Here is a 288358-nt window from a genome sequence, read left to right as displayed (position 1 = left end):
AGGATATGGAGTCACAGTGGTCGGGGGCGGGATATGGAGTCACAGTGGTCGGGGGGGGGGGGGGATATGGAGTCACAGTGGTGGGGGGGGGTATGGAGTCGCAGTGATGGGGGGGGGGGGTAATGGATTGCATTATGTATGTCCAGCAGAGTGTGTGACACAAGAATGAAGTACAGGCCGGGCCCGCCGCGGTCACCCCGCCGTTGTCCTTTATCTCATGAACTTTGTCCTCCCGGCTACAAAGGAGACCCGAGGCTCGGCCAGGTCACTGGAAGGGGAAGGGACACCTCAGGAGAGGTCAGAGGAGAGTCTGGGGACCACCAGGAGTTAGAAAGTTCCAGGGACACATTGGCCGACATAGCGGAACCTCCATTGCTGTGTGCAGCCTATTGCATTAGGATGTGCACCCCAAAACTCAACACACACATTTTATAATGTATTAAAACATGGACAATGTCAGTAAGACAGAGGACGGTGTCAGTAGAGCAGTGGATGGTGTCAGTGGAGCAGAGGACGGTGTCAGTAGGGCAGTGGATGGTGTCAGTAGAGCAGAGGATGGTGTCAGTGGAGCAGTGGACGGTGTCAGTGGAGCAGAGGACGGTGTCAGTAGGGCAGTGGATGGTGTCAGTAGGGCAGTGGACGGTGTCAGTGGAGCAGAGGATGGTGTCAGTGGAGCAGAGGACGGTGTCAGTAGGGCAGTGGATGGTGTCAGTAGAGCAGAGGACGGTGTCAGTAGGGCAGTGGATGGTGTCAGTAGAGCAGAGGACGGTGTCAGTGGGGCAGAGGACGGTGTCAGTAGGGCAGTGGATGGTGTCAGTAGAGCAGAGGTCGGTGTCAGTAGGGCAGTGGATGGTGTCAGTGGGGCAGTGGATGGTGTCAGTAGAGCAGAGGACGGTGTCAGTAGAGCAGAGGACGGTGTCAGTAGGGCAGTGGACGGTGTCAGTGGGGCAGTGGATGGTGTCAGTAGAGCAGAGGACGGTGTCAGTGGGGCAGTGGATGGTGTCAGTAGAGCAGAGGTCGGTGTCAGTAGGGCAGTGGATGGTGTCAGTGGGGCAGTGGATGGTGTCAGTAGAGCAGAGGACGGTGTCAGTAGAGCAGAGGACGGTGTCAGTAGGGCAGTGGACGGTGTCAGTGGGGCAGTGGACGGTGTCAGTAGAGCAGTGGATGGTGTCAGTAGAGCAGAGGACGGTGTCAGTAGGGCAGTGGATGGTATCAGTGGGGCAGAGGATGGTGTCAGTAGAGCAGAGGACGGTGTCAGTAGAGCAGTGGACGGTGTCAGTAGAGCAGTGGATGGTGTCAGTAGAGCAGAGGACGGTGTCAGTAGGGCAGTGGATGGTGTCAGTAGAGCAGTGGACGGTGTCAGTGGAGCAGAGGACGGTGTCAGTAGGGCAGAGGACGGTGTCAGTAGGGCAGTGGATGGTGTCAGTAGAGCAGAGGATGGTGTCAGTGGAGCAGAGGACGGTGTCAGTAGGGCAGTGGATGGTGTCAGTAGAGCAGAGGACGGTGTCAGTGGGGCAGTGGACGGTGTCAGTAGAGCAGAAGACGGTGTCAGTAGAGCAGTGGATGGTGTCAGTAGAGCAGAGGACGGTGTCAGTGGGGCAGTGGATGGTGTCAGTAGAGCAGAGGTTGGCGTCAGTAGAGCAGAGGACGGTGTCAGTAGGGCAGTGGACGGTGTCAGTAGAGCAGAAGACGGTGTCAGTAGGGCAGTGGATGGTGTCAGTGGGGCAGTGGACGGTGTCAGTAGAGCAGAGGACGGTGTCAGTAGGGCAGTGGACGGTGTCAGTAGAGCAGAGGACGGTGTCAGTAGAGCAGAGGACGGTGTCAGTGGGGCAGAGGACGGTGTCAGTAGGGCAGTGGTCGGTGTCAGTAGAGCAGAGGACGGTGTCAGTAGAGCAGAGGACGGTGTCAGTAGAGCAGAGGACGGTGTCAGTGGGGCAGTGGATGGTGTCAGTAGAGCAGAGGTCGGTGTCAGTAGAGCAGAGGACGGTGTCAGTAGGGCAGTGGACGGTGTCAGTAGAGCAGAGGACGGTGTCAGTAGGGCAGTGGATGGTGTCAGTAGAGCAGAGGACGGTGTCAGTAGGGCAGTGGATGGTGTCAGTGGGGCAGTGGATGGTGTCAGTAGGGCAGTGGATGGTGTCAGTAGGGCAGAGGATGGTGTCAGTAGGGCAGTGGACGGTGTCAGTAGAGCAGAGGACGGTGTCAGTAGAGCAGAGGACGGTGTCAGTAGGGCAGTGGACGGTGTCAGTGGGGCAGTGGACGGTGTCAGTAGAGCAGTGGATGGTGTCAGTAGAGCAGAGGACGGTGTCAGTAGGGCAGTGGATGGTATCAGTGGGGCAGAGGATGGTGTCAGTAGAGCAGAGGACGGTGTCAGTAGGGCAGTGGACGGTGTCAGTGGGGCAGTGGACGGTGTCAGTAGAGCAGTGGATGGTGTCAGTAGAGCAGAGGACGGTGTCAGTAGAGCAGAGGACGGTGTCAGTAGAGCAGTGGATGGTGTCAGTAGAGCAGAGGACGGTGTCAGTAGGGCAGTGGACGGTGTCAGAAGGGCAGTGGATGGTGTCAGTGGGGCAGTGGATGGTGTCAGTAGGGCAGTGGATGGCGTCAGTAGGGCAGTGGATGGTGTTAGTGGGGCAGAGGACGGTGTCAGTAGAGCAGTGGGCGGTGTCAGTAGAGCAGTGGACGGTGTCAGTAGGGCAGTGGATGGTGTCAGTAGGGCAGAGGACGGTGTCAGTAGGGCAGTGGATGGTGTCAGTAGGGCAGTGGATGGTGTCAGTAGAGCAGAGGACGGTGTCAGTAGGGAAGTGGATGGTGTCAGTAGAGCAGTGGACGGTGTCAGTAGGGCAGTGGATGGTGTCAGTAGAGCAGAGGACGGTGTCAGTAGAGCAGTGGATGGTGTCAGTGGGGCAGTGGACGGTGTCAGTAGAGCAGATGATGGTGTCAGTGGGGCAGTGGATGATGTCAGTAGAGCAGTGGATGGTGTCAGTAGGGCAGTGGATGGTGTCAGTAGGGCAGTGGATGGTGTCAGTAGAGCAGTGGATGGTGTCAGTAGGGCAGTGGATGGTGTCAGTAGAGCAGTGGACGGTGTCAGTAGGGCATTGGACGGTGTCAGTAGGGCAGTGGATGGTGCCAGTGGGGCAGTGGATGGTGTCAGCAGAGCAGAGGGCGGTGTCAGTAGAGCCGTGGTTGATGTCAGTAAGACAGTGGATGGTGTCAGTGGAGCAGAGGATGGTGTCAGTAGAGCAGAGGATGGTGTCAGTAGAGCAGTGGATGGTGTCAGTAGGGCAGTGGATGGTTTCAGGAGGGCATTGGACGGTGTCAGTAGAGCAGAGGATGGTGTCAGTAGGGCAGTGGATGGTGTCAGTGGGGCAGAGGACGATGTCAGTAGGGCAGTGGATGGTGTCAGTGGGGCAGTGGATGGTTTCAGGAGGGCAGTGGTGGATGGTGTCAGTAGGGCAGTGGATGGTGTCAGTAGAGCAGAGGACGGTGTCAGTAGGGCAGTGGATGGTGTCAGTAGAGCAGAGGACGGTGTCAGTAGGGCAGTGGACGGTGTCAGTAGAGCAGAGGACAGTGTCAGTAGGGCAGTGGATGGTGTCAGTAGAGCAGTGGACGGTGTCAGTAGGGCAGTGGATGGTGTCAGTGGGGCAGTGGACGGTGTCAGTAGAGCAGAGGACGGTGTCAGTAGGGCAGTGGACGGTGTCAGTAGGGCAGTGGACGGTGTCAGTAAGGCAGTGGATGGTGTCAGTGGAGCAGAGGACGGTGTCAGTAGGGCAGTGGACGGTGTCAGTAGAGCAGAGGACGGTGTCAGTAGGGCAGTGGATGGTGTCAGTGGGGCAGTGGATGGTGTCAGTAGGGCAGTGGATGGTGTCAGTAGGGCAGTGGACGGTGTCAGTAGAGCAGAGGTGGATGGTGTCAGTGGGGCAGTGGATGGTGTCAGTAGGGCAGTGGATGGTGTCAGTAGGGCAGTGGATGGTGTCAGTAGGGCAGTGGACGGTGTCAGTAGAGCAGAGGTGGATGGTGTCAGTAGGGCAGTGGATGGTGTCAGTAGGGCAGTGGACGGTGTCAGTAGAGCAGAGGTGGATGGTGTCAGTAGGGCAGTGGATGGTGTCAGTAGGGCAGAGGATGGTGTCAGTAGGGCAGAGGACGGTGTCAGTAGGGCAGTGGACGGTGTCAGTAGAGCAGAGGACAGTGTCAGTAGGGCAGTGGATGGTGTCAGTAGAGCAGTGGACGGTGTCAGTAGGGCAGTGGATGGTGTCAGTAGGGCAGTGGACAGTGTCAGTAGGGCAGTGGACGGTGTCAGTAGAGCAGAGGACAGTGTCAGTAGGGCAGTGGATGGTGTCAGTAGAGCAGTGGACGGTGTCAGTAGGGCAGTGGACGGTGTCAGTAGAGCAGAGAACAGTGTCAGTAGGGCAGTGGATGGTGTCAGTAGAGCAGTGGACGGTGTCAGTAGGGCAGTGGATGGTGTCAGTAGGGCAGTGGACGGTGTCAGTAGGGCAGTGGACGGTGTCAGTAGAGCAGAGGACAGTGTCAGTAGGGCAGTGGATGGTGTCAGTAGAGCAGTGGACGGTGTCAGTAGGGCAGTGGATGGTGTCAGTAGAGCAGTGGATGGTGTCAGTGGGGCAGTGGATGGTGTCAGTAGAGCAGAGGACGGTGTCAGTAGAGCAGTGGATGGTATCAGTAGAGCAGTGGACGGTGTCAGTAGAGCAGTGGACGGTGTCATTGGGGCAGTGGACGGTGTCAGTAGGGCAGTGGATGGTGTCAGTAGGGCAGTGGATGGTGTCAGTAGGGCAGTGGATGGTGTCAGTGGGGCAGTGGACGGTGTCAGTAGGACAGTGGATGGTGTCAGTAGGGCAGTGGATGGTGTCAGTAGGGCAGTGGATGGTGTCAGTGGGGCAGTGGACGGTGTCAGTAGGGCAGTGGACAGTGTCAGTAGAGCAGTGGATGGTGTCAGTGGGGCAGTGGACGGTGTCAGTAGAGCAGAGGACGGTGTCAGTAGGGCAGTGGACGGTGTCAGTAGAGCAGTGGATGGTGTCAGTGGGGCAGTGGACGGTGTCAGTAGGGCAGTGGACGGTGTCAGTAGGGCAGTGGACGGTGTCAGTAGAGCAGTGGATGGTGTCAGTGGGGCAGTGGACGGTGTCAGTAGGGCAGTGGACGGTGTCAGTAAGGCAGTGGATGGTGTCAGTAGGGCAGTGGACAGTGTCAGTAGGGCAGTGGACGGTGTCAGTAGAGCAGAGGACGGTGTCAGTAGGGCAGTGGACGGTGTCAGTAGGGCAGTGGACGGTGTCAGTAAGGCAGTGGATGGTGTCAGTGGGGCAGTGGATGGTGTCAGTAGGGCAGTGGATGGTGTCAGTAGGGCAGAGGATGGTGTCAGTAGGGCAGTGGACGGTGTCAGTAGGGCAGTGGACGGTGTCAGTAGGGCAGTGGACGGTGTCAGTAAGGCAGTGGATGGTGTCAGTGGGGCAGTGGATGGTGTCAGTAGGGCAGTGGATGGTGTCAGTAGGGCAGAGGATGGTGTCAGTAGGGCAGTGGACGGTGTCAGTAGGGCAGAGGATGGTGTCAGTAGAGCAGTGGATGGTGTCAGTAGGGCAGAGGATGGTGTCAGTAGGGCAGTGGACGGTGTCAGTAGGGCAGAGGATGGTGTCAGTAGAGCAGTGGATGGTGTCAGTGGGGCAGTGGATGGTGTCAGTAGAGCAGAGGAGGGTGTCAGTAGAGCAGAGGTGGATGGTGTCAGTAGGGGCGGGGCTACAAGTGACACGTCACTGATCACGGCTCCCAATGACAGGGAACAGACGATCAGTGTCCTGTCACTAGGAAGAACGGTGAGATGCATTGATACCAATTTATTCGGAGAGCGAATAGGCCGGCACCGGCTGGAAAGCATAGAGATGACTGGTGACCAGATGGTCACCAGTCATCTCTATGACCGTCGGAGGCCCGGGTGCGACATTATGACGTCACGCCCGGGAACCCGGAAGTAAACAAAGCCGCAATCGCGGCTGTCGGCATGTGATCAGTGAATTTTTTTTCACGATCTCGTGCTTGTAAGCCTGGAGGAGAGATGTGGGGGGAGGGGAAGGTCTTATTGACCCCGTCTCTCTCCATAAAGAGGACCTGTCACACGGATTCCTATTACAAGGGATGTTTACATTTCTTGTAATAGGAATAAAAGTGATCACATTTTTTTATTTTTTTTAAAGTGTAAAAATAAAAAAATGAATTAAAATAAAAATAAAATAATATATATATATTTTTTTAAAATGCCCCTGTCCCCGGTAGCTTGCGCTCAGAAGCGAACACGCATTTGAGTCCCGCCCACATATGTAAACGCCGTTTCGTCGCGTGAGATATCGTCACGTGCGTTAGAGCGTGAGCAACAATTCTAGCACTAGACCTCCTCTGTAACTCGAAAATAGTAACCTGTAAAAAAAAAAAATGTAAAGCGTCACCTATGGAGATTTTTAAGTACCAAAGTTTGGCGCCATTCCATGAGTGTGCGCAATTTTAAAGCGTGACATGTTAGGTATCTATTTACTTGACGTAACTTCATCTTTCACATTATACAAAAAAATTTAGCTAACTTTACTGTTTTTTTTTTTTTTTAATTCATTAAACCGTTTTTTTCCCCAAAAAAGGCGTTTGAAAAATGATTGCGCAAATACCGTGTGAGAAAAAAAGTTGCAACGACCGCCATTTTATTCCCTAGGGCTAAAAAAATATATATATTGTCTGGGAGTTCTGAGTAATTTTCTAGCAAAAAAATTGTGATTTTTACATGAAGGAGAGACGTGCCCGAATAGGCGCGGTTTGGAAGTGGTTAATGCAACATTTATGTTCAATTAATTTCCTTAATTCTTATTTGTGACTTTTGTGGTTCTGGTTATATAATGATAACGATTGTTACCCCTTCTCCCTCTTTTTTGCACCCCCCCCCCATGTTATGATTTCTCCGTAATAAAAATATATTCAACCTAAAAATAAATTACGGGCCAGATTCTGGTAGTTTCTGCGTTGGCGTAGCGTAAGCCATTTACACCACGCCACCGCAACTTACTGGAGCAAGTGGCGTATTCCTCAAGCTGCGGCGGCGTAGTGTAAATGGCCCGGCGTATCCCCGCGTAATTCAAAGGGGGCGGCTTCTATTTAAATTAAGCGCGTCCCCGCGTCGATTGAACTGCGCATGCGCCGGGCTGAAAAATAGCCCAGTGCGCATGCTCCAGTTCACGACGGAAAACGTCAATGACGCCGACGTGTGCGTCATTGACGTAAAGTCGTATTCAAGAACAACTTAGGAAAACGACGTACCCGACGGGAAAAGACGACACGGACCCGACGCCATACTTAACATGAAATACGGCGGACTGGCGTAAGGTTACCCCTCATATAGCAGGGGTAACCTTACGCTTACGTAAACGACGTAAGTGACGACTAAGCGACGCAAATTCGTTCGGGAATCGGCGTATCAGGCTCATTTGCATAGTCAAATGAGACCTGAACGTAAACGCTACCTAGCGGCCGGCGTCGCATTACATCTAAGATCCGACAGTGTAAGTCACTTACACCTGTCGGATCTACGCCGTATCTATGCGAAAATTATTCTAGGAATCACTCGCATAGATACCCGGGCTCAGAAACAGAGATACGACGGAGTTTCCTGAGATACACCGTTGTATCTCTTCTGAGAATCTGGCCCTGTGTCTTTTTATGCCCTGTACACACCATCCGAAAATCGGACTAAAAATCCCGCTTTCGACGCAACCGTACGATAATCTGATCGCTGGTACAGAGCTTTTCGAAAACCGATCATGGCGATTCCTCGGATGTTATTTTTTTCGGACATGCACGAAAAATGTTCTCGTGCGATACCAGATCGTATGATTTTCGTTTAGTCAGTACAGTTGTCGTCCGAAAATACAATATAAATACAGTATATATATATATATATATAAAAAGAAAAAAAAAGAAATATAAAGAAAAAAGTAAAAAAATGAAATATAAAAAAAAAAACATAAAAAAAGTAAAAAAATTATTAAAAAAAGGGGGTTGCCATCAGGGGCCCTGGGGACCTCTGGGCCCTTTAATAAAAAATATATATATATTTTTTTAATAAAAAAAAGGGGGGTTGCCACCTGGGGCCCTGGGGACCTCTGGGCCCTTTAATAAAAAATAAAAAATAAATATATATATATATATATATATATATATATATATATATATATATATATATATGTATATATATATATATAAAAGAAATAATAAAAAAATTTAACTATTTAATTTTTTTTTTAAATGGAGGGTTGCCATCCGGGGGCCTGGGGACCTCTGGGCCCTTTAATAGAAAAAAAAAAAAAAAATTATAAAAAAAAGAAAAAAAGGGGGGGGGGGGGTGCCACCTGGGGACCTCTGGGCCAGTTAATGAAATATATATATATATAAAAAGAAAAGAAAAAGAAAAAAGTAAAAAAATGAAATATAAAAAATATATATAAAAAAAGTAAAACATTTATAAAAAAAAGGGGGTTGCCACCCGGGGCCCTGGGGACCTCTGGGCACATGGGGACCTCTGGGCACATGGGGACCTCTGGGCCCTTTAATAATAATACAATATATATATATATATATATATATATATATATAAAGAAATAATAAAAAAATTTAACTATTTAATTTTTTTTTTAAACGGAGGGTTGCCATCCGGGGGCCTGGGGACCTCTGGGCCCTTTAATAGAAAAAAAGCAACATATATATATATATATATAAAATGTAAAAAAAAGAAATAAAAAGAAAAAAGTAAAAAAATATATAAAAAAAGTAAAAAAAATTATAAAAAAAAGGGGGGTTGCCATCTGGGGCCCTGGGGACCTCCGGGCACCTGGGGACCCATGGGCCCTTTAATAATAATAAAAAAATATATATATATAAATAAATAATAAAAAAAATTTAACTATTATTTATTTTTTAAAACGGGGGGTTGCCATCCGGGGCCCTGGGGACCTCTGGGCCCTTTAATAAAAGAAACGCAGCGCAGTTTTGGGAGCACTGGCTTTGTGAATTCCATGCTTGCCTCGCTGCGCTGCGTCGGCGTAGCGTATATATTAGTTGCGTTACGGCGGCGTAATGTGCGCCCGCTCTCTGTGAATCTGGGCCAGAGTCTTTTTTTATTATTATTATAACCCTTCTACAAAATAAATATTGTTTTGGTAAAAAAAAATTTAGGCTTTTTTAATGAATGTATTTTTGCCGGATACGCTATTATCAAACACAATTTATCAGATTTCGCTTTTATCAGATTCATTTTTTTACAAGGTGCATTTTTCATATTTATACTATTATTAGATACATTTTTATCAGGTACAATTGATCTGATACACTTTTGCTAGATACACTATCATCAGATACAATTGATCAGGAACATTTTTATTAGATACAATTTATCAGATATAATATTTATATTAGATACATTGCAATTCGTGCAGCGGCAGTTCCCACAGCGGCCGGCAGGTGGCGCCCCGAGCACAGCACACACCTTGGAAAGTTTTGGGGCAGATTTCCCAGCTCAGCTCTGATCTCCTCCTCTGACATGAACCTTGCAGGGAGGACACAGGGACAGCCCAGGGCAGGGGAACCTCCACCTGCTGCAGCCTGCAGGCAGCCATTGTCCTGCTCACCCTGGAGGGGCAATCCACTGGAGGAGGGGGGGGGCAGGCTGGGGCTGGGGCTGTGCTGAGGATCAGAGCTGCAGTTTGTGTTTAAACAAGACAGTTGTGTTTCTGGGACAACCACAGCCCAGCAGCCCTGATACCCCTCCCAGGGGCAGCCTACAGGGGGCGGGGCTAGGCTGCAGCTGAGAGGTGAGCCAGGAGCTGAAGTGAGGCAGAAGGGAGATGGATTGCAAGCTCTTGGAGCAAGGTAGGTTATGCAGCATCCCATCCCAGGGCTTATTATAGAGCCGCATATTGTATCTTTCTGTTATAGATATTGTATAATTATTGGGGGGTCCCCATACATTGGGGTTTATGTGGGGTGAGGTTTGAGAAGTCCCCCAGGATTATTTCTACCCCCCCCCCCCCAGTACAGGTGTCTATTAATCCCAGAGACAGGAAAGACCCGGGAAGGACAGGTAGATCAGGTAGGGGCAGACCTGACACTTATTGATCACTTAGAATAAAATCCAAATATATATATATATTTTTTTCTTTTTTCCTACAGATTCAAATAAAATCAGATTGTTCATTAATTGCTGTGTGTGTGTGTCAGCGATGATCGGATGGTGTGTCAGCGATGATCGGATGGTGTGTCAGCGATGATCGGAAGGTGTCTTTATTTTCTGACAGATTCCATTTCATAGGTTCAGACAAAATAGCTTTTTTAAAAAAAAATTGTGATTGGATTGTATAATGTGTGGTATGAGCGCCATCCATCTGTCATGTGATAGTCGGTGTGTGTGTGTGTGGGGGGGGGGAGTGATTTATTTCGGGTTTTTTTAAATAAAAAAATTCAGATTTGCATCGTTTAGGAAAGATATAAAAATTCGGATGAATTTGGATAGCGATTGTTCTGTGTGCAGAGATTCTAATTGAATTCATTGTTTACATTGATATTCTCCTCCATAAGGCCCCTTTCACACTGGGGTGTTATTCTAGCGCTATTACAGCATTTATCGAGCGTTTTTCAAGCGTTATTCGAGCATTATTACAGCATTTTTCGAGCGTTATTCGAGCGTTGTTACAGCGTTATTCGAGCGTTGTTACAGCGTTGTTGCAGCATTTTTCGAGCGTTATTCGAGCGTTGTTACAGCATTTTTCGAGCGTTATTACAGCATTTTTCGAGCGTTATTCGAGCGTTATTCGAGCGTTGTTACAGCGTTATTCGAGCGTTGTTACAGCGTTGTTGCAGCATTTTTCGAGCGTTATTCGAGCGTTGTTACAGCATTTTTCGAGCGTTATTACAGCATTTTTCGAGCGTTATTCGAGCGTTATTACATCGTTATTACAGCATTTTCCGAGCGTTATTCAAGCGTTATTACAGCATTATTCGAGCGTTATTCGAGCATTATTCGAGCATTATTACAGCATTATTCGAGCATTATTACAGCATTATTCGAGTGTTGTTACAGCGTTATTACAGCATTTTTCGAGCGTTATTCGAGCATTATTACAGCATTATTCGAGCATTATTACAGCATTATTCGAGCATTATTACAGCATTATTCGAGCATTATTACAGCATTATTCGAGCATTATTACAGCATTATTCGAGTGTTGTTACAGCATTATTCGAGTGTTGTTACAGCGTTATTACAGCATTTTTCGAGCGTTACTCCAGTGTTATTACAGCATTATTACAGCGTTATTCCAGCGAAGCCTCATCTGCAGCATTGTTACAGCGTTATTCGAGCGTTCTTACAGCATTTTCGAGCGTTCTTACAGTGTTATTCGAGCGTTACTCCAGTGTTATTACAGCATTATTACAGCGTTTTTCAAGCGTTATTACAGCGTTATTCGAGCGTTATTACAGCGTTATTCGAGCGAAGCCTCACCTGCAATCCCAATGCCCTGGTAAAGCGCAGCTAACACCCTAACGTTTTAGGGCGTTTTTTGCAGTGCCTCAGTGTGAAAGGGTAAGGCGTTTTTACAGCGCTTTTCAATTCATTTCAATGGAGAGGGGCGTTTTTGGAACGTTTTTTTTTTTTTTCAGCGCCCCCCAAAAGGTGCTCCAAAGATGCTGCTTGCAGGACTCGGTGTGAAAGGGTCCATTGAGATGCATGGAGAGCGTTTTATGAGCGCTATTTTTAAGGCTAAAACGCTGTAAAAACGCTTCAGTGTGAAAGGGGTCTAAATCTGCTGCCTCGTCACGTCGCTCGCCCCCAAATTCTCAGCCCCCCGATATTTATATTTTATCCCAAAATTCACCGAAAAAGAGAGAAAAGTTTCCTTCTGTGTCCCATTCAGGTGTGTGGAGGAGGGGCTGCCATGAGGAGTTGTTGTTGTTGTTGTTTTGTTTTATTTCTATTTATTCTTCTTGTTTGTAATTTACACATTGCAACTTCCCCTCCCCCCCATTGTGAGATCTTTCTTCTTCCTCTTTCTTTTTTTCTTCTTTTTTTTTTTTGCTACAATTTAAGTAATCAAACCTATTTCTGATCTATTGTCATTTCTCATAGAGCTGATATCATTTATCACTAATATGGTATCATTTATCATGGATGTGATTTCATTTATTGTAGATGTGATATCATGTGTCGTATATGTGGTGTTTATTATACAGGAGCTGTGCTATCATTTATCATCCAAGTATCATTTATCACACATGTATCATTTATCATAGATGTGATGTCATTTATTGTAGATGTGGTATCATTTATCATGGACCTGATATCAATTATTATTGTTGTAGTATGAAATACGAGGTATCATTTATCATTGCTGTATCATTTGTAATGGGCAAGGTATCATTTATCATGATTTCGCTATCACTTACCATACATGTGATATTTATCATAGCTGTATCATTTCTCATGGATGTGATATCCCTTTATTACACATGTAGTATCATTTATCATATTATTATTATTATTATTATTATTATTATTTATCATTTACGTGATATCATGTATCATAGATGTGGTATCCTTTATCACACATGTATCATCATTTATCATGGACGTGATATCATTTATTGTGGATGACGTTCATCATCAAGGTGGCATCATTTGTCATGGATGTGATTATAGATATTATATCATTTATCATCAGTGTGATTTCATTATTGGTAGATGTGATGTCATTTCTCATGGATGTGATCTCCTTTATTACACGTGTAGTATTATTTATCATTTATAGACCTGATATCATTTACCATACATGTGATATTTTTCATAGATGTGATATCCTTTATTATTTATCATTTATAGACCTGATATCATTTATCATGATTTCGATCATTATTTATCATCAATGTCGTATTGGTTATCAATGCAATATTATTTATCATATATGTCAGTGGTCTCCAAACTGCGTCCCGGGGGGCCTGATGTGGCCCTTAGCTGGCTTTTATCCGGCCCTTGGGGCACTCTTTTATTCCCTGATGCACAATTCCTCCCAATGACACCAACAATGGGGCCCAATGACACCAATGATGGGGCACAATTCCTCCCAATGATAACGATGGGGCACAATTCCTCCCAATGACACCAACAGTGGGGCCCAATGACAACAATGATGGGACACAATTCCTTCAAATGACACCAATGATGGGGCCCAATGACAACAATGATGGGGCACAATTCCTTCCAATGCTACCAACAATGGGGCATGGTTCCTGCCAATGCCACCAACGATGGCGCACAATTCCTTGCAATATCCCCAACAATGAGGCACAGTTCCTACCAATGACACCAATAATGGGGCACAATACTTTCCAATGACACCAATGATGGGGCCCAATGACAACAATGATGGGGCACAATTCCTCTCAATGACAGGGCACAATTTCTTCCAATGACACCAACAATTGGGCCCAATCATAGCAATGATGGGGCACAATTCCTCCCAATGACACCAATGATGGGTCACAATTCCTCCCAATGACACCAATGATGGGGCACAATTCCTCCCAATGACACCAATGATGGGGCACAATTCCTCTCAATGACACCAATGATGGGGCACAATTCCTCTCAATGACACCAATGATAGGGCACAATTTCTTCCAATGACACCACTGACAGGGGATTATGACGCTGGGACATTTTGTACTCCTGATGGCCACAGTCCGGCCCTCTTAAAGTCTGAAAAACAGTAAACTGGCCCTTTGCTTAGAAAGTTTGGAGACCCCCCCGATATATGTGATATCATTTATCATGAATTCTATACATAGGTGCACCCCAAACACACATTACCAATCGCTCATGGTGTTCATTTAGAAAGGGAATTCCCCACTCCTAAAACATCCCAGCAGAAACAGCCAATAGGAGAGGAGGGAAGCTGGCAGCGCTGCGGGGGGAAAGATGGGAGCCAGGGCAGTAGGGGGAATCTGTGCTGCACAGGATGATTGGGGTGTGCCTGGGCACACGCCTAATGATTCTATATCATTTTATCATGGACTTGATGTCATTTTATTATAGATGTGGTATCCTTGATCACACATTTTATCATTTGTCATGGATGTGATTATAGATATATAATTTATCTTATTATTTGTATTATTTCTCATGGATGTGAATCTGGGGGGACAGTCATGTATTCTGTGAATTCCGTCATTCTTTAGTGACATTTGTCTCTCCTGGGATTGGCCGGCCTCCTCCGATCCGGATCAGGCAGGGCTGTATTCATGATAATGGAGGCATTCAGTGTTTTTTTATCGGATGAAGCTTTGATGTCCCCCCCGCCCCCTCCCCCTCTGTACCGCCATCCCTGTCTGCACTGGGGGGCGATCAGAAGCTTCCAGCAGCTCGGAGGTTAATCCTCGGACCCCCAGTCTGTGTTGCGGAGAATGGCGTGTGATGAGTTGTCACTTTGATGTCTCTCCTCCCCGCACGCCGCATTGTTGGCTCTGTGCTGAGAGATGTATATATTGGGAATGGGAATCACTCATTTATTGTTCCGACGCAGAAAGCGCTCGTTCCTTCAATAGTCCGAATCCAGAAGATACCAGAGAGTCAAATCACCAAATAGTTTCCTCTAATTCCTCTGTATTCTGCTGGTGAGATCTGTACCCCCCGCTGTGCCCCATTATGAGGGGTTCCCACCATCCCTGTGCTGAGTTCCCGGGTCTGTACACCCGCTGTGCCCATTATGAGGGGTTCCCACCATCCCTGTGCTGAGATCCCGGGTCTTCACACCCGCTATGCGCATTATGAGGGGTTCCCACCATCCCTGTGCTGAGATCCCGGGTCTTCACACCCGCTGTGCCCATTATGAGGGGTTCCCACCATCCCTGTGCCGAGTTCCCGGGTCTGTACACCCGCTGTGCCCATTATGAGGAGTTCCCACCATCCCTGTGCCGAGTTCCCGGGTCTGTACACCCGCTGTGCCCATTATGAGGAGTTCCCACCATCCCTGTGCTGAGTTCCAGGGTCTGTACACCCGCTGTGCCCATTATGAGGGGTTCCCACCATCCCTGTGCTGAGTTCCCGGGTCTGTACACCCGCTGTGCCCATTATGAGGGGTTCCCACCATCCCTGTGCTGAGTTCCTGGGTCTGTACACCCGCTGTGCCCATTATGAGGGGTTCCCACCATCCCTGTGCTGAGTTCCCGGGTCTGTACACCCGCTGTGCCCATTATGAGGGGTTCCCACCATCCCTGTGCTGAGTTCCCGGGTCTGTACACCCGCTGTGCCCATTATGAGGGGTTCCCACCACCCCTGTGCTGAGTTCCCGGGTCTGTACACCCGCTGTGCCCATTATGAGGGGTTCCCACCATCCCTGTGCTGATCTGCAGAACAGGAGTCACAGGGAAGAGTGTCGGGTCATGCTGGGGGTTGTAGTTCCTCCCCATCTCCCTGATTATGCAGTAGATTAATTGGCTGGCCCTGTATCTGTACCCTCCCCCCCCCCGGATGACTGTGCGGGTGATTGGCGTGAGATCACAATGACTTCCTGTGTCTGTGTCGGGCTGATAGCAGATATGTGACACGGACTATAAATATAGCGAATTGCTCGCCGTGATAAAAAAACAGTCAGAGCTGCGATATTTTCCTGTCAGCGCCGGTGAAGGCGAAGAATTTTACTCACGACAGCAAACAATAAGAAATTGGGTGATTTTTTTCTTCTTCAGAACGGTATATATGGGTGTGGTGGATACAGTTGTGCTCATAAGTTTGCACACCCCCGGCAGAGTACAATGTTGCCAATTTTTCTGCAACAACGACAAGAAAACAGCCGGCTTACCATACGCCGGATGGCACCCGGAAATGTATTTGGAGTGATGAGACCAACTATACATTTTAATGGTCAAAACCTGTTTGGAGAGGAGGCACCAAGGCCTATGAAGAGAATCAAACCATCCCTACTGTGAAGCATGGTGGTGGATTTCTGCTGTTTTCGGAAGGAATTTAGTAAAGCACCATCCATCCCTCCAGTCTCCACAACACATCCCCCCACCCAGGCCGAGCACCATCCATCCCTCCAGTCTCCACAACCCATCCCCCCACCCAGGCCGAGCACCATCCATCCCTCCAGTCTCCACAACACATCCCCCCACCCACGCCGAGCACCATCCATCCCTCCAGTCACCACAACACATCCCCACCCACACTGAGCACCATCCATCCCTCCAGTCTCCACAACACACCCCCCACCCACGCTAAGCACATCTATCCCTCCAATCTCCACAACATATCCCCCACCCAGGCCGAGCACCATCCATCCCTCCAGTCTCCACAAGACATCCCCCCCCACCCACGCCGAGCACCATCCATCCCTTCAGTCTCCACAACACATCCCCCACCCACGCTGAGCACCATCCATCCCTCCAGTCACCACAACACATCCCCCACCCAGGCCGAGCACAATCCATCCCTCCAGTCTCCACAACACATCCCCCCCCACCCACACCGAGCACCAATAATCCCTCCAGTCTCCACAACACATCCCCCACCCACGCCAAGCACCATCCATCCCTCCAGTCTCCACAACACATCCCCCCCCCCACCCATGCCGCGCACCATCCATCCCTCCAGTCTCCACAACACATCCCACCCCCCCACGCCGAGCACCATTCATCCCTCCAGTCTCCACAACACATCCCCCACCCACGCCGAGCACCATCCATCCCTCCAGTCACCACAACACATCCCCCCCCACCCAGGCCGAGCACCATCCATCCCTCCAGTCTCCACAACACATCCCCCCCACCCACGCCGAGCACCATTCATCCCTCCAGTCTCCACAACACATCCCCCACCCACGCAGAGCACCATCCATCCCTCCAGTCTCCACAACACATCCCCCACCCACGCCGAGCACCATCCATCCCTCCAGTCTCCACAACACATTCTCCACCCACGCTGAGCACCATCCTATCCCTCCAGTCTCCACAACACATCCCCCACCCACGCCGAGCACCATCCATCCATCCCTCCAGTCTCCACAACACATCCCCCACCCACGCTGAGCACCATCCATCCCTCCAGTCTCCACAACACATCCCCCCCACCCAGGCTGAGCACCATCCATCCCTCCAATCTCCACAACACATCCCCACCCACACCGAGCACCATCCCCACCCATCCCCACCCCCCATTATCTATTGATCCATCCCTACCCCTCACCTATGTTCCCTCTGAAGGACCCTCCTTGGTCACACAGCCAACACAGGGGCTGATGCACTCTTCCCAGTAGTCCTATATTTCTATCAAATCAACCTTCTTCCTGTTCATGGCTATGAGGAGGCTGGGCACACAAATTACAGCGGCGGGGGTGTTTTTTGCCCCTAATTAAAGGGGGCATCTCTATTTGCAGGTAGTGACTGCATACAGGTATTATTGGGTTTAAACAATTCTTGCCCATCAGGATTATTTCCCTTTTATATGAAATGTCCAAAGGGACTTGATTTCCTCAACGTGTTTTGCAGGCTGACCCGACTTCTTCAGGAGGATGGGAAGAACGGTATGGCTGCAACATGCAAAAGAACTGATCGTAATAAATACAGCAAATAAACATTTTCCTATGTTGTTATATTGAAACTTCACAAAATATTTAGTAAATACTCCCTACACCTGTGCATAAAGTCCTCTATATACAGTGCCTTGAAAAAGTATTCATACCCCTTGAAATCTCCCACATGTTCTCATGTTACAACCAAAAACGTAAATGTATTTTATTGGGATTTTATGGGAGAGACACAAAGTGTCACATAATTGTGAAGTGGAAGGAAAATGATACAAATAAATATGTGAAAAGTGTGGGGGGAGGGGCATTTGTATGGCGCCCCCCGGAGTCAATACTTTGTAGAACCCCCCCTTTCTCTACAAGTCTTTTTGGGGGTGTCTCTACCAGCTTTGCACATCTAGAGAGGGACATTTCTTCCCTTCTTCTTCTTTGTAAAATATCTCAAGCTCTGTCAGATTGGATGGAGAGCGTCTGTGATCAGCAATTTTCAAGTCTTGCCACAGATTCTCAATGGGATTTAGGTCTGGACTGTGACTGGGCCATTCTAACACATGGATAGGCTTTGATCTAATCCATTCCATTGTAGCTCTGGCTGTACTTTAGGGTCGTTGTCCTGCTGGAAGGTGAACCCCCCCCCCCCCGGTCTCAAGTCTTTTGCACATTCTAACAGGTTTTCTTCTAAGATTGTCCTGTATTTGTCTCCATCCATCTTCCCATCAACTCTGATCAGCTTCCCTGTCCCTGCTGGAGAAAACCATCCCCACCACATGATGCTGCCACCACCATGTTTCACGGTGGGCATGGTGTGTTCAGGGGGATGGGCAGTGTTAGTTTTCCCCCACAGTTGAATTTTGGTGTCATGTGACCAGAGCACCTTCTTACACATGTTTGCTGTGTCCCCTCCCCCACATGTTTGCTGTGTCCCCCTCCCCCACATGTTTGCTGTGTCCCCTCCCCCACATGGCTTCTCACAAACTGCAAACAGGACTTCTTATGTCTTTCTTTCTCCAATGTCTTTCTTCTTGTCACTCTTCCATAAAGGGCAGATTTGTGGAGAGACCACTAATAGTTGTCCTGTGGACAGATTCTCCCCCCTGAGCTGTGCAGCTCCTGTGCAGCTCCTCCAGAGTTACCATGGGCCTCTTGGCTGCTTCTCTGATGAATGCTCTCCTTGCCCGGCCCGGTCAGTTTAGGTGGACGGCCATGTCTTGGTAGGTTTGCCGTTGTGCCATACTCTTTCCATTTTTCGATGATGGATTGAACAGAAGCTCCGTGAGATCTTTAAAGCTTGAGAGATTTTTTTTATAACCTAACCCTGCTTTATACTTCTCCACAACTTTATCCCTGACCTGTCTGGTGTGTTCCTCGGCCTTCATGATGCTGTTTGTCCACTAAGGTTCTCCAACAAACCTCTGAGGGCTTCACAGAACCGCTGTATTTATACTGAGATTACATGACACACAGATGGGCTCTATTTACTAATCAGGTGACTTCTGGAGGCGATTGGTTCCTCTAGATTTTAGTTATCAGAGTAAAGGGGGCGCCATACAAATGCCCCTCCCCCCACACTTTTCACATATTTATTTGTATCATTTTTCTTCCACTTCAATTATGTGACACTTTGTGTCTCTCACATGAAATCCCAATAAAATACATTTACGTTTTTGGGTGTGACATGAGAAAGTGTGGGGGATTTTCAAGGGGTGTGAATTTCAAGGCGCTTGTATATAGAGGGGGTATGAATACTTTTTCAAGGCGCTTGTATAGGAGAACATCTTCTACTAGTACAGGGGAGTGTGTAAATATTTTGTGATGTTTCGATGGAACAATCATGGAATGTTCTTCTTCTTCTTCTCTGTATGATAAAGTCGGCCACAGATGGATATTCTTCAGGAAAATTCCAATGAAAAATTCTCGGAATACTTGTTTGCCGTTGGAAAGATTTCGTTTTGCTTTTATCACTTTTTTTGATTTTTGGATCGACCATCCTCACATATTCCGTTACCTTTCCCAACCCGCTACTTCCAATTTTCTCGCCACTGCAGTTGAAAAAATTAACGTTTTATTTGACTCGCTACGGATTGGATGGTTGAACTGGATGGACTTGTGTCTTCTTTCAGATAACTTTTTAAATCCTTCATTTCCCAGGAATTTTCATTTGGATTTCTACCCGTCAATGAGCAGCTTTAGGGTCCGATCACACCGGGCCGATCACAGCGGGCCGATCACACCGGGCCGATCACCCCGGGCTTTTAGAGGACCTCTGGTTATGAGATTTCTTCCAATACATCCATTTGGTAATTTATGTGCCGTGTATTTTTTTTTTCTGCCAAAGTATTAAAAACTGTTCTTAGTAAAGAATTTGAATTGTTAAACGCAATCTCTTTACAGCAAAACAATCCTCCTGAAGAAGACCCCTTTTGTATGGGTCGAAACACGTCAGCTAGTGTATACAAACAAACTATTTTAACATATAATGTATACACATTTGTGTTTGCATTCTTGTGTTGTAGTACATTTCCCTTGTACCAGAGCTCATATTTTAACTGTCATTTGTATATTATATGTTCATTGCCAATAAAGAATCCATTTTAACCACTTGCCCACCGGGCCTATTCTGGCACTTCTCTCCTTCATGTAAAAATCACAATTTTTTTTGCTAGAAAATTAATCAGAACCCCCAAACATATTATATATATATTTTTTTTAGCAGACACCCTAGGGAATAAAATGGCAGTCATTGCAACTTTTTTTCTCGCACGGTATTTGCGCTATAATTTTTCAAACGCCTTTTTTTGGGAAAAAAAACGGTTTCATGAATTAAAAAATAACAAAACAGTAAAGTTAACCCAATTTTTTTGTATAATGTGAAAGATGATGTTCCGCCGAGTAAATAGATACCTAACATGTCACGCTTTAAAATTGCGCACACTCATGGAATGGCGCCAAACTTCGGTACTTAAAAATCTCCATAGGTGACGCTTTAACATTTTTTACAGGTTACTATTTTCAAGTTACAGAGGAGGTCTAGTGCTAGAATTGTTGCACACGCTCTAACGCACGCGACGATACCTCACATGTGGGGTTTGAACGGCGTTTACATATGTGGGCGGGACTTGCACGCGTGTTCGCTTCTGTGCGCGAGATAATGGGGACAGGGGCGTTTTGAAAAGAATATATATTTTTATTTTACTTTTTTTTTATTTTTACACTTTTTTTTTTTTTTAATTTTTCTTTGTTTTGATCGCTTTTATTCCTATTACAAGAACTGTAAACATCCCATGTAATAGGAATCACTGTGACAGGTCCTCTTTATGGAGAGAGGCGGGGTCAATAAGACCTCCCCCTCCCCCCACATCTCTCCTCCAGGCTTACAAGCATGAAATCGGTGAAAAAAAAATCACCGATCACATGCCGACAGCCGTGATTGCGGCTTTGTTTACTTCCGGGTACCGGGTGTGACGTCATAACGCGCCCGGGCCTCCGACGGTCATAGAGATGACTGGGGACCATCTGGTCAGATATCACCGTACAAAGTCCTCCGGTGGACAGGTGGTTAATATCAGTATTACTCTGATAATCATTCCACCATTACTGCCTAGAAAGCCCCTTGGGGGGGGGGGGGGACCTCCTATAGAGCCCTCCATGGTCCAGGATCTTTCAGTAATAGGAGAATTTACCCGGGAAAATGTTGTTTGGTTCCGCCCCCCCCCCCCACAGCTTCCTATAGCACAGTAGGGTCACCCATCATAAATGACAGGCCAATAGGAAGGTGAGGAGGAGGCGGCTTGCTGTGGATCTGGCATATCAGTGCCTTCATCAGGATTCAGGGACCAATCTAAAGGGGGGGGGGGGGGGGGGACAAAAGGTTATAGCTGCAGGGATGATCTGTTGAGGTGACTCGGGTACGGTTCTTAGGTGGCGGTAGGCTTCCCTGAATAAAGTGAGTTTTTAAAAGGTGGACGGGGTAGGAGCTGACCGGACATACTGGGGCAGGGAGTTCCAGTGGATGGGATAGGATCTGGAGCAGTGGCGGCCAGTCCACAAAGGCAGAGGTGGCTCTTTAATTAGGCAAATTAGGCGGTCACCTAAGGCCTCACACTCGCAGGGGCCTTGCGGCCGCCTAACTTAACCTATGCATTGCCCCAGTTTTGAGGGATAGGGGACCTTAACGTTGCTGTGCTGAGGCAGCGTTAGGAGCCCTGACTCAGGAGCGGGGCCGCCAGCGTCCCTAACAATCAGTGAATATCGGTGACACCACCCCTTGTGACGTCAATGACCCAGCATGCCCTCAGTCAATGACGTCACAAGGCGGCGGGATCAGCAGGTGACATCTCCGGGTGGCCCCCTTCCCCTTAGGTATTAAAGAGCAGGAATTGGGGGCCTCCTTGTTTAAAGGGGGGCTTCCAGATTCCGATAAGCCCCCTGCCCGCAGATCCCCCACAACCACCGGCCAGGGTTGTGGGGAAGAGGCTTTTGTCCTTGAATTATATTTCCCATCATGGGTGTGAGTGGGGGGCCCCATGTCAAGTTTTGCCTAAGTCCTCACAAAGCCTAGAGCCGCCTCTGCACAAAGGGAAGGGGGGGTCGCTGCCCCACCCCTCAACGCCGCCCCTCAGCTTTCACTATCTGTGTGGCTGTGCACTGTGCGGGCGCCGGACCAATAGGTTTCTATCAGGTCCGCCACCTCGTCACAGGCACGCGACCAAATCCCAATGCCCCAATTGGCCAGTTTTATATTGTCCTCCGGGGGGATGAGCACTGCCCCGACCCCTCCCACCGTGTGATGTCAGCGAATCGGCATCAGCTTCCCGGCCATTCAGAACCTAGAAAAGCCCTTCCTGGGGGGGACCTCCTATATTGTACTATTCAGGGTGTGCAGTTCCACTCTTTCTCCTATATGTGTCTTCCCCATTCTATCATGGAGGGCTCTAAGGGCCAGATTCTCGTAGAATCCGCGGCGGCGTAGTGTAAGCCATTTACACTACGCCGCCGCAAATTACTGGAGCAAGTGCCGTATTCTCCAAGCACTTGCTCCGTAATTTGCGGCGGCCTAGTGTAAATGGCCCGGTGTAAGGCCGCGTAATTCAAAGGGGGCGGCTTGTATTTAAATTAAGCGCGCCCCGCGCCGATCGAACTGCGCATGCGCGGGCGTAAAAATAGCCCAGTGCGCATGCTTCAGCTCACGACGGAAAACGTCAATGACGCCGACGTGAGCGTCATTGACGTAAAGTCCTATTCGCGAACGACTTAGGAAAACGACGTAAACGACGGAAAAAGACGACGCTGACCCGACGCCATACTTAACATAGCATACGACGGACCTTCCTAAACTTACCCCTCATATAGCACTGGTAAGTTTACGCTTACGGAAACGTCGTAAATTCACTGCGTCGACCGCGCTTACGTTCGGGAATCTCGCGTAAATAGCTAATTTGCATAGACGACGGGAAAAACTACGCATTTAAATTGCATTTAAGATCTGACAGCGTAAGAGCCTTACGCCTGTTAGATCTAATGGATATCTATGCGTAACTGATTCTAAGAATCAGTCGCATAGATACGACTGTCCAGATTAGGACTTACGACGGCGCAAATGGCGTTGCGCCCGTCGTAAGCCCTTTGAGAATCTGGGCCTCAGGCCTCGTACACACGACAGAGATTCTCGGCAGAATTCGCCGAGAAACTCGGTCAAAACCCGGATTCTGCCGAGAATCTCTGTCGTCTGTACAGTTTTGGCTCGATGGAGCCGCCGAGGAGCTCGACGAGAAAATAGAGAACATGTTCTCTATTTTCTCGTTGGCCGCGTTGTTCTATAGGAGAAGGCGGCCCGCCGAGCTCTTCGGCGGCTTCATCCCAAAACGAGACGAGGAACTCGACGTGCCAAGCACGTCGAGTTTCTCTGTCGTGTGTACGAGGCCTGAGTTTTTATTTAGAATAAAATTTGTAAAAATTAACTTTTTTTTTTTTAATTAATTTTTTTTACTTTTTAATCAAAAATGTCCCCAAAAATCGAACTGCCAATCGCCTTCTGCTGAAATATTTCCACTTCTGGAGGAATCGATCAGGGCAGCTTTATAAATACGGAGAACGTTGAATGGAAATCTCCCACGACAACCAGAGGAGTTGCGGGTCCCTCTGTACGCCGTGTCGGTGGCCCCCCCTCACTGGTTAATGATTGATGTGCAGTAGACGGTGCGGGCGCCGGTGTCGCCTCTCCATTGTAGAGTGGCAGGGTGTCATTACCCATCTTCTTCATTCTGTGTAACGGGCCAGAATTTCCCACAGGAAATCGATCGGCTAGAAGGTGTCATCCAGTCCCACGGGGGCAACGACCAGCAGAACGCGGAGCTCTACCTGCAGATGACACTGATGTCACCTGACCTCAGATAGTGGATGGAGGTGAGGTCACCGCAATGTGTCCTGTCCCAATGGAACGCGGTATTCCGGTGGTATCATTATTGGCACAGAAATTTCAGAAATGTGACGGCTTCAGTATTGGAGACCCCTCTAGTGATATAAAGATCTATAGAGAGAAGTCAGGACCTCCTTCCTGCTGGTGACCCCTCTAGTGATATAAAGATCTATATAGAGGAATCAGGACCTCCTTCCCCCTGATGAAGACCCCTCTAGTGATATAAAGATCTATATAGAGGGATCAGGACCTCCTTCCTCCTGATAAAGACCCCTCTAGTGATATAAAGATCTATATAGAAGAATCAGGACTTCCTTCCTCCTGATGAAGACCCCTCTAGTGGTATGAAGATCTATGTAGAGGAATCAGGACCTCCTTCTCCCTGATGAAGACCCCTCTAGTGATATAAAGATCTATATAGAGGAATCAGGACCTCCTTCCTCCTGATGAAGACCCCTCTAGTGATATAAAGATCTATATAGAGGAATCAGGACCTCCTTCCCCCTGATGAAGACCCCTCTAGTGATATAAAGATCTATATAGAGGAATCAGGACCTCCTTCCTCCTGATGAAGACCCCTCTAGTGATATAAAGATCTATATAGAGGAATCAGGACCTCCTTCCTCCTGATGAAGACCCCTCTAGTGATATAAAGATCTATATAGAGGAATCAGGACCTCCTTCCCCCTGATGAAGACCCCTCTAGTGATATAAAGATCTATATAGAGGAATCGGGACCTCCTTCCTCCTGCTGGTGAGTAGGGATGAGCTGAACACATGCGCCGTCCGTGTACATATCCCAGTGTGCATTGCTCCAAAGTACGCCGCAAGGACGTATTGGTTTCAACGTGAACGTAAATTACGTCCAGCCCCATTCACGGACGATTTACGCAAACAACGTAAAAATTTCGTAATTTCAACGCGGGAACGACGCCCATACTTAACATTGTCTAGGCCAGCTATTTGTTCGACTAACTTTACGCCGGAAAAAGCCTTACGTAAACGACGTAAAAAAAAACGCGCCGGGCGCACGTACGTTTCTGAATCGGCGTATCTAGTCCTTTACATATTCTACGCCGAACTCAACGGAAGCGCCACCTAGCGGCCAGCCTAAATATTGCACCCTAATATACGACGGCGTAGGAGACTTACGCCGCTCGTATCTTAGCCTAATTTAAGCGTATCTGGTTTCCAGAATACGCTTAAATTTAGGACGGCGTAGATTCAGAGTTGCGTCGGCGTATCTACTGATACGCCGGCGTAAAGCTACCTGAATCTGGCTAAGCGACTCTAGCTACTTCAACCAGCCGTGTCAGTAATAATTTGTGGTCTACGGTATCAAAAGCCGCGCTTAGGTCCAGCAGTACCAGAAGAGAAGATTCTCCTTCGTCTGCGGCCTCGAGAGCGTCATCCCATATTTTGAGCAGCGCCGTTTCTGTTCCGTGACCCGGACGTAAACCCGATGGAAGCGGATCGAGTAATTTGTGGGTGTCTAAATGATATTGCAGCTGTTGTACAACTTCTTTCTCCTTAACCTTGGAGAAGACGTTCAGGCCTGTTATGGGGCGACGGTGGTTTGGGGTCGAGGGTGTTTTTTTTTAGAATTGGGTTTAACCCCTTCCATACCGGGGGGCACTTATACACCTTCCCGCCCAGACCAATTTTCAGCTTTCAGCGCTGTTGCACTTTAAATTACAATTGCGCGGTCGTGCTACACTGTACCCAAATTAAATTTTTTATCATTTTGTACCCACAAATAGAGCTTTCTTTTGGTGGTATTTGATCACCTCTGGGATTTTTATTTTCTGTAAAAAAAATTAAAAAATGACCGAAAATTTAGAAAAAATTTTTTTTTTTGGTTTCCGTTATAAAACATTGTAAATAAGTATGTTTTCTCCTTCACTAATGGGCACTGATGGTACTGCACTGACTGGCACTGATAAGGTGGCACTGATGGGCACCGATGAGGTGGCACTGATACTGATGTGGTGGCATTGATGATGGGCACCAATATGCGGCACTGATGGACGGCACGGATGGGCACTGATGAGCAGCACGGATAGATGGCACAGATGGGCACAGATAGGCGGCACGGATGGGCAGGGATAGGCAGCACGGATAGGTGGCACGGATGGGCAATGATAGGCGGCATGGATGGGCATAGATGGGCACTAACTAATGTGTTGTACTAATGGATGCCAATCAGTGCCAAACAATGCCTGCCAATCAGTGATGCCCATTGTGGGCACTGATTGGCATCCATTGTGCCACTGATTGGCATCCATTATGTGTCATCCCTGGTGGTCTAGGGTGGCATACCTTTTGATTTAAATCCCTGGTGATCTAGTGGAATCCCTGGTGGTCCAGTGGGCATCCCCGGTGGTCCAGTGTGGGCATCCTCAGGGGGGGCTGTGCTGATAATCGATCAGCACAAACTCCCCCCTGTCACAGGAGCAGCCGATCGGCTCTCCTCTACTCGCGTCTGACAGACGCGAGTGAGGAAAAGCCGATTACCGGCTTTTGCTGTTTACATCGTGATCAGCCGTGATTGGACACAGCTGATCGCGTGGTAAAGAGCCTCCGTGAGAGACTCTTTACCTAGATTGGTGTTGCGGGGTGTCAGACTGAGACCCTGCTACAACGATCGTCGCGATGCGGGGCGCGCAGCGGCTCAGAATCCTGAGGACGTCATATGACGTCCAGTCAGGATTCTACAACCACTTTGCCGCCGTCAATCTTTCATTGGCGGGCGGCAAGTGGTTAATTATGCCTTGTTTCAGCAAGGTTGGCACTGTGCCCTCCTTGAATGACTGATTTATGAGGTACGTGATCGCCGGTGCCACAATATCGGCACATTCTTTCCGCAGTTTGGTGGGGATGATATCATTGGGCGCTGTGCTGTCTCGCAGAGTACTGATGATATTTTTAGTGGTGTCGATGGAGGCGGGGTTAAGAGTGAATTTAGTTGATTGCGGCATATTTGTGTGGATATTAGCTTCTTGGTTTAAACGGGAGTCGATGGGGGATCTTATTTTGCTGAGTAATTTCACAGATTTTTTTCAATTTTGTTAATGAAGTAATCCGATAATTCGTTGCAAAATTCTTGTGATTCAAAATTCGGGGGGCCTCTAGGCAGGCTGGGTTCATGGAATGAGTGAGTAAATTGAAGAGTTTGCGGGGGGCGGTTCAGGGCATTTGCGATGATATTAGAAAGATGATCTTTTTTGGAGTTAAAGATCTCTTTGTGATATTTCTTAGTTATTACCTTGTAAATAATGTGGTTTTCCTCTGTAGAGCTTCTTCTCCAGGCTGCTTCCGCTCTTCTGCGCTCCTGCTTCAACAACGACAGCTGGTCGTTAAACCAGCTGGAGTTGTTTTTCTTGATGCGCTTCGGCGCTACTAAGTCTGCTGTCTGTAGTAGAGCCTTGTTGATGGAGTTGAGTGTTTCTGTCGCTGTTTGATGTTGATCAGTTGTTTTTATTCTGTTGTGCAATGTAGTTTTGAAGAGTTCCAAGTGGAGCTTCTTCTGGGATCTTGTCCAACTGGTTAATTTTTTTTTTAAGGGGGGTGTTTGTAGTGACTTTGAATTTTTTTTGCATGGTGATCTGTCCATGGTAAGGGCTGATTTCCCAATATGTTTATTTCCAAATCTTGTCTGAAGATAAGATCGAGCGTGTGGCCTGACGCATGTGTGGGCCCACATACCAGCTGCTGCAGACCTAATCCTTCCAAATGGTCGATGCAGGCGTCGGCGACGGGGTCCTGTGAGGAGTTGGCCCAGAGGTTGAAATCCCCAAGTAGCAGGAAATGTTTGATGTTTAAGGTATAGGTGGAGATGAACTCTGTCGATAACGTGAGGAGGTGCGTTTTTGGACCAGGTGGTCTCTAGCAGAGTAGTATGTGAACGGTGTCTTGGGGATTTGTTTGGAATTGCAGAGTGAGGGTTTCCATGAATGGAAGTGAGGTCTGAAGGTCTGGTTTAGTGATCGAGAGGTGCGCCTTGTAGATCACCGCCAGGCCTCCTCTTTGCCCCACTCTGGCGCGTGGGTTCTTACCTGTTAGAGCTGCAGATTGGTGATCCTGCTTGTCCTATGTTCTGGGTGTATAGTATGCCTGTGAAGTAGCGCATGTTTCCCGTACTTAGAACTGTGTCTAAGTGTCATTTCTGAAGGAAAAAAAGTCATTTAAAAATCACTCGCGGCTATAATGAATTGTCGGCTCCCGGCAATTCAGAGAAAAGTCATTCATAAAAAAAAAAAAGCATAGGGGTCCCCCAAATTCAATTACCAGGCCCTTCAGGTGTGGTACGGATCCCCGCCGTCAATTTAAAACAAAAAATGATGTGAGGTTCCCCCCAAATACCCATTCCAGACCATTCAGGTCTGGTGTGGATTTTAAGAGGAAATCCACCCCAAATGTAAAAAAAAAATGGCGTGGAGTTCCCCCAAAAATCCACACCAGACCCTTTATCTGAGCACCTGGCCGGCCGCAGGAAAAGGGGGGGGGGGACGAGAGAGCGCCCCCTTCCTCCTGAACCATACCAGGCCACATGCCCTCAACATGGGGAGGGGGGCTTATCGGTATCTGGAAGACCCCTTTAACAAAGGGGACCCCCAGATCCTGGGCTCCCCCCATGTGAATTGGTAATGGGGTACATTGTACCTCTACAATTTCACTAAGAAAGTGTAAAGAATTGTTAAAACACACACCGTGGAGAAAAAGACCTTTTATTAAAAAAGAAAAAGAAACAAATCCAGAGGTGGTAATCCACTCTTGGTCCGCGCTCCAACGTTGTCAGTATCCTGCGACGGGTGATCTCCTCTCCGCCGGGGGTCCAGCGATGAGAAGATCCATCCTGGTCCAGGATCCAGAGCGCAGCATCGCCGGCCGCCTGTCTCCACCGGAGACAGCCCAGCGAATGACGTAGGCTTGAGCCAGTGAATCTTATATAGGTGAGGCGGGGCCCCCGTCACGTGACTCCGCCCCCCTCTGGCGCACACCCTCTGACTACGTTACTGGGGAAGCCCATGCTCTCCCTTGCGTCAAAGGGGGGCGGGGTCACGTGACAGATGAGCCCGCCTCACCTATATAAGAGCTGTCGCTGGCTCAAGCCGCGTCATTCGCCGGGCTGTCTCCGGTGGAGACAGGCGGCCGGCGATGCGTGCGCTCTGGATCCTGGACCTGGATGAAGAGATCTTCTTATCGCTGGACCCCGGCGGAGAGGTGATCACCTGTTGCAGGAAACCGACAACGTTGGAGCGCGGATCGAGAGTGGATTACCACCTCTGTATTTTTTTTCTTTTTTAATAAAGGACTTTTTTTCCACGGTGTGTGTTTTTACAATTTTTACAGATTCCGATAAGCCCCCCGCCCACAGACCCCGCAACCACCGGGCAAGGGTTGTGGGAATGAGGCCCTTGTCCCCATCAACATGGGGACATCCTCCCCATGTTGAGGGCATGTGGCCTGGTCCTGATTCCTCTATATAGATCTTCATACCACTAGAGGGGTCTTCATCAGGAGGAAGATCTATATAAAGAATCAGGACCTCCTTCCTCCTGATGAAGACCCCTCTAGTGATATAAGGATCTATATAGAGGAATCAGGACCTCCTTCATACCACTAGAGGGGTCTTCATCAGGAGGAAGGAGGTCCTGATTTTCTATATAGATCTTCATACCACTAGAGGGCTCTTCATCAGGAGGAAGGAGGTCCTGATTCCTCTATATAGATCTTCATACCACTAGAGGGGTCTTCATCAGGAGGAAGGAGGTCCTGATTCTTTATATAGATCTTTATATCACTAGAGGGGTCTTCATCAGGAGTCCTGATGAAGACCCCTCAAGTGATATAAAGATCTATATAGAGGAATCAGGACCTCCTTCCTCCTGCTGGTGTGACGGCTGATTTGTGTCTTCATGTGACAGCAGAACAATCATTTCTTGACAGTAACTGCCAACCAGATCGTGTTCTACCAGATCTCCCCCCCCCCCCATTGTTTCCTCACTAACAATCTAACTGACACCTCCTGGGGTGGGGGAGGGGGTACCAGCATAAACCTTCTTAGTGAAATGACAAACCTCTCCTTTAACGCGCCGAAAAGTGATCTTTGCGTTTTGATGTGACAAAATCCATCAGCAGCCTCCAAATGATAAAGAATGGAGTCTGGTTGCCTTGAAATGCGTGCTGATCGATTCCAGAGCGAGTACCACCCCCGATGATGATCCCTCCCTCCCACAGCTCTGCTCTCTCTTCTTGTGCAGGGTGACTGGTCTTGTCTCCACCCTCTCCTGTAGGGTTCTGGAGTGGGTGGGGCCTGCTGGGCCCCTCCCACAGCTCTGCTCTCTGCACAAGCACATTGATGATGTCGCTGCTACTTTTACAAGGTGATATCTGGGTTTTCAAATGCATTTGGTGCACGCAAAATGAATTTCTATCCTTTCTGGCCCGTGAGGAATATAATTAAATAAGAAGAATATTTTCTCCTCGGAGTTCTGTTTTTTTAAATGACTTTGTTGTCAGCGGGCCCTGCAGCTCACACAGACCGTGCTTCCCTTACAGGCTGTAAATGGAGCTTGCTCAAAAAACAATTCATCACAAAAAAAATAAAAAATTGGCGTTTTAATAAGAATCTAAATGATAAAATAGATTTAAACTCTAACATAACGACACTTGGTTTGCTCTGCATATCATATGCGATGATCGTCTTCATACAGAATAGAGGGAATCGGGAAACTACGGTATTCTGGCCACTAGAGGGGGCCGATGATCATCTACGGCATTCTGGCCACTAGAGGGGGCCGATGATCATCTACGGAATTCTGGTCACTAGAGGGGGCCGATGATCGTCTACGGCATTCTGGCCACTAGAGGGAGCTGATAATCGTCTTCATACAGAATAGAGGGAATCTGGAAATTACAGCTTTACGGCCACTAGAGGGAGCCGATGATCATCTACAGCATTCTGGCCACTAGAGGGAGCTGATGATCATCTACGGCATTCTGGCCACTAGAGGGAGCCGATGATCATCTACAGCATTCTGGCCACTAGAGGGGGCCGATGATCATCTACGGCATTCTGGCCACTAGAGGGAGCCGATGATCATCTACGGCATTCTGGCCACTAGAGGAAGCCGATGATCATCTACGGCATTCTGGCCACAAGAGGGAGCCGATGATCATTCTACGGCATTCTGGCCACTAGAGGGGGCCGATGATCATCTACGGCATTCTGGCCACTAGAGGGAGCCGATGATCATCTACGGCATTCTGGCCACTAGAGGAAGCCGATGATCATCTACGGCATTCTGGCCACAAGAGGGAGCCGATGATCATTCTACGGCATTCTGGCCACTAGAGGGGGCCGATGATCATCTACGGCATTCTGGCTACTAGAGGGAGCCGATGATCATCTACGGCATTCTGGCCACTAGAGGGAGCCGATGATCATCTACAGCATTCTGGCCACTAGAGGGAGCCGATGATCTACGGCATTCTGGCCACTAGAGGGGGCCGATGATCATCTACGGCATTCTGGCCACTAGAGGGAGCCGATGATCTACGGCATTCTGGCCACTAGAGGGGGCCGATGATCATCTACGGCATTCTGGCCACTAGAGGGGCCGATGATCATCTACAGCATTCTGGCCACTAGAGGGAGCCGATGATCATCTACAGCATTCTGGCCACTAGAGGGAGCCGATGATCATCTACAGCATTCTGGCCACTAGAGGGGGCCGATGATCATCTACGGCATTCTGGCCACTAGAGGGAGCCGATGATCATCGACGGCATTCTGGCCACTAGAGGGAGCCGATGATCATCTACAGCATTCTGGCCACTAGAGGGGGCCGATGATTATCTACCGGCATTCTGGCCACTAGAGGGAGCCGATGATCATCTACGGCATTCAGGCCACTAGAGGGAACCGATGATCATCTACGGCATTCTGGCCACTAGAGGGAGCCGATGATCATCTACGGCATTCTGGCCACTAGGGGGAGCCGATGATCATCTACGGCATTCTGGCCACTAGAGGGAGCTGATGATCGTCTTCATACAGAATAGAGGGAATCGGGAAACTACAGCATTCTGGTCACTAGAGGGGGCCGATGATCATCTACAGCATTCTGGCCACTAGAGGGGGCCGATGATCATCTACGGCATTCTGGCCACTAGAGGGGGCCGATGATCATCTACGGAATTCTGGTCACTAGAGGGGGCCGATGATCGTCTACGGCATTCTGGCCACTAGAGGGAGCTGATAATCGTCTTCATACAGAATAGAGGGAATCTGGAAATTACAGCTTTACGGCCACTAGAGGGAGCCGATGATCATCTACAGCATTCTGGCCACTAGAGGGAGCTGATGATCATCTACGGCATTCTGGCCACTAGAGGGAGCCGATGATCATCTACAGCATTCTGGCCACTAGAGGGGGCCGATGATCATCTACGGCATTCTGGCCACTAGAGGGAGCCGATGATCATCTACGGCATTCTGGCCACTAGAGGAAGCCGATGATCATCTACGGCATTCTGGCCACAAGAGGGAGCCGATGATCATTCTACGGCATTCTGGCCACTAGAGGGGGCCGATGATCATCTACGGCATTCTGGCTACTAGAGGGAGCCGATGATCATCTACGGCATTCTGGCCACTAGAGGGAGCCGATGATCATCTACAGCATTCTGGCCACTAGAGGGAGCCGATGATCTACGGCATTCTGGCCACTAGAGGGGGCCGATGATCATCTACGGCATTCTGGCCACTAGAGGGAGCCGATGATCTACGGCATTCTGGCCACTAGAGGGGGCCGATGATCATCTACGGCATTCTGGCCACTAGAGGGGCCGATGATCATCTACAGCATTCTGGCCACTAGAGGGGGCCGATGATCATCTACGGCATTCTGGCCACTAGAGGGAGCCGATGATCATCGACGGCATTCTGGCCACTAGAGGGAGCCGATGATCATCTACAGCATTCTGGCCACTAGAGGGGGCCGATGATTATCTACCGGCATTCTGGCCACTAGAGGGAGCCGATGATCATCTACGGCATTCAGGCCACTAGAGGGAACCGATGATCATCTACGGCATTCTGGCCACTAGAGGGAGCCGATGATCATCTACGGCATTCTGGCCACTAGGGGGAGCCGATGATCATCTACGGCATTCTGGCCACTAGAGGGAGCTGATGATCGTCTTCATACAGAATAGAGGGAATTGGGAAACTACAGCATTCTGGCCACTAGAGGGGGCCGATGATCATCTACAGCATTCTGGCCACTAGAGGGGGCCGATGATCATCTACGGCATTCTGGCCACTAGAGGGAGCCGATGATCATCTATGGCATTCTGGCCACTAGAGGGAGCCGATGATCATCTACGGCATTCTGGTCACTAGAGGGAGCCGATGATCATCTACGGCATTTTGGCCACTAGAGGGAGCCGATGATCATCTACGGCATTCTGGCCACTAGGGGGAGCCGATGATCATCTACGGCATTCTGGCCACTAGAGGGAGCTGATGATCGTCTTCATACAGAATAGAGGGAATCGGGAAACTACAGCATTCTGGTCACTAGAGGGGGCCGATGATCATCTACAGCATTCTGGCCACTAGAGGGGGCCGATGATCATCTACGGCATTCTGGCCACTAGAGGGAGCCGATGATCATCTACGGCATTCTGGCCACTAGAGGGAGCCGATGATCATCTACGGCATTCAGGCCACTAGAGGGAGCCAATGATCATCTACGGCATTCTGGCCACTAGTTGGAGCCGATGATCATCTACGGCATTCTGGCCACTAGAGGGAGCTGATGATCGTCTTCATACAGAATAGAGGGAATCGGGAAACTACAGCATTCTGGCCACTAGAGGGGGCCGATGATCATCTACAGCATTCTGGCCACTAGAGGGGGCCGATGATCATCTACGGCATTCTGGCCACTAGAGGGAGCCGATGATCATCTACGGCATTCTGGCCACTAGAGGAAGCCGATGATCATCTACGGCATTCTGGCCACAAGAGGGAGCCGATGATCATTCTACGGCATTCTGGCCACTAGAGGGAGCCGATGATCATCTACAGCATTCTGGCCACTAGAGGGAGCCGATGATCATCTACAGCATTCTGGCCACTAGAGGGAGCGTATGATCATCTACAGCATTCTGGCCACTAGAGGGAGCCGATGATCGTCTTCATACAGAATAGACGGAATCGGGAAACTACAGCATTCTGGCCACTAGAGGGAGCCGATGATGATGAGAAATAATTATTTAGGGCGGTCGCCGGCTCCCTCTAGTGGCCATAACACTGTAATTTCCTGATTCACTCTATGATGAACTTGCAACCTAATAACTCTCCGTTTTTAACACAAGGAATGTACATGAAGTTTCACAGAAGGAATAGCTTTCTGCATTAAAAAAAAAAATACCCCTCCCCCCATAGTGTCTTGGACCCTCCTTTTTAATGGTGACGCGTCGCTCATAGGACTGATCGAATGTTATGTGGAGGAAATGTGTAGGAGACCCGGATTGGATTAGCGCCGGTGATGCCGATGTGACCACAATCCACCATAAAGAGGAGACGGCTTTCGGTGGCGGTATCTGCGGGTTACACCGTGACGATCAAATCTTCCGTGCTGAACAACCACACATGAAAACGCAGCTGTGTGCGGCCAAAACTTCTGCCGAGACACGCCGGGGAGAACGCGGCGCGATAAAATCTTCCAGATGGATGAACTTAGAGTGAAACAAAGTATCGGGCGAACCGTAAGGCGCGCGTTCAGAACAAAGACCAAGAGGAGGCGCTGTCACCGCCGGGAACCATCTGCCAATGTTCTGTGATAATTGATCACCTGTCGATCACATCGATGGAAGCCGGCTACTGTTAGGATATTATTATCAATACGGATATATTGTTAGTCTTTCCTCCAATAGAAGTAACCAAAGAGGATCAATGTATCAAACATTCGTTGGACGAACATCCATGTACGTTCGCTCACACGGCCCGAATTCAGTGTAATTCCTATGATTGTCGGCTCCATCTAGTGGCCAAAATGTGGTATAAATTTCTGAAACACCTCCGTGAGAAAATATATTATTTATACAGACTGTACATTGTAACTTTGTAGAAGGAGGAGGCATTTCCTCAGTCTCCCCTCCCCCCAGTGATCAGACTGTACATTGTAACTTTGTAGAAGGAGGAGGAGGCATTTCCTCAGTCTCCCCTCCCCCCAGTGATCAGACTGTACACTGTAACTTTGTAGAAGGAGGAGGCATTTCCTCAGTCTCCCCTCCCCCCCAGTGTTCAGACTGTACATTGTAACTTTGTAGACAAGGGAAGAGGCATTTCCTCAGTCTCCCCTCCCCCCAGTGATCAGACCGTACATTGTAACTTTGTAGACGGAGGAGGAGGTATTTCCTTAGTCTCCCCCCCCAACGTGAAGATCAGTTATATGCGGATCTTCTAGGAATGTGTCAGTTGTAGGCGGATCTTCTAGGAATGTGTCAGTTGTAGGCGGATCTTCTAGGAATGTTTCGGTTGTAGGCGGATCTTCTAGGAATGTGTCAGTTGTAGGCGGATGTTCTAGGAATGTGTCAGTTGTAGGCAGATGTTCTAGGAATGTGTCAGTTGTAGGCGGATCTTCTAGAAATGTGTCAGTTGTCAGTTATATGCGGATCTTCTAGGAATGTGTCGGTTGTAGGCGGATCTTCTAGGAATGTGTCAGTTGTAGGCGGATCTTCTAGGAATGTGTCAGTTGTAGGCGGATCTTCTAGGAATGTGTCAGTTGTAGGCGGATCTTCTAGGAATGTGTCAGTTGTAGGCGGATCTTCTAGGAATGTGTCAGTTGTAGGTGAATCTTCTAGGAATGTGTCAGTTGTAGGCGGATCTTCTAGGAATGTGTCAGTTGTAGGCGGATTTTCTAGGAATGTGTCAGTTGTAGGCGGATCTTCTAGGAATGTGTCAGTTGTAGGCGGATCTTCTAGGAATGTGTCAGTTGTAGGCGGTTCTTCTAGGAATGTGTCAGTTGTAGGCGGATCTTCTAGGAATGTGTCGGTTATTTTCCATCTTCTCTGTGAGATCCAAACTTGTCCAGGAAAAAAACCTGCAAGAGAAAGGCATAATGAGCTAGTATGCATAGCGTACTAGCTCATTATGTGGCACTTACCTGAAATCAAAGCCCCCGAAGTCCTCCTCGTTCCCCTCCCCTGCCGCCGCCATGTCCCTTCGCGGATACTTCCTGCTTTCGCGGCTCCAGCGCTGTGATTGGCCGGAGCGGCGATGCCGTCACTCCCTCGCATGCGCGGGAATAAGGCATTTACCCAGCTTATGGCATTCAGAAAAACTGCACTTTCAGTGCGCCTGCGCCGTCGTCTATGGCGCGCATGCACCGTTGTCATCGGCGCATGTAATTGCTGTAAATATCTCCTAAACCGCGCAGGTTTAGGAGATACTTCTTGCACCTACTGGTGAGTCCTAATCTAGGCTTACCTGTAGGTGCAAGTTTTATGGTTGGGTTTACAACCACTTTAAGTGTGTCCCAGGGAGTGATTCTAACTGTGTGGGGGCGGGGCTTACTGTGACACTCGTCACTGTGGCCCCCGTGTCTTCTTACACTCCCTGGGATCACCATTGCGCCAATCATTTCCTGCGCAGCAATAATTAGAAATCGCCTTTACATTGATTATATCAGATCCCCGGACTCTGCCCGGCCGCCCCCCCCCCCTTCACGGATCTGTCCGCCCCCCCTCTCCTCAGTTCTGTCCGCCCCCCCTTCACGGATCTGTCCGCCCCCCCCTCTCCTCAGATCTGCCCAACCGCCCCCCCTCCACGGATCTGTCCGCCCCCCCTCTCCTCGGATCTGCCCGTGCACCCCCCCTCCACAGATCTGTCCGCCCCCCCTCTCCTCGGATCTGTCCGGCCACCCCCCCCTCCACGGATCTGTCCGCCCTCCCTCTCCTCGGATCTGCCCAACCGCCCCCCCCCCTCCACGGATCTGTCAGCCCCCCCTCTCCTCGGATCTGCCCGGCCGCCCCCCTTCCACGGATCTGTCCGCCCCCCCTCTCCTCGGATCTGTCCGGCCACCCCCCCCTCCACGGATCTGTCCGCCCTCCCTCTCCTCGGATCTGCCCAACCGCCCCCCCCTCCACGGATCTGTCAGCCCCCCCTCTCCTCGGATCTGCCCGGCCGCCCCCCTTCCACGGATCTGTCCGCACCCCCTCCACGGATCTGTCCGCCCCCCCCCTCTCGGATCTGCCCGGCCACCCCCCCTCCACGGATCTGTCCGCCCCCCCTCTCCTCGGATCTGCCTGGCCGCCCCCCCTGTCCTCGGATCTGCCCGGCCGCCCCCCCCTCCACGGATCTGTGCGGCAGTGAAATGGTTTCGCTCCCGGGAATGTTTTTTTTTTTTTTTACGATTTTGCAGAATTAAGTGGCTGTTATACTTGACAAAGGAATCCGGTAATAGCTGGAGCAGACGTCTCACCCTCCTTGGCGGGCGCTGCGTGCGGAATGCAGAGCGCCGGCACAAAACTGCAGAGCGCGCGGCTGCCGGGTGATTTAGGACGTGGGGAGAACAAAAGCTGCCATTATCGGTGGAGTCGGGCACAGTGGTTGGGTAATAATTGCTCCGTCCTGAGGGGGTCTCCTAATTGCCTTTTTAATGTTTTATTCCAAAATAGGGCAATTAGGATCCACCGTTCTCCACCCCTCCCCCCTCCCCCGGTGGCCCCGATGTGGGTTTTCCTGGAGCTTGTGAAATCCAAAATTGTGTCCCAGAAAATCTCCACCTGATGCCAACAGAGGTGAATGACTTCCCGGCGATACACAGCGGGTGTACAGGCCTGGGCACTCAGCACAGGGATGGTGGGAACCCCTCATAATGGGCACAGCGGGTGTACAGACCCGGGAACTCAGCACAGGGATGGTGGGAACCCCTCATATTGGGCACAGCGGGTGTACAGACCCGGGAACTCAGCACAGGGATGGTGGGAACTCCTCATAATGGGCACAGCGGGTGTACAGACCCGGGAATTCAGCACAGGGATGGTGGGAACCCCTCATAATGGGCACAGCGGGTGTACAGACCCGGGAACTCAGCACAGGGATGGTGGGAACTCCTCATAATGGGCACAGCGGGTGTACAGACCCGGGAACTCAGCACAGGGATGGTGGGAACTCCTCATAATGGGCACAGCGGGTGTACAGACTCGGGAACTCAGCACAGGGATGGTGGGAACCCCTCATAATGGGCACAGCGGGTGTACAGACCCGGGAACTCAGCACAGGGATGGTGGGAACCCCTCATAATGGGCACAGCGGGTGTACAGACCCGGGAACTCAGCACAGGGATGGTGGGAACCCCTCATAATGGGCACAGCGGGTGTACAGACCCGGGAACTCAGCACAGGGATGGTGGGAACCCCTCATAATGGGGCACAGCGGGTGTACAGACCCGGGAACTCGGCACAGGGATGGTGGGAACCCCTCATAATGGGGCACAGCGGGTGTACAGACCCGGGAACTCAGCACAGGGATGGTGGGAACCCCTCATAATGGGGCACAGCGGGTGTACAGACCCGGGAACTCAGCACAGGGATGGTGGGAACCCCTCATAATGGGCACAGCGGGTGTACAGACCCGGGAACTGAGCACAGGGATGGTGGGAACCTCTCATAATGGGCACAGCGGGTGTACAGACCCGGGAACTCAGCACAGGGATGGTGGGAACCCCTCATAATGGGCACAGCGGGTGTACAGACCCGGGAACTCAGCACAGGGATGGTGGGAACCCCTCATAATGGGCACAGCGGGTGTACAGACCCGGGAACTCAGCACAGGGATGGTGGGAACCCCTCATAATGGGCACAGAGGGTGTACAGACCCGGGAACTCGGCACAGGGATGGTGGGAACCCCTCATAATGGGCACAGCGGGTGTACAGACCCGGGAACTCGGCACAGGGATGGTGGGAACCCCTCATAATGGGCACAGCGGGTGTACAGACCCGGGAACTCGGCACAGGGATGGTGAGAACCCCTCATAATGGGCACAGCGGGTGTACAGACCCGGGAACTCAGCACAGGGATGGTGGGAACCCCTCATAATGGGCACAGCGGGTGTACAGACCCGGGAACTCAGCACAGGGATGGTGGGAACCACTCATAATGGGCACAGCGGGTGTACAGACCCGGGAACTCAGCACAGGGATGGTGGGAACCCCTCATAATGGGGCACAGCGGGTGTACAGACCCGGGAACTCAGCACAGGGATGGTGGGAACCCCTCATAATGGGCACAGCGGGTGTATAGACCCGGGGAACTCAGCACAGGGATGGTGGGAACCCCTCATAATGGGCACAGCGGGTGTACAGTCCCGGGAACTCAGCACAGGGATGGTGGGAACCCCTCATAATGGGCACAGCGGGTGTACAGACCCGGGAACTCAGCACAGGGATGGTGGGAACCCCTCATAATGGGCACAGCGGGTGTACAGACCCGGGAACTCAGCACAGGGATGGTGGGAACCCCTCATAATGGGCACAGCGGGTGTACAGACCCGGGAACTCAGCACAGGGATGGTGGGAACCCCTCATAATGGGCACAGCGGGTGTACAGACCCGGGAACTCAGCACAGGGATGGTGGGAACCCCTCATAATGGGCACAGCGGGTGTACAGACCCGGGAACTCAGCACAGGGATGGAAGAATCTGTCAGGTGATTTAACTCTTCAGTAGCCGGCAAATATTCCTTCTGGGTGGAGTTCTGCTTTGAAGTGAAGCCAGTGATGTCCCCAGACTCCCCTCCCCCCGTTCTCATCAGACGGTGTTCATGGCTCAGATCTTTCGCTCTTTTCCAGATGTGCAGCCAGAATGTAAACGAGGCGCGTCGAAGGTTTGGCAGCGCCGGGCTCTCACGTCTCCTCTGGAATGGCGGTCAGGTTCACACACGATGCATCATCTAAACTTCTCCCCCGCCCTCCCCACCTGTCCGCACCCAGCGGCCGATTTCACCCGGGGTTATTCTTGGCGGCGAGGAGCAGAGAACCGTTATCCGGTATTAATAATGTGAGTCTTCCGAGGACGCAGAGGGCGGGGCTAATTTTAAAGATCTCCCGGCATCCCCCGTGTCGCCCAGCTCTACATTTCTCACATCGCCGGGAAGAACTCTTTTCATCTTTTAACGTTTATCTGAAGTCAGACATTTTCTTTTTTTGTAGTGTTGGATGGAGTGGCGAGGGGTTAGACCCCCTGTCTGGTCTGTGTCCCCATTGGGGAGATTCGCCCTCTCTGTGTGTCCCGGTGACTACGGGTGAGGTTCGGACTGAACTTTGGCTCTTTGGGTTAAAAACCTGAACTCAGTGGCGGCTGGTGCTCAAAAATGTTGCAGCCTCACTGTGCCATCAATTGTCACCACTGCGCCATCAATTGTCGCCACTGTGCCATCAATTGTCGCCACTGTGCCCATCAATTGTCACCACTGTGCCATCAATTGCCGCCACTGTTCCATCAATTGTCGCCACTGTGCCCATCAATTGTCGCCACTGTGCCATCAATTGTCACCACTGTGCCATCAATTGCCGCCACTGTTCCATCAATTGTCGCCACTGTGCCCATCAATTGTCGCCACTGTGCCATCAATTGTCACCACTGTGCCCATCAATTGTCGCCACTGTGCCCATCAATTGTCACCACTGTGCCCATCAATTGTCACCACTGTGCCATCAATTGCCGCCATTGTGCCATCAAACGCAGCCACTGTGCCCATAAATTGCCATCACTGTGCCCATCAAATGCAGCCACTGTGCTATCAATTGTCACCACTGTGCCATCAATTGTCGCCACTGTGCCCATCAAACGCAGCTGCTGTGCCATAATTTGCCGTCACTGTGCCCATCAAATGCAGCCACTGTGCCCATCAAACGCTGTGCCCATCAAACGCAGCCACTGTGCCATCAGTCGCCACTGTGCCGTCAATTGTCGCCACTGTGCCATCCAACGCTGTGCCATCAAATGCAGCCACTGTGCCCATCAAATGCAGCCACTGTGCCCATCAAACGTCGCCACTGTGCCGTCAAACGTCGCCACTGTGCCGTCAAACGTCGCCACTGTGCCGTCAAACGTCGCCACTGTGCCGTCAAACGTCGCCACTGTGCCGTCAAACGTCGCCATTATCATTTCACCAAAAATCCTCCAATTTTCAGTGAAGATTTTAAGGGATTGAAATTCCCTTTAGTGTTTTCATTTTTCCATGCAGCACGTCCGGAGGGGCCAGATGTGGGCCGGGCCGTTCTCTCTCACCGATGGGATAAATAAAACGGACAGAAATGGATATTTTTGGGGGGCGGATATTATTGTTTTCTCTATTCTGGGCGATTGTCTCGGCTCATCGCCCCGCGGATCTCTTCTCCACACACAATGGCCGCCATTAACGAAGACTTTCCCACCCTCCCCCCAACCCCTTCCCGTGGACTAAAATAAAAAAAATTCCACCTAATTAAATCATTTTAATGAGAAGATGGCGAACGCGTCCAATGATTGCCGCGAACCTCTGACCTCCTTGTGGTGGAAAACCTCCAGTATGCAGTGCAGTCAGGACAGGACTTAGGGTGGTGGGGGCTTCTGGGCTTAATGATCAAAGGGGCCCCCTGGAGCCCCTCGAAGTTGTTGAGCGGGGGGGGGGGAGTGAGGAGTGCGCCAACACTGCTGATCATACTTGTTGTGAGCGCGGGGGGGGGGGCAACGGGAGATTGCGGGAGGGGTTTTCTGCGATTGCCGCGAATGGGGGGGTTGCCACGTTTGAGTCCGGGGCCCAGTCAAGCCCAATGGTAAGTCCGGCCCTGAGTGCAGTACCTGTCATGCCAAAAACTGACCTCCTCCTGGTGTCTCTGGATCACGCTGACCTCCTCCTGGTGTCTCTGGATCACGCTGACCTCCTCCTGGTGTCTCTGTACCACGCTGACCTCCTCCTGGTGTCTCTGGATCACGCTGACCTCCTCCTGGTGTCTCTGTACCACGCTGACCTCCTCCCAGTGTCTCTGGATGACTCTGACCCCCTCCTGGTGTCTCTGGACCACGCCGACCCCTGCTGGTGTCTCTTTACCATGCCGACCTCCTCCTGGTGTCTCTGGACCATGCCGAACCCCTTCCTGGTGTCTCTGGACCACGCCGACCTCCTCCTGGTGTCTCTGGACCACGCCGACCCCCTCCTGATGTCTCTGGATCACGCTGACCTCCTGCTGGTGTCTCTGGACCACGCCGATCTCCTGCTGGTGTCTCTGGACCACGCTGACCTACTCCTGGTGTCTCTGGACCACGCTGACCTCCTCCCGGTGTCTATGGACCATGCCCACCCCCTCCTGGTGTCTCTTTACCAAGCCGACCTTCTGCTGGTGTCTCTGGACCATGCCGAACCCCTTCCTGGTGTCTCTGGACCAAGCCGACCTTCTGCTGGTGTCTCTGGACCACGCCGAACCCCTTCCTGGTGTCTCTGGACCACGCCGACCTCCTGCTGGTGTCTCTGGACCACGCCGACCTCCTGCTGGTGTCTCTGGACCACGCCGACCTCCTGCTGGTGTCTCTGGACCACGCCGACCTCCTGCTGGTGTCTCTGGACCACGCCGACCTCCTGCTGGTGTCTCTGGACCACGCCGACCTCCTGCTGGTGTCTCTGGACCACGCCGACCTCCTCCTGGTGTCTCTGGACCACGCCGACCTCCTCCTGGTGTCTCTGGACCACGCCGACCTCCTCCTGGTGTCTCTGGACCACGCTGACCTCCTCCTGGTGTCTGTGGACCACGCCAACCTCCTGCTGGTGTCTCTGGACCACGCTGACCTCCTCCTGGTGTCTGTGGTCCACGCTGACCTCCTCCTGGTGTCTGTGGTCCACGCTGACCTCCTCCTGATGTCTCTGGACCACGCTCACCTCCTTCTCGTGTCTCTGGACCACGCTGACCTCCTCCTGGTGAACTATCACCCAGAGTTGCACAACAGTGGAATTTTCACATTATTGGGACTTTAACATACACACATTTCTGGTTTTGTGGGGGGGGGGGGGGGGTGTTGGGCTCAGGTTTCGGCACGCTCCATATACTGGGGAATTCTTTGATCTAGAACATTTTGTATACTTTACAGAAATTCCTGTTTTTTCTCGTCTTCCTCGCTGACAGCCGCCATTCCTGGGAATAGAATAGAAATGTTTCCTCTTATCTGATCCTCGGGATCGCCCAATTTATCTTCCTCTTCATCTTATTTAGCGAGTCATTTATTGTTTTTCCGCATTTTTATCATTCGTCGGCTTCGCGGAAAAATTTGTTTTCTTCATACGCAGAGAAATGATTGGTGTGCCAGAAAATCACCGGTAAAGAGAACAGGTCACCGCGGACCGCGCTGCTGCTGCCTGACGCAGGCCGAACGTCAAACAATTTGTGGCCTTTAGAGTTCCGGCTGCAAGTTGTAAAAAGTATAAATAATGAATAATACAAACCTCAAAAACAACGAAAGAAAAAAAGCAAACACGTCCCCATCGATATTATTCCCACAGATCAGTCCCTGCTGCAATGTACAGTCTGATCACTGGGGGAGGGGAGACTGAGGAAATGCCTCCTCCTCCTTCTACAAAGTTTCAATGTACAGTCTGATCACTGGGGGGAGGGGAGACTGAGGAAATGACTCCTCCCCCTTCTACAAAGTTACAATGTACAGTCAGATCACTGGGGGAGGGGGGGAGACTGAGGAAATGCCTCCTCCTCCTTCTACAGTTACAATGTACAGTCTGATCACTGGGGGGAGGGGAGACTGAGGAAATATCACCCCTCCTCCTTCTACAAAGTTACAATGTACCAGGGCCGATCCTAGGCCCCTACCCAGGCGCCGCAGAGGTAGGGGCGCCGAAGCTCCAAAGTGCTCTGGGGGGCTCTGATGGGGGACACCTGCTGGGGGGGGGGGCTCTGATGGGGGACACCTGCTGTGGAGGGGCTCTGATGGGGGACACCTGCTGTGGGGTGGCTCTGATGGGGGACACCTGCTGTGGAGGGGCTCTGATGGGTGACACCTGCTGTGGGGGGGCTCTGATGGGGGACACCTGCTAGGGGGGGGCTCTGATGGGGGACACCTGCTGTGGGGGGGCTCTGATGGGGGACACCTGCTGTGGGGGGGGGCTCTGATGGGGGACACCTGCTGTGGGGGGGGGCTCTGATGGGGGACACCTGCTGTGGGGAGGGGCTCTGATGGGGGACACCTGCTGTGGGGGGGGCTCTGATGGGGGACACCTGCTGTGGGGGGGCTCTGATGGGGGACACCTGCTGTGGGGGGGCTCTGATGGGGGACACCTGCTGTGGGGGGCTCTGATGGGGGACACCTGCTGTGGGGGGGCTCTGATGGGGGACACCTGCTGTGGGGGGCTCTGATGGGGGACACCTGCTGTGGGGGGGCTCTGATGGGGGACACCTGATGTGGAGGGGCTCTGATGGGGGACACCTGCTGTGGGGGGGCTCTGATGGGGGACACCTGCTGTGGAGGGGCTCTGATGGGGGACACCTGCTGGGGGGGACACTGATGGGGGACACAAAGTTACAATGTACAGTCTGATTACCGGGGGGAAGGGAGACTGAGGAAATTCCTCCTCCTGCCTGCAGCAGACTGATGCCTCAAAGCGATAATGTTTTTGGGGACTCGATCGGCTGAATATTGGACAGATGATTCCAGCCTGTTATTTTCCTCTCTGGGCTATACCGTAAATCCCCCCCCCCCATAGACGCAATAATAATATTTCCTCCCCTTTGTGGGGGAGGGGAGGGGGGTAAAACACCCCCTCTCCTTTTTGCCCATCGATTCTCCTCCCAAATATCTTTTTTTTTCTTTTCAGGGACATTAAAATAAATATTTGGAAATGTTACCGGGACGCCAGACCTGACGGAACGCGGAGGGCTCGCCAGCCAGCGATCGTTCTTTTTTCATTTTAACGATCGGTTCGCGGCACGTTCCGTCATCTGCAGAAGAGATCGAGTCACGGCGCCCCCCCTCCCCCCCCCCCATCTCACGCTGTAGTCGGAGGGGAAGGTGCGAAGATTTATCGGCCAAAATATGCGGCTTGGCTCCGGCGCGATCCAGAAATCGGGGGGGAAAGTCTGATGGCGATGCGTTTATGTCATGGACGGGATCCGAAGGCCAACGTCTGATCCAACGTTCCGGAAATATGGAGACGATTCAACATTATCCAATGAGGGCGATCCAAGGAAATTAGTGTATGGGGGGCGGGGCGTGACCCTTCACCCCGTCATCGGTCCCATCACAGAGGGCTGAATTCTGATTGGTTGTCCTGAGGTGCCGCGTTACACTCAGTGGGGATGATTTGTCAAATAATATAAAAAATACACCAACCCTTTAACCCTTTTACCGCCGCCGCCGCCATATGCAGTGGCGGCTGGTGCTCAATTTTTTTTTGGGGGAAGATGCAATACTTTGGCGTCCGCTGGGTGGCGTTCCCGTCGTTTTCCGCGTCGAGTATGCAAATTGTCTATTTCCGACGATCCACGAGCGTACGAGCGGCCATCGCATTCTTTTACGTCGTTTCCGTTCGGCCTTTTCCGGCGTATAGTTAAAGCTGCTATTTGGTGGCGTACGCAATGTTAAGTATGGCCGTCGTTCCTGCGTCTAATTTTGAAATTTTTACGTTGTTTGCGTAAGTCGTCCGTGAATGGGGCTGGACGCCATTTACGTTCACGACGAAAACAGTGACGTCCTTGCGACGTCATTTGGAGCAATGCACCCTGGGAGTTTTGACGGATGGGGCATGCGCAGTTCGTTCGGCGTGGGGAAGCGCTTCATTTAAATGAAACACGCCCCCTACTCGCTGCATTTGAATTACGCGCCGTTACGCCGCGAGAGATAGACTACGCCGCCGTAACTTACGGCGCAAATTCTTTCTGGATTCGAAGCAAACAAAAGTGAGTTACGGCGGCGTAGCGTATCTCAGATACGCTGCGCCGGGGCAGATCTTTGTGGATCTGCCCCTATATCTTTTTTTTTTTTTTTTTATAAAAATTAAGCTTTCTTTTGGTGGTTTCAAAAAACGAATAGATAAGTGTCTGAGCGACCACAACATGCAGGAAATCCTTGGTTTGAGAGTAACTTGGTTTGAGAGCGTTTTGCAAGACAAGCAAAATTCTTTAATACATTTTGACTTGATATACAAGCGATGTCTTGATATAAGAGCAGCGTCATGTCACAGCTGAGTACTGTATAAAACAGAAGAGAGGTGCCCCTAATGTCGCGAACGCGCGATCGGGGCTTTTGCCCCGGCCAAATCGCATCGGAATTCCGACGGAGAAAAACACGTTCTAGATCTAAACTCCGATGGAATTCATCGGAATTTCCGATGAAAAAATCTCCGATGGGGCTACACGCGATGGAAATATCCGATGGAAAAAATCCGTCAGACTTTTTCCATCGGAAATTCCGATCGTGTGTACGCGGCATTAGTGTAGCAATATGGCTATGTTTAACCGCTTAAGGACCGCCTCCTGCACATATACGTCGGCAGAATGGCACGGCTGGGCACATCCACGTACAGGTACGTCCTCTTTAAGTGCCCAGCCGTGGGTCGCAGGCGCGCGGCCCGGTCCGAAGCTCCATGACCCGCAGACCCGATCGCCGCTGGAGTCCCGCGATCGGTCCCCGGAGCTGAAGAACGAGGAGAGGTGTAAAGGTGTAAACACAGCTTCCCCGTTCTTCACTGTGGCGCCGTCATTGATCGTGTGTTCTCCGATATAGGGAACACACGATCAATGACGTCACACGTCCAGCCCCGCCCCCCTACAGTTAGAAACACAGATGAGGTCACACTTAACCCCTTCAGCGCCCCTTAGTGGTTAACTCCCAAACTTCAATTGTCATTTTCACAGTAATCAGTGCATTTTTAATGCATTTTTTGCTGTGAAAATGACAATGGTCCCAAAAATGTGTCAAAATTGTCCGATGTGCCCGCCATAATGTCGCAGTCACGAAAAAAATCGATGCAAGATGCAGAAAGTAGGAGAGGACGCAGCAAGATGCAGAAAATATAAGAGAAGACGTCCTCTCTCGTTAGTTGATTGCTCTTCAGAGGAAGTGATGAGAAGATTCGGGTTTTACTTTTATTTAGAAATGAAGAAACGCAGCGTCGGTTCTCCCGGATCGGATCCTCCGATGTTCCCGGTAATAGAATTAGAAATCCTCGGTGACTCAGAGGAGCCGCATTCTTCCTAATCCAATGAAAGTGTTTGTCTTCTCTATGATGATGGCGGCAATTATCGCCGGAGTTCTGCGACGGTCTGAGAAAACGCGGCGTCTTCCCGGATATCAATAAATCTCTGAATATTTCTTAAAGGTCATTGCAGAGATTTTCATCTTCATTGTGCTTCTTCCATATTGCGGCTCCACATTTTACTGACTTTTGTTCTATTATTATTTATTTTTTATTGTGTGTATGTGTAATATAAAATAATAATAGAATAAAGCTGCCTTTTCGAAAATAATAAATAAAAATAGAAAAGAATAAAACAGAATAGAAAATAATGGAATAAAATATTTTATCTTCTATTCCTTTATATACTATTTTTATTCCATTATTTTCTATTCTGTTTTATTCTATTTTATTCTAATCTTTTTTTTCTGTTCTAATCTATTCTTTTCTATTCTGTTTTAATTCTATTCTATTTTTCGAAAATTTTAAATTTCAGAAGACAGCTATATTCTATGTTGTTCTATACTATTCTTTTCTCTTCTATTACTTTATATTCTATTTTATTCTATTATTTTCAAAGTTTGAATTTCAGAAGACAGCTATATTCTATTATTTTATTTTCTATTTCTTTTATATACAATTTTATTCCATTATTTTCTATTCTGTTTTATTCTATTCTATTTTATTTTTGAAATTCGGAAGACAGCTATATTCAATTCTATTATTATTTTTTTTTATATATATATATATTTAACCACTTCCATACCGGGGGGCACTTACGCACCTTCCTGCCCAGGCCAATTTTCAGCTTTCAGCGCTGTCGCAATTTGAATGACAATTGCGCGGTCGTGCTACACTGTACCCAAATGAAATTTTTATAATTTTTTCCCCACAAATAGAGATTTCTTTTGGTGGTATTTGATCACCTCTGCGATTTTTTATTTTTTGCGCAACAACTAAAAAAAGGCCGAAAGTTTTTATTTTTTTCTGTAAATTCTTTTGTAAATAAGTACGTTTTCTTCTTCAATTATGGGCACTTATATGGCGGCACTGATGGGCACCGATGAGGTGGCACTGATGGGCACTCATAGGCGGTGCTGGTATGCTGCACTGATGGGCACTCATAGGCGGCACTGATGGGCACTCATAGGCGGCGCTGGTATGCTGCACTGATGGGCACTCATAGGCGGCACTGATGGGCACTCATAGGCGGCGCTGGTATGCTGCACTGATGGGCACTCATAGGCGGCGCTGGTATGCTGCACTGATGGGCATTCATAGGCGGCACTGATGGGCACTCATAGGCGGCACTGGGCACACATAGGTGGCACTGATGGGCACTCATGGGTGGCACTTATGGGTGGCACTGTTGAGTACTTATGGGTGGCACAGATGGGCACTGATAGGTGGGCACTGAGCATAGATGGGCACTAAGAGGTGGCACTGATGGACACTGAGGGGTGGCAATGATGGCATTGCTGGGCATCATTCCAGCCAGTGCCCATGTTGCCAGTAAGTGCCCATTTGTGGGCACTTATTGGCATCGATTTTGTGTTTTTTTTCTTATTGTTTTTTTTTTTTGCCGGGGGGCACTCCCTGGTGGTCCAGTGTGGGCATCCGAGGGGGGGCTGCGCTGATAAATAATCAGCGCGAACCCCCCCGCCTGTCAGAAGAGCCGCCGATCGGCTCTCCTCTACTCTCCTCTGTCAGATGCGAGTGAGGAAGAGACATCAACGGCTCTTCCTGTTTACAACATGATCAGCCGTGATTGGACACGGCTGATCACGTGGTAAAGAGTCTCCGCCGGAGGCTCTTTACCGAGATCGGAGATGCAGGGAGTCAGACTGACACCCCCCATCACCGATCGCCGCGCTGCGCGCCACCCCACGGGCGCGCGCGGCATGAAATCCTGCAGGATGTCCATAGACGTCCAGTCAGGATTTCACAACCACTTCCCGGACGTCAATGGTCCATTGGCCGGGCGGGAAGTGGATATATACTAATAGAATATAGCTGTATTCTGAAATTCGAACTTAGAAAAGAATAAAATAAAATAGAATATAAAGGAATAGAATAGAAAAGACTGCTATAGAATAACATAGAATATAAAGGAATAGAATAGAATAGAAAATGATTTGTTCTGCACACGTCCCCCGGGGAGGACATACGTGTTGTATGAGGCCGGGCTCGGCGTTCTGATAGGAGCTGTAACTTCCTGGGGGTTGGCTGGGTCTGGCTGGGACTTGTAGTTCTCCTGCTATGTGAAGAGTAACAATGTATCGTTCCCCGTTAGCGATGTGCATGGAGTTTGTATCTCTGGTGAGGATGTATCAATGACGGATCTCGCTCTTCTCTTGCAGGCAGCGATGGGGGACGTGAGACTCGTATCGGGTTCAGCTCTCTCTAAGGCCTCGGTGACGATGGACCAATCCCGCGCCAAGTCCTCACTGCCGCGCGCTGCGCCCGCTTTTACCCTCCCGCCCCGGAACACCCGGGTCACATTGGGCGGCACAGCCAGGATCGACGGCAAGGTACCCCAGATGATTTATTTAGACTTGTATGTAACCGAACCGTATAACACCGGGCCGGTCTCCAATGTGTACCATTGCTCTATGTGTACCATTGTTCTACGTGTATCATTGTTTTATGTGTACCATTGTTCTACGTGTACCATTGTTCTATGTGTACCATTGTTCTATGTGTACCATTGTTCTACGTGTATCATTGTTTTATGTGTACCATTGTTCTACGTGTACCATTGTTCTACGTGTACCATTGTTCTATGTGTACCATTGTTCTATGTGTACCATTGTTCTATGTGCACCATTGTTCTGTGTGTACCATTGTTCTATGTGTACCATTGTTCTACGTGTATCATTGTTTTATGTGTACCATTGTTCTACGTGTACCATTGTTCTATGTGTACCATTGTTCTATGTGTACCATTGTTCTATGTGCACCATTGCTCTACGTGTACCATTGTTCTACGTGTATCATTGTTTTATGTGTACCATTGTTCTATGTGTACCATTGTTCTATGTGTACCATTGCTCTACGTGTACCATTGTTCTATGTGTACCATTGTTCTACGTGTATCATTGTTTTATGTGTACCATTGTTCTACGTGTACCATTGTTCTATGTGTACCATTGTTTTATGTGTACCATTGTTCTACGTGTACCATTGTTCTATGTGTACCATTGCTCTACGTGTACCATTGTTCTATGTGTACCATTGTTCTATGTGTATCATTTTGCATCCTTTGTTGCATATAAAATACAGCTGATCTCCTGCAGCTTCTTTGTAGCCACTTCCTGTCCACATGCACCGCTGTGATAGTTGCATGACATCTCTCAGGGCGGGTTTCCTGATGACAATACTGGACCATGTCTGCGAGTTCCTGGGGTCAGTAGTAACTAACAAGGAATCCTGGGGTCAGTAGTAACACAGAGTTCTGGGGTCAGTAGTAACTAACACTGAGCGCACGAATCAGTAGAAGGTAACGGAGTTCTGGGGTCAGTAGTAAGTAACACAGAGTTCCGGGGGTCAGTAGTAAGTAACACGAAGTACCGGGGGTCAGTAGTAAGTAACACAGAGTTCCGGGGGTCAGTAGTAAGTAACACGGATTTCCGGGGGTCAGTAGTAAGTAACACAGAGTTCCGGGGGTCAGAAGTACGTTTTACGGAGTTCCGGGGTCAGTAGAAAGTCACAAGGAATCCTGGGGTCAGTAGTAAGTAAACCAGAGTTCCGGGGTCAGTAAGTAACACGGTGTTCCGTGGGTCATAAGTACGTTTTACGGAGTTTCCGGGGTCAGTAGAAAGTCACAAGGAGTTCCGGGGGTCAGTAGTAAGTAACACAGAGTTCCGGGGGTCAGTAGTAAGTAACACAGAGTTCCGGGGGTCAGTAGTAAGTAACACTGAGTTCCCGGGGTCAGTAGTAAGTAACATGGACTTCTGGGGGTCAGTAGTAAGTAACACGGACTTCTGGGGGTTAGTAGTAAGTAACACGGAGTTCTGGGGGTCAGTAGTAAGTAACACGGACTTCTGGGGGTCAGTAGTAAGTAACACGGAGTTCCGGGGGTCAGTAGTAAGTAAAACGGAGTTCCGGGGGTCAGTAGTAAGTAAAACGGAGTTCTGGGGGTCAGTAGTAAGTAAAACGGAGTTCCGGGGGTCAGTAGTAAGTAAAACAGAGTTCCGGGGGTCAGTAGTAAGTAACACGAAGTACCGGGGGTCAGTAGTAAGTAACACGGATTTCCGGGGGTCAGTAGTAAGTAACACAGAGTTCCGGGGGTCAGAAGTACGTTTTACGGAGTTCCGGGGTCAGTAGAAAGTCACAAGGAGTTCCGGGGGTCAGTAGTAAGTAACACAGAGTTCCGGGGGTCAGTAGTAAGTAACACGAAGTTCTGGGGGGTCAGTAGTAAGTAACACAGAGTTCTGGGGGTCAGTAGTAAGTAAAACGGAGTTCCGGGGGTCAGTAGTAAGTAACACTGAGTTCCCGGGGTCAGTAGTAAGTAACATGGACTTCTGGGGGTCAGTAGTAAGTAACACGGACTTCTGGGGGTCAGTAGTAAGTAACATGGACTTCTGGGGGTCAGTAGTAAGTAACACGGAGTTCCGGGGGTCAGTAGTAAGTAACACGGAGTTCCGGGGGTCAGTAGTAACACGGAGTTCTGGGGGTCAGTAGTAAGTAAAACGGAGTTCCGGGGGTCAGTAGTAAGTAAAACGGAGTTCCGGGGGTCAGTAGTAAGTAAAACGGAGTTCCGGGGGTCAGTAGTAAGTAACACGGAGTTCTGGGGGTCAGCGGGTCTGCTGGTATTTGTAGTTCCTCTTCCCCTGAGCCCGGGTCTCGGATCCTCCAGCTGACTTTCTGGATTGGGGTCTGCTGGTATTTGTAGTTCCTCGTCCCCTGAGCCCGGGTCTCGGATCCTCCAGCTGACTTTCTGGATTGGGGTCTGCTGGTATTTGTAGTTCCTCTTCCCCTGAGCCCGGGTCTCGGATCCTCCAGCTGACTTTCTGGATTGGGGTCTGCTGGTATTTGTAGTTCCTCTTCCCCTGAGCCCGGGTCTCGGATCCTCCAGCTGACTTTCTGGATTGGGGTCTGCTGGTATTTGTAGTTCCTCTTCCCCTGAGCCCGGGTCTCGGATCCTCCAGCTGACTCTCTGGATGGCGGGTCTGCTGGTATTTGTAGTTCCTCGTCCCCTGAGCCCGGAGATCTGGGGGTCAGTAGTAAGTAAAACGGAGTTCCGGGGGTCAGTAGTAAGTAAAACGGAGTTCCGGGGGTCAGTAGTAAGTAAAACGGAGTTCCGGGGGTCAGTAGTAAGTAACACGGAGTTCTGGGGGTCAGCGGGTCTGCTGGTATTTGTAGTTCCTCTTCCCCTGAGCCCGGGTCTCGGATCCTCCAGCTGACTTTCTGGATTGGGGTCTGCTGGTATTTGTAGTTCCTCGTCCCCTGAGCCCGGGTCTCGGATCCTCCAGCTGACTTTCTGGATTGGGGTCTGCTGGTATTTGTAGTTCCTCTTCCCCTGAGCCCGGGTCTCGGATCCTCCAGCTGACTTTCTGGATTGGGGTCTGCTGGTATTTGTAGTTCCTCTTCCCCTGAGCCCGGGTCTCGGATCCTCCAGCTGACTTTCTGGATTGGGGTCTGCTGGTATTTGTAGTTCCTCTTCCCCTGAGCCCGGGTCTCGGATCCTCCAGCTGACTCTCTGGATGGCGGGTCTGCTGGTATTTGTAGTTCCTCGTCCCCTGAGCCCGGAGATCTGGGGGTCAGTAGTAAGTAAAACGGAGTTCCGGGGGTCAGTAGTAAGTAACATGGACTTCTGGGGGTCAGCGGGTCTGCTGGTATTTGTAGTTCCTCGTCCCCTGAGCCCGGGTCTCGGATCCTCCAGCTGACTCTCTGGATTGCGGGTCTGCTGGTATTTGTAGTTCCTCGTCCCCTGAGCCCGGGTCTCGGATCCTCCAGCTGTGTGTGGAATGCATGGTCTGACGCGTTAAGCTGGATTGAAGTAGCGATTTTTAATATCACTTTTATTGCATTTTCTTCGGCTTTGGTGCGCGGATTTGCTTTGATGAAATGTGACGGCGCACGCGCCTCTCCGCCCGGTGACGCCACAGCTGAGACATTTCACTTTGGCACTCGGAAGCGGCTGAGACTCGCCGAGTTCTTTGCAATGTCTATTAAAAGGTAACGGCGGCGGCTGGCTGCGCGGTGACCTGGCGTTGCGCAATCTTTTGGAATGGATGATCTGCGGCTCCGCTTCCAACTTTCCAGATATTAAGTGAGAGGCCGGCGATGGTTCGGGGTCACGGCTACCTTCTGGGAATGTGCGGAGATTTATCACCGGCCACATCACCGGGAACACCGACCCGGGCCAAGGGGGCGAGGGGGGCGCCGGGGGAGGAGTCTCTCCAGATCTGTCAGCCAGAGAGGAATAAAAATCTGAAGACCTAATCCTGAGATTTCTGTAAATATTCAGCCTGAGGAGAAAAGTTCCCGGGTCTGTACACCCGCTGTGCCCATTATGAGGGGTTCCCACCATCCCTGTGCTGAGTTCCCGGGTCTGTACATCCGCTGTGCCCATTATGAGGGGTTCCCACCATCCCTGTGCTGAGTTCCCGGGTCTGTACACCCGCTGTGCCCATTATGAGGGGTTCCCACCATCCCTGTGCTGAGTTCCCGGGTCTGTACACCCGCTGTGCCCATTATGAGGGGTTCCCACCATCCCTGTGCTGAGTTCCCGGGTCTGTACATCCGCTGTGCCCATTATGAGGGGTTCCCACCATCCCTGTGCTGAGTTCCCGGGTCTGTACATCCGCTGTGCCCATTATGAGGGGTTCCCACCATCCCTGTGCTGAGTTCCCGGGTCTGTACACCCGCTGTGCCCATTATGAGGGGTTCCCACCATCCCTGTGCTGAGTTCCCGGGTCTGTACACCCACTGTGCCCATTATGAGGGGTTCCCACCATCCCTGTGCTGAGTTCCCGGGTCTGTACACCCGCTGTGCCCCATTATGAGGGGTTCCCACCATCCCTGTGCTGAGTTCCCGGGTCTGTACACCCGCTGTGCCCATTATGAGGGGTTCCCACCATCCCTGTGCTGAGTTCCCGAGTCTGTACACCCGCTGTGCCCATTATGAGGGGTTCCCACCATCCCTGTGCTGAGTTCCCGGGTCTGTACACCCGCTGTGCCCCATTATGAGGGGTTCCCACCATCCCTGTGCTGAGTTCCCGGGTCTGTACCCCCGCTGTGCCCATTATGAGGGGTTCTCACCATCCCTGTGCTGAGTTCCTGGGTCTGTACACCCGCTGTGCCCATTATGAGGGGTTCCCACCATCCCTGTGCTGAGTTCCCGGGTCTGTACACCCGCTGTGCCCATTATGAGGGGTTCCCACCATCCCTGTACTGAGTTCCCGGGTCTGTACACCCGCTGTGCCCATTATGAGGGGTTAATTTTGTTTATTGAAAAAATCTTACAAACAACAACTTATATCCAATAAAACCATAATAAATAAAACATATTTACAAAATAATTGCATATGACTATACAAAACAGAAACAAACACAAGAACATAATAAACGGTGCAAACCAAATTGCGCACAACATAATCCCTACGGGAGAGCCAGACTAAAGAGCATCACCATGCATGTCACCTTTTATATAAAGTGAGTGGGAACTGCCATTAAGGTGGCTGAGGCTGTTTCTCAGCCTGGCTACTCCCTCTCCCTGGAGAACCAGCGCGCTTCGTTGCACCCTGGCACTCTTCATCCATAGAGGATGCAGAACTGAACGAGTCCCATTCATAGTCATCCTCAGACAGTACCGTAAATTTATTCGCCAAAGGCAAAACCTCAGGACTTAAGGTAACTGTACCTCCTTTTTTCCCCTTTTTGCCTCTCCTCCTTTTATCCTCCAACCACTCCATATCATCCTTGGACAACCCGGAGTCAGCAGCCTCCCCACACCTATCCTCCCCTCCACTCTCCCTTCCCTTATCTACCACCAGGCCAGCCTCTTCACCATCCTCCCCACTCCTCTGCACCCCACGATCCTTAACAGGAACCCTGCAGCATCGAGGGAGGGGGACTGGCACCGCACCTGATGCACCAGCACCTCTTGCTGCCTCTGCAATTTTAGAAGACACAGAAGGATTGGACACATTCTCTGCAACTGACACCTTACTTACAGACTGGGAAGACACTGACACATTGGGAATTGGCACAGTCTGGGGCACCACGGACACATTGGGAATTGGCACAGTCTGGGGCACCACGGACACATTGGGAATTGGCACAGACTGGGGCACCACGGACACATTGGGAATTGGCACAGTCTGGGGCACCACGGACACATTGGGAATTGGCACAGACTCAGATGGACTCACAGGCCCTCCAGCTGTTGAGCTCCGAGCATCCTCCATGTCCAGGCGGAAGAACTCCCTCATGAGCTCAGGCTTATTGTGTATTGCCTCAGGACACTGACTATAAGGATGCCCCACCGCATTGCACAGATTGCACCTTATGAGGTTACAATCCTTAGCCAGATGTCCTATACCCTGGCACAGAGAGCACTTCATCACTGGACAGGAGGACGCAAGGTGACTCTTGTCTCCACATTTATTGCAGAGCTTTGGTTGGCCCGGATAGAAGATGGTCAGCCTGTCCCTCCCCAGGAAAGCTGAGGATGGCAGATGCTGGACGACATGGTCAATGACTTTTAGTTTCAACTGAGCAGACCATCCCCCCGTCCATATTCCCCGGTCATCCAGAATCTTCTTTAGGGGGCCCAGGACGTCTCCATACCTCCTCAGCCATATACATAGATCCCCCGGTGGTATGGACTCATTACGGACCAGAATCGTGACCACTTTAATGAGGGGCTGGCGGGAGACAAGTTTGGGCATGAGCCCCTTCCAGTCCGGCAGGCCCCTACACACGTGTTCATATTTCTCCCAAAAAATGTCCAAAGACTCCGGGCGAAGAAAGGACAAATCATACTCATAGGAGCCTGCCGGACTGATCAGGGCGAAGATATCTGCGGGCGTGAACCCCATCTGTAGAATCTTATCCACCACCGCCCTCCTGTGTGGGGGGATTCCACCGCCTTCCCACCTCAGCTGCACAACATTCCTCCTTTTAAACAGGGAGGAAGACAACCCATTCCCATGCTCCTTCCCTGCTTGTTCCCCCTTCCCAGATCCTGCAGCAGCAACACCAGCATAGGATTTCCTTCCACCCCCAGCATTTGCAGTCCTGTCCTTAGACACAGTCACACCTGCCGGCAAAGCGTCTGATTTAGCTGGGATTGTATTAGCAGAGGCAGGACCCACCCCCTCCCCCCGCTCTGTACACACAGCTCCAGTCCTGTCCAATGCAGACTTCTGCTGAGTTGTGGCACTACTGCACCCAGCATCTCCTCCATCATTCACAGGTACAGCCGCTGTGCCTGGTCCAGGCAAAGTCACTGTATTGTCCATGGACCTCTCCGCAGACTGGCAGTTTTTATCAGGTGTATGCTGTACATTGTCTATGGGCTGACTGCCTGCAGCACTACAACCCTCAGCAAGCTTATTGTCATTAATAAAGTTCCCACCACCATCCTGCACACACACTGTACCTGCTTGCTGGGTTGTCACCTGTGCGATTTTATGGCTGGAATCAGAGCTTCCCTCAGCTGCTGCAGACTCCATGGTGGATCTTGCTCTCTCCACAGGACTAGAAACGGCGTCCATCTTGACATCACCATCCGGGGAAGCCGCATCTGGAGGGGATTCCAACTTGGTTATGAAATCCAGCATGGCAGGACCTTCACCCTCCTGAGATGTGCCACATTGCTGGGGTGTGAAGGGGGCAGAGGGCTCAGCGAATGTCAGAGGTGCCTGTACCTGCATCTCCTCGCTGGCTTCCCCATCCTCCATGCATGAAGCGGCTCCTCTTCTCATGCGATTAAATCGCTCCTCATTCTTATATATTTTTTTAAATATTCCGCTCTTCTCCTTCAGAGAATACAGCAAATCCTTCTGTTTCCTCACAGCTTGTTCCAGGTCCTTCAGCTCAGGCCTCAGAGCCGGTCTTTTCTTACTGTATACTTTAGCACAGATCTGTTTTTTCTTTCTGAACTCGGCCATCAAAACCATCAATTTCTCCTCCTCCTTCTCAATCCGCTTCAACTTACTGACAGTCTTCTGTCTGAAGGCTGACAGGGACTCATCTTTCCTTTGGGTAGGCCCAGAATCTTCCACAGGCCTATCCAGGGGGGCCCCGCCCGGCTCTTCCCCAGGATCCAGCATCCCTCCTGGGGGAAGAGAAGCCACTCTAGCCCCTGGTCTCTGGAGCACAGGAGCAAAGGAATTAGCAACCACACCCTTCACTGACAAGGAGTGGAATGGCAGTTTCCCACCATCCCTGTGCTGAGTTCTCGGGTCTGTACACCCGCTGTGCCCATTATGAGGGGTTCCCACCATCCCTGTGCTGAGTTCCTGGGTCTGTACACCCGCTGTGCCCATTATGAGGGGTTCCCACCATCCCTGTGCTGAGTTCCCGGGTCTGTACACCCGCTGTGCCCATTATGAGGGGTTAATTTTGTTTATTGAAAAAATCTTACAAACAACAACTTATATCCAATAAAACCATAATAAATAAAACATATTTACAAAACAATTGAATATGACTATACAAAACAGAAACAAACACAAAAACATAATAAACGGTGCAAACCAAATTGCGCACAACATAATCCCTACGGGAGAGCCAGACTAAAGAGCATCACCATGCATGTCACCTTTTATATAAAGTGAGTGGGAACTGCCATTAAGGTGGCTGAGGCTGTTTCTCAGCCTGGCTACTCCCTCTCCCTGGAGAACCAGCGTGCTTCGTTGCACCCTGGCACTCATCATCCATAGAGGATGCAGAACTGAACGAGTCCCATTCATAGTCATCCTCAGACAGTACCGTAAATTTATTCGCCAAAGGCAAAACCTCAGGACTTAAGGTAACTGTACCTCCTTTTTTCCCCTTCTTTTTGCCTCTCCTCCTTTTATCCTCCAACCACTCCATATCATCCTTGGACAACCCAGAGTCAGCAGCCTCCCCACACCCTTCACCCCCCTCCCCCCCATACTCCCTTCCCTTATCTACCCCCAGGCCAGCCTCTTCACCATCCTCCCCACTCCTCTGCACCCCACGATCCTTAACAGGAACCCTGCAGCATCGAGGGAGGGGGACTGGCACCGCACCTGATGCACCAGCACCTCTTGCTGCCTCTGCAATTTTAGAAGACACAGAAGGATTGGACACATTCTCTGCAACTGACACCTTACTTACAGACTGGGAAGACACTGACACATTGGGAATTGGCACAGTCTGGGGCACCACGGACACATTGGGAATTGGCACAGTCTGGGGCACCACGGACACATTGGGAATTGGCACAGTCTGGGGCACCACGGACACATTGGGAATTGGCACAGTCTGGGGCACCACGGACACATTGGGAATTGGCACAGACTGGGAAGACACTGACACATTGGGAATTGGCACAGTCTGGGGCACCACGGACACATTGGGAATTGGCACAGTCTGGGGCACCACGGACACATTGGGAATTGGCACAGTCTGGGGCACCACGGACACATTGGGAATTGGCACAGACTCAGATGGACTCACAGGCCCTCCAGCTGTTGAGCTCCGAGCATCCTCCATGTCCAGGCGGAAGAACTCCCTCATGAGCTCAGGCTTATTGTGCATTGCCTCAGGACACTGACTATAAGGATGTCCCACTGCATTGCACAGATTGCACCTTATGAGGTTACAATCCTTAGCCAGATGTCCTATACCCTGGCACAGAGAGCACTTCATCACTGGACAGGAGGATGCAAGGTGACTCTTGTCTCCACATTTATTGCAGAGCTTTGGCTGGCCTGGATAGAATATGGTCAGCCTGTCCCTCCCCAGGAAAGCTGAGGATGGCAGATGCTGGACGACATGGTCAATGACTTTTAGTTTCAACTGAGCAGACCATCCCCCCGTCCATATTCCCCGGTCATCCAGAATCTTCTTTAGGGGGCCCAGGACGTCTCCATACCTCCTCAGCCATATACATAGATCCCCCGGTGGTATGGACTCATTGCGGACCAGAATCGTGACCACTTTAATGAGGGGCTGGCGGGAGACAAGTTTGGGCATGAGCCCCTTCCAGTCCGGCAGGCCCCTACACACGTGTTCATATTTCTCCCAAAATATGTCCAAAGACTCCGGGCGGAGAAAGGACAAATCATACTCATAGGAACCTGCCGGACTGATCAGGGCGAAGATATCTGCGGGCGTGAACCCCATCTGCAGAATCTTATCCACCACCGCCCTCCTATGTGGGGGTATTCCACCGCCTTCCCACCTCAGCTGCACAACATTCCTCCTTTTAAACAGGGAGGAAGACAACCCATTCCCATGCTCCTTCCCTGCTTGTTCCCCCTTCCCAGATCCTGCAGCAGCAACACCAGCATAGGATTTCCTTCCACCCCCAGTATTCACAGTCCTGTCCTTAGACACAGTCACACCTGCCGGCAAAGCGTCTGATTCAGCTGGGATTGTATTAGCAGAGGCAGGACCCACCCCCTCCCCCCGCTCTGTACACACAGCTCCAGTCCTGTCCAATGCAGACTTCTGCTGAGTTGTGGCACCACTGCACCCAGCATCACTCACAGGTACAGCCGCTGTGCCTGGTCCAGGCAAAGTCACTGTATTGTCCATGGACCTCTCCGCAGACTGGCAGTTATCAGGTGTACGCTGTACATTGTCTATGGGCTGACTGCCTGCAGCACTACAACTCTCAGCAAGCTTATTGTCAATAATAAAGTTCCCACCACCATCCTGCACACACACTGTACCTGCTTGCTGGGTTGTCACCTGTGCGATTTTATGGCTGGGATCAGAGCTTCCCTCAGCTGCTGCAGACTCCATGGTGGATCTTGCTCTCTCCACAGGATTGGAAACGGCGTCCATCTTGACATCACCATCCGGGGAAACCGCATCTGGAGGGGATTCCAACTTGGTTATGAAATCCAGCATGGCAGGACCTTCACCCTCCTGAGACATTCCACATTGCTGGGGTGTGAAGGGGGCAGAGGGCTCAGCGGATGTCAGAGGTGCCTGCACCTGCATCTCCTCGCTGGCTTCCCCATCCTCCATGCATGAAGCGGCTCCTCTTCTCATGCGATTAAATCGCTCCTCATTCTTATATATTTTTTTAAATATTCCGCTCTTCTCCTTCAGAGAATACAGCAAATCCTTCTGTTTCCTCACAGCTTGTTCCAGGTCCTTCAGCTCAGGCCTCAGAGCTGGTCTTTTCTTACTGTATACTTTAGCACAGATCTGTTTTTTCTTTCTGAACTCGGCCATCAAAACCATCAATTTCTCCTCCTCCTTCTCAATCCGCTTCAACTTACTGACAGTCCTCTGTCTGAAGGCTGACAGGGACTCATCTTTCCTTTGGGTAGGCCCAGAATCTTCAACAGGCCTATCCAGGGGGGCCCCGCCCGGCTCTTCCCCAGGATCCAGCATCCCTCCTGGGGCAGAGAAGCCACTCTAGCCCCTGGTCTCTGGAGCACAGGAGCAAAGGAATTAGCAACCACACCCTTCACTGACAAGGAGTGGAATGGCAGTTTCCCACCATCCCTGTGCTGAGTTCCTGGGTCTGTACACCCGCTGTGCCCATTATGAGGGGTTAATTTTGTTTATTGAAAAAAATCTTACAAACAACAACTTATATCCAATAAAACCATAATAAATAAAACATATTTACAAAACAATTGAATATGACTATACAAAACAGAAACAAACACAAGAACATAATAAACGGTGCAAACCAAATTGCGCACAACAAAATCCCTACGGGAGAGCCAGACTAAAGAGCATCACCATGCATGTCACCTTTTATATAAAGTGAGTGGGAACTGCCATTAAGGTGGCTGAGGCTGTTTCTCAGCCTGGCTACTCCCTCTCCCTGGAGAACCAGCGCGCTTCGTTGCACCCTGGCACTCTTCATCCATAGAGGATGCAGAACTGAACGAGTCCCATTCATAGTCATCCTCAGACAGTACCGTAAATGTATTCGCCAAAGGCAAAACCTCAGGACTTAAGGTAACTGTACCTCCTTTTTTCCCCTTCTTTTTGCCTCTCCTCCTTTTATCCTCCAACCACTCCATATCATCCTTGGACAACCCAGAGTCAGCAGCCTCCCCACACCCTTCACCCCCCTCCCCCCCATACTCCCTTCCCTTATCTACCCCCAGGCCAGCCTCTTCACCATCCTCCCCACTCCTCTGCACCCCACGATCCTTAACAGGAACCCTGCAGCATCGAGGGAGGGGGACTGGCACCGCACCTGATGCACCAGCACCTCTTGCTGCCTCTGCAATTTTAGAAGACACAGAAGGATTGGACACATTCTCTGCAACTGACACCTTACTTACAGACTGGGAAGACACTGACACATTGGGAATTGGCACAGTCTGGGGCACCACGGACACATTGGGAATTGGCACAGTCTGGGGCACCACGGACACATTGGGAATTGGCACAGACTCAGATGGACTCACAGGCCCTCCAGCTGTTGAGCTCCGAGCATCCTCCATGTCCAGGCGGAAGAACTCCCTCATGAGCTCAGGCTTATTGTGCATTGCCTCAGGACACTGGCTATAAGGATGTCCCACCGCATTGCACAGATTGCACCTTATGAGGTTACAATCCTTAGCCAGATGTCCTATACCCTGGCACAGAGAGCACTTCATCACTGGACAGGAGGACGCAAGGTGACTCTTGTCTCCACATTTATTGCAGAGCTTTGGTTGGCCCGGATAGAAGATGGTCAGCCTGTCCCTCCCCAGGAAAGCTGAGGATGGCAGATGCTGGACGACATGGTCAATGACTTTTAGTTTCAACTGAGCAGACCATCCCCCCGTCCATATTCCCCGATCATCCAGAATCTTCTTTAGGGGGCCCAGGACGTCTCCATACCTCCTCAGCCATATACATAGATCCCCCGGTGGTATGGACTCATTGCGGACCAGAATCGTGACCACTTTAATGAGGGGCTGGCGGGAGACAAGCTTGGGCATGAGCCCCTTCCAGTCCGGCAGGCCCCTACACACGTGTTCATATTTCTCCCAAAAAATGTCCAAAGACTCCGGGCGAAGAAAGGACAAATCATACTCATAGGAGCCTGCCGGACTGATCAGGGCGAAGATATCTGCGGGCGTGAACCCCATCTGTAGAATCTTATCCACCACCGCCCTCCTGTGTGGGGGGATTCCACCGCCTTCCCACCTCAGCTGCACAACATTCCTCCTTTTAAACAGGGAGGAAGACAACCCATTCCCATGCTCCTTCCCTGCTTGTTCCCCCTTCCCAGATCCTGCAGCAGCAACACCAGCATAGGATTTCCTTCCACCCCCAGCATTTGCAGTCCTGTCCTTAGACACAGTCACACCTGCCGGCAAAGCGTCTGATTTAGCTGGGATTGTATTAGCAGAGGCAGGACCCACCCCCTCCCCCCGCTCTGTACACACAGCTCCAGTCCTGTCCAATGCAGACTTCTGCTGAGTTGTGGCACTACTGCACCCAGCATCTCCTCCATCATTCACAGGTACAGCCGCTGTGCCTGGTCCAGGCAAAGTCACTGTATTGTCCATGGACCTCTCCGCAGACTGGCAGTTTTTATCAGGTGTATGCTGTACATTGTCTATGGGCTGACTGCCTGCAGCACTACAACCCTCAGCAAGCTTATTGTCATTAATAAAGTTCCCACCACCATCCTGCACACACACTGTACCTGCTTGCTGGGTTGTCACCTGTGCGATTTTATGGCTGGAATCAGAGCTTCCCTCAGCTGCTGCAGACTCCATGGTGGATCTTGCTCTCTCCACAGGACTAGAAACGGCGTCCATCTTGACATCACCATCCGGGGAAGCCGCATCTGGAGGGGATTCCAACTTGGTTATGAAATCCAGCATGGCAGGACCTTCACCCTCCTGAGATGTGCCACATTGCTGGGGTGTGAAGGGGGCAGAGGGCTCAGCGAATGTCAGAGGTGCCTGTACCTGCATCTCCTCGCTGGCTTCCCCATCCTCCATGCATGAAGCGGCTCCTCTTCTCATGCGATTAAATCGCTCCTCATTCTTATATATTTTTTTAAATATTCCGCTCTTCTCCTTCAGAGAATACAGCAAATCCTTCTGTTTCCTCACAGCTTGTTCCAGGTCCTTCAGCTCAGGCCTCAGAGCCGGTCTTTTCTTACTGTATACTTTAGCACAGATCTGTTTTTTCTTTCTGAACTCGGCCATCAAAACCATCAATTTCTCCTCCTCCTTCTCAATCCGCTTCAACTTACTGACAGTCTTCTGTCTGAAGGCTGACAGGGACTCATCTTTCCTTTGGGTAGGCCCAGAATCTTCCACAGGCCTATCCAGGGGGGCCCCGCCCGGCTCTTCCCCAGGATCCAGCATCCCTCCTGGGGGAAGAGAAGCCACTCTAGCCCCTGGTCTCTGGAGCACAGGAGCAAAGGAATTAGCAACCACACCCTTCACTGACAAGGAGTGGAATGGCAGTTTCCCACCATCCCTGTGCTGAGTTCTCGGGTCTGTACACCCGCTGTGCCCATTATGAGGGGTTCCCACCATCCCTGTGCTGAGTTCCTGGGTCTGTACACCCGCTGTGCCCATTATGAGGGGTTCCCACCATCCCTGTGCTGAGTTCCCGGGTCTGTACACCCGCTGTGCCCATTATGAGGGGTTAATTTTGTTTATTGAAAAAATCTTACAAACAACAACTTATATCCAATAAAACCATAATAAATAAAACATATTTACAAAACAATTGAATATGACTATACAAAACAGAAACAAACACAAAAACATAATAAACGGTGCAAACCAAATTGCGCACAACATAATCCCTACGGGAGAGCCAGACTAAAGAGCATCACCATGCATGTCACCTTTTATATAAAGTGAGTGGGAACTGCCATTAAGGTGGCTGAGGCTGTTTCTCAGCCTGGCTACTCCCTCTCCCTGGAGAACCAGCGTGCTTCGTTGCACCCTGGCACTCATCATCCATAGAGGATGCAGAACTGAACGAGTCCCATTCATAGTCATCCTCAGACAGTACCGTAAATTTATTCGCCAAAGGCAAAACCTCAGGACTTAAGGTAACTGTACCTCCTTTTTTCCCCTTCTTTTTGCCTCTCCTCCTTTTATCCTCCAACCACTCCATATCATCCTTGGACAACCCAGAGTCAGCAGCCTCCCCACACCCTTCACCCCCCTCCCCCCCATACTCCCTTCCCTTATCTACCCCCAGGCCAGCCTCTTCACCATCCTCCCCACTCCTCTGCACCCCACGATCCTTAACAGGAACCCTGCAGCATCGAGGGAGGGGGACTGGCACCGCACCTGATGCACCAGCACCTCTTGCTGCCTCTGCAATTTTAGAAGACACAGAAGGATTGGACACATTCTCTGCAACTGACACCTTACTTACAGACTGGGAAGACACTGACACATTGGGAATTGGCACAGTCTGGGGCACCACGGACACATTGGGAATTGGCACAGTCTGGGGCACCACGGACACATTGGGAATTGGCACAGTCTGGGGCACCACGGACACATTGGGAATTGGCACAGTCTGGGGCACCACGGACACATTGGGAATTGGCACAGACTGGGAAGACACTGACACATTGGGAATTGGCACAGTCTGGGGCACCACGGACACATTGGGAATTGGCACAGTCTGGGGCACCACGGACACATTGGGAATTGGCACAGTCTGGGGCACCACGGACACATTGGGAATTGGCACAGACTCAGATGGACTCACAGGCCCTCCAGCTGTTGAGCTCCGAGCATCCTCCATGTCCAGGCGGAAGAACTCCCTCATGAGCTCAGGCTTATTGTGCATTGCCTCAGGACACTGACTATAAGGATGTCCCACTGCATTGCACAGATTGCACCTTATGAGGTTACAATCCTTAGCCAGATGTCCTATACCCTGGCACAGAGAGCACTTCATCACTGGACAGGAGGATGCAAGGTGACTCTTGTCTCCACATTTATTGCAGAGCTTTGGCTGGCCTGGATAGAATATGGTCAGCCTGTCCCTCCCCAGGAAAGCTGAGGATGGCAGATGCTGGACGACATGGTCAATGACTTTTAGTTTCAACTGAGCAGACCATCCCCCCGTCCATATTCCCCGGTCATCCAGAATCTTCTTTAGGGGGCCCAGGACGTCTCCATACCTCCTCAGCCATATACATAGATCCCCCGGTGGTATGGACTCATTGCGGACCAGAATCGTGACCACTTTAATGAGGGGCTGGCGGGAGACAAGTTTGGGCATGAGCCCCTTCCAGTCCGGCAGGCCCCTACACACGTGTTCATATTTCTCCCAAAATATGTCCAAAGACTCCGGGCGGAGAAAGGACAAATCATACTCATAGGAACCTGCCGGACTGATCAGGGCGAAGATATCTGCGGGCGTGAACCCCATCTGCAGAATCTTATCCACCACCGCCCTCCTATGTGGGGGTATTCCACCGCCTTCCCACCTCAGCTGCACAACATTCCTCCTTTTAAACAGGGAGGAAGACAACCCATTCCCATGCTCCTTCCCTGCTTGTTCCCCCTTCCCAGATCCTGCAGCAGCAACACCAGCATAGGATTTCCTTCCACCCCCAGTATTCACAGTCCTGTCCTTAGACACAGTCACACCTGCCGGCAAAGCGTCTGATTCAGCTGGGATTGTATTAGCAGAGGCAGGACCCACCCCCTCCCCCCGCTCTGTACACACAGCTCCAGTCCTGTCCAATGCAGACTTCTGCTGAGTTGTGGCACCACTGCACCCAGCATCACTCACAGGTACAGCCGCTGTGCCTGGTCCAGGCAAAGTCACTGTATTGTCCATGGACCTCTCCGCAGACTGGCAGTTATCAGGTGTACGCTGTACATTGTCTATGGGCTGACTGCCTGCAGCACTACAACTCTCAGCAAGCTTATTGTCAATAATAAAGTTCCCACCACCATCCTGCACACACACTGTACCTGCTTGCTGGGTTGTCACCTGTGCGATTTTATGGCTGGGATCAGAGCTTCCCTCAGCTGCTGCAGACTCCATGGTGGATCTTGCTCTCTCCACAGGATTGGAAACGGCGTCCATCTTGACATCACCATCCGGGGAAACCGCATCTGGAGGGGATTCCAACTTGGTTATGAAATCCAGCATGGCAGGACCTTCACCCTCCTGAGACATTCCACATTGCTGGGGTGTGAAGGGGGCAGAGGGCTCAGCGGATGTCAGAGGTGCCTGCACCTGCATCTCCTCGCTGGCTTCCCCATCCTCCATGCATGAAGCGGCTCCTCTTCTCATGCGATTAAATCGCTCCTCATTCTTATATATTTTTTTAAATATTCCGCTCTTCTCCTTCAGAGAATACAGCAAATCCTTCTGTTTCCTCACAGCTTGTTCCAGGTCCTTCAGCTCAGGCCTCAGAGCTGGTCTTTTCTTACTGTATACTTTAGCACAGATCTGTTTTTTCTTTCTGAACTCGGCCATCAAAACCATCAATTTCTCCTCCTCCTTCTCAATCCGCTTCAACTTACTGACAGTCCTCTGTCTGAAGGCTGACAGGGACTCATCTTTCCTTTGGGTAGGCCCAGAATCTTCAACAGGCCTATCCAGGGGGGCCCCGCCCGGCTCTTCCCCAGGATCCAGCATCCCTCCTGGGGCAGAGAAGCCACTCTAGCCCCTGGTCTCTGGAGCACAGGAGCAAAGGAATTAGCAACCACACCCTTCACTGACAAGGAGTGGAATGGCAGTTTCCCACCATCCCTGTGCTGAGTTCCTGGGTCTGTACACCCGCTGTGCCCATTATGAGGGGTTAATTTTGTTTATTGAAAAAAATCTTACAAACAACAACTTATATCCAATAAAACCATAATAAATAAAACATATTTACAAAACAATTGAATATGACTATACAAAACAGAAACAAACACAAGAACATAATAAACGGTGCAAACCAAATTGCGCACAACATAATCCCTACGGGAGAGCCAGACTAAAGAGCATCACCATGCATGTCACCTTTTATATAAAGTGAGTGGGAACTGCCATTAAGGTGGCTGAGGCTGTTTCTCAGCCTGGCTACTCCCTCTCCCTGGAGAACCAGCGCGCTTCGTTGCACCCTGGCACTCTTCATCCATAGAGGATGCAGAACTGAACGAGTCCCATTCATAGTCATCCTCAGACAGTACCGTAAATGTATTCGCCAAAGGCAAAACCTCAGGACTTAAGGTAACTGTACCTCCTTTTTTCCCCTTCTTTTTGCCTCTCCTCCTTTTATCCTCCAACCACTCCATATCATCCTTGGACAACCCAGAGTCAGCAGCCTCCCCACACCCTTCACCCCCCTCCCCCCCATACTCCCTTCCCTTATCTACCCCCAGGCCAGCCTCTTCACCATCCTCCCCACTCCTCTGCACCCCACCATCCTTAACAGGAACCCTGCAGCATCGAGGGAGGGGGACTGGCACCGCACCTGATGCACCAGCACCTCTTGCTGCCTCTGCAATTTTAGAAGACACAGAAGGATTGGACACATTCTCTGCAACTGACACCTTACTTACAGACTGGGAAGACACTGACACATTGGGAATTGGCACAGTCTGGGGCACCACGGACACATTGGGAATTGGCACAGTCTGGGGCACCACGGACACATTGGGAATTGGCACAGACTCAGATGGACTCACAGGCCCTCCAGCTGTTGAGCTCCGAGCATCCTCCATGTCCAGGCGGAAGAACTCCCTCATGAGCTCAGGCTTATTGTGCATTGCCTCAGGACACTGGCTATAAGGATGTCCCACCGCATTGCACAGATTGCACCTTATGAGGTTACAATCCTTAGCCAGATGTCCTATACCCTGGCACAGAGAGCACTTCATCACTGGACAGGAGGACGCAAGGTGACTCTTGTCTCCACATTTATTGCAGAGCTTTGGCTGGCCCGGATAGAAGATGGTCAGCCTGTCCCTCCCCAGGAAAGCTGAGGATGGCAGATGCTGGACGACATGGTCAATGACTTTTAGTTTCAACTGAGCAGACCATCCCCCCGTCCATATTCCCCGATCATCCAGAATCTTCTTTAGGGGGCCCAGGACGTCTCCATACCTCCTCAGCCATATACATAGATCCCCCGGTGGTATGGACTCATTGCGGACCAGAATCGTGACCACTTTAATGAGGGGCTGGCGGGAGACAAGCTTGGGCATGAGCCCCTTCCAGTCCGGCAGGCCCCTACACACGTGTTCATATTTCTCCCAAAAAATGTCCAAAGACTCCGGGCGGAGAAAGGACAAATCATACTCATAGGAGCCTGCCGGACTGATCAGGGCGAAGATATCTGCGGGCGTGAACCCCATCTGTAGGATCTTATCCACCACCGCCCTCCTGTGTGGGGGGATTCCACCGCCTTCCCACCTCAGCTGCACAACATTCCTCCTTTTAAACAGGGAGGAAGACAACCCATTCCCATGCTCCTTCCCTGCTTGTTCCCCCTTCCCAGATCCTGCAGCAGCAACACCAGCATAGGATTTCCTTCCACCCCCAGTACTTGCAGTCCTGTCCTTAGACACAGTCACACCTGCCGGCAAAGCGTCTGATTCAGCTGGGATTGTATTAGCAGAGGCAGGACCCACCCCCTCCCCCCGCTCTGTACACACAGCTCCAGTCCTGTCCAATGCAGACTTCTGCTGAGTTGTGGCACCACTGCACCCAGCATCACTCACAGGTACAGCCGCTGTGCCTGGTCCAGGCAAAGTCACTGTATTGTCCATGGACCTCTCCGCAGACTGGCAGTTATCAGGTGTACGCTGTACATTGTCTATGGGCTGACTGCCTGCAGCACTACAACTCTCAGCAAGCTTATTGTCAATAATAAAGTTCCCACCACCATCCTGCACACACACTGTACCTGCTTGCTGGGTTGTCACCTGTGCGATTTTATGGCTGGGATCAGAGCTTCCCTCAGCTGCTGCAGACTCCATGGTGGATCTTGCTCTCTCCACAGGATTGGAAACGGCGTCCATCTTGACATCACCATCCGGGGAAACCGCATCTGGAGGGGATTCCAACTTGGTTATGAAATCCAGCATGGCAGGACCTTCACCCTCCTGAGACATTCCACATTGCTGGGGTGTGAAGGGGGCAGAGGGCTCAGCGAATGTCAGAGGTGCCTGCACCTGCATCTCCTCGCTGGCTTCCCCATCCTCCATGCATGAAGCGGCTCCTCTTCTCATGCGATTAAATCGCTCCTCATTCTTATATATTTTTTTAAATATTCCGCTCTTCTCCTTCAGAGAATACAGCAAATCCTTCTGTTTCCTCACAGCTTGTTCCAGGTCCTTCAGCTCAGGCCTCAGAGCTGGTCTTTTCTTACTGTATACTTTAGCACAGATCTGTTTTTTCTTTCTGAACTCGGCCATCAAAACCATCAATTTCTCCTCCTCCTTCTCAATCCGCTTCAACTTACTGACAGTCCTCTGTCTGAAGGCTGACAGGGACTCATCTTTCCTTTGGGTAGGCCCAGAATCTTCAACAGGCCTATCCAGGGGGGCCCCGCCCGGCTCTTCCCCAGGATCCAGCATCCCTCCTGGGGCAGAGAAGCCACTCTAGCCCCTGGTCTCTGGAGCACAGGAGCAAAGGAATTAGCAACCACACCCTTCACTGACAAGGAGTGGAATGGCAGTTTCCCACCATCCCTGTGCTGAGTTCCTGGGTCTGTACACCCGCTGTGCCCATTATGAGGGGTTCCCACCATCCCTGTGCTGAGTTCCCGGGTCTGTACACCCGCTGTGCCCATTATGAGGGGTTCCCACCATCCCTGTGCTGAGTTCCCGGGTCTGTACACCCGCTGTGCCCATTATGAGGGGTTCCCACCATCCCTGTGCCGAGTTCCCGGGTCTGTACACCCGCTGTGCCCATTATGAGGAGTTCCCACCATCCCTGTGCTGAGTTCCCGGGTCTGTACACCCGCTGTGCCCATTATGAGGGGTTCCCACCATCCCTGTGCCGAGTTCCCGGGTCTGTACACCCGCTGTGCCCATTATGAGGAGTTCCCACCATCCCTGTGCTGAGTTCCCGGGTCTGTACACCCGCTGTGCCCCATTATGAGGGGTTCCCACCATCCCTGTGCTGAGTTCCCGGGTCTGTACACCCGCTGTGCCCCATTATGAGGGGTTCCCACCATCCCTGTGCTGAGTTCCCGGGTCTGTACACCCGCTGTGCCCATTATGAGGGGTTCCCACCATCCCTGTGCTGAGTTCCCGGGTCTGTACACCCGCTGTGCCCCATTATGATGGGTTCCCACCATCCCTGTGCTGAGTTCCCGGGTCTGTACACCCGCTGTGCCCATTATGAGGGGTTCCCACCATCCCTGTGCTGAGTTCCCGGGTCTGTACACCCGCTGTGCCCCATTATGAGGGGTTCCCACCATCCCTGTGCTGAGTTCCCGGGTCTGTACACCCGCTGTGCCCATTATGAGGGGTTCCCACCATCCCTGTGCTGAGTTCCCGGGTCTGTACACCCGCTGTGCCCATTATGAGGGGTTCCCACCATCCCTGTGCTGAGTTCCCGGGTCTGTATCACCAATGTGCCCATTATGAGGGGTTCCCACCATCCCTGTGCTGAGTCCCCGGGTCTGTACACCCGCTGTGCCCCATTATGAGGGGTTCCCACCATCCCTGTGCTGAGTTCCCGGGCCTGTACCCCCGCTGTGCCCCATTATGAGGAGTTCCCACCATCCCTGTGCCGAGTTCCCGGGTCTGTACACCCACTGTGCCCATTATGAGGGGTTCCCACCATCCCTGTGCTGAGTTCCCGGGTCTGTACACCCGCTGTGCCCATTATGAGGGATTCCCACCATCCCTGTGCCGAGTTCCCGGGTCTGTACACCCGCTGTGCCCATTATGAGGGGTTCTCACTATCCCTGTGCTGAGTTCCCGGGTCTGTACACCCGCTGTGCCCATTATGAGGGATTCCCACCATCCCTGTGCCGAGTTCCCGGGTCTGTACACCCGCTGTGCCCCATTATGAGGGATTCCCACCATCCCTGTGCTGAGTTCCTGGGTCTGTACACCCGCTGTGCCCCATTATGAGGGGTTCCCACCATCCCTGTGCTGAGTTCCCGGGTCTGTACACCCACTGTGCCCCATTATGAGGGGTTCCCACCATCCCTGTGCTGAGTTCCCGGGTCTGTACACCCGCTGTGCCCATTATGAGGGGTTCCCCCATCCCCGTGCTGAGTTCCCGGGTCTGTACACCCGCTGTGCCCATTATGAGGGGTTCCCCCATCCCCGTGCTGAGTTCCTGGGTCTGTACACCCGCTGTGCCCATTATGAGGGGTTCCCACCATCCCTGTGCTGAGTTCCCGGGTCTGTACACCCGCTGTGCCCCATTATGAGGGGTTCCCACCATCCCTGTGCTGAGTTCCCGGGTCTGTACCCCCCCGCTGTGCCCATTATGAGGGGTTCCCACCATCCCTGTGCTGAGTTCCCGGGTCTGTACACCCGCTGTGCCCATTATGAGGGGTTTGGCTTCTGGGTGTGATGACGCCACGTAGCTGTAACTCTTATGCATTTTTGGTCACGTAACCCTTGACTTTATCAAATAGAAAGTCATGGGTCACATGACGAAACGCGTCGTCATCACGCCTGCAAGCTGAAATAAGCCGAGGTTATGCATGTATACTGTAGTGAGCTTTTTGTTCACGGGGTGCCCAGTGAGTGACCGGAATGTGATATACAGAGGGTGACTTTTTATTTTATTATTTTTATTAATATATATTTTTTATTATATTTTCTTGATTTTATTGTTTCTTTTTTTGTTCTGATCTAACATTGGTGGGAATATAAAGTATCCCCACGGCTACTAGTACTTCTCTATAGGGGGAGCGGGGCGTTCCATATACTTGTTATATAAAGGTGACCCGGCTCTGGGGCGCTCCACGTACACGGGGGGGGGGTAAGAAATCTCCGGGCAGAGGTGAAGAATTGCGCCGTCACCTTCCAGCAGAAACAAGGTTCAGACATCGGAAAAATAAATCCTCGGATTCCAGCTCCGGGAAGATGATTTAAAGGAGGTGTCCGCTCCCCTTTCATCTGAACATTTTTGTTCTTCTGGAAATACGTTAAAGTTGTAGTGTGGAGGGGAAATTAAACGGGGAGAAATCTCTCAGGGTATATATATATATATATAATTGCAATGACCGCCATTTTATTCTCTAGGGTCTCTGCCAAAAAACTATATATATATAGTCAGGGCTCGACATATCCCGGGCGCCAGGTCGCCATGGCGACTAGAAATGGTGTCCTGGCGACTTGGCTTGGAAGTTGTTTTTTTTTGTGAGCTGGCGCCATCTGGTGGTGGCCGTTGGTATTACAAGTTAAGCATTACAAGTTAAACAGCAATTCTAATGTAATTTTTCACTATTTTTCACTGCCATCTTCTTCCCTCTAATTAGAACCCCCCAAACATTATATATATTTTTTATCCTAACACCCTAGAGAATAAAATGGCGATCATTGCAATACTTTCTGTTACGCCGTATTTGCGCAGCGGCCTTACAAGCGCACTTTTTTGGGAAAAAATTACACTTTTTTTAATTAAAAAATAAGACAACAGTAAAGTTATCCCCCCTTTTTTTTTATATTATGAAAGATAATGTTACGCTGAGTAAATTGATACCCAACATGTCACGCTTCAAAATAGCGTCCGCTCGTGGAATGCCGACAAACTTTTACCCTTTAAAATCTTCATAGGCGACGTTTAGAAAAATCTACAGGTTGCATGTTTTGAGTTACAGAGAAGGTCTAGAGCTAGAATTATTGCTCTCGCTCTATCAATCGCGGCGATACCTCACATGTGTGGTTTGAACACCGTTTACATATGCGGGCGCTACTCGCGTATGTGTTCGCTTCTGCGCGCAAGCTCGACGGGACGGGGCGCGTTTTCTGGCTCCTAACTTTTTTAGCTGGCTCCTAGATTCCAAACGAATTTGTCAAACCCTGATATTTTTTATATATATATATATATATATATATATAAAAAATTTGGCAGAGACCCCAGAGAATAAAATGGTGGTCGTTGCACTTTTTTATGTCACAGGGTTTTTGCGCAATGTTTTTTCAAACGCAGTTGTTTTGGGAAAAAAGTACACTTTAATTAAAAGAAAATCACAATATATAACACATTTATTTTTTTGTAAATTATAAGGTTATGCTGATTAAACGGATGTCATGTTTTATCTACTTAAGTACCAGGGCTGATTTTGAAACTTGATGTTCGCAGGTTGAAAAGTAAAAATTATTATTATTTTTTTTGCTAGAAAATGACTTAGAACTTTATTATATTTAATTAAAAAAAAATATATATATATACAGATATATCATGTTAAATTTATTTTTTTCAGACACCCTAGAGAATAAAATGGTGTTTATTGTAATTTTTTATGTCACACGGTATTTACACAGCCGTTTTTTCAAATGCAATTGTTTTGGAGAAAAAATATACTTACACAATATTTTTTTTTGTAAAATCTGGAAATATGATGTTATGCTGAGTAAACGGATACCAAACGTGTCATGATTTATCGACTTAACCACCAGGGCGGTGTCAAACTTGTTGTTTTACAAGTTAAAAGTTTAACCACTTCCATATCGGGGGGCACGTACGCACCTTCCTGCCCAGGCCAATTTTCAGCTCTGTTGCACTTTGAATGACAATTGCGCGGTCGTGCTACACTGTACCCAAACAATTTTTTTATCATTGTGCTCCCACAAATAGAGCTTCATTTTGGTGGTATTTTTTTTTGCGCAACAACTAAAAAAAGACCAAAAATTTGGAAAAAAATAAAGTTTTTATTTTTTCCTGTAATTTTTTTTTGTAAATAAGTAAGTTTTCTACATTGATTATGGGCACCGATGAGGCGGCACTGATGGGCACAGATGAGGCGGCACTGATGGGCACAGATGAGGTGGCACTGATGGACACTGATAGGCGGCGCTGGTATGCGGCACTGATGGGCACTCATAGGCGGCACTGGGCATGGATGGGCACTGAGAGGTGGCACTGATGGACACTGAGGGGTGGCACTGATGGCATCGCTGGGCATCACTTGTGCCCGTGTTGCCACAAGTGATGCCCAGCATCTATTCTCTCTTTTTTTTTTTACGGCCCCCTTTTTTTTCCCCTGCCATTCCCTGGTGGTCCAGTGTGGGCATCCGAGGGGGGGCTGCGCTGATAAACCATCAGCACAAACCCCCCCCCTGTCAGGAGAGACGCCGATCGGCTTTTTTCTGCTCGTGTCTGTGAGGAAGAGCCGATCAACGGCTCTTTCTGTTTACATCGTGATCAGCCGTGGTTGGACACGGCTGATCACGTGATAAAGAGCCTCCGCCGGAGGCTCTTCACCGAGATCGGAGATGCAGGGAGTCAGACTGACACCCCGCATCACCGATCGCCACGCTATGCGCCCGCGCGAAATCCTGCAGGACGTCAATAGACATCCAGTCAGGATTTCACAACCACTTCCCGGATGTCAATTGTCCATTGACCGGGCGGGAAGTGGTTAAATAATTTTATATAAATAAAATTATTTCTATATACATATATATATATAATTTATTTATTTTTTCAGACACCCTAGAGAATAAAATGGCGGTCATATACTTTCTGTCACACTGTATTTGTGCAGCGGTCTTACAAGCGCAATTTTTTTGGGAAAAAAAAATATATTTTTTTATTTAAAAAAAATAAGACAACAGTAAAGTTATCCCAATTTTCTATATCGTGAAAGATAATGTTACACCGAGTAAATTGATACCCAACATGTCACGCTTCTTATGGCTACACATTACCAGTTTTGAGTAACAGAGGAGGTCTAGGGCTAGAATTATCGCTCTCGCTCTAGTGATCGCGGCGATACCTCACATGTGGGGTTTTAACACCGTTTTCAAAAGCGGGTGCGATTTGCGTGTGCGTTCACTTCTTACACGCAAGCTCGGCAGAACGGGCGCTTTAATTTTTATTTTAATTATTTACTTTACTTTTTATTTTTACACTCTCTTTTAAAAAAGATAAAACATTTGGGTCACTTTTAAATGTGAGATCTGGGGGTCAAAAATACCTTTTCCCAATATTTTATTTTAAGACCATTGGGTGGAAGTGACGTGTGACGTCACTTCCGTCATCCAATCATACGGAGCCGAGTGGAGGCCATCTTTCTCTCACTCAACTTCATGCCTCTCAGAGGAAAGGACCTGATCGTCTACCGATGGCTCCAGTAAGCGGCGGAGACCCCCAGGGAGGGGGGGGGGGTGGGGCCACCTCTACCACCACCGATAAAAGTGACATGGTAGCGAATCCGCCACAGAGACCACTTCTATCTGAAAGCGGACCGCCCGCTGTTTAAAAAGATACCCGAGTTATGGCAGCGATCTGCCGCCATAACCCTGGTATGCAACGTCAAGCAGCCGCCTTTATTGACAGCGGGCGGACCGGAAGTAGTTAAAATTGCGCACACTCGTGGAATGGCGCCAAACTTCGGTACTTAAAAATCTCCATAGGCGACGCTTTATTTTTATTTATTTTTTACAGATTACCAGTTTAGAGTTACAGAAGAGGTCTAGCGCTAGAATTATCGCTCTCGCTCTAACGTTTGCGGGGATACCTCACATGTGTGGTATGAACACCGTTTACATATGTGGGCGGGACTTGCGTATGCGTTCGATTCTGCGCGCGAGCACGGAGGCGTTTTAAAAGAATCGGAAATATATTCATGAATACAGAGCTGCCTTAATGTGCGTCTTTTAAATCTGCTCTGAGTTTAAAACAACAATTAATAATATAAAATGGTACAAACTGCGGCGATGGCGTGTCGGGGCCTCAGCAGCCAATTAGCAACCAGCTTACTGAAGTCGGCTCAGTGAAGAATATGTTGTCTTTTATTTATTGTGGCCATTTATCGAATAATTCGATTTTCTGGAGTCGTTTTGGTACGTCGTCGTCTGTCCCAGAGGAGGACCTCACCGTCAGGCAGGGCCGCCATCAGGGGGGTGCAGGCAGTACACCTGTAAGGGGCCGGAGGTCCCCAGGGGCCCGGATGGCAACCCCCTTTAAATTTTTTATTTTTTTTTAGGGGTCCGAAGGCCCACAGGGCCACCAGATGGCAACTCCCCTTTTTTGTATTTATTTTTTATAAAAAAAATATATATTTTTATTAATATATTTTTATTTTATTTTTTATTAAAGGGCCAATCTTTTTTTTTTTTTTTAGAGGTCCCCAGGGCCCCCGGGTGGCAACCCCCTCCTTTTTTTTTATTATTAAAGGGCCAATTTTTTTTTTTTAGGGGTACGGTGGTCCCCAGGGGCCCGGATGACAACCCCCCTTTTTTTATACATTTTTTAAAATATATTTGTATTTATTTTATATATATATATAGATTTTTTTCTCCTTTTTTTTGTAAAGGGCCCCCCTTCTCAATTTGCAGCAGCAACCCCCCCCCCCCCCCGCTTCTCAATTTCAGGCGGCAGCACCCCCCCAACCCCCGGTTCTCCGCTCTAGGGGGCCCATGCCTGAAGCTGTGTAAGGGGCCCCATAATTCCTGATGGCGGCCCTGCCGTCAGGACACTTGGTGCCGCGCCGTCCTCCACGCTGACACAGTTTCGCGTCCTCAAATCGTCACTTCGGGGACTTGTTACCATCCGACGTTCTCGCAGGTCACAACCCGGCCGCCCAAACATCACCCTGCTAACCAGACGGGAAATTCACACTTCACTTCAACAACAAGTAATTGTGACTGATGACTTCTTATTAGTCAGAGAGGTCAGAGAGTGGCCGTCACCGCGTACCGCAGATCAGCAACACCCACAGAGCCAAACGACGGCATGTTCACCTGATGGAAGACTATATACTGTATAATAATAAGTGTGTGACTGTGGGGGGAGGGGACATTAGAGTGTAAGCTCCTCTGTACAGAGACTGGTGTGACTGTGGGGGAGGGGACATTATAGTGTAAGCTCCTCTGTACAGAGACTGATGTGGGGGAGGGGACATTAGAGTGTAAGCTCCTCTGTACAGAGACTGATTTGACTGTGGGGAGGGGACATTAGAGTGTAAGCTCCTCTGTATAGAGACTGATGTGACTGTGGGGGGAGGGGACATTAGAGTGTAAGCTCCTCTGTACAGAGACTGATGTGACTGTGGGGGGAGGGGACATTAGAGTGTAAGCTTCTCTGTAGAGAGACTGGTGTGACTGTGGGGGAGGGGACATTAGAGTGTAAGCTCCTCTGTACAGAGACTGGTGTGACTGTGGGGGAGGGGACATTAGAGTGTAAGCTCCTCTGTAGAGAGACTGGTGTGACTGTGGGGGAGGGGACATTAGAGTGTAAGCTCCTCTGTACAGAGACTGATGTGATGTGGGGGAGGGGACATTAGAGTGTAAGCTCCTCTGTACAGAGACTGATGTGATGTGGGGGGGAGGGGACATTAGAGTGTAAGCTCCTCTGTACAGAGACTGATGTGACTGTGGGGGGAGGGGACATTAGAGTGTAAGCTCCTCTGTACAGAGACTGGTGTGACTGTGGGGGGAGGGGACATTAGAGTGTAAGCTCCTCTGTACAGAGACTGGTGTGACTGTGGGGGAGGGGACATTAGAGTGTAAGCTCCTCTGTACAGAGACTGGTGTGACTGTGGGGGAGGGGACATTAGAGTGTAAGCTCCTCTGTACAGAGACTGATGTGACTGTGGGGGGAGGGGACATTAGAGTGTAAGCTCCTCTGTACAGAGACTGATGTGACTGTGGGGGAGGGGACATTAGAGTGTAAGCTCCTCTGTACAGAAACTGATGGGATTGGCTCAGTGATCTCTGTACAGCACTGTTGTATATGTCAGAGCTATTGAAATAGTGAATATATGAATTCTATCCATCTCTGTGTTCCTCGTATTGACACGCTCTGAGGTTGCGGAGTTCCTCGTCTGTCGGTCACGGTGGATATCAGGGTGTAATTACTCCCTCCAGTTTTGTACGCTTTCCTCGGTATTGGGCGCAGGCACCGCCAAGCTCCGATGCTGATTGGAAACAGATGGGGTTCGGCTCTGCCGTCCAATACAACGTGCTCATTTCAGAGCTAAACTCGGTTCTGCCACAATTCATCATCTCTTATTCCGTCATTATGGTCAGAGGGAAACATGAAGGATTACAGAGTGGATATGATATATATTATAATGGAGGACAGCTTCAGATAAAGATTTATAATGAGGGGGTGGGAGACTCTGCTACATCCACTAAGTGATAACTGCATCCAAAGTCATAGAATGCTACAATGATACAATCCTATAAAGATATAATGCTACAATAAAACAATCATATAGATACAATTCTACAATCCTACAATGATACAATCCTACAAAGATACAATCCTATAAAGATATAATGCTACAATGATACAATTATAAAAAAATACAATCATGCAACCCTATAAATATACAATCCTACAATGATACAACCATGAAAAGATACAACCATGAAAAGATACAACCATGAAAAGATACAACCCTATAAAGATACAATCCTATAAAGATTCAATCCTATAAAGATTAAATCCTATAAAGATTCAATCCTATAAAGATACAATTATATAAAGATACAATCTTACAATACAATCATATAAAGATACAATCCTACAATGATACAACCATGAAAAGATACAATCCTACAATTATACAATCCTATAAAGATACAATCCTGCAATGGTACAACCATAAAAAAGATACAGTCCTTTAAAGATACACTCCTACAATTATATAAAGATACAATCATACAATGATACAATTCTATAAAGAAACAATCCTGCAATGATACAACCATGAAAAGATACAATCCTATAAAGATACAATCCTGCAATGATACAACCATGAAAAGATACACTCCTGCAGTGATACAATTCTACAATCATATAAAGATACGATGATACAATCCTACAATGATACAATGCTATAAAGATACAATTACATAAAGATACAGTCTTGCCATGATACAATAATACAAAGATACAATCCTATAAGCTTATAATCCTGCAATGATACAATCCTGCAACGATACAATCCTACAATGATACAATCCTACAATGATACAATCCTACAATGATACAATCCTGCAATGATACAATCCTACAATGATACAATGCTATAAAGATACAATCCTACAATGATACAATCCTATAAAGATACAATCCTACAATGATACAATCCTGCAATGATACAATCCTACAAAGATACAATCCTACAATGATACAATCCTATAAAGATACAATCCTGCAGTGATACAATGCTATAAAGATACGATTCTATAAAGATACAATCCTACAATGATACAATCCTACAATGATACAATCCTATAAGGATACAATCCTACAATGATACAATCCTATAAGGATACAATCCTACAATGATACAATCCTACAATGATACAATCCTACAATGATACAATCCTATAAAGATACAATCCTGCCATGATACAATCCTACTGTGCTACAATTATGAAAAGATACAATCCTATAAAGATGCAATCCTACAATCCTGCAATGATACAATCATATAAAGATACAATTCTATAAAGATACAATCCAACAAAGATAAAAAATACTTTCTTATCAGATAAATAGCTTTACAATCACGCCTGGAATACACCTGTCCATATACTCGCCCAATCACAATAACCGGTTTTGGATACACAGCTACACTGGTATGGATACAAAGGTCTATAATAGTCACACTGGTCTTCATAAGCAGCTGCATATACTCAGAGCTGGATAGACAGGTCCAGATAGACCTATCCATATACACAGCTATATCTACATAGAGATATACAGATCTAGACACAAAGGTCCATAGTCATGGGTTTGGATGACCAGCTGCATGTACTCAGCCCGGGATACACGGCTCCAGATAGGCAGCTGCATATTCTCAGTTTCAGAATCCACATGTACTCCGACATGGATACTAGAATTGTGCATGTCGGGAATTTTCATTTAATTTCGGATGCATTTGTTCCCTGAAGAATTCCACTTCATCCTATTCGTTATGTTGAATCGACTCGTTTTTTGTGTCTTCGGGATTCGTTTCGCATTATTCGATGGTCCGGGTGGATTTGAAAAACGTTGCATTTTTTTCAGGAGATTGATATGTATTCGTTTTTGGGTTTTGATGTTTCAGGTGGACTCGTTGTTCGTATATCTAAACTAAACTTTCGGATGCAGCGGAAAAAATAATACAAACTTCGTCGGCCCCTGAATTTTTCGAACCTAAGAATTACATTAAATTGGGGAACTGAACTGACTGTGACTAGTTAGTGAATCATACATTTTACTCAAATCCGATCGAATGAATTCAAAAATTGAACTTCTTTCACCCGCCCTACTATAGCATCATGTGACGTCATCCAAATGAAACAAATGCATTCGTTAACCTGTTCGTGACGGCGCCTCCTGGCCCTTTAAGAGGTTTATGATGCCGGGAGGTGGGGCTTAAGGTCACATGACCGCCATAATTGGCTATCACAGCAGTCATGTGATCTGGAAAAAAAGCCTCCTACCCACCAGGGGGTAACTGCCATTCCTTGAGAACTACAGTGGCCGGTTGAACATTTCCAATCATCATTACCAGTAGGGTTGCCACCTGTACGGGATTCACCCGGACAGTTTGGGTTTTGAATCTTGTGTCCAGGTTTCAGGCGGACTGAAACCCGGACACGTTATTGAATTCAGACCAGGCTGTGGCTCCCCAAGTAACTAAGATAGTCACACACAAATATGTTGCTGTCCGAGAGCTTCAGCGGCCGTCTGGTGGCAGGTTTGGCATCACTGGAGGGCAGGATGATCATGTTGGGAACCCACCATTGCGCTATGCGCACCATTGCGCTATGCGCACCTCATTACTACTCTCCTTGGGGCACCCAAAGGTGTCCCAGACAGCTAAAGTGTTTGTGTTTGGCTTGAAGAAAAGGTGGCAACCCTATTTACTAGGACAAGGTCACCTAGAGCCCAGAGCAAACATGTCAAACTGCCCTCCCCCCAAAGATGTATGAGCATTGTGTGTAAGCAACCCCCCCCTCCAAAAAATAATCGAGCATCAAACTGCATGCTTACCATTAAATAAAAGTCCCCCCCCCCAACGGTGGAGTCCTGGAAGGTACTGGTAAACAAGGTCATTCCATTTTACAGGGCTACTTACCTGAGCAGGGGGGCCCTGACAAAATTTGATAAGGTGTGGGGAGGTTGGTTGGCCTCGGTGGATACAGTGTCGGATTAGGCCGGGTTCAGTACAGTCATGGAGTGTATGTGTGATGGTGTCTGGGGGGGGTGGAGTGTGGACCTATTTATTTTGGAGCAACGGTGTATTCTGTAAGGGAATGTATCCCATCTCTTTTCTTTCCTGGGCAGAGATTTGCATGTTATACTCTATCAGCATAGAGATCAAGATTGCGCAAAAGGTTGTACTTGTCATGGGGGGGGGGGGGGGGGGGTCACGCGTTACGATATACTTATGATTTGATTTAATCGGATTTCATTGATTTTGATTAGGTTTGTAAACATTTAATGTGTACCAGTGCTGCCCCCCCCTTTTTTTTTTTTTTTTTTTTCCCTTTTTTTTTTTTTTTTTTTTTCTTTTCTTCCCAGCCGGTTTCTGTGTTCTGACCGGTAATTGTCGGTCGCATGTTGCGGCCTAGTATTGTATCTGTGTTGCAAAAATTGAATAAAAATAATTTTCTAAAAAAATAAATAAAAGTCCCCCCCCCTTTTGGAAATCCCCCCTCTCAGCACAAATCTTTGCCCCTCCCCACCCTCAAAAGAATGAGCAGAAATCCTCTACCCCTAAAATTTCCCTTCCTAGTACACATCTTCTCTCCCCCCCCCCAATTTAAATTCCCCCCAAATCCCCCCTCCTAGCACTAATCTTCTTCCCATCCCCCCTCCCAACACAAATGCCCCTTAAATTACCACTCTTAGCAACCTCTAAATTTTCCCTCCTAGAACAATACTTACCCCCTTAATCCCCCCCTCCCCAGCACAAATCTTCTTCCCTCCATCCCCCCCTTCCTACACACATTCCCCTAAATCACCACTTTTGACACCCCACAAATTTTTTCTCCCACTTACCTCCCTGCAGCCCCCTTCATTCCCCCTCCCCTAGCACAAATCTTCTCACCTTTTTCCCTACTCCCTACACAAGTCCCCTTTTAATCACCACTCTTAGCACCCCCCCCCCCCCTCCCTTCGCCAAATTTCCCCTCCTAGAGCAATACTTACCCCATGTTGCCCCCCCCAATTCCCCCTTCCAACACAAATTTTCTCCCCCCAATATCCTTGCGGCACCCCCACATGAGACCACAGTGCCCAGGACAGCCCTCCTGCCCACCCCTTGTCTTCTGTATGGAAGGATCTCTGTGTGTTCTGTACAATGAGGGAAGAGATGTCCATACATTGTGATGTGTGTATATACTGTATATGAACGGTGGTTGGCTCTTGGCGACTCGCGCTGCGATAAGCCGTTTCTGGGTGGAGGAAATGGTTTTCTTCCTGTCAGGAAGTGGCTGGGATGTTTGTGGCCGGGTCCCGGCTCTGTAATTCCTTCTCATATCATTAGACAATGTCCTAATTCAGGCTAATTACAGGGCACGGGGGGATCTTGGCACCGACCCCGGCCCGGCTCTACTGCATGACCAGCCTCAGACGACTCCTGTATGAGAAATGGGCCAGAGACTCCGCTCAGAGCTAAGAGGTCCAGAATACGGCACAAGTACTGAGGAACTACAAATACCAGCTTGGCCTGAGATCCAGAGCTACAAGTCCCAGCTTGGTGTGACACCCACAACTACAGGTCCCAGCTTGGTGTGACACCCACAACTACAGGTCCCAGCTTGGCCTGAGATCCAGAGCTACAGGTCCCAGCTTGGCCTGAGATCCAGAGCTACAGGTCCCAGCTTGGCCTGAGATCCAGAGCTAAAGGTCCCAGCTTGGCCTGAGATCCAGAGCTACAAGTCCCAGCTTGGTGTGACACCCACAACTACAGGTCCCAGCTTGGTGTGACACCCACAACTACAGGTCCCAGCTTGGCCTGAGATCCAGAGCTGCAGGTCCCAGCTTGGCCTGAGATCCAGAGCTACAGGTCCCAGCTTGGCCTGAGATCCAGAGCTACAGGTCCCAGCTTGGCCTGAGATCCAGAGCTAAAGGTCCCAGCTTGGCCTGAGATCCAGAGCTGCAGGTCCCAGCTTGGCCTGAGATCCAGAGCTACAAGTCCCAGCTTGGCCTGAGATCCAGAGCTACAAGTCCCAGCTTGGCCTGAGATCCAGAGCTACAAGTCCCAGCTTGGCCTGAGATCCAGAGCTACAAGTCCCAGCTTGGCCTGAGATCCAGAGCTACAAGTCCCAGCTTGGCCTGAGATCCAGAGCTACAAGTCCCAGCTTGGCCTGAGATCCAGAGCTACAAGTCCCAGCTTGGCCTGAGATCCAGAGCTACAGGTCCCAGCTTGGCCTGAGATCCAGAGCTACAGGTCCCAGCTTGGCCTGAGATCCAGAGCTAAAGGTCCCAGCTTGGCCTGAGATCCAGAGCTGCAGGTCCCAGCTTGGCCTGAGATCCAGAGCTACAGGTCCCAGCTTGGCCTGAGATCCAGAGCTACAGGTCCCAGCTTGGCCTGAGATCCAGAGCTACAGGTCCCAGCTTGGCCTGAGATCCAGAGCTACAGGTCCCAGCTTGGCCTGAGATCCAGAGCTACAGGTCCCAGCTTGGCCTGAGATCCAGAGCTACAGGTCCCAGCTTGGCCTGAGATCCAGAGCTACAGGTCCCAGCTTGGCCTGAGATCCAGAGCTACAGGTCCCAGCTTGGCCTGAGATCCAGAGCTACAGGTCCCAGCTTGGCCTGAGATCCAGAGCTACGAGTCCCAGCTTGGCCTGAGATCCAGAGCTACAAGTCCCAGCTTGGCCTGAGATCCAGAGCTACAAGTCCCAGCTTGGCCTGAGATCCAGAGCTACAAGTCCCAGCTTGGCCTGAGATCCAGAGCTACAAGTCCCAGCTTGGCCTGAGATCCAGAGCTACAAGTCCCAGCTTGGCCTGAGATCCAGAGCTACAAGTCCCAGCTTGGCCTGAGATCCAGAGCTACAAGTCCCAGCTTGGCCTGAGATCCAGAGCTACAAGTCCCAGCTTGGCCTGAGATCCAGAGCTACAAGTCCCAGCTTGGCCTGAGATCCAGAGCTACAAGTCCCAGCTTGGCCTGAGATCCAGAGCTACAAGTCCCAGCTTGGCCTGAGATCCAGAGCTACAGGTCCCAGCTTGGCCTGAGATCCAGAGCTACAGGTCCCAGCTTGGCCTGAGATCCAGAGCTACAAGTTCCAGCTTGGGCTGAGATCCAGAGCTACAAGGCCCAGCTTGGCCTGACACCCAGACCTACAAGTCCTAACTTGGCCATGTGCCATCAGCATGTGATGCCCCCCGGCAAAGATAGAACCTTGTCCCCATAGTGATAAGGTCAAGGGCCTCTTCCCCACAACCCTGGCCTAATGTTAGGGGGGGTCTGCAGGTGGGGAGCTTATCAGAACCTGGAAGCTCCCTTTAAAAATAAGGGGCCTCCAGATACACACCTACAGGGCGGACTAGTGTCTTCATTCAACCTTACCATCTATGAAACTATGATACCCCCCTCCCCCACACACATGAATATAGTGCCCCTACTCCATTCCCCCAAAAATGTAAGCCCCAAGTCCTAAAAAAAATGTCCCCCCTTTGTATTGTCCATCACGATGCCCGTTGCCTCGGACTGACCCGCCTACAAGACCGATCCTGATGGTAATGCTTGCTGAATGGCCCCTCCCCAACTGTAACCAACAAGGGAAGAGGCGGGGATAGCGTTGACATCATTGGCCATGTTTGGTCGTTGTCATTATATTTACATTCTCGTTATTGGATATAAAATATATATTTAATTTTAAAAGAATACATCGGGGTCCCGGCGCCATCACTTTGCCAAGCTGGTGCAAGTATGCCGACCGGGAAAGTCAGAAAACGCCCGAAATCCTAATTTCCATGCGTCTTCCGGGGTCAGTGACTAAATAGATTAAGCAGCTTCAGTATTTACACGTGTTCATTATTTATACGCTCCAACACTCGCAGTAGCGCAATAGACCTTTTTCACTTATTTCACTAAATAGTGAAGACGGAGGATCAGCATGACAGCCAGGCAATCGGTAGGTCCGTCATTCTTCTTTAAGGACTATAGGAGGTCCCCCATCTGTCCTGAGATTCATCCGTATCCTGGGGAAGTCCATTCCGCCCCCGTGTCCCCCCCCCCCCCGATCTCCTCATTGTCCGTGGATGAGTGAGCCCCGGATTGGACGTCACATTGGCGGTCGGACAGGTGCAGGACCTCCGAGGGGAATTTTGTTTCCCGTCATGACTATTTCTCTAATCACTCTCAAGGAATGTACATAGAGAATGATGATTCCTCCATATGTAATAATAACAGAATGAGACCAGAACTCCTCCCACGAGGAGCAAAGAGGACCCGTCTGATCGTTTTCTACTTCCCCAGGAGAGGTCCTTGCTCTCATGTACATTTTGGGTGTCAGTCTGGATGGGAGGGTCTTCATAAGCAGGCTGTGTTTGCATGCAGACCGCCTACATGTGATGCTGAGCCTCCCTGATTGGTTTGAAATGAGAGCCAATGAAGGAAAGGGGCGGGGCCAGAGACAGCCAGCATTCTGCCCCACTTTCATGTCTTGTATTGGAACTGCATTAGGTTATAATTTTTCTGACATCTAGTGGCAGTTTTGGGCAACTACAACTTTACCAATGGGATTTTCCTCTGTTCTCCCCTCCTGTTTAGTGCTAGTTAGTTCATTCCTATAGCTAGACCCTCCCATACCTCCCCAACTTTCTTTAATGGGAATGAGGGACGCCTATTAGCAAAAATATGTAGGCATAGGACACACCCCCGGCCACGCCCCTTTTACCACTTCCCGCCCAACGTATGCAGAATGATGGCTAGGAAGTGGTTCTGATATCCTGACTGGGCGTCATATGACCTCCAGCAGGATAACGCGCGATCGCGAGTTCGGCGTGTCAGTCTGACACCCCCACGTCTCCGATCGTGATAAGAAGCCTCCGACAGAGCATGATCAGCTGTGACCAATCACAGCTGATCATCGCGTGAACCAGGAAGTGTCGTCAATCAGCGATTTTTATCGTGACTGCGACATTGTGGCGGACACATCGGACACTTTTGATGCTATTTTGAGACATATGAAAATGCACTGATTACTGTGTAAGTGACACTGGCAGGGAAGGGGTTAACCAGTAGGGGGCGAGGAAGGGGTTAAGTGTGTCCTAGGGAGTGATTCTAACTGTGAGGGGGCGTGGCTACGAGTGACGCGACACTGATCGCTGTTCCCAATGACAGGGAGCAGACGATCGCTGTCCTGTCACTAGGAAGAACGGGGGAAATGCCTTGTTTACGCTGACAACTCCCTGTTCTGCAGCTCCGTGACACGATCACGGGCACGCTCACGGAGTGCGTGGCACAATTTTTTTTCCTAGGGGTCCAGAGACCCCCAGGACCCCAGATGGCAACCCCCCCTTTTTTTTTTTATTAAAAAAAACATATTTTTTTAATATATTTTTATTTTATTTTTTATTAAAGGGCCAATTATTTTTTTTTTTTAGAGGTCCGGAGGTCCCCAGGGGCCCGGAGATCCCCAGGGCCCTGGATGACAACCCCCCCTTTTTTTTTTTATATATTTTTTTATTTATTTTATTTTTTATTTATTTTATATATATATTATTATTATTATTATTATTATTATTAATAAAGGACCCAGAGGTCCCCAGGGCCCCAGACGGCAAACCCCCCTTTTTAAAAAAAAAAATATATATATTTTTTATTTCTTTTTATTAAAGGGCCCAGAGGTCCCCAGGGCCCTGGATGACTACACCCCTTTTTTATACATATTTTTTTTTATTTCTTCTTTTTTTCTTCTCAATTCGCAGCACCCTCCCCCCCGCTTCTCAATTTCAGGGCACCCGTCCCCCCTCCCCCCGGTTCTCTGCTCCAGGCGGCCCATGCCTGAAGCTGTGTAAGGGGCCCCATAATTCCTGATGGCTGCCCCGATGGTCAGCAAGTTGTAAATAGATAATTAGTGCATTTTATATACAACTATATAGATCAGACCAAAATGAGGGACAAACAATAAATGAGGACCAGGGGGACAAAATGAGGGACAGTCCCGCCATATCAGGAACAGTTGGAAGGTCTGGACCCTCCTCACGTCTTCTATGTCCCCTCCCCCTTCTGTGTAAAGTACAGCAGTCACACAGAGACGGGGCTCAGGAAAGTGAACTTCTTGTTACACTTGAAATGATTAGAAAAACTTCCTCTGTAATGCAATTAACTGAAGTAAAATTCCATTGGATTGAACTTCTGTGTCTTAATGGAGAGTGAAGCTGCCTGTGGATGTTGCCAAGTCAGCAGGTGACCATATTGTCCGGACAGTCTGGGTCAGAGATCGTATATCTGACACCTCGGCCCCCCCCTTCCCCGGCGCCTAGGATCGCCCCTGTGTCTATGCATAAAGCGCATCTGAAACAAAACTGTCTGTAGAATGAAGAGATATTAACGGGGGGGGGGGGGGGGGTAGGATGGCTGATCACACCCCATCCCATTCATACTGAAACCTCCTCGGCCCTCCAGTTCCTCATCTCACCTCCCGGCCGGTTTTGGCAGATCAATAGAATTCTAGAAAAGGACATTGCTGCACGAAACTGGTTGTCAGAATATATTCCCCTCCCCCCCCCTCGAGTTCCTCTTGTCAGACTTGTCACCATTTTTTACTTTTTCGTTAAATATTAAAGATCTCTGCAGAGAATTCTCCCCCCCCGAGGGGCCAAATCCACAAAGACGGGATTGTTCCCAAATCAGGATCTCTAATGGAGCCGTCGGCATCGAGGTCACCCACCTAGGAGGACATTGTGTGACTGGTCACCATCGGTGTTCAGGGAACTACAAGTCCCAGCCTGACCTGACCACTAGAACTACGAGTCCCAGCCTGGCCTGACCACTAGAACTACAAGTCCCAGCCTGAGCACTAGAACTACAAGTCCCAGCCTGACCAGACCACTAGAACTACAAGTCCCAGCCTGACCTGACCACTAGAACTACGAGTCCCAGCCTGGCCTGACCACTAGAACTACAAGTCCCAGCCTGACCTGACCACTAGAACTACAAGTCCCAGCCTGACCACTAGAACTACAAGTCCCAGCCTGACCACTAGAACTACAAGTCCCAGCCTGACCACTAGAACTACAAGTCCCAGCCTGACCACTAGAACTACAAGTCCCAGCCTGACCTGACCACTAGAACTACGAGTCCCAGCCTGGCCTGACCACTAGAACTACAAGTCCCAGCCTGACCTGACCACTAGAACAACGAGTCCCAGCCTGGCCTGACCACTAGAACTACAAGTCCCAGCCTGACCTGACCACTAGAACTACGAGTCCCAGCCTGACCTGACCACTAGAACTACGAGTCCCAGCCTGACCAGACCACTAGAACTACAAGTCCCAGCTTGGCCTGACCACTAGAACTACAAGTCCCAGCTTGGCCTGAGCACTAGAACTACAAGTCCCAGCCTGAGCACTAGAACTACAAGTCCCAGCCTGGCCTGAGCACTAGAACTACAAGTCCCAGCCTGGCCTGAGCACTAGAACTACAAGTCCCAGCCTGAGCACTAGAACTACAAGTCCCAGCCTGACCGGACCACTAGAACTACAAGTCCCAGCCTGACCGGACCACTAGAACTACAAGTCCCAGCCTGAGCACTAGAACTACAAGTCCCAGCCTGACCACTAGAACTACAAGTCCCAGCCTGACTTGACCACTAGAACTACAAGTCCCAGCCTGACCTGACTACTAGAAATACAAGTCCCAGCCTGACCTGACTACTAGAAATACAAGTCCCAGCCTGACCTGACTACTAGAAATACAAGTCCCAGCCTGACCTGACCACTAGAACTACGAGTCCCAGCCTGGCCTGACCACTAGAACTACAAGTCCCAGCCTGACCTGACCACTAGAACTACAAGTCCCAGCCTGACCACTAGAACTACAAGTCCCAGCCTGACCACTAGAACTACAAGTCCCAGCCTGACCACTAGAACTACAAGTCCCAGCCTGACCACTAGAACTACAAGTCCCAGCCTGACCACTAGAACTACAAGTCCCAGCCTGACCTGACCACTAGAACTACGAGTCCCAGCCTGACCTGACCACTAGAACTACAAGTCCCAGCCTGACCTGACCACTAGAACTACAAGTCCCAGCCTGACCTGACCACTAGAACAACGAGTCCCAGCCTGGCCTGACCACTAGAACTACAAGTCCCAGCCTGACCTGACCACTAGAACTACGAGTCCCAGCCTGACCTGACCACTAGAACAACGAGTCCCAGCCTGGCCTGACCACTAGAACTACAAGTCCCAGCCTGACCTGACCACTAGAACTACAAGTCCCAGCCTGACCTGACCACTAGAACTACGAGTCCCAGCCTGACCTGACCACTAGAACTACGAGTCCCAGCCTGACCACTAGAACTACGAGTCCCAGCCTGACCAGACCACTAGAACTACAAGTCCCAGCTTGGCCTGAGCACAAGAACTACAAGTCCCAGCCTGAGCACTAGAACTACAAGTCCCAGCCTGGCCTGAGCACTAGAACTACAAGTCCCAGCCTGAGCACTAGAACTACAAGTCCCAGCCTGACCGGACCACTAGAACTACAAGTCCCAGCCTGAGCACTAGAACTACAAGTCCCAGCCTGACCACTAGAACTACAAGTCCCAGCCTGACCTGACTACTAGAAATACAAGTCCCAGCCTGACCTGACTACTAGAAATACAAGTCCCAGCCTGACCTGACTACTAGAAATACAAGTCCCAGCCTGACCTGACTACTAGAAATACAAGTCCCAGCCTGACCTGACTACTAGAACTACAAGTCCCAGCCTGACCACTAGAACTACAAGTCCCAGCCTGACCTGACTACTAGAAATACAAGTCCCAGCCTGACCTGACTACTAGAAATACAAGTCCCAGCCTGACTTGACCACTAGAACTACAAGTCCCAGCCTGACCACTAGAACTACAAGTCCCAGCCTGACCACTAGAACTACAACTTTTCTGCCACAAGATGTCCTCAGTCTGATGGCCAGCATCATTCAACTCCTCCTCTGAGCCCAGATCATCCTGGGCCCGCCCCCAGCCTCTGACTGGACAGTGAAAGGAGAAGCCGCTCAGTGATTGGCTCATCTCTCTGCTCTCTCCTCTTATCACCATGCTTTTTCTCTGCGCATGATCCGATTGGCTCCTTTCTCTCACAGGACACAAGTTCTGGTGACATCCAGGGATTCCCTTGTTTGGAATGATATTCTCTCGCTTCCTGTTTTGTCTGTGGAACAGGAAGTAAAGAGAAATCTCCCGAATGGGGACACAGATGGGGGGAAAAAAACCTCACAGGGGTTATAACCCTCCCCCTCCCCCTCTACACTATCCAAATAAAAAATGCTTTTAGTTCTACTAATTGTAAAACTGTCAGGTGATAAACAGAAATGGAGACCTGTGCACTGCCGAAAAATTTGTTTGTTTTCATTTCATTTATTATTTTTTTTGGTCATTTGCAATTCGTAAATACAAAACTTCTAAAATTTGTAAAATTAGAAAATACAAAAATAAAAAATAAAATCCGAAAAAATAACAAACTATTAATAACTATGAAATGATAGGTATTGAAATTTCCTTTTAAAATGTGGCTGTTAGTGATAGTAGCGAATACGAATTTATCCGAAATAACGAATGCCGCATGTAAACAAATGGAACGGAAAAAATTTGTAATAATAATAAAAATAATAATAATGAAAAGTTTTTTACTATTATTGTTATTTCTTATTATTAATTTGTTACATTCCGTTCGTTTTGATGCAGCATTTTTTTTTTTTTGGGGATAATTCATAACTGCGTATAAATTTGTAACAAATTAATAATAATAAATAACAATAATAAAAAAGTTTTATTATTATTTATTAATTCCTCCCGTTCCATTTGTTTAGATGCGGCATTCGTTATTTCGGATAAATTCGCATTCGTTCCTTTCACTAACAGCCAATTTTGAAAGGAAATTCCAACGCCTATCATTTAATAGTTTAATTTATTATTTCATTATTTCATTATTTTATTATTATTTATTATTTATTTATTTCTTTATTTATTTATTTATTATTATTATTTATTATTCATTATTATTTATTATTTTATATTATTTATTTATTATTATTATTATTTATTATTCATTATTATTTATTATTTTATATTATTTATTTATTATTATTATTATTTATTATTCATTATTATTTATTTTATATTATTTATTTATTTATTATTATTATTATTATTTATTATTCATTATTATTTATTATTTTATATTATTTATTTATTATTTAATTTATTATTTCATTATTTTATTATTATTTATTTATTTATTTATTTTTATTTATTTATTTATTATTATTATTATTTATTATTCATTATTATTTATTATTTTATATTTATTATTATTATTTATTATTCATTATTATTTTATATTATTTATTTATTATTTAATTTATTATTTCGGATTTTCGAATTTACGAATATTTGGACAAATTTGTTTTAAGGTTTTTTTTTTTGTTAATTCGAATATTTCCGAATGTCAATTCGGAAATATTCGAATTAACAAAAAAAAAACACCTTTAAAACAAATTTGTCCAAATATTCGTAAATTCGAAAATCTGAAATAATAAATTAGTTTCGTTCCAAATTCGATATTTAACTAATTTCGACAAATTTCGTTAGAAATTTGTCGAAATGAGTTAAAAATCGAATTCGGAACGAAACGAATTGCACGCGTCTACAGAAATGCAATAAAATCTCTGTGAATTCGGATTGTGAATGTCGGTGTTCTCTGTGTTCCAGGTCCGGGGGAGTCCGGAACCGCGGGTCACGTGGTACAGGAACGGGCAGCCGGTCCAAGATGGCGGCCGGTGCAGCGCGGAGCAGAGTGCGAGGGGAACGTTCTGCCTCACCATAAAGGAAGTCGGCGAGGAGGATGGCGGGAAATACACCTGCGAAGCGACCAATGAGGAGGGAGTGCGCCAAGTGACCATCGAACTGATTGTGGAAGGTGAATAACGGCGATCGGCTCGGATTGGAATTTTCTGATTGGTTTACTTGTAGCAGCCTGTGCTTGGCTCGCTTTTCAGAGGGAGTTTGACAAGGTGGCTCAGAGGCAATATGTTGCCTGAATTCCCCTTTTAACCCCCAAGGCCCCATTTATAAATGCGCTTTTTTTTTTGCGTTTTTTTCCGCCTGGCACGCATGCATTTTAATGGGCTGCCATACATGGGACAATCGCAACGAAGTAGCTCATAGAGATTTTTTTTACCATACGTTTTGCTGTGTCTGTTGCGCATTTTTGCATGCTGCAAAGTATGCGTCTGCTTGTCGTGTTTGGGGCGCCATTTAACAAGTGAATAGCGCTGAAAAACGAAACGTGCATTTTTTGCGCATTTTGTAAATGTGGGCCGTATCTCGCGCTTTTTCATGCGTTTATAAAATAGGGGCCTAAAAAGTCTGCAGTGCGGCGACGCAACTGCGTACGTTACACGCGACTACAGGGTCCTTTTGTTTCAATGGGTGGCATTTGGGGGTGGTACTGCCTACTAGACATGAGCACTGCCGGAATTTTTATTTTTTTTTTCCTTTTTTATTTTTTTTTCAAGTCATTCGTTATCGCAATTCGTAAATTTGAAAATTCGTCAATTCAAAAATTCAAAAAGAATAACTAACTATTAAATTATAGGTATTGGAATTTCACTTTCAAATTTGGCTTTTAGTGAACGTAAAGAATACGAATTTATCCGAAGTTACGAATTATCCAAAATAACGAATTTCGCATCTAAACAAATGGAACGGGACGAATTAATAATAAATAATAATAAAACTTTTTTTATTATTATTATTATTATTGTTATTTATTATTATTAATTTGTTAATTTTTTCTATATTTATTTCCTTTATTCTCCCTTTTTTTTTTGTTTACTTTTTGGATAAACGGCTAGGACGCCAGCGGTCAAAGTCTATATCAACAGTAGAATTCTGACTTGAAATTATTTGTATATTTATTTATGTCTGTTTGTATAAAATTGCTTAAAATAAAATATAGAGTTTAAAAAGAAAATGAAAAAATTCGAAAGAATAACTAACTAATAATAACTAACTATTAAATGATATGTATTGGAATTTCCTTTTAGATTTGGCTGTTAGTGAAGGTAGCGAATACGAATTTATCCAAAGTTACGAATTATCCAAAATAAAGAATCTAAACAAAGGGAACGGAACTAATTAATAATAAATGATAATAAAACATTATTTTTATTTCGGATAAATTCGTATTTGTTAGATTTATGAACAGCCAAATTTGAAAGCAAATTCCAATACCTATAATTTAATAGTTAGTAATAATGACAGTTTTTTTTTATTAGTTATTATTTCAGATTTTCAAATTTTAGGGTTTTGGATTTTCAAATTTTACGGTTTTCTAACTTTCAGGTTTTTGGATTTTCTAATTTACGGGTTTTCGGATTTGTGAATATTCGGAAAAATTTGTTTAATGGGTTTTTGTTATTTCAGATATTTCCGAATTAACGAATTTGTTGAAATTCGTTAAAAAAATTAATTTGGAATGGAAAACTAATTGCACGTGTCTACTGCTTACCAGGGGGGTGTAAGTGTCCAAACATGAGCGGGGGGGGGGGGGGGCAGTGTGTCAGGGGGATGCAGGTGGTATATTGGAGGATGCATTGGTGCAGATAAATATGTATCGGGGGGAACCAGGGGGTGCAGAATGTGGGATAATGGGGGTGTAGGGGGGTGCAGAATAAGGACCCTTGGGGAATAAATGGGGCACAGAGTGTAGAGTAATGGGTGTGCAGAGTGAGGGATGTAGAATTTGGGGTAATATGAGATGTAGGGGCTATATAAGGACTTTTGGGGATATAGGGGTACAGAGTGTAGGGTAATGTGTGTGTGTGTGTATATAATGTGGAATGCAGGGGGTTCAGAATGTGGGGTAATAAGAGATGTAGGAAGTACATAGTATAGAGTAATGGGTGTATATAATGTGGGGTAATGTGGGATTCAGGGGGTGCAGAATGTGGGGTCATGGGGGATGTAGGGGGTGCAGAATAAGGACTATTGGGGAATATAGTGGGCACAGAGTGTAGAGTAATGGGTGTGCAGAATGAGGGATGTAGGGGGTGCCGAATGTGGGGTAATATGAGATGCAGAGGGTACAGAATAAGCACTATTGGAGAATATAGGGGGTACTGAGTGTAGAGTAATGGGTTTGCAGAATGTGGGATGCAGGGGGTGCAGAATGTGGGGTAATATTAGATGGAGGGGGTACAGAATAATGACTGTTGAGGAATATAGGGGGTACAAAGTGTAGATTAATGGGTGTGCAGAATGTGGGGTCATGTGGGGTGCAGGGGGTGCAGAATGTGGAGTAATAAAAGATGTAGGAGGTGCAGAGTGTAGAATAATGGGTGTGCAGAATGTTGGATAACTGGGGGTGCAAGGGGTGCAGAATTTGGGGTAATATGAGATGCATGGGGTACAGAATAATGACCATTGGGGAATATAGGGGGTACAGAGTGTAGAGTAATGGGTGTGCAGAATGTGGGGTAACGGGGGATGCAGCGGGTGCATAGGATGCAGTAGTAAGAGATGTGGGAGGTGCAGAATGTGGGGTAATGAGGGATGTAGGGGGTGCAGAATGTGGGGTAATGGGGGATGTAGGGGGTGCAGAATGTGGGGTAATGGGGGATGTAGGGGGTGCAGAATGTGGGGTAATGGGGGATGTAGGGATGCAGAATGTGGGGTAATGGGGGATGTAGGGGGTGCAGAATGTGGGGTAATGGGGGATGTAGGGGGTGCAGAATGTGGGGTAATGGGGGATGTAGGGGGTGCAGAATGTGGGGTAATGGGGGATGTAGGGATGCAGAATGTGGGGTAATGGGGGATGTAGGGGGTGCAGAATGTGGGGTAATAGGGGATGTAGGGGGTGCAGAATGTGGGGTAATGGGGGATGTAAGGAGTGCAGCATGTGGAGTGCAGGGTGGTGTGTGGGGGTCAGGGGTACACTGTGAGGTGTAATGGGGGTATTGGGTGGTGACAGATGTAGGTGATACAAGATGCTGGATAGTTGGGGATGCAGAGTGTTGGGGTACTAGTGGGTGATACAGGACATGGGGGGGGGGGGGGGTACAGAGGGTTGGGGTAATAGGGGATGCAGCGGTTGCATCAATTTTAAAATCCTCTGTCTGATCTACAGGGGCTACCACCAGCTGGGCCCACAGTTCCTATCAGATCTGACTCCACACTATATACCTAGACGCTGTCTTCGCTCAGCCGACAAAGCTCTACTCATTGGCAATACTGACAGGCTAATTTCTATAGGAGGAAAACGGATTGGCTCCGCGGGGGGGGGACTCTCTGGAACCAAATCCCGCTTAACATTCGCATCTCCCAAAGCCTATATGCGTTCAGGAAGAAGCTGAAGACCTGGCTATTCTGCCAAGCATTTCAATCCTAGGCCAATTTTTCTTCGCTGATTTCTTTTTTTTTCTTCTCCCTTTTCTTTTAATTATGCTCCCCTCGCCAGAACATCCGGGCTATTTTGTCACAAAGCGCTTTGGCACCACCGACCGGTGGTATATGCGCGCTTCCCAAATAAATAGTAATAAATAAATAAATAAAATAGTGTGGGATAATAGGGGGGGATAATCGAGTTCAGTGCATGGAATATTTGGGGGTGCAGAAGGTGAAGTAGTGAACAGGGCCACTATTTTGGGGGGTACTGAGGGTGCTCTGTCCGGTAGGCTGTATGGGGCCCCTTGATTTCTGTGTATCTATGATTGATACATTCGGAGGTTCTCAGTCATCTGACGGATATATTGTATGTATTGTATTCCTGTACATTGTATACATGGGCCCGGATTCATGTAGCACTTACGCCGACGTATCTCGAGATACGCCGCGTAAGTGTAAATGTGCGCCGTCGTATCTGTGCGCCGTGCCCACAGAACTAGATACGCCTGTAAATAGTCTTCCTACGACCGACGTAAGTTTCCTACGCCGTCGTATTGTGGGCGCATATTTACGCTGGCCGCAAGGGGGCGCTCCCATTGATTTACGATTCGAATATGCAAATGAGTGAGATACGCCGATTCACGAACGTACTTGCGCCCGACACATTAATATACGCGGTTTACGTAGGTCGTACGCCCGACGTAAAGTTATTCCCCATCTATGAGGCGCAACTCATGCAAAGGTATGGACCAGGGAACAGCCGTCGTATTTTACGTCGTTTACGTAGTAGTACGTGAATAGGGATGGGCGTAGGTTACGTTCAAGTCGTAGGCTGTGATTCGACGTATCTTAGGCGTACGTTACAACGTGATTCTGAGCATGCGCACTGGGATGCGTCCACGGGACGGCGCATGCGCCGTACGTTAATCGTATCTTTATGACGCTCAGTCCATCGTTTACATGGGGTCACGCCTCATTAGCATGGCTCACGCCCACTGCCACTTACAACGAGTTACGTCGAGGGAACCCAGCGTAGATTTGGGAGCAAGTGCTTTGTGAATACTGTGCTTGCCGCTCTGCGCTACGTTTGCGTAGCGTATATTTGATACGCTACGCCGGCATAACTCTGCGCCGATGTACGTGAATCCGGCCCATTGTATGTATTGTATTCCTGTACATATCATATCAGCGCAGCGTATAACGATCTCCATTGTCTGTATTATTCTTATATATTTAGTTCTGTGATTCTGATCTAATATGTGATGTTTGTGGTTTTTTTTTGCAGGTAGCGCGGTGCCGCGGTACGCCTTGCCGTCCAGCTCCCGCAGTCCCGGGTGAGACGTTGTAGATTGACAATCGCTAAGTCTTTCGTCTCCCCGCTCACATCTCTCGCCTGTTTCCTTTGGCCCGCCGTCCTCCTGTCCAACCTTCCAATAAAAACACCCTCCCCCCTTATTAACACAAATCGCCATGCCAGCGCCATAATCCCAGGAACCGCCTGACGCCTGTCAAACATGGCCGCTCTCCGGCTTGCGCTCTGCTGGATTGGATCCCTGCGCCATCTCTATACAATATTCTGCATCTGCTTCTCCATTCTGAAACCTTATTGTGATTGGCTGATATTGGCACTGATGCTGGCAGCCCCCCCCCCCCCCCGAGCCACTAATAAATGTGAATCGCTGTTCAGGGGCTCGCAGCCTAACCAATCACAGCAGGGGAGAGAGTCCAGAAGTCTGGGTGATTATTGGGCATATTTGGTGCCAACTGGATCACATGACTGAAAAGTATGACGGAGTTCATGTTGTGTGATGGGTAGAAGGTCATCTAATGGGCATGGGGCGGGATTAGTTAACAATTCCTCACTTGGTGTCACAGATGGCGCTCCCTATCCACTGGGAGAAGAACTGTCTGGAGCTGGAGAGTGCTGGAGGCTGGGGGGAGACACGGCCGGGTGTCATGGAGGAGCACAGGGCACACTGGGTGTCACTCGATGACACAGGAGGCTCTGGGGTGCATTTGGAGTCACTAGATGAAATGGGTTCCTTTTGGGGTTCAGTTGCAGTAATGGGGGTGCATTGGGGCACATCGGGGTAACTAGATGACACAGGATGCTCTGTGATACACTTGTAGTCCAGGGGTGGGAGGGGCACAGGATCATTCTAGGAGTCATTGGATGACAAAGGATGGACTGGGGTACTCTGGTGTAACCAGGGACATTAGAGTCAGTGGATGGCACAGAATTCCCTGGGGTACACTGGAGTTGGGGGTCTCTCAGGAAACACAGGGGTACACTTGGAGTCAGTAGATGACAGAGAGGGCACTTGGGAAAACTTGGAGTCAGAGGGGCACATGTGGGTGCACTTGGAGTCACTAGATGACACAGGGTGCTCTGGGGTGCGTTGGAGTCAAAGGGGGTGCACAGGAGCATTCTATGAGTCATTAGATGACAAAGGATGGACTGGGGTGCACTGGAGTCACTATATGGCACAGAAAGCCAAGGGGCACACTTGGAGTCAGCAGATGACACGGGGTGCACCGGGGTGAACTTGGAGTCAGTCACTAGATGACACAGGTCACTAGTTGACACAGGGATGCTCTTTGGGGCACTTGGAGTGATGAGGGGACTGTGGTCACTAGGTGACACTAGGGTGCACTGGAGTCGGGGGGGTCTCACAGTGGTCACTGGATGGAGCAGCAAACCCAGGGGCACACTTGGAGTCAGTAGATGACAGAGAGGGCACTTGGGAAAACTTGGAGTCAGAAGGGTGCATGTGGGTGCACTTGGAGTCACTAGATGACAATGGATGCTCTTTGGGGGAACTTGGAGTGAAGGGGGTGCATAGAGATGCCCTTGGGGTCACTAAATAATATGTGACACTCTTGGGGGCACTTGGAGTGAAGGGGGCGCACTGTGATCAGTAGATGACACAGGATGTATTGGGGTGAACCTAGAGTCACAGGGGCACATGTGGGTGCACTTGGAGTAACTAGATGACTTGGGATGTTCTGGGTGCGTTGGAATCGAGGGGGGCGCACAGGAACATTCTAGGAGTCATTAGATGACAAAGGATGGCCTGGGGTACACTTGAATAATGATGGGGTACACTGGAGTCAGTATATGGCACAGAAAGCCCAGGGGCACACTTGGAGTCAACAGATGACACGGGGTGCACCTGGGTGAACTTGGAGTCGGTCACTAGATGATATGGGATGCTCTTCGGGGGTCTTGGAGTGATGGGGGTGCATTGTGGTCACTAGATGACACTATTGTGCACTGAAGTCATGGGGGGCACTGGCGTCACTGGATGACAAAGGAGGCTCTGGATTACAGGTCATGGAGGTGCACAGGATGCACTAGATGGCACTGGACAGCTCTGGGGTGCAGTAAAGTCAGGAGGGTGCATTAGAAGTCACTCAATGACACGGGGTGCACTGAGGTGAACTTTGGAGTCAGCAGATGACACAGAATGCTCTGGGAGGCACTTGGAGACAAGGGGGCACACAGAGTACATTTTGAACAAGGGAGCACACAGGGTGCATTGGGGACACGGGGGCACACAGGGTGCGCTGGGAACACGGGGCACATGGTTCTTTTGGGGACATGGGGGTACACAGGGTACATTGGGAACACAAGGGCGCATTGAGGACAAGGGGGGACACAGGGTGCATTGGGGGCACACAGGGTTCTTTTGGGGACACAAGGGCACACAGGGTGCATTGGGGACACGGGGGCACACAGGGCGCATTGGGGACACGAGGGCACACAGGGCGCATTGGGGACACGAGGGCGCATTGGGGACAAGGGGGCACACAGGGTGCATTGGGGACACACAGGGTTCTTTTGGGGACACGGGGGCACACATGGTTCTTTTGGGGACACAAGGGCACATAGGGTGACACAGGGTGCATTGAGGACACGGGGGCACACAGGGTGCATTGGGGACACGGGGGCACACAGGGTGCATTGGGGACATGGGGGGACACAGGGTGCATTGGGGACAAGGGGGCACACAGGGTGCATTGGGGGGACACAGGGTTATTTTGGGGACAAAGGGGCACACAGGGTTCTTTTGGGGATACAAGAGCACATAGGGTGACACAGGGTGCATTGAGGACACGGGGGACACAGGGTGCATTGGGGACATGGGGGAACAAGAAGGGCAAGACAGTTTACAGCGGTTACTAAAAAAGGTAAAGGTACAGCAGCAAAGGGGAGGCGTGACATAGAAATATTGTTGCATTGTGCGTACACTGATCAATGTGTTTCTTCACTGATTGGCCGTAGTGCTCTAGGCCAGGGGTCTCCGAACTGCAGCCCAGGGCCAGATGTGGCCCTTTTCTTGTCTTCATTCCGCCCTTGGGGCACTATTCCTCCCACTGACACCAATGATGGGACACTATTCCTCCCACTGACACCAATGATGGGACACTATTCCTCCCACTGATACCAATGATGGGACACTATTCCTCTCACTGACACCAATGATGGGACACTATTCCTCCCACTGACACCAATGATGGGACACTATTCCTCCCACTGATACCAATGATGGGACACTATTCCTCCCACTGACACCAATGATGGGACACTATTCCTCCCACTGATACCAATGATGGGGCACTATTCCTCCCACTGACACCAATGATGGGACACTATTCCTCCCACTGATACCAATGATGGGACACTATTCCTCCCACTGACACCAATGATGGGACACTATTCCTCCCACTGATACCAATGATGGGACACTATTCCTCCCACTGACACCAATGATGGGCACTATTCCTCCCACTGACACCAATGATGGGACACTATTCCTCCCACTGATACCAATGATGGGACACTATTCCTCCCACTGACACCAATGATGGGACACTATTCCTCCCACTGACACCAATGATGGGACACTATTCCTCCCACTGACACCAATGATGGGACACTATTCCTCCCACTGACACCAATGATGGGACACTATTCCTTCCACTGACACCAATGATGGGACACTATTCCTTCTACTGACACCAATGATGGACACTATTCCTTCCACTGACACCTATGATGGGACACTATTCCTCCCACTGATACCAATGATGGGGCACTATTCCTCCCACTGACACCAATGATGGGACACTATTCCTCCCACTGACACCAATGATGGGACACTATTCCTCCCACTGACACCAATGATGGGACACTATTCCTCCCACTGACACCAATGATGGGACACTATTCCTCCCACTGACACCAATGATGGGACACTATTCCTCCCACTGATACCAATGATGGGACACTATTCCTCCCACTGATACCAATGATGGGACACTATTCCTCCCACTGACACCAATGATGGGACACTATTCCTCCCACTGACACCAATGATGGGACACTATTCCTCCCACTGACACCAATGATGGGACACTATTCCTCCCACTGACACCAATGATGGGACACTATTCCTCCCACTGACACCAATGATGGGACACTATTCCTCCCACTGACACCAATGATGGGACACTATTCCTCCCACTGACACCAATGATGGGACACTATTCCTCCCACTGACACCAATGATGGGACACTATTCCTCCCACTGACACCAATGATGGGACACTATTCCTCCCACTGACACCAATGATGGGACACTATTCCTCCCACTGATACCAATGATGGGACACTATTCCTCCCACTGATACCAATGATGGGACACTATTCCTCCCACTGACACCAATGATGGGACACTATTCCTCCCACTGACACCAATGATGGGACACTATTCCTCCCACTGACACCAATGATGGGACACTATTCCTCCCACTGACACCAATGATGGGACACTATTCCTCCCACTGACACCAATGATGGGACACTATTCCTCCCACTGACACCAATGATGGGACACTATTCCTCCCACTGACACCAATGATGGGACACTATTCCTCCCACTGACACCAATGATGGGACACTATTCCTCCCACTGACACCAATGATGGGACACTATTCCTCCCACTGACACCAATGATGGGACACTATTCCTCCCACTGACACCAATGATGGGACACTATTCCCCCCACTGATACCAATGATGGGACACTATTCCTCCCACTGACACCAATGATGGGACACTATTTTTGAATGATATTACTATCGGTTTGTACCCATCTGAGGGTCGTGACCCTTAATTCTTCCATTCTTCTCTTTGCAGAAGCCCACTTGGGGTCCCCCAGATAGAAAACCGCCCCAGTATTTGGGGTGAGAGCCCCCCGAAGTTTGTTACAAAGCCCAATCGCAGTGTGGTGACGGCGGGTCAGACCGGACGGTTCTCCTTCAAGGTCACCGGACGCCCCCAGCCGGCTGTCACCTGGCACAAGGTAAGTGGCCGTATTGTAGATCGTGAAAGATACAACGGAGTCTGCCAGATCCACATGGAGTGTGTGAGGAAGGGGCTGCATGGAGTATTCATGTTATCCTCCAGGTGTTTCAATTCCCGTTCACAATATAAAACATACCTGGAGGTCACCTGACTTCTAATAAAATGTGACTGTGGGGGGGGGGGGGGGGGACATTAGAGTGTAAGCTCCTCTGTACAGAGACTGGTGTGACTGTGGGGGGAGGGGGCATTAGAGTGTAAGCTCCTCTGTACAGAGACTGATGTGACTGTGGGGGGGAGGGGACATTAGAGTGTAAGCTCCTCTGTACAGAGACTGATGTGATGTGGGGGGAGGGGACATTAGAGTGTAAGCTCCTCTGTACAGAGACTGATGTGACTGTGGGGGGGGGGGGACATTAGAGTGTAAGCTCCTCTGGTACAGAGACGTATGCGACTGTGGGGGGAGGGGACATTAGAGTGTAAGCTCCTCTGTACAGAGACTGATGTGACTGTGGGGGGAGGGGACATTAGAGTGTAAGCTCCTGTGTAGAGAGACTGATGTGACTGTGGGGGGAGGGGACATTAGAGTGTAAGCTCCTCTGTACAGAGACTGATGTGACTGTGGGGGGGAGGGGACATTAGAGTGTAAGCTCCTCTGTACAGAGACTGATGTGACTGTGGGGGGAGGGGACATTAGAGTGTAAGCTCCTCTGTACAGAGACGGATGTGACTGTGGGGGGAGGGGACATTAGAGTGTAAGCTCCTCTGTACAGAGACGGATGTGATTGGTTGCATTCCTTGGTGTGTGTTCTCCTTTATGGCGGAGTCGCCTCTCTTCTACAATATCGGGGTTATAACGGTGACGTCCCGCGTTGGATGTCTGAGCCCCCCGTCACTTTGTCTGGCTCTCTCCTCACCACATAAGTCGTGTTTCTTTCTTGGATTGAGGGGAACGCGTCGGTCGCTTCTGAAAATCTTCCAAGGTAAAGAAATGGAATTCGCTCGCCGCTCAATCAGTCTGTCGGCCGGCAGATTTTCTTTGGAAAGGACCCGACAAAATCATAAAGAAGAGATTCTGCCGACTTCAGAATAATATTTTTCTTCTGGATGTTTTTGGATCCTTTTCATGTTCGGCCCGAAAAACATTCCTGGTTGTCGGGTCCCCCGAAAAGTGCCGCGTGACCCTCGTTGTTTTATTATTTTAGTATTAAATAGAAGTGTCTCTAAACCTCTCTGATCTGGAGTCACGTCCAGTATTGTGAGCGACATTCTAATGTAACAAAAATCAGTATTATTAGTGAATAAGGATGAGCCGAACACCCCCCTGTTCGGTTCGCATCAGAACTTGCGAACAGACCAAATGTTCGTGTGAACTTTAGAACCCCGTTAAAGTCTATGGGACTCGAACGTTTGAAATCTAAAGTGTTAATTTTAAAGGCTAATATGCAAGTTATTGTCCTAACAAGTGTTTGGGGACCCGGGTCCTGCCCCAGGGGAGTGTTTGGGGACCCGGGTCCTGTCCCAGGGGAGTGTTTGGGGACCCGGGTCCTGTCCCAGGGGAGTGTTTGGGGACCCGGGTCCTGCCCCAGGGGAGTGTTTGGGGACCCGGGTCCTGTCCCAGGGGAGTGTTTGGGGACCCGGGTCCTGTCCCAGGGGAGTGTTTGGGGACCCGGGACCTGTCCCCAGGGGAGTGTTTGGGGACCCGGGTCCTGCCCCAGGGGAGTGTTTGGGGACCCGGGTCCTGTCCCAGGGGAGTGTTTGGGGACCCGGGTCCTGTCCCAGGGGAGTGTTTGGGGACCCGGGACCTGTCCCAGGGGAGTGTTTGGGGACCCGGGTCCTGTCCCAGGGAGTGTTTGGGGACCGGGTCCTGCCCCAGGGGAGTGTTTGGGGACCCGGGTCCTGCCCCAGGGGAGTGTTTGGGGACCCGGGTCCTGCCCCAGGGGAGTGTTTGGGGACCCGGGTCCTGCCCCAGGGGAGAGTTTGGGGACCCGGGTCCTGCCCCAGGGGAGAGTTTGGGGACCCGGGTCCTGCCCCAGGGGAGAGTTTGGGGACCCGGGTCCTGCCCCAGGGGAGAGTTTGGGGACCCGGGTCCTGTCCCAGGGGAGTGTTTGGGGACCCGGGTCCTGCCCCAGGGGAGAGTTTGGGGACCCGGGTCCTGTCCCAGGGGAGTGTTTGGGGACCCGGGTCCTGTCCCAGGGGAGTGTTTGGGGACCCGGGTCCTGCCCCAGGGGAGTGTTTGGGGACCCGGGTCCTGTCCCAGGGGACATGTATCAATGCAAAAAAAAGTTTTAAAAACTTACGTTTTTTCAGGAGCAGTGAATTTAATAATGCTAAAAGTGAAACAATAAAAGTGTAATATTCCTTTAAATTTCGTACCTAGGGTGGGGGGTGTAAAGTCAGCATGTGAAAAAGCGCATGTTTCCGGTACATAGAACTGTCCCTGCACAAAGTGTCATTTCTGAAAGAAAAAAAGGCATTTAAAACCGGACTTGCGGCTCTAATGAATTGTCGGCTCCCAGCAATTCAGAGAGAATTCATTCATAAAAAAAAAAAAATAGCGTGGGGGTCCCCCCAAATTCAATTACCAGGCCCTTCAGGTCTGGTATGGATATTTAGGGGAACTCTGCCGTCAATTTAAAAAAAAAATGATGTGGGGTTCCCCCCAAATATCCATACCAGACCCCTTATCCGAGCACGTTAACCTGGCCGGTCGCAGAAAAGAGGGGGGGACGAGAGAGCGCCCCTCTCCTGAACCGCACCAGGCCACATGCCCTTAACATGGGGAGGATGTCCCCATGTTGATGGGGACAAGGGCCTCATCCCCACAACCCTTGCCCGGTGGTTGTGGGGGTCTGCGGGCGGGGGGCTTATCAGAATCTGGAAGACCCCTTTAACAAAGTGGACCCCCAGATCCTGGCCCCCCCTATGTGAATTGTTAATGGGGTACATTGTACCCCTACTATTTCACGAAGGAAGTGTAAATAGTTGGAAAAAACACACACACACACACCGTAGAAAAAAGTCCTTTATTAATAATAAAAAAATTAAAATAAATCCAGCGGTGGTAATCTACTCGGTCCCGGCTCCCCGCTCCATCGTTGTCTGTATCCAGCGACGGGTGATCTCCGATCCAGCGATGAGAAGATCCATCCATCCAGAGCGCAGCCACGCCGACCTCCTCTCACCGCTGGACACAGCCCAGCGAATGACGCACTGAAGCATTGACATTTCTTTTATAGGGGAGGCGGGGCCACCCGTCACGTGACCCCGCCCCCTCTGACGCAAGGGGGAAGACTGGGCTTCCCCAGTGACGTAGCAGAGGGTGCGTTAGAGGGGGCGGGGTCACGTGACAGGTGGCCCCGCCTCCCCTATATAAGAAATGTCACAGCTTCAGCCGCGTCATTCGCTGGGCTGTGTCCAGCGGTGAGAGGAGGTCGGCGTGGCTGCGCTCTGGATGGATGGATCTTCTCATCGCTGGACCGGAGATCACCCGTCGCTGGATACAGACAACGTTGGAGCAGGGAGCCGGGACCGAGTAGATTACCACCGCTGGATCTTTTTTATTTATTTTTTATTAATAAAGGATTTTTTTCTACGGTGTGTGTGTTTTTTCCAACTATTTACACTTCCTTCGTGAAATTGTAGGGGTACAGTGTACCCCATTACCAATTCACATAGGGGGGGCCAGGATCTGGGGGTCCCCTTTGTTAAAGGGGTCTTCCAGATTCTGATAAGCCCCCCGCCCGCAGTCCCCCACAACCACCGGGCAAGGGTTGTGGGGATGAGGCCCTTGTCCCCATCAACATGGGGCCATCCTCCCCAGGTTAAGGGCATGTGGTCTGGTATGGTTCAGGAGAGGGGGGGCCCACACTCTGTCCCCCCCCTCTTTTCTGCAGCCGGCCAGGTTAACGTGCTCGGATAAGGGGTCTGGAATGGATATTTGGGGGGAACCCCACGTCATTTTTTTTTTAAATTGACTGCGGGGTTCCCCTTAATATCCATTCCAGACCTAAAGGGCCTGGTAATGGAATTTGGGGGGACCCCCACGCTATTTTTTTTTTATGAATGAATTCTCTCTGAATTGCCAGAGCCGACAATTCATTATAGCCGCAAGTCCGGTTTTAAAAGACTTTTTTTTCCTTTCAGAAATGACACTTTGTGCAGGGACAGTTCTATGTACGGGAAACATGCGCTTTTTCACATGCTGACTTTACACCCCCCCCCCCAGGTATGAAATTTAAAGGAATATTACACTTTTATTGTTTCACTTTTAGCATTATTAAATTCACTGCTCCTGAAAAAACGGCCGTTTTTAAAAAAAAATTGCATTTATACATGTCCCCTGGGACAGGACCCGGGTCCCCAAACACTTTTTAGGACAATAAATTGCATATTAGCCTTTAAAATTAGCACTTTAGATTTCTCCCATAGACTTTAACAGGGTGTTCTGCGGCTTTTCGAATTTGCCGCGAACACCCCAAATTGTTCGCCGAACAGACAATGTTCGAGTCGAACATGAGTTAGACTCGAACTCAAAACTCATCCCTATTAGTGATATGCAAACAATCCGAGGAAATAATAAATAAAAATAATAAATAAAAATCCCAAACCGGATCCTTGTATCTCCAGTGGAGATTTCCCGCAGTCATTTGTGTCTCTGCCCCTCCCACAATGATGATATTTCCTGCAGTAGTTTGTGTCTCTGCCCCTCCCACAATGGGGAGGTTTCCTGCAGTAGTTTGTGTCTCTGCCCCTCCCACAATGGTGAGATTTCCCGCAGTAGTTTGTGTCTCTGCCCCTCCCACAATGATGAGATTTCCTACAGTAGTTTGTGTCTCTGCCCCTCCCACAATGGGGAGATTCCCTGCAGTAGTTTGTGTCTCTGCCCCTCCCACAATGATGATATTTCCTGCAGTAGTTTGTGTCTCTGCCCCTCCCACAATGGGGAGGTTTCCTGCAGTAGTTTGTGTCTCTGCCCCTCCCACAATGATGAGATTTCCTGCAGTAGTTTGTGTCTCTGCCCCTCCCACAATGGTGGAATTTCCTGCAGTAGTTTGTGTCTCTGCCCCTCCCACAATGGGGAGATTTCCCTGCAGTAGTTTGTGTCTCTGCCCCTCCCACAATGGTGAGATTTTCCTGCAGTAGTTTGTGTCTCTGCCCCTCCCACAATGGGGAGGTTTCCTGCAGTAGTTTGTGTCTCTGCCCCTCCCACAATGATGATATTTCCTGCAGTAGTTTGTGTCTCTGCCCCTCCCACAATGGTGAGATTTCCCGCAGTAGTTTGTGTCTCTGCCCCTCCCACAATGATGATATTTCCTGCAGTAGTTTGTGTCTCTGCCCCTCCCACAATGGGGAGGTTTCCTGCAGTAGTTTGTGTCTCTGCCCCTCCCACAATGGTGAGATTTCCCGCAGTAGTTTGTGTCTCTGCCCCTCCCACAATGGGGAGATTCCCTGCAGTAGTTTGTGTCTCTGCCCCTCCCACAATGATGATATTTCCTGCAGTAGTTTGTGTCTCTGCCCCTCCCACAATGGGGAGGTTTCCTGCAGTAGTTTGTGTCTCTGCCCCTCCCACAATGATGAGATTTCCTGCAGTAGTTTGTGTCTCTGCCCCTCCCACAATGGGGAGGTTTCCTGCAGTAGTTTGTGTCTCTGCCCCTCCCACAATGGTGAGATTTCCCGCAGTAGTTTGTGTCTCTGCCCCTCCCACAATGATGAGATTTCCTACAGTAGTTTGTGTCTCTGCCCCTCCCACAATGGGGAGATTCCCTGCAGTAGTTTGTGTCTCTGCCCCTCCCACAATGATGATATTTCCTGCAGTAGTTTGTGTCTCTGCCCCTCCCACAATGGGGAGGTTTCCTGCAGTAGTTTGTGTCTCTGCCCCTCCCACAATGATGAGATTTCCTGCAGTAGTTTGTGTCTCTGCCCCTCCCACAATGGTGGAATTTCCTGCAGTAGTTTGTGTCTCTGCCCCTCCCACAATGGGGAGATTTCCCTGCAGTAGTTTGTGTCTCTGCCCCTCCCACAATGGTGAGATTTCCTGCAGTAGTTTGTGTCTCTGCCCCTCCCACAATGGGGAGGTTTCCTGCAGTAGTTTGTGTCTCTGCCCCTCCCACAATGATGATATTTCCTGCAGTAGTTTGTGTCTCTGCCCCTCCCACAATGGTGAGATTTCCCGCAGTAGTTTGTGTCTCTGCCCCTCCCACAATGATGATATTTCCTGCAGTAGTTTGTGTCTCTGCCCCTCCCACAATGGGGAGGTTTCCTGCAGTAGTTTGTGTCTCTGCCCCTCCCACAATGGTGAGATTTCCCGCAGTAGTTTGTGTCTCTGCCCCTCCCACAATGGGGAGATTCCCTGCAGTAGTTTGTGTCTCTGCCCCTCCCACAATGATGATATTTCCTGCAGTAGTTTGTGTCTCTGCCCCTCCCACAATGGGGAGGTTTCCTGCAGTAGTTTGTGTCTCTGCCCCTCCCACAATGATGAGATTTCCTGCAGTAGTTTGTGTCTCTGCCCCTCCCACAATGATGAGATTTCCTGCAGTAGTTTGTGTCTCTGCCCCTCCCACAATGGTGAGATTTCCTGCAGTAGTTTGTGTCTCTGCCCCTCCCACAATGGGGAGATTTCCCGCAGTAGTTTGTGTCTCTGCCCCTCCCACAATGGGGAGATTCCCTGCAGTAATTTGTGTCTCTGCCCCTCCCACAATGGGGAGATTCCCTGCAGTAGTTTGTGTCTCTGCCCCTCCCACAATGGGGAGATTTCCCGCAGTAGTTTGTGTCTGTGCCCCTCCCACAATGGGGAGATTTCCCGCAGTAGTTTGTGTCTCTGCCCCTCCCACAATGGGGAGATTTCCCTGCAGTAGTTGTGTCTCTGCCCCTCCCACAATGGGGAGGTTTCCCCGCAGTAGTTTGTGCGGCGATGTTGCTCGGTCTTGTACCGTTGATATCTGTTGGTCTCTTTGGCGCAGGACGATGTTCAGCTGCTGATCGGAGGGCGATGGAAGACGTACGACAAGTCCGGGGTGCATTTCCTGGAGATTCGGGACGTGTGCGGAGCGGATGCTGGAAATTATAGCGTCACGGTGACGAACAGTTGTGGGCGGAGCTCTGTGTGCGCAGAGCTGGTTGTTCAAGGTGAGTGCTGGAACACACAAAGGGGGGAGGGGACCCCCAAAAAACAGAGCCGGGTACCATGGAAAGGAGACATTGCTGATGGGGAGTCTAAATCCCACCACACACCTTACAATCTGATTGTACAATCTCCTTTATATCTACCTGCAGTGCAAGAACCTTTCTGATTGGATACAGAGTGATGGAATAGTTTAGATCGGTCCTAATCCTACATAGATCGATTGTACAGAGATTGTAATGTGTATGGGGAGCCAACAACATAAGAAACGAGGGGATGACTCGGTCCACCACCAGGCTCCGCCTATAACCAGATATCACTTTCAGGTGGACTTCATCTGCAGAAGCAGCAATGATAATGTATGATCGATCGATCGATGAGTTTATACATTAGAACACGTTTTGTAAAGCGCTGAGCTTGGAGCGAAGAAAATCCTGAATAATAATAATAATAATATTAAATAATAATAATCAATAAGAATAAGAATCTATGAATACTGAAAAGTAATTATAATAATAATAATAAAAAAAAAAAACAATAATAATATTTATTACTATTATTAATAATAATATTCAATACAAAATTATAATGTATCAATACTGAATAGTAATAATAATAATAATAATAATAATAATATTATTATTATTATTATTATTATTATTATTATTATTATTACTATTCAGTAATCATAGATTATAATTTTGTATTGAATATCATTATTATTATTATTAATAATAATAATAGTAATAAATATTATTATTGTTTATTGTTGTTGTTATTATTATTATTATTAACAATAAACAATAATAATATTTATTACTATTTTAATAATAATTATAAAAAAAACAATACAAAATAATAAAATTCAATACAAAATTATAATCCATGAATACTGGATAGTAATTATAATTATAATAATAATAATAATAATAATAATAATAAAAAAATAATATTTATTATTAATAATAATATAATAATGATATTCAAAACAAAATGATAATCTATGAATACTGAATAGTAATTATAATAATAACAATAAACATTTATAATATTTATTATTATTATTATTATTATTATTATTATTATTAATAATAATAATAATAATAATAATAATAATACAAAATAATAATATTCAATATAAAATTATAATCTATGAATACTGAATAGTAATTATAATAATAATTAAAAACAATAATAATATTTTGACTATTATTATTATTATTAATAATAATAATAATAATAATAATAATAATAATAATAATAATGACATTCAATACAAAATTATAAACTATGATTACTGAATAGTAATAATAATAATAATAATAATAATAATAATAATAATAATAATAATAACAATAAACAATAATTATATGTATTACTATTTTAATAATTATAATAATAATAATAATACAAAATAATAAAATTCAATACAAAATCATAATCTATGAATACTGAATAGTAGTAATAATAATAATAATAATAATAATAATAATAATAATAATAATAATAAAAAACAATAATAATATGTATTACTAATAATAATAATAATAATAATAATAATATATGAATCCTTAATAATAATAATAATAATAATAATAATAATAATAATAATAATAATTATTATTATTATAGATGCACTGAAATTTCGGCGACCGAAACATTTTGGCCGAACATGGCATTTTCAGCATTTTGCTGATAAGAGAAAAAGGTGTCGGTAATGGCACCGAAAATGAACACAATTTTGCTGCGATTTTACTACGCTTAGGGTGTGTCTTCCACGGGTCATGTGACTCAGAAGAATGCATCACAAATGTAACACGGGTGCGTTATTGATGCTTTCTTGCTGCATTTTCAATGCATATGAAGAGGGAGGTGACCAAAAGGCACCAAGCAGGATTTTAAACACCACAATGGAAGCGCAGAAGACCCGTGTGAAGCAATGTTAATTTTGTCGACTAAAATCGGGTCTGTAGTGCAAGTTTATACCTCCATACCACCTCAATACCTAAATAATAACATATGAGATTTTTCACTCCAGCAGTATATATATAATGAGTTTGGAAATTGTAGAGAAATGTTAACTAATGTATTTCAATTTAATGACGCCCATTAGATTTTAGATGACTAAAATGTACTGGAGGTTTAGTTGACTAAATACGACTAAAACTAAAACGATGGCAGGAGACTAAAATGGGACTAAAACTAAAATGCCATTTTAGTCCTAAGACTAAATCGAAATTTGATGCCAAAATTAACACTGCTGTGAAGACAAGTGATAGAATTTTTAAAGGGATGCATTTTTCATGGGCTAAACGTGCCAATAATGGCTGACAATACATTTTATATTCGTTTAAATTCATGATATTCATTTAAAAAAGTAGATTATAATAAATTTCTATATAAAAATATATATCTTTTTTTAAAACAAGTGTCAGTATTTTTTTTTTTTTTCGGCCAAGTGCATCCTGCATTTTCGGTTCCTGCACTAAAATTTTCTATTCGGTGCACCTCTATAATAATAATAATAATAATAATAATAATAATAATAATATTAGTTAATCATATTAATAAATAATGATAATATTCAAATTATTATTACTATTATTAATAATAATGATAATAAAAACAATGATAGTAATATTAATATTATTAAATATTAATATTATTTAATATTAAATAATAATAATATATGAATCCTGAATAATAATAATAATAATAATAATAATCAGGATCCATATAATATTACTATCATTATTTATTAATATATTAACTAATATTATTATTATTAATCATTGTTATTATTTAGTATTATAATTATTACTATTATTATTTCTATTATTATTTAGTATTATAATAATTATTACTCCTCTGTCTAGTCAGTAATAGTAAAGACGTCTTATTTTCATGCAGTGGTAAAGGAGCGCCCTCTAGTGTACAAATATGAAAATAAAATGTGTGCAAGTTTTATCCGGCAATGTGAATTTGGTTTCAGCGTTTCCATGATGGCGGATTTGGTGTTTTTGGTGAGCGATGACAGAATCCCTCCTTCATAATATTCTATTACACGGATGATTTTCATGTCGACACAGGAGGGGGGGGGGGGGGCGCTCACTAGATTCAGTGATATTGGTTGGCAAAGAGAGGATGGACTTTATTGGCATCACAGACACATAGGGCCAGATTCACATACAAATACGTTACGCTGCGGCGGCGTAACGTATCCCATTTACGTTACACCGCCGCAAGTTTACAGCGTAAGTGCCTGATTCACAAAGCACTAACCTGTAAACTTGCGGTGCAGCGTAAATCCGCTCGGCGCAAGCCCGCCTAATTCAAATGGGACGGGCACCATTTAAATTAGGCGCGTTCCCGCGCCGAACGTACTGCGCATGCTCCGTCCGTAAAATTACCCGACGTGCATTGCGCTAAATGACGTCGCAAGGACGTCATTGGTTTCGACGTTAACGTAAATGGCGTCCAGCGCCATTCACGGACGACTTACGCAAACGACGTGAAATTTAAAATTTCGACGCGGGAACGACGGCAATACTTAACATTGGTTACACCACCTAGAGGGCATGCTTAGTTTTACACGACGCATCTCTACGGAAACGACGTCAATTTAGATCGACGGGCAAATCGGACGTTCGTGAATCGGCGTAACTAGTCATTTGCATATTCTACGCCGACCGCAATGGAATCGCCACCTAGTGGCCGGCCTAGAATTGCAGCCTAAGATCCGACGGTGTAACACACTTACGCCTGTCGGATCTTAGGGCTATCTATGCGTAACTGATTCTCTGTTTAAGGCGCATAGATACGACAATCGTATCTCAGAGATACGACGGCGTATCTCTTTTGTGAATCTGGCCCATAATTGTTACCGTACTGGTGACCCCACAATAGGAATAAAACGTTGTCGTGGTGCGCCGCAACGCACGTATTTAATGTTGCATTACCTCTGCCACATAAGTATACAATGTATCAACATTTGGGAATTAATACATGATATATATATTTTTTTTGCCGTGGTATAACCCCCCCCCCCATGTCGGTTTTGTTGAATTATTTGTTGTAGAATATTTATGCTGCAGGCGGATCGGCGTGCGTCGTCTCGCCGATCGGGGGGCGCTTTTGTTTGTGGAGTCGGAGGGGGAAATGTTTGCTCCGGGGCTCCCAAAATTCCTAAATCATTTATTCTCCTCCTCAGAACTGAAATCAATAGTGGGGCAGATTCAGGTACCTTTTGCGCCGGCGTATCCTCCAGCTACGCCGCCGTAATTTGAATTCCGCGCCCGCGTAGCGTTACGCCGATTCACAAAGGCAGTTACGCTGAAAAAATAGGCTTCCTCCACCGACGTAACTTGATTGCGGCGGCGTAGAATTGTGTGCAATATCACTTTGGCCGCTAGGTGGCGCTTCCGTTGTTGTCGGCGTAGAATATGCTAATTTCCTAGATACGCCGATTCACAAACGTACGTGCGCACGGCGATCGCTTTTTACGTCGTTTGCGTTAAGGCTTTTTCGGCGTAAGGTTGCCCCTGCTATTAGGAGTATGGACGTCGCTCCCGCTTCGAAATTTGAATTATTTACGTAGTTTGCGTAAGTCGTTCGCGAATAGGGCTGGACGTAATTTACGTTCACGTCGAAACCAATACGTCGTTGCGCCGTACTCGGGAGCAATGCACACTGGGATATGTACACGGACGGCGCATGCGCCGTTCGTAAATCACGTCAGGTCATCGCATATTAACATAAAACACGCCCCCCCTTCCCCATTTGAATTACGCGCGCTTACGCCGGCCCCATTTACGCTACGCCGCCGTGACTTGCGGAGCAGGTGTTTCGTGAATACTGCACTTGCTCCTGTAAGTTGCGGAGGCGTAGCGTAAATACACTACGCTGCGCCGCCGTAAATTATAGCGTAGGCTACCTGAATCTACCCCAATATCATTTTTGGCTCCGATATAAAACCGCAATAAATAAATAAAAATAAATGACTCCCTGAGAGTTGAGTCCAGCCGAATATGAAAGTCGGGGGATGGGGGCGGAGCCGGCGATGGGAGTTCCCGCGTTGTCTGACCGCGGAGGAGCCCGGGGGGGCGGCATGCTGAGCGGTTGTCACCTTCCTGTTGTGTAGATTTTGGCCGCTGTCGCAATTCCAGCCGATAAGATGATTTACTGATAAATGTTTCTTTCTCTTTTGCAGGCGGTGACGAGACTGACGGGTACGTTCTCTTCTCCTTTCCCTCTCGTGTGTTACAGGAAATATTCTCTACTTATTATTATTATACACACAATAAAATGTAATGAATGGATTACCGTATTTATCGGTGTATAACGCGCGGCACCTTCATTGGAAGAGGGACGTTTCAGGAAAAAAACGTAAATTTTAAATAAAGAACTTGAAAAGCAAAATAAGGGTCAGTGCCCATCAATGCAGCCTGCTAATTGTTCATCTGCAACCTCTCCTTTACCCATCTGCAGCCTCTCCATTGCCAATTAACGCAGCCTCTCCACTGCCAATTAATGCAGCCTCTCCATTGGTAATTAATGCAGCCTCACCATTGCCAATTAATGCAGCCTCACCATTGCCCATATGCAGCTTTTCCATTGACAGTTAATGCAGCCTCTCCATTGCCAATTAATGCAGCCTCACCATTGCCCATATGCAGCTTTTCCATTGACAATTAATGCAGCCTGCTCGTTGCCCATATGCAGCCTCTCCATTGCCAATTAATGCAGCCTCACCAGTGCCCATATGCAGCTTTTCCATTGACAATTAATGCAGCCTGCTCATTGCCCATCTGCAGCCTCTCCTTTACCTATCTGCAGCCTCTCCATTGCCAATTAACGCAGCCCCACCATTGCCAATTAATGCCCATCTGCAGCCTCTCCATTTCCCATCTGCAGCCTCTCTATTTACCATCTTCAGGATCTCTATTGTCCATCTGCAGCCTCTCCATTGCCCATCTGCAGGCTCACCATTGCTCATATGCAGCCTCAACATTGCCAATTAATGCAGCTTGCTCATTGCCCTTCTGCAGCATCTCCATTGCCAATTAATGCAGCCTTTCCTTTGCCAATTAATGCAGCCTGCTCATTGCCCATCTGCAGCCTCTCCATTGCCTATCTGCAGACTCTCCATTTCCCATCTGCAGCCTCTCCATTGAAAATCTGCATCCTCTCTATTGCCCATCTGCATCCTCTCTATTGCCCATCTGCAGGCTCTCCATTGCCTATCTGCAGCCTCTCCATTTCCCATCTGCAGCCTCTCCATTGCCTATCTGCAGCCTCTCTATTTCCCATCTGCAGGATCTATATTGCCCATCTGCAGCCTCTCTATTGCCCATCTGCAGCCTCTCTATTGCCCATCTGCAGTCTTACCATTGCTCATATGCAGCCTCAACATTGCCAATTAATGCAGCTTGCTCATTGCCCAGCTGCAGCCTCTCCGTTGCCAGTTAATGCAGCCTTTCCATTGCCAATTAATGCAGCTTGCTCATTGCCCATCTGCAGCCTCTGGCAGAGGAATGAGTCTTGTCCAGCATTATGGGGGAGGACTACAGAGACCAGCATAACCTCCAGACTATATACATTACAGTGCATGGGGGGCCCAGCAATGAGAGGCCCCTTTTCCTCAGCCTGATACAGCGATACTCCATACAATATGATATTTTATTGATTGATTGATTGATTATAGATCTAATTGAAGGGAAGGTGGATATTTTGCTGTCTGTCTTTGTGATTCTGTAGCATTTCCTGATAAATCTGCCACCATGACTCTTCTTTCTTTTTCAGAACCTCCCCTCCACTAGGGGGCTCTGTGACACACACAGCCAAGCCCCCCATCGCCTCTAATGGTATACTTAAAACGCACAGGGATGCCATTCCAGAAAAGGGCAGAAGTACGGAAAGTGCCACCAGGAAACCGGAGCCCAATGCGGAGCCTATGAAAGCCAAGTCGAGTTATGTTTCCAAAGAGGGGTCTTCAGTGTCCTCCACAGCCCAGCCCCCCAGCCTGAAGTCCGAGTCTTCAAGCGCCTTCATGAGAGGTCCACCATCTCCAATAACTGACTCTGCCGGATCCCGACACAAACAATCTGAAGAGTCGTCATCACCGACCACCCATGCAAAGACGCAAACCACCAGAACAGCCAAAGAGACGCCGTCCATCGTCTCCCGTTACACCTCAATGCTGGACCCAAAGGAGAGATCTCCGGCCCCTTCTAGAGAAACGGAGACCAAACCCCCAGATGAACCACGTCCTCAGAATCTTCCTAGTTTAGATATAAAGACTAAATCCCTCGTTGAGACAAAGTTTGGTTCACCAAAAGTGGCCTCAACTCTTGTGTCAAGCTACTCGAGTAGCATAGAGTCCAAAGTGAGGCCGTCACAGAAGACGCCAGAGGCCCAAAGTCCATCCTCCATGGAGACCACCAGTTCTTTGCCTTCCAGGTACGCGAGTTCAGGACACAACATTGGGAGCTATTATACACCGAATGTTCCTGCGAAAACAAAAGAGACTGCGGGGTGCAAGTCGCCCCCCAAAACGGAGAACCTCTTTCCCCAGAAGTCGGCCCCCAAAACGGAGAACCTCTTTCCCCAGAAGTCAGCCCCCAAAACGGAGAACCTCTTTCCCCAGAAGTCGGCCCCCAAAACGGAGAACCTCTTAACCCAGAAGTCGCCCCCCAAAACGGAGAACCTCTTTCCCCAGAAGTCGGCCCCCAAAACGGAGAACCTCTTAACCCAGAAGTCACCCCCCAAAACGGAGAACTTCTTTCCCCAGAAGTCGGCCCCCAAAACGGAGAACCTCTTTCTCCAGAAGTCGGACCCCAAAACGGAGAACCTCTTTCCCCAGAAGTCGGCCCCCAAAACGGAGAACCTCTTTCTCCAGAAGTCGGACCCCAAAACGGAGAACCTCTTTCCCCAGAAGTCGGCCCCCAAAACGGAGAACCTCTTTCTCCAGAAGTCGGACCCCAAAACGGAGAACCTCTTTCCCCAGAAGTCGCCCCCCAAAACGGAGAACCTCTTTCCCCAGAAGTCGGCTCCCAAAACGGAGAACCTCTTTCCCCAGAAGTCGGCCCCCAAAACGGAGAACATCTTTCCCCAGAAGTCGGCCCCCAAAACGGAGAACTTCTTTCCCCAGAAGTCGGCTCCCAAAACGGAGAACCTCTTTTTCCAGAAGTCGGCCCCCAAAACGGAGAACCTCTTTCTCCAGAAGTCGGCCCCCAAAACGGAGAACCTCTTTCCCCAGAAGTCGGCCCCCAAATCGGAGAACCTCTTTCCCCAGAAGTCGGCCTCCAGCAGGCCGGCAGATATTTCTTCAACAGATGGCATAACGTTGGCAGATAAGCCTTCAAAGGAGACCTCTGTTCCTCTCAGGACTCCGACATCGAAAGGAGAGACCACTTTCATTTCCATTCATGACAAAAAAAGCGACAAGACGTTGGTTGAGCCCCCTCTGAAGACCTCATGTGTGTCCACCAAAGAGACTTTGAGGACCACACAATACGTCACCCCCAAACTGGAGCCGCCAAAAAATGGAGCCGGCAGCATCTGCCAATCGACGACTAACATTTTACTGAAAAAAAGCTCCGTCTCTTCCCCAAACCTCAAATCCGAATCGCCCTTCGAAAAAACCCACAACGTCGTATCTGGTTTCCACCACAGAGGGCGAGCCGCTGAGGTCGCCTCCTCCGGCAGTGATGGGAAGTATCAGCAGAAATCGTCCAGCACCATCACTCTGAAGTCTATAAAAATCCTTCCCTCGTCTGAGACCGGCCGTAGCGTCACGGGACAAAAGGAGAACGTGGAGGTCTCCAAAATTCAGGAGGTGTCTTTTGGTTCTGGGGATGACCAGAAGGGGGCAGCAGAGACTGACAGTTCTGAATGTGGAACGGCTCCGAAGTTTGACCTTACGCCATCGAGCCAGGAGGTGCTGGAAGGCAGCAGTGTCACCTTCCGCTGCAAAGGTATCTATGGCCCTGGTGACGGCCAGTCATGACTAATGGCGTAGCGGGGCATAAGTGTAATGCCGCGTACACACGGTCTCAATTTCCGGCAAGAAAAGTCCTATGTGAGCTTGTGGTTGGAAATCAGATTTTTCCTGACGGAATTTCCGCCAAAAAAAAATTGAGAGCTGGTTCTCAAATTTTTCGACGGAAAAAATTCCAATCGTCTGTAGCAATTCCTATGCGCAAAATTCCGACGCATGCTCGGAAGCACTGAACTTAATTTTCTCGGCTCGTCGTAGTGTTGTAGGTCACCGTATTCTTGCCGGTCAAAAGTTCAGGAGAACGTTTTTTGTGTGTATGCAAGCCAAGCTTGAGTGGAATTCGTCGGAAAACCCATCCAAGGTTTTTCTGATGAAAAATCCGATCGCGTGTATTAGGCTCTGCCCTGGGCGACGTGTACCAAAGCAAATAAAAAAAAAAAGTTAAAGTTCCGTATTACAGGGACTAAATTAGGCAGCCGCACAGGGGGCCCCTGTGATTTGCGAGGCCTAAGGCGATCCCCTAATTTGCCAAATTAGAGAGCCGCCTCTGACAGGGAGAAGCAGTTTTAACCCTACTCCCTATAGGTGGTGGTAGTCGTCTCTCTCCCAATAGGTGGTGGTAGTCGGTTCTCTCCCTATAGGTCGGGGTAGTCGTCTCTCTCCCAATAGGTGGTGGTAGTCGGTTCTCTCCCTATAGGTCGGGGTAGTCGTCTCTCTCCCAATAGGTGGTGGTAGTTGGTTCTCTCCCTATAGGTCGGGGTAGTCGGCTCTCTCCCTATAGGTCGGGGTAGTCGGCCTCTCTCCCTATAGGTCGGGGTAGTCGGCTCTCTCCCTATAGGTGGAGGTATTCGCCTCTCTCCCTATAGGTGGTGGTAGTCGGCTCTCTCCCTATAGGTGGGGGTAGTCGGCTCTCTCCCTATAGGTGGGGGTAGTCGGCTCTCTCCCTATAGGTGGGGGTAGTCGACTCTCTCCCTATAGGTCGGGGTAGTCGGCTCTCTCCCTATAGGTGGAGGTAGTCAGCTCTCTCCCTATAGGTTGGGGTAGTTGGCTCTCTCCCTATAGGTCGGGGTAGTTGGCTCTCTCCCTATAGGTTGGGGTAGTTGGCTCTCTCCCTTTAGATGGAGGTAGTTGGCTCTCTCCCTATAGGTGGGGGTAGTTGGCTCTCTCCCTATAGATTGAGGTAGTCGGCTCTCTCCCTATAGGTGGGGGTAGTTGGCTCTCTTCCTATAGGTGGGGGTAGTTGGCTCTCTTCCTATAGGTGAGGGTAGTTGGCTCTCTCCCTATAGGTGGGGGTAGTCGGCTCTCTCCCTATAGGTGGGGGTAGTCGGCGCTCTCCCTATAGGTGGGGGTAGTCGGCTCTCTCCCTATAGGTGGGGGTAGTCGGCTTTCTCCCTATAGATGGAGGTAGTCTGCTCTCTCCCTATAGGTCGGGGTAGTCGGCTCTCACCCTATAGATGGAATTAGTTGGCTCTCTCCCTATAGGTCGGGGTAGTCGGCTCTCTCCCTATAGGTGGAGGTATTCGCCTCTCTCCCTATAGGTGGTGGTAGTTGGCTCTCTCCCTATAGGTCGGGGTAGTCGTCTCTCTCCCTATAGGTTGGGGTAGTCGGCTCTCTCCCTATAGATGGAGGTATTCGCCTCTCTCCCTATAGGTGGTGGTAGTTGGCTCTCTCCCTATAGGTCGGGGTAGTCGTCTCTCTCCCTATAGGTTGGGGTAGTCGGCTCTCTCCCTATAGATGGAGGTAGTCAGCTCTCTCCCTATAGGTGGGGGTAGTCGGCTCTCTCCCTATAGGTGGGGGTAGTCGGCGCTCTCCCTATAGGTGGGGGTAGTCGGCTCTCTCCCTATAGGTGGGGGTAGTCGGCTCTCTCCCTATAGATGGAGGTAGTCTGCTCTCTCCCTATAGGTCGGGGTAGTCGGCTCTCACCCTATAGATGGAATTAGTTGGCTCTCTCCCTATAGGTCGGGGTAGTCGGCTCTCTCCCTATAGGTGGAGGTATTCGCCTCTCTCCCTATAGGTGGTGGTAGTTGGCTCTCTCCCTATAGGTCGGGGTAGTCGTCTCTCTCCCTATAGGTTGGGGTAGTCGGCTCTCTCCCTATAGATGGAGGTATTCGCCTCTCTCCCTATAGGTGGTGGTAGTTGGCTCTCTCCCTATAGGTCGGGGTAGTCGTCTCTCTCCCTATAGGTTGGGGTAGTCGGCTCTCTCCCTATAGATGGAGGTAGTCAGCTCTCTCCCTATAGGTGGGGGTAGTCGGCTCTCTCCCTATAGGTGGGGGTAGTCGGCTCTCTCCCTATAGGTGGGGGTAGTCGGCTCTCTCCCTATAGGTGGGGGTAGTCGACTCTCTCCCTATAGGTGGAGGTAGTCGGCTCTCTCCCTATAGGTGGAGGTAGTCAGCTCTCTCCCTATAGGTTGGGATAGTCGGCTCTCTCCCTATAGGTGGAGGTAGTCGGCTCTCTCCCTATAGGTGGAGGTAGTTGGCTCTCTCCCTGTAGGTCGGGGTAGTCGGCTCTCTCCCTATAGGTCGGGGTAGTTGGCTCTCTCCCTATAGGTCGGGGTAGTCGGCTCTCTCCCTATAGGTGGGGGTAGTCGGCTCTCTCCCTATAGGTCGGGGTACTCGGCTCTCTCACTATAGGTCGGGGTAGTCGGCTCTCTCCCTATAGGTGGGGGTAGTCGGCTCTCTCCCTATAGGTCGGGGTAGTCTGCTCTCTCCCTATAGGTGGAGGTAGTCAGCTCTCTCCCTATAGGTCGGGGTACTCGGCTCTCTCCCTATAGGTCGGGGTAGTCGGCTCTCTCCCTATAGGTCGGGGTAGTCGGCTCTCTCCCTATAGGTGGGGGTAGTCGGCTCTCTCCCTATAGGTGGGGGTAGTCGGCTCTCTCCCTATAGATGGAGGTAGTCGGCTCTCTCCCTATAGATGGAGGTAGTTGGCTCTCTCCCTATATGTCGGGGTAGTCGGCTCTCTCCCAATAGGTGGGGGTAGTTGGCTCTCTCCCTATAGGTCGGGGTAGTCGGCTCTCTCCCTATAGGTCAGGGTAGTCGTCTCTCTCCCTATAGGTCGGGGTAGTCGGCTCTCTCCCTATAGGTCGGGGTAGTCGGCTCTCTCCCTATAGGTCGGGGTAGTCGGCTCTCTCCCTATAGGTCGGGGTAGTCGGCTCTCTCCCTATAGGTCGGTGTAGTCGGCTCTCTCCCTATAGGTGGGGGTAGTCGGCTCTCTCCCTATAGGTCGGGGTACTCGGCTCTCTCCCTATAGATGGGAGTACTCGGCTCTCTCCCTATAGGTGGGGGTACTCGGCTCTCTCCCTATAGGTGGGGGTAGTCGGCTCTCTCCCTATAGGTCGGGGTAGTCGGCTCTCTCCCTATAGGTGGGGGTAGTCGGCTCTCTCCCTATAGATGGAGGTAGTTGGCTCTCTCCCTATAGGTCGGGGTAGTCGGCTCTCTCCCTATAGGTCGGGGTAGTCGGCTCTCTCCCTATAGGTCAGGGTAGTCGGCTCTCTCCCTATAGGTGGAGGTAGTCGGCTCTCTCCCTATAGGTCGGGGTAGTCGGCTCTCTCCCTATAGGTGGGGGTAGTCGGCTCTCTCCCTATAGATGGAGGTAGTTGGCTCTCTCCCTATAGATGGAGGTAGTTGGCTCTCTCCCTATAGGTCGGGGTAGTCGGCTCTCTCCCTATAGGTCGGGGTAGTCGGCTCTCTCCCTATAGGTCAGGGTAGTCGGCTCTCTCCCTATAGGTGGAGGTAGTCGGCTCTCTCCCTATAGGTGGAGGTAGTCGGCTCTCTCCCTATAGGTCGGGGTAGTCGGCTCTCTTCCTATAGGTCGGGGTAGTCGGCTCTCTCCCTATAGGTGGGGGTAGTCGGCTCTCTCCCTATAGATGGAGGTAGTTGGCTCTCTCCCTATAGGTCGGGGTAGTCGGCTCTCTCCCTATAGGTCGGGGTAGTCGGCTCTCTCCCTATAGGTCAGGGTAGTCGGCTCTCTCCCTATAGGTGGAGGTAGTCGGCTCTCTCCCTATAGGTCGGGGTAGTCGGCTCTCTCCCTATAGGTCGGGGTAGTCGGCTCTCTCCCTATAGGTCGGGGTAGTCGGCTCTCTCCCTATAGGTCAGGGTAGTCGGCTCTCTCCCTATAGGTGGAGGTAGTCGGCTCTCTCCCTATAGGTGGAGGTAGTCGGCTCTCTCCCTATAGGTCGGGGTAGTCGGCTCTCTCCCTATAGGTCGGGGTAGTCGGCTCTCTCCCTATAGGTCGGGGTAGTCGGCTCTCTCCCTATAGGTCGGGGTAGTCGGCTCTCTCCCTATAGGTGGAGGTAGTCGGCTCTCTCCCTATAGGTGGAGGTAGTCGGCTCTCTCCCTATAGGTCGGGGTAGTCGGCTCTCTCCCTATAGGTCGGGGTAGTTGGCTCTCTCTCTATAGGTCGGGGTAGTCGGCTCTCTCCCTATAGGTGGGGGTACTCGGCTCTCTCCCTATAGGTCAGGGTAGTCGGCTCTCTCCCTATAGGTGGAGGTAGTCGGCTCTCTCCCTATAGGTGGAGGTAGTCGGCTCTCTCCCTATAGGTCGGGGTAGTCGGCTCTCTCCCTATAGGTGGAGGTAGTCGGCTCTCTCCCTATAGGTGGAGGTAGTTGGCTCTCTCCCTATAGGTCGGGGTAGTCGGCTCTCTCCCTATAGGTCGGGGTAGTCGGCTCTCTCCCTATAGGTGGGGGTAGTCGGCTCTCTCCCTATAGATGGAGGTAGTTGGCTCTCTCCCTATAGGTCGGGGTAGTCGGCTCTCTCCCTATAGGTCGGGGTAGTCGGCTCTCTCCCTATAGGTGGGGGTAGTCGGCTCTCTCCCTATAGATGGAGGTAGTTGGCTCTCTCCCTATAGGTCGGGGTAGTCGGCTCTCTCCCTATAGGTCGGGGTAGTCGGCTCTCTCCCTATAGGTCAGGGTAGTCGGCTCTCTCCCTATAGGTCGGGGTAGTCGGCTCTCTCCCTATAGGTGGAGGTAGTCGGCTCTCTCCCTATAGGTGGAGGTAGTCGGCTCTCTCCCTATAGGTGGGGGTACTCGGCTCTCTCCCTATAGGTGGAGGTAGTCGCCTCTCTCCCTATAGGTGGGGGTACTCGGCTCTCTCCCTATAGGTCAGGGTAGTCTGCTCTCTCCCTATAGGTCGGGGTAGTCGGCTCTCTCCCTATAGGTCGGGGTAGTCGGCTCTCTCCCTATAGGTCGGGGTAGTCGGCTCTCTCCCTATAGGTCAGGGTAGTCGGCTCTCTCCCTATAGGTCGGGGTAGTCGGCTCTCTCCCTATAGGTGGAGGTAGTCGGCTCTCTCCCTATAGGTGGAGGTAGTCGGCTCTCTCCCTATAGGTGGGGGTACTCGGCTCTCTCCCTATAGGTGGAGGTAGTCGGCTCTCTCCCTATAGGTGGGGGTACTCGGCTCTCTCCCTATAGGTCAGGGTAGTCGGCTCTCTCCCTATAGGTGGAGGTAGTCGGCTCTCTCCCTATAGGTGGAGGTAGTCGGCTCTCTCCCTATAGGTGGAGGTAGTCGGCTCTCTCCCTATAGGTGGGGGTAGTCGGCTCTCTCCCTATAGGTGGAGGTAGTCGGCTCTCTCCCTATAGGTGGAGGTAGTTGGCTCTCTCCCTATAGGTCGGGGTAGTCGGCTCTCTCCCTATAGGTCGGGGTAGTCGGCTCTCTCCCTATAGGTTGGGGTAGTCGGCTCTCTCCCTATAGGTCGGGGTAGTCGGCTCTCTCCCTATAGGTGGGGGTAGTCGGCTCTCTCCCTATAGATGGAGGTAGTTGGCTCTCTCCCTATAGGTCGGGGTAGTTGGCTCTCTCCCTATAGGTCGGGGTAGTCGGCTCTCTCCCTATAGGTCAGGGTAGTCGGCTCTCTCCCTATAGGTCGGGGTAGTCGGCTCTCTCCTTATAGGTCAGGGTAGTCATCTCTCTCCCTATGTGGGCATTTCATGCCCCTGAAGTGTTAATAAGCCTGGTGAAGCTCTGGGCTGTGCCGAGTTCTCTCCTCGCTTTATATAAATAACGTTTCACTCTGGATCGGGTTTAATGACTCTCCGGTATTTTCCGCTCTTCTCTCCCAGTGTCAGGAGAACCCAAGCCTTGCATTGAGTGGTATAAAGAAGGCTCCCGGGTGGAGGAGAAGGAAGGAGTGGAGGTGCGGAGAGGGAGTCGGATCCACTCCTTAAATCTGAGGAAAGTTCAGCCCGGGGACGGAGGGACCTACAGCTGTGAGATATCCAACCACAAGGGTCACCAGGCTTGTAGCTGGACCCTGACAGTGAAAAGTAAGTGTTCTGGAGGGGGCAGGTGGGAGCATCCGGGGTGACTGGGGAGGGGCCTGTGTCTGGAAGAGACCATGTAGGGATGAGGACTGCAGGAGGGAACGCGGAAATGAGATGGTCAGATGTGTAGAGGGAAGGGGGACTCAGGTATGTACAGTGGGAGGTGCTTAAGTGTTGATGCTAGATTGGTCGCTGTCCAGATATGACAGGTGGGGGAGTTTGTTAGGTGTGTTGATAAGAGGGGGAGGTGATCAGGTGTGTAGACATAAGGGTAGGTGTCCAGGTGTGTAGACATAAGGGTAGGTGTCCAGGTGTGTAGACATAAGGGTAGGTGTCTAGGTGTGAAGACTTAAGGAGTTTGTGTCCAGGTGTGTAGGCGTAAGGGTATGTATTCAGGTGTGTAGACGTAAGGTTAGGTGTCCAGATATTTAGACATAAAGGTAGGTGTCCAGGTGTGTAGATGTAAAGGTAGGTGTCCAGGTGTGTAGACGTAAAGGTAGATGTCAGGGTGTGAAGACGTAAAGGTAGGTGTCCAGGTGTGTAGACATAGGGGTAGGTGTCCAGGTGTATTGATGTAAGGGTAGTAACCCAGGTGTGTAGTCGTAAGGGTAGGTGTTCAGGTGTGTAGACGTAAGGGTAGGTGTCCAGGTGTGTAGACGTAAGGGTAGGTGTCCAGGTGTGTAGATGTAAGGGTAGGTGTCCAGGTGTATAGACGTAAAGGTAGGTGTCCAGGTGTGTAGACGTAAGGGTAGGTGTCCAGGTGTGTAGATGTAAGGGTAGGTGTCCAGGTGTGTAGATGTAAGGGTAGGTGTCCAGGTGTGTAGACGTAAGGGTAGGTGTCCAGGTGTGTAGACGTAAGGGTAGGTGTCCAGGTGTGTAGACGTAAAGGTAGATGTCAGGGTGTGAAGACGTAAAGGTAGGTGTCCAGGTGTGTAGACATAGGGGTAGGTGTCCAGGTGTATTGATGTAAGGGTAGTAACCCAGGTGTGTAGTCGTAAGGGTAGGTGTTCAGGTGTGTAGACGTAAGGGTAGGTGTCCAGGTGTGTAGACGTAAGGGTAGGTGTCCAGGTGTGTAGACGTAAGGGTAGGTGTCCAGGTGTGTAGACGTAAGGGTAGGTGTCCAGGTGTGTAGACGTAAGGGTAGGTGTCCAGGTGTATAGACGTAAAGGTAGGTGTCCAGGTGTGTAGACGTAAGGGTAGGTGTCCAGGTGTGTAGATGTAAGGGTAGGTGTCCAGGTGTGTAGACGTAAGGGTAGGTGTCCAGGTGTGTAGACGTAAGGGTAGGTGTCCAGGTGTGTAGACGTAAGGGTAGGTGTCCAGGTGTGTAGATGTAAGGGTAGGTGTCCAGGTGTGTAGACGTAAGGGTAGGTGTCCAGGTGTGTAGACGTAAGGGTAGGTGTCCAGGTGTGTAGACGTAAGGGTAGGTGTCAAGGTGTGTAGATGTAAGGGTAGGTGTCCAGGTGTGTAGATGTAAGGGTAGGTGTCCAGGTGTGTAGATGTAAGGGTAGGTGTCCAGGTGTGTAGATGTAAGGGTAGGTGTCCAGGTGTGTAGATATAAGGGTAGGTGTCCAGGTGTGTAGATATAAGGGTAGGTGTCCAGGTGTGTACATATAAGGGTAGGTGTCCAGGTGTGTACATATAAGGGTAGGTGTCCAGGTGTGTACATATAAGGGTAGGTGTCCAGGTGTGTAGGTGTCCAGGTGTGTAGATGTAAGGGTAGGTGTCCAGGTGTGTAGGGGTGGTACCCAGATATGTGAAGATGGTTGCTACCTGGGCGTGTAGACCAGATGGATGAGGGGCTATAGTTTGGTATGGTATGTGAGTATGGGTTGTACCCGGACGTCCATAATGCGGATTGCATTGGGAGGTCCTTCGCTGTGTAGATGAGATGGTCGAGGTGTTCAGGTGTGTAGACAGGAAAGGAAGAACTCCTAAGTGCACACACATGGGGTCTGTCCGGGTGTTGGGACAGAAGGGTGGGATCTTTCCGGGTGTTGGGACAGAAGGGTGGGGTCTGTCCGGGTGTTGGGACAGAAGGGTCCCGGATGATCATGTTGGGTGGGAGGTGATGCTCAGGTTTAGTTGCATCGTACAGCGGGGGAGGGGCTCCGGGAAGGAAGGTGATCATAATGGCCGTTTCTTTGATGTACTGAAGAATTTACACCCCTTTTTTTACCATTCAGGGTCCCAGCCGGAGCAGTTTGCCCCCCGCTTTGAGCAGGTTCTGCAGGGCTGCGCAGTGATGGAGGGCCAGGACTTCGCTCTGAGCTGCACTGTGCGGGGGGAGCCGCGCCCTGACATCACATGGCTGCTGAACGGTAAGACCGGGATTGGCTCATATATAAGGCATCGAGATCCAACCACCTTCTCTTGTAGATACTTTGAGCTTTTGCTCAATATTAATATTATATTACCTGGGTGAAGGGGTCAGGATTATGTAACGCAGTAGTTCAGTTTTTTTTTTAGGTTAAATATTATTTATTTATGTATTATTAATGGAGAGACCGCTGTATATGAAGAGACCGCTGTATACAAAGAGATCGCTGTATACGGAGAGACCGATGTATATGGAGAGAGCGCTGTATACGGAGAGATCGCTGTATACGAAGAGATCGCTGTATACGGAGAGACCGATGTATATGAAGAGACCGCTGTATATGAAGAGACCGCTGTATACAAAGAGATCGCTGTATACGGAGAGACCGATGTATATGAAGAGACCGCTGTATACGGAGAGACCGATGTATACGGAGAGATCGCTGTATACGAAGAGATCGCTGTATACGGAGAGACCGATGTATATGAAGAGACCGCTGTATATGAAGAGACCGCTGTATACAAAGAGATCGCTGTATACGGAGAGACCGATGTATATGAAGAGACCGCTGTATACGGAGAGACCGATGTATACGGAGAGAGCGCTGTATACGGAGAGATCGCTGTATACGGAGAGATCGCTGTATACGGAGAGGCCGCTGTATATGAAGAGACCGCTGTATATGAAGAGATCACTGTATACGAAGAGACCGCTGTATACGGAGAGACCGCTGTATACGGAGAGACCGCTGCATACGGAGAGACTGCTGTATACGGAGAGATCGCTGTATACGGAGAGATCGCTGTATATGAAGAGATCACTGTATACGAAGAGACCGCTGCATACGGAGAGAGCGCTGTATACGGAGAGACCGCTGCATACGGAGAGAGCGCTGTATACGGAGAGACCGCTGCATACGGAGAGAGCGCTGTATACGGAGAGACCGCTGTATACGGAGAGACCGCTGTATACGGAGAGATCGATCTATACGGAGAGACCGCTGTATACGGAGAGATCGCTGTATGGAAAGATCGCTGTATACGGAGAGACCGCTGTATACGGAGAGATCGATCTATACGGAGAGACCGCTGTATACGGAGAGATCGCTGTATGGAAAGACCGCTGTATACGGAGAGATCGCTGTATACAAAGATAACTGAACAGTTTGGAAACCTCTGAACTGATTGATCGATGGACGTCATACCCCCCCCCGTCCCCCGGCATTGTGCGGATCGGACGATCGGCGATTCGTTGACTGCCGGTGTGATTCCCCTCTGTAGATCGCTGTCTGCACTGCCGCCGTCCACCACAAGGGGGCGCTGTCACCATGCAAAGTCCCGGATTGGACAGAATTATTTTATTGTATTTATGATGATAATTTTCTCTGATGAATTGCGAGGTTTGTGGGAAATCTGAGCGCTCGGCTCTCACTCCAGGAAACATTTTATTATTGGATCTTTCTCTCTAGGCGAGATGGAGGAGGTCATGGTGAGGTGCACCTACCTGGTGGAGGAGGTCATGGTGAGGTGCACCTACCTGGTAGAGGAGGTCATGGTGAGGTGCACCTACCTGGTGGAGGAGGTCATGGTGAGGTGCACCTACCTGATGGAGGAGGTCATGGTGAGGTGCACCTACCTGATGGAGGAGGTCATGGTAAGGTGCACCTACCTGATGGAGGAGGTCATGGTGAGGTGCACCTACCTGATGGAGGAGGTCATGGTGAGGTGCACCTACCTGATGGGGTAGGTCATGGTAAGGGTTTGTCCAGCCAGCCGTGAGAGTTACACAGCTCTGCCATTCAGCAGAATCAGAGGATAGCCCATTTTTTTCTCTACTGCAGGTAATCAGTATAGCTTGGAATAGCTTGGTCCCCCCCCCCCCCCCCAACCTGTGACTGGACAGTACGCAGGACGAGGACGGGGGGACGGGGGGGTGGGGCAGGAGTGGTGGCTGCCCTGGGCACTGTGGTATTATGTGAGGTGTGGGGGGAGGGGGGCCACCACAAGGAGTGGGAGGCAAATTGTGTTGACAAGGGGACTTTGTGGGGCGGCAGGTGGTAAGATTGGGGGACACTCGCGCTAGGAGGGGTCATTTGTGGGGGGTATGTGCTAGAATTAGGAAGGGGTATTTGAGCTGGAAGGGTGGGAATTTGGAGTGGGGGGGGGGTGGGTTGTGCGTTAGGAGGGGAATTTTGAGGGGTAGAGGATTTGTGCTAGGAAGGGGATCACAGACTCATATCAAGACAGAGTCGGGTACTTCTATTAGCTGCATTTAAAATTCATGATGTTTTTAAGAAATTTTAACTGGCAGGCATGATGGGGCCCCAAAGCAAGACCATTAAAGGGCCCCTGATTTTCTTCTGTCCATCCCCAAGGAAACCCCTTTAGACTCTTTGCTTGTGTTTGTCGCGTTTTCCAACGTTTATAAACATTCGGTGCCACCTGCAGACATTATTGTTCTGCGTTTGTTAGAATGACGCAGTTGCAGGTGTAAGAATTTGGAAAATGTATCATTTTGTGGAAGGAAATGCGATGAACGGGAGGGTAAGACGGGGAGGCGGGACGGGAAAGCTGGACGGGAAGGGAGGGACAGGAAGGTGAGATATGAAGGTGGGACGGGAAGGTGGGACGGGAAGGCGGGACGGGAAGGCGGGACGGGAAGGTGGGACGGGAAGGTGAGATATGAAGACGGGAAGGAGGGACGGGAAGGCGAGACAGGAAGACGGTACAGGAAGGTGAGATATGAAGGGGGGACGGGAAGGTGGACGGGAAGGTGGGACGGGAAGGGCGGGACAGAAAGGCGGGACGGGAAGGTGAGATAAGAAGGTGGGACGGGAAGGTGAGATATAAGACGGGAAGGTGGGACGGGAAGGCGAGACAGGAAGGCGGGACGGGAAGGTGAGATAAGAAGGTGGGACGGGAAGGTGAGATATGAAGTTGGGACGGGAAGGGTGAGATATGAAGTGGGACGGGAAGGTGAGATATGAAGTTGGGACGGGAAGGTCAGATATGAAGGTGGGACGGGAAGGCGGGACGGGAAGGTGAGACGGGAAGGTCAGATATGAAGTTGGGACGGGAAGGCGGGAAGACGGTACGGGAAGGTGAGACGGGAAGGTCAGATATGAAGTTGGGACGGGAAGGGGGGACGGGAAGGCGGGGCGGGAAGGTCAGATATGAAGGTGGGACGGGAAGGCGGGACGGGAAGGTGAGATATGAAGGTGGGACGGGAAGGCGGGACGGGAAGGTCAGATATGAAGGTGGGACGGGAAGGCGGGGCGGGAAGGTGGGACGGTAAGGTCAGATATGAAGGCGGGACGGGAAGGCGGGACGGGAAGGTCAGATATGAAGGTGGGACGGGAAGGCGGGGCGGGAAGGTGGGACGGTAAGGTCAGATATGAAGGCGGGACGGGAAGGCGGGACGGGAAGGTGAGATATGAAGGTGGGACGGGAAGGCGGGGCGGGAAGGCGGGACGGAAAGGTCAGATATGAAGGCAGGACGGGAAGGTGAGACGGGAAGGTGGGACGGGAAGGCGGGATGGGAAGTTGGACGGGAAGGCGGGACGGGAAGATGGTACGGGAAGGTGAGACGGGAAGGTCAGATATGAAGTTGGGATGGGAAGGTGAGACGAAAAGGTCAGATATGAAAATGTGACGGGAAGGTGAGATATGAAGACGGGACGGGAAGGGGTACGGGAAGGTGAGATATGAAGGTGGGACGGGAAGGTGAGCTATGAAGGTGGGACGGGAAGACGGTACGGGAAGGCGGGACGGGAAGGTGAGATATGAAGGTGGGACGGGAAGGCGCGGACGGGAAGGTGAGATATGAAGGTGGGACGGGAAGACGGTACGGGAAGGCGGGACGGGAAGGTGAGATATGAAGGTGGGACGGAAGGCGGGACGGGAAGGTGAGATATGAAGGTGGGACGGGAAGACGGTACGGAAGGCGGGACGGGAAGGTGAGATATGAAGGTGGGACGGGAAGACGGTACGGGAAGGTGGGACGGAAGGTGAGATATGAAGGTGGGACGGGAAGGCAGTACGGGAAGGCGAGTTGGGAAGGTGAGATATGAAGGTGAGACAGGACGGGAAGGTCAGATATGAAGGTGGGACGGGAAGGTGGGACGGGAAGGCGGGACGGGCAGGCGGGACAGGAAGGTGAGACGGGAAGGTCAGCTATGAAGGTGGAATGGGAAGGTGAGATATGAAGGTGGGACGGGAAGACGGTACGGGAAGGTGGGACGGGAAGGTGAGATATGAAGGTGAGACAGGACGGGAAGGTCAGATATGAAGGTGGGACGGGAAGACGGTACGGGAAGGTGAGACGGGAAGGTCAGATATGAAGTTGGGATGGGAAGGTGAGACGAAAAGGTCAGATATGAAAATGTGACGGGAAGGTGAGATATGAAGACGGGACGGGAAGGCGGTACGTGAAGTTGGGATGGGAAGGTGAGACGAAAAGGTCAGATATGAAAATGTGACGGGAAGGTGAGATATGAAGGTGGGACAGGAAGGCGGGACGGGAAGGTGAGATATGAAGGTGGGACGGGAAGACGGTACGGGAAGGCGGGACGGGAAGGTGAGATATGAAGGTGGGACTGGAAGGCGGGACGGGAAGGTGAGATATGAAGGTGGGACGGGAAGACGGTACGGGAAGGCGGGACGGGAAGGTGAGATATGAAGGTGGGACGGGAAGACGTACGGGAAGGTGGGACGGGAAGGTGGAGATATGAAGGTGGGACGGGAAGGCAGTACGGGAAGGCGAGTTGGGAAGGTGAGATATGAAGGTGAGACAGGACGGGAAGGTCAGATATGAAGGTGGGACGGGAAGGTGGGACGGGAAGGCGGGACGGGCAGGCGGGACAGGAAGGTGAGACGGGAAGGTCAGCTATGAAGGTGGAATGGGAAGGTGAGATATGAAGGTGGGACGGGAAGGTGGGACGGGAAGGCGGGACGGGCAGGCGGGACAGGAAGGTGGGACGGGAAGGTGAGATATGAAGTTGTGACGGGAAGGCGTTACGGGAAGGCGGTAAGGAAAGGCGGGACGGGAAGGTCAGATATGAAGGCGGGACGGGAAGGCGGTACGGGAATGCGGGACGGGAAGGTGAGATATGAAGGTGAGACAGGACGGGAAGGTCAGATATGAAGGCGGGACGGGCAGGCGGGACGGGAAGGTCAGCTATGAAGGTGGAATGGGAAGGTGAGATATGAAGGTGGGACGGGAAGACGGTACGGGAAGGTGAGACGGGAAGGTCAGATATGAAGGTGGGACGGGAAGGCGGGACAGGAAGGCGGGACAGGAAGGCGGGACAGGAAGGTTAGATGGAGATTTCGAGATTTAATTGTTATCTTGTTACATTTTGCCAATAATAAGAAAAAATAACCGTTTTGTGATCTCTCTCCTCCCCCCGCAGATCGGCCCATCCAATACGCACATACCACCTACGAGGGCGGGACGGCACGGCTGACTGTACAGGACGCCCTGCCGGAGGACGAGGGGGTGTACACCTGCCGAGCACAGAACAGCGCGGGATCCGCCTCCTGCAGCACCACGGTGACCGTATCTGGTGAGCAGCCGCGTTCTGGTTTGGCATTTCTGTTACTTTACATGGAAAAACACTTTAACCCCTTCAATGCGGGCTCTGCCACCCCCTTCCTGCCCAGGCCAATGTTCAGCTTTCAGGGCTGTCACACCTCGAATGACAATTGCGCGGTCATACAACACTGTATACATTGGACATACATTTCATCAATAGGTAATTCTTCTCCTTCACTGAAGGACACTGATAGGAGGCACTGATGGGCATTCATATATGGCTCCGATGGGCAGCCTTTATAGGCACTGGGCACTGATAGGTGGCACTGATGGGCAGCCTTTATGGGTACTGATGGGCAGGACTGACGGCCAGCCTTTATAGGCACTGATAGGTGGCACTGATGAGTAGGCACTGATGAGGAGGCACTGAAGGACACTGATGAGGCACTGAAGGGCACTTATGAGGAGGCACTGAAGTGCAGCACTGATATGCAGCACTGATGGGCAGCCTTTATGGGTACTGATGGGCAGCCTTTATGGGTACTGATGGGCACTGATAGGCAGCACTGATGGGTACTAATAGATGGCACTGATGGGCACTGATAGGCGGCACTGATGGGCATTAATAGATGGCACTAATAGGTGGCACTGATGGGAAGTCTTTATAGGCAAAGATGGGCACTGATAGGCGGCACTGGCCATTAATAGATGGCTCTGATGGGCACTGAGAGGCATCACTGATGAGAAACCTTTATGGACACTGATAGTTGGCACTGATGGGCACTGATAGGCAGCACTGAAGGCACTGTTGGGTAGCCTTTATGTGCACTGATAGGCATCACTGATAAGGAGGCACTGACAGCCATCACTGATGGGCACTGAAATACAGAACTGATGGGCACTGATTGGCATCACTGGGCACTGGCAGGCATCGCTGATGGGGCTGTTTATCAGCACAGACCCCCCCCCCCCCCGTCATGTCATGCCGATAACCGGCACTTCCCATTAACACTGTGATCAGCTGTGATTGGTTACAGCTGATTACGTGGTAAAGAGTCTGTCATTGGTTCTTTACCGTGATCCGGGTGACACACCGCACCACCAATCACCGTGCTGCACGCGCCCCGGGGGCGGCACGAGCGGCTTGTTCTGAAGGACGTAATTTGACCTCCAATCAGAACAATGGATCTCCCCGCCTGACCGTCATTCTACTATAGGCCGGGCAGGAAGGTGTTAAGTGGCGGTGTGGGCGGGGCTCTGGGTTTTTTATCGATGGCATCATTTTCAGATCATTCAGAATTCATTGACAGGAAAAAAGCAGCCAACGCGTTTCAGAGGAAATCCTCCGACTTCTTCAGGGAAAAAGAGATGAAGATGATAAATGATAATAATACTGAACATGAATCCATAAAATCTGGTGGGTGATGAGCCTTGCCGTGCGGAATTACCGTATTTATCGGCGTATACCGCGCACCTTTTTGCCCTGAAAATCAGGGCAAAATCGTGGGTGCGCGGTATACTCCGATGCCTGCTTTCCCGCGCCAAGTTTTGAATACTGCGCCGACATATACAGAGCGCAGTACACTCGGGTATAGTCAGGCAGTCTCGGCTCCTCTCGCGCTCACGTCCTGGACGTACAGGACGTCAGCGCGAGAGTTGCCGAGCATTGCCGACAATACACGAGTGTACTGCGCTCTGTATATGTCGGCGCAGTATTCAAACTCGGCGCGGGAAATGAGCGGGGAGGACGCGAGGACACCGCAGACGGACGCCGGACCCGACGAAGAGGACACCCGAAGCCACAGAAGGACGTCGGACCCGACGAAGAGGACACCCGAAGCCGCAGACGGACGCCGGACCCGACGAAGAGGACACCCGAAGCCGCAGACGGACGCCGGACCCGACGAGGCCGCCGATGGACGCCGTGCAAGACACCAAAACTGTAAGTACAAAAAAAACTTTTTTTCCACAGGATTCGGGGCAACTTTAGGGGTGCGCGGTATACGCGGGAGCGCGTTATACCGCGATAAATACGGTACATTGCATCTTATTTTTGTTTTTCAAAAAAGTGTATTTTTTTTACCTCAAAAAGTGCGCTTGTAAGACCGCTGCGCAAATACGGTGCGACAGAAAGTATTGAGGTGACAGCCATTTTATTCTCTAGGGTGTTAGAAAAAAAAATATATAGGGGTAGATTCACGTAGAATGGCGTAACTTTGTGCGGGCGTAACGTATCCTATTTACGTTACGCCTCCGCAACTTTTACAGGCAAGTGCCGTATTCTCAAAAAAAAAGTTGCGGCAGCATAGCGTAAATCGGCCGGCGTAAGCCCGCCTGATTCAAATTGTGAAGAGGTGGGCGTGTGTTATGTAAATCAGGCTTGACCCGACGTGATTGACGTTTTTTTCCAGAAAGGCGCAAGCGCCGTCCGTGGAATTTCCCAGTGTGCATTGCTCCAAAGTACGCCGCAAGGACGTCGTAGGGTTTCGACGTGAACGTAAATGACGTCCAGCCCCATTCACGGACGACTTACGCAAACGACGTAACTTTTTCAAATTTCGACACGGGAACGACGGCCATACTTAACATTGGTACGCCGCACTTACGCCACCATATAGCAGGGGTAACTATACGCCGGGAAAAGCCTAACGTAAACGGCGTAACTGTACTGCGTCGGCCGCGCGTACGTTCGTGAATTGGCGTATCTAGCTGATTTACATATTTCGATGCGTAAATCGGCGTACACGCCCCTAGCGGCCAGCATAATTATGCAGTTACGATCCGATGGCGTAAGAGACTTACGCCTGTCGGATCTAATAGATATCTATGCGTAACTGATTCTAAGAATCAGGCGCATAGGTACGACCGACCGGACGCAGAGATACGACGGCGTATCTGGAGATACGCCGTCGTATCTCCTCTGAGAATCTGGCCCATTATGTTTGGGGGTTCAAAGTCATTTTCTAGCAAAAAAATAAAAAATGATTTTAACTTGTAAACAACAAGCTTCAAAAATAGGCCCCGGTCCTTAACCGCTTGCCGGAACAGGGAGAGGCATTTGTAAACAAGGCATTTCCCTGTTCTGCCTAGTGACAGGCCACTGATCATCTGCTCCCTCTCATCATCGTGAGCAGTGACCGCTGTCGTGTCACTTGTAGCCCACCCCCCCCCCCCACACAGTTAGAATCACTCCCTAGGACACACTTAACCCCTTCCTGGTCCCCTAGTGGTTAACCCCTTCGCTGCCAGTCACATTTACACAGTAAACGGTGCATTTTTATATCACTGGTCGCTGTAAAAATGACAATGGCCCCAAAAATGTGTCAAAAGTGTCCGATGTGTCCGCCGCAATGCCACGGTCACAAAAAAAAAATCGCAGATCGCCGCCATTACTATAAAAAAATAAAAATGCCATAAATCTATCTATTTTGTAGACGCTATGGCCCAGATTCACAGAGAGCAGGTGCACATTACGCAGCTGTAGAGTAACCAATGTACGCTACGCCAACGCAGCGCAGAGAGGCAAGCAATGTATTCAGCAAGCCAGTGCTCCCAACGCTGATTCGAAGGCGTACGCCAGCGTAGGTGGAAGTGGGCGTGACCCATGCAAATGAGGCGTGACCCCATGCAAATGATGGGCCGAGTGCCAGACAGATACGTATCACGAACTGCGCATGTGCCGTGACGTGGACGCATCCCCCTGCGCCTGCTCACAACCACGTCGGAATAACTGCCTAAACTACGCCGGATCACTGTGTACGGTGTGAACGTAACCTACGCCCAGCCACACACACGTCCAACGTAAAATACGCTGGCTTGTGTTCCCTGGCGCAGACCTGAGCATGTCTGCTGCCGGGTTGCACCTCCTTTATGGAGAATAACTCTACGCTGGACGTACAACTTACGCGTACCTCGCTTAGCCTGTGTCGGACGCACGCAGGTTTTTGAATCGCCGTATTTCCCTTATTTGCACGTTTTATATGGCTAATCAATGGGAGCGGCACCATGCGCCCACCCTACGCCGGCGTAAGCAAGCTATGTCGGCGGGGTGTAACCTGGTTTTAGGCGCATATCTGTTTTGTGGGTCTGGCGCACACATATACGCCGGCGCACATTTGCACTTACGTCGGCGTAACTTGTTATACGTCGGCGTAAGTGCTTTGTGAATCTGGGCCAATAACTTTTGTGCAAACCAATCAATAGACGCTTATTGCGATTTTTTTTTTTTTACCAAAAAAATGTAGAAGAATACGTATCGCCCTAAACTGAGGAAGAAAATTGTTTTTCTTAACATATTTTTATGGATATTTATTATGGCAAAAAGTACAAAAAAAAAAAAAAATTCAAAAATTGTCGCTCTATTTTTTGTTTATAGCGCAAAAAAATAAAAACCACAGAGATGATCAAATACCACTAAAAGAAAGCTCTATTTGTGGGGGGGGGGAAAAAGGACACCAATTTTGTTTGGGAGCCACGTCGCACGACCGTGCAAATGTCAGTTAAAGCGACGCAGTGCCGAATCGCAAAAAGGGGCCCGGTCTTTGGCCAGCCAAATGGTCCGGGGGGCTGAAGTGGTTAAAATCAAAATTTGATTGAAAGTTTTTTTTTTTCACACTAGTATTATTTTTGTTGCGCACCTCACTTTTTCTTATGTAGCTTTTCCACTCTGAGAGAATCTGATGAAATGGGCGATGATCTGAGGATCGGATTCCATGGATGGATTTGTATCTTTTTGTTTAACCTCGCCTACTTTGTAACTTTGTAACTATTAGATTTCAGCTTTTCTTTTCCCATCCAGTTTGGCAACAATTTGGAATTTTTCTTTTGTGAATTATTATTATTATTATTTATTTTTTTCGTAAGACAGTAAAACCTTGGTTTGAGAGCGTTTTGCAAGACAAGCAAAATGTTTTAATACATTTTGGGCTAGATTCAGGTAGGGCGGCGCATTTGTACGGCGGCGTAGCGTATCGAATTTACGCTACGCCGCCGTAAATCAGAGAGGCAAGTGCTGTATTCACAAAGCACTTGCCTCCTAAGTTACGGCGTTTTTTTATGTAAATGGGCGGTGACCCGACGTGATTGACGTTTTTTTTACGAATGGCGCATGCGCCGTCCGTGTACATATCACAGTGTGCATTGCTCCAAAGTACGCCGCAAGGACTTATTGGTTTAGACGTAAACGTAAATTATGTCCAGCCCTATTCGCGAACGACTTACGCAAACGACGTAAAAAATTCAAAATTCGACGCGGAAACGACGGCCATACTTAACATTGCGTACGCCTCATAGAAGCAGGAGCAACGTTATGCCGGGAAAGCCTTACGCAAACGACGTAAAAAATTCCGCCAGACGCACGTACGTTTTGTGATTTGGCGTATCTAGGTCATTTACATATTCTACGCCTAAATGACGGAAGCGCCACCTAGCAGCCAGCGTAAATATGCACCCTAAGATACGACGGCGTAAGAGACTCACGCCAGTTGGACCTTAGGCTAATTTCGGCGTATCTAGCTTTCTGAATACAGAAATAAGAATACGCCAGCGCTGCTTTGAATTTACACGGCGTATCTATAGATACGCTGGCGTAAATCAATGCTGAATCTAGCCCTTTGCCTTGATATACAAGCGATGTCTTGATATAAGAGCAGCGTCATGTCACCACTGAGTATAAAAGAGAAGAGAGGCGCCTCTAAGTGTAGCAATCTGGTTACATTTAATGAGGATGCAACAATTAGCAACTTATTGCTACACTTAGAGGCGCCTCTCTTCTCTTTTATACTATAAAAAAAATTGCTTTGATATACAAGTGCTTTGCATTACAAGCTTGTTTCTGGAACGAATTATCCTCGCAATCCGAGGTTTTACTGTATATAAAATAATTTTCCCCCATTAGAGAAATGACTGACTGTGAAACGCGCGCCCTTCCAGGTGGTAAATGATTATTTCCGACCCAGAAAAATACCAGAAAGTTCTTCCCTGGGATTTATGGATGTTGATGTCATCACCGGGGAAGTGATGTCATAACGATCGGAGGTGATTGATGGCGCTTTTCCAACATGGCCGCAGCCCCCCCCCCCCCTGTCAGTAATTCTTTGCCCTTGTGCGTTTGTCCAGAGATGGCGGTGAAGCTCGGAGAACATACACACTTCTATAAGTGGTAGCGAACGCGTTTAATGGAGGCGATGTGACGGTAGCAGGGATGCCTCACTAATCCCCGGGATGAAATGCGTGGAAAAATCCTGCAGAAGCTGCAGACGGGTTCCTACACAAATCATTATGAGACATAAACCTGATGGAGGGGGGAGCGCACATTATCGCCGTATATATACTGTACAAACCGCGAACGGCGAGGATCTGGAACGTATCCAAAGAATAAAGACATTATTTGTTACAGCGTCCCTTCCTCTCCCCATTGGGAGCGCCGAGAGATTCTCTATCTATACGTTCTAATATGAATGTATCTGCTAAGTGTGCGAATATTGAGCTCTGAGTTCCCGGGTCTGTACCCCCGCTGTGCCCATTATGAGGGGTTCTCACCATCCCTGTGCTGAGTTCCCGGGTCTGTACACCCGCTGTGCCCATTATGAGGGGTTCCCACCATCCCTGTGCTGAGTTCCCAGGTCTGTACACCCGCTGTGCCCATTATGAGGAGTTCCCACCATCCCTGTGCTGAGTTCCCGGGTCTGTACTTCCGCTGTGCCCATTATGAGGGGTTCCCACCATCCCTGTGCTGAGTTCCCGGGTCTGTACACCCGCTGTGCCCATTATGAGGGGTTCCCACCATCCCTGTGCTGAGTTCCCGGGTCTGTACCCCCGCTGTGCCCATTATGAGGAGTTCCCACCATCCCTGTGCTGAGTTCCCGGGTCTGTACACCCGCTGTGCCCCATTATGAGGGGTTCCCACCATCCCTGTGCTGAGTTCCCGGGTCTGTACACCCGCTGTGCCCATTATGAGGGGTTCTCACCATCGCTGTGCTGAGTTCCTGGGTCTGTACACCCGCTGTGCCCATTATGAGGGGTTCCCACCATCCCTCTGCTGAGTCCCCGGGTCTGTACACCCGCTGTGCCCATTATGAGTGGTTTCCACCATCCCTGTGCTGAGTTCCTGGGTCTGTACACCCGCTGTGCCCATTATGAGGGGTTCCCACCATCCCTGTGCTGAGTTCCCGGGTCTGTACACCCGCTGTGCCCATTATGAGGGGTTCCCACCATCCCTGTGCTGAGTTCCCGGGTCTGTACACCCGCTGTGCCCCATTATGAGGGGTTCCCACCATCCCTGTGCTGAGTTCCCGGGTCTGTACACCCGCTGTACCCATTATGAGGGGTTCCCACCATCCCTGTGCTGAGTTCCCGGGTCTGTACCCCCGCTGTGTCCATTATGAGGCGTTCCCACCATCCCTGTGCTGAGTTCCCAGGTCTGTACACCCGCTGTGCCCATTATGAGGGGTTCCCACCATCCCTGTGCTGAGTTCCCGGGTCTGTACACCCGCTGTGCCCATTATGAGGGGTTCCCACCATCCCTGTGCTGAGTTCCCGGGTCTGTACCCCCGCTGTGTCCATTATGAGGCGTTCCCACCATCCCTGTGCTGAGTTCCCAGGTCTGTACACCCGCTGTGCCCATTATGAGGGGTTCCCACCATCCCTGTGCTGAGTTCCCGGGTCTGTACACCCGCTGTGCCCATTATGAGGAGTTCCCACCATCCCTGTGCTGAGTTCCCAGGTCTGTACACCCGCTGTGCCCATTATGAGGGGTTCCCACCATCCCTGTGCTGAGTTCCCGGGTCTGTACACCCGCTGTGCCCATTATGAGGGGTTCCCACCATCCCTGTGCTGAGTCCCCGGGTCTGTACACCCGCTGTGCCCATTATGAGGGGTTCCCACCATCCCTGTGCTGAGTCCCCGGGTCTGTACACCCACTGTGCCCATTATAAGGGGTTCCCATCATCTTTGCTGGGGAAGGGGCCCCCGGTTCTCTCATGGTGCTGGGGCCCATTTCTAGGTGTAAGTGACCCTGTCAGTCCTCCCAAGCCTCTAATCGGAGGTGAAAGCAGAGAGGCGGCTCGTCCTTCTCATAATCTGATTAGAAGAAGGAGTTCCTTCAGTGAAGGTTTAATCGTCTGAAATCCGGAGCATCTGCCGCCATGGTGGGACTTCTCCGGGATGGACGATGCGATTCCCGTACAAGGTGAGCGGTGGGGATCGCTGGGCGGATTTCGGGGTGAGATTTGTAACTTTGTTGCAGAATATCATCAAATTTTTCTACCCGTTTTACCCGGCCAGAGTTCTCTGGTTATAATTACCGTCATTCAGTTCAGACGCCGGCCGTACGCGGGTTCGCTGTGCGGTTCATACGCTGAATTCACATTAAATGACTTCCATGTATTGTCAATGGGGGGGATTTACTAAAGACAAATAAACTGCGCACTTTGCAGTTGCACTCATTTTCCCCCGAGTGTAACGAATGTCACGTCTATCTCAATGTAGGGGGTCAGACACTATAGCTGGCTACTGTGCACTTCACCTATAGCAGCCCCCTTTCCCTTAAGGCAAGCAGGTCTACCGGTACTTGGTTGCCCCCCCCCCCCAGGACTTCTACACAATGCTATAGTTTCTGGCCAGCCGGCCAGAAACAGAGCAAACAACAGGTTACTTGCAGTTAGCAGACAGCGTGGTTCAAAGACAGTCCAGGTAGAGGCAGGCTAAGTTCAGGGGATAATCCCGTCCAATCCGGGTCAAACACAGGGGATCCAACAACAAACAAGGCAGACTTACAGGAGCTTGATCGGGAACAATACAGGTAGAACCAGGGCCGCCATTAGGAATTTTGGGGCCCCTTACACAGCTTCAGGCATGGGCCCCCTGGAGCAGATAATGGGGGGGGTGCTGCTGTCGCAAATTGAGAAGCGGGGGCGGAGTGTCGCTAGTTGAGAAGCGGAGGGGCGCCGCGAATTGAGAATGGGGGGGCACTGCGGATCGAGAAGCTGGGGGGGCTGCCGCCACAACTTAAGGTCGGGGGCTTTGGGTGCTGAGGAAAAAAAAGAGGGATGCCATCCGGGCCCCTGGGGACCACTGGGCCCCTTAGAGGGCGGGGGGCTTTGGGTGCTGACAAAAAAAAAGGGGGGTGCCATCTGGGTTCCTGGGGACCACTGGGCCCCTTAGAGGTTGGGGGGGGGGCTTTGGGTGTTGACAAAAAAAAAAAAGGGGGATTCCATCCGGGGACCACCGGGCCCCTTACAGGTGTACTGCCTGTACCCCCCTACAACTTGCAAAGTGCGCAGTCCCTTTTACTTTAGTAAGTCCACCCCAAAGTGTCCGCCCGTCAGGTCTGGACAGAGGGTGGGAGGTGCGTTAGGTCTGGACAGAGGGTGGTAGGTGGGGCAGGTCTGGACAGGGGGTGGGGGGTGGGAGGGGTGTCAGATCTGGACAGAGGGTGGGAGGTGGGGCAGGTCTGGACAGAGGGTGGCAGGTGGGGCAGGTCTGGACAGGGGGCGGGAGGTGTGTCAGGTCTGGACAGAGGGTGGGAGGTGTGTCAGGTCTGGACAGAGGGTGGGAGGTGGGGCAGGTCTGGACAGAGGGCGGGAGGTGTGGCAGGTCTGGGAAGAGGGCGGGAGGTGCAGCAGGTCTGGGAAGAGGGCGGGAGGTGCGGCAGGTCTGGACAGGGGGTGGGAGGGGTGGCAGGTCTGGGAAGAGGGCGGGAGGTGCGGCAGGTCTGGACATAGGGTGGGAGGTGTGGCAGGTCTGGACAGAGGGTGGGAGGTGCAGCAGGTCTGGACAAGGGGTGGGAGGTGGGGCAGGTCTGGACAGAGGGTGGGAGGTGCGGCAGGTCTGGACAGGGGGTGGGAGGGGTGTTGGGTCTGGGCAGAGGGTGGGAGGTGTGTCAGGTCTGGACAGGGGGTGGGGGTGGGAGGGGTGTCAGGTCTCCCGCCCTCTGTAACTATGTAACATTCCGATGCTGATCTGATACTTTGTATTCTGGGATTTGGATTTCGGATACAATTTGTTGGCAGTCAGGGCCGGTTTTCTGATATCACGCCCTCCAATGAGGTGTCGCTGGTGGTTGGGGGGGGGGAGGGGTGTTTGTGGGGGTGTCACCCCGCGGGGGTCACCGTCTCTGATGACGGGTTCACAGACTGTTCCCACGGTGCCGCTCTGTTTCCGCTTCTCTGAGAGATCCGGAGAATCTCCCATGGTGATTAAATTACCGCCGAGAAAAATATCCGACTTCCCTGGAAACATTTTCATTAAAGGAAAAGCCGCGTCTTTTTTTGCGTGCGAACGATCGCTGTCGGTGACAGAAACGGCTTCCTCTGATTTCACTGAACACTGTGAGCTTCTCACCATGTACATTAGAAGCCGCAGCAAGTCAGGTAAAGCCCCGCCCCATTTCCTGGCTGGAGGACGTCCAGCATCATCTAGCTCTTTCTTACCCAATCCGATTGTCCCTGGCCCCGCCCCTTTTATTCATTGAGTTTCAGTTAGGTGGTTCAACATCACATGTGGGGGGCGTTACCTATGCAAATACAGCCTTGTCTAGGAACACCCACTCGTCGAAACTGACACCCACCCATCAAGGCATTATATTATTTGCATAACTCCTCCCACTGCTTGCATCAGGACTGAGGGCTCCTGGGAGGAGTGGCCACACACTCGCTGCCACCCCTGAGGAAAGCAGCTCTTCTTAGTGCGAGGACAAGGTCATCTAGAGCCCCAGGTGAACATGCCAAACTGCCCCCCCCCCCCCACAAAATTCCCCCCTTCCAAAACATCAGGTACTAATCTGCATGCTTGCCCCCCCAAGCATAAATCCCCCCTCCCAGCACAAATCTTTCCCCCCCACCCCCTCAGCTAAGATCCTCTCATTCTGCGCAAATACTCCCAGCACAACTCCCCCCCACAAATAAAACAAATCCCCTTCCTCCATTCTAGCGCAAATCCCCCCCCCCCAAATTTCCCCTTTTTGCACAAATAATGCCCCCCAACTATCCCTACTAGCACAAATCCCCCCCAAAAAAAATCCCTTACCTAGCACAAATCCCCCTACCCCAAAAATGTCCCCTCCTAGGACTAATCCCCCCCCCCCCCACAAAAAAAAATCTCTTTTCTAGCACAAATTCCCTACACCTCGAATTGCCCCCTCTGAGCCAAAATCCCCCCCCCTTTTTAAATCCCCTTATTCCCAGAACAAACTCCCCCCTTCAATCATCCATCCTAGCACAACCCCCCCCCCCCCCAAATTTCACTTCCTAGCACAAATAATGCCCCCCAACCATCCCTACTAGCACAAATCCACCTACCCCAAAAAAATCCCTTTCCTAGCACAAACTCTTTACCCCTCGAATTTCCCCCTCTGAGCCAAAATCCCCCCCCCCTTTCAAATCCCCTTATTCCCAGAACAAACTCCCCTCTTCAATCATCCATCCCTAGCACAACCCCCCCCCCCCCAAAAAAAAATCACTTCCTAGCACAAATAATGCCCCCCAAACGTCCCTACTAGCACGAATCCACCTACCCCCCAAAAAAGTCCCCTCCTAGGACAAATCTCCCCTCAAAAAATTCCCTTTCCTAGCACAAATTCCCAACCCCCTCGAATTTCCCCCTCTGAGCCCAAATCCTCCCCCCCCTTTTCAAATCCCCCTCTTCCCAGCACAAACTCCCCCCCTTCAATCATCCATTCTAGCACAACCCCCCCCCCACCAAAAAAAAATTCACTCCCTAGTACAAATAATGCCCCCCAAACTTCCCTACTAGCACAAATCCCCCTAGCCCCAAAAATTTCCCCTCCTAGGACAAATCCCCCTTCTCCCTTTGCATATTACATTTTCTAGCACAAACCCCTCAAATCCCCCCTCCCAGCACAAATCCCCCATCCCAGCACAAATCCCCCCTCCCAGCACAAATCCCCCCTCCCAGCACAAATCCCCCCTCCCAGCACAAATCCCCCCTCCCAGCACAAATCCCCCATCCCAGCACAAATCCCCCCTCCCAGCACAAATCCCCCCTCCCAGCACAAATCCCCCATCCCAGCACAAATCCCCCCTCCCAGCACAAATCCCCCCTCCCAGCACAAATCCCCCCTCCCAGCACAAATCCCCCATCCCAGCACAAATCCCCCCTCCCAGCACAAATCCCCCCTCCCAGCACAAATCCTCTCCCACATCCTCCCTCTCAACACAACCCCCCCCCCAAATCACCACTCCTAGCAAACCTCCCCCAAATTGACCCTCCGAGAACAATTCTTATCTCCTGCCGCCCCCCCAAATCCCCCCTCTCAACACAAATCCCCTCCCCCAATCTCCTTGTGGTACCCAGGGCAGCCATCACAAATGTTGGGGCCCCTTACACAGCTTTAGGCAGGGCCCCCCTGGAGCAGTGAACCGGAGCGGGGTGCTGCCAAAATGTAATCTCTTCTCTTCTGACACGAGATAATAATAAACGGGGGGGGGGGGCCTGGGGACCATTGGGCCCCTTACAGGTGTAATGCAAAACAAAAAAAAAACAGGAGGGGGCCAGCCGGGCCCCTGGGGACCATCGGGCCCCTTACAGGTGTAATGCAAAACAAAAAACGGGAGGGGGCCGGCCGGGCCTGTAAGGGGGGCCCTGGGGACCATCGGGCCCCTTACAGGTGTAATGCAAAAAAAAAAAAACGGGAGAGGGGCCAGCCGGGCCCCTGGGGACAATCGGGCCCCTTACAGGTGTAATGCCTGTACCCCCCTGATGGTGGCCCTGGTGGTACCCCCCTTCCCCACCTCACACCTTACAACAGTGCCCAGGGCAGCCGACCCTCCTGCCCACCTCTTGTCCCCCCCCCCCCCTGGTGTCACGCTCAGCATGTCGGGTGGGGGGGGGAATCAGCGGCTACAATATTGTTACTATGGGGCAGATTCTCGTAGATCGCCGCATCTCTGCGGCGACGTAACGTATCTCATTTACGTTACGGCGCCGCAAGTTTTACGGGCAAGTGCTTGATTCACAAAGCACGTGCCTGTAAAGTTGCGGCGGCGTAGCGTAAATCCCCCGGCGCAAGCCCGCCTAATTCAAATGATCCGGGTAGGGGGGCGTGGATCATTTAAATTAGGCGCGTTCCCGCGCCGAACGTACTGCGCATGCGCCGTCCCTAAAATTTCCCGACGTGCATTGCGCTAAATGACGTCGCAAGGACGTCATTGGTTTCGACGTGAACGTAAATGGCGTCCAGCCCCATTCACGGACGACTTACGCAAACGACGTAAATTTTTTACATTTCGTCGCGGGAACGACGGTCATACTTAACATTGGTTCCCCCTCATATAGCAGGGGCGACTTTACGCGTCGCAAATCAAACGTAAACGTTGTATCTTCACTGCGTCGACCGCGTGTACGTTCGGGAATTCGCGTATTTTGCTAATTTGCATACTCGATCGGGAAAACGACGGAGGCGACACCTAGCGGCGAATAAAAAAAAAATTGCATTAAAGATCCGACGGCGTAAGAGACCTACGCCTGTCGGATCGAATGGATATCTATGCGTAACTGATTCTAAGAATCAAGCGCATAGATACGACGGGTCAGATTAGGACTTACGACGGCGTACATGGCGCTGCGCCGTCGTAACCCTTTCAGAATCTGGGCCAGTGTGTTTTGTGGCGTTCGGGTTGCATGAATGAAGCCCGTGATTGGGGGTTTGCACGCTTCATTCGCACAGCTTTGCCTTTATACCGTATAATGTGACAATACAGTCTCAGGGCGCGACGCTTCTCGGGGAACACTGCGGAAGCGTTGTAGTGCGTTCACGTGCGTTTTTTTAGCGCTCTAGCAGTGAGAGGACGATGGCGTGCGTTGGAACTCATTTCTAATAGTAAAACAGTAAGAATACAGAACATGTCGCCTTGCAGGGCGCTGGAAATCAATGAGGCCGACGCGTTTCGATGCGCAGCGGGACCGCGGAAGATGAATGAGAACGCATGACGACCCCCCCCCCCCCAGGAAACGGGCGCCGCTGTGCGTGAGAAAAGTGTGACTTGGCCCTTCATACTGATGTGCAGATCAGAGATTCGTCCTTTTAATTTGCATGGAATCTCCGGAAATCTGTAATTGGGGGAAAATGATTTTTCCGTAAATAAAATACATTTTTTATTAAGAACTCTCTTCCCCGGAACCTCGGAGTTCTTTGGCACTCTTGCATTGTTGTGTGCCACGGAGCCGGGTCCCAGCGCTGCCTGCGTGGGGGGGGGGGGGGAACTAGGCAGTTGCCTAGGGCGCACTACCAATTTTAGGGTGCAGCCACGGCCAGGGCTCAGCTGTCCGGCAGGGGCTGCTGTATTTGGCTGCCTTTTTGTTATTTGGGGATGTCTCTTTGCTGGATTTGGCTGTCTCTTTATTTAGGGATGTCTCTTTGCTGGATTTGGCTGTCTCTTTATTTGGAGATGTCTCTTTGCTGGATTTGGCTGTCTCTTTATTTGGGGATGTCTCTTTGCTGGATTTGGCTGTCTCTTTATTTGGAGATGTCTCTTTGCTGGATTTGGCTGTCTCTTTATTTGGGGATGTCTCTTTGCTGGATTTGGCTGTCTCTTTATTTGGGGATGTCTCTTTGCTGGATTGAGGTGTTTCTTTGCTCTATTGGGATGTATTTTGCTAGATTGGGATGTCTCTTTGCTGAATTGGGATGTCTCTTTGTTGAATAGGGATGTCTCTTTGCTGAATTGGGATGTCTTTGTTGAATAGGGATGTCTCTTTTTTGAATAGGGATGTCACTTTGCTCGATATGGATGTCTCTTTGGATAGGGCTGTCTGCTAGATAGGGTTGTCTCTTTGCTGAATAGGGATCTCTCTTTGCCGGATTGGGATGTCTCTTTTCTGAACAGGGATGTCTCTTTACTGGATTGGGCTGTCTCTTTGCTGAATAGGGATGTCTCTTTGCTGAATAGGGATGTCTCTTTGCTGAATAGGGATGTCTCTTTGCTGAATAGGGATGTCTCTTTGCTGGATTGGCCTGTCTCTTTGCTGAATAGGGATGTCTCTTTGCTGAATAGGGATGTCTCTTTGCTGAATAGGGATGTCTCTTTGCTGGATTGGGCTGTCTCTTTGCTGGATTGGGCTGTCTCTTTGCTGGATTGGACTGTCTCTTTGCTGGATTGGGCTGTCTCTTTGCTGGATTGGGCTGTCTCTTTGCTGGATTGGACTGTCTCTTTGCTGAATAGGGATGTCTCTTTGCTGGATTGGGCTGTCTCTTTGCTGGATTGGGCTGTCTCTTTGCTGAATAGGGATGTCTCTTTGCTGGATTGGGCTGTCTCTTTGCTGGATTGGGATGTCTCTTTGCTGGATTGGGCTGTCTCTTTGCTGAATAGGGATGTCTCTTTGCTGAATGGGGATGTCTCTTTGCTGGATTGGGCTGTCTCTTTGCTGGATTGGGCTGTCTCTTTGCTAAATAGGGATGTCTCTTTGCTGGATTGGGATGTCTCTTTGCTGGATTGGGATGTCTCTTTGCTGGATTGGGATGTCTCTTTGCTGGATTGGGCTGTCTCTTTGCTGGATTGGGCTGTCTCTTTGCTGGATTGGGCTGTCTCTTTGCTGAATAGGGATGTCTCTTTGCTGAATAGGAATGTCTCTTTGCTGGATTGGGCTGTCTCTTTGCTGGATTGGGCTGTCTCTTTGCTGGATTGGGCTGTCTCTTTGCTGAATAGGGATGTCTCTTTGCTGGATTGGGATGTCTCTTTGCTGGATTGGGCTGTCTCTTTGCTAAATAGGGATGTCTCTTTGCTGAATAGGGATGTCTCTTTGCTGAATATGGATGTCTCTTTGCTGAATATGGATGTCTCTTTGCTGAATATGGATGTCTCTTTTTTGAATAGGGATGTCTCTTTGCTCGATAGGGATGTCTCTTTGGATAGGGCTGTCTGTTTGCTGGATTGTGATGTCCCTTTGATGGATTGGGCTGTCTCTTTGCTCAATAGGGATGTCTCTTTGCTGGATTGGGATGTCTCTTTACATTTTCAAAGAGAACAGAATAGAAAATAATAGAATAGAACTTTTTTTTTCTATTCTATTTTATTCTGGAAATTGGAAAACAATTCGAAAAATTTATTCAAAAAGTTTTCGAATCGATCCGAATTCGCGGCAAAACACACAAAGGACTCATCACGCCGTTATTTCTGAAAAAAAATTGCAAAAATTGAGGCACAAAAAAAAACGTGCCTGGCTCGGCGCCAAAATTTGGCACGTTTGCCAGTAAAAAAAAGCTAAAAAAAACACCCATATGAATGGACCCCATCCTTCCGCCCCCAAAAATGCGCCAAAGAGGCAAAATTCCAAATTCTGACTCCGAGCCAAAAGCTTTGCTTTTTTGCGTGTTTTTGGCGCACTTTTGTGCGTTTTTTGTTTTTGGAGCGGCACCACCGTACCCGTATGAATGTCCCTCCACCCCCCAAAAAATGCGCCAAAGAAGCAAAATTCCAAATCACTGAGCCAAAAGCTGCGCTTTTTTTTCCACGTGAAAAAAGTTTGGCAGAACGCGCGACCGCTTACCCGCATTTCGGGGTGCCATTTAGGTTTCCGCTCCCCGAATTGTGGCGAAGGTTGGAAATGGCCACGATTCTGCTGCGCTAATTCGCAATAGCGGCAAATCGCGGGACGCTCCGTGCGTTCCCGGTGCGTCACACGCCGATTTTTAATAGAACCCCAAACGCGGTGCGATTTTCTGGGAGGGGTAATTAGGGGTGCGCTAGGAAGTGGTGATCAGACACGTGTGCGGTTTGCGGCAAAACACCTGGCAGAACGCGCGACCGCTTTCCCGCATTTCAGGGGGGGGCCATTTAGGCTTCCGTTCACATCTCCGCTCTCCGAATTGCGCGCGGGGGGGCATAATCGCCTCGATTCCGCCGCGCTAATTTGCAATAGCAGCAAATCGCGGGACGTTCCGCGCGTTCCCCGTGCGTCGCCTGTCAATTTTAACAGCGACCCAAATTGCGGCGCGATTTTTCCCGGGCGGCAATCGCGGCAAAAATGCCCATAAAAAAATACAGGAGCTTCTTTTGGCGAAGCGACGGGGCGTCCAGCGATTCTATTTTTGCGTTTTTCCCGCGATCGTCGCCCCCCCCCCCCCATACGCGGAGAAACGACCGAAGCCTTAAAAATAAAGTTACCATAAGTGCGTCTCGTGTTTTAGCGCGTTTCTGCTACATCCGAATGGCGCTTCATAACCTCTATGGGTGGGAGGGGGGCAGGGGCGGGCTGGGCCGGGGGGCAGAGTTGAAAGCTCACCGCTTCATCTTTAAAAAAAAAAAACGCACCCCCCGTGCGGCGGAGGTTTTCGGAGCGATTTGCAGACGACTTCCATAGTGACAATATGGAACAGCAAAACGTGTAAGAAATGGAAGGATGAGACTTGAATTATCTGGTTTGGATATTCGGAGACGCGGCGCGGCGGGGGGGGGGCAGTGATGGTGCGCCGGCACATTCCTTCCCCCGATGTGATGCTGTGCAGGTCGCAGATATATATATTATAACACACATGCTGTGTACCTGCGGAGTGATGGAGTTAATGCGACTCTCTGGCGGGGGAGGGGAGGGGGGGGGCGAGTGGCCCCTCGGGTTCCTAATCCACAAGGACCATACATGGTAAGGAGAGCGTCCCGGAGAGCGCGCTGCGGGATCTCTTCCTGAGCCGCCTGCCAAGGATTCCTCCCGTGCTTCTCTGTCAGGAGACTAAACAGCCGCAACGCTCTGCGACAATCGCATTTCCATCCCAGGGGTCCGAGCCGTGACCCAAACTGATGGGGGGGGGGCGCTGCGATTCGGGGCGGAAGGGGGGGCTGGTCCAAGGGGGAGACCCGGCTTCCCGAAGCCTCTCCGGGCGTTCTACAATCCCACGTGATTCTGGCTGCGATTCTGCAACGCGGTAAAACGGACGCAAAACGCGCGTTTTGCGTCCGTTTTACCGCGTTGCAGAATCGCAGCCAGAATCACGTGGGATTGTAGAACGCCTGGAGAGGCTTCGGGAAGCCGGGTCCCCCCCCCCCAGACCAGCCCCCCCTTCCGCCTCGAATCGCAGCGCCCCCCCCCCATCATTTTGCGGATGCGATTTGAGACATATACAAAACGAGCGGGCTCAAATCGCACCGGACGGACATCGCAATGCGATTTTTGCGCAGGAAGGCTGTGCGATTTTCTCCTCGAATCGCAAATGCGGCGTCCTTCGTGTTTTTAGGGAGCCCGTTCACACCACACGCAGTCCAATGCGATTTTTTTTTTGCATCAAAAACGCATGGAAAGTCGGTTATATGATTTTCAAATGGCGTAGTTCACACCGGCGCCTGCAGTTCCAGACAGAAAACCGGACTGTACCGAAATGATGTAAAACGCACCAAAAACGCACCGGAGCACAACCAGCTCTTACCATAGAAACAAAGTCTGGATGCCTTCCAGATGCTTTTCTGCGTGCGCGTTTTTGGTGCGTTTTTGATGCAGTCCAGTGCTCCCCCTTTTTTTTTCTTAAGCTTAAATAAGGACATGTGCGTTCCAGTGCGTTTTTGGTGTGTTCCAGTTTAAAAAAAAAAAAGTAGAACGTGCTGCATTTTTCCTACACTGGACTGTACTGGCATGTACTGGAAAGCACCTAAATGCACCAAAAACACTGGAAAACACCTAAACGCTTCAAAAAACACCTAAACGCCCCAAACACACCAAAAACGCACTGGAAAACGCCCAAATGCACAAAAAACGCACTGGAACGCACCTAAACACACAAAACGCACTGGAACGCACCTAAATGCACCAAAAACACACTGGAAAACACCCAAATGCACCAAAGACGCACTGGAATGCACCTAAACGCACAAAAGACGCTCTGGAACGCACCCAAACGCACAAAAAACACACTGGAAAACACCTAAACGCTTCAAAAACGCACTGAAACGCACCTAAATGCACCAAAACGCACTGGAACGCACCTAAACACACACAAAATGCACTGAAACGCACCTAAATGCACCAAAAATGCACTGGAACACACCTAAACACACAAAAAACGCACTGGAAAACACCCAAACGCACAAAAAAAGCATTGGAACGCACCTAAATGCACCAAAAACACACTGAAAAACACCTAAACGCTTCATAAACGCACTGGAACGCACCTAAACACACAAAAAACGCACTGGAAAACACCTAAATGCATCAAAAACGCACTGGAACGCACCTGAATGCACAAAAACACACTGGAAAACACCCAAATGCACCAAAGACGCACTGGAATGCACCTAAACGCACAAAAGACGCTCTGGAACGCACCCAAACGCACAAAAAACACACTGGAAAACACCTAAACGCTTCAAAAACGCACTGAAACGCACCTAAATGCACCAAAACGCACTGGAACGCACCTAAACACACACAAAATGCACTGAAACGCACCTAAACACACAAAAAACGCACTGGAAAACACCTAAATGCATCAAAAACGCACTGGAACGCACCTGAATGCACAAAAACACACTGGAAAACACCCAAACGCACCAAAATGCACCTAAATGCACAAAAAACGCACTGGAAAACACCTAAGGGCCGGTTCACACCAGATGCAGTCTTGTGCAGTTTTTTTCTGCATCAAAAACGCATAGAAAGTCGGTTATATGGTTTTCAATGGCGTAATTCACACCACTGCGTTGCAGAGAAAAAAAAGTAGAACATGCTGCATTTTTCCTGCACTGGAACGCTGTAAAACGCATGAAAACGCACTGGAACGCTCTTGTCCTTCTCTAAGGTTAATGAAAAAAGTGGGGTGAAAAAAAGCTCTGGACCGCATCACAAACGCACCTAGAACGCATCAAAAGCGCGCATGCAAAAAAAAATCACCTGGAACGCATCCGGATTGCGTTTCTATGGTGTGCAGCGGCCCTAAATAAGGTCATGTGCATTCCAGTGCGTTTTTGGTGCGTTTCAGTTTCATTAAAAAAAGTATAACTTGCTGCATTTTTCCTGCGCTGGAACGCTTTTTTTGTGCGTTTTTGATGCGCTTTTTTTCTCTCCTTTTTTTTCTTAACCATAAATAAGGACATGTGCGTTCCGGTGCGTTTTTGTTGCGTTTTGAAGCGTTCCAGTGCAGTCCAGCGCAGGAAAAATGCGGCGCGTTCTACTTTTTTTTCCTGGAACGCATCGGTGTGAACTACGCCATTGAAAACCGTATAACTACTTTCCATGCGTTTTTGATACAGAAATAAAAAACGCACTGTACTGCATGTGGTGTCAAGAAAAAAGTGTGTGTGGGGGGAGGGGGGAGCACTGCACTTCAAAAACGCACCAAAAACCCGCCTGCAGAAAAGCTCCCGGAACGCATGCGTTTCTATGGTGTGACGCGGCCCTCGGTGCGTTTTATGAAGTACCACCCTTGATTCTGAATGGGCCCCTCCCCCTCTCCAAAAATGTGCTAAAATAAACCCCGCCCCCCCCATGCAATACATTTTGGTGCTGGGCCAAGCGCGTTTCGCGACAGCTATCTGTGCAAAAAAAATGTGCTGCAAAACGTGCGACTGCTCCCTGCGTTTCAGGCTGCGTTCTCGCATTTTTCGAATCGCGTAGACGTTGTGCGGCTCGTTTCGAATTTTTATCAGAAAATCGTTCTGCACATGTCTGAAATCGTAGATGGAATTGCCGCGATTCTGCCTGCGATTTCAGAACTTGCCGTTTAATATGTAGAATCACACAACGCGCTTACCGCGCAGTTATATTTTTATGGCTTCGTTCGCACATAATGCGTTTAGAATAGAGGGGGGAGGAGCTGCCGCGATCATCTATCATGCTATTAAGATGGTCCTGACAGTAGAGATGATGTCACGTACAGTAGTGATGTCTCGTACAGTAGAGATGATGTCACGTACAGTAGAGATGTCACGTACAGTAGAGATGATGTCACGTACAGTAGAGATGTCACGTACAGTAGAGATGTCACGTACAGTAGTGATGTCACGTACAGTAGAGATGTCACGTACAGTAGAGATGTCACGTACAGTAGTGATGTCACGTACAGTAGAGATGATGTCACGTACAGTAGAGATGTCACGTACAGTAGAGATGTCACGTACAGTAGAGATGTCACGTACAGTAGTGATGTCACGTGCAGTAGAGATGTCACGTACAGTAGTGATGTCACGTACAGTAGAGTTGTCACGTACAGTAGTGATGTCACGTACAGTAGTGATGATGTCACGTACAGTAGAGTTGTCACGTACAGTAGTGATGATGTCACGTACAGTAGTGATGTCACGTACAGTAGAGATGATGTCACGTACAGTAGTGATGTCACGTACAGTAGTGATGATGTCACGTACAGTAGAGTTGTCACGTGCAGTAGAGATGATGTCACGTACAGTAGTGATGATGTCACGTACAGTAGAGATGATGTCACGTACAGTAGTGATGATGTCACGTACAGTAGAGTTGTCACGTACAGTAGTGATGATGTCACGTACAGTAGAGATGATGTCACGTACAGTAGAGATGATGTCACGTACAGTAGTGATGTCACGTACAGCAGAGGATGTCATGTACAGTAGTGATGATGTCATACAGTAGAGATGTCTCGTACAGTAGTGATGTCACGTATAGTAGTGATGATGTCACGTACAGTAGTGATGTCACGTACAGTAGAGATGATGTCACGTACAGTAGTGATGATGTCACATATAGCAGAGGATGTCATGTACAGTAGTGATGTCATGTACAGTAGTGATGATGTCACGTACAGTAGAGATGATGTCACGTACAGTAGTGATGTCACGTACAGCAGAGGATGTCATGTACAGTAGTGATGATGTCATACAGTAGAGATGTCTCGTACAGTAGTGATGTCACGTACAGTAGAGATGATGTCACGTACAGTAGTGATGATGTCACATATAGCAGAGGATGTCATGTACAGTAGTGATGTCATGTACAGTAGTGATGATGTCACGTACAGTAGAGATGTCACGTACAGTAGTGATGATGTCACGTACAGTAGTGATGATGTCACGTACAGTAGAGGTCACGTACAGTAGTGATGTCACGTACAGTAGAGATGATGTCACGTACAGTAGTGATGTCACATACAGTAGTGATGATGTCACGTACAGTAGTGATGTCACGTACAGTAGAGATGTCACGTACAGTAGTGATGTCACGTACAGTAGTGATGATGTCACGTACAGTAGAAATGTCACGTGCAGTAGAGATGATGTCACGTACAGTAGTGATGTCACGTACAGTAGTGATGTCACGTACAGTAGCGATGATGTCACGTACAGTAGTGATGTCACGTAGAGTAGTGATTTCACGTACAGTAGAGTTGTCACGTACAGTAGCGATGATGTCATGTACAGTAGAGATGATGTCACGTACTGTAGTGATGTCACGTACAGTAGTGATGTCACGTACAGTAGTGATGTCACGTACAGTAGTGATGATGTCACGTACAGTAGAAATGTCACGTGCAGTAGAGATGATGTCACGTACAGTAGCGATGATGTCATGTACAGTAGAGATGTCACGTACAGTAGTGATGATGTCACGTACAGTAGAGATGATGCCACATACAGTATTGATGGTGCCATGTACAATAGTGATGTCACGTACAGTAGAGATGATGCCATGTACAGTATTGATGATGTCACGTACAGTAGTGATGATGTCACGTACAGTAGATATGTCACGTACAGTAGTGATGATGCCATGCACAGTATTGATGATGTCACGTACAGTAGTGACGTCACGTACAGTAGATATGTCACGTACAATAGTGATGATGCCATGTACAGTAGTGATGTCATTTCCATCTAGCAACCAATGTACACACTACTTAGTTCAATGTTACCCCACTAGAGGGCGCACATGAGAAACCTCAAGAAGCCTGCCCCAAGGTTTCCCCTGCCTAGGGCCCGGGGCGGATCCGCTACGAAGCAAACAAGGCGTTTACCTTGGATGACATTTTTCAGGGGGGAGGAGCGCCGCACCCTAGGCTATCGCACTATAGCCAAGTGGCAGTACTGTCATCCGGTTTCGGTGATGCCCTCCCAGATCCGTCCCCCGATTTAGCGCGCACCCCGGTGCAATCTGCGAAAGCCGTGACCTTCAGACACAGCTGATCACAGTGTAAAGAGCCAATCACAGCGTCTCTTTACCAAGTGATCAGCTGTGTCCAATCACAGCTGATCACATTTTAAAAACACTTGCTGGATATTGGCAGAGGGCAGGTAACCAATCAGTGTAAAGGGGGTGTGACCCGTACCTTGGAGGTGAGCCTGACGTGCAGAGGGAGAACTCTCATACAGCCCTGGTTCCTGGGGGGTCACTGAAGTTGGGGACAGGGACTGGAAGAGCACAGTGGGGAAAGGGGTGCCTGCTGGGTTCTCCTGGACTGGATATGAAGACTGCTGCTAAGGGCAGGAGCTGGCTTGAAGGCTGAAGATGCAGGTGCGCCAAGGAGCAACAGGCGCACACAGGTGCAAGGAGCAGGCAGGGTCAGACGAGCCAGGTAATGCACAGCGGGTCAGATATGGGCAGAAGTGGCAGGCAGCGGATGGTCAGTGTTCCGGTAGGTTCAGCAACGGAGGATCAGGCAGACAGATGAGCAAAGCAAGGTCAAGAAAGCCCAAGGTCAGGACTGGAGATAGAAGCAGGGTCAGGCAGCCGGGTCAGATGCAGGACTCAGGGTCAGGCAGCTGGGTCAGATGCAAGACTCAGGGTCAGGGAGCCGGGTCAGATGCAGGACTCAGGGTCAGGCAGCCGGGTCAGATGCAGGACTCAGGGTCAGGGAGCCGGGTCAGATGCAGGACTCAGGGTCAGGCAGCCGGGTCAGATGCAGGACTCAGGGTCAGGGAGCCGGGTCAGATGCAGGATTCAGGGTCAGGCAGCCGGGTCAGATGCAGGACTCAGGGTCAGGGAGCCGGGTCAGATGCAGGACTCAGGGTCAGGCAGCCGGGTCAGATGCAGGACTCAGGGTCAGGCAGCCGGGTCAGATGCAGGTCTCAGGGTCAGGCAGCCGGGTCAGATGCAGGTCTCAGGGTCAGGCAGCCGGGTCAGATGCAGGTCTCAGGGTCAGGCAGCCGGGTCAGATGCAGGATTCAGGGTCAGGCAGCCGGGTCAGATGCAGGATTCAGGGTCAGGGAGCCGGGTCAGATGCAGGACTCAGGGTCAGGCAGCCGGGTCGGATGCAGGATTCAGGGTCAGGCAGCCGGGTCAGATGCAGGATTCAGAGTCAGGCAGCCGGGTCAGATGCAGGACTCAGGGTCAGGCAGCTGGGTCAGATGCAAGACTCAGGGTCAGGGAGCCGGGTCAGATGCAGGACTCAGGGTCAGGCAGCCGGGTCAGATGCAGGACTCAGGGTCAGGGAGCCGGGTCAGATGCAGGACTCAGGGTCAGGCAGCCGGGTCAGATGCAGGACTCAGGGTCAGGGAGCCGGGTCAGATGCAGGACTCAGGGTCAGGCAGCCGGGTCAGATGCAGGATTCAGGGTCAGGCAGCCGGGTCAGATGCAGGACTCAGGGTCAGGCAGCCAGGTCAGATGCAGGACTCAGGGTCAGGGAGCCGGGTCAGATGCAGGACTCAGGGTCAGGGAGCCGGGTCAGATGCAGGACTCAGGGTCAGGCAGCCGGGTCAGATGCAGGACTCAGGGTCAGGCAGCCGGGTCAGATGCAGGATTCAGGGTCAGGCAGCCGGGTCAGATGCAGGATTCAGGGTCAGGCAGCCGGGTCAGATGCAGGACTCAGGGTCAGGGAGCCGGGTCAGATGCAGGATTCAGTATCAGGCAGCCGGGTCAGATGCAGGACTCAGGGTCAGGCAGCTGGGTCAGATGCAGGACTCAGGGTCAGGCAGCCGGGTCAGATGCAGGATTCAGGCTCAGGGAGCCGGGTCAGATGCAGGACTCAGGGTCAGGCAGCCGGGTCAGATGCAGGAGTTAGGGTCAGGCAGCCGGGTCAGATGCAGGACTCAGGGTCAGGCAGCCGGGTCAGATGCAGGACTCAGGGTCAGGCAGCCGGGTCAGATGCAGGATTCAGGGTCAGGCAGCCGGGTCAGATGCAGGATTCAGGGTCAGGCAGCCGGGTCAGATGCAGGACTCAGGGTCAGGGAGCCGGGTCAGATGCAGGATTCAGTATCAGGCAGCCGGGTCAGATGCAGGACTCAGGGTCAGGCAGCTGGGTCAGATGCAGGACTCAGGGTCAGGGAGCCGGGTCAGATGCAGGACTCAGGGTCAGGCAGCCGGGTCAGATGCAGGATTCAGGGAGCCTGCCCCTGCCCCCTATTAAATCCAATCTGGGGACAGGCAGACTTGGTCCGGGGACAGTGTCCTCAATCTGGGGACTGAAACCGGGGGATGTCTGGTCACCCTACATTACAGACCTCCTCAGGTGACTGTACAGAGCACTGTGTGCATTACAGGCCTCCTCGGATGACTGTCCAGAGCACTGTGTGCATTACAGACCTCCTCAGGTGACCGTCCAGAGCACTGTGTGCATTACAGGCCTCCTCAGGTGACTGTACAGAGCACTGTGTGCATTACAGGCCTCCTCAGGTGACCGTACAGAGCACTGTGTACATTACAGGCCTCCTCAGGTGACTGTACAGAGCACTGTGTACATTACAGACCTCCTCAGGTGACTGTCCAGAGCACTGTGTGCATTACAGGCCTCCTCGGATGACTGTCCAGAGCACTGTGTGCATTACAGACCTCCTCAGGTGACTGTCCAGAGCACTGTGTGCATTACAGACCTCCTCAGGTGACTGTCCAGAGCACTGTGTACATTACAGGCCTCCTCAGGTGACTGTACAGAGCACTGTGTACATTACAGGCCTCCTCAGGTGACTGTACAGAGCACTGTGTACATTACAGACCTCCTCAGGTGACTGTCCAGAGCACTGTGTACATTACAGGCCTCCTCAGGTGACTGTCCAGAGCACTGTGTGCATTACAGGCCTCCTCAGGTGACTGTACAGAGCACTGTGTGCATTACAGGCCTCCTCAGGTGACCGTACAGAGCACTGTGTGCATTACAGGCCTCCTCAGGTGACTGTACAGAGCACTGTGTGCATTACAGGCCTCCTCAGGTGACCGTACAGAGCACTGTGTGCATTACAGGCCTCCTCAGGTGACTGTACAGAGCACTGTGTGCATTACAGGCCTCCTCAGGTGACCGTACAGAGCACTGTGTGTATTACAGACCTCCTCAGGTGACTGTACAGAGCACTGTGTACATTACAGGCCTCCTCAGGTGACTGTCCAGAGCACTGTGTGCATTACAGGCCTCCTCAGGTGACTGTACAGAGCACTGTGTGCATTACAGGCCTCCTCAGGTGACTGTACAGAGCACTGTGTGCATTACAGACCTCCTCAGGTGACTGTCCAGAGCACTGTGTGTATTACAGGCCTCCTCAGGTGACTGTACAGAGCACTGTGTGCATTACAGGCCTGGCGACAAGGGGTTAAAGGAAGAAAGTGATCGGTTGTTGGGGAGAAATAGAAATGACAGTTGAATAAATAAAGAGAAATTCTCACAGTTTCTTCGTATAGAACTGTCCAGAAGGACGGACATGAAGATGAGAAATGTCGGGTATTTTTAGTGCTGTAGATCGGAGTTGTTACAATATAACTGACCGGAAGGGCGGATCGGCAAAGATCGGCCCCCATTATAGTAACATTGTTTATTATTGTTGGTTGCGGACTTAACGGGTCAATAATATTTCTTGTAAAGGATAAATAAAAAAAAGGAGTTTTATGGGAATAAATGAAAGTTATATTAAGTATCTGCTGAGGAAAATGGCCTCAGTTTCTGGAAGTTTCTGGTTCGGTCCTCCTGTGATTGGCTGCCGTGTCCCGTACATGGGGGGGGGGGGGTCGCTGCGGGAAGGGGACCTGCCGAGAGGAATTGTGGCTATTTCAGGAGTGGAATTGTGTGGGAAAGTCTGCCAATAGTTTTAGTGTGTATACATTAGTGAGAGAGCTATGGATCCCAACTTTCCATAGACACCGCCGCTGTCACACCCCAGCGGGGGGGCCACAGGAGGTCTATCCAGAAGCATCAACCCCCCCATCCCCCCCCACCCTATTACCCCCCCATCATATCCCCCCCATCCCATCCATCCTGTCACCCCCCACCCCTCTCACCCCATCGTGGGGGCCACAGGAGGTCTATCCAGAAGCATCAATCCCCCCACCCCCCCCACCCTATCACCCCCCCCCCATACCATCCATCCTGTCACCCCCCCCTTTCACCCCATCATGGGGGCTACAGGAGGTCTATCCAGAAGCATCAACCCCCCATCCCCCCCACCCTATCACCCCCCCCATACCATCCATCCTGTCACCCCCCACACCTCTCACCCCATCATGGGGGCCACAGGAGGTCTATCCAGAAGCATCAACCCCCCCATCCCCCCACCCTATTACCCCCCCATCCCATCCATCCTGTCACCCCCCACCCCTCTCACCCATCATGGGGGCCACAGGAGGTCTATCCAGAAGCTGCAGAGAAGCAACAACCCCCCCCCATCCTGTCACCCCCCCCACCCCTCTCCCCCCATCATGGAGGCCACAGGAGATCTATCTAGAAGCATCAACCCCCCCCATACCATCCATCCTGTCACCCCCCACCCCTCTCACCCATCATGGAGGCCACAGGAGGGCTATCCAGAATCTGCAGAGAAGCATCAATCCCCCCCCATCCTCCTCTTTCGGAAAATGGAAAGAGTATGGCACAACCGCAAACCTACCAAGACATGGCCGTCCACCTAAACTGACCGGGCCGGGCAAGGAGAGCATTCATCAGAGAAGCAGCCAAGAGGTCCATGGTGACTCTGGAGGAGCAGCACAGGAGCTGCACAGCTCAGGGGGGGAGAATCTGTGCACAGGACAACTATTAGTGGTCTCTCCACAAATCTGCCCTTTATGAAAGAGTGACAAGAAGAAAGACATAAGAAGTCCTGTTTGCAGTTTGTGAGAAGCCATGTGGGGGAGGGGGGCACAGCAAACATGTGGGGGAGGGGACACAGGAAACATGTGGAGGAGGGGACACAGCAAACATGTGGGGGAGGGGACACAGCAAACATGTGGGGGGGGACACAGCAAACATGTGGGGGAGGGGACACAGCAAACATGTGGGGGAGGGGACACAGCAAACATGTGGGGGAGGGGACACAGCAAACAGGTGGGGGAGGGGACACAGCAAACATGTGGAAGAAGGTGCTCTGGTCACATGACACCAAAATTCAACTTTTCCCCTATGTGTGGGGAAAACTAACACTGCACATCACCCTGAACACACCATCCCCACCGTGAAACATGGTGGTGGCAGCATCATGTGGTGGGGATGCTTTTCTTCAGCAGGGACAGGGAAGCTGGTCAGAGTTGATGGGAAGATAGATGGAGACAAATACAGGACAATCTTAGAAGAAAACCTGTTAGAGTCTGCAAAAGACTTGAGACCGTGGGGGGGGGGGGGGGTTCACCTTCCAGCAGGACAACGACCCTAAAGTACAGCCAGAGCTACAATGGAATGGTTTACATCAAAGCCTATCCATGTGTTAGAATGGCCCAGTCACAGTCCAGACCTAAATCCCATTGAGAATCTGTTGCAAGACTTGAAAATTGCTGATCACAGACGCTCTCCATCCAATCTGACAGAGCTTGAGATATTTTACAGAGAAGAAGAATGGAGGAGAAATGTCCCTCTCTAGATGTGCAAAGCTGGTAGAGACACCCCCAAAAAGACTTGTAGAGAAAGGGGGTTCTACAAAGTATTGACTCCGGGGGGCGCCATACAAATGCCCCTCCCCCCCCACACTTTTCACAGATTTATTTGTATCATTTTCCTTCCACTTCACAATTATGTGACACTTTGTGTCTCTCGCATAAAATCCCAATAAAATACATTTACGTTTTTGGTTGTAACATGAGAAAATGTGGGAGATTTCAGGGGGTATGAATACTTTTTAAAGGCTCTGTATATAGAGGGGTATGAATACTTTTTAAAGGCACTGTAGGGGCCAATCAGGTTTGCTGCATTCACGTGTGCTGACAGGAGGAGAGAGCAGAGGGATAAGCTCATCAGTCTGATGCTGCTCCTTCACTGTCCAATGACAGGCTAGGGGCGGTGACATGACCGTCGGATGTGGAGGAACATTTCTCTGTCTTATGAGTTGTTTTTTTTTGCTTTGTGTCCCCAGAGAAGAAATCCTCGGCAGAGCCGGAGGGGTTCAGCGATGTCGCCCCGAGCGCCAGTTTTGCTCCGATTTTCGTGAAGGGTCTCCGCGATCTCCAGGTGATGGACGGCAGTCAGGTGGTGATGAGCGTGGAGGTGTCAGGTAAGTGCTGCCCCCCGATGGACACACCACAAACCACCACCGGGCAAGACTATTATCTTATAGGACATCTAAATTCCGCCGTGACGATGAATTGTCCGAGCACTGACCACCGAGCACCGACCACCGAGCACCGAGCATGCCCAGAGCCCCCAACACCCTGCAGGGTTTTTGGATCCAGAGCTCAGAATGGAAGGTCACAAGACCACAGGCTCCTTCCATGTATATAATTATCACAGGCTCCTCCCATGCACATAAGTATCACAGGCTCCTCCCATGCACATAAGTATCACAGGCTCCTCCCATGCACATAAGTATCACAGGCTCCTCCCATGTACATAAGTATCACAGGCTCCTCCCATGTAAATAAGTATCACAGGCTCCTCCCATGTACATAAGTATCACAGGCTCCTCCCATGTATATAAATATCACAGGCTCCTCCCATGTCCATAAGTATCACAGGCTCCTCCCATGTCCATAAGTATCACAGGCTCCTCCCATGTCCATAAGTATCACAGGCTCCTCCCATGTACACAAGCTTTACAGACTCCTCCCATGTACATAAGCATCACATGCTCCTCCCATGTGCATAAGTATCACAGGCTCCTCCCATGTACACAAGCATCACAGGCTCCTTCCATGTACATAAGTATCACAGGCCCCTCCCATGTACATATGTATCACGGGCTCCTCCTATGTACATAAGTATCACGGGCTCCTCCCATGTACATAAGTATCACAGGCTCCTCCCATGTACATAAGCATCACATGCTCCTCCCATGTGCATAAGCATCACAGACTCCTCCCATGTACACAAGCATCACAGACTCCTCCCATGTACACAAGCATCACAGGCTCCTCCCATGTACATAAGTATCACAGGCTCCTCCCATGTACATAAGTATCACAGCCTCCTCCCATGTACATAAGTATCACAGCCTCCTCCCATGTACATGAGTATCACAGGCTCCTCCCATGTACATAAGTATCACAGGCTCCTCCCATGTACATAAGTATCACAGGCTCCTCCCATGTACATAAGTATCACAGACTCCTCCCATGTACATAAGTATCACAGGCTCCTCCCATGTACATAAGTATCACAGACTCCTCCCATGTATATAAGTATCACAGGCTCCTCCCATGTACATAAGTATTACAGGTTCCTCCCATGTCCATAAGTATCAAAGGCTCCTCCTATGTCCATAAGTATCACGGGCTCCTCCCATGTCCATAAGTATCACGGGCTCCTCCCATGCACATAAGTATCACGGGCTCCTCCCATGTACAGAAGTATCACAGGCTCCTCCCATGTACAGAAGTATCACAGGCTCCTCCCATGTACAGAAGTATCACAGGCTCCTCCCATGTACAGAAGTATCACAGGCTCCTCCCATGTACGTAAGTATCACAGGCTCCTCCCATGTACATAAGTATCACAGGCTCCTCCCATGTACATAAGCATCACAGACTCCTCCCATGTACACAAGTATCACAGGCTCCTCCCATGAGACAAATGTTCCTCCGGCCCCCTAGCAGGCGGCTGGGGGTGGAGTTTTATTGGCGGTAATGACCGAGATCCTTGTGTTCTTTTCTAGCCAACCCGCCGGCGGAGGTCGTCTGGCTTCACAACGGGATGGAGATCCAGGAGACGGAGGACTTCCACTTTGAACAGAGTGGGAACACCTACAGCCTCTACATCCAAGAAGTGTTCCCGGAGGACACGGGGTCCTACACCTGCCAAGCCTGGAACCTCCTGGGACTGGCCAAGACGGAGGCGGGGCTCACTGTGCAAGGTCAGTGACCCCCCCCCCCCCGGCGCGGGTTATATTCTATATGTGGGTGGGCGGGCCGTCATAAGGGAGGCGGGGTGCATCATAGAGCAAATCAAATTCAACTACAATAAGCCCAGGCTGGATCTTCCGACACAACTCCCAAATCTTAGGAAACTGGGAGAATTAAGCCCCGCCCATTTCTGTGTTCTATTCTGAGGGGGGGGGGGACGTTTTTCTGAGCTTCACCCAAATGATTATTTATATATATATAGTGGCTCCACCCCTAACCATGAACATGGAGTCACTGTTCCAAGCCTTTAGCCCTGAAGAAGGCGGTGGAACCGCCGAAACGCGTTGGTTATGCCTTTTTAACACATTTCCAACAAAATGGCCAACAATCAGGAGTTGAGAACTTTCTTTTCAGCATTCCTCCCCAAAAAATATATAAAAAATAAGCATTTTTTAAACTTGAGGCATTTTTGTTTTTATGCACTATATTACCAAAAGTATTGGGACGCCCCCCTTTACATCAGGGGGTCTCAAACTGGCGGCCCTCCAGCTGTTTGTGAAACTACAAGTCCCATCATTGCCTTGTGAAGTCAGGCACTGATGTTGGCTCGCAGTCTCCACTGTAATTCATCCCAAAGGTGTTCTATCGGGTTGGGGTCAGGACTCTGTGCAGGCCAGTCAAGTTCCTCCACCCCAAACTGGCTCATCCATGTCTGTATGGACCTTATGCGCAAGCCCCCTGACCAGGCGCGCGAAGCCCCCACGGACTAGATGTCCGCCGGTGTCCCGGGATCGGGTCACAGAGCTGAAGAACGGGGAGAGGTGAGTGCAAACACAACATCTCCCCGTTCTTCCTAGTGACAGGTCACTGATTGTCTGTTCCCTCTCATCGGGAGCAGCGATCAGTGACGTGTCACGGCAAGCCACGCCCCCACACAGTTAGAATCTCTCCTTAGGACACACTTAACCTCTTCATCGCCCCCTACAGGTTAACCCCCTTCCCTGCCAGTGTCATTTACACAGTAATCAGCGCATTTTTCAAGCTCTGAATGCTGTATAAAATGTCAATAGCGTCAAAGGTGTCCGATGTGTCCGCCCTAATGTCGCAGTCACGATAAAACTCGCTGATCGCCGCCATTACTAGTAAAAAAAATATATATTAATAAAAACGCCATAAAACTATCCCCTAATTTGTAGACGCCATGGACCAGATTTATAAAGACTTACGACCGGCGTATCAGTAGATACGCCGTCGTAAGTCCGAATCCGCGCCGTCGCAACTTTAACTTGTACGCCCGGCCTGTCGCAGTAAGATACGCCGTTTACGTAAGGGGTTTTCAGGCGTAAAGATAAACCACCAAAAAGATGGCGCAGCCAATGTTAAGTATGGACGTCAGAACCGCGCCAAATTTTACGTCGTTTGCGTAACTCGTCCGTGAATGGGGCTGGCCGTAATTTACGTTCACGTCGAAAGCATTGACGATTTGCCGACGTTATTTGGAGCATGCGCACTGGGATACGTCCACAGACGGCGCATGCGCCGTTCGTTAGAAACGTCAAATACGTGGAGTCACTAGTATTTTACATAGAAAACGGCCCCCAACCAGCCTATTTTGAATTAGGCGGGCTTACGCCGGCCCCGTTACACTACGCCGCCGTAAGTTACAGCGCAAGTTCTTTGTGAATGCAGGACCTGCTGCTCTAACTTACGGCGGCGTAGTGTATCTGAGATAAGCTACGCCCGCCGAAATTTACCTGAATCTGGCCCCATGACTTTTGCGCAAACCAATCAATATACGCTTATTGCGTTTTTGTTTTTTTTAAATATATAGAAGAATACGTATCGGCCTAAACTGAGGAAAAATATGTTTTTTTTGGGGGGATATTTATTATAGCAAAAAGTTAAAAAATATTGGGGTAGATTCAGGAAGCTTTTACGGCGGCGTATCTCCAGATACGCCGCCATAATTGCAAATCTGCGCCGGCGTATCGTTACGCTGATTCTCAAAGGCAGATACGCTGAAAAAATAGGCTTCCTCCACGGACGTAACTTGATTGCGGCGGCGTAGAATTGTGTGCAATATCACTTTGGCCGCTAGGGGCGCTTCCGTTGTTGTCGGCGTAAAATATGCTAATTTGCTAGATACGCCGATACACAAACGTACGTGCGCCCGGCGTTTGTTTTTTACGTCGTTTGCGTTAAGGCTTTTTCAGCGTAAGGCTGCTCCTGCTATTAGGAGGCGCAGCCAATGTTAAGTATGGACGTCGTTCCCAATTCGAAATTTGAATTATTTACGTTGTTTGCGTAAGTCGTTCGCGAATAGGGCTGGACGTAATTTACGTTCACGTCGAAACCAATACGTCGTTACGCCGTACTTGGAAGCAATGCACACTGGGATATGTACACGGACGGCGCATGCGCCGTTCGTAAATCACGTCAGGTCATCACATATTACCATAAAACACGCCCCTCTTCCCCATTTGAATTACGCGCGCTTACGCCGGCCCCATTTACGCTACGCCGCCGCGACTTACGGAGCAAGTGCTTTGTGAATACTGCACTTGCTCCTGTAAGTTGCGGAGGCGTAGCGTAAATACGATACGCTGCGCCGCTGTAACTTATAGCGTAAGCTACCTGAATCTACCCCATTGATTTTTTTTCAAAATTGTCGCTCTATTTTTGTTTATAGTGAAAAAAAAATAAAACCACAGAGGTGATCAAATACCACCAAAAGAAAGCTCTATTTGTGGGGGAAAAAAGGACGCCAATTTTGTTTGGGAGCCACGTCACACGACCGCGCAATTGTCAGTTGAAGCGACGCAGTGCCGAATCGCAAAAAGTGCTCTGGTCTTTGGGCAGCCAAATCCTCCGGGGCTGAAGTGGTTAAGCTTATATCTAACGAAGTTATGTTTTGATAAAATCTGGCTATTTATTAGAAGGTGACGATGCAGAATCCTCCATCTGGGGGGGTTCAGGTATTTTATGTTGCCATTATGATTTTTTTGCTACATTATACATGAGATCTCCTCTATTGATGAAGACGTTTCTCTTTATACTTTGCGCTCTTCTAGAACCGCAGGAAGGAACGCAGCCGTGGTTTATCAGCAAACCCCAAGCCCTGACCTTGTCCCCGGGTCAGAACGCGCTGATCACCTGCGCCATCGCCGGAGACCCCTTCCCCGAGGTGCAGTGGCTGAAGGACGGCCGCATGCTGGTGGACTGCAATGTCCTGAAGAATGAAGACGTCTTCACGCTGATCCTGAGGAACGTCACCGACAGAGACGCCGGGGTCTATACAATCAATCTCAAGTACGGCCATCCATACGTAGTAGACGCGTGCAATTCTTTTACTTCCAAATATTAACAAATTTCGACAAATTCGTTAATTCCGAAATTTCAGAATTTTCTTTTTTTTCGGAATTTCTGTTTTGGGGTGGGCAAGGGGGGTTGCTGTGGGGGGGGCAGGGGGGCTGTTGGGGGGGTAGGGGGGTCTGTTGTGGGGGGGGCAGGGGGGTCTGTTGTGGGGGGGGCAAGGGGGGCTGTTGGGGGGGTAGGGGGGTCTGTTGTGGGGGGGCAGGGGGGCTGTTGGGGGTGTAGGGGGTCTGTTGTGGGGGGGGGGCAGGGGGGCTGTTGGGGGGGGCAGGGGGTCTGTTGTGGGGGGGTTAGGGGGGGTCTGTTGTGGGGGGGCCTGATGTGGGGGGGGCAGGGGGGGTCTGTTGTGGGGGGGGGGGCAAGGGGGGCTGTTGGGGGGGTAGGGGGGTCTGTTGTGGGGGGGGGCTGTTGGGGGGTTAAGGGGGTCTGTTGTGGGGGGGTGGTAGGGGGGGTCTGTTGTGGGAGGGCAGGGGGGGTCTGTTGTGGGGGGGGGGCAAGGGGGTCTGTTGGGGGGGTAGGGGGGTCTGTTGTGGGGGGGGGTAGGGGGGTCTGTTGTGGGGGGGGGCAGGGGGGCTGTTGGGGGTGTAGGGGGGTCTGTTGTGGGGGGGGGCAGGGGGGTCTGATGTGGGGGGGGCAGGGGGGGTCTGTTGTGAGGGGGGCAAGGGGGGTCTGTTGTGGGGGGGGAGGGGGGCTGTTGGGGGGTTAAGGGGGTCTGTTGTGGGGCACACTCACTTCTGTAGCTTCATCTCCCTCAGGTGCCACACATACAAAGTGCTGTGAGCCACAGCAGCCAATCAGCAATCAGTTGTGGTTCTCTTGTGAGGTCGGGGGTGGGAGGCGCCTCTGTTTATCATCTCTGCCCAATGAAGAGCGACTCCGAGACTCCGAGGAGAAGTGAGAATCCCATCGCTGCCGGAATGTCGGAATCGCTGAAAAACTAAATAATTACAATTTGTAACAATTTCCAACAATTCCATGAAATCCGTCACCTGATGTGTCTATTTATAGATCGAGAATTCACCCCGAGGGGCGGGGCTTCCGGGAATCTCTCCTGTCTCCATTCATTATTTACATTCAATTGTTTCATTCAATTCGTTTTCCAAATTTTGTTTTGTTTATTCAAATCGATAAAAAAAATTCCCAATTGAACTAAAAATTCAATAAAATTCAGGAAATTCTATACAATTCCAACTCCACGTAATCCAATTTATTCTATTCTTCCTATTTCATGATAATGTTTTATTTATTCTATTGTTTCCTATGCTATTCTTTCCTTTTCTTTTCTATTCTATTTTTTTCTATTCTATTCAAATTTCGGAAGATGGTTATATTCTATTCTATTGTTTTTTTTCTATTCTATTCTCTTCAAATTTGAATTTCAGGAGATGATTATATTCTTTCTCCTTTATTCTCTTCTATTGATTTTTTCTATTATAATCACATTTTGGTTAATGGTTATGTTCATTATATTATTTTTTGCTCTTTTATTCTATTCTATTATTTTATTTTCTATTCAAATTTCGGAAGAAGGTCTTTTCTACTTTATTTTATTATTATTTTTATCTATTCTAATCTATTCTATTCCTTTATTTTCTCTTCTATTTTATTCTGTTATTTTATTTTCTATTCTATTTTGTTCTGTTTTACTCTATTCTTTTATTTTCATTTCTATTATATTATATTCTTGTATTTTCTATTCCATTCTTTCCTATATATTATATTATTTTATATTCTATTCCTTTATTTTATATTCTATTGTATTCTGTTCATTTATTTTATTTTCTATTTTGTTCTATTCTTTTATTTTCTAATCAATTTGTTTTCTATTCTTTTATTTTGTATTCCGTTTCGTTTTACTCCAATTTCTTCTATTCAGATTAGAATTTCACGAAATTGTTATATTCTTTCTATTTTATTTTGTTCTATTCAATGTTTTTTTCTATTCTGATCTAATCAATTTTTCTCCGGGCCCCTGGGGACCTCCAGACAACTTACAGTTTTTTTTTTTAAGGGGGTTGCCATCCGGGCCCCTGGGGGGTACAGGCAGTACACCTGTAAGGGGCCCGGAGGTCCCCAGGGGCCTGGATGGCAACCCCCTTAAAAAAAAAAACTGTAAGTGGTCTGGAGGTCCCCAGGGGCCCCAGATGACAAACCCCCTTTTTTATTTATTTTTTATTAAAGGGACAATTTTTTTTTGGAAGTCTGGAGGTATATATGTATGTATGTGTATATATATATATATATATATATATATATATATATATATATATATATATATATATATATAATTATTTTTTTTTTTTTATTAAAGGGCCAAATTTTTTATTTTGTTTAGGGGTCGGAGGTCCCCAGGGCCTGGATGGCAAACCCCCCTTTTTGTATAAAAAAAATTATTTATTTTTATATTATTTATTTTTTTATTAAAGGGCCCAGAGGTCCCCAGGGCCCTGGATGGCAACCCCCTCCCCCCTTTTTATTTTTTATAAATGTTTATATTTATTATTTTTAATTTTTTTTTAATTAAAGGGCCCAGAGGTCCCGGAAGGCAACCCCTCTTTATTTTGTAATTTCTTTTTATAAAAATTAAAATAAAAAAATTAAAGGGCCCAGAGGTCCCCAGGGCCCCAGATGGCTAACCCCCCTTTTTTTATACATATTTTTCTTTATTTCTTCTTTTTTTTGTAAAGGGCCCCCCCCACTTCTCAGCTTCTCAATTCGCGGCAGCCCCCCGCTTCTCAGTTTCAGGCGGCGGGAGCACCCCCCCCCCGGTTCTCTGCTCCAGGGGGCCCATGCCTGAAGCTGTGTAAGGGGCCCCTTAATTCCTGATGGCGGCCCTGTATGTGCGGCGACGGATTGTGAGCGCTTCATTTTTGATTTTCTGGAATCTCTGCGCTCCGGAGTCGGCGGCTCTCCCGGCGAGGGCGTCGGAGTGAGAAAATTATTTTTTTAGCGGCAATAAAATCCCCACTTTGTGGCCCTTTGTGCGATCGCTGAGTGTTTGTTTATATTCCGTCTTCTTTGTAAACAGCCAGGAAGGAGGTGGGGGGAGGGGAGGGGGGAATTGGCCCTCGGAGTTGGCCCTCGGAGTTGGCCCTCTTTGTGGCCCCTCAGGACTCCGAAGTTTCATATCACTTTTCTTCATTGACGGCGGAGAGAGCCCCTCCCCTGCCCAGCGCAGGTGGCAGGAAGTCTGGGACCCCGCTGGGGACCGCGGGCGCTGCACATGTGGGAGAGATTCGGATTCTCAGACCTCGTCTGCTGCGCCCGGGGCCCCGGGGACCGGACACACTCCTTCTTTATGGGAAATCTCATTTCTGAGATTATAAGACGGCCCCGGGGGGCCAAACCTCAAACTCCACTGAAATCAATCAGAGCCAACTTCTGGACTGATAGCCAAAGGAGGGGGGCACTAATAGGTGGCACTGATGGGCACCGATAGGCGGCACTGATAGGAGGCATTGATGGGCACAGATAGAAGGCACTGATGGGCACTGATAGAAGGCACTGATGGGCACTGATAGGAGGCATTGATGTGCACTGAGAGGCTGCCCTGATGGGCATTGATAGGCGGCACTGATGGGCGGCACTGATGGCCCCTGATAGGCTGCACTGATGTGCACTGATATGAGGCATTGATGTGCATTGATATGTGGCACTGATTGGGCACTGATGGGCATTGATAGGCTGCACTGATGTGCACTGATAGGCTGCCCTGATGGACATTGATAGGCGGCACTGATGGGCGGCACTAATGGCCCCTGATAGGCTGCACTGATGGGCATTGATAGGCAGCACTGATGTGCACTGATGAGGAGGCACTGATAGGCAGCTCTCTGATAAGCACTGATAGGAGGCACTGATGGGCACAGATAGAAGGCACTGATGGGCACTGATAGAAGGCACTGATGGGCACTGATAGGAGGCATTGATGTGCATTGATATGTGGCACTGATTGGGCACTGATAGAAGGCACTGATAGGAGGCACTGATGTGCACTGATAGGCTGCCCTAATGGGCATTGATAGGCGGCACTGATGGGCAGCACTGATGGCCCCTGATAGGCTGCACTGATGGGCATTGATGGGCGGCACTGATGTGCACTGATAGGCGGCACTGATGAGCACTGATAGGCTGCACTGATGGGCATTGATAGGTGGCACCGATGGGCATTGATAGGCGGCACTGATGGCCCCTGATAGGCGACACTGATGGCCCCTGATAGGCTGCACTGATGGGCATTGATAGGCGGCACTGATGTGCACTGATGAGGAGGCACTGATAGGCGGTACTCTGATGGGCACTGAAGGGCATCACTGGTGGAGCTGCACTGATAATTAGGGCCCTGATGCCCTCACTGAAGAAAGCTGCTTGGACACGGCTGATCACATGATAAAGACCCTTCATCATAGGCTCTTTGAGGTGATTCGCTTGATCAGTAATTCGCCTGTCTGAGGGACACTCCGCACCAACGATCGGCACCCCCCCCCCCCGCCCCCCGGGGCCCCGTTCTGAAGGACATCTTATGACGTCCAGTCACAGCGGTAAAGCCCCCGCCCGCCCCTCAATGTCCTTTAGGCTGGGGGATGGGAAGGTATCAATCAGAACCTTCATCCCGACTGACCCTTGAAGAGGGAAGTGTTATTATTATAATAATCCAGAATATACATTCTCATCACTCCCTCCCCTCAGCATGCCAACTCACCTCCCAGCATGTGTTTGGAGAGTGTGGAAGGAAACCGGAGTACCCGGAGGAAACCCGCACAGGGAGAACGGGCAAACTCCAGGCAGGTCAAGGGCCTCTGTCCTACAACCCTGGCCAGGTAACTGGGGGGGGGGGTCTGTGGATGGGGGGACTTATTAGAATCTTATTCTAAATGCCGCAAATATGTGGCCCTACACCCTAAAATCCATAAACATGGGCCCCTCACTCTTCACTTGTACCCTCATACTGCCCTCTGCAGGCTGGTGATGGCGAGACGCTTTGGTTGGTTTGGGGGGGGGGGGGGAGTGCGCGAGGAACGACTTCTTGGGCAAGGACATAAAGTCCAAATCCTATAAATAGAGTTTTCGAGATTCCTCGCTGCCGGCGTTTTCTGCCCGGCGATTCTTCTTTATGAAAAGAACTTAATATGGTATTGAGCGTCGGAGGTGCGCGGTGCGCGGCCCCGCGTCCTGCGCCTCCGTCTGCGATAAAACATTTAGAGATCCATTATGCTAAATGTGTTTCTTTTGAAGGAGCAGCAGGTCCCCGTGACGGAGGCATTTGCTTCAGGCATGTCCTTTACCCGACGCAGAAATACGTTCCCACCACCATATATGGCGACACTTCGAAGATTTTAATATAAACGAAGGGGGAGGGGGAGGGGGGAGGGGGGGTGGAGACGCTCTTCTCTCGCTCTGCGGAAAAAATCCAGAGGGGAAGAAGACGGTTTAGGAGTTAAACTGGAGGGATAAAAAGTTTGGACCCTTTTCTGGGGTTAAGAATGAAACTTTTTAAAATACTTTGAGGAGGAGTTTGGGGGGGGGGGAGGGGGGGTCTTGTTTTGGCCGGATTTCCTCATTTTCACTTTACGGGAAATTGGATAATGCAGAGCTGGAAAAAATGTGCGGCTGGAGACGTTTGAGAAACTACAAGCCCCAGCATGCCCTGTCTCTGGCTGAAGAGCAAATTCTAGACCTGACCCCTCTCTGGCCAACTGGGTCAAAGTGACCCCTCTCTGGCCAACTGGGTCAAAGTGATCCTTCTCTGGCCAACTGGGTCAAAGTGACCCTTCTCTGGCCAACTGGGCCCAAGTGACCCCTCTCTGGCCAACTGGGTCAAAGTGACTCCTCTCTGGCCAACTGGGTCAAAGTGACGCCTCTCTCGCCAACTGGGTCCAAGTGATTCCTCTCTGGCCAACTGGGTCCAAGTGACGCCTCTCTGGCCAACTGGGTCCAAGTGACCCCTCTCTGGCCAACTGGGTCCAAGTGACCCCTCTCTGGCCAACTGGGTCCAAGTGACCCCTCTCTGGCCAACTGGGTCAAAGTGACCCCTCTCTGGCCAACTGGGTCAAAGTGACGCCTCTCTGGCCAACTGGGTCCAAGTGACGCCTCTCTGGCCAACTGGGTCAAAGTGATCCTTCTCTGGCCAACTGGGTCAACAGTGACCCCTCTCTGGCCAACTGGGTCAAAGTGATCCCTCTCTGGCCAACTGGGTCAAATGGACCCCTCTCTGACCAACTGGGTCAAATGGACCCCTCTCTGGCCAACTGGGTCAAAGTGGACCCCTCTCTGGCCAACTGGGTCAAAGTGATCCTTCTCTGCCCAACTGCGTCAAATTGACTGCTCTTTGGTCAACTGGGTCAAAGTGATCTCTTTCTGGCCAACTGGAGCAAAGTGATCTCTTTCTGGCCTACAGTTTTAATGTGATCCCTCTATGGTCAAGGGCATCAGATTGAACCCACTCTAGCCAGTTGCATCAAAGTGACCCCTCTCTGGCCATCTGCATCAAAGTGACCCCTCTTTGGCCAGTTGCATCAAAGTGACCCCTCTCTGGCCAGCTGTATCAAAGTGACCCCTCTCTGGCCAGCTGCATCAAAGTGACCCCTCTCTGGCCAGCTGCATCAAAGTGACCCCTCTCTGGCCAGCTGCATCAAAGTGACCCCTCTCTGGCCAGCTGCATCAAAGTGACCCCTCTCTGGCCAGCTGCATCAAAGTGACCCCTCTCCGGCCAGCTGCATCAAAGTGACCCCTCTCTGGCCAGCTGCATCAAAGTGACCCCTCTCTGGCCAGCTGCATCAAAGTGACCCCTCTCTGGCCAGCTGCATCAAAGTGACCCCTCTCTGGCCAGCTGCATCAAAGTGACCCCTCTCTGGCCAGCTGCATCAAAGTGACCCCTCTCTGGCCAACTGCATCAAAGTGACCCCTCTCTGGCCAGCTGCATCAAAGTGATCCCTCTCCGGCCAGCTGCATCAAAGTGACCCCTCTTTGGCCAACTGCATCCAAGTGACCCCTCTCTGGCCTGCTGCATCAAAGTGACCCCTCTCTGGCCAACTGCATCAAAGTGACCCCTCTCTGGCCAGCTGCATCAAAGTGACCCCTCTCTGGCCAGCTGCATCAAAGTGACCCCTCTTTGGCCAGCTGCATCAAAGTGACCCCTCTTTGGCCAGCTGCATCAAAGTGACCCCTCTTTGGCCAGCTGCATCAAAGTGACCCCTCTTTGGCCAGCTGCATCAAAGTGACCCCTCTCTGACCAGCTGCATCAAAGTGACCCCTCATTGGCCAGCTGCATCAAAGTGATCCCTCATTGGCCAGCTGCATCAAAGTGACCCCTCTCTGGCCAGCTGCATCAAAGTGACCCCTCTTTGGCCAGCTGCATCAAAGTGACCCCTCTCTGGCCAGCTGCATCAAAGTGACCCCTCTCTGGCCAGCTGTATCAAAGTGACCCCTCTCTGGCCAGCTGCATCAAAGTGACCCCTCTCTGGCCAGCTGCATCAAAGTGACCCCTCTCTGGCCAGCTGCATCAAAGTGACCCTTCTCTGGCCAGCTGCATCAAAGTGACCCCTCTCTGGCCAGCTGCATCAAAGTGACCCCTCTCTGGTCAGCTGCATCAAAGTGACCCCTCTCTGGCCAGCTGCATCAAAGTGACCCCTCCCTGGCCAGCTGCATTAAAGTGACCCTTCTCTGGCCAGCTGCATCAAAGTGACCCTTCTCTGGCCAGCTGCATCAAAGTGACCCTTCTCTGGCCAGCTGCATCAAAGTGACCCCTCCCTGGCCAGCTGCATTAAAGTGACCCTTCTCTGGCCAGCTGCATCAAAGTGACCCTTCTCTGGCCAGCTGCATCAAAGTGACCCTTCTCTGGCCAGCTGCATCAAAGTGACCCCTCTCTGGCCAGCTGCATCAAAGTGATCCCTGTCTCAGCAGTCCCTACTCTACCATGCAAAGTAATGTTTGTAGAAGTTGCCACATACTGTATGAAGGAATCAGAATCCACTTCAGTGAGTGTATTGCAGAGCACACCATCAAACTCTCAGGATCTTTTCTTTTTTAGTCATCTAAAATAAAATGGGTGTAGTTAAATTGTAAAGCATTATTTAAGCATTTCTCTAAATTATCCTTCTCTGGCCATCTGGGTCCAAGTGATCCTTCTCTGGCCAACTGGGTCCAAGTAATCCCTCTCTGGCCAACTGGGTCAAAGTGATCCTTCTCTGGCAAACTGGGTCAAAGTGATGCCTCTCTGGCCAACTGGGTCAAAGTGATCCTTCTCTGGCAAACTGGGTCAAAGTGATGCCTCTCTGGCCAACTGGGTCAAAGTGATCCTTCTCTGGCAAACTGGGTCAAAGTGATGCCTCTCTGGCAAACTGGGTCAAAGTGATGCCTCTCTGGCCAACTGGGTCAAAGTGACCCCTCTCTGGCCAACTGGGTCAAAGTGACACCTCTCTGGCCAACTGGGTCAAAGTGATCCTTCTCTGGCAAACTGGGTCAAAGTGACGCCTCTCTGGCCAACTGGGTCAAAGTGACCCCTCTCTGGCCAACTTGGTCAAAGTGACGCCTCTCTGGCAAACTGAGTCAAAGTGACGCCTCTCTGGCCAACTGGGTCAAAGTGATCCTTCTCTGGCCAACTGGGTCAAAGTGACGCCTCTCTGGCCAACTGGGTCAAAGTGATCCTTCTCTGGCAAACTGGGTCAAAGTGATGCCTCTCTGGCCAACTGGGTCAAAGTGACGCCTCTCTGGCCAACTTGGTCAAAGTGACGCCTCTCTGGCAAACTGAGTCAAAGTGACTCCTCTCTGGCCAACTGGGTCAAAGTGACTCCTCTCTGGCCAACTGGGTCAAAGTGACTCTTCTCTGACCAACTGGGTCAAAGTGACTCCTCTCTGGCCAACTGGGTCAAAGTGACTCTTCTCTGACCAACTGGGTCAAAGTGACACTCTCTGGCCAACTGGGTCAAAGTGACCCCTCTCTGGCCAACTGGGTCAAAGTGACTCCTCTCTGACCAACTGGGTCAAAGTGATCCTTCTCTGGCCAACTGGCTCCAAGTGATCCTTCTCTGGCCAACTGGGTCAAAGTGATTCCTCTCTGACCAACTGGGTCAAAGTGATCCTTCTCTGGCCAACTGGCTCCAAGTGATCCTTCTCTGGCCAACTGGGTCACAGTGATCCTTCTCTGGCCAACTGGGTCAAAATAATCTCCTCCAATTGCATCAGAGTGGCCCCTATCTGCCCAACTGTAGCAAAGTGATCCTTCTCTGCCCAACTGCGTCAAAGTGATCTCTTTCCGGCCAACTGCATCAAAGTGACTTTTCTCGTACCAACTACGTCAAATTCATTCCAATTGCGTTATTTAAGCATTTCTTTACAGTTTCCAAACTCCAAAATATACTGCTGGAGGGAAAAATCTATAATGTTATTATTTACAGCATGTTATTGAGGTATGAACATGACAGCACTACAGACCAGTGTTCATTTTGACGTCAAATTTTCGAATTTAGTTCTATTCTTAGTCTTTTTGACTAAAATGCCATTTTAGTTTCAGTCGTATTTTAGCCATCTCAATTGTTTTAGTCGTATTTTAGTCAACTAAAATGGTATTGAGTTAGTCGACTAAAATGTTTTAGTCTGATTTAGTCTGATGTCTTGAACATCTTGGGCTAGATTCAGGTAGGGGCGCGCATACTTACGGCGGCGCAGCGTATCGTATTTACGCTACGCCGCCGTAAGTTAGAGAGGCAAGTGCTGTATTCACAAAGCACTTGCCTTCTAAGTTACGGCGGCGTAGCATAAATGGGGCCAGCGTAAGCGCGTATAATTCAAATGTGGATGAGGGGGCGTGTTTTATGTTAATGTATGATGACCTGACGTGATTGACGTTTTTTACGAACGGCGCATGCGCCGTCCGTGTACATATCCCAGTGTGCATTGCTCCCAAGTACGCCGCAACGACGTATTGGTTTCGACGTGAACGTAAATTACGTCCAGCCCGTGTAACTCTCTGTCCTATCTATTTTATTCTTCTTTCTGTACTATCTGAAAACTTTAATAAAAACAATTTAAAAAAAAAAAAAGAAATTACGTCCAGCCCTATTCGCGAACGACTTACGCAAACAACGTAAAAAAATTCGAAATTCGACGCGGGAACGACGTCCATACTTAACATTGCGTGCGCCTCATAGAAGCAGGAGCAACGTTACGCCGAAAAAGCCTAACGCAAACGAAGTAAAAAAACTACCGCCGGGCGCACGTACGTTTTGTGAATCGGCGTATCTAGGTAATTTGCATTCTCTACGCCGAAAATGACGGAAGCGCCACCTAGCGGCCAGCATTAATATGCACCCTAAGATACGACGGCGTAAGAGACTTACGCCAGTCGCATCTTAGGCTAATGTCGGCGTATCTAGCTTTCTGAATAAAGAAAGAAGATACGCCGGCGCAGCTTTGAATTTACGCGGCGTATCTATGGATACGCCGGCGTAAATCTTTGCTGAATCTAGCCCCTTGTGTAGAACAATGAGTCCCTTATTTGTGTTTGTTTTTTATTTTATTTTTTACTATGCTGTTTATCTGATGCGGCGTTCAGCCAGGGACGTTGGTGTCCCGCAACGCGCAGCGGCTCGCTCAGCAGCAAGAAAAACATTTTTTTTCCCGTAAAGCACTCAGCTGTGTGACCCAGTCTGGGAAAAGCTGGATCCCTGGGAAGGGGGGGGGCAGCCCAAACGAGGGGGGGGGGGGGTAGTTTGAATAAACTGTACCATTGTTAGACAGCTGACAGCAACTAAGTAACAACAGTTTCTGGCGTGTTTAATTGTTTTTTTTTTTTTTTTCTGGGGATAAAACATTCCTCTGTGTTTGGATTGCAGGAACGCGGTGGGCGAATGCGGCTGCCAGGTGCCTCTGATGCTGCGGGAGAGCTCGGCGGGGTCGCAGTTTGGAGAGTAAGTCGCTGCAGGGCTTCTCAGGCCGATCGAATGCTATTCTTTTTTTCACTCTTGACTAATTCTCTTCCCTCCCCAAACCTTGAGAGCCGTCCTAATCCCCTAAATGTGACCCATCCGCAGACACAGAGACGTACATTACAGGCTGCGAGAGTTGATGGGTGTTTTTTTTTTTTTTTTTTGGCTCTTTCCCTTATAAGGCCACTGAAGTCATCACTGATGCAATAAAGAAATGGATTGTGTTCTTCTGATCTGACTTCCCTCCCCCAGGACTTTTCTTCCTCACACAAATTGTTTGATTTGAAAGCCAAACCTCCCTCAAGTTTCCTCTTTCTCTTTTTTTCATTTTTTTTTCCTCTTCTCGTTGACACTCAGGCACGGGGAGCAGCTGGGATTTGCAGAGAGGGATGGAGATGTAGATGCGCTTAGAGGGGTCACCCAAAGAGACGACCAAGAAGAGACCATCCGCGGCGTGCTGAAGAGAAGAGTGGAGGTGAAGGAGCGCACCGAGGACAGACTCCGACAGCAAGAGGCAGAGCAAGTGGACTTCCGACGGGTTTTGGGAAGAAAGGTCAGCACCAGGAGCCTTTCAGAAGAGGACCTCAAGGAGGTATCGGCCGACCAGATGGACTTCAGAGCTAACCTTAAAGGGCAGGTCAAGCCCAAAGCCCCGGAGGATGACAAAAAGCTCAACACCCCCCAGCAGGTGGATTTTCGCTCCGTCTTGGGGAAAAAGGGCTCTACGCCAAAGACCCCCGTGGTAGAAAAGACCCCGGTCAAAGCGTCCACCCCGGACTTCAGGTCTCTTCTGGGCAGCAAGAAGAAAGGGCCCACTGAGAATGGCAGTGCCAACAGCACCGAGCCTCATGAGAACGCCAAGCCGTTTGGAGATAGGCTAAAGTCAGTTGCCAAGGATGAGAAGGCAAAGCCTGCGGTCAAGGAGGAAAATGCAAAGCCGGCGTTCCTTCAAGACAAACTAAAGCCAGTGGGCAAGGAAGAAAATGCCAAACCGGCCGCCATTCAAGACAAACTAAAGCCAGTGGGCAAGGAGGAAAATGCCAAACCGGCTGCCATTCCAGACAAATTTAAGCCAGTGGGCAAGGAGGAAAATGCCAAACCAGCTGCCATTCAAGACAAATTTAAGCCAGTGGGCAAGGAGGAAAATGCCAAACCGGCCACCATTCAAGACAAACTAAAGCCAGTGGGCAAGGAGGAAAATGCCAAACCGGCGGCCATTCAAGACAAATTTAAGCCAGTGGGCAAGGAGGAAAACGCCAAGCCCGCGCCCGGTCAAGATAAATTTAAGCCGCTGGTCAAAGAGGAAACTGCCAAACCAGCGGCAGCGCAAGACAAACTAAAGCCCGTAGCCAACCAAGAGAAAGCAAAACCCTTCGTCAAAGACGATAAGCCAAAACCTATAGTCAAGGAGGAAAATGCCAAACCGGCAGTCAACCAGGAAAAAGCAAAAACTTTGGAGAAGGATGAAAAGGCAAAACCAGCTGCGAAGGAAGAAATCTCAAAGCCCCCGGTGAAAAAAGAGAGCGCACCTGTTGTAGAGGAGAACGCCAAACCCGTCGAGGAAAATGCCACGCCGGCGGTCAAGGAGGAGAAAGTGGAGCAGAACTGCCTGTCGGTGGTGGATGGAGAAGTGGAGAACAAGGCTGAAGAAGGCTCAGGGGCTCCTCCGGTCTTCTCTGAAGTTTTGCAGGACTTGAAGTTGGTGGATGGAGAGAAGCTGCTTCTACAGTGCCAGGTCACCTCAGAGCCACCGCCGGCCGTGACGTGGACCCTCGATGGAAAAGTCATAAAGTCCTCCAAGTTCATCGTTCTCGCCCAGGAGGGTAAGTCTATAAATATACTTTTTGATATTCTTTGTACTGCACTTTGTTTTGATGATTCTATTCTTCCCGAATTGTATAGAGAGAGCCTGTTCTACCCGTCTTCACCGTCTCTTGTCTGTCATTGTATCTCTGCACCTGTCTGTATGGAATTTACAATAAGGGGGAAAGTTCTCCTTGCTGGAGGGGACTTGTACTGCCGATATTTCCTGGTACTCATGTTAACTCGTCATTATATGGATTTGTAATAAGGGAGAGGGCACAAGATGAAGAGCATCATCTCCATTGCCCTGGAGGAAGATTCGGGGTTTTTATCAGTTACTGCAGTTTGTGTGTTTTTTTTACCTTTTGTTCCTGTTTTATTAAATTATCTAGAACATCCTTTCTCAACGAATGTCCTTCAGAGTATGTTGGGGGTTCCTTGAGCCGAGGCTTATTGACCTCCCATCTGACGGTGCCTCCAGATCTCCAGGGCCAATGGTAGTCAGCAGAACCAGTTGCCCAGTCACTAATAGACTTTTTAGCTGTCCGTAATTGTGGCATTCTGACCACCAATGTAAGGGACATTCTTCCCACTGATCACCAATGTAAGGGACATTCTTCCCACTGATCACCAATGTAAGGGACATTCTTCTCACTGATCACCAATGTCAGGGACATTCTTCTCACTGATCACCAATGTAAGGGACATTCTTCCCACTGATCACCAATGTAAGGAACATTCTTCTCACTGATCACCAATGTAAGGAACATTCTTCTCACTGATCACCAATGTAAGGAACATTCTTCTCACTGATCACCAATGTAAGGGACATTCTTCTCACTGATCACCAATGTAAGGGACATTCTTCCCACTGATCACCAATGTAAGGAACATTCTTCTCACTGATCACCAATGTAAGGGACATTCTTCTCACTGATCACCAATGTAAGGAGCATTCTTCTCACTGATCACCAATGTAAGGGACATTCTTCCCACTGATCACCAATGTAAGGAACATTCTTCTCACTGATCACCAATGTAAGGAACATTCTTCTCACTGATCACCAATGTAAGGAACATTCTTCTCACTGATCACCAATGTAAGGAACATTCTTCCCACTGATCACCAATGTAAGGGACATTCTTCTCACTGATCACCAATGTAAGGGACATTCTTCTCACTGATCACCAATGTAAGGGACATTCTTCTCATTGATCACCAATGTAAGGGACATTCTTCTCACTGATCACCAATGTAAGGGACATTCTTCTCACTGATCACCAATGTAAGGGACATTCTTCTCACTGATCACCAATGTAAGGGACATTCTTCCCACTGATCACCAATGTAAGGGACATTCTTCTCACTGATCACCAATGTAAGGAACATTCTTCTCACTGATCACCAATGTAAGGAACATTCTTCCCACTGATCACCAATGGAAGGAACATTCTTCTCACTGATCACCAATGTAAGGGACATTCTTCCCACTGATCACCAATGTAAGGGACATTCTTCTCACTGATCACCAATGTAAGGAACATTCTTCTCACTGATCACCAATGTAAGGGACATTCTTCTCACTGATCACCAATGTAAGGAACATTCTTCTCACTGATCACCAATGTAAGGGACATTCTTCTCACTGATCACCAATGTAAGGGACATTCTTCCCACTGATCACCAATGTAAGGAACATTCTTCTCACTGATCACCAATGTAAGGAACATTCTTCCCACTGATCACCAATGTAAGGGACATTCTTCTCACTGATCACTAATGTAAGGAACATTCTTCCCCCAGTGACACCAATGTAAGGGACATTCTTCTCACTGATCACCAATGTAAGGGACATTCTTCTCACTGATCACCAATGTAAGGAACATTCTTCCCCCAGTGACACCAATGTAAGGAACATTCTTCTCACTGATCACCAATGTAAGGGACATTCTTCTCACTGATCACCAATGTAAGGAACATTCTTCCCACTGATCACCAATGTAAGGGACATTCTTCTCACTGATCACCAATGTAAGGGACATTCTTCCCACTGATCACCAATGTAAGGAACATTCTTCTCACTGATCACCAATGTAAGGAACATTCTTCTCACTGATCACCAATGTAAGGAACATTCTTCTCACTGATCACCAATGTAAGGGACATTCTTCTCACTGATCACCAATGTAAGGGACATTCTTCCACTGATCACCAATGTAAGGAACATTCTTCTCACTGATCACCAATGTAAGGGACATTCTTCTCACTGATCACCAATGTAAGGGACATTCTTCTCACTGATCAACAATGTAAGGGACATTCTTCTCACTGATCACCAATGTAAGGAGCATTCTTCTCACTGATCACCAATGTAAGGGACATTCTTCCCACTGATCACCAATGTAAGGAACATTCTTCTCACTGATCACCAATGTAAGGAACATTCTTCTCACTGATCACCAATGTAAGGAACATTCTTCTCACTGATCACCAATGTAAGGAACATTCTTCCCACTGATCACCAATGTAAGGGACATTCTTCTCACTGATCACCAATGTAAGGGACATTCTTCTCACTGATCACCAATGTAAGGGACATTCTTCTCATTGATCACCAATGTAAGGGACATTCTTCCCACTGATCACCAATGTAAGGGACATTCTTCTCACTGATCACCAATGTAAGGGACATTCTTCTCACTGATCACCAATGTAAGGGACATTCTTCTCACTGATCACCAATGTAAGGAACATTCTTCCCACTGATCACCAATGTAAGGAACATTCTTCTCACTGATCACCAATGTAAGGAACATTCTTCCCACTGATCACCAATGTAAGGGACATTCTTCTCACTGATCACCAATGTAAGGAACATTCTTCTCACTGATCACTAATGTAAGGAACATTCTTCCCCCAGTGACACCAATGTAAGGGACATTCTTCTCACTGATCACCAATGTAAGGAACATTCTTCTCACTGATCACCAATGTAAGGGACATTCTTCTCACTGATCACCAATGTAAGGGACATTCTTCTCACTGATCACCAATGTAAGGGACATTCTTCTCACTGATCACCAATGTAAGGAACATTCTTCCCCCAGTGACACCAATGTAAGGAACATTCTTCTCACTGATCACCAATGTAAGGGACATTCTTCTCACTGATCACCAATGTAAGGAACATTCTTCCCACTGATCACCAATGTAAGGGACATTCTTCTCACTGATCACCAATGTAAGGGACATTCTTCCCACTGATCACCAATGTAAGGGACATTCTTCTCACTGATCACCAATGTAAGGGACATTCTTCTCACTGATCACCAATGTAAGGGACATTCTTCTCACTGATCACCAATGTAAGGGACATTCTTCCCACTGATCACCAATGTAAGGGATATTCTTCTCACTGATCACCAATGTAAGGAACATTCTTCTCACTGATCACCAATGTAAGGGACATTCTTCCCACTGATCACCAATGTAAGGAACATTCTTCTCACTGATCACCAATGTAAGGGACATTCTTCTCACTGATCACCAATGTAAGGAACATTCTTCCCACTGATCACCAATGTAAGGGACATTCTTCCCACTGATCACCAATGTAAGGAACATTCTTCCCACTGATCACCAATGTAAGGGACATTCTTCCCACTGATCACCAATGTAAGGAACATTCTTCCCACTGATCACCAATGTAAGGGACATTCTTCTCACTGATCACCAATGTAAGGAACATTCTTCTCACTGATCACCAATGTAAGGGACATTCTTCTCACTGATCACCAATGTAAGGAACATTCTTCCCACTGATCACCAATGTAAGGGACATTCTTCCCACTGATCACCAATGTGAGGGACATTCTTCCCACTGATCACCAATGTAAGGAACTTTCTTCCCACTGATCACCAATGTAAGGAACATTCTTCTCACTGATCACCAATGTAAGGGACATTCTTCTCACTGATCACTACAAGCTCCAGCATGCCTTGTCTGAGTGATCTTATCATCTCTTTGACCCTCAGGTCACCAGATCTGGGACATTTGGTTCCTGCTGTTTGCTGGCCACAGATTTAGAGGTTAAAATAACGTGACGTTGATGTCTGAGGCTGGCCCATACATTATACAATCTTCCTTTAGATTTACCAAAACCATATAATATGAGGTCAAACCTGAACACTCTCAATGTTTATGGAATCAGGCCGGCCCTTCTACTACATGGATTAAGGTAAATCTCAAAGAAATGGAATCAGGAAATTGTAGAATGTGAAGCTGCATCTATTTATCAACAGCAAAAAGATACAAAGTAACGAAGAGGAGGAAGAAGATTCCATCAGCAAACGTGTTCAGTATTGTAGGCGAAACATCCATCCGGGTTTAGTGATAGATCAACAATATAAGCAATATGTATATATACAGTGTCTCACAAAAGTAAGTACACCGCTCAGTCACATTTCTTGTATCTTTTCATGTGACAACACTGAAGAAATGACACTTTGTATCTACAATGTTGTGTAGTGAGTGTACAGCTTGTATAACAAATAACTCAACACACAGCCATTAACCACTTACCCCCCGGACCATATTGCTGCCCAAAGACCAGAGTACTTTTTGCGATTCGGGACTGCGTCGCTTTAACAGACAATTGCGCGGTCGTGCGACGTGGCTCCCAAACAAAATTGGCGTCCTTTTTTTCCCACAAATAGAGCTTTCTTTTGGTGGTATTTGATCACCTCTGCGTTTTTTTTTTTTTGCGCTATAAACAAAAATAGAACGACAATTTTGAAAAAAATGAATATTTTTTACTTTTTGCTGTAATAAATATCCCCCAAAAATATATAAAAAAACATTTTTTTTCCTCAGTTTAGGCCGATACGTATTCTTCTACATATTTTTCGTAAAAAAAATCGCAATAAGCGTTTATTGATTGGTTTGCGCAAAAGTTATAGCGTTTACAAAATAGGGGGTATTTTTATGGCATTTTTATTAATATTTTTTTTACTAGTAATGGCGGCGATCGGCGATTTTTTTTTCGGTATTGCGACATTATGGCGGACACTTCGGACATTTTTGACACATTTTTGGGACCATTGGCATTTTTATAGCGATCAGTGCTATAAAAATGCATTAGATTACTATAAAAATGCCACTGGCAGTCAAGGGGTTAACACTAGGGGGCGGGGAAGGGGTTAAGTATGCCTGGGTGTGTTCTTACTGTGGGGGGGGGGGTGGCCTCACTAGGGGAAACACTGATCTTCTGTTCATACATTGTATGAACAGAAAATCAGCATTTCCCCTGCTGACAGGAACGAGAGCTGTGTGTTTACACACACAGCTCCCGTTCCCCGCTCTGTACCGAGCGATCGCGTGTGCCCGGCGGCGATCGCGCCCGCCGGGCACACGCACGGGAGTCGGGGGCGAGCGGGGGGCGCGCGCGCGCGCCTCCGGCGGCGCGCGTGCGCCCCTAGTGGCGGCTAAAGGGTAGGACGTCCATTTACGTGGTCTCGCCTAGGAGAGCCACCTTGTGGACGTAAAATGACGGTGCGGCGACGGCAAGTGGTTAATGTCTAAATCCGCTGGCAACAAAAGTCAGGACACCCCCTAAGTGAAAATGTCCAAATTGGTGCCCAAAGTGTCAATATTTTGTGCGGCCGCCATTATTTTTAACCCTCTTGGGCATGGAGGTCACCAGAGCTTCCCAGGTTGCCACTGGAGTCCTCTTTCCCTCCCTCATGAGGACATCACAGAGCTGGTGAATGTTGGAGACCTTGCGCTCCTCCCCCTTCCCCCCACAGATGATCAATAGGGTTTAGGTCTGGAGACATGCTTGACCAGTCCATCACCTTTACCCTCAGCTTCTTTAGCAAGGCAGTGGTGGTCTTGGAGTTGTGTTTAGGGTGGTTATCATGTTGGAATACTACCCTGCGGCCCAGTCTCTGAAGGGAGGGGATCATGCTCTGCTTCAGTATGTCACAGTACATGTTGGCATTCATGGTCCCCTCAATGATCTGTACCCCCCCCCAGTGCCGGCAGCACTCGTGCAGCCCCCAGACCATGACACTCCCCCCACCATGCCTGACTGTAGGGAAGACACACTTGTCTTTGTCCTCCTCACCTGGCCCCTCCCCCCACACATGCCTGACACCATCTGACACCAAATACCTTTATCTTGTCTCATCAGACCGCAGGACACGGTTCCCGTAATCCATCTCCTTAGTCTGCTTGTCTTCAGCAAACTGTTTGCGTCTCTTTCTTGTGCATCATCTTTAGAAGAGGCTTCCTTCTGGGACGACAGCCATGCAGACCAATTTGATGCAGTGTGCGGCATATGGTCTGAGCGCTGACAGGCTGACCCCTCCCCCACCCCTTCACCCTCTGCAGCAATGCTGGCAGCACTCATACGTCTATTTCCCAAAGACAACCTCTGCATATGACGCTGATCATGTGACCTCAACTTCTTTGGTGGACCATGGCGAGGCGGGGGAGGGGAACCCGTCCTGTTATACCGCTGGAGGGTCCCCGCCCCCCGTGCTGCAGATCAGTTTCAGGGTCTCGGCGATCTTCTTATATCCTCGGCCATCTTTATGTAGAGACACAATTCTTTATATCAGATCCTCAGAGAGTTCTTTGCCATGAGGGGCCATGTTGTCCTTCCAGTGACCAGTATGAGAGAGTGAGAGCGATAACACCAAATTTATCACACCTGCTCCCCATTCACACCTGAGACCTTGTAACACTAACGAGTCGCATGACATCGGGGGAGGGAAAATGGCCATTTGGGCCCAATTTGGACATTTTCACTTAGGGGTGTCCTCACTTTTGTTGCCAGCGGTTTCGACATTAATGGCAAATGGAAGGTGGAGGAGCGCAAGGTCTCCGACACCCACCAGCTCTGTGATGTCGTCATGGAGGAGGGGAAGAGGACTCCGGTGACAACCTGTGAAGCTCTGGTGACCTCCATGCCCAAGAGGGTTAAGGCAGTGCTGGAAAATAATGGCGGCCACACAAAATATTGACACTTTGGGGCCCAATTTGGACATTTTCACTTAGGGGGTGTACTGACTTTTGTTGCCAGCGGATTTAGACATTAATGGCTGTGTGTTGAGTTATTTTGAGGGGACAGAAAATGTACACCGTTATACAAGCTGTACACTCACTACACAACATTGTAGATACATATACCTAGATTCAAAGACGCCGTCGCAACTTTAAGGCGGCGTAGCGTATCGAGGCAAGTAGTGGCCTCCTAACTTATGGCAGCGTAGCGTAAATGTGGCCGGCGTAAGCGCGCCTAATTCAAATGAGGATGAGGGGGGCGTGTTTTATGTAAATGGGTGGTGACCCGACCTGATTGACGTTTTTTACGAACGGCGCATGCGCCGTCCGTGTACATATCCCAGTGTGCATTGCTCCAAAGTACGCCGCAAGGACGTATTGGTTTTGACGTGAACGTAAATTACGTCCAGCCCCATTCACGGACGACTTACGCAAACGACGTAAAATTTTCAAAATTCGACGCGGGAACGACGGCCATACTTAACATTGGCTACACCTTCTAGGGGGCAGCTTTATCTTTGCGCGGCGTATATCTCTTACGGAAACGGCGTATCTTTACTGCGACGGGCGCACGTACGTTCGTGAATCGGCGTATCTAGTCATTTTACATATTCTACGCCGAACTCAACGGAAGCGCCACCTAGCGGCCAGCCTAAAAATTACACTTTAAGATACGACGGGGTAGGAGACTTACGCCGCTCGTATCTTAGCCTAATTTAAGCGTATCTGGTTTCCAGAATACGCTTAAATTTACTACGGCGCAGATTCAGAGTTACGACGGCGTATCTACTGATACGCCGGCGTAACTCGCTCTGAATCTGCCTAAAAGTGTCATTTCTTCAGTGTTGTCACATGAAAAGATTTACACAAATGTGAGGGGTGTACTTACTTTTGTGAGATACTGTGTGAATATAGGGAACAAAAAAATCAGGGTGGCACCAAATTTCTTATATCTAATGTTACAATTTCTCTTCTTGTTGGGCCACCACTAAACCTTGAGGGATAATTTGCGTTCCAAACCCTAAACTGTGTCCCCCCAAACTTGTGTCTGAACCCCACCGCTCCTGATAGCCCCCCCCGCTTCTGATAGCCCCCCCCCCCGCTCCTGATAGCCCCCCCCCCATGAGCCCCAATACAGAAGATGTGCTCCCATTTGTGTTGTTGGAGGCAGATATTCTGGCTGGTAGCCCAGGTTCTGGGTACAGTAATGCGTGTTTTGTGCCGTGGCGTGGTGACGCGGTGGCGTGGTGACGCGGTGGCGCTGTGACGCGGTGGCGTCGGTAAAATTGGAAGCTGTTTTGGGTTCCCCCGGCTGAGAAGATTCTGCGAGATGTTTGTGGAGACGATCCTCTCGTTCCCACATTAAAGCGATGTAATAAATCTCAGGACTCGGCGTGTTTGTTTTATGACCCTTGATAGTTGCCGCTGCCAGCGCCGTCTGCGAATTAGTCACCGAATGCCGAGACCGAGGATTGGAAGCCACGAGGATGAGTGCGCAAAGAGCGACTGAGATGCAAATGACGATTATTCCCAGAAACAATGGGAACTGGGACTGTCTGAACTGGGACTGTGTATAGAATGTAAATCGAAAAAGGAGATCCCCTCCCCCCCCCTTTAAGTGGGACTTTAACGGCAACAAAAGTATCAGTAAAATATCATTTATTAACAAATTGTACAAATATACATTTAGGAGTAACAACCCAATTTAAAAGCGTAGATGATACTAGTAATGGTGGTGGGTTCCCAAATAGAGTCCAGACAACCCGACGCGTTTCGGGACACGTCCCTTCTTCAGGGGAAAATATATGAATGTACAGAACAACGCACAGGATTCCCATCCTCCAAACATTGTTTTGTTTCTGCGTGATTTACAGAATAATTAGGAGCCAATTAATGTTCATAGTAATCTTTAGGGCAGTGGGCGGAGTCATGCAAATCATATCTCCTGCCCCTATGGCCAACCGTCCCTCCAGAGCCTCTGGTTTATAGACCGGATGCATCCTAAATATAGAGCCATTTATCCAACTGTCCATCCAGAGCCTCTGGTTTATAGACCGGATACATCCTAAATATAGAGCCATTTATCCAACTGTCCCTCCAGAGCCTCTGGTTTATAGACCGGATACATCCTAAATATAGAGCCATTTATCCAACTGTCCCTCCAGAGCCTCTGGTTTATAGACCGGATACATCCTAAATATAGAGCCATTTATCCAACTGTCCATTCAGAGCCTCTGGTTTATAGACCGGATACATCCTAAATATAGAGACATTTATCCAACTGTCCACCTAGAGCCTCTGGTTTATAGGCCAGATACATCCTAAATATAGAGCCATTTATCCAACTGTCCATCCAGAGCCTCTGGTTTATAGACCGGATACATCCTAAATATAGAACCATTTATCCAACTGTCCATCCAGAGCCTCTGGTTTATAGACCGGATACATCCTTAATATAGAGCCATTTATCCAACTGTCCATCCAAAGCCTATGGTTTATAGACCGGATACATCCTAAATATAGAGCCATTTATCCAACTGTCCACCTAGAGCCTCTGGTTTATAGACCGGATACATCCTAAATATAGAGCCATTTATCCAACTGTCCCTCCAGAACCTCTGGTTTATAGACCGGATACATCCTAAATATAGAGCCATTTATCCAACTGTCCATCCAAAGCCTATGGTTTATAGACCGGATACATCCTTAATATAGAGCCATTTATCCAACTGTCCCTCCAGAACCTCTGGTTTATAGACCGGATACATCCTAAATATAGAGCCATTTATCCAACTGTCCATCCAGAGCCTCTGGTTTATAGGCCGGATACATCCTAAATATAGAGACATTTATCCAACTGTCCATCCAGAGCTTCTGGTTTATAGACCGGATACGTCCTAAATATAGACCAATTTATCCAACTGTCCATCCAGAGCCTCTGGTTTATAGCCTGGATACATCCTAAATATAGAGCCATTTATCCAACTGTCCACCTAGAGCCTCTGGTTTATAGATCGGATGCATCCTAAATATAGAACCATCTATCCAACTGTCCATCCAGAGCCTCTGGTTTATAGACCGGATACATCCTAAATATAGAACCATTTATCCAACTGTCCATCCAGAGCCTCTGGTTTATAGACCGGATACATCCTAAATATAGATCCATTTATCCAACTGTCCATCCAGAGCCTCTGGTTTATAGACCGGATACATCCTAAATATAGAGCCATTTATCCAACTGTCTATCCAGAGCCTCCTGGTTTATAGACTGCATACATCCTAAATATAGAGTCATTTATCCAACTGTCCATCCAGAGCCTCTGGTTTATAGATTGGATACATCCTAAATATAGAACCATTTATCCAACTGTCCATCCAGAACCTACTGTGCTGCTCACTGTTTTCCCTGCTGGAGTGGAAGCCGTACCTGAGGACCTGCAGTGCAAGGATCTCCCTGCTTCTGCTTCATCCATCTGTGGATCTGTGCTTCTCCCATCTCTTATTATTACCCCACCAGTCATTATATCTCCAGTCATTGGGGAGGGGGTTCTCTCTGTTTCTGAGGTTCTTAGGCTACGCGGGGTTAATTAACCACTTGCCCACCGGAGGACGTCATATGACGTCCTCGGCTTTGTGCGGTGATATCTGAATGATGGGGCAGCTACAGGCATCATTCAGATATCGCCGTCTTCAGCCGCAGATTATGTGCACGATAAGAACGATCAAAGCGGCAGTTCCGCCGCTTGATCGTTCTTATAGGCAGCGGGAAGGGACGTCCCCCTCCCCTCCCACCGCCATCCGGTGCTTCTCCGGGTTCTCCCGTGCCATCGGGGGCCCGGAGAGCGAATCGGTCGGCGCTGCCTGGAAAGCATAGAGATGACTGGTGACCAGATGGTCCCCAGTCATCTCTATGACCGTCGGAGGCCCGGGTGCGACGTTATGACGTCACGCCCGGTACCCGGAAGTAAACAAAGCCGCAATCGCGGCTGCCGGCATGTGATCGTGATTTATTTTTTTCACCGATTTCATGCTTGTAAGCCTGGAGGAGAGATGTGGGGGGAGGGGAAGGTCTTATTGACCCCGCCTCTCTCCATAAAGAGGACCTGTCACAGTGATTCCTATTACAAGGGATGTTTACATTCCTTGTAATAGGAATAAAAGTGATCAAAAAAATGTAAAAAAAGTGTTAAAAAAATTAAAATTAAGTAAAATAAAAATTAAATTAAAAAAATGTTTTTTTCAAAACGCCCCTGTCCCCGTTATCTCGCGCACAGAAGCGAACACGCATGCAAGTCCCGCCCACATATGTAAACGTCATTCAAACCCCACATGTGAGGTATCGTCGCGTGCGTTAGAGCGTGTGCAACAATTCTAGCACTAGACCTCCTCTGTAACCCGAAAATAGTAACCTGTAAAAAATGTTAAAGCGTCGCCTATGGAGATTTTTAAGTACCGAAGTTTGGCGCCATTCCTTGAGTGTGCGCAATTTTAAAGCGTGACATGTTAGGTATCTATTTACTCGGCGTAACATCATCTTTCACATTATACAAAAAAATTCGGCTATCTTTACTGTTTTTTGTTATTTTTTAATTCATGAAACCGTTTTTTTTTCCCCAAAAAAAGGTGTTTGAAAAATTATTGCGCAAATACTGTGCGAGAAAAAAAGTTGCAATGACTGCCATTTTATTCCCTAGGGTGTCTGCTAAAAAAATATATAATTTTTGGCGGGTTCTGATTAATTTTCTAGCAAAAAAAATTGTGATTTTTACGTGAAGGAGAGAAGTGCCGGAATAGGCGCGGTGGACAAGTGGTTAAGTCTCTGTCCCATTAGTATATCTCCCCTGAGATCTGTTTGAGGGTCTCCCGGTTCCCAGGGCAGCGGGGAGCCCAAATCGCACTCTGTATCCCCCTCAGGGAGGGAGGCCGATAATTCCTTTTCCTGTTCACAATTTCCTCCACATGTATCTTCTCTTCACCCAGATCATTGAAAACAAAAATTCCTTCTTATGTTTGATGTTTAAAAAAAGTTTCTGCCAAAGTACAAAAAAATACTCAGTTTAGTCCTTTCTCAGCCTTTTCAACACAGAGGACCTTGAAATAAATTGGTGTCAGTGGGAACCTCCTGTACCCGAGAGGCATAAAGTGCTCATTGCTGGAGGAACCCCCAACAACCTCCGGAGGAACCCCCAACAACCTCCGGAGGAACCCCCAACAACCTCCGGAGGAACCCACAACAATCTCTGGAGGGGCCCCCAACAACCTCCGGAGGAACCCCCAACAACCTCTGGGGGGACCCCCAACAATCTCTGGAGGGACCCCCAACAACCTCCGGAGGAACCCCCAACAACCTCTGGAGGGACCCCCAACAATCTCTGGGGGGACCCCCAACAACCTCTGGAGGGACCCCCAACAACCTCTGGAGGAACCCCCAACAACCTCTGGAGGGACCCCCAACAATCTTGGGAGGGAACCCATAACAACCTCTGGAGGGACCCCCAACAACCTCTGGAGGGACCCCCAACAACCTCTGGAGGGGCCCCCAACAACCTCTGGAGGGACCCCCAACAACCTCTGGAGGAACCCCCAACAACCTCTGGAGGGACCCCCAACAATCTTGGGAGGGAACCCATAACAACCTCTGGGGGTTCCCCCAACAACCTCTGGAGGGACCCCCAACAACCTCCGGGAGAACCCCCAACAACCTCAGGAGGAACCCCCAACAATCTCTGGGGGGACCCCCAACAATCTCTTTAGGGACCCCCAACAACCTCTGGAGGGACCCTGCTTGGGAAACTCCTCCACGCCCACTTTTTGGGGAAAATTCTGTACCCACCACACAATATCTTTTCGGGAGCTTTTTTTAGGCTCCTCGTAATCAAGGGGGGCCCTCTCCAGATAAAAGCGATCTTGCGGTGAATCCGCCGCAGAGACCACTTTTATCTGAAAGCGGATCGCCCGCCATTGAAGAGGATACCGTGGGAATGCGCGTTCCTGCTACACTCAGGTGTGAATGGGGCTTTATGTGGGTTTAATTACTTCAGATCCGCGCTATAGCCGAAAGACTGCTACAGCGCGGACTTACTTTCCCGGGAGGGGGTCCCTAAACTTCCTCCCGTGCTCGAGCGACCGGCGTGCCCCCTGCAGGGCTCGCCCTGTGATCAGTGAGTCAATGAGACTCGGCTGATCACAGATCTTGACCCCTTACCACGTGACCAGCGGTCAGCCAATGACAGCAGATCATGTGATGTAAACAGAGCCGGTAATCGGCTATTTGTTCTCCTCCACAAGTGCCACCCATCAGTGCCCATAGTGCCACCAATCAGTGTCACCAATCAGTGACACCTACCAGTGCCGCACGCCAGTGTCACCTACCAGTGCCCATCAGTGTCACCTACCAGTGCCCATCAGTGTCACCTACCTGTGCCCATCAGTGTCACCTACCAGTGCCCAGTGTCATCTATCGTGCCCATCAGTGTCACCTACCAGTGCCCAGGGGCGGACTGACAACTCATGGGGGCCCCCGGGCAATAGGAGATTATTGGGCCCCTGGGCAATAGGAGATTATGGGGCCCACAGGTCAATAGGAGATTATTGGGCCCCTGGGCAATAGGAGATTATGGGGCCCCCGGACAATAGGAGATTATGGGGCCCCCAGGGCAATAGGAGATTATGGGGCCCCCAGGGCAATAGGAGATTATGGGGCCACACAGTATACACACTCATACAGTATACATAAACAGTATACATACAAACACACATTACACACACACACACTGAAAAGGTACTGGAGAGGCGGGGCAGCTATAATCTTGGGATTTTTTAAAAACACTGATTTTTACATAGTGTCCCTCGTTTTACGGAGGCTGCCAACCCTGATAGGGGCCCCCTAGTGGCATGGGGCCCTCGGGCAGTGCCCGAATGGTCAGTCGCCCCTGCCAGTGTCATCAGTTTTACCTATCAGTAACACCCAGGCATCAGTGCCACCCATAAGGGCCCATCAGTGCCAACTTATCAGTGGCCATCAGTGGCACCGTATCTATCCCCATCAGTGTCGCCTTATCTGTACCCATCAGTGCCGCCTTATCTGTACCCATCAGCGCCGCCTTATCTGTGCCTATCAGTGCCCACCAGTGCAGCCTCATCAGTGAATATCAACGAAGGAGAAAAATCACCTGTTTGCAGAACTTTATAACAAAATATGAAACTTTTTTTTTCTTTGTTTAGCAAAAAATAACCCCCCAGCTGTAATTAAATACCACCAAAAAAAAGCTCTATTTGTGTGAAAAAAATGATAAAAATATAATTTGGGTGCAGTGTAGCACGACCGCACAATTGTCATTCAAAGTGCGTCAGCTCTGAAAGCTGGAAATTGGCTTGGGCAGGAAGGGGGGGGGGGGGGGTTTAGTGCCCGGTAAGGAAGGGGTTACACGTGTTTGTGGGTTCAATAAGGAGACAAAGTGTGAGGAAGAATGGAGGATTTGCTACAAAGTATAAAGAAATAGATCTGCATTGGATACATTGTATTAATAATAAGAAGAAAGTCTGATGTTATCAATCCGTTTCCAATCATCCAGAAACAAGACGGCCACGCCCCCTATTCTGTATCCTGTATTCCGATAGGACGACTATATAGATTAAAAATGTCCAATACAAAGGAAGGCCACGCCCCCTATTCTGTATCCTGTATTCCGATAGGACGACTATATAGATTAAAAATGTCCAATACAAAGGAAGGCCACGCCCCCTATTCTGTATCCTGTATTCCGATAGGGCGACTATATAGACGAAAAATGTCCAATATAAAGGAAGGCCACGCCCCCTATTCTGTATCCTGTATTCCTATAGGGCGACTATATAGATGAAAAATGTCCAATATAAAGGAAGGTCGGCCACGCCCCCTATTCTGTATCCTGTATTCCGATAGGATGATTATATAGTACACAACATGTTATAGGAGATACCCAATTTGGTGTCATCATCTTGGATTCATCCCTTTTACACAAAAGCGCATTAAAAATGTCTTATGCAGTTTATAAAAACGCATATCGTGTTTTTAGCGAGTTTTTAATGCATTTCAGTGCGGGGAATATCGCGTTTTTAATGCGCTTTTAATGTGTTTTTGACGTGTTTTCTGGATATATTACATCACTGACTCCCAGCATGCAATTGTGTATCCTGGACGTGTAAAAAAAGAAAAACGCATCAAAATCGCAACGTGGCGCGTTCTATTGATTTCTATGGAAAGTGCGTTTTTTTTTATTTGCTTTTTAAACAAAAGATTCTGCATGCCGGACTTTTCATAATGCAGATCACAGATGTGAATAAATACCGAGGATTGCCAGGGAATGCCATCTGACGCGCTATTTTCACACCCGCTGTGCCCATTATGAGGGGTTCCCACCATCCCTATGCTGAGTTCCCGGGTCTGTACACCCGCTGTGCCCATTATTAGGGTTCCCACCATCCCTGTGCTGAGTTCCCGGGTCTGTACACCCGCTGTGCCCATTATGAGGGGTTCCCACCATCCCTGTGCTGAGTTCCCCAGTCTGTACACCCGCTGTGCCCATTATGAGGGGTTCCCACCATCCCTGTGCTGAGTTCCCGGGTCTGTACACCCGCTGTGCCCATTATGAGGGGTTCCCACCATCCCTGTGCTGAGTTCCCGGGTCTGTACACCCGCTGTGCCCATTATGAGGGGTTCCCACCATCCCTGTGCTGAGTTCCCCAGTCTGTACACCCGCTGTGCCCATTATGAGGGGTTCCCACCATCCCTGTGCTGAGTTCCCGGGTCTGTACACCCGCTGTGCCCATTATGAGGGGTTCCCACCATCCCTGTGCTGAGTTCCTGGGTCTGTACACCCGCTGTGCCCATTATGAGGGGTTCCCACCATCCCTGTGCTGAGTTCCCGGGTCTGTACACCCGCTGTGCCCATTATGAGGGGTTCCCACCATCCCTGTGCTGAACTCCCGGGTCTGTACATCTGCTGTGCCCATTATGAGGGGTTCCCACCATCCCTGTGCTGAGTTCCCGGGTCTGTACCCCCTGCTGTGCCCCATTATGAGAGGTTCCCACCATCCCTGTGCTGAGTTCCCGGGTCTGTACACCCGCTGTGCCCCATTATGAGGGGTTCCCACCATCCCTGTGCTGAACAATCACAAACTCCCTCCGTGTGTTCTTAGCAGTCTTCCTGGCATCACCCATCGTCTCACCCTCCTCCCCCCATGGTGGGTGTTGTGCGGCACAGAGAGGGTTAAATCTTCCGGACGGACGGCGTTCCTGGACTCCGGGGGGAAATCGCACTGAGGGAGGAAATTCCACATAATTACTGGACCCGGCCCAACATGAAAGGCTCAGACATGTCAGCGCCGATCGTTATCTCAACGCGCAGATCGCGTCTCGTGTCCCTCGTGCTTGTTTACCAAACATCGGACCTTCTATCGGAAACATCTTTTTTTTGGGACACGCCGGTTTTGGGGCGATTTAATAAAATATGCACTAAGAAATCCGACCGGTTTAACCTCCCGCCAGCTCTGGCGCGGGATCTCGCGGCCCCACAAAGCTTGGTCGTTACCCAGAAAAACCTATTCTGCAGGATTCGCCGTTTTTTTTTAAGACAACATTCGCACTGTAGCGTTTCGTGAAAATTTGCGTTTACGAAACGTGAGAATTGCACCCGCCGCACCCGCGTTGATAATTATTGTTAATGGTACCCTAAACATGGTGGAAAAAAGAAAAGAAAATGCTTTTACAGCACGAAAAAAATGCGGCAAAACATGGCGGTTAAAAAAAAAATGCAGAAAGCACTGACGCCCGTTCGCACCTCGCCTTTTACTAACGCATTTTTTTCATGCGTTTTCATAAAACACGCATAGCCACTCCCCCCCCCCCCTTTATGATCAGGCAATTTTTTGGGTGATATGCCACTGCATTACTTTAACTGACAATTGCGCGGTCGTGCGACGCTGTACCAAAAAAAAAATTGGCGTCCTTTTTTTCACAAAAAAAAAAGCTTTATTTGTGTGGTATTTGATCACCTCTGCGATTTTTCTTTTTTTTTGCGTTTTTCTTTTTTGCGCTATAAACAATTTTGAGAAAAAGACGATATTTTTTACTTTCTGCGATAAAACAAAAAAAAAATTCACATGTAAAATTATGTTTTTTTGATGCTTTAACCACTTCAGCCCCGAACCATTATGCAGCCAAAGGACCTTTTTGCGATTCGGCACTGCGTCGCTTTAACTGACAATTGCGCGGTCGTGCGACGTGGCTCCCAAACAAAATTGGCGTCCTTTTTTCCCCCACAAATAGAGATTTCTTTTGGTGGTATTTGATCCCCTCTGCGTTTTTTTATTTTTGTGCTATAAACAAAAATAGAGCGACAATTTTGAAAAAAATGCAATATTTTTTACTTTTTGCTATAATAAATATCCCCCAAAAATATATAAAAAAACTTTTTTTTCCTCAGTTTAGGCCGATACGTATTCTTCTACATATTTTTGGTAAAAAAAAAACGCAATAAGCGTTTAACGATTGGTTTGTGCAAAATTTATAGCGTCTACAAAATAGGGGATAGTTTTATGGCATTTTTATTAATAATTATTTTTTTACTACTAATGGCGGCGATCAGCGATTTTTTTCGCGATTGCGACATTATGGCGAACACTTCGGACAATTTTGACACATTTTTGGGACCGTTGTCATTTTCACAGCGAAAAGTGCTATAAAAATGCACCGATTACTGTGAAAATTACACTGGCAGTGAAGGGGTTAACCACTAGGGGGCGCTGTAGGGGTTAAGTGTGACTTCATGTCCAGTGGCGGCTGGTGTTCAAAATTTTTTGGGGGGGCGCAAACATAAAAAAAAATAAAAAATTGCAGCCTCACTGTGCCCATCAAATGCAGCCACTGTGCCATCAATTGTCACCACTGTGCCATGCCATCAAACGCAGTCACTGTGCCATGCCAAACACAGTCACTGTGCCATGCCATCAAACGCAGTCACTGTGCCATCAAACACAGTCACTGTGCCATGCCATCAAACGCAGTCACTGTGCCATGCCATCAAACGCAGTCACTGTGCCATGCCATCAAACGCAGTCACTGTGCCATGCCAAACGCAGTTACTGTCCCATGCCATCAAACGCAGTCACTGTGCCATCAATGGTCACCACAGTGCCATGCCATCAAATGCAGTCACTATGCCATCAATTCGCACCACTGTGCCATGCCATGAAACGTAGTCACTGTGCCATGCCATCAAACGCAGTCGCTGTGCCATGCCATCAAACACAGTCGCTGTGCCATGCCATCAAACGCAGTCACTGTGCCATGCCATCAAACGCAGTCGCTGTGCCATGCCATCAAACGCAGTCACTGTGCCATGCCATCAAACGCAGCCACTGTGCCATCAATTGTCACCACTGTGCCATGCCATCAAATGCAGTCACTATGCCATCAATTCGCACCACTGTGCCATGCCATGAAACGCAGTCACTGTGCCATGCCATGAAACGCAGTCACTGTGCCATGCCATGAAACGCAGTCACTGTGCCATGCCATCAAACGCAGTCGCTGTGCCATGCCATGCCAAACGCAGTTACTGTCCCATGCCATCAAACGCAGTCACTGTGCCATGCCATCAAACGCAGTTACTGTGCCATGCCATCAAACGCAGTCACTGTGCCATCAATTGTCACCACAGTGCCATGCCATCAAATGCAGTCACTATGCCATCAATTCGCACCACTGTGCCATGCCATCAAACACAGTCGCTGTGCCATGCCATCAAACGCAGTCACTGTGCCATGCCATCAAACGCAGTCACTGTGCCATGCCATCAAACGCAGTCGCTGTGCCATGCCATCAAACGCAGTCACTGTGCCATCAATTGTCACCACTGTGCCATGCCATCAAACACAGCCACTGTGCCCCTCAATTGTCGCCACTGTGCCCATTGTTGCCACTGTACATGTCACTGTGCCCTTTAATTGTTGCCACTGTGCCCATTGTCACTACTGTGCCCATTGTCGCCGCTGTGCCCTGTAAAATGCACTTACCTTACTCCTTCCAAGTCACTCGATGTCTTCTCCCGCCTTGGTGACGCTTCAGCCAATCAGGTTACCGATAACCAGAATCGGTGAACCTGATTGGCTGAGACGGCCGTCAGTCTTATCCAAGGGACGCACCCCCCGTACGTTCCGAGGATAAGACATCCGGGAGCCTGTTGGGTACTCCGTGACCCCGCCCCCGATCGCCACCGGTGTCCCGCGATCGGGTCACAGAGCTGAAGAACGGGGAGAGGCGAGTGTAAACAAACCTTCCCCCGTTCTTCCTAGTGAGAGTGTCACTGATCGTCTGTCATAGGGAACGACGATCAGTGACGTGACACTCCAAGCCACGCCCCCCCTACAGTTAGAATCACTCCCTAGGACACACTTAACCCCTTCAGCGCCCCCCTAGTGGTTAACCCCTTCCCTGCCAGTGTCATTTTGACAGTAATCGCTGAATAAATGACAACGGTCCCAGAAATGGCGTCGGATGTATCCGATGTGTCCGCCGCAATGTCGCAGTCACGATAAAAATCGCCGATCGCCGCCATTAGTAGTAAGAAAAATATATTAAGACTGTAGAGGGTTCAGGTATGCCCAGGAATAAGGGCTGCGCTCCGCACGTGCAGTGTGGTCGGCGGCCCCCCTCCGTCACGCTACAGTCATACAACGCGGCGGGATCTCCGTGTTTTGTTCTACCGATCGGCATGATACATTGTATGCGCGTCTCCACATCTTATATTCATTTCCTAACAAGTCTGTACAGAGACTGATGTGACTGTGGGGGGGAGGGGACATTAGAGTGTAAGCTCCTCTGTACAGAGACTGATGTGACTGTGGGGGGAGGGGACATTAGAGTGTAAGCTCCTCTGTACAGAGACTGATGTGATGTGTGGGGGAGGGGACATTAGAGTGTAAGCTCCGCTGTACAGAGACAGATGTGACTGTGGGGGGAGGGGACATTAGAGTGTAAGCTCCTCTGTACAGAGACTGATGTGACTGTGGGGGGAGGGGACATTAGAGTGTAAGCTCCGCTGTACAGAGACTGATGTGACTGTGGGGGGAGGGGACATTAGAGTGTAAGCTCCGCTGTACAGAGACTGATGTGATTGGCTCAGTGATCTCTCTATGTATATATTGGATCTCAGTGATATTTTGTGTCTCCTCCATAGGCCCCCTCTTCTCTCTCACCATAGAGAAGACGTTCCCGGAGGACGGCGGTCAGTATAAATGTATAGCGGAGAACTCGGCGGGGAAGGCGGAGTGCTCCTGTAATGTTTCTGTAGAAGGTAAGTCATCAGGCTGTGGTAGGTGAACTCATCGGGGCTTAAAAATGGAGTCTGTATACAGTGCCTTGAAAAAGTAGAATTTTGGTGTCATGTGACCAGAGCACCTTCTTCCACATGTTTTCTGTATCCCCTCCCCCACATGGCTTCTCACAAACTACAAACAGGACTTCTTATGTCTTTCTTTCTCCAATGTCTTTCTTCTTGTCACTCTTCCATAAAGGGCAGATTTGTGGAGAGACCACTAATAGTTGTCCTGTGGACAGATTCTCCCCCCTGAGCTGTGCAGCTCCTCCAGAGTTACCATGGGCCTCTTGGCTGCTTCTCTGATGAATGCTCTCCTTGCCCGGCCCGGTCAGTTTAGGTGGACAGCTGTGTCTGGGTAGGTTTGCGGTTGTGCCATACTCTTTCCATTTTCCGATGATGGATTGAACAGAAGCTTGGGAGATTATTTTATAACCTCCCCCTGCTTTATACTTCTCCACAACTTCATCCCTGACCTGTCTGGTGTGTTCCTCGGCCTTCATGATGGTGTTTGTTCACTAAGGTTCCCTAACAAACCTCTGAGGGCTTCACAGAACAGCTGTATTTATACTGAGATTACATGACACACAGGTGGACTCTATTTACTAATCAGGTAACTTCTGAAGGCGATTGGTTCCTCCCCCTCTGTGTTTGATCAACTGCTTTGAAGGGCAAAGGGGACATCAGGGGTCTAATGTCTCCATGAAGAGGACCTGTCACCTGTCCAATTCTATAACAAGGGGGCTTGTTGGCACCATTCAGGATTAACTCCATAATGATAAAAAAATGATCTAAGGAGATTTTTAGGTACTGTAGTTTGTTGCCAGTCCTAGACATGTGCACTTTCGGGTCATTTGTTTTTTGTTTTTGTTTTTTTCATTTTTTCGGGTCATTCGTGTGATCGCAATTCGTAAATCCGAAAATCTGAAAATAAGAAAGAAAATCCGAAAATTCAAAATTCAAATTTGTTAATTCAGAAACATTTGAATTAAAAAAAAAACGTATTCGTAAATTCGGAATCCAAAAATCAGAAAAAATAACTAATAACTTAACTATTACTATTAAATTTAAAAAAAAAAAGTTTTCGTTTCATTTGCTTTATTTTTTTTCATTTTTTCGGGTCATTCGTGTGATCACAATTCGTAAATCCGAAAATCTGAAAATTTAACTAAAAAATTATTACTTAACTATTACTAACTATTAAATTATAGATATTGGAATTTCCTTTCAAATTTGGCTGTTGGTGAGCGTAACGAATGCGAATTTATCCGAAGTTACGAATTATCCGAAATAATCGAATGCCGCATCTAATCGAACAAATTAATATCAAATAATAATAATAATAAGAAGAAGAAGAAGAAGAAGAAGAAGATGTTTTTATTATTATTATTATTAATGTTATTTTATGTTATTAATTTGTTACGTTCAATTCGTTTAGATGCGGCATTCGTTATTTCGGATAAATTCTCAACTTCGGATAAATTCGTATTTGTTACGCTCACTAACAGCCACATTTTAAAGGAAATTCCAATACCTATAATTTTAATAGTTAGTAATAGTCAATTTATTATTAGTTAGTTACGGTACTCTTTTGAATTTTCGGATTTTCTTTCTTCTTATCAGATTATCAAATTTACTAGTTGTGATCACACGAATGACCCGAAAAAAAAACAAATGAAACAAATTTTTTTATTTTTTATTTAATAGTTAACTTAACTGTTACTAACTATTAAATAAAATAAAAAAATTGTTTCATTTGTTTTTTTGGTTTTTTTTTTCGGGTCATTCGTGTGATCACAAAATTCGTAAATTCAATAATCTGATAATAAGAAAGATTCCAAATTAAAATTTGTTAATTCAGAAACATTCGAATTAAAGAAAACCCGTATTTGTAAATTCGGAATCCAAAAATCCGAAAAAATAACTAATAACTTATTTATTACTATTAGTTATTTTTTTTTAATTTAATAGTTGATTTAACTATTACTAACTATTAAATAAAAAAAAAATATTTTGTTTCATTTGTTTTTTTTTTGTTTTTTTATTTAATAGTTAATTTAACTATTACTAACTATTAAATAAAAAAACTATTTTTGTTTCATTTGTTTGTTTTTTTTTGTTTTTTGTTTGGGTCATTCATGTGATCACAAAATTCGGAAATTCGATAATCTGATAATAAGAAAGAAAATTCAAAATTCAAATTTGTTAATTCAGAAACATTCGAATTAAAGAAAACCCGTATTCGTAAATTCGGAATCCAAAAATCCGAAAAAATAACTAATAACTTAATTATTACTATTAGTTATTTTTTCGGATTTTTGGATCCCGAATTTACGAATACGGGTTTTCTTTAATTCGAATGTTTCTGAATTAACAAATTTGGATTTAGAATTTTCGGATTTTCTTTCTTATTTTCAGATTATCGAATTTACGAATTTTGTGATCACACGAATGACCCGAAAAAAAACACAAAAGCAAATGAAGCAAATTTTTTTTAATTAAATTTAAATGTTAGTAATAGTTAAAAATAACTAATAACTTAATTATTACTATTAGTTATTTGTTCGGATTTTTGGATTCCGAATTTACGAATACGGGTTTTCTTTAATTCGAATGTTTCTGAATTAACAAATTTGAATTTTGAATTTTTGGATTTTTCTTTCTTATTTTCAGGTTATCGAATTTACGAATTGTGATCACACGAATGACCCGAAAAAAAAAAAAAAAAAAACTAAACGAAAACATTTTTTTTTTAATTTAATAGTTAGTAATAGTTATTAGTTATTTTTTTTCGGATTTTTGCATTCCGAATTTACGAATACGGGATTTCTTCGAATGTTTCTGAATTAACAAATTTGTCGAAAATTTGTTAAAGAAATGAGATTGGAACGAAACAAATTGCACATGTGTAGCCAGTCCAATTTTAAGCCTCGACATGTTCGGTATCTATTTACTCTATGCAACTTAAACCACCCCCCCCCCCCCCCACACACAAAACAAATTGAGCACTAATCTGCATGCCTACTCCCCCAGTACAAATCTTTGCCTAAATCCCCCCAACACAAATGCCCCTCCCCAAAAAAAGTCACCCCCTCCTTGCACAAATCTTCTACCCCTCAAGTTTCCCCTCTGAGTAGACTCCTCCTCCCACCTCAAATCCCCCTTCTAGCACAAGTCCACCTCCTAAATTTCCCCTCCTTGTACAGATCCCCCCCCAACAAACCAAAATGTCCTCTCCTAGCACAATCCTCCTCCCCCCTTCACCGTTTCACCTCTTTTAGCACAAAATCCCCCCCCCTTCTAGCACAAATCCTCCTCCCCATCTCAACACATATTCCCCATAATCACCACTCCTTGCAATTCTTACCCCCTGCCGTCTCCCCAAATTGCTCCTCACAACACAAATCCCCTCCCCTTCCATCTCCTCACAGAGCACCCCCCCCCTTTTACCTCACATGCCCAGGGCAGCCGCCCCACCTGCCCACCCCATGTCTCCGGCCCTGAGCGGATCACACAAGATCTCTATATAGCAGTTATCTGTGACCCACTTTTATCGCCCCCATTCCGCCCACCATTGAACTCCCCCCTCTGTGTCCCCCCCCCCCCACCTCTCCAGGATCACAGCGAATGGCTGTTTCAGGGCAGCCATTACAAATTTTGGGGCCCCTTACACAGCTTTAGGCAGGGCCCCCCCCCTGGAGCAGAGAACCGGGGGGGGGGGGGGGGCCGACGGAAAAAAACAAATGTAATCTCCTCTCTCCTGACGCAAGATAATAAGTGGAGGGGGGGGACTTGGGGTGGGGGCTCTGGGGGCCATCAGTCCCCTTACAGGTGTAATACAAAAAATATATAAAAAATAAAAAAAACTGGAGGGGAGCCAGCCAGGCCTGTAAGGGGCCCTGGGGACCATCGGGCCCCTTACAGATGTAATGCAAAAAAAAAACGGGAGGGGGGCCCTGGGGACCATTGGGCCCCTTACAGATGTAATGCAAAAAAAAAATAAAAAATAAAACGGGAGGGGAGCTAGCCGGGCCTGTAAGGGGACCATTGGGCCCCTTACAGGTGTAATGCAAAAAATAAGAAATAAAAAAACGGGAGGGGGGCCAGCCAGGCCTGTAAGGGGCCCTGGGGACCATTGGGCCTTTTACAGGTGTAATGAAAAAATAAATAAAATTAAAAAGTGAGGGGGGCCAGCCAGGCCTGTAAGGGGCCCTGGGGACCATCGGGCCCCTTACAGATGTAATGCAAAAAAAAAACGGGAGGGGGGCCCTGGGGACCATTGGGCCCCTTACAGATGTAATGCAAAAAAAAAAAAAAACGGGAGGGGAGCTAGCCGGGCCTGTAAGGGGACCATTGGGCCCCTTACAGATGTAATGCAAAAAAATAATAATAACTAAATACGGGAGGGGAGCCAGCCAGGCCTGTAAGGGGCCCTGGGGACCATTGGGCCCCTTACAGATGTAATGCAAAAACAAATTTAAAAAATAACAAAAAAAGTGAGGGGGGCCAGCCAGGCCTGTAAGGGGCCCTGGGGAACATTGGGCCCCTTACAGGTGTAATGCAAAAAAAAAAACGGGAGGGGGTCAGCCGGGCCAATGGGGACCATCGTGCCCCTTACTGGTGTAATGCCTGTACCCCCCCTGATGGCGGCCCTGGGCTGCTTCGTATACTCTTCTTTTCCGTGTCCATCGCTAATATTTCTTCTCTTCTGTTTCAGATACTTCCGGAAAAACAGAAATAAAGAAAACCAAAAAGCCTCGAAGTAATGCGGCCCCAGCCGGCACATCGGAGAGTAAGTGTCCCCCCCCCCCCCCCAGTCCCAGGATGAGTGGATAGAGAAGGAGCAGAGCTAGCACTCCGTTTTACCCAGACCAACAAGCGGCTCCTATAGTGACCAATCAGAGCCCTTCTATTACTTATCACTCAGTGGCCCCTATGTGTTTCCAAACACGTCATTGGCTGAGATACAGACCGCTGTGTTCAGTCTGCTGGGTGAAGGAGCAAGCGGAGGGATGAGCGAGATTGTTGGTGTAATTCCCCCGGGGTCAAGAGACGCAGGGCTGCTGTCAGAAATCACGGGGGGGCCCCGTACAGCCTACCGACAGGCCCCCCCCCCCCGAAATATATCAAAACAATATTTTCACAAATGCACTAAAATCATTATTAGCGGACGCAAACATAGGGGGGAAGTAATTCTGTAATTGCCCCTCCATCCGACCACAATGATTCCCTCTGCTGTCCAGGCCCCCCTGTTTGCCCGGGCCCCCTACAGGAGGGCTGGTGGTCCCCCTAGCAGCGGCCCTGAAAAGATGACATGGGGGGCAGGGTTTAAGGTGAAATGGGCTGTATGGGGGAGGGGCGGGGTTTAGGGTGAAATGGGCTGTATGGGGGGAGGGGCGGGGTTTAGGGTGAAATTGCCTGTATGGGGGGAGGGGCGGGGGGTTTAGGGTGAAATGGGCTGTAAATTGATTCCTTAGGATCAGGAAATTCTCCGTCTCGACACTGAAATGTTTCCCATTTTTGAATGTTGTAAATGATTATTTGTGATGATGAAATGATTGTATTGGGTATGTTGTGCACGTTCCTTCTCATTGGCTCCTCCCTAACGAGGAGGACCTGTCATTCCATCCGCTTCCTTACCATTCCATATCAGAACTAATACCCGGCGGCGTCCGGCGCTTCCTGAACCCGACGCAGGGAGGAGTTATTATCTGCGTTCCTCTACATTGTAACAATGTCACTTGTTTCTTATTTTATCAAATCTTTTTTCTTTTTTTTATCCTCAGAAGTGATACATTGGAAAATAATAGTTTTTGGTCACAGCGGCTGATCAGATGAGGGCAAAAGTATGTGACTCCTCCCACCCACAAATACGCGTCACTGGGCGATGAATAACAGCGAGCTTCTAATAATCGCAGACAGCGCTCAGTCCCCACTAATGATCGGACTAAGATCACGCGACCAGTGTGACAGCCAATCATGGTGGTGATATGGTCGCCCCTCTGATAGATCCATCCACCCCTCTGATAGATCCCTCCGCCCCTCTGATAGATCCCTCCACCCCTCTGATAGATCCCTCCATTCCTCTGATAGATCCCTCCACCCCTCTGATAGATCCCTCCACCCCTCTGATAGATCCCTCCATTCCTCTGATAGATCCCTCCACCCCTCTGATAGATCCCTCCACCCCTCTGATAGATCCCTCCACCCCTCTGATAGATCCCTCCATTCCTCTGATAGATCCCTCCACCCCTCTGATAGATCCCTCCACCCCTCTGATAGATCCCTCCACCCCTCTGATAGATCCCTCCATTCCTCTGATAGATCCCTCCACTCCTCTGATAGATCCCTCCATTCCTCTGATAGATCATCCATCCCTCCTGATTGATCCCTCCGCCCCTCTGATAGATCCCTCCACCCCTCTGATAGATCCCCCCATTCCTCTGATAGATCCCTCCACCCCTCTGATAGATCCCTCCATTCCTCTGATAGATCCCTCCACTCCTCTGATAGATCCCTCCACCCCTCTGATAGATCCCTCCACCCCTCTGATAGATCCCTCCACCCCTCTGATAGATCCCTCCATTCCTCTGATAGATCCCTCCACTCCTCTGATAGATCCCTCCATCCCTCTGATAGATCATCCATCCCTCCTGATTGATCCCTCCACCCCTCTGATAGATCCCTCCACCCCTCTGATTGATCCCTCCACTGCTCTGATTGATCCATCCACCCCTCTGATAGATCTCTCCACCCCTCTGATAGATCCCTCCACCCCTCTGATAGATCCCTCTACCGCTCTGATAGATCCCTCCATTCCTCTGATAGATCCTTCCACCCCTCTGATAGATCCCTCCATTCCTCCTGATTGATCCCTCCATTCCTCTGATAGATCCTTCCGCCCCTCTGATAGATCCCTCATCCCTCTGATAGATCCCTCCATTCCTCTGATCACTCTGATAGATCCTTCCACCCCTCTGATAGATCCCTCATCCCTCTTATAGATCCCTCCATTCCGCTGATTGATCACGCTGATAGATCACTCCATCCCTCTGATAGATCCCTCCATTCCTCTGATTGATTGATCCATCCATCCCTCCTCATTGATCCCTCTGATATATCCCTCCACCCCTCTGCTAGATCCCTCCATTCATCTGCTAGATCCCTCTGATAGATCCCTTCACCCCTCTGCTAGATCCCTCCACCCCTCTGATAGAACCCTCTATCCCTCGGATAGATTCCTCTGATAGATTCCTCCACCCCTCTGATAGATCCCTCTGATAGATCCCTCCATTCTTCTGCTAGATCCCTCTGCTAGATTCCTCCACCCTCTGCTAGATCCCTCCACCCCTCTGATAGATCCCTCTATTCCTCAGATAGATTCCTCTGATAGATTCCTCCACCCCTCGGATAGATCCCTCTGATAGATCCCTCCATTCTTCTGCTAGATCCCTCTGCTAGATTCCTCCACCCGTCAGATAGATCCCTCCACCCCTCGGATAGATCCCTCTGATAGATCCCTTCACCCCTCTGATAGATCCCTCCACCCCTCTGATAGATCCCTCCACCCCTCTGATAGATCCCTCCACCCTTCTGATAGATCCCTCATCCATCTTATAGATCGCTCCATCCCTCTACCCCTCTGATAGATCCCTCCACCCCCTTGGATCCCTCTGATAGATTCCTCCACCCCTCTGATAGATCCCTCCACCCCTCTGATAGATCCCTCCATCCCTCGGATAGATCCCTCTGATAGATTTCTCCACCCCCTTGGATCCCTCTGATAGATCCCTCCATCCCTCGGATAGATCCCTCTGATAGATCCCTCCATCCCTCGGATAGATCCCTCTGATAGATCCCTCCACCCCTCTGATAGATCCCTCCACCCCTCGGATCCCTCTGATAGATCCCTCCACCCCTCGGATAGATCACTCTGATAGATCCCTCCACCCCTCTGCTAGATCCCTCCACCCATCTGCTAGATCCCCCCACCCCTCTGATAGATTCCTCCACCCCTCTGATCCCTCTAAAAGATCCCTCCACCCCTCGGATAGATCCCTCTGATAGATCCCTCCACCCCTCTGATAGATCCCTCCATCCCTCGGATAGATCCCTCTGATAGATTCCTCCACCCCTCGGATAGATCCCTCTGATAGATACCTCCATCCCTCTGATAGATCCCTCTACCCCTCTGCTAGATCCCTCCATCCCTCTGATAGATCCCTCCATCCCTCGGATAGATCCCTCTGATAGATTCCTCCACCCCCTTGGATCCCTCTGATAGATCCCTCCATCCCTCGGATAGATCCCTCTGATAGATCCCTCCATCCCTCGTATAGATCCCTCTGATAGATCCCTCCACCCCTCTGATAGATCCCTCCACCCCTCGGATCCCTCTGATAGATCCCTCCACCCCTCGGATAGATCACGCTGATAGATCCCTCCACCCCTCTGCTAGATCCCTCCACCCATCTGCTAGATCCCCCCACCCCTCTGATAGATCCCTCCATCCCTCTGATAGATCCCTCCACCCCTCTGATGGATTCCTCCATCCCTCTGAATATTTCTTCATCCCTCTGATAGATTCCTCCACCCCTCTGATAGATCCCTCTGATAGATTCCTCCACCCCTCGGATAGATCCCTCCACCCCTCGGATAGATCCCTCTGATAGATCCCTCCACCCCTCGGATAGATCCCTCTGATAGATCCCTCTAATAAATTTAGCCTTTACAGCAGCACAGAAATGAATCATAATGTGTGAATGGTGAAGCTTGTTCTCTTAGTACGACTCTTGAAGTATCCTTTGTACCCCGAGAGAAATTCTCAGACTTGACTTGTTGTGGTAAATTCAGACAGAATGGAGTGTCAGCTCTTCGCCGGGCAATGTGCGCCGCCCCCTTCCCTCAGCAGTGCCACGATGGTATCTAATGGCGAGAGGGATATCTCCAGAGCCTGCGCAGGGAGCACTATGGCAGACAAACACCTCTTGTGTCTTTTATGCCCCACCTGACGGTATGACTTTGTTATGAAAGCGGAGTGACCCTTTAATCCGTCTGCTTCCCTCCGTGGGCTGTGTGCAGAGGCTGCGAATGTGGCTGACACTGGTGTCCAGTCCTGATGATGGATTCCATGTGTTTCCTTAACCCTTTGTCACGGGTCATGTGAACATCCTGTGTGGGAGAGCGGAATCCGGGGCACAGAGGGAACTTAACCCCCTCGCCGCCGGCCCGCTCGCGGCTTTCCTCCAAGATCCCAATTATTTGTCCGGTCGGCGTACCGGGCGCGTCCGGGTAATGCGCCAAAAACCCACAGAATTTACAGATTCCATCCTATTCCATTTTATGCGTAAGGATCCTTCCTCCTGATATCTCAGCTGCGGCCAAAGTAAAAATGTGTTTTTCATTTTTGGAAGGTTCGGTTTTCTAATGGTTGGAGGGGTTATATCGACGATCTTTCTTTGTCTGGTAAATTAGTTGACTCAACGATGGCGAGAAAAATACATCAATAACGCACATGAAAAAAAAACGCAACACGTGCTGGAAAAATGGTACAAGTGAGTGCGCAGCGCTGAAATAAAAATTGGCGTATAAGGTCGCTAACGATATACAACAAATAAAGTGGAATAACGATAAGAAGTCCACCGATAAAGCAAATAGTGAAAGTGTTCGTCACAAATGGATGAAGATCATCGCGCTAGGGCAGGGGTCTCCAAACTGCGGCCCGAGGGCCAGATGTGGCCCTTTACCAGCCTTTATCAGGCCCTTGGGACACAATTCCTCCCGCTGACACAAAAACAACAAGACGCTATCTTCCACCGATTCCAATGACGGGATACTATTCCTCCTCCTACTAATAGTGAGAAAACTCCTCCTCCTCCTATTGACCACCAACCCTGAGGCCACATTTATTCTCACTGATGCCGGGCCCGGGACATTTTCTGCCCCTGCTGGCCACAATCCGGCCCTCCTGAAGTCTGAAGGACAATAAAGTGGCCCTTTGTTTGAAAAGCTTGGAGACCCCTGCCCTAGGGTGTCATGAAGCTGTACGCAACATCCCTTGGCCAGTGCCTTCAAACAAATGGTGTGAATGGACACTCTTACCGGAACTGTTGGACCTGCTGAAAACCGGGTCCATCGAGCGTGGATAATCCAAACAGATGGATCGAAATAGTTGAAGGAATCCAGAGAACTTCAGGGGGAAACCTGAATGGACACTGGGTAACGATGACCATAGACGGAACCAGAAAACCGGATACTTTACACCTGCCGATCGGTCTGATGTTGGAATCCAGGTCGTGTAGAGATGGATCACTTAGCCAAATGGATCGACGGGAAATCCGAAATTACTGGATGGTTTCAGTAAGCAGTGCCCCGTTGGGTGGTGAGGAAAACCAGGCAAAGGAACCCCAAAAAATTCCCCATCCAAAGAACATGGAAAGAAAAGAAAAAAATGGGGCCTTTAATAGTGCAGGTCAAAACTGAGTGGGTTTTAATTGATAAAAATATAATAAAAAGTGATCACGGTTCAAATAAAAAGCAACATGGCGAGTGGTGTACCTGACCCAATGCGTTTCGTCCCATATGGACTTTTACTGGGGCATCTCTGTTAGAGATGTTGGTTCTGGGCGGATCCCTTACTTTTCTCATGACCATCCTCACCCCATGAGGAGAAATCTTCAATAGAGCTCCAGACCGAGGACGATCGATGGTTATTTTGTATTTCTTCCAATCGATCCAACACTTGTCTCCTTCTCACCAAGCTTCTTGCTGATGGTCTTGTAGCCCATTCCAGCCTTGTGCAGGTCTCCGATCTTCTCCCCGACGTCCTCTGACCGATCTTTGGTCTTGTAGCCCATTCCAGCCTTGTGCAGATCTCCGATCTTCTCCCCGACGTCCTCTGACCGATCTTTGGTCTTGTAGCCCATTCCAGCCTTGTGCCGATCTCTGATCTTCTCCCTGACGTCCTCTGACAGATCTTTGGTCTCCCCCATGATGGAGAGATGTGATTGGAGGAAAGAGATTCTGTGAACGGGAGTCTTTTATACATATAACGAGTTGTCGTTAGGAGAATCTTCTTACATTGACAGGACTGATCTGTGGACCACATGAGCGCCCCCTGTAGCCAGTCTGTGGGGGGGGAATTATTGTTGGTCGGGGGATCAAATACTTATTTTCCTCCATTTATAACATTTGTATCATGTGATCTCTCTGGATTTGTGGTTGATCTTCTATCATATAAAATACACCTATGAGAAAAATTACAGACCCTTCATTTCTATGTAACGATCTGCAGGGGAGACGATCGATCGTTATTTTCCCCCCCACTGTACAGTAGGTATTCAAAAAGATAAAGGGCCAGATTCAGAAAGATCAGCGGATCTTTCTGCTGGCGTAACGTATCCCCGATACGTTACGCCGCTGTAACTTTGGCCGCAAGTTCTGTATTCAGAAAGAACTTGTGCCCTTATTTACGGTGGCGTAACGTATGTGTTTTGCGGCGTAAGGCCGCGTAATTCAAATGGGGATGTTGGGGGCGTGTTTTATTTAAATTTGACTTGACCCCACGTTTTTTGCCGTTTTTTTTTTTAATGGCGCACGCGCTGTCCGTAAAATATCCAAGTGTGCATTGCTCCAAATTACATCGCAAGGACGTATTGGATTTGACGTGAACGTAAATGACGTACAGCCGTATTCGCGAACGACGTACGCAAACGACGTAAAAAAATTCAAAATTCGACGCGGGAACGACGGCCATACTTGACATTGAGTACGCCTCATAATAGCAGGGGTAACTATACGCCGGAAAAAGCCGAACGCAAACGACGTAAAAAAATGCGCCGGCCGGAGACATACATTCGTGGATCGCCGTAACTAGCTAATTTGCATACTCGACGCGGAATTCGACGGAAACGCCACCTAGCGGCCGGCAGAAAAAATGCATCTACGATCCGACGGCGTACTAAGCCGTACGCCTGTCGGATCGATCCCAGATGGCGTTGTATCTTGTTTTGTAGATACAAAACAAAGATACGACGCGGGAAATTTAAAATGACGCGGCGTATCAGTAGATACGCCGGCGTAATTATTTTGTGAATCGTTTCCCCCGCATTCCTATCGCCTCTTATGTAACCGAATGAGCTTTCTATTCATTAGTTTGTATTTATGTTGAAGAATTTTACTCCATTGATTAGAATCATTTCCTGCAGACAGAATTATGTAACGTTTGTCTCCACTTTCGCTGCGCCGCTCATGCGCGGTCTTTGGTGCGCCTGGCACAGTGCTGACATTAGCTGGTTTGGGATTTTTCTATTTTAGGATGCACATTTTTTCTCCCAGACAGCGGAATCTTCTGCATGTATAAACATGGCGGATGAAATAAGGCAGGAGAGCGCTTTTATTCCCGCGAAGTCTCCGCCCCCCTCCTCTCCAGCTACCGGGGAAAGTGCTACAATGGAGAACCCAATAAATCTCCCGCAGACGTTTTGTATATTTAATGTCGGGTGGGATGGTGAGCAGAGCAAATACTCTGAAGATGCGGCACTTGACTTTTATGGGGATTCTATCTCCTCGCCGAGGGACCAGAGCGCAATACCGCGAATACGAGACAGCAAAGAGGAGCCTAGTATAGACCCGTTCTAACAGGGGCCCCTGAAGGGTTCTGCCATCCATACCTCCAAGTTCTGTTCTGTGCCCCCCCCCCCACTTTATACATATTAGCTCCCTGTATATAAAATAAATCAAGCAGGGATGGTGGGAATCCCTCATAATGGGCACAGCGGGTGTACAGACCTGGGAACTCAGCACAGGGATGGTGGGAACTCCTCATAATGGGCACAGCGGGTGTACAGACCTGGGAACTCAGCACAGGGATGGTGGGAACCCCTCATAATGGGCACAGCGGGTGTACAGACCCGGGAACTCAGCACAGGGATGGTGGGAACCTCTCATAATGGGCACAGCGGGTGTACAGACCCGGGAACTCAGCACAGGGATGGTGGGAACCCCTCATAATGGGCACAGCGGGTGTACAGACCCGGGAACTCAGCACAGGGATGGTGGGAACCCCTCATAATGGGCACAGCGGGTGTACAGACCCGGGAACTCAGCACAGGGATGGTGGGAACCCCTCATAATGGGCACAGCGGGTGTACAGACCTGGGAACTCAGCACAGGGATGGTGGGAACCCCTCATAATGGGGCACAGCGGGTGTACAGACCCGGGAACTCAGCACAGGGATGGTGGGAACCCCTCATAATGGGCACAGCGGGTGTACAGACCCGGGAACTCCGCACAGGGATGGTGGGAATCCCTAATAATGGGCACAGTGGGAAGAATAGTGTACCATCATTGGTATCAGTGGGAGAAATAGTGACCCATCATTGGTGTCAGTGGAGGGAATAGTGGCCCATCATTGGTGTCAGTGGGAGAAATAGTGTCCCATCATTGGTGTCAGTGGAGGGAATAGTGGCCCATCATTGGTGTCAGTGGGAGAAATAGTGACCCATCATTGGTGTCAGTGGAGGGAATAGTGTCCCATCATTGGTGTCAGTGGGAGGAATAGTGTCCCATCGTTGGTGTCAGTGGGAGGAATAGTGACCCATCATTGGTGTCAGTGGGGGGAATAGTGTCCCATCATTGGTGTCAGTGGGAGGAATAGTGTCCCGTCATTGGTGTCAGTGGGAGGAATAGTGTCCCATCATTGGTGTCAGTGAGAGGAATAGTGTCCCATCATTGGTGTCAGTGGGGGGAATAGTGAGACTTTTATGTTTCTGGTTTTTCTCCTGATGCTGAGTTTGATCTTCTGAGAGTCTCGGGACTCCTCCCTGTTCTTGTTTTCCCTGATCTTCCGATGATTGAGGATCCGTCGCGTCTCACTTAACATTCCCGGTAAACATTGAAAGTCGTTCTCCATCAAGTATATTTTGACATTTTAAAGCCACTTAGGAATCCTCCGGTGACCTTTTCCCAGCCTAAATACGGCGCTGTGTCCGGGAAAAGACGAGGTCTCCGGAATGCACGGCCTGGTGGGAGTGTATGGAGGGGCGCCGCCGTCTCTGGAAGATGAAATTTGGGGGGGGGGGGACATCTTCCATTCAGGGTGGAGGGAGAGTCCTCCATATCCCAACTTTGTCAAGCTTTTTAGCACAAGCATAAATATCGATGCGTTTTTGATGCGTTTCAATCTGGACATATCCCCCTTACATCAGGGTCCCCAGAGTAACCCCCCCCACTTACATCCAGTCCCCAGAGAGCCCTCCTCATTACATCAGGGTCCCCAGAGAGCCCCCCTCCTTACAACAGGGTCCCTAGAGAGCCCCCCTTACATCAGGGTCCCCAGAGAGCCCTCCTCATTATGTCAGGTCCCCAAAGCCCTCCTCATTACATCAGGTCCCCAAAGCCCTCCTCATTACATCAGGCTCCCTAGAGAGCCCCCCCTCCTTACAACAGGGTCCCTAGAGAGCCCCCCTCCTTACAACAGGGTCTCTAGAGAGCCCCCCTTACATCAGGGTCCCCAGAGAGCCCTCCTCATTACATCAGGGTCCCTAGAGAGCCCCCCTTACATCAGGGTCCCTAGAGAGCCCCCCTCCTTACAACAGGGTCCCAAGAGAGCCCCCCTTGCATCAGGGTCCCCAAAGCCCTCCTCATTACATCAGGTCCCCAAAGCCCTCCTCATTACATCAGGCTCCCTAGAGAGCCCCCCCTCCTTACAACAGGGTCCCTAGAGAGCCCCCCTCCTTACAACAGGGTCTCTAGAGAGCCCCCCTTACATCAGGGTCCCCAGAGAGCCCTCCTCATTACATCAGGGTCCCTAGAGAGCCCCCCTTACATCAGGGTCCCTAGAGAGCCCCCCTCCTTACAACAGGGTCCCAAGAGAGCCCCCCTTGCATCAGGGTCCCCAGAGAGCCCTCCTCATTACATCAGGGTCCCTAGAGAGCCCCCCTTACATCAGGGTCCCCAGAGAGCCCTCCTCATTACGTCAGGGTCCCCAGAGAGCCCTCCTCATTACCCCAGGGTCCCCAGAGAGCCCCCCCACTTACATCGGTCCCTCAAAGCTCTCCTCATCATTACATCATGGTCCCCAGAGAGCCTCCCCACTTACATCAGAGCCCCCCTCATTACATCAGGGTCCCCAGAGAACCCCTTCCTTACATCATGGTCCCCAGAGAGCCCCCCTTACATCAAGATCCCCAGAGAGCCTCCCCCTTACATCAATATTTCCAGAGAGCCCCTTCCTTACATCAGGGACCCCAGAGAGCCCCCCTTACATCAAGATCCTTAGAGAGCCCCCCTTACATCAAGATCCCCAGAGAGCCCCCCCTTACATCAGGGTCCTCAGAGAGCCCCCCCTTACATCAATATTTCCAGAGAGCCCCCCTTATTTCAAGATCCTTAGAGAGCCCCCCTTACATCAAGATCCCCAGAGAGCCCCTTCCTTACATCAAGATCCCCAGAGAGCCCCTTCCTTACATCAGGGTTCCCAGAGAGCCTCCCCCTTACATCAGGGGGGGCTGTGGTTCCCGGCAGATCGGTATAGAAGTGGACGTCAAGTGCTGAATATAGATAAGAACTTGTGCCTGGTAACATTAACTAGTCATGTTCCTGAGCAGATGGAACCCCGAGCCAATCCTAAGTAAGAGACTCGGGGTTCTATGGGCTCCAGATTCGGGGCTATTTCCCCAGTAGCCACCCCCTAGCGACGCCACTGGAGGTACGGCTTCAAACCAGAAATGCAGCGAGCAGTTCCATAATATTTTATAGGGGGGCATTTCTCTTCTGATCGACGTGAAAGGGGCCGATAACAGGAAGTGTTTTTACTTCATCTGTATTGTTTTTTTTATTTTTTTTATTGTTTTTGTTACAAACTTTGGAAACAAATGTAACAATTTTATTAAAAGGATTTATTACTGAATGTAAAACCTTGTTCTCTCCGCCCTCCATCCTCATCCTCATCCTCATCTCTATTTTAACTCCATCTGTCATCAATCGTCCACCGATCAGCCGCTTATTTTAATCGCATGAAACGCGTTGCTGTTATTTTACGAGAAGTGTCGCCCCCTAGAGGCCGGTGAGCAGATCCTAAACTTTCTTTGTAAGAGAAAGGCGGTGATGACATCACGGCATTGTCACGTAACCGCTTCATGTCGCAGTGACTGCAACGCCCCCTGGTGACCTTCCGCTTATAACGTAACCCTCATGGCTACTAATCCCATCTCATGCCCATCATGTAACACGGAGCAGATCCACGTATCTGGAATCCATTCATCATCTCATATCGCAGCATGGCTCCGCCTCTCCTCCCGCCCTCATTAAGACTTGTATTAAGTCCTTGCGCTTTCCTTCCAGATGGGGCCACCATCAAGAGGAAGGCAGCTCCGAAGACCCCCCCTAAAGCAGGTAGAAGGATTGACAAGCCCCTCCCCCGTTATGTGACGACTGCCAATCAGGACTCCCCAATATTGAGCAATTCTTAGACCGTTATAAACCGTAGCGGCAACAGAAGCCGCCGGTACTGGTGGCGATCAGATAATACGATCACGCTATAATGATACAATGTAGACGTGCACTGCTGAAAAATTTGTTCGCTTTTCGTTTTTTTTTTTTTTTTGGAAATTTGGAATTCGAAAATAAGAAAGAATATCCAAAAATTCTAAAAAAAATAATAATTAAATTATAGGTTTTGGAAAAATCGAAAGAATGAAAATCCAAAGATTCAAAATAATTACTAACTATTAAATCATAGGTATTGGAATTTGCTTTCAAATTTGGTTGTTAGCGACCATAACGAAAAATAATTTATCCGAAAATTCTGAAATTCGAAAATTCAAAAACAAGAAAGTAAAAATAGAAAGAACAAAAATCCAAAAATTCTAAATAACTATTAAATCATAGGTATTGGAATTTCCTTTCAAATTTGGTTGTTAGCGACCGTAACGAAAAATAATTTATTTGAAAATTCTGAAATTCAAAAATCCAAAAATAAGAAAGGAAAAAATTCGAAAGAACAAAAATCCAAAAAATTCTAAATAACTATTAAATTATAGGTATTGAAAAAAAATTGTTCACTTTTCGTTTTATTCATTTTTAGTTTTTTTTTTTTTTTTTGGTAAATTCATAAATTCGGAATTTAAAAATAAGAAAGAAAAGAAATAAGAAAGAAAATACTAAATTCCCCAAAAAATAACGAACTATTAAATCATAGGTATTGGAATTTCCTTTCAAATTTGGCTGTTAGTGACTGTAACGAAAAATTATTTATCTGAAAATTCTGAAATTCAAAAATCCAAAAATATGAAAGGAAAAATCGAAAGAACAAAAATCCTAAAATTCGAAATAATAACTATTAAATTATAGGTATTGAAAAAAAAATGTTCACGTTTCGTTTCATTAATTTTTAATTTTTTTTTGGTAAATTCATAAATTCGGAATTAAAAAATAAGAAAGAAAAGAAATAAGAAAGAAAATCCAAAAATCTAAAAATTCTAAATGATAACTAACTATTAAATCATAGATATTGGAATTTCCTTTCAAATTTGGTTGTTAGCGACTGTAATGAAAAATAATTTATTTGAAAATTCTGAAATTCGAAAATCCAAAAATAAGAAAGCAAAAATCGAATGAACAAAAATCCCAAAATTCTAAATAACTATTAAATTATAGGTATTGAAAAAAATTGTTCACTTTTCGTTTCATTCATTTTTTGTTGTTTTTTTTTATTTGGTAAATTCATAAATTCGGAATTCAAAAATAAGAAAGAAAAGAAATAAGAAAGAAAATCCAAAAATTCTAAATGATAACTAACTATTAAATGATAGGTATTGGAATTTCCTTTCAAATGTGGCTGTTAGTGAACGTAACAAATTTATCCGAAAATTCGGGAAATTAGAAAATCCAAAAATTAGAAAGGAAAAAATCGAAAGAATGAAAATCCAAAGATTCAAAATAATAACCAACTATTAAATCATAGTTATTGGAATTTCCTTTCAAATTTGGTTGTTGGTGACCATGATGAAAAATAATTTATCTGAAAATTCTGAAATTCAAAAGTCCAAAAATAAGAAAGGAAAAATCGAAAGAACAAAAATCCTAAAATTCTAAATAATAACTATTAAATTATAGGTATTGAAAAAAAAAAATTCACTTTTCGTTTCATTCATTTTTTGTTGTTTTTTTTTTTTTTTGGTAAATTCATAAATTCGGAATTCAAAAATAAGAAAGAAAATCCGAAAATTCTAAATGATAACTAACTATTAAATGATAGGTATTGGAATTTTCTTTCAAATTTGGTTGCTAGCGACCGTAACGAAAAATAATTTATCTGAAAATTCTGAAATTCTAAAATCCAAAAATAAGAAAGGAAAAAATCGAAAGAATGAAAACCCAAAGATTCAAAATAATAACTAACTATTAAATAATAGGTATTGGAATTTCCTTTCAAATTTGGCTGTTAGTGAACGTAACGAATTTATCCGAAAATCCAAAAATTAGAAAGGAAAAATCGAAAGAATGAAAACCCAAAGATTCAAAATAATAACTAACTATTAAATCATAGGTATTGGAATTTCCTTTCAAATTTGGTTGTTGGCGACCGTAACGAAAAATAATTTATCCGAAAATTCTTAAATTCAAAAAATCCAAAAATAAGAAAGGAAAAAATCGAAAGAACAAAAATTCTAAACAATAACTATTAAATTATAGGTATTGAAAAAAAATTGTTCACTTTTCGTTTCATTCATTTTTTTTTGTTTTTTTTGTGATAAATTCATAAATTTGGAATTCAAAAATAAGAAAGAAAATAAATAAGAAAGAAAAATCCATAAATCAGAAAATTCTAAATGATAACTAACTATTAAATGATCGGTATTGGAATTTCCTTTCAAATGTGGCTGTTAGTGAACGTAACGAATACGAATGTATCTAAAGTTACGAATTATCCAAAATAACGAATGCCGCATCTAAACAAATGAAATGGAATCAATTAATAATAAATAATAATAAAAAGTAATTTGTTATGCTCCATTTGTTTAGATGCGGCATTCGTTATTTTCGGATAAATTCGTATAAGTTACATTCACTAAAAAGCCAAATTTGAAAGGAACCTATAATTTAATAGTTTAGGAATAGTTAAGATATTATTAGTTAGTTATTATTTCAGATTTTTGGGTTTTTGAATTTTTGTGTTTTCGAATTTTGGGATTTTTTTTTCTTATTTTCGTTCTTTTGAATGTTTGCATTTTCATTTCTATTTTTCCGAATTTCCGAACTTTTGGAAATGTCGAATTCCGATTTTTCAAATTTCTAAATATTCGGATTTTCAAATCTTCTAAATTTTTAATTTTTGAATATTTGAATTTCCGAGTATTCTGAAAAATGTGTTAAATGGGTTTTGTCTAAATTAGATAAAAAAAAAAACGAATTCGGATCGAATCGAATTGCACAGAATCTAGTACAATGTACAGTACAATGTAACGATACAGTGATATTGTAATAAAGGAGGATGTCATTTATACTATAACAATGTTACACTTTCTATAATGCTTTTCTTTAATTTTGGTGGGTGTTTGTTATATTTTTTTCGAGTCGCTCAAAAGTAACCACACCCACAACCCCAGACATGGAGGCGGAGTCACCACAAAGTATAACTCCGACCCAAACTATTTTTTTTCCTTTTTATTTTTTGGAAAGGTTCTGAATCTCTGTGAGGTCTGTAGTGCTGTTAATGGCGAATAATCACTTCCTGTCCCAGAGACACAACAGGAAGTGGGAGGAAATCTCTCCAGAGGAAATTCCCTCTTCGGCATGAGGAGGATCACATGATAAATATTCATATACAGTGCCTTGAAAAAGTATTCATACCCCTTGAATGTTCCACATCTTGTCAGGTTACAGCCAAAAACCTAAATGTATTTTATTGTTATTTTATGTGAGAGACACAAAGTGTCACATAATTGTGAAGTGGAAGGAAAATGATAAATGATACAAATAATCACTAACAAACCTCTGAGGGCTTCATAGAACAGCTGTATTTATACTGAGATTACATGACACACAGGTGGACTCTATTTACTAATTAGGTGACTTCTGAAGGCAATTGGTTCCTCTAGATTTTAGTTATCAGAGTAAAGGGGGCTGAATACAAATGCCTCCTCCCCCCCCACACACTTTTCACATATTTATTTGTATAATTTTCCTTCCTCTTCACAATTATGTGACACTTTGTGTCTCTCACATAAAATCCCAATAAAATACATTTACGTTTTTGGATGTAACATGAGAACATGTGGGGAATGTCAAGGGGTATGAATACTTTTTCAAGGCACTGATTATTCACTTCTTTTTTTTTTTTTTTACATTTATAGGTCCTTCTATATCAGTGGTTCTCAACCTGTCTAGTGCCGTGACCCCTTGATAACATTTCCCAAGTTGTGGGGACCCCTAACCGTAAAATTATTTTCCTATCGTGGGTTGTCGGCAGGGATTTGGGATCAGTTGCAGAGCTTGTGGGGAGTTGGGATCAGTGGCAGTGCTGGCGGGAAGTTGGGATCAGTGGCAGTGCTGGCGGGGAGTTGGGATCAGTGGCAGAGCTTGTGGGGAGTTGGGATCAGTGGCAGTGCTGGTGGGGAGTTGGGATCAGTGGCAGTGCTGGTGGGGAGTTGGGATTAGTGACAGTGCTGGCGGGGAGTTGGGATCAGTGGCAGTGCTAGTGGGGAGTTGGGATCAGTGGCAGTGCTGGCGGGGAGTTGGGATTAGTGACAGTGCTGGCGGGGAGTTGGGATGAGTGGCAGCGCTGGCGGGAAGTTGGGATCAGTGGCAGTGCTGGCGGGGAGTTGGGATCAGTGGCAGTGCTGGCGGGGAGTTGGGATCAGTGGCAGTGCTGGCGGGAAGTTGGGATCAGTGGCAGAGCTGGTGGAGAGTTGGGATCAGTGGCAGTGCTGGCGGGAATTTGGGATCAGAGGCAGTGCTGGTGGGGAGTTGGGATCAGTGTCAGTGCTGGCGGTGAGTTGGGATCAGTGGCAGTGCTGGTGGGGAGTTGGGATCAGTGGCAGTGCTGGCGGGGAGTTGGGATCAGTGGCAGTGCTGGTGGGGAGTTGGGATCAGTGGCAATGCTGGCAGGGAGTTGGGATCAGTGGCAGTGCTGGCGGGGAGTTGGGATCAGTAGCAGTGCTGGCGGGGAGTTGGGATCAGTGGCAGTGCTGGCGGGGAGTTGGGATCAGTGGCAGTGCTGGCGGGGAGTTGGGATCAGTGGCAGTGCTGGCGGGGAGTTGGGATCAGTGGCAGTGCTGGCGGGAAGTTGGGATCAGTGGCAGTGCTGGCGGGAAGTTGGGATCAGTGGCAGTGCTGGCGGGGAGTTGGGATCAGTGGCAGTGCTGGCGGGGAGTTGGGATCAGTGGCAGTGCTGGCGGGGAGTTGGGATCAGTGGCAGTGCTGGCGGGGAGTTGGGATCAGTGGCAGTGCTGGCGGGGAGTTGGGATCAGTGGCAGTGCTGGTGGGGAGTTGGGATCAGTGGCAGTGCTGGCGGGGAGTTGGGATCAGTGGCAGTGCTGGCGGGGAGTTGGGATCAGTGGCAGTGCTGGTGGGGAGTTGGGATCAGTAGCAGTGACACCTATGCCGAAATCAGCAGATAGGGTCTCCTCCAACCCCTCCCACTTCACATTCCTCACCAGTCAGCTGACCACTAGTCCCCGCCCCTCAGCTATGCTGTGAACTGAATGGGCGGCTGTGAAGAGGCCGAGTGGGTGGCCGCGGGCTTCAGGAACAGCCCAGGTTTTGCCGACCCCTGGAAAATCCTCATTTGACCCCCCAAGGGGGTCCCGGCCCCCCAGGTTGAGAACCACTGTTCTATATAATATTAGCGCCAAGACTTGACTGCCAGTAATGAGGATGGATTTTGGTTGATGTTACATTTTGTGTTGTTTCCCCCCCTCCCCCCCTCCAGCGTCTGTACCCCAAATCCTCCAATTTCCCGAAGACCAGAAAGTCCGCGCCGGGGAGAATGTGGTGCTTCTGTCCAAAGTGGCCGGGATGCCGCCGATCACCTGCACCTGGATGAAGTTCAAGAGAGAGGTGATTATTGATTATTGATTATGTGATGAGATGATGGAGCCCATTGATCAGACCGATCGATGATACGAAATAAGATTGGAAAACGTGGAGTGGAGTGGTGGGGGGATCACAGGACCACACCCCTCCTGTCACCAATGATATACAATGTTTATTATTTGGGGGGGGGGGCATTGAACACGCATTGTTTTCCCATTTAAAAGATTGGGCACGCGCACCGGCGGCCACGATGTGTGTGTGGTGGGGTGTGTTTGTGTGTGGGGGGGGTGTGGGTGGGGGTGGGGGGGGGGGGGTGGGTGTGTGGGGGGGGAGTGTGTGTGTGTGTGGGGTTTGTGTGTGTGGGGGGGGGAGGAGTGTGTGTGTGGGGGAGTGTGTGTGTGTGGGGGGGTGTGTGTGTGTGTGTGGGAGGGGGTGTGGGGGGTGTGTGTGTGTGGTTTGTGTGTGTGTGGGGGGGAGTGTGTGTGTGTGGGGGGGTGTGTGTGTGTGTGTGGGGGGGGGGATGTGTGTGTGTGTGGGGGTGTGGATGTGTGTGGGGGAGTGTGTGTGTGGGGGGGAGTGTGTGGGGGTGTATGTGTGGGGGGGGGGGTGTGTGTGTGTGTGGGGGGGTGTGTGTGTGGGTGTGTGTGTGTGGGGGGGGGGTTTGTGTGTGTGGGGGGGGGGGTTGTGTGTGAGGAGTTTGTGTGTGTGTGTGGGGGGGTTGTGTGTGTGTGGGGGGGGTTTGTGTGTGTGGGGGTTTGTGTGTGTGTGTGGGGGTGTGTGTGTTTGTGTGGGAGGGGTGTGGGGGGGGTTTGTGTGGGGGTGTGTGTGAGGGGGGTTTGTGTGTGTGTGTGTGTGGGGGGTGTGTTTGTGGAGTTTTTAGTTTTTAGAGACACCATAGGAAATGAGAAGAGCCTCATCTATGTATATTGGGAGCTTCTTACCATATCGGGGCCCTCTACACATGAAGGGTCCCCGTCTGAGTATGTTGGGACCTCAGTTGTGCACATTGAGAAACTCCATCTGTGTCCATTGGGGGGCTTCATCTGTCTGCATCAGGGGCCCCATCTCTGTACATCTTGGTGCTTTATCTGTCTGCATCAGGGGCCCTTATCTGTGCACATTGGGGGCCCATTGACTCTTTACTCTTCTAACGCTCGGCTCTCTCTACTATCAGATCAAAGACAGTGAGTTCATCAAGGTGGAGAGCTCGGAGGACTCCAGCAAACTGACCATCTCATGTGCCCGCCAGGAGCACTGCGGCTGCTACACGCTGGTGGTGGAGAACAAGCAGGGCTCCAAGCAAGCCCAGGTCAACCTGACCGTATTCGGTGAGTCCCGGCATCGCCTCGGTGTGTGAGATAAGTGCATCACCCCTGTGTAATAATGTGAAATAAGTGCATCGCCCCATGCCATATTGTAAGATAAGTGCATTTCCCCTTTGTATTAATGTAAGATAAGTGCATTGCAGATGCTTCCTTCTGACATGACAGCCATGCAGACCAATTTGATGCAGTGTGCGGCGTATGGTCTGAGCACTGACAGGCTGACCCCTACCCCCCACCACTTCACCCTCTGCAGCAATGCTGGCAGCACTCATACGTCTATTTCCCAAAGACAACCTCTGGATATGACGCTGATCACGTGACCTCAACTCTGGTGGACCATGGTGAGGCCTGTTCTGAGGGGAACCCGTCCTGTTATACCGCTGGGTGGTCTTGGCCCCCGTGCTGCAGCTCAGTTTCAGGGTCTTGGCGATCTTCTTATATCCTCGGCCATCTTTATGTAGAGACACAATTCTTTATATCAGATCCTCAGAGAGTTCTTTGCCATGAGGGGCCATGTTGTCCTTCCAGTGACCAGTATGAGAGAGTGAGAGCGATAACACCAAATTTATCACACCTGAGACCTTGTAACACTAACGAGTCACATGACACCGGGGGGAGGGAAAATGGCTAATTGGGCCCCAATTTGGACAGTTTCACTTAGGGAGTGTACTCACTTTTGTTGCCAGTGTGTGTGTGTGTTGTGTTATTTTGAGGGGACAGCAAATTTACACTGTTATACAAGCTGTACACTCACTACACAACATTGTAGCAAAGTGTCAGGGGGGGGGTGCCATCTATATCAGATATTTTCCAGGTTGCCTTTCTCCCGCATGGAACGATAGGATATAATGAGATTCAGATCTGGTCACTAATCAGTGCCCCCCCAGATAATGTTCCGGATACCAGTGAGAGCCCAGAATACAGGTAACATTATATTCTGTAGGGTGACCTCCCTGAGGGTCCCGGCTTGTTGTGACAGCCGTTGTGCTGATCTCGCTTTGTTATCTATTCCGGGGGTTATTTTAGGAAGATCGCCCCACGTTGTGCGTTTTTATAAATGAATACAACAAGCCGTGCGATCCGGAGATTTCCCGGGAGTATCAGAATAACAAAGCGTTACAGCGTCGCTCCACCCTGAACTGCGATTGGCTGGAGAGAGACACACCACTGAATGCTAGCTCCTCCCACACCTCAGCAATTTCTGGCATTTTGCGGTTTTGCAGAAAATAAGAACGGCGGAAAAAAAAAAAAAAATAACAATGGTGAAAAAAAATTGAACTAAGGGGAGTTAATTGGGGGTGATTGGCGTTAATTAAGGGCAAATAAGGGAATCAATAAAGTTCTCCATTTAATAAAAAAATAATACATACGCATTTTTATTTTTTTTTGCGGGGAAAATTTTGCCTAAGGCCTCACAAAGCCTAGAGCCGCTACTGCCCCGATCGTCCCATGTTCGATCTTCCTCCAGATTTTGAGTACGCCCCAATTTTTCCCCTCTACAGATCGTGGGATAAAACACATTTTGTTTTTGGATACTTTGTATTTCTTTGGTATTCAAAAAACCGACCGTTCCAAATTGATACTGTGGAGGGGGTGGAGTCTTAATGTGAAGATCAGATTATGAGGCTCCTTCCAGGCGAGTCTCGTTTTCCGAGGAACGTTGAAGTCTTCCAGGGAATTGTTTTATTTCTGTTTTCTCTTTAATTGACTCGTGTCGATGGCGGTCATCCTGCGAGTGGCGCGTTTTCAGACATTCCGTCGCTCTGTGAAGTGTGGATGGAGAGGGCGCTTGTGGGGGAGCCAGGTGTGTGGGGGGGAGTCTTAATGTGAAGATCAGATTATGAGGCTCCTTCCAGGCGAGTCTCGTTTCCCGAGGAACGTTGAAGTCTTCCAGGGAATCGTTTTATTTCTGTTTTCTCCTTAATTGACTCGTGTCGGTGGCGGTCATCCTGCGAGCGGCACGTTTTCAGACATTCCGGCGCTCTGTGAAGTCTGGATGGAGAGGGCGCTCGGGGGGAGCCAAGTATGGGGGGGGGGTCATTTTGAAATATTGTGATGGATTCCCGGCGCTCTGTGGAGGAGGATCGGGCAGATTGGGGGAATTATGAAACTTAATAGAGAAAAATTTTAATGAAGAGAGACGAAAGAGCCGCGTATAACCTGGACCAATTCCCGACTTCTGATATCTCCCAGGATCCTCCCAGAGTTCCCGTATATATTATCACAAGAGGGCAGTGAGGGCCAATCCCAGATCCAAAGAGAGAGAGAGAGACACCTGCAGGAGGGGCAGAGACACAAACTACTGCAGGGAAATCTCACCATTGTGGGAGGGGCAGAGACACAAACTACTGCAGGGAAATCTCACCATTGTGGGAGGGGCAGAGACACAAACTACTGCAGGGGAATCTCACCACTGTGGGAGGGGCAGAGACACAAACTACTGCAGGGAAATCTCATCATTGTGGGAGGGGCAGAGACACAAACTACTGCAGGAAATCTCACCATTGTGGGAGGGGCAGAGACACAAACTACTGCAGGAAATCTCCCCATTGTGGGAGGGGCAGAGACACAAACTACTGCAGGGGAATCTCACCATTGTGGGAGGGGCAGAGACACAAACTACTGCAGGAGAATCTCACCATTGTGGGAGGGGCAGAGACACAAACTACTGCAGGAAATCTCACCATTGTGGGAGGGGCAGAGACACAAACTACTGCAGGAAATGTCATCATTGTGGGAGGGGCAGAGACACAACTACTACAGGAAATCTCCTCATTGTGGGAGGGGCAGAGACACAAACTACTGCAGGAAATCTCACCATTGTGGGAGGGGCAGAGACACAAACTACTGCAGGAAATCTCCCCATTGTGGGAGGGGCAAAGACACAAACTACTGCAGGAAATCTCCCCATTGTGGGAGGGGCAGAGACACAAACTACTGCAGGAAATCTCACCATTGTGGGAGGGGCAAAGACACAAACTACTGCAGGAAATCTCACCATTGTGGGAGGGGCAAAGACACAAACTACTGCAGGAAATATCACCATTGTGGGAGGGGCAGAGACACAAACTACTGCAGGAAATCTTTTAGTGCTGGTGTTACAGGAAAGATTAGAGTTAGTGTTAAGGTAATGGGGGGATTAGAGAAAAAGTGGGTTAGTGTTAGGGTTACAGGAAGGTTTAGAGTTCGGATTAGCGAGATAGTGTTAAAGTAATGGGGGGGGTTAGTGTCTGGGTTACAGGGAGGGTTCGTTTTACAGGAAGTATTAGAGTTGGGGTTAGAGGGTTGGTTAGTGTTAGGATATAGGGGGGTAGTGTTAGGGTTACAGGGAGGATTGTGGTTAGAGAATTGGTTAGGGTAAGGGGGGTAGTGTTAGGGTTACAGGAAGGATTAGAGTTAGTGTTTAAGGGTTGGTTAGTGTTAGTATAAAGGGTGTAAGTGTTAGATTTACAGGGAGGATTTTAGTTAAGGATAGCGGACTGGTTAGGGTAAGGGGGGTTAGTGTTATGGTTACTGGGAGGATTAGAGTTGGGGCTAGTGGGTGGGTTAGTGTTAGGATAAAGGGGGCTTGGAGTTGGGGTTAGAGGGTTGGTTAGGGTTACAGGGAAGATTAGGGTTAGAAGGTTGTTTTTTTGTTAGGGTAATGAGGAGGGTGAGTGTTAGGGTTACAGAGAGAGTTAGGGTTAGAGGGTTGGTTAGTGTTTGGATACAGGAGGTTTAGTGTTAGGGTTACAGGGAGGATTGTGGTTAGAGAATTGGTTAGGGTAAGGGGGGTAGTGTTAGGGTTACAGGAAGGATTAGAGTTAGGGTTTAAGGGTTGGTTAGTGTTAGTATAAAGGGGGTAAGTGTTAGATTTACAGGAAGGATTGGAGTTAAGGTTAGAGGACTGGTTAGGGTAAGGGGTTAGTGTTAGGGTTACAGGGAGGATTAGTGTTAGGGTTACAGGGAGGATTAGTGTTAGGGTTACAGGGAGGATTAGTGTTAGGGTTACAGGGAGGATTAGTGTTAGGGTTACAGGGAGGATTAGTGTTAGGGTTACAGGGAGGATTAGTGTTGGGGTTACAGGGAGGATTAGTGTTAGGGTTACAGGGAGGATTAGTGTTAGGATATAGGGGCGTTAGGGTTACAGGGAGGATTAGTGTTAGGGTTACAGGGAGGATTAGTGTTAGGGTTACAGGGAGGATTAGTGTTAGGGTTAGTGGGTTGATTAGTGTTAGGATATAGGGGCGTTAGGGTTACAGGGAGGATTAGTGTTAGGGTTACAGGGGGATTAGTGTTAGGGTTACAGGGAGGATTAGTGTTAGGGTTACAGGGAGGATTAGTGTTAGGTTTAGTGGGTTGATTAGTGTTAGGATATAGGGGTGTTAGGGTTACAGGGAGGATTAGTGTTAGGGTTAGTGGGTTGATTAGTGTTAGGATAAAGGGGCGTTAGGGTTACAGGAAGGATTAGAGTAAGGGTTAGAGGGTTGATTAGTGTTTGGATACAGGAGGGTAAAGCCCCGTACACACGGCCGGACCTTGTTTTCTATCTAAACTCAGACGGAATTCCTCAGAATTTCCGATGGGGCACACACACGGTCGGAATTTCCAAAGGAAAAAGTCTGTCCGACTTTTTCCATCTGTAGTTCGGGGCATTAGTGTTAGGGTTACAGGGAGGATTGTGGTTAGGGATAGAGATATGGTTAGGGTAAGGGGGGGTAGTGTTAGAGTTACAGGAAGGATTAGAGTTAGGGTTTAAGGGTTGATTAGTGTTAGAGTTACAGGGAGGATTGTAGTTAGGGTTAGCAGACTGGTCAGGGGGGTTAGTGTTAGGGTTACTGGGATTATTGGAGTTAGGGTTAGTGGGGGTTTGTTAGTGTTAGGAAGGATTGGAGTTAGGGTTAGAGGACTGGTTAAGGCAAGGGGGGTAGTATTAGGGTTACAGGAAGGATTAGAGTCGGGGTTAGTGAGTTGGTTAGTGTTAGGATAAAGGGGGCGTGGAGTTAGGGTTAGTGGGTTGGTTAGGGTTACAGGGAGGATTAGGGTTAGAAGGTTGTTTTTGTTAGGGTAATGAGGACGGTGAGTGTTAGGGTTATGGGGGGGTTGGTTTTAGGGTATTGAAGGGTTAGTGTTGGGGATTACAGGGGGGGTTGGTGTTGGGGGGTTACAGGGATGAATAATCTTCAATCTACAGGGAGGGTTGGTGTTGGGGGTTACAGGGGGGTAGGTTTTAGGATATTGAAGGGTTGGTGTTGGGGGTTACAGGGGGGGTTGGTGTTGGGGGTTACATGGAGGGTTGATGTTGGGGGTTACAGGGGGGGTAGGTTTTAGAGTATTGGTGGGTTGGTGTTGGGGGTTACAGGGGGGATAGGTTTTATGGTATTGAAGGGTTGGTGTTGGGGGGTTACAGGGGGGTTGGTGTTGGGGGGGTTACAGGGGGGTAGGTTTTAGGGTATTGAAGGGTTGGTGTTGGGGGTTACAGGGGGGGTTGGTTTTAGGGTATTGAAGGGTTGGTGTTAGGGGTTACAGGGAGGGTTGGTGTTGGGGGGGTTACAGGGGGGGTTGGTTTTAGGGTATTGAAGGGTTGGTGCTGGGGGTTACAGGGGGGGTTGGTGTTGGGGGTTACAGGGAGGGCTGGTGTTGGGGGTTACAGGGGGGTAGGTTTTAGGGTATTGAAGGGTTGGGGGTTACAGGGGGGGTTGGTGTTGGGGGTTACAGGGGGGGTTGGTGTTGGGGGTTACATGGAGGGTTGGTGTTGGGGGTTACAGGGGGGTAGGTTTTAGGGTATTGAAGGGTTGGTGTCGGGGGTTACAGGGGGGTTTGGTTTTAGGGTATTGAAGGGTTGGTGTTGGGGGTTACAGGGGGGGTTGGTGTTGGGGGGTTACAGAAATGAATAATCTTCAATCTACAGAGAGGGTTAGTGTTGGGGTTACAGAAAGCCATGAAGGGCCCCTCTTGCACCCCTTGATGGTTCATCTTTGGCCCCCAACACTATCCCTTCCTCTGTATATCATGTTGTTTTGCCCTTTAGATGTTTCTGGATGTTTTTAGCTGTATTTGTGGAAGACCTGCACCCTCCGCTCCCCTCCCCCGCTGGGGTGTACAGGACGGATCCCGTGTTTAGTGGCCCCTTGTTACGGGGACATGGAATACAGCTGGTTGTGAGAAGCTGCATCCCAGACCCCCGTCTGCGCTCCTTCTCTGTGACCTTTTATGGCTCTCTTCTCTCCCAGTGCTGAGATTCTGCCAGTGCTGACGGCATGGAGATCATCCAACTGGCTCCAGACCTCTCTCTTCTCTATACATTCAGGATGTGCGTTTCTCTGCGCCGCGGGCCGGAGGGTGCTGGAGGGACGCCACACCACCAACGGGGGGCGCTCTGCTCTATACAAACCCCTATTGGGGGTCTATATAGACAAGATGAGTAATAAAGTGATGGGGTGATAATGTCATCGGGAACTCTGAGATCTCAGCTGACGGCGTTTTACACGGCGAGACCCGCCCACTGCGCCCAGGAGACAAAAGGGGATTTTAATGAGAAGCTCGGCATGTCCTGGTCCTAAAACTGAACTTAGAGGAAGGAGAAGAACGAGGAAGGAGACCCCCTGAGTCACTGTGCTGTCATGTGACACTCCAGTCCTGTCCTCCAAAGGCACCCTGTAACCCTAACACTAATCCCCCCTGTAACCCTAACACTAATCCCCCTGTAACCCTAACACCAATCCCCCTGTAACCCTAACACTAATCGTCTCTGTAACCTTAACACTAATCCTCCCTGTAACACTAATCCTCCCTGTAACCCTAACACTAATCCCCCTGTAACCCTAACACTAAACCTCCATGTAACCCTAACACTAACCCCCCCTGTAACCCTAACACTACCCTCCCTGTAATCCCAACACTAATCCCCCTGTAACCCTAACACTAATCCCCCCTGTAACCCTAACACTACCCTCCCTGTAATCCCAACACTAATCCCCCCTGTAACCCTAACACTAATCCTCCCTGTAACCCTAACACTAATCCTCCCTGTAACCCTAACACTAATCCTCCCTGTAACCCTAACACTAATCCTCCCTGTAACCCTAACACTAATCCTCCCTGTAACCCTAACACTAATCCTCCCTGTAACCCTAACACTAATCCTCCCTGTAACCCTAACACTAATCCCCCCTGTAACCCTAACACTACCCTCCCTGTAATCCCAACACTAATCCCCCCTGTAACCCTAACACTAATCCTCCCTGTAACCCCAACACTAACCCTCCCTGTAACCCCAACACTAACCCCCTGTAACCCCAACACTAACCCCCTGTAACCCTAACAATAACCCTCCCTGTAATCCCAACACTAATCCCCCTGTAATCCCAACACTAATCCCCCTGTAATCCCAACACTAATCCCCCTGTAACCCCAACACTAATGCCCCTGTAATCCCAACACTACACCTCCCTGTAACCCTAACACTAATTCTCCAAATAACCATTCTGGAAACCCTACTACTAATCCTCCATGCATCCCCAATACTAGTCCTCTTTTTAACACTAACACTAAACCTCCATGTAACCCTAACACTAAAAAACCTCCATGTAACCCTAACCCTAAACCTCCATGTAACACTAAACCTCCATGTATTCCTGACATTAACCTTCCCTTTAACCCCTAACACCAACTCTCCATGTGACCCCAATACTAACCCTCCCTGTAACCCTAACACTAATCCCCCAAATAAACCCTACTACTAATTCTCCATGCATCCCAAATACGAATCCTCTTTGTAACCCTAACACTAATCCTCTTTGTAACCCTAACACTAATCCTCTTTGTAACCCCAATACTAACCCCCTCTTATGTGCCCCCAGCCTCTGATAATCAAGCAAAGGGGCGATTTGTGAACTTCAGCAACCAATCAGCTCCCTCCTAGCCGTGTTCTGACAGCTCTGATCTATGAAAGGTGCCCTGTGATTGGCTGACGGCGTCCTTTTCTTGCGGAGAAGTGTGTCCGAGTCGCTTTCCAGGCTGGAGAAATGAAAATCAAGCACTTGACACTGAACAGAATCACGGCGTTGTGCGCGGCGGTCGGGGGGTTGGGAGGTCAGATCACGTGACTTGGACGCGGCCGGACTTTACGTTCCTCGCTGACACTTTATTTATGTAATTAGTAACTTGGAACGTTCGCCGATCGCTGGCTCCAATGCGCGTAAACAATCCGCAGATCGCCAGCCCTGCAAATCGGCGCTTCTGTCTGACGTGACGACGCAGGGGACGGCGGCGAGCTGGAAGCGCACAGTCACCGTACGGGGGCGCAGGATCCAGCCGATCGCGAGGCGCGGGCGCGCAGCCACATTCCTTTTCCAAAATGGAAAACCTTTTTGTTGCCAGCTCCTCCAATTCCTCCGCGACCGCGACCAATTAAGTGAGATTAAAGAGATTATCCCCCGAAGGTTATTCCGAAGAAATCTTATTTACACTGAAAGGCAATTTATCGCCGCCGCGTTCCGCCGCGTTACCTTAAATGTCACTTTTTTGGGAACCGCTGCGAATGTGAAGAATTTCGAGGTAAAAGCCGCGGCGTGTTTGTACATTCGGGGTTTATTTTTAGGAGATCGGCGCCAATCTGTGAGAAGACGTCCGATCGTTTTGTATTTCTTAAAAAAAGTATTTTTGTATTTTGGGGTGAAATGTCTACAATGTAACAATTCATATTAACCCCTTCATGACCGGACGTCATCCAAGTCAAGATGCCCAAATTTAGTGTCCAGTAACTTCTCTGCAACAAAATAATTGTTACATTGTGTGTTTGTTTTTGTCTTTAAGAACACATAAGGCTTTTATTTGACACACTGTTTCTAAAAATATCTTGCTTATGTTTTAACCACTTGCCTACCGGGCACTTTTACTCCCTTCCTGCCCAGGCCAATGTTTAGCTTTCAGCGCTCTCCAGTGGTGTATACCACACCAAGAACTAAACTGACCACTATACTACACTGACCGCTATACTGTCCTGCCTACAGTAACTCTCTCTGCCTCTCTCTCTCTCTGCCTCTCTCTCTCTCTGCCTGCCAGTGTCTCTTTCTGCCTGCCTCTCTCTCTCTGCCTCTCTCTCTCTCTCTCTGCCTTTCTTTCTCTCTCTCTGCCTCTGCCCCTCTCTCTCTCTGCCTCTCTCTCTGCCTCCCTCTCTCTCTCTCTGTGCCCCCCTCTCTCTCTCTGCCTCTGTCTTTCTCTGCCTCTCTCTGTGCCTGTCTTTCTCTGCCTCTGCCTGCCTCTGTCTCTCTCTGCCTGCCTCTGTCTCTCTCTGCCTGCCTGTGTCTCTTTCTGCCTGCCTCTGTCTCTCTCTGCCTCTCTGCCTTTCTCTGCCTCTCTCTGCCTCTCTCTCTGTCTCTCTGTCTCTCTCTGCCTCTCTCTCTCTGTCTCTCTCTGCCTCTCTCTGCCTGCCTGTGTCTCTCTCTACCTGCCTCTGTCTCTCTCTGCCTCTGTCTCTCTCTGCCTCTGTCTCTCTCTCTGTGGAAGAAGGAGCTGGAAGTGGTGTAGATACCTGCGAGTGGCTCGGGTATCTATGCCCGGAAGTGGGAGCAAAATACCTGGATTACACAGGTATCTGCTCCCCCCCCCTGAAAGGTGCCAAATGTGACACCAGAGGGGGGGTTCCAAAAAGCGGAAGTAAAATGTTTGGGTGCAACTCCGCTTTAATGTAGACTTCAGAGAAAATCAGTGTGATCCAAAAAAAGGCAAAAGTGGCAGTTAGACTAAGGAGCAGTGTGACCCAGGATGGTGAATGTGGCAGTTAGACTAAGGAACAGTGTGACCCAGGATGGTGAATGCGGCAGTTAGACTAAGGAACAGTGTGACAGGGATGGTGAATGTACAGTTAGACTAAGGAACAGTGTGACCCAGGATGGTGAATGTGGCAGTTAGACTAAGGAACAGTGTGACCCAGAATGGTGAATGCGGCAGTTAGACTAAGGAACAGTGTGACCCAGGATGGTGAATGTGGCAGTTAGACTAAGGAACAGTGTGACCCAGGATGGTGAATGTGGCAGTTAGACTAATGGACAGTGTGACCCAGGATGGTGAATGTGGCAGTTAGACTAATGAACAGTGTGACCCGGGATGGTGAATGTGGCAGTTAGACTAAGGAGCAGTGTGACCCAGGATGGTGAATGTGGCAGTTAGACTAAGGAGCAGTGTGACCCAGGATGGTGAATGTGGCAGTTAGACTAAGGAACAGTGTGACCCAGGATGGTGAATGTGGCAGTTAGACTAAGGAGCAGTGTGACCCAGGATGGTGAATGTGGCAGTTAGACTAAAGAACAGTGTGACCCAGGATGGTGAATGTGGCAGTTAGACTAAGGAGCAGCGTGATGCAGGATGGTGAATGTGGCAGTTAGACTAAGGAACAGTGTGACCCAGGATGGTGAATGTGGCAGTTAGACTAAGGAACAGTGTGACCCGGGATGGCGAATGTGGCAGTTAGACTAAGGAACAGTGTGACCCGGGATGGTGAATGTGGCAGTTAGACTAAGGAGCAGTGTGACCCAGGATGGTGAATGTGGCAGTTAGACTAAGGAGCAGTGTGACCCAGGATGGTGAATGTGGCAGTTAGACTAAGGAACAGTGTGACCCAGGATGGTGAATGTGACAGTTAGACTAAGGAACAGTGTGACCCGGGATAGTGAATGTGGCAGTTAGACTAAGGAACAGTGTGACCCAGGATGGTGAATGTGGCAGTTAGACTAAGGAACAGTGTGACCCAGAATGGTGAATGCGGCAGTTAGACTAAGGAACAGTGTGACCCAGGATGGTGAATGTGGCAGTTAGACTAAGGAGCAGTGTCACCCAGGATGGTAAATGTGGCAGTTAGACTACGGAACAGTGTGACCCAGGATGGTGAATGTGGCAGTTAGACTACGGAACAGTGTGACCCAGGATGGTGAATGTGGCAGTTAGACTAAGGAGCAGTGTCACCCAGGATGGTGAATGTGGCAGTTAGACTAAGGAGCAGTGTCACCCAGGATGGTGAATGTGGCAGTTAGACTAAGGAGCAGTGTCACCCAGGATGGTGAATGTGGCAGTTAGACTAAGGAGCAGTGTCACCCAGGATGGTGAATGTGGCAGTTAGACTAAGGAACAGTGTCACCCAGGATGAGGAATGTGGCAGTTAGACTAAGGAACAGTGTGACCCAGGATGGTGAATGTGGCAGTTAGACTAAGGAACAGTGTGACCCAGGATGGTGAATGCGGCAGTTAGACTAAGGAGCAGTGTGACCCAGGATGGTAAATGTGGCAGTTAGACTACGGAACAGTGTGACCCAGGATGGTGAATGTGGCAGTTAGACCCCTTTCACACTGGGGCGTTTTTCGGGCGTTTTTTCGGCGCTTTGGCGTTTAAAAAAAAGCCTGTAAAGCGCCTGAAAGAAGCCTCATCTGCAATCTTAATGTGAAAGCCCAAGTGCTTTCAGAGGCCTTTCACACTGCCAGCGCCCGAAAACCACTGGTAAAGCGCTGCTAAGACCCCTTTCACACTGAGGCGCTTTTCAGGCGCTTTGGCGTTAAAAAAAGCTTCCTCAATGGGAAGGGGGCTTTAGGAGCGGTGTATTAACCGCTCCTAAAGCGCTGCAAAGAAGCTGCATGCAGGACTTTTTTTGACGCCCTGCCAGCTCAGCGCCTCAGTGTGAAAGCACTCAGGCTTTCACATTGGGATTGCAGATGCAGCTTCTTTCAGGCGCTTTTTTTTAACGCTAAGACCACTTTCACACTGGGGTGTTTTTCAGGCGCTTTAGTGTGAAAGCACTCGAGCTTTCACATTGGGATTGCAGATGCAGCTTCTTTCAGGCGTTTTACAGGCGCTTTTTTTAACGCTAAAGCGCTTGAAAAATGCCCCAGTGTGAAAGGGCCCTTAGACTACGGAACAGTGTGACCCAGGATGGTGAATGTGGCAGTTAGACTACGGAACAGTGTGACCCAGGATGGTGAATGTGGCAGTTAGACTAAGGAACAGTGTGACCCAGGATGGTGAATGTGGCAGTTAGACTACGGAACAGTGTGACCCAGGATGGTGAATGTGGCAGTTAGACTAAGGAACAGTGTGACCCAGGATGGTGAATGTGGCAGTTAGACTACGGAACAGTGTGACCCAGGATGGTGAATGTGGCAGTTAGACTACGGAACAGTGTGACCCAGGATGGTGAATGTGGCAGTTAGACTACGGAACAGTGTGACCCAGGATGGTGAATGTGGCAGTTAGACTAAGGAACAGTGTGACCCAGGATGGTGAATGTGGCAGTTAGACTAGGGAATTGTTTGAAATTAATGTAAATCAATTTCCAGCACGAGGGACAATAAATGGCCAGCATACTGGTTCTGCTAACCCTGCTTTGACATTGGAGCGCTGGCGAGGTATTTCTGCGCATTGTTACCTCGCGAACACCAAACGTATTGCCCCCATCACCATGGGCACTCTGCTAGTCTATTGGCTGTCTCTTGCACCCGGCGCACCGCGCCTCCGGTAGACTTTGGCTCCTGATGTGACAATAGAAGTAAAATTCGATGTCAGGATTTCTGAAGAGGCGGCCGGGAGGGAAATCTGTGGGACAGATGGGAGATCTCATCTAGCAGAGAATTTCTTCACTTCTTGCTGCAATCGCTGTGTTCCGGGGGGTCTGTGGGGGGGGGGGGGGGTTGTTTCTTTTTTGGCAGCTGAACAATCCGGCTTCATATCAAGAAATGAATCCTAAAAATAACAGTTGGACCCCCAGCGATGTCGGAGGGGAACGCTCAGGTTTCCTAAAACTCTGTAAAATCACAAACATCAGTCCGAGTTCTGAGGCAATATACCGTATATACTCGAGTATAAGCCGACCCGAATATATTCCGAGGCACCTAATTTTACCAAAATGGGAAAACGTATTGATTCGAGAATAAGCCTTGGGTGGGAAATGCAGCAGCTACTATAAGTGGAAAAGAGGGTCAACAATGCCCATCTGGAGTCTCACTGTGCCCTTTTGCAGCCTCACTGTGCCCACCTGTCTCATCAGTGCCCATATGCAGCCTCACTGTGCCCATCTGCAGCCTCACTGTGCCTGTCTGCAGCCTCCCTGTGCCCATTTTCAGAATCACTGTGCCCATCTGCAGCCTCACTGTGCCCACCTGTCTCATCAGTGCCCATCTGCCACCTCCCTGTGCCCATTTGCAGCCTCACTGTGCCCATTTGCAGCCTCACTGTGCCCATTTGCAGCCTCACTGGCTTATACTCAAGTATATACGGTACATCCAATGGCCAGAAAGATAGAAAACCCGTCCCCGCTCCTTCAGCAGAGATTCTCAAATTTTCCCAGTATGCCCAGTGACTCTAGGTGAGCTACCAGTCCACGTGTCACCTATTGTCTCCAATGTTCCCAGTATGCCCAGTGACTCTAGGTGGGCTACCAGTCCACGTGTCACCTAATGTCTACGGTGCTCCCAGTATGCCCAGTGACTCTTGGTGGGCTACCAGTCCACGTGTCACCTAATGTCTCCAATGTTCCCAGTATGCCCAGTGACTCTAGGTGGGCTACCAGTCGACGTGTCACCTAATGTCTCTGGTGCTCCCAGTATGCCCAGTGACTCTAGGTGAGCTACCAGTCCACGTGTCACCTATTGTCTACGGTGTTCCCAGTATGCCCAGTGACTCTAGGTGAGCTACCAGTCCACGTGTCACCTAATGTCTCCAATGTTCCCAGTATGCCCAGTGACTCTAGGTGGGCTACCAGTCCACATGTCACATGTCAGTCCACATGCTTCCAATTTTCCCAGTGGTTCTAGGTGGGCTACCAGTCAGCACCTCATCTAATGTGATATAGATAGAGGGGTCTCAGGGATTCCCCACAAACCCCAAAACTCCAATGAAAATTATGGGCGGGGAGGACTATACGGGTACTATTGTGTATAGGTTCAAAAACCTTAGTGATTCACATTAGATAAGTTTAAGAAAAAGTTTATTTACATATAGACATCATGGACAAAAATAAAAACTACATCACATTAAAACATATTACAAAAATACAAACTTGACCACAGTCTGGTCACCGGTTGTGCAATCCCATTTCTTAACAAGAGGGGTGGGGTATCGGTGAAAAAATTGCAATCATGAGACCAACAGTCTCTAGTCTCGACTAGTTTCGCTTTCGCTTCGTCAGGAGACGGTCTAGTGGCACAGCGTCCCTTAGCCCCAAAGAGGGGGTCCCAGGCAAACAGTGGATAAGTATCTCACACGTGGACCAAGACCAAGTCTTTGAGACAGACCTGTGTGCCCTAACGGGCATAAAATACTAAGAAAAGGTTTGGGTCCCAGGACATATGTATATTATCATATACATAACAAGCTCCTATCTGGTTATCCTTATGGACTGGTAACTGACACATTACCAGCCTATTGTGTGTGTGGCTGGTTGCTCTAACCAGGCCATTATTGTGAGCATCTGTACAATCTTTATATGGGATTCCCATGTCCTGGGACCCAAACCTTTTCTTAGTATTTTATGCCCGTTAGGGCACACAGGTCTGTCTCAAAGACTTGGTCTTGGTCCACGTGTGAGATACTTATCCACTGTTTGCCTGAGACCCCCTCTTTGGGGCTAAGGGACGCTGTGCCACTAGACCGTCTCCTGACGAAGCGAAAGCGAAACTAGTCGAGACTATAGACTGTTGGTCTCATGATTGCAATTTTTTCACCGATACCCCACCCCTCTTGTTAAGAAATGGGATTGCACAACCGGTGACCAGACTGTGGTCAAGTTTGTATTTTTGTAATATGTTTTAATGTGATGTAGTTTTTATTTTTGTCCATGATGTCTATATGTAAATAAACTTTTTCTTAAACTTATCTAATGTGAATCACTAAGGTTTTTGAACCTATACACAATAGTACCCGTATAGTCCTCCCCGCCCATAATTTTCATTGGAGTTTTGGGGTTTGTGGGGAATCCCTGAGACCCCTCTATCTATATCAAAATAATAGGACGATGGTACATCCCCTACGAAATTTTATGGTTTCAATTATAAAAGGTTTAATCATAACCTCATCTTATGTCTCTGCTCCTCCCAGTTTTCCCAATAACTTTAGACGGGCTACCAGTCAAGATGTCCTTTGCTCCCCAGTGCCCAGTGAGACTCCCAAGTGCGCTCCCAGTCCATTTGTCATCTAGTGGCTCCGGTGCTCCCAGTGTGCCCAGTGACTCCAAGTGCTCTCCAGCCTATAGGTCACCTAATGTCTCCAGTTCTTCCAGTATGTCCAGTGCGCTCCCAGTCCACATAACATCTAGTGACTCTAGTGCACCCATTGACTCCTCCCTCTCAATGTGTCATCTATAGACTTTGGTGCTCCCAACAACTCCTAACTGTATTCCCAGTCTACATGTCCTCTGCTGACTGGAAGTACCCCCATGTCTATAGTGTGCCCCCTTGTACAAAGGAACTATATTACTGGCAGGATCACCAGGTAAAAAATAAAAGGAACACAATCCTAATAAAGAAAACTAATGCAGCCATCACATCTAAGGATTGCTAAGCTCAGGTATTACTCCTTGGGCTGAAGTTCCCATATAAGTGTAATGGATATTTTCCCGGATCCCCCCCCCCCCCCTTCATTGTATGTTCTCATGGCGGAGTCTGAGCCCCGGGCCGTCTGTCATCTGGCACTCCGCAGCCTCCTTTTCCCACCAATCTGCAGGAAATGCCACCCGGGAATTCCCGTTCATGGCGAGGAGAGAGCGCGATCGCAATCTGATCCTCATCACGCTAATCATACATGTGCCCTTCCTATAGGGGGGGAGGGGGGGTCTCTCCATGTTCTCTGCCCACCGCCTATGCGGGAGATTTCACGTACAGCACTAAAAGGAAGTCAGGAATGTCGGAGAAAAGTGGAACATTCTTCCCACTGATCACCAATGTAAGGGACATTCTTCTCACTGATCACCAATGTAAGGGACATTCTTCCCACTGATCACCAATGTAAGGGACATTCTTCCCACTGATCACCAATGTAAGGAACATTCTTCTCACTGATCACCAATGTAAGGGACATTCTTCCCACTGATCACCAATGTAAGGGACATTCTTCTCACTGATCACCAATGTAAGGGACATTCTTCTCACTGATCACCAATGTAAGGAACATTCTTCCCACTGATCACCAATGTAAGGAACATTCTTCTCACTGATCACCAATGTAAGGGACATTCTTCCCACTGATCACCAATGTAAGGGACATTCTTCCCACTGATCACCAATGTAAGGGACATTCTTCCCACTGATCACCAATGTAAGGGACATTCTTCCCACTGATCACCAATGTAAGGGACATTCTTCCCACTGATCACCAATGTAAGGGACATTCTTCCCACTGATCACCAATGTAAGGAACATTCTTCTCACTGATCACCAATGTAAGGGACATTCTTCCCACTGATCACCAATGTAAGGGACATTCTTCCCACTGATCACCAATGTAAGGGACATTCTTCTCACTGATCACCAATGTAAGGGACATTCTTCTCACTGATCACCAATGTAAGGGATATTCTTCTCACTGATCACCAATGTAAGGGACATTCTTCCCACTGATCACCAATGTAAGGGACATTCTTCTCACTGATCACCAATGTAAGGGACATTCTTCTCACTGATCACCAATGTAAGGGACATTCTTCCCACTGATCACCAATGTAAGGAACATTCTTCCCACTGATCACCAATGTAAGGAACATTCTTCCCACTGATCACCAATGTAAGGGACATTCTTCTCACTGATCACCAATGTAAGGAACATTCTTCTCACTGATCACCAATGTAAGGAACATTCTTCCCACTGATCACCAATGTAAGGAACATTCTTCCCACTGATCACCAATGTAAGGGACATTCTTCTCACTGATCACCAATGTAAGGAACATTCTTCTCACTGATCACCAATGTAAGGGACATTCTTCCCACTGATCACCAATGTAAGGGACATTCTTCCCACTGATCACCAATGTAAGGGACATTCTTCTCACTGATCACCAATGTAAGGGACATTCTTCTCACTGATCACCAATGTAAGGAACATTCTTCTCACTGATCACCAATGTAAGGGACATTCTTCCCACTGATCACCAATGTAAGGAACATTCTTCCCACTGATCACCAATGTAAGGGACATTCTTCTCACTGATCACCAATGTGAGGGACATTCTTCTCACTGATCACCAATGTAAGGGACATTCTTCCCACTGATCACCAATGTGAGGAACATTCTTCTCACTGATCACCAATGTAAGGGACATTCTTCCCACTGATCACCAATGTAAGGAACATTCTTCCCACTGATCACCAATGTAAGGAACATTCTTCTCACTGATCACCAATGTAAGGGACATTCTTCCCACTGATCACCAATGTAAGGGACATTCTTCCCACTGATCACCAATGTAAGGGACATTCTTCTCACTGATCACCAATGTAAGGGACATTCTTCTCACTGATCACCAATGTAAGGAACATTCTTCCCACTGATCACCAATGTAAGGGACATTCTTCTCACTGATCACCAATGTAAGGGACATTCTTCTCACTGATCACCAATGTAAGGGACATTCTTCCCACTGATCACCAATGTAAGGAACATTCTTCTCACTGATCACCAATGTAAGGAGCATTCTTCTCACTGATCACCAATGTAAGGGACATTCTTCCCACTGATCACCAATGTAAGGGACATTCTTCCCACTGATCACCAATGTAAGGGACATTCTTCTCACTGATCACCAATGTAAGGGACATTCTTCTCACTGATCACCAATGTAAGGGACATTCTTCCCACTGATCACCAATGTAAGGGACATTCTTCTCACTGATCACCAATGTAAGGGACATTCTTCTCACTGATCACCAATGTAAGGAACATTCTTCCCACTGATCACCAATGTAAGGAACATTCTTCCCACTGATCACCAATGTAAGGGACATTCTTCTCACTGATCACCAATGTAAGGAACATTCTTCTCACTGATCACCAATGTAAGGGACATTCTTCTCACTGATCACCAATGTAAGGGACATTCTTCCCACTGATCACCAATGTAAGGGACATTCTTCCCACTGATCACCAATGTAAGGAAAGTTCTTCTCACTGATCACCAATGTAAGGGACATTCTTCTCACTGATCACCAATGTAAGGGACATTCTTCCCACTGATCACCAATGTAAGGGACATTCTTCCCACTGATCACCAATGTAAGGGACATTCTTCCCCCAGTGACACCAATGTAAGGGACATTCTTCCCACTGATCACCAATGTAAGGGACATTCTTCCCACTGATCACCAATGTAAGGGACATTCTTCTCACTGATCACCAATGTAAGGGACATTCTTCTCACTGATCACCAATGTAAGGGACATTCTTCTCACTGATCACCAATGTAAGGGACATTCTTCCCACTGATCACCAATGTAAGGAACATTCTTCTCACTGATCACCAATGTAAGGGACATTCTTCTCACTGATCACCAATGTAAGGGACATTCTTCCCACTGATCACCAATGTAAGGGACATTCTTCCCACTGATCACCAATGTAAGGGACATTCTTCTCACTGATCACCAATGTAAGGGACATTCTTCCCACTGATCACCAATGTAAGGGACATTCTTCCCACCGATCACCAATGTAAGGGACATTCTTCTCACTGATCACCAATGTAAGGGACATTCTTCCCACTGATCACCAATGTAAGGGACATTCTTCTCACTGATCACCAATGTAAGGAACATTCTTCTCACTGATCACCAATGTAAGGGACATTCTTCTCACTGATCACCAATGTAAGGGACATTCTTCTCACTGATCACCAATGATAGGGACATTCTTCCCACTGATCACCAATGTAAGGGACATTCTTCCCACTGATCACCAATGTAAGGGACATTCTTCTCACTGATCACCAATGTAAGGGACATTCTTCCCACTGATCACCAATGTAAGGGACATTCTTCTCACTGATCACCAATGTAAGGGACTTTCTTCCCACTGATCACCAATGTAAGGGACATTCTTCTCACTGATCACCAATGTAAGGGACATTCTTCCCACTGATCACCAATGTAAGGGACATTCTTCTCACTGATCACCAATGTAAGGAACATTCTTCCCACTGATCACCAATGTAAGGGACATTCTTCCCACTGATCACCAATGTAAGGGACATTCTTCCCACTGATCACCAATGTAAGATACATTCTTCTCACTGATCACCAATGTAAGGGGCATTCTTCCCACTGATCACCAATGTAAGGGACATTCTTCCCACTGATCACCAATGTAAGGGACATTCTTCTCACTGATCACCAATGTAAGGGACATTCTTCCCACTGATCACCAATGTAAGGAACATTCTTCCCACTGATCACCAATGTAAGGGACATTCTTCCCACTGATCACCAATGTAAGGGACATTCTTCTCACTGATCACCAATGTAAGGAACATTCTTCTCACTGATCACCAATGTAAGGGACATTCTTCCCACTGATCACCAATGTAAGGGACATTCTTCTCACTGATCACCAATGTAAGGGACATTCTTCTCACTGATCACCAATGTAAGGGACATTCTTCCCACTGATCACCAATGTAAGGGACATTCTTCTCACTGATCACCAATGTAAGGGACATTCTTCTCACTGATCACCAATGTAAGGGACATTCTTCTCACTGATCACCAATGTAAGGGACATTCTTCTCACTGATCACCAATGTAAGGGACATCCTTCTCACTGATCACCAATGTAAGGAACATTCTTCTCACTGATCACCAATGTAAGGGACATTCTTCCCACTGATCACCAATGTAAGGGACATTCTTCCCACTGATCACCAATGTAAGGGACATTCTTCCCACTGATCACCAATGTAAGGGACATTCTTCTCACTGATCACCAATGTAAGGGACATTCTTCTCACTGATCACCAATGTAAGGGACATTCTTCCCACTGATCACCAATGTAAGGAACATTCTTCTCACTGATCACCAATGTAAGGGACATTCTTCTCACTGATCACCAATGTAAGGGACATTCTTCTCACTGATCACCAATGTAAGGGACATTCTTCTCACTGATCACCAATGTAAGGGACATTCTTCTCACTGATCACCAATGTAAGGAACATTCTTCTCACTGATCACCAATGTAAGGAACATTCTTCCCACTGATCACCAATGTAAGGGACATTATTCCCACTGATCACCAATGTAAGGAACATTCTTCTCACTGATCACCAATGTAAGGGACATTCTTCTCACTGATCACCAATGTAAGGAACATTCTTCTCACTGATCACCAATGTAAGGGACATTCTTCCCACTGATCACCAATGTAAGGGACATTCTTCTCACTGATCACCAATGTAAGGGACATTCTTCTCACTGATCACCAATGTAAGGAACATTCTTCCCACTGATCACCAATGTAAGGAACATTCTTCCCACTGATCACCAATGTAAGGGACATTCTTCTCACTGATCACCAATGTAAGGAACATTCTTCTCACTGATCACCAATGTAAGGGACATTCTTCTCACTGATCACCAATGTAAGGGACATTCTTCCCACTGATCACCAATGTAAGGGACATTCTTCCCACTGATCACCAATGTAAGGAAAGTTCTTCTCACTGATCACCAATGTAAGGGACATTCTTCTCACTGATCACCAATGTAAGGGACATTCTTCCCACTGATCACCAATGTAAGGAACATTCTTCCCACTGATCACCAATGTAAGGGACATTCTTCCCCCAGTGACACCAATGTAAGGGACATTCTTCCCACTGATCACCAATGTAAGGGACATTCTTTCCACTGATCACCAATGTAAGGGACATTCTTCTCACTGATCACCAATGTAAGGGACATTCTTCTCACTGATCACCAATGTAAGGGACATTCTTCTCACTGATCACCAATGTAAGGGACATTCTTCCCACTGATCACCAATGTAAGGAACATTCTTCTCACTGATCACCAATGTAAGGGACATTCTTCTCACTGATCACCAATGTAAGGGACATTCTTCCCACTGATCACCAATGTAAGGGACATTCTTCTCACTGATCACCAATGTAAGGGACATTCTTCTCACTGATCACCAATGTAAGGAACATTCTTCTCACTGATCACCAATGTAAGGGACATTCTTCTCACTGATCACCAATGTAAGGGACATTCTTCTCACTGATCACCAATGTAAGGGACATTCTTCCCACTGATCACCAATGTAAGGGACATTCTTCTCACTGATCACCAATGTAAGGGACATTCTTCCCACTGATCACCAATGTAAGGGACATTCTTCTCACTGATCACCAATGTAAGGGACATTCTTCCCACTGATCACCAATGTAAGGGACATTCTTCTCACTGATCACCAATGTAAGGGACATTCTTCTCACTGATCACCAATGTAAGGGACATTCTTCTCACTGATCACCAATGTAAGGGACATTCTTCCCACTGATCACCAATGTAAGGGACATTCTTCTCACTGATCACCAATGTAAGGGACATTCTTCTCACTGATCACCAATGTAAGGGACATTCTTCTCACTGATCACCAATGTAAGGGACATTCTTCTCACTGATCACCAATGTAAGGAACATTCTTCCCACTGATCACCAATGTAAGGAACATTCTTCCCACTGATCACCAATGTAAGGGACATTCTTCCCACTGATCACCAATGTAAGGGACATTCTTCCCACTGATCACCAATGTAAGATACATTCTTCTCACTGATCACCAATGTAAGGGACATTCTTCCCACTGATCACCAATGTAAGGGACATTCTTCTCACTGATCACCAATGTAAGGGACATTCTTCCCACTGATCACCAATGTAAGGAACATTCTTCTCACTGATCACCAATGTAAGGAACATTCTTCCCACTGATCACCAATGTAAGGGACATTCTTCTCACTGATCACCAATGTAAGGGACATTCTTCCCACTGATCACCAATGTAAGGAACATTCTTCCCACTGATCACCAATGTAAGGGACATTCTTCTCACTGATCACCAATGTAAGGGACATTCTTCTCACTGATCACCAATGTAAGGAACATTCTTCTCACTGATCACCAATGTAAGGGACATTCTTCCCACTGATCACCAATGTAAGGGACATTCTTCTCACTGATCACCAATGTAAGGGACATTCTTCTCACTGATCACCAATGTAAGGGACATTCTTCCCACTGATCACCAATGTAAGGGACATTCTTCTCACTGATCACCAATGTAAGGGACATTCTTCTCACTGATCACCAATGTAAGGAACATTCTTCCCACTGATCACCAATGTAAGGGACATTCTTCCCACTGATCACCAATGTAAGGGACATTCTTCTCACTGATCACCAATGTAAGGAACATTCTTCCCACTGATCACCAATGTAAGGGACATTCTTCTCACTGATCACCAATGTAAGGGACATTCTTCTCACTGATCACCAATGTAAGGAACATTCTTCCCACTGATCACCAATGTAAGGAGCATTCTTCTCACTGATCACCAATGTAAGGGACATTCTTCTCACTGATCACCAATGTAAGGGACATTCTTCTCACTGATCACCAATGTAAGGGACATTCTTCTCACTGATCACCAATGTAAGGAGCATTCTTCTCACTGATCACCAATGTAAGGGACATTCTTCTCACTGATCACCAATGTAAGGAACATTCTTCCCACTGATCACCAATGTAAGGGACATTCTTCTCACTGATCACCAATGTAAGGAACATTCTTCCCACTGATCACCAATGTAAGGGACATTCTTCTCACTGATCACCAATGTAAGGAACATTCTTCTCACTGGTCACCAATGTAAGGAGCATTCTTCTCACTGATCACCAATGTAAGGGACATTCTTCTCACTGATCACCAATGTAAGGGACATTCTTCTCACTGATCACCAATGTAAGGGACATTCTTCCCACTGATCACCAATGTAAGGAACATTCTTCTCACTGATCACCAATGTAAGGGACATTCTTCTCACTGATCTCCAATGTAAGGGACATTCTTCTCACTGATCACCAATGTAAGGGACATTCTTCCCACTGATCACCAATGTAAGGAACATTCTTCCCACTGATCACCAATGTAAGGGACATTCTTCTCACTGATCACCAATGTAAGGGACATTCTTCTCACTGATCACCAATGTAAGGGACATTCTTCCCACTGATCACCAATGTAAGGGACATTCTTCCCACTGATCACCAATGTAAGGAACATTCTTCCTACTGATCACCAATGTAAGGAACATTCTTCTCACTGATCACCAATGTAAGGGACATTCTTCTCACTGATCACCAATGTAAGGGACATTCTTCTCACTGATCACCAATGTAAGGAACATTCTTCTCACTGATCACCAATGTAAGGGACATTCTTCTCACTGATCACCAATGTAAGGGACATTCTTCTCACTGATCACCAATGTAAGGAACATTCTTCTCACTGGTCACCAATGTAAGGAGCATTCTTCTCACTGATCACCAATGTAAGGGACATTCTTCTCACTGATCACCAATGTAAGGGACATTCTTCTCACTGATCACCAATGTAAGGGACATTCTTCCCACTGATCACCAATGTAAGGAACATTCTTCCTACTGATCACCAATGTAAGGGACATTCTTCCCACTGATCACCAATGTAAGGGACATTCTTCTCACTGATCACCAATGTAAGGGACATTCTTCCCACTGATCACCAATGTAAGGAACATTCTTCTCACTGATCACCAATGTAAGGGACATTCTTCTCACTGATCACCAATGTAAGGGACATTCTTCTCACTGATCACCAATGTAAGGGACATTCTTCCCACTGATCACCAATGTAAGGGACATTCTTCTCACTGATCACCAATGTAAGGGACATTCTTCTCACTGATCACCAATGTAAGGGACATTCTTCTCACTGATCACCAATGTAAGGGACATTCTTCTCACTGATCACCAATGTAAGGGACATTCTTCTCACTGATCACCAATGTAAGGAACATTCTTCCCACTGATCACCAATGTAAGGAACATTCTTCCCACTGATCACCAATGTAAGGGACATTCTTCCCACTGATCACCAATGTAAGGGACATTCTTCTCACTGATCACCAATGTAAGGGACATTCTTCTCACTGATCACCAATGTAAGGGACATTCTTCTCACTGATCACCAATGTAAGGAACATTCTTCTCACTGATCACCAATGTAAGGGACATTCTTCCCACTGATCACCAATGTAAGGGACATTCTTCTCACTGATCACCAATGTAAGGGACATTCTTCCCACTGATCACCAATGTAAGGAACATTCTTCCCACTGATCACCAATGTAAGGGACATTCTTCTCACTGATCACCAATGTAAGGGACATTCTTCCCACTGATCACCAATGTAAGGGACATTCTTCTCACTGATCACCAATGTAAGGAACATTCTTCCCACTGATCACCAATGTAAGGAACATTCTTCTCACTGATCACCAATGTGAGGGACATTCTTCTCACTGATCACCAATGTAAGGGACATTCTTCCCACTGATCACCAATGTAAGGGACATTCTTCCCACTGATCACCAATGTAAGGGACATTCTTCCCACTGATCACCAATGTAAGGGACATTCTTCCCACTGATCACCAATGTAAGGGACATTCTTCCCACTGATCACCAATGTAAGGAACATTCTTCCCACTGATCACCAATGTAAGGAACATTCTTCTCACTGATCACCAATGTGAGGGATATTCTTCTCACTGATCACCAATACAAGGGACATTCTTCTCACTGATCACCAATGTAGGGGACATTCTTCCCACTGATCACCAATGTAAGGGACATTCTTCTCACTGATCACCAATGTAAGGGACATTCTTCTCACTGATCACCAATGTAAGGGACATTCTTCTCACTGATCACCAATGTAAGGAACATTCTTCTCACTGATCACCAATGTAAGGGACATTCTTCCCACTGATCACCAATGTAAGGGACATTCTTCTCACTGATCACCAATGTAAGGGACATTCTTCCCACTGATCACCAATGTAAGGAACATTCTTCCCACTGATCACCAATGTAAGGGACATTCTTCTCACTGATCACCAATGTAAGGGACATTCTTCCCACTGATCACCAATGTAAGGGACATTCTTCCCACTGATCACCAATGTAAGGGACATTCTTCCCGCTGATCACCAATGTAAGGGACATTCTTCTCACTGATCACCAATGTAAGGGACATTCTTCCCACTGATCACCAATGTAAGGGACATTCTTCTCACTGATCACCAATGTAAGGAACATTCTTCCCACTGATCACCAATGTAAGGGACATTCTTCCCACTGATCACCAATGTAAGGGACATTCTTCCCACTGATCACCAATGTAAGGGACATTCTTCCCACTGATCACCAATGGAAAGGGAATCTGTCTCTCTTCTCGACATAAACTGATTGTTACTGAAAATGATCTTATGATAAAGATCAGTCTGATTAAAATTCGATCGTGTCTTCCTGTTCTCAGATAAGCCGGACCCCCCGGCCGGGCAGCCCTGCACCTCGGAGATGAAGGGCTCGGCCCTGACCCTGTCCTGGTACGGCCCCACCTATGACGGAGGCAGCGTGGTCCAGTCCTACTCGGTGGAGATCTGGGACTCCGTGGACAAGACGTGGTCGGACCTGACGCAGTGCAGGAGCACCTCCTTCAACGTGGAGAACCTTCTGCACGACCGCGAGTACAAGTTCCGGATCCGGGCCACCAACGTGTACGGAACCAGCGAGCCCAGCCAGGAATCCGACCCCGTGGCCTACAAGGAGAAAGTAGAAGGAGGTAACAATGTAACACTTTTTCGGGATCTTTAAAGGGCCGCTACATTCAGAACTATGAACGTGTCTGCCCGCGATTGGCAGGAATTTTCCAGTCACGTGGTTGGGTGTTTTAAAGTAGATCTCTGGCCTCCCTTCTGCACTTCCACAGATACCTGTTGATCCTGCCAGTGAAGTTCACCTAATGCATCTTCCTGTAATAGGATGACGACAATGCTGCACTGCTCCTGAATTCAGAGCAGAGTTGTCGCTCTCATGTAGGCGGGGCCTGCTTGCACTACAGTGGGTGGAGATATTGCAGAGGACGTGGATGGTTACTGCTGATTCACTCGGCCACACCCAGCCCTGCCCACTACTTTCTGGATTGACAGCTCTGCCCCTGATCCGGAGACCCGCCCACTGGGAGCTGCAGTGTCTGAGGAGGGGCAGCGTGTGAGACACCAATAAAGGGGGATTTGGCTCATTTGGAATTTTTTGGGGGGACTTGTGTACACTGTCATACAGGAGCTTCTTGTTGTACTTTAACCACTTAACCCCCGGACCATATTGCTGGTCAAAGACCAGAGCACTTTTTGCGATTCGGCACTGCGTCGCTTTAACTGACAATTGCGCGATTGTGCCACGTGGCTCCCAAACAAAATATACGTCCTTTTTTTCCCCAGAGATAGAGCTTTCTTTTGGTGGTATTTGATCACCTCTGCGGTTTTAATTTTTTTGCGCTATAAACAAAAATAGAGCAACAATTTAAAAAAAAAAAACATTTTTTTTACTTTTTTCTATAATAAATATCCCCCAAAAATATATAAAAACAATTTTTTTCCTCAGTTTAGGCCGATACGTATTCTTCTACCTATTTTTCGTAAAAAAAAATTGCAATAAGTGTTTATCGATTGGTTTGCGCAAAAGTTATAGCGTTTACAAAATAGGGGGTAATTTTTATGGCATTTTTATTAATATATTTTTTTTTACTAGTAATGGCGGCGATCGGCGATTTTCTTTCGGTACTGCGACATTATGGCGGACACTTCGGACACTTTTGACACATTTTTGGGACCATTGGCATTTTTATAGCGATCAGTGATATAAAAATGCATTGGATTACTGTAAAAATGCCACTGGCAGTGAAGGGGTTAACACTAGGGGGGCGGGGAAGGGGTTAAGTATGTTCCCTGGGTGTGTTCTAACTGTAGGGGGGGTGGCCTCACTTGGGGAAATTACTGATCTCTGTTCATACATTGTATGAACAGAAGATCAGCATTTCTCTCCCTGACAGGACCGGGAGATAAGTGTTTACACACACAGCTTCCGGTCCCCACTCTGTAACAAGCGATCGCGTGTGCCCAGCGGTGATCGTGCCCGCCGGGCACGTGAGACGGGGGAGAGCAGGGGGCGGGCACGTGCCCCTAGTGGCCTGCGCGAGAGCTGACGTATAGCTACGTGCTCTCGCGCAGGGGAGCCGACCTGCCGCCGTAAAACGACGGCGGCTGGTCGGCAAGCTGTTAAGGAGAGTTTTACACAATTTTTCAGTGTAGAGATGGTTAGGGGGTCGGGGTTAAGGTTTTCCCTTTGAAGAATAATAGGCAGATTCAGGTACGTTTACGCCGGCGTATCAGTAGATACGCCGTGGTAACTCTGAATCTACGCCGGCGTTAATTTAAGCGTATTCTGGAAACCAGATACGCTTAAATTAGGCTAAGATACGAGCGGTATAAGTCTCCTACGCCGTCGTATCTTAGGGTGCAATTTTCCCGCTGGCCGCTAGGTGGCGCTTCCGTTGAGTTCGGCGTAGAATATGTAAATGACTAGATACGCCGATTCATTAACGTACGTGCACCCGGCGCATTTTTTTTACGTCGTTTACTTGAGGCTTTTTCCGGCGTAAAGTTATTCCAACAAATAGCTGGCCTAGCCAATGTTAAGTATGGCCGCCGTTCCCGCGTTGAAATTTGAAAACTTTACGTCGTTTGCGTAAGTCGTCCGTGAATGGGGCTGGTCGTAATTTACGTTCACGTCGAAACCAATACGTCCTTGCGGCGTACTTTGGAGCAATGCACACTGGGATATGTACACGGACAGCGCATGCGCCGTTCGTAAAAAACGTCAATCACGTCGGGTCACCAAACATTAACATAAAACACGCCCCCCCATCCTCATTTGAATTAGGCGCGCTTACGCCGGCCCCATTTACGATACGCCGCCGTAAGTTAGGAGGCAAGTACTTTGTGAATACAGCACTTGCCTCTCTGACTTAAGGCGGCATAGCGTAAATACGATACGCTACACCGCCTTAAAGATACACGCCCCTACCTGAATCTAGCTATATGACTAGGAATTGGAATAGGGACCGCCCCCAGAGGTCAAAGGTCAGAAGGTGGGGTTCCCAGAGATCAAAGGTTTACAAGGCGTGGCTGACCCACCCCCACCAAAGTGTACCGCCTACCCCAACTTAAGGCGATTCATTTTGTTCCGAATTAAAATTCGGACACATTTTAGTTTCTGAATTCGAAAAGTACCGAATTTAAACAAATCTAAAAATAACAAAAAAACACGAAATTCTAATTTGAATAGTTTTCCAATTTCCTAAGAGAATAAAATAGAATAGAAAAAATATATATATTCTATTCCTTTATTTTCTATTCTATTTTATTCTCTTTTGAAATTGGAAAACTATTCGAATTGTAAATTGAAATCGATCCGAATTTGAATTCCGAAAGAAATTAAATGAATGAAACAAAAATAACTAAACAAATTTATGTAAATAACGAATCGAAACAAAACATGTTTTTTTGTTCTGCGCATTTTCTAATCCTTGTCCTCCATGAGTCTCTTTCCTGTTCAATATCAATGCCGATAATATTTTTATTTTTATATTTTTGTAGAACATAAAGATGAAGTTGAAGTGTCCGATGATGGTAAGTGATCCGAATACCGGTATTATGTATATATAGTGGTCAGAAATTAGAGTGTAAGCTCCTCTGGTACAGAGACTGATGTGATTGGCTCGGTGTTCTCTGTACAGCGCTGCGGTATATGTCAGAGCTATATAAATGTATAATAATAATAGTGAGTGACTGTGGGGGGAGGGGACATTAGAGTGCAAGCTCCTCTGTACAGACACTGATGTGATGTGGGGGGGAGGGGACATTAGAGTGTAAGCTCCTCTGTACAGAGACTGATGTGACTGTGGGGGAGGGGACATTAGAGTGTAAGCTCCTCTGTACAGAGACTGATGTGACTGTGGGGGAGGGGACATTAGAGTGTAAGCTCCTCTGTATAGAGACTGATGTGATGTGGGGGGAGGGGACATTAGAGTGTAAGCTCCTCTGTACAGAGACTGATGTGACTGTGGGGGGGAGGGGACATTAGAGTGTAAGCTCCTCTGTACAGAGACTGATGTGATGTGGGGGGGAGGGGACATTAGAGTGTAAGCTCCTCTGTACAGAGACTGATGTGACTGTGGGGGAGGGGACATTAGAGTGTAAGCTCCTCTGTACAGAGACTGATGTGACTGTGGGGGGAGGGGACATTAGAGTGTAAGCTCCTCTGTACAGAGACTGATGTGACTGTGGGGCGACATTAGAGTGTAAGCTCCTCTGTACAGAGACTGATGTGACTGTGGGGGGGAGGGGACATTAGAGTGTAAGCTCCTCTGTACAGAGACTGATGTGACTGTGTGGGGGGAGGGGACATTAGAGTGTAAGCTCCTCTGTACAGAGACTGATGTGACTGTGGGAGGAGGGGACATTAGAGTGTAAGCTCCTCTGTACAGAGACTGATGTGATGTGGGGGGGGGACATTAGAGTGTAAGCTCCTCTGTACAGAGACTGATGTAATGTGTGGGGGAGGGGACATTAGAGTGTAAGCTCCTCTGTACAGAGACTGATGTAATGTGTGGGGGAGGGGACATTAGAGTGTAAGCTCCTCTGTACAGAGACTGATGTGACTGTGTGGGGGGGGGACATTAGAGTGTAAGCTCCTCTGTACAGAGACTGATGTGACTGTGGGGGGAGGGGGACATTAGAGTGTAAGCTCCTCTGTACAGAGACTGATGTGGCTGTGTGGGGAGGGGACATTAGAGTGTAAGCTCCTCTGTACAGAGACTGATGTGAATTGAGGGGAGGGGACATTAGAGTGTAAGCTCCTCTGTACAGAGACTGATGTGACTGTGGGGGGGGGGGAGGGGGCATTAGAGTGTAAGCTCCTCTGTACAGAGACTGATGTGACTGTGGGGGGGCGACATTAGAGTGTAAGCTCCTCTGTACAGAGACTGATGTGATGTGTGGGGGGGGGGGCGACATTAGAGTGTAAGCTCCTCTGTACAGAGACTGATGTGACTGTGGGGGGAGGGGACATTAGAGTGTAAGCTCCTCTGTACAGAGACTGATGTGACTGTGGGGGGGAGGGGACATTAGAGTGTAAGCTCCTCTGTACAGAGACTGATGTGACTGTGGGGGGGAGGGGACATTAGAGTGTAAGCTCCTCTGTACAGAGACTGATGTGACTGTGGGGGGGAGGGGACATTAGCGTGTAAGCTCCTCTGTACAGAGACTGATGTGATGTGTGGGGGGGGGGGGGCGACATTAGAGTGTAAGCTCCTCTGTACAGAGACTGATGTGACTGTGGGGGGGAGGGGACATTAGAGTGTAAGCTCCTCTGTACAGAGACTGATGTGATGTGTGGGGGGAGGGGACATTAGAGTGTAAGCTCCTCTGTACAGAGACTGATGTGATGTGGGGGGGGAGGGGACATTAGAGTGTAAGCTCCTCTGTACAGAGACTGATGTGATGTGGGGGGGGGGGGGACATTAGAGTGTAAGCTCCTCTGGTACAGAGATTGATGTGACTGTGGGGGGGGAGGGGACATTAGAGTGTAAGCTCCTCTGTACAGAGACTGATGTGACTGTGGGGGAGGGGACATTAGAGTGTAAGCTCCTCTGTACAGAGACTGATGTGACTGTGGGGGGGGGGGACATTAGAGTGTAAGCTCCTCTGTACAGAGACTGATGTGACTGTGGGGGGGAGGGGACATTAGAGTGTAAGCTCCTCTGTACAGAGACTGATGTGACTGTGGGGGGGGGGGAGAGGGGGCATTAGAGTGTAAGCTCCTCTGTACAGAGACTGATGTGACTGTGGGGGGGGGGGGCATTAGAGTGTAAGCTCCTCTGTACAGAGACTGATGTGACTGTGGGGGGAGGGGACATTAGAGTGTAAGCTCCTCTGTACAGAGACTGATGTGACTGGGGGGGAGGGGACATTAGAGTGTAAGCTCCTCTGTACAGAGACTGATGTGACTGGGGGGGGGGGGGGGACATTATAGTGTAAGCTCCTCTGTACAGAGACTGATGTGACTGGGGGGGGGGGGGAGGGGACATTAGAGTGTAAGCTCCTCTGTACAGAGACTGATGTGATGTGTGGGGGGGAGGGGACATTAGAGTGTAAGCTCCTGTGTACAGAGACTGATTTGACTGTGGGGGGAGGGGACATTAGAGTGTAAGCTCCTCTGTACAGAGACTGATGTGACTGTGGGGGGAGGGAGGGGACATTAGAGTGTAAGCTCCTGTGTACAGAGACTGATTTGACTGTGGGGGGAGGGGACATTAGAGTGTAAGCTCCTCTGTACAGAGACTGATGTGACTGTGGGGGGAGGGGACATTAGAGTGTAAGCTCCTCTGTACAGAGACTGATGTGACTGTGGGGGGGAGGGGACATTAGAGTGTAAGCTCCTCTGTACAGAGACTGATGTGATGTGTGGGGGGGAGGGGACATTAGAGTGTAAGCTCCTCTGTACAGAGACTGATGTGATGTGGGGGGGGGGGAGGGGCCATTAGAGTGTAAGCTCCTCTGTACAGAGACTGATGTGACTGTGGGGGAGGGGACATTAGAGTGTAAGCTCCTCTATACAGAGACTGATGTGACTGTCGGGGGGGGGGCGACATTAGAGTGTAAGCTCCTCTGTACAGAGACTGATGTGACTGTGGGGGGGGGGGCATTAGAGTGTAGTAATAATAGTCTGACCCCCCTGGGGAGGAAATCTGTTTATTTCCATTCAGAGAAGATCTCTGGGAATATAAATTGTGATTTTGGGTCTTGCAGAGGAAATGTCGGAGTCGGATTACCGGAATGTCTCTCTGAACACCACGCAGAAGGTGGCGGAGTTCTACGATGTGGAGGAGCGGCTGGGGACGTGAGTATGATTTGGGGGGGGGGGAACCTTTGTGGGGTCTTTCCTTTGCGCCCCGCCGCGTCCCACCAGTCTGGTCTGCCACTCTCACTGTCACTTCCATGATTTATACTTCCTGTGGTTTATTGTCACTCAGACAGACACAGGAGTGTGGGAATCCCTCCGATCGTCCGGATCGGCCGCCTTTCCCAGGACTCCATCCTGAGATATTAGGAACTCGGCACTCCAGAAATCTATTATTATTTTTTGTGGACAGCGGCTGGAACATTGTAGACTCGTTCACATTTTGATGGATTGTATGGAACATGAAGCAATTGAATCATATACAATGTTACAGTGTCTAGAAAAAGTATTCATACCCCTTGAAGCTTCCCACACTTTCTCATGTTACAACCAAAAACGTAAATGTCTTTTAAGAGGACTCCGGTGACGACCTGTGAAGCTCCGGTGACCTCCATGCCCAAGAGCAGGGATCCTCAAACTGCGGCCCTCCAGCTGTTGTAGAACTACACATCCCATGATGCATTGTAACACACTGACATTCACAGACATGACTAGGCATGATGGGAATTGTAGTTCCTGAACAACTGGAGGGCCGTAGTTTGAAGACCCATGCCCAAGAGGGATAAGGCAGTGCTGGAAAATAATCCATGACTAAGCACTGACGCCAGTGCGAAACGTTGGCCATACTGATTTTTGTGGGCTTGCAGTGACTGTATGCACAGTTGAAAATAAAGACATCTCTTTTAAAGAAAATTTTGGAGTGCGGCTGTCCAGCTTTTGTTCTTTTGTTTTTTGCCATTACCGCATTGCCAGCACCCTGGTGGTTCAACAACCCCTGATCATCACGAGGTTCACCTGGAGCGGTGAGAATTCTGTCTGCTGGAAAATAATGGCGGCCACACAAAATATTGACACTTTGGGGCCCAATTTGGACATTTTCCCCTTAGGGGTGTACTGACTTTTGTTGCCAGCGGTTTAGACATTAATGGCTGTGTGTTAAGTTATTTGTTATACAAGCTGTACACTCACTACACAACATTGTAGATACAAAGTGTCATTTCTTCAGTGTTGTCACATGAAAAGATTTACACAAATGTGAGGGGTGTACTTACTTTTGTGAGATACTGTATGTGTAGAGATTTGTATGCCTATACACCACATATTTCTGTGATTGGCTACAGGTAATCACATGGTACAGGTTCCCATTCATGAACCGTTCGCTTACTGTAGTGGTCTGTGATTGGCCTCAGGTAATCACATGGTACAGGTTTCCATTCATTTCTGTTGTGATCTGTGATTGGCTACAGGTAATCACATGGTACAGGTTCCCATTCATTTCCGTTGTGATCTGTGATTGGCTACAGGTAATCACATGGTACAGGTTTCAATTCATTTCTGTAGTGATCTGGGATTGGCTACAGGTAATCACATGGTACATGTTTCCATTAATTTCTGTTGTGATCTGTGATTGGCTATATGTAATCACATGGTATAGGTTCCCATTCATGAACCGTTTGCTTACTGTTGTGATCTGTGATTGGCTACAGGTAATCACATGGTACAGGTCGCCATTAATTTCTGTTGTGATCTGTGATTGGCTACAGGTAATCACATGGTACAGGTCCCCATTAATTTCTGTTGTGATCTGTGATTGGCTACAGGTAATCACATGGTACAGGTTCCCATTCATTTCTGTTGTGATCTGTGATTGGCTACAGGTAATCACATGGTACAGGTTCCCATTCATGAACTGTCACTCTTACTTTTGTTTTCTGTGATTGGCTACAGGTAATCACACTGTACAGGCAGGCAGGTACCATGTGATAGCTGTGGGACAATCACAGATCACAACAGTAAGCAAAGCTGCTCATGAATGGAAAGCCATTGTTATTCTGGTGTGATTTATCACCCCCCCTCCCCCCTCACATGTGTAGAGTCTATGAGTGTTCCATGGGACAGAGACCTGGAGATGATGGGAATGCCCTGCGGAGGAGGGGAAGAGTTTCCCAATATCGGAGCATGTGAAAAATCCCGTCCTGACATCCGCTCCGGGGGGGGAGGGGTGGGATCGTCCCTCCCCCCCAATTATCACACCCCCTGCCTAATAATAGGGTTGGAAGGAACGGCGTTTGGATCCGGAGGCCCATTCCTCATCCCGCCAGGGAAAATCCCAAATTGTCTCCTAATGTCTGCGGCACATTCCTCGCACTCCGCCAATTTGTGTGCCGATCACAGCGCCCCTCGGGGGCCGGATAATGAGGAGGAGGAGGAGATCCAAGAGAGATACAAAGTGTTACTGTAATCATCAGAGAGATTCACGCTCCTCATCCCGGGGAGTGATGTCACTGCTATATATAGGGGGGCGGTGATGTCACTGCTCTGCTATATACCGTGGGCTAGATTCAGGAAGCTTTTACGGCGGCGTATCTCCAGATTTCAAATCTGCGCCGGCGTATCGTTACGCCGATTCTCAAAGGCAGATACGCTTAAAAAATAGGCTGCGTAGAATTGTGTGCAATATTACGCTGGCCGCTAGGTGGCGCTTCCGTTGTTGTCGGCGTAGAATATGCAAATTACCTAGATACGCCGATTCACAAACGTATGTACGCCCGGCGCAATTTATTCACGCCGTTTACGTTAGGCTTTTTCGGCGTAAGGTTGCTCCCGCTATTAGGAGGCGCAGCCAATGTTAAGTATGGACGTCGTTCCCGCTTTGAAATTAGAATTTTTTACGTTGTTTGCGTAAGTTGCTCGCGAATAGGGCTGGACGTAATTTACGTTCGCGTCGAAACCAACACGTCGTTGCGGCGTACTTCGGGAGCAATGCACACTGGGATATGTACACGGACGGCGCATGCGCCGTTCGTACAAAACGTCAATCACGTCAGGTGACATTAACGTAAAACACGCCCCCCCTTCCACATTTGAATTACGCGCGCTTACGCCGGCCCCATTTGCGCTACGCCGCCGCAACTTACGGAGCGAGTGCTTTGTGAATACTGCACTTGCTCCTGTAAGTTGCGCCGGCGTAGCGTAAATACAATACGCTGCGCCGCCGTAACTATACGCGCCCCTACGAGAATCTAGCCTCTTATATCTGGAGGGCGGTGATGTCACATCCTGTATAATATATCTTATATCTGGAGGGCGGTGATGTCACTCCTGTATAATATATCTTATATCCGGAGGGCGGTGATGTCACTCCTGTATAATGTATTGATCTCGGTGCCGGTTGGTTGTCGGAGGGTCATGTGATCTGTTTCCTCTTTTCAGGGGGAAATTCGGACAAGTCTTCCGATTGGTGGATAAGAAGACGAAGAAGGTTTGGGCGGGGAAGTTCTTCAAGGCGTACTCCGCCAAGGACAAAGAGGGGATCCGGCAGGAGATCGACATCATGAACGACCTGCACCACCCCAAGCTGGTCCAGTGCATCGACGCCTTCGAGTCCAAAGCCGACATGGTGATGGTCCTGGAACTGTGAGTACTCAATGCGTCAGCCAATCAGGTTGTGTCCGCAGGATGACGTCACACAGCGGCCCGTCTGACGTTTTTTTTTATTAGTCTCCATGTGGAAGTAATAAAATGAAAATAATAAAACAAAGTCTAATTGGCCGTCGCGGCATTTTTCTGCGCTTTTATATACAGAGAGAGCCGGGAGCCGGGGGGGGGGGGGGAGGTTTAACGTTTCGTCTTTTATTGCTGCGGCCAAACACGCTTTTCTTCCTTTAGCTTTGGATAGTGTAAGGCGGGGTGGATCACCGTCCAATCATAAGGCAGTCTGCGATTTCTCCATTCTTTTTACTTCTCTAACCAGTGTGGGGACACGCCATCCAGCGCCCGGGGGGGGGGGGGGGCAAATATGCCAAACTGCACGGGGACACAGAATCCTTAGTCATGTGTTAAATATTTATCTTTATAGATCTCCCATAGTGCTCTGGGAATCCTTGGTCACGTGTTAAATATTTATCTTTATAGATCTCCCATAGTGCTCTGGGAATCCTTGGTCGTGTAATAAATATTTATGATTATAGATCTCCCATAGTGCTCTGGGAATACTTGGTCGTGTATTTAATATTTATCGTTATAAATGCCCCAAAGTGCTCTGGGAATCCTTGGTCATGTGTTAAACATGTATCTTTATTGATATTCCATAGTGCTCTGGGAATCCTTGGTCGTGTATTAAATATTTATGATTATAGATCTCCCATAGTGCTCTGGGAATCCTTGGTCGTGTATTAAATATTTATCATTATAGATATCCCATAGTACTCTGGAAATCCTTGGTCGTGTAATAAATATTTATGTTTATCGATCTCCCATAGTGCTCTGGAAATCCTTGGTCGTGTAATAAATATTTATGATTATAGATCTCCCATAGTGCTCTGGGAATCCTTGGTCATGTGTTAAACATGTATCCTTTTTGATATCCCATAGTGCTCTGGGAATCCTTGGTCGTGTATTAAATATTTATAATTATAGATGTCCCATAGTGCTCTGGGAATCCTTGGTCATGTGTTAAACATGTATCTTTATAGATATCCCATAGTGCTCTGTGAATCCTTGGTCGTGTATTAAATATTTATAATTATAGATCTCCCATAGTACTCTGGAAATCCTTGGTCGTGTATTAAATATTTATGATTTTAGATGTCCCATAGTGCTCTGGAAATCCTTGGTCATGTGTTAAACATGTATTTTTATAGATATTCCATAGTGCTCTGGCAATCCTTGGTCGTGTATTAAGTATTTATCATTATAGCTATCCCATAGTACTCTGGGAATCCTTCGATGATATTTATCATTATAGCTATCCCATAGTGCTCTGGGAATCCATGGTCATGTATTTAACATTTATCATTATAGATGTCCCATAGTGCTCTGGGAATCCTTGGTCATGTGTTAAACATGTATTTTTATAGATATCCTATAGTGCTCTGGCAATCCTTGGTCGTGTATTAAGTATTTATCATTATAGCTATCCCATAGTACTCTGGGAATCCTTGGTCGTGTATTAAGTATTTATCATTATAGATATCCCATAGTGCTCTGGGAATCCTTGGTCATGTGTTAAACAAGTATCTTTATAGATATCCCATAGTGCTCTGGGAATCCTTGGTCGTGTATTAAATATTTATGATTTTAGATCTCCCCTAGTGCTCTGGGAATCCTTGGTTATGTATTAAATACTTATTTATAAAACAAATATTTTATGTAAGGACAAAACAAAAGTTTAAGAAATGTATACAGATAAAAAAAATAAAACTGACCCAAATCAATAAGGTTGCCCTTTATCTGGACTTACGTTCAGTCACCCTAAAATTCTGGTTAGTGAGGCACAAAAATGATTGAAGTCGCACCAAAGTAGTGCAGGCAGCTTTTCTAAGTCGCACCACATTGAGCAGGTGCCATTGAAAAGAATGGGCTGCGATTTGTCATGCGACTTTGATGTGCAAAGTATAAATGGGGATTCATCGCAATAAATGAAGGAAGACAAAAAGAGTTTTGGTGACGCACCTTTGCGAAGTGCGTTTGCCGGATTTTATGGTGGGTTCTGATAATTGTCGGGTTCACGTTTTCAGGGTGTCCGGCGGCGAGCTGTTTGAGCGAATCATCGATGAGGATTTCGAGCTGACGGAAAGAGAAGTCATTAAATACATGAAGCAGATTTCGGAGGGGGTGGAGTTCATCCACAAGAAGGGGATCGTCCACCTGGACCTGAAACCCGAGAACATCATGTGCGTCAACAAGACCGGAACCAAAATCAAACTCATAGACTTCGGCCTGGCCAGGAGACTAGGTACTGTGTGCGTCCTCTGTGTGCGTCCTCTGTGTGTGTCCTCTGTGCGCGTCCTCTGTGTGCGTCCTCTGTGTGCGTCTTCTGTGTGCGTCTTCTGTGTGCGTCCTCTGTGTGCGTCCTCTGTGTGCGTCCTCTGTGTGCGTCTTCTGTGTGCGTCTTCTGTGTGCGTCCTCTGTGTGCGTCCTCGGTGTGCGTCCTCTGTGTGCGTCCTCTGTGTGCGTCCTCTGTGTGCGTCCTCTGTGTGCGTCCTCTGTGTGCGTCTTCTGTGTGCGTCTTCTGTGTGCGTCCTCTGTGTGCGTCCTCTGTGTGCGTCCTCTGTGTGCGTCTTCTGTGTGCGTCTTCTGTGTGCGTCCTCTGTGTGCGTCTTCTGTGTGCGTCCTCTGTGTGCGTCCTCTGTGTGCGTCTTCTGTGTGCGTCCTCTGTGTGCGTCCTCTGTGTGCGTCCTCTGTGTGCGTCCTCTGTGTGCGTCTTCTGTGTGCGTCCTCTGTGTGCGTCCTCTGTGTGTGTCTCCTCTGTGCGCGTCTCCTCTGTGTGCGTCCTCTGTGTGTGTCCTCTGTGTGCGTCTCCTCTGTGTGCGTCTCCTCTGTGTGCGTCCTCTGTGCGCCTCTTCTGTGCGCGTCTTCTGTGCGCGTCTTCTGTGTGCATCCTCTGTGCGTCCTCTGTGCGCGTCTCCTCTGTGCGCGTCTCCTCTGTGTGCGTCCTCTGTGCGCCTCTTCTGTGCGCGTCTTCTGTGCGCGTCTTCTGTGCGCGTCCTCTGTGCGCGTCCTCTGTGCGTCTCCTCTGTGCCCCTTCCTCTGTGTACATCCTCTGTTTGCGTCCTCTGTGTCCGTCCTCTGTATGTCTCCTCTGTGTGCGTCCTCTGTGTGCGTCCTCTGTGTGCGTCCTTTGTGTGCGTCCTCTGTGTGCGTCCTCTGTGTGCGTCCTCTGTGTGCGTCCTTTGTGTGCGTCCTCTGTGTGCGTCCTCTGTGTGTCTCCTCTGTGCGCTTACTCTGTGCTCATCCTCTGTGCGTCCTCTGTGTGCATCCTCTGTGTGCGTCCTCTGTGTGCGTCTGTGTGCATCCTCTGTGTGCGTCCTCTGATTTTTATTTTTATAAATATCCCATAGTGCTCTGGGAATCCTTGGTCATCCTTGGTCATGTCTTAAACATGTATCTTTATAGATATCCCATAGTGCTCTGGGAATCCTTAGTCATGTATTAACCACTTCTATACTGATTTTTATTGTGCTCTGTGTGCCTCCTATGTATGCGTCCTCTGATTATGATCTTTATAGATATCCCATAGTGCTCTGGGAATCCTTAGTCATGTGATAAATTGTTATCTTTATAGATATCTAATTTTGAATCGATTTGAAAATAACGAAATCTCTCACATTTTCTCATGTTACAGCCAAAAACATAAATGTATTTTATTGGGATTTTATGTGAGAGACACAAAGTGTCACATAATTGTGAAGTGGAAGGAAAATGATACAAATAAATCTGTGAAAAGTGTGTGGGGAGGGGCATTTGTATGGCGCCCCCCGGAGTCAATACTTTGTAGGACCCCCTTTCTCTACAAGTCTTTTTGGGGGTGTCTCTACCAGCTTTGCACATCTAGAGAGGGACATTTCTCCTCCATTCTTCTTCTTTGCAAAATATCTCAAGCTCTGTCAGATTGGATGGAGAGCGTCTGTGATCAGCAATTTTCAAGTCTTGCCACAGATTCTCAATGGGATTTAGGTCTGGACTGTGACTGGGCCATTCTAACACATAAATAGGCTTTGATCTAAACCATTCCATTGTAGCTCTGGCTGTACTTTAGGGTCGTTGTCCTGCTGGAAGGTGAACCTCCCCCCCCCCCCCCGGTCTCAAGTTTTGCCACAGATTCTCGACTACACGTGACGTGCGGGAACATGGGTGCGCTCCATTGCACCTGTGCGGGGGGGAACCTAGAATTAGATGACCCCAATCTGTTCCTCTCTAACCCCCATAAAGATTAAATAGTGAAGAGTTGTGAAGAAGGACGGGGCGTTCCTCTTGTCTGTATTCCGGATTTCGCAGATTTTATAGACATCCCATAATCTGCGGATCATCTAATCAGAAGACCCATCTTCAGATCCGCTCCTGAGCCCCCCCCCCTCCCCCGCACGGCTCATTAGTGTTCTTATTACGGGTCGGACATTCTTCTCCAAGTCATGGGATTTAATTTCTGCCCTTTTTTGGTCTGCTTAATGTCTCCTGTAAACTTCATCCAGATAAACGGCCCGCAGGAGATTCTTCTGTTAACTCTTCACAACTTTCTTCTTTTCCGCAAACTTGTCTTAGAGCTCCGCGGCACCCGACTCCAAATGTGTCACTGCCCCCCCCCTCATTGTTCTGGGGCCCCAAGTGTCAGGGTGTCATTGTTCTGGACCCCCAAGTGTCAGGGTGTCATTGTTCTGGACCCCCAAGTGTCAGGGTGTCATTGTTCTGGGACCCCCAAGTGTCAGTGTGTCATTGTTCTGGGACCCCCAAGTGTCAGGGTGTCATTGTTCTGGGACCCCCAAGTGTCAGTGTGTCATTGTTCTGGGACCCCCAAGTGTCAGTGTGTTATTGTTCTGGGACCCCCAAGTGTCAGGGTGTCATTGTTCTGGGACCCCCAAGTGTCAGTGTGTCATTGTTCTGGGACCCCCAAGTGTCAGTGTGTCATTGTTCTGGGACCCCCAAGTGTCAGGGTGTCATTGTTCTGGGACCCCCAAGTGTCAGTGTGTCATTGTTCTGGGACCCCCAAGTGTCAGTGTGTCATTGTTCTGGGACCCCCAAGTGTCAGGGTGTCATTGTTCTGGACCCCCAAGTGTCAGTGTGTCATTGTTCTGGATCCCCCAAGTGTCAGGGTGTCATTGTTCTGGGACCCCCAAGTGTCAGTGTGTCATTGTTCTAGACCCCCAAGTGTCAGGGTGTCATTGTTCTGGACCCCCAAGTGTCAGTGTGTTATTGTTCTGGGATCCCCAAGTGTCAGGGTGTCATTGTTCTGGAACCCCAATTGTCAGGGTGTCATTGTTCTGGACCCCCAAGTGTCAGGGTGTCATTGTTCGGGACCCCCAAGCGTCAGTGTGTCATTGTCATGGGACCCCCAAGTGTCAGGGTGTCATTGTTCTGGATCCCCAAGTGTCAGGGTGTCATTGTTCTGGGACCCCCAAGTGTCAGTGTGTTATTGTTCTGGGACCCCCAAGTGTCAGGGTGTCGTTGTTCTGGACCCCCAAGTGTCATTTTTCTGGATCCCCAAGTGTCATTGTTTTGGGATCCCCAAGTGTCAGTGTGTCATTGTTCTGGGACCCCCAAGTGTCAGGGTGTCATTGTTTTGGACCCCCAAGTGTCAGGGTGTCATTGTTTTAGACCCCCAAGTGTCAGTGTGTCAGTGTTCTGGGACCCCCAAGTGTCAGGGTGTCATTGTTCTGAGACCCCCAAGTGTCAGGGTGTCAGTGTTCTGGGACCCCCAAGTGTCAGGGTGTCATTGTTCTGGAACCCAAAGTGTCAGGGTGTCATTGTTCTGGGACCCCCAAGTGTCAGGGTGTCATTGTTCTGGGACCCCAAGTGTCAGTGTGTCATTGTTCTGGACCCCCAAGTGTCAGTGTGTCATTGTTCTGGGACCCCCAAGTGTCAGGGTGTCATTGTTCTGGGACCCCAAGTGTCAGGGTGTCATTGTTCTGAGACCCCCAAGTGTCAGGGTGTCATTGTTCTGGGACCCCCAAGTGTCAGTGTGTCATTGTTCTGGGACCCCCAAGTGTCAGTGTGTCATTGTTCTGGACCCCCCAAGTGTCAGGGTGTCATTGTTCTGGATCCCCAAGTGTCAAGGTGTCATTGTTCTGGACCCCCAAGTGTCAGTGTGTCATTGTTCTGGACCCCTAAGTGTCAGTGTGTCATTGTTCTGGGACCCCCAAGTGTCAGTGTGTTATTGTTCTGGACCCCCAAGTGTCAGGGTGTCATTGTTCTGGATCCCCCAAGTGTCAGTGTGTCATTGTTCTGGACCCCTAAGTGTCAGTGTGTCATTGTTCCAGGACCCCCAAGTATCAGTGTGTCATTGTTCTGGGACCCCCAAGTGTCGGTGTGTCATTGTTCTGGGATCCCAAAGTGTCAGTGTGTCATTGTTCTGGACCCCCAAAAGTCAGTGTGTAATTGTTCTGGACCCCCAAGTGTCAGGGTGTCATTGTTCTGGACCCCCAGTGTCAGTGAGTCATTGTTCTGGACCCCCAAAAGTCAGTGTGTCATTGTTCTGGGACCCCCAGGTGTCGGTGTGTCATTGTTCTGGGATCCCAAAGTGTCAGGGTGTCATTGTTCTGGATCCCCCAAGTGTCAGGGTGTCATTGTTCTGGGACCCCCAAGTGTCAGGGTGTCATTGTTTTGGGACCCCCCAAGTGTCAGGGTGTCATTGTTCTGGACCCCCAAGTGTCAGGGTGTCATTGTTCTGGACCCCCAAGTGTCAGGGTGTCATTGTTCTGGACCCCCAAGTGTCAGGGTGTCATTGTTCTGGACCCCCAAGTGTCAGGGTGTCATTGTTCTGGACCCCCAAGTGTCAGGGTGTCATTGTTCTGGACCCCCAAGTGTCGGTGTGTCATTGTTCTGGACCCCCAAGTGTCGGGGTGTCATTGTTCTGGACCCCCAAGTGTCAGTGTGTCATTGTTCTGGATCCCCCAAGTGTCAGGGTGTCATTGTTCTGGGACCCCCAAGTGTCGGTGTGTAATTTGGTGTTGTTGGGGGTCATTGGGGGTCCTGTCGGATGCAGAGTGTATGGGGATTTCCTGTATCGGACATATTGTTGGGGTACACTTTGCAGAGCTGACATTAACTCCATCACTTTCTATTGCAGAGAGCACCCCAAACCTCAAAGTCTTGTTTGGGACCCCGGAATTTGTGGCCCCAGAAGTCATCAACTATGAGCTCATCGGCTACGCCACGGACATGTGGAGCATCGGGGTCATCTGCTACATCCTGTAAGTTCTGTGTGGAAAGGGTTAAATCCGCAATTTTCTGTGTTCCCATAAACTCCTCCAAATCTCCCTCCCCCCAAACACATGGGATGTTGGCTGAACCTGTCCCGGGCACGTCTTCAGAGCCGGGTACCACCCGGACCGGCCAAGTCCCGCAGCTCTTTGATCCGTTTACTTTTGCATTCCGAGCAAGAAATTGTTTCCAGTGTCTGTCGGGACTCATCTGATTATTCCTTAGGATGGGTAATGGAGGGGGAAACTGTTTGATTTTCCATCTCATAGCTCTGAGATACTGTACTGCTATATCAGTAATTCATTGTTAATAATTAACCAATGAAATGCCAGATCACAGGAAATGTAGTAGTTGTACAGTTTTATATCGTTTTAGTTGAGCTTTTTTTTACCCCGCAATTTTCAACTCCATCGGCCTGTAGATTTTTATTTTTTAAAGGAGCAATTCTTCTTCTTTGTAAAATGGCCTTGAAAGGAATTTTGAGGCAGCCAGGCTTGTAGCATTTTCAGAAGGAGGTCAGCGATGGCGGCGCTCTCCCTACTTCTCCAATCACAGCTTTGAGTCAATAAGGATCATATATTCTCATGTGCTGCCATCTAGTGGCTGGTTAAGGTATTGTATATTGGGGGGGGGGGGGGGGTCCAACTTCTTCTTCTTTCTTCTTTCTTCTTCTTCCTTCATCTTCTTCTTCCTTCTCCTTCTTCATTCTTCCTCCGTCTTCTTCTTCTTCTCCTTCTTCTTCTTCTCCTTCTTCCTTCTTTGTCTTCTTCTTCCTTCTACTTCTTCTTCTTCTTCCTTCTTCTTCTTCTTCCTTCTTCCTTCTCCTTCTTCTCCTTCTTCCTTCTTCTTCTTCTCCTTCTTCTCCTTCTTCCTTCTTCTTCTTCCTTCTCCATTTTCCTTCTTCTCCTTCTTCTTTCTTACTTCTTCTCTTTCTCCTTCATCTCCTTCTTCCTTCTCCTTCTTCTTTCTCCTTCTTCCTTCTTCCTCCTTCTTCTTCTCCTTCTTCTTCTCCTTCTTCCTTCTTCTTCTCCTTCTTCCTTCTTTGTCTTCTTCTTCCTTCTTCTTCTTCTTCTTCTTCTTCTTCTTCTTCTTCTTCTTCTTCTTCTTCTTCTTCTTCTTCTTATTCCTTCTTCTTCTTCCTTCTTCCTTCTCCTTCTTCTCCTTCTTCTTCTTCCTTCTTCCTTCTCCTTCTTCTCCTTCTTCCTTCTTCTTCTCCTTCTCCTTCTTCTCCTTCTTCCTTCTTCTTCTCCTTCTTCTTCTTCCTTCTCCATCTTCCTTCTTCTCCTTCTACTTTCTTCCTTCTTCTCTTTCTCCTTCTTCTCCTTCTTCCTTCTTCTTCTTCCTTCTCCATCTTCCTTCTTCTCCTTCTACTTTCTTCCTTCTTCTTTTTCTCCTTCATCTCCTTCTTCCTTCTTCTTTCTTCCTTCTTCTCTTTCTCCTTCATCTCCTTCTTCCTTCTTCTTCTTCCTTCTTCTTTTTCCTTTTTCTTCCTTCTCCATCTTCCTTCTTCTTCTCCTTCTTCTTATTCTCCTTCACCTTCTTCTCCTTCTTCTCCTTCTTCTCCTTCTTCTCCTTCTCCTTCCTTCTTTCTTCTTCTTCCCCTTCATGATCCACAAAGGTTTAGAAAAATGTCAGCAGAGATTTTGTAGCAAAGTGCGGTCATAGTGACCGGGGGTGGGCAGGAGGAACGGCTGCCCTGGGCACTGTTGTATCATGTGAGGTCTAACTAAACTCTCATCTATACATAAATTTGACGAGCACCAGTACTATAAAGTACACAGGCGCTACATAGACATCAATAGAACCCGTCTGCCTTTTTTTCTCTTGACAATTAGGAGTCCCAATTGACAAGACGTCCAGGAATATCATGAGGAGGCAAATGACATGGGACTGGGGCACAATATGGGTTATGTGCAGGGCTTTTTTTCAGGGGGAACTTTGTGAACTTTGTGGAACTCGGTTCCACCACCTCTCCTCCTCCTTCTCCTCCTTCTTCTTCTTCTTCTCCTTCTTCTTCTCATTCTTCTTTTCCTTCTCCTTCTTCTTCTCCTTCTTCTTCTCCTTCTTCTTCTCATTCTTCTCCTTCTTCTTCTCCTTCTCCTTCTCCTTCTTCTCCTTCTCCTTCTTCTCCTTCTTCTTCTCCTTCTTCTTCTTCTTCTTCTTCTCCTTCTTCTCCTTCTCCTTCTTCTTTTTCTCCTTCTTCTCCTTCTTCTTCTTCCTTCTTCTCCTTCTTCTTCTCCTTCTTCTTCTCCTCCTTCTTCTTCTCATTCTTCTCCTTCTTCTCCTTCTTCTCCTTCTTCTCCTTCTCCTTCTTCTCCTTCTTCTTCTCCTTCTTCTTCTCCTTCTTCTCCTTCTCCTTCTTCTCCTTCTCCTTCTTCTCCTTCTCCTTCTTCTCCTTCTCCTTCTTCTCCTTCTCCTTCTTCTCCTTCTTCTTCTCCTTCTTCTCCTTCTCCTTCTTCTCCTTCTTCTTCTTCTCCTTCTTCTCCTTCTACTTCTTCTCTTTCTTCTTCTCCTCCTTCTTCTCCTCCTTCTTCTCCTTCTTCTTCTCCTTCTCCTTCTTCTCCTTCTCCTTCTTCTCCTTCTTCCTTCTTCGTCTTCTTCTTCCTGTTTCTTCCTTCTTCGTCTTCTTCTTCTCCTTCTTCTTCCTTCTCCATCTTCCTTCTTCTCCTTCTTCCTTCTTCTTCCTTCTTCTTCTTCTTCTTCTTCCTTCTTGTCCTTCTTGTCCTTCTTCTCCTTCTTCTTCTTCTTCTTCTTCTTCTTCTTCCTTCTTCCTTCTTCTTCTTCTTCTTCTTCTTCTTCCTTCTTCTTCCTTCTTCTTCTTCTTCTTCTTCTTCTCCTTCTTCTTCTTCTTCTTCTTCTTCTTCTTCTTCTTCTTCTTCTTCTTCTTCTTCTTCTTCTTCTTCTTCTTCTTCCCCTTCATGATCCACAAAGGTTTAGAAAAATGTCAACAGAGATTTTGTAGCAAATTGCGGTCATAGTGACCGGGGGTGGGCAGGAGGGACGGCTGCCCTGGGCACTGTGGTATCTTCTTCGTCTTCTTCTTCCTGTTTCTTCTTCTTCCTTCTCCTTCTTCTCCTTCTTCATTCTTCTTCTTCCTTATTCTCCTTCTTGTCCTTCTTCTTCTCCTTCTTCTTCTCCTTCTTCTCCTCCTTCTTCTACTTCTCCTTCTTCTCCTTCTTCTTCTTCTTCTCCTTTTTCTCCTTTTTCTCCTTCTTCTTCTCCTTCTCCTCCATCTCCTTCTTCTCCTTCTTCTCCTTCTTCTTTCTTCTTCGTCTTCTTCTTCCTGTTTCTTCTTCTCCTTCTCCTTCTTCTCCTCCTTCTTCTTCTGCTTCTTCTCCTTCTTCTCCTCCTTCTTCTTCTCCTTCTTCTCCTCCTTCTTCTTCTCCTTCTTCTCCTTCTTCTCCCTCTTCTTCTCCTTCTTCTCCTTCTCCTTCTTCTCCTTCTCCTTCTTCTCCTTTTCCTTCTCCTTCTCCTTCTCCTTCTCCTTCTTCTCCTTCCTGATCCACAAAGGTTTAGAAAAATGTCAGCAGAGATTTTGTAGCAAAGTGCGGTCATAGTAAACGGGGGTGGGCAGGAGGGGAGGCTGCCCTGGGCACTGTGGTATCATGTGAGGTGGGGGGCACTTTGGAGAGATTAGGGGGTATTTGCTTTGGGAGCAGGAATTTTATGGGGGGCGGCAGGGGGTAAGAATTGTTCTAGGAGGGGAAATTTGGGTGGAGGGGGGGTCCACTGGCAGTGGTGTATTTAGGTTGTGTGCTGCCCTAGGCCTGACTAAACTCGTGCACCCCCTAATTTAAATATGAGTCACCCCTTCCTGTCAAGGCCACGCCCATGCGTTCGATGTTTACACAGCAATGTGTTAGGGAAGTGATTTATTAGATTCCCTAACACAGACCCGCCTCTCAGCCAATCGGGTGCACCGGGTCTGGTTACCCTGTCACCTGATTGGCTGAATGGCTGAAGAGACAGGCGCTGTGATTTGGATGCCTATCAGGCGTCCAATCATAGCAGAGATGACAGGAAGAGGACGGGAAAAGTGTTAGAGTACTCGGAGCGTGGAGGAGAGCGCTGAGATAGGTAAGTGCCGGGCAGGGGGGGCGGGCAATTGATGGGCACAGTGGCTGCGCATGATGTTTTTTTTTTTTTCAATTTGTTTGCGCCCCCCCAAAAATCTTGAGCACCAGAAGCCACTGCTTGTGATAGAAGAAGTTGTATGGTAGAGGGGGGAAAATTATTATTATTATTTTTTTGGGGGGGTGGGATTTGCGCTGATTGGGGGAGGGGCAATTGCCATGTATACCCTGGGCTCTACATGACTTTGTCCCGGCACTGATAGTGACACATTGGAGGTCATTCTGTAATGTTTTTATTTATTTTGCTACATTGAATCTTTATGAAGAATAGAAGTGTTTCTGTATTTGTCAGGATGTCTCACTCACGACTTCTCTCTTGCAGGGTGAGCGGTCTCTCGCCCTTTATGGGTGATAACGATAACGAGACGTTGGCGAATGTCACCTCCGCTACCTGGGACTTTGACGACGAAGCCTTCGATGAGATCTCCGAGGACGCCAAAGACCTGATCAGCAGTCTGCTCAAAAAAGACATGAAGTGAGTCTCTTTGGGGGTCACGCATTGGGCGTAGCATAAGGGGTTGTAGGGGTCTCAATCGCAACCCCACCCACTAGCTCCAGGGGGCCCCCTGTCATATTATCATATACTCCACAAAGTCCAGCTCCGATCTGCCCAAGGGGCCCCACAGCCTACGCTCCAGTACTGGGCTTCCACTTTGCCTTCAACGGTACACCCCCCCCCCTTTCCGTTCTCATTGGCTGGGGGCCATTTCCTGAATGGAGAGGAGCACAGGGTGAGAACAGCCCAGGGACCAGGTCAACTTTTTTGCATCTGGGCCCACAAGCTTCAAAGCTACATCTCTGGGGGTCAAGTCTATAGTGGGGAGACGCAGCGCGATCCGAACAGCGATCCGCCTTTCATTCAGAGAACGCGTTGCTGACGCAATGGGCGGTGCCGCAATCTGCACAATTAATATAGATCCTCACCAATGAGTCTTCTGCTTACTCTTCAAAGTGAACCCCTCCTAAAAAAAAAATTATACCTACAGCTCATGATATGATGTCAGCTAGTTCTAGATCTGATGCAGAAGTGCTAACCACTGAGCCAGCACTGTGGCTTGGTGGTTAGCACTCCTTGCAGCACTTTGTTTTTAAATAAAATGTTTAGGTTTAGGTTCTAGTCAGCCCTTATTCTCCTCCTCCAACTAATATATTTTGCTGATTTTATTGTTGTTTGTTTCGTGTCTTATTAACTATTAACCACTTCAGCCCGGAAGATTTGGCTGCTCAAGGACCTGGCAATTTTTTGCGATTCGGCACTGCGTCGCTTTAACTGACAATTGCGCGGTCGTGCGACATGGCACCCAAACAAAATTGGCGTCCTTTTTTCCCCACAAATAGAGCTTTCTTTTGGTGGTATTTGATCACCTCTGCGGTTTTTATTTTTTGTGCTATAAACAAAAATAGAGCGACAATTTAAAAAAAACAAAAAAAAACACAGTGGGCCAGATTCAAGAAGCACTTGCGCCCGCGCAACCATAGGTTGCGCGGCGCAAGGGCTTACTTGCTCCGGTGTAACGAGTGCTCCTGATTCAGGAACCTCGTTACACCGACTGCAGCCTAGGATGTGACAGACATAAGCCTCCTTATGCCTTCACATCCCAGGCTGCATTCTTGCGTTGGCCGCTAGGGGGCGCGGCCATTGTGATCGGCGTATAGTATGCAAATTGCATACTACCACCGATTCACAAAAGTTGCGCGGGCCCTGCGCACGCAAGGTACGGAGTTTCCGTACGGCGACGTTAGCATAAGGCTGCTCCTGCTAATAGCAGGGGCAACCAATGCTAAAGTATAGCTGCGCTTCCCGCTCGTGAAATTTAAATTTCACGTCGTTTACGTAAGTGAACCGTGAATGGCGCTGGACGCCATTCACTTAGAAGCAAATGACGTCCTGGCGACGTCATTTGCCGCAATGCACGTCGGGAAAGTTTCCCGACGGAGCATGCGCTGTTCGCTCGGCGCGGGAGCGCGCCTAATTTAAATGATTCCCGCCCCCGGCGGGATCATTTACATTAGGCAGCCTTACGCCCGGCTGTTTAGCATATCGCCCGCGCAATTTACAGAAGCAACTGCTCCGTGAATCGCGGGCAAAACGCAATATTTGCGTGGGCGCAGAGAAAAATATTTGCTCTTTGCCCACGCAAATATTGCTCCATTCTACCTGAATCTGGGCCAATATCTTTTACTTTTTGCTATAATAAATATCCAAAAAAAAAAGTGTCTAAAAAAGTGTGAAAAAAAATAATTGATACAACATCATGAAAAGAAAGCATTGTATATAATATACACGCTGTGTTACATTGTTATCTTAAATAATGACAAAGTTATTGTTGAATAGACAGGTCCATATCAGAAATGTAAATCTTGCTCCGCTCCATAGGGGGCGTACAGGCAGGGCTGTCTTAATGAGAGGGCACACCTGGGCACTGCCCAGGGGCCCCAGCTGCATGGGGGGCCCCTGCACTTTCCCCAAAGCAGCTGGTCCTTGAGCCCACGCTGCCCCGAAATTGGGGGCCCCCATGATGGCACTGAGAGTGATAGATACACAGGGGGGGCAGTCTGCCTTCTACCTACTTGATGTCTGTTTACCTTCCCTGTCATCATTGTAGGGGCCCCAGAGCATTACTTTGCCCAGGGGCCCATGATGCTATTAAGACGGCCCTGCGTACAGGGGGAGGAGGGGGAGGGGTGAATCTGACTCGTTGATCCCTAACGCTCTATCTCTCTCTCTTTTCCGATCAGGAGTCGCCTGAATTGCACGCAATGCCTGCAGCACCCCTGGCTACAGCAAGACACCAACACCATGGAGGCCAAAAAACTCTCCAAGGAGAGGATGAAGAAGTACATGGCCCGGCGGAAGTGGCAGGTAAGTTCCCCTTTGGGCTGTACGAGGACGCCTAGTGGTCAGATGAAGAATTCAGTATAGTGCAATGGTCAGTAAAGGAGCTGGGGGGTCCCATGTCTGGTTTTATACTAAAGTAAGTACACCCCTCACATTTCTTGTATCTTTTCATGTGACAACACTGAAGAAATTACACTTTGTATCTACAATGTTGTGTAGTGAGTGTACAGCTTGTATATCGGTGTAAATTTGCTGTCCCCTCAAAATAACTCAACACACAGCCATTCATGTCTAAACCGCTGGCAACAAAAGTCAGGACACCCCCTAAGTAAAAATGCCCAAATTGGGGGCCAATTAGCCATTTCCCCTCCCCCGGTGTCATGTGACTCGTTAGTGTTACAAGGTCTCAGGTGTGATAAATTTGGTGTTATCGCTCTCACTCTCTCATACTGGTCACTGGAAGGACAACATGGCCCCTCATGGCAAAGAACTCTCTGAGAATCTGATATAAAGAATTGTGTCTCTACATAAAGGTGGCCGAGGATATAAGAAGATCGCCAAGACCCTGAAACTGATCTGCAGCACGGGGGCCAAGACCATCCAGCGGTATAACAGGACGGGTTTCCCTCCCCCGCCTTGCCATGGTCCACCAGAGAAGTTGAGGTCACGTGCTCAGCGTCATATCCAGAGGTTGTCTTTGGGAAATAGAAGTCTGAGTGCTGCCAGCATTGCTGCAGAGGGCGAATGGGTGGGGGAGGGGTCAGCCTGTCAGTGCTCAGACCACACGCCGCACACTGCATCAAATTGGTCTGCATGGCTGTCGTCCCAGAAGGAAGCATCTTCTTAAGATGATTCACAACAAAGAGCCGCCACCAGTTTTCTGAAGACAAGCAGACTAAGGACATGGATTACTGTAACCGTGTCCTGTGGTCTGATGAGACCAAGATAAAGGTATTTGGTGTCAGATGGTGTCAGGCGTGTGTGGGGGGAGGGGCCAGGTGAGGAGGACAAAGACAAGGGTGTCTTCCCTACAGTCAGGCATGGTGGGGGAGGGTCATGGTCTGGGGCTGCATGAGTGCTGCCGGCACTGGGGGGCTACAGATCATTGAGGGGACCATGAATGCCGACATGTAGTGTGACCTACTGAAGCAGAGCATGATCCCCTCCCTTCAGCGACTGGACCGCAGGGTAGTATTCCAACATGATAACCACCACAAACACACCTCCAAGACCACCACTGCCTTGCTAAAGAAGCTGAGGGTAAAGGTGATGGACGGGCCAAGCATGTCTCCAGACCTAAACCCTATTGATCATCTGTGGGGGATCCTCAAACGGAAGGTGGAGGAGCGCAAGGTCTCCAACATCCACCAGCTCCGTGATGTCATCATGGAGGAGGGGAAGAGGACTCCAGTGACAACCTGTGAAGCTCTGGTGACCTCCATGCCCAAGAGGGTTAAAAATAATGGCGGCCACACAAAACATTGACACTTTGGGCCCAATTTGGACATTTTTACTTAGGGGTGTCCTCACTTTTGTTGCCAGCGGTTTAGACATTAATGGCTGTGTGTTGAGTTATTTTGAGGGGACAGAAAATGTACACTGATATACAAGCTGTACACTCACTACACAACATTGTAGATACAAAGTGTCATTTCTTCAAATGAAAAGATACAAGAAAAGATTTACACAAATGTGAGAGAGGGGTGTACTTACTTTTGTGAGACACTGTATGTACTGACCATGGAGATTCATTTTTCTGCTGGGGTCGTATTCTTGTACTGTGTTCGTTTTTGCTCTGAGAAATTCCAATGCGCTCAATTCTGTGTGTTCCAGAAAACCGGCAATGCTGTGCGAGCCATCGGGCGTCTCTCTTCCATGGCGATGATCTCCGGGATGGGCGCCAGGAAGTCTTCTGGAAGTTCCCCAACCAGCCCATTGTCTGTAGAACCGGAGATCGGAGAAGGTGAGTCCACCGGCATTTATCCGACTTTTATCACTTTCCGGTTTTCAGCGGTCATTTCCTGGTTGTTACAGTCAGAATAGCAGCTGATCGAACCCCATCTGTGCTGCAATAGCTGCTTTAGGAGGGGGAGAAATCAGGGGTCCAATAGAACCCTGATATCTCCATAAAGATGTCACCTGCCCAAAGTTGTTCACCTCCTTGTGATAGCAATTAGGTTTAATAGAAAGAAAAATATGAAAAAATAAATACATTATAATAAAAAATAAAGTGTAAAAATGTAATTACATTAATAAAAATAATATACATTATTTAAATGTATTATTTTTTTTTTTTTTCCATTTAACCTAATTGCTATCACAGCATCAAAGGACCGACATATCGAGGGAGGGCGGTCCGTAAGTGGTTAAATGAATTTTAATGTTAAAAGAGAAAAAGTGGTTAAATGGAAAAAATTCATTTTAAAATAATACATTTCAAAAAAATATATATTATTTGTATTAATTTAATTAAAATTTTGTACACATTTTTTTATTATTATTATAAGAACCTCAGTGGTTATAATAAAAAATAAAAAATAAAGTGTAACTTTTTTTAATTAAGTTAATAAAAATAATATATATTTCTTAATTTTATTATTTTATTATCTTTTTTTTTTCCCATTTAACCTAATTGCTATCACAACGTCAAAGGACCGACATCTATCGATGGAGGGCGGTCCGTAAGTGGTTAAATGAATTTTAATGTTAAATAGGAAAAAAGGGTTAAATGGAAAAAATAAATTATAAAATAATACATTTCAAAAAATATATATATATATTATTTGTATTAATTTAATAAAAATGTTGTAGACATTTATTTTTATTATTATTATAAGCACCTCAGTGGTTATAATAAAAAATAAAAAATAAAAAATAAAGTGCAACTTTTTTTATTTAAGTTAAATTTTATTATCTTTTTTTTCCATTTAACCTAATTGCTATCACAACGTCAAAGGGCCGACATAGATCGATGGAGGGCAGTCCGTAGGTGGTTAAATGAATTTTAATGTTAAATAGGAAAAAAGGGTTAAATGGAAAAAATAAATTATAAAATAATACATTTCAAAAATATATATATTATTTGTATTCATTTAATTAAAATTTTGTACAATTTTTTTTTTATTATAAGCACCTCAGTGGTTATAATAAAAAATAAAGTGTAACTTTTTTTAATTAAGTTAATAAAAATAATATATATTTCTTAATTTTATTATTTTATTATCTTTTTTTTTTCCATTTAACCTAATTGCTATCACAATGTCAAAGGACCGACATATATCGATGGAGGGCGGTCCGTAAGTGGTTAAATTAATTTTAATGTTAAATGGGAAAAAAGGGTTAAATGGAAAAAAAAATTATTAAAATAATACATTTCAAAAATATATATTATTTTTATTCAATAATTTTTTTTTTCTTTTTACACTTTTTAGTTTTTATTTTCCTTTTAACCACTGGGGTGCTTATAATAAAAAAGAAAAAAGAAAGTGCAAAAAAATTAAATTAATTAAATACAAATAATATATATTTTTGAAATGTATTATTATATATATATAAAAAAAATCCATTTAACATTAAAATTCATTTAACCACTTGCGGACCGCCCTCCGTCGATATAAGTCGGTCCTTTGATGTTAAATGCCGTTGTTATGGTAGCAGACAACTGCCGCAACCCCCAGTATTTTTTTTAAACGGTGGGCGGTCCACTTTCAGGTAAAAGTGGTCTCTGCGGCAGATTCACCACAAGATCACTTTTATCGGTGGTGGATGAGGTCAATTTTTACGCACCTTGGGCGGGAAGTAGTTAACTTGTAAACAACAAGTGTGAAAAATAGGCCCCGGTCCTTAAGTGGTTAACTGTATTGTTTTTTTGCTGAAAGTTTGCAGCGGCGCACAAATCTTGTACCATGAAAAAAAAAATAGCAGCCGCCACCATTTAATTCTCCAGAGCCTCTGCTTTCAATTTTTAAAAAATGCTGATTTTTTTAACGTGTGTACATTTTGTAAACGCCGGACCTCTCCTTCCAGATGACGGCCAGGCCTTCCTGGAGTCCGTGTCGGAGGAGAAGCCTCCAATGAAGCCGGTTTTCACCAAGACCATGTTGGATATCGAAGTGGTGGAGGGCAGCGCGGCCAGATTCGACTGCAGGATCGAAGGTGATTCTTCATCATTAGAAGATATCATTATAACATTCGTACATTTAAATTGTAATTTCAGAAACAGATCAGGAGAAAGCAGAGCCGAGACGGGGGGGGGGGGGGGGCAGCAGGAGGGGCCGCTTCCCTGGGCATTGTGGTATCATGTGAAGTGGGGGGGATTTGTGTTGGGGGGGGGGGGAATTCTTGTAATAGGAGGAGAAATCTGGGGGGGGCAGGAGGGGAGGCTGCCCTGGGCATTGTGGTATCGTGTTAAGTGGGGGGGATTTGTGTTGGGGGGGGATTCAGTGGGCTGCGGGGATATGAATTGTTATAGGAGGAGAAATCTGGGGGGGGGGCAGGAGGGGAGGCTGCCCTGGGCATTGTGGTATCATGTGAAGTGGGGGGGATTTGTGTTGGGGGGGGGGAATTCAGTGGGTTGTAGGGGTATGAATTGTTATAGGAGGAGAAATCTGGGGGGGCAGGAGGGGCGGCTGCCCTGGGCATTGTGGTATCATGTGAAGTGGGGAGTTGTGTTGGGGGGGGGGGGGGTCAGTGGGATGCAGGGGTATGAATTGTAATAGGAGGAGAAATCTGGGGGGGCAGGAGGGGAGGCTGCCCTGGGCATTGTGGTATCATGTGAAGTGGGGGGATTTGTGTTGGGGGGGAATTCAGTGGGCTGCAGGGGTATGAATTGTTATAGGAGGAGAAATCTGGGGGGGGGGCCAGGAGGGGCGGCTGCCCTGGGCATTGTGGTATCATGTGAAGTGGGGGGATTTGTGTTGGGGGGGGGGAATTCAGTGGGCTGCGGGGGTATGAATTGTTATAGGAAGAGAAATCTGGGGGGGGGTGTAATAAGAGTGGTGAATAAGGGAGAATTGTAACGAGAGGGGTGATGGGGGAAGAGGATTTGCCCTAGAAGAGAGGTGATAATGTAGAGGGTGGAGGGGATTTGTGTTAAAAGGGGATTTTTTGGGGGGAGGTTATGCTAGTAGGGATGATTGGGGGTATTTGGGAGGGAGGATTTGTTTTAGGAGGTGGGTTGGGGGTCTATTTGTGCTTGGAGGAAGGGATTTGGAGTGAGGGGGGGTGAGGATATGTAGGGGGGGATTTGAGGGGTAGAGGATTTGTGCTAGAAGGGGTCCTTTTTTTTAAGGGGTGGGGTTATGCTGGGGGATTTGGGGAATGGGAGAGGGTAAATATCTGTGCTGGGAGGGGTGATTTCAGCAAGGGGGATTTCTATTGGGAGGAGGGGGAAATTTTGCTTAGGGGGTAAGTACGCAGGTTATTGCTCAATTTTTTATTGGGAGGGGGGGGGGATTTTTGCTGACACATATTGCTCATACATCTTGGAGGGGGGTGCAGTTTGGCATGTTCCCCCTCTAGATGGGCTCTAGATGACCTAATCCCAGCACTGGAAGAAAGACTTAATCAATAGTAAGATAAGTAGAATTGGTCATCACCAGTGGCTGAAAATACAGCTTTATGGCCACTAAATGGAGATGGTGATTATATTAAATTTGTATTTATTTCCTATGATCGTCAGCTCCATCTAGTGGCCATCATGTGGTATTTTCCTGATTAACTCTATAAAGAACGTTAGCCCTGGAGAGAAAAAGCCTAACGTGTTATACTTACCTCCTCTGTAAAGGTTTTGCACAAAGCAGTCCTGATCCTCCCCTTCTCGGGTCCCCCGCCCACGCTCCTGACTCCTCTACTTCTCTGAGTGCCCCCCATAGCAAGCCACTTGCTATGGGGGCACCCGTGTGCGCTCGCTCACAATCCTGCTCTGTGTGTCCATAAGACACAAAATGGGTCTCGGCCCCGGCCCCACCCCCTGCTCCCGTTTCATGGGCTGTGATTGACTGCAGCAAATGAGGAGGCAGAGAGCCAAGAGGGCAGTTAATGTTAAGGGTTAAGGTTGGAGGGTTAGAGTTAGAGGGTTAGAGCTAGGCTTATGATTTAGATTGGAGGGTTATGGCTAAAGTTAGAAGGTTAGAAAGATAGGGTAAGATTTAAGGTTAAGGGTTAGAGTTTGAGGGTTAGAGTTTGAGGGTTAGGGTTTGAGGGTTAGGGTTTGAGGGTTGGAGTTTGAGGGTTGGAGTTTGAGGGTTAGGGTTTGAGGGTTAGGGTTTGAGGGTTGGAGTTTGAGGGTTAGGGTTTGAGGGTTGGGGTTTGAGGGTTGGAGTTTGAGGGTTGGAGTTTGACGGTTGGAGTTTGACGGTTGGAGTTTGACGGTTGGAGTTTGACGGTTGGAGTTTGACGGTTGGAGTTTGAGTTTGATGGTTTGGGTTTGAGGTTTTAGAGTTTGTGGTTTTAGAGTTTTGAGGTTTTAAGGTTTTCGAATTTTGAGGGTCGGAGTGTGAGGGTCGGAGTGTGAGGGTCGGAGTGTGAGGGTTAGGGTTTGAGAGTTTTGCCGCGTACACACAACCATTTTTCGGGATGTAAAAAAAACGTTTTTTTTTTTTTTAATGTCATCAAAAACGATCGTGTGTGGGCTCCAGAGCATTTTTCACGACGTAAAAAATGGGCATTAAAACTTTAGAACATGCTCTAAATTTTCACGTAGTTTTTAACGTTGTGAAAAATGGTCGTGTGTAGGCTTTAACGACGTGAAAAAAACGTGCATGCTCAGAAACAAGTTATGAGACGGGTAGCGCTCGTTCTGGTAAAACTAGCGTTCATAATGGAGATGGCACATTCATCACGCTGTAACAGACTGAAAAGCGCGAATCGTCTCTCACCAAACTTTTACTAACACGGAATCAGCAAAAGCAGCCCCAAGGGTGGCGGCATTCGCATGGAACTTCCCCTTTAAAGTGCCGTTGTACGTGTTATATGTCACCGCGCTTTGCTAGAGCATTTTTGTTTACGATCGTGTGTAGGCAAGGCCGGCTTAACAGTAATCGAGTTGAAAAAAAAACGTAGTTTTTTTCTAGACCATTAAAAGTGGCATTAGGGTTTGAGGGTTAGGTTTTAGAGTTTTGAAGGTTTAGGGTTTGAAGGTTTAGGGTTTGAAGGTTTAGGGTTTGAAGGTTTAGGGTTTGAGGTTTAGGGTTTGAAGGTTTAGGGTTTGAAGGTTTGAGGTTTAGGGTTTGAGGGTTAGGTTTTAGAGTTTTGAAGATTAGAGGTTTGAAGGTTTAGAGTTTGAGGTTTAGGGTTTGAAGGTTTAGGGTTTGAAGGTTTAGCGTTTGAGGTATAGGGTTTGAAGGTTTAGGGTTTGAGGGTTAGGGTTTAAGGGTTAGGTTTTAAAGTTTTGAGGGTTAGAGTTTGAAGGTTTAGGGTTTGAAGGTTTAGGGTTTGAAGGTTTAGGGTTTGAAGGTTTAGGGTTTGAAGGTTTAGGGTTTGAGGTTTAGGGTTTGAGGGTTAGGTTTTAGAGTTTTGAGGGTTAGAGTTTGAGGTTTGAGGGTTAGGGTTAAACTTAAGATTAGTGTTTAGGTTTGGAAGGTCAGGGTTAGAAGGTTAGAGTTGGAGGGTTGGGGTTACGATTAGAGAGTTAGAGTTAAGCCTAGGGTTGGAGAATTGGGGTCACAGTCAGAGGGTTGGAGGTTTCGGTTAGGATTAAAGTTGAAGACTTTCGTTGGTCGTCTTGAACCCGTCATCCATGTAAAAGTTTGTTCTCTGTTGGAACTCTCCTTAAGCTTAAACCCTTTTTTGCTTCTTTTTTTAATCTCCAGGTCATCCCGACCCCGAGGTGATCTGGTACAAGGACGAACAGCCAATCAAAGAGTCTCGCCACTTCCAGATCGAGTATGATGAAGACGGCAACTGCTCCCTCACCATCTCAGAGGTGTGCGGCGACGATGATGCCAAGTACACGTGCAAAGCCAGCAACAGCCAGGGGGAGGCGTCCTGTACCGGTGAGCTCATTGTGGAGGTGATGGCGGAGGAGGAGGAGGAGGAGGAAGAAGAAGAGGAAGAGGAGGAGGAAGAGGAAGAGGAGGAGTGAAGGATACTCCATGTTGGACTTATCTCTATTGAGGGGACTTTCCCGTCCAGATCCCAGAGGGACTCTTCTTCTTCTTCGAGAACCTGGAAGCCATATTTACATGCACAGTTTGAAGAGCACGTCCGCGGCCAATCAGATGAGAGTTGTTCCTTTTCTCCGAGGGCATTATCGCTGCTCAGCCGTAACAGACAAAATGATGACTCTTGTGGGGGTGGGGTTGGGTGGGCGGGCAGGCTGGATCTGTTATTAGGAAAAAAATACAAAACACACCGGATTGTGGATCTGGGGGGGGAGGGGAGACAGGACGGCGGCAGAAGAGGGCGGAGTGCGAATATTTGTACCCCCTTTGCTCACCGTAGAGTTGCCTTTCTTCGCAGCACAGTTTTTTTTTGGAATCACTTTAGCACTATTTGTATGTAAAATGGCCACATAATAATATAACTGTTTTCACTTTACTTTTATTTATTTGTTTTGGTTTTCTGGTCGGCCCACGGCTGCCGCATTCCGTGTGTACGGATCCGAGTGTTTAGTGGCTGTGTGTGGAAGCTCAAAAAAAAAAGCTTGGCTCCCGGCTCTCTCTGTGCTTCTTTATACAATGCAGGCAGATCATAGCTGTACACATCCCCCCGGCCTCAATACTCCTCTCAAGAGCCCCTCTGTGCTGATGCAAGCAGTGGGCGGGGTTCTTGGGAGGAGTTATGCAAATGTCAGCGCAGGATTCGGATCTTGGTGTATCCAGGGCATGCTGGGACGTGCAGTGAATGGCGTTTTGGGGCTTATTCACTGTACAAAAAAAGCCATTTCTAGACATGCGCACTGCCGAAAAATTCATTCGTTTTCGTTTCATTTGTTTTTGTTTTTTTGTTTTTCGGGGTCATTCGTTATGATCGCAATTTAAAAAAATTCATAAATTCGTAAATTCTAAAGTTTGTAAATTCGGAATTTGTCAATTCGAATATCGTAATTCAATAAGTTCTCAATTTGTTCATTCGTTAATTCAAAAATTCATAAATTCGGAAATTTGAAATTCTGAATTCGATAATTTGTTAATTCGATAATTCATTGATTAATTCATTTGGAAATTCAAAATTTGGAAATTCGAAATTCGATAATTTGTTTAATCGATAATTCGTTAATTCGGAAATCAATAATTTGTTATTTCGATATTTTGTTAATAAGTTAATTTAAAAAGTTCAGAAATTTGAAATTTGTAAATTCGGTGTTCGATAATTCGTTAATTTGTAAATTCAGAAATTCGCAAATTCGAAATTCGAAATTTTAAAATCTGAAATAACAACTAATAAATAATAACTTAACTATTACTAATTATTAAATTATAGGTATTGGAATTTTCTTTATAATTTGTTAATTCGATATTTTGTTAATAAGTTAATTCAAAAGTTCAGAAATTCGAAATTTGTAAATTCGGTGTTCGATAATTCGTTAATTTGTAAATTCAGAAATTCGCAAATTCGAAATTCGAAATTTTAAAATCTGAAATAACAACTAATAAATAATAACTTAACTATTACTAACTATTTTCTTTAAAATTTGGCTGTCCGTGAACGTAACGAATACAAATTTATCTGAAGTTATGAATTATCTGAAATTACGAATGCCGCATCCAAACAAATGGAACGTAACAAATTAATAATAATAAATAACAACAATAATAATAATAAAAACTTTTTTAATTATTATTATTTATTATTAATTTGTTCTGTTCCATTGATTTAGATGCGGCATTCGTAACTCATACGAATAAATTTGTATTAATTTAGGTAGGTTCACAGAGATTGCCTTTACGTTACACCGCCGCAAGTTTTCAGCGCAAGTGCCTGATTCACCAAACACTTGCGTGTAAACTTACGGCGGTGTAACGTAAAGCCATCCGGCGCAAGCCCGCCTAATTCAAATGGGGCGTGTACCATTTAAATTAGGCGCGTTCCCACGCCGAACGTACTGCGCATGCTCCATTTTGAAATTTCCCGCCATGCTTTGCGCGAAATGACGTCGCCCCAACGTAATGTTTTGAATGGCGACGTGCGTAACGTACTTTCGTATTCCCGGACGACTTACGCAAAAAAAAAATTGAAATTCGACACGGGAACGACGGCCATACTTTAACATGGGCTGTCTATTGTTACACCACCTCAATAGCAGCCGTAACTTTGCGACGCGAAAAGACGACTAGCGATGACGTAACGAACGCGCGTACCTTCGTGGATCGCCGCAAACAGCTAATTAGCATACCTGACGCGGAAAACGACGTGATCTCCACCCAGCGGCGGCCGAAGTATTGCATCCTAAGCCAAATGCCGTCGTATCTTGTTTGTGAATTACAAATTAAGATACGACACGGCAAATTTGAAAGTACGCCGGAGTATCAGTAGATACTCTGGCGTACTTATTCTGTGAATCTGGCCCTTGATTCTCAAAGTACTTGCCTGCTAAGTTACGGCGGCGTAGCCTAAAGTGGGCAGGCGTAAGGGCGCCTAATTCAAATTCGTCTGAGGGGGCGTGTTTTATGGTAATGAGGCTTGACCCGACGTGATTGATGGTTTTTTTTAACTGCGCATGCGCCGGGTGCCTACATTTCCCAGTGTGCATTGCGGCTAAGTCTGCCGCACGGGCCTATTGATTTCGACGTGGACGTAAACGACGTAAATCCCGATTCACGGACGACTTACGCAAACGACGTAAAAATTTTCGAAGCGGGAACGGCGGCCATACTTTAACATTGGCTACGCCACCTAGGGGGCAGCTTTAACTTAAGCCGGCCTATCTCTTACGTAAACGGCGTAAATGTACTGCGGCGGCCGGGCGTACGTTCGTGAATCGGCGTATCTACTAATTTACGCCTACCGCGATGGAAGCGCCACCTAGCGGCCAGCCTCAATATTGCAACCTAAGATAGGACGGCGCAAGCCATCGTATCTTAGATATGTTTAAGCGTATCTCTGTTTGAGAATACACTTAATCATAGGTCGGCGTAGATTCTGAGTTAGGTCGGCGTATCTACTGATACGCCGGCCTAACTCTACCTGAATCTACCTAAATGTGTTCACTAACAGCCATATTTGAAAGGAAATTCTAATACCTATAATTTTATAGCTGGTTATTGTTTTGAATTTTCAGTCTTATTTTCGGATTTAGTTACGAATTTTCGAAATTTACGAATTTCAAATTTACGAATTTACAAATTACGAATTTCTAAATTTGAAAATCGTAAATTCGAAATTAAAATCCGAAAATAAGAAAGAAAATCCTGAAAATTTGAAATAATAACTAATTTATGAATTTCGTATTCATTATGTTCACTAACAGCCAAATTTGAAAGGAAATTCCAATACCTATAATTTTATAGTTGGTTATTATTTTGAATTTTCAGTCTTATTTTCGGATTTAGTTACGAATTTTCGAAATTTACGATTTTCAAATTTACGAATTTCTGAAGTCGAAATTTAAAAAAAATCGTAACTAAATCCGAAAATAAGAAAGAAAATCATCAATTTGAACTTCGTATACTATAAATTCATAAATTAGTTATTATTTTAAATTTTCAGGATTTTCTTTCTTATTTTCGGATTTAGTTACGAATTTTATTAATTTCGAATTTATGATTTTCAAATTTTAGAAATTCGTAATTTGTAAATTTGAAAATCGTAAATTCGAAATTAAAATAATACGTAACTAAATCCGAAAATTTGAAATAATAACTCATTTATGAATTTCTAGTTCACGAAGTTCAAATTGATGAATTTTTTATTTATGAATTTCGAAATTTTCGAATTTGTGAGTGTTCGGAAAAATTAGGTAAAAGGGTTTTTGTTAATTTGGATGTTTCTAAATTAACAAATTTGTTGAAATTCATAAAAAAAAAAAAACGAATTTGGAACGAAACTAACATGCGGTCAGAATACGGCTCTGGATTTTCGGTGATGGCGCCATTTGGTTCCAATCTTTGTCTCCTGTAGAGGAAGTCAGCCGAGGACTCTTCTCTGCCTGGACGGTCGTACGATTCTCGCCCCGCACTTCACTTTCACCGTTTCGGCACTTTTTGTTTTGTTGTGAAATGTATCGGACACCGGCGCTCACGACCACACCGAAGGGGGGGGGGTGGGGCTCACCGCCTCTGTGTGTGTATATAGAACTAGCGGGATGTCTGATGAAGCACCACTGATCTCTCAATATAAATCCGCTAAAAAAAAAGGTGTGCAAAATCTTTCAACTATTTATAGAAAGTAGCCACAGCCTGAGTAGAAAAGCCTGTCCCCCCCGCCAGCATGCTTGCAAAGGAGCGTTGATCTTTGTTTAGAAGCAGCAGTCTCTCCGCAGAGGTCCAACATGCCTCCTGCAGGTTTGAAGCTATAACTTCCGCAAATAGCAAAGTTAATGATCTTTGCTGATTGGAGGAGAGCAGGGGGAATGCTGGACCTCTGCGGAGAGACCACAGCACACTGGTAGTGGACAGGCGTCTCTCCGCAGAGGTCCGACATGCCCCCTGCTGAGTCAAAGCTATAATTTTGCAATCAGCAACATTGACAACAGGAGGAATTATTCTGTGCGCACGCCTGATAGTAAACTGATAGTGACTTCTGTTAAGTTGTTTCCCCCACCAATATGAACTAAACTAAAAAAAAGATTAAAAATGCTACACAACACCTTTGTGTCTCGGAGTAATTACCCCGACTCGTCAGTTCTCCAATAATCAATCCGCAAATAACGCTTTATATGTCTTTGGGCCCAATTTGGACATTTTCCCCTTAGGGGTGTCCTCACTTTTCTTGACAGCGGTTTAGACATTAATGGCTGTGTGTTGAGTTATTTTGAGGGGACGGCAAATTTAGGGCTCTTTCACACGGGCAGACTAAAAAAACTGGCAGGTGTACCCTGAACGGGCGCTCCGTGCTCCTGCGTGCCCGCTGGCATCCGACCCGCTCCGATCTGCCAAAGTGTGGCGGTCCGTTGTCACCCGATCCCCCACAGGGGAGAGCGGCGCTCTGACAGGTTCGGTCCCTGCTCAGTGTGCGGAGACAGACCCATCATCTGCCTGCTCAGCGGGGGGATCGACGGAGCGATCCCCAGTGAGGAGCAATGCGGAGCCCGCACACGGACACGTCCGCGTGAAAGGGGCCTTACACTGTTATACAAGCTGTACGCTCACTACTACCAAAGTGTAATTTCTTCAGTGTTGTCACATGAAAAGAAACAAGAAAATATCTACACAAATGTGAGATGCTGTAGATATAGATGTAACATACATAGCAATCATTTATTATTATTATTATTATTATTATTATTATTATTTATTTGTATTATTAAAAACAAATCACAAAAACAACATAATAAATGTAATATAAATAAAAAATAGTAATATAAAAAATAAAGATAATAAAAATAATAACAACATGTTAAATAGAATATTAATAAATAATAGTATTAATACTAATAAATTAATAATAATTATTATTAATAATAATATACATAATAATAATAATAATAATAATAATAATAATAATAATAATAAATGATGATATTATAATAAAATTATTTTTATTATTATTATTATTATTATTATTATTATTATTATTATTATTATTATTATTATTATTATAAATTTACACTGTTATACAAGCTGTACACTCACTACTACCAAAGTGTAATTTCTTCAGTGTTGTCACATGAAAAGATACAAGAAAATATCTACACAAATGTGAGATACTGTAGATATAGATGTAACATACATAGCAATAATTTATTATTTTTTATTTGTATTATTAAAAAAACAAATCACAAAAACAACATAATAAATGTAATATAAATAAAAATAGTAATATAAAAAATAAAGATAATAATAATAGTAATAATAATTAGGGTTGTCCCGATACCACTTTTTTAGGACCGAGTACGAGTACCGATACTTTTTTTCAAGTAGTCGCCGATACCGAATACCGATACTTTTTTTAAATGTGTCCCCAAATGCAGCCATGTCCCCCACATATGCAGCCATGTCCCTCACATATGCAGCCATGTCCCTCACATATGCAGCCATGTCCCTCACATATGCAGCCATGTCCCTCACATATGCAGCCATGTCCCTCTAGCCATGTCCCTCACAAATGCAGCCATGTCCCTCTAGCCATGTCCCTCACATATGCAGCAATGTCCCTCTAGCCATGTCCCTCACATATGCAGCCATGTCCCTCACATATGCAGCCATGTCCCTCTAGCCATGTCCCTCACAAATGCAGCCATGTCCCTCTAGCCATGTCCCTCACATATGCAGCAATGTCCCTCTAGCCATGTCCCTCACATATGCAGCAATGTCCCTCACATATGCAGCCATGTCCCTCTAGCCATGTCCCTCACATATGCAGCCATGTCCCTCTAGCCATGTCCCTCACATATGCAGCCATGTCCCTCTAGCCATGTCCCTCACATATGCAGCCATGTCCCTCTAGCCATGTTCCTCACATATGCAGCCATGTCCCTTTAGCCATGTCCCTCACATATGCAGCCATGTCCCTCACATATAAAGCCATGTCCCTCCAGCCATTTCCCCCATACCTTTGCCGCCGAAAGCCGCCGCCGCCGCATGGAGAAAATCACAGCATTCATTTGAATAGCTGTTTTGCCCGCGCGTATAGACACCCCCCCTTGCTCGGAATTGGACAGATCACGATCACCCATCCAATCCCAAGCAAGGGGGAGTGTCTATACGCGCGGGAACACTACAACTATTCAAATGAAAGCTGTGATGTTCCCGCATGCCGTTTAACCCATGCGGCGGCTTTCAATGCGGCGGCGGTGGGGGGGGGGCGAAAGTAT

At 48.4% G+C, this 288358-nt stretch overlaps 1 protein-coding gene across 2 annotated transcripts; it reads left to right on the top strand.

The window, feature by feature from the left end:
- Positions 1-49603: 49603 nt before the first annotated feature.
- MYLK (myosin light chain kinase) lies at positions 49604-281752 on the top strand. Of its 2 annotated transcripts, XM_040358296.1 has the most exons (31): positions 49604-49783; positions 92399-92606; positions 97359-97407; positions 102277-102442; positions 109404-109569; positions 114774-114792; positions 116366-118539; positions 124610-124813; positions 126994-127128; positions 132538-132690; positions 161825-161962; positions 163559-163756; positions 166817-167054; positions 177950-178024; positions 178400-179865; positions 200136-200252; positions 204991-205065; positions 216619-216669; positions 222209-222336; positions 223487-223640; positions 249230-249535; positions 252411-252443; positions 255624-255714; positions 258988-259191; positions 261294-261511; positions 266339-266462; positions 270928-271080; positions 273345-273468; positions 275278-275407; positions 277471-277599; positions 281256-281752. In XM_040358296.1, the coding sequence occupies exons 1-31, from the start codon at positions 49619-49621 to the stop codon at positions 281525-281527; spliced, it is 7863 nt and encodes a 2620-aa protein (XP_040214230.1). In that variant the 5' UTR covers positions 49604-49618; the 3' UTR covers positions 281528-281752. The 2 variants fall into 2 exon arrangements, with proteins under 2 accessions (XP_040214230.1, XP_040214231.1); XM_040358297.1 differs by lacking the exon at positions 216619-216669.
- Positions 281753-288358: the final 6606 nt, after the last annotated feature.

This window comes from Rana temporaria, chromosome 6, assembly GCF_905171775.1.
Source record: "Rana temporaria chromosome 6, aRanTem1.1, whole genome shotgun sequence".
Classification (NCBI taxonomy): Eukaryota; Metazoa; Chordata; class Amphibia; order Anura; family Ranidae; genus Rana; species Rana temporaria.
The sequence above is the reverse complement of the archived record's forward strand: the minus strand, read 5'-3'. Positions and strand labels throughout refer to the sequence as shown.

Coding starts and splice junctions, on each gene's coding strand:
- MYLK (XM_040358296.1), top strand. CDS start 49,619: ATGGGGGACGTGAGACTCGTATCGGGTTCAGCTCTCTCTAAGGCCTCG. Junction 97,408..102,276: donor TCCAGCTCCCGCAGTCCCGG/GTGAGACGTTGT, acceptor TTCTCTTTGCAG/AAGCCCACTTGGGGTCCCCC. Junction 261,512..266,338: donor CGGCCTGGCCAGGAGACTAG/GTACTGTGTGCG, acceptor TTTCTATTGCAG/AGAGCACCCCAAACCTCAAA.